Source organism: Pseudophryne corroboree, chromosome 6 (genome assembly GCF_028390025.1).
Source record: "Pseudophryne corroboree isolate aPseCor3 chromosome 6, aPseCor3.hap2, whole genome shotgun sequence".
Taxonomy (NCBI): domain Eukaryota; kingdom Metazoa; phylum Chordata; class Amphibia; order Anura; family Myobatrachidae; genus Pseudophryne; species Pseudophryne corroboree.
The window spans coordinates 430,857,681-431,146,038 of record NC_086449.1 but is presented as its reverse complement, the minus strand read 5'-3'; the positions used below and the strand labels follow the sequence as shown (position 1 = coordinate 431,146,038).

Sequence of the window (288,358 nt, the reverse complement as noted above, 5' to 3'; positions counted from 1 at the left end):
TAGAATAATGTGATCCACCAAAACTCCGATTTATATATCGATTTTTAGTGGTCCCAAAGTATCCAATAAAAACATCCCCTCAAAAAAAGAAGAAAAAAGGCAGCATCAATATTCAAAAAGTGATGTAAATTCATTAATTAATAAAAAATAGATTTTTTTAAAAACAACAATCTATAAAAGAACCAGTTTATTATAGAAATCAGTGTTTAAACCTTTCGGAGTAAGGGTTTTAAGGGAATGGATCCACCTCATTTCAGACTTTGAAAGGCAGGAATCCATATCCCTTGTTCTCCATTTTGGCAATATTTGTTGTATCCCACAAAATCTCTTAATGTGACATTCTTTAGACCCATGTATAACTTTAAAATGTGCAGATACCGAATGAGTTAACAACCCCTTACGGATATTGTAGAAGTGTTCGGCTAAACGTACTTTTAAACTTCTTGTGGTCTTTCCTATATAATGCAGGCCACAAGTGCACTCCATTAGATAAATAATATTCTTTGAATGACATGTAATAAATTCCCATATGGGATAAACTACTCCATTAACTGTAAAACTTTTCATAACCCTATCTTTATTATCCTTAATATTATCCTTCTTTTAGGGCTGATATTGTAAGGGTAGTCAGATAGAGTGTTTTTCAAAATTAGTAACTGAAGAAACTGAATCAGCCCTAAAAGAAAGCAATGGAAGAAAGAAAAAACTCAATTTAACCAAAAAAGAATATGAAGCTATGAAAGCACTTAAGGATAATAAAGAATTAATAATCAAAACTGCAGATAAGGGGGGAGGTGTGGTTCTTGTGGATCGGGATAATTATATTGAAGGTATATATAAGCAACTACAAAGTGGTGGTACCTATAAGAAATTAAAAGGAGATCCGACATCAAGGATTGCGAAATCTTTGAAGGAACTAACATCAAAGGCACAGGAAAAAGATATCATAACCAAGAAAGAATTTGAATATTTCAATATTATTGAACCATCGATTCCGACGATTTATACACTCCCGAAGATCCACAAGAGCCAGACCGACCCCCCGGGTAGACCCATAATCTCAGGCTGTAATAGTTTGACAAGCAACCTATCTGCATTCATAGATTTCCATTTGCAGCCCATTGTGAGTACCACTAAGGCTTACCTTAAAGATACAGGGGATATATTAAGGAAGCTAAGTAACATCCAATGGAATGACAATTACACCCTGTGCAGTGCAGATGTTAGCACATTATACACAATTACAGATCATGATCAGGGTTTGCTTGCAGTCTCCCATTTTCTCAATAAAAGTGATTTGGGGGAGGATTTGAAATTGTTCATCCTAGAAGGTATCAGTTTTATTTTGAAAAACAACTACTTTTGTTTTGATGGACCTTTCTATTTACAATTGATTGGTACTGCCATGAGGACCAGGTTTGCCCCCAGTTATGCTAATTTATTTATGTCCTTTTGGGAAGAAATTAGTGTTTACACACCAGGGGGACAACTGGGGGCAGACCTGGCCCTGTGGCATAGATTTATTGATGATATCATATTTATAAAGGCAGGAAATATGGAAGATCTGGATTATTTTTGCAATTCATTAAACAATAATCCACACAATATAAAATTAACGTTTAATAGAAGTAAGGAGAAAATTGTTTTCTTAGATCTAAATATTTATATTGAGGATGGACAGATAAAAACGAAAACTCATAGAAAAGAGACGGACGTGAATGGATATATAGAAAGATCAAGTCAACATCATTCCTTTTGGCTGGATGGAATTCCATTCAGCCAATATGTCCGTATAAAAAGAAATTGTTCAGATATAAATATATGTAAGGAACAAATGGCAACTGTCACTGAAAGATTTAAGTGTAAAGGATACTCGGAGGATGTTTTAATAAAAACAGAAAAGAGAGTAACACAAATGGAAAGAAGTGATTTATTGAGAGAGAAAGAAAAAGTGAATAAAAAGGAACCAAATAAATATGAATGGGCTTTTATTAGTCAGTTTAGTTCTGATTTTAAGGTTATAGAAACGATATTTTCAAATAACTGGAAAATACTAAAACAAGATCCAGTAATCGGTAATGATTTACCAGAAAAAACGGTTTTTATATATAAAAAGGCACCATCAATTAAGTCCCATTTGGTAAGAAGTTCAATAGAAAGTGAAACAAGACAAAGCATTCACACTTTAGGTTTTCATAGGTGCGGTACCTGCCTTATGTGCAGGTCCGTACCATCAGAAGATAGGGTTATGAAAAGTTTTACAGTTAATGGAGTAGTTTATCCCATACGGGAATTTATTACATGTCATTCAAAGAATATTATTTATCTAATGGAGTGCACTTGTGGCCTGCATTATATAGGAAAGACCACAAGAAGTTTAAAGGTACGTTTAGCCGAACACATCTACAATATCCGTAAGGGGTTGTTAACTCATTCGGTATCTGCACATTTTAAAGTTATACATGGGTCTAAAAAATGTCACATTAAGAGATTTTGTGGGATGCAACAAATATTGCCAAAATGGAGAACAAGGGATATGGATTCCCGCCTTTCAAAGTCTGAAATGAGGTGGATCCATTCCCTTAAAACCCTTACTCCGAATGATTTAAACACTGATTTTGAAGTGTCTTGTTTTTTAAAATAAATTTCTATAATAAACTGGTTCTTTTATAGATTGTTGTTTTTTAAAAAATAAATTTTTTATTAATTAATGAATTTACATCACTTTTTGAATATTGATGCTGCCTTTTTTCTTCTTTTTTGAGGGGATGTTTTTATTGGATACTTTGGGACCACTAAAAATCGATATATAAATCGGAGTTTTGGTGGATCACATTATTCTAAGTATTGGAATATATCAATGAATATTTATCTGGTCGGGTGGAACCGATATGAAATGCAGTAAAATCCATTTCCCCTTTGAGAGATTGTGGAACGCATACCGGAGCGCAAGGACTTCCGGTTCCGGTTACGGCGGCGCGAGATTCAATTATGTATTGTAATTATTTGTGATTAACTTTGGGTATAAAAATGGGGACATTGCAGAGTAACCACACATGCTTCTGATGAAGGATCGAGGAGGATCCGAAACGCGTTAAGCACAGTGTGGTTCGTGAGTCCAGGACGGTTCTGTTGTGGAGATCACCAGTGGCTGACACTTTCACCCGGGCTGTGTCAATTCCCTTTTTCCATCGTGGGAGCCCTGGAGATTCTCCCTTCAGACCAGAGAGGACTCTGTGTGGAGTGATGTATTATATGCTTTTATTCATCTTTTATATGGTATCCGGACTCCAGGTCGACAACAAAAAGGTCGACACACCTTAGGTCGATGCCACTTGGTCAACACACCTTAGGTCGACATGGACAAATGTCGACATGGACAAAAGGTCGACGGGAACAAGGTCGACATGGAAAAAGGTCAACATGAGTTTTTTATGTTTTTTTTCTTTTTTTAGTAATGGTGAGTTTACTGAGCTCTTATGAGCAGCACATATCTGGACTCCTGACTACTAAGGAGCAGCGCAGGAGAAGGGCGCAGTATAATCACCAGATCCAGCATCCCATTAGAGTACGTGCCAAATGAACCTATGGATTGAGGATGGGCCTGGATTCCATCTCAGATCAGGAGGTGGTGCAGCTATTTAGGCTGAACAGCACAAACCTCCTGAACTTATATGAGCAGGTGAGAGAAGATTTAGAACTTTTGGCAGTAACTATATCTGTTTTTATTTTGCTACATATCTCATCCCCCAGCTCTGAGTCAGAGTGGAAGGAAATGGAAGATCGACTTCTATAGTATCGTAGTATTCCCAAATGTCCTGGGAGCCATAGATTGTTCCCACAGTGGGCTTAGCACAACACTTGAGGGGTGAAGTGTATGTGAATAGTCATCAATACCATTCCCTGAATGTGCAGGTGGTCTTTGATGTTCACCAGCAAATTCTCAGTGTGGTTTCAGGCTTTTCAGGATCTTGTCATGATGCATTTATCCTACGCCAGTCAGTCCTATGGGAGAAGTTTGAGGGTGGACAAATGCCAAACAGCTGGCTAGTAGATACAGGTGTGTCTGCATACAACTAGCCTCAATATGCCATGCAGCGTGAGATGCCTGCCGTGAGTGAGCCATCATGTACCATGCAACTCTGCTAACATCGGGCGTCTTATTTGCAGATTCATTTGATATATGACACTTTTATATTTTGTGTGACTGAGATTGTATAAGGAGCAGACAAAACTGGTATTGGAAAAAAGCTGCTGCTGCTACATTGTAGCACCTCATATAGAGACTCATTCGCACACCGATATACAAGTGTCATATATCAAATTAGCACAGCCTCCTTGTGCAACCTAGTCACATTGCATTGCGATTAAGATGCATTTTCGGCACAAAGAAGCAAAAAAGACGCCCAGTGCTAGAAGATTCTCACATGACCTGGCATGCCAAGCGGGGCTATTTGGCATGGGTAGGATATGGGATACTGGCAGTTAGGATGTCAGTAGTCAGAATACCGACCCTGGCATCCCAACAGCAACAGGGCATCCCAACAGCAACAGGGGTGGGAAAATAAGATAACTGTAACCTCCCCCAACCCTTCCTTCCTGTAGCCTAACTTTCCCTCCACCACAGCCTAACCTTCCATTGCCCACAGCCTAACCCTTCCGCTGCAGTATAACCCTAACCCAGTCCTAGGCATAGGCAAATGCCTAGGGAATTTGGAATGCCCAGGACACAAGCAGCTTCTGCTGATTAAAATGATATGCAGCATGCCTATATTCTGTATGTGACTGCGTCTCTACCTGCATACGAAATGCATTACTAATGTGCGACATTATGTGTATAAGGCAGTGAATTCCAAACTTTCTGGAATCAAGGCGCCCTAGAGTATCAGCATTTTTTTTCAAGGCACCCCAATTAAGTAAATTGTGACTACCTGTCCTCATTAGGGTCAGTTATGTGATGGTGTACAGTGGTGCTTCTGATTGTCCACATGTTTTATGATTGGCAGCCACTAGCACTGGTTTTGACTGTCACTTTGACCATAAAAAATTTGATATGGTCCTGGACCACAAACCTGAGGCACCCCTGCAAGAGCCTAGTGCCACCCCAGGGTGCATAGGCACACAGTTTGTGAACCACTGGTATAAGGTGTACTACAGTACTTTGTGGTGTAACATATAGAAAGGGCAATACTGTGTGGTCTAATGTGAATAAAGAGCAATTTGGTGTGGTGTAATGTGAATAAGGAGCACTACTGTGAGGAGTAACGTGGTACTAATGTGTAATGTAACGTGAATAAGAGACACTATTGCATGATATAATGTGAATAAAGTTGCAGTACTGTGTGGCGTAATTTCAACTGGGGTTACTATTGTGTGGCCATGCCCCTTCCCAGGAAGAACACGCCCCATTTTGGTCTGCGCACCAAATGTGCACACTGTTCCTATTTAAAGTATAGGGGGTAGGAGCACCAAAATGAGGACTGCTATGGGTGAGGGGTGATAGTGCTGGGAAAGGGGTACAGGGTCAGAGGCAGAACTAGCATCTGTGCAAGGGGGCACCAGCCGAAATCTTGCCTAGGGCATCATATTGGTTAGGGCTGGCTCTGCTAACCTCTCCCTGATACTTACAGTACATTCGGGATTCCAGCGGTCAGGATTCCAGCGTTGGTATTCTGACAGGTGTCAGGATTCTGGCATCAGTCTCCTGACCGCCAGCATCCTGTTCGTCAGGATGCCATTTGGCGTGACTGCAGCAAATATGTATGAGGACACATCTGACATATCTGTATGTTGTACTTTCTGTTCAAAATAGAGCAGCTGTATGACAGTTTGTGAGTGCATGTCCCCTTAAGAGTGTGTATTTAAAGTGAAATAGTCAATCTGCTTCCAATATACTTTATGGGGTAAATTTACTAAGATTCGTATTTTCCCGTTTGAGGTCAAAGTTCGATCACGAATGACATCGCAAGTGTAAATTTGCAACTTTTTGAATTTATTACGACTAATTTACTAAGCTGCCGTATTGTGCATTTTCGGTTTTTCCGATGTCGATGTCATTCGTTTTTTTAGGCAGTGTTTTACGCGAGTGACTTGTAAAACACTGCCGACTTTAATACAATGAATCTCGGCCGGATCTGAGAGATCCGTGCTGGGCTTCATTGTGCACCTTGTAAAAAAAAATGTTTAAACTTTAAAAAAAAATTGCGTGGGGTCCCCCCTCCTAAGCCAAACCAGCCTCGGGCTCTTTGAGCCAGTCCTGGTTGCAAAAATATGGGAAAAAAATTGACAGGGGTTCCCCCATATTTAAGCAACCAGCACCGGGCTCTGCGCCTGGTCCTGGTTCCAAAAATACGGGGGACAAAAAGCGTAGGGGTCCCCCGTATTTTTGAAACCAGCACCGGGCTCCACTAGCTGGACAGATAATGCCACAGCCAGGGGTCACTTTTATACAGCGCCCTGCGGCCGTGGCATTAAATACCCAACTAGTCACCCCTGGCCGGGGTACCCTGGAGGAGTGGGAACCCCTTAAATCAAGGGGTCCCCCCCCTCCAGCCACCCAAGGGCCAGGGGTGAAGCCCGAGGCTGTCCCCCCCATCCAAGGGCTGCGGATGGGGGGCTGATAGCCTTTGTTGAAAGTGTTGAATATTGTTTTTAGTAGCAGTACTACAAGTCCCAGCAAGCCTCCCCCGCAAGCTGGTACTTGGAGAACCACAAGTACCAGCATGCGGCGGAAAACCGGGCCCGCTGGTACCTGTAGTACTACTACTAAAAAAATACCCCAATAAAGACATAAGACACACACCTTGAAAGTATAACTTTAATACATACATCCACACCACCATATACACATACTTACCTTATGTTCACACGAGGGTCGGTCCTCTTCTCCATGTAGAATCCATGGTGTACCTGTTGAAAAAATTATACTCACAAAATCCAGGGTAGAAGGCTCTTCTGCTTGTAATCCATTTGTAATCCACGTACTTGTCAAAATAAAAAAACGGACACCCGACCTCGAACTGAAAGGGGCCCCATGTTTTCACATGGGACCCCTTTCCCCGAATGCCAGAAACCCCCTCTGACTCATGTCTAAGAGGGTTTCTTCAGCCAATCAGGGAGCGCCACGTTGTGGCACCCTCCTGATCGGCTGTGTGCTCCTGTACTGTCTGACAGGCGGCACACGGCAGTGTTACAATGTAGCGCCTATGCACTCCATTGTAACCAATGGTGGGAACTTTGTGGTCAGCGGTTGACTGAAAGTAACCTCACCGCTGACCACAAAGTTCCCACCATTGGTTACAATGGAGCGCATAGGCGCTACATTGTAACACTGCCGTGTGCCGCCTGTCAGACAGTACAGGAGCACACAGCCGATCAGGAGGGTGCCACAATGTGGCGCTCCCTGATTGGCTGAAGAAACCCTCTTAGACATAAGTCAGAGGGGGTTTCTGGCATTCGGGGAAAGGGGTCCCATGTGAAAACATGGGGCCCCTTTCAGTTCGAGGTCGGGTGTCCGTTTTTTTATTTTGACAAGTACGTGGATTTCAAATGGATTACAAGCAGAAGAGCCTTCTACCCTGGATTTTGTGAGTATAATTTTTTCAACAGGTACACCATGGATTCTACATGGAGAAGAGGACCGACCCTCGTGTGAACATAAGGTAAGTATGTGTATATGGTGGTGTGGATGTATGTATTAAAGTTATACTTTCAAGGTGTGTGTCTTATGTCTTTATTGGGGTATTTTTTTAGTAGTAGTACTACAGGTACCAGCGGGCCCGGTTTTCCGCCGCATGCTGGTACTTGTGGTTCTCCAAGTACCAGCTTGCGGGGGAGGCTTGCTGGGACTTGTAGTACTGCTACTAAAAACAATATTCAACACTTTCAACAAAGGCTATCAGCCCCCCATCCGCAGCCCTTGGATGGGGGGGACAGTCTCGGGCTTCACCCCTGGCCCTTGGGTGGCTGGAAGGGGGGGACCCCTTGATTTAAGGGGTTCCCACTCCTCCAGGGTACCCCGGCCAGGGGTGACTAGATGGGTATTTAATGCCACGGCCGCAGGGCGCTGTATAAAAGTGACCCCCGGCTGTGGCATTATCTGTCCAGCTAGTGGAGCCCTGTGCTGGTTTAAAAAATACGGGGGACCCCTACGCTTTTTGTCCCCCGTATTTTTGGAACCAGGACCAGGCGCAGAGCCCGGTGCTGGTTGCTTAAATATGGGGGAACCCCTGTCAATTTTTTCCCCATATTTTTGCAACCAGGACCGGCTCAAAGAGCCCGAGGCTGGTTTGATTTAGGAGGGGGGACCCCACGCATTTTTTTTTAACAAATTCAAACATTTCCCACCCCTTCCCACTGAAAAACATGCACGGATCTCATGGATCCGTGCATGCCTATCCAATCACGGTAAAAAAAAGCAGGTCTGTTTTTTTTTAGCACTTTTTCACGAATTGTATTTCAGCACGGCAGTGTTTGGCTATTGTCGGCAGTGTTTGTGATTTGCACTTTTTAGTAAATTCCCGATTTCTACCAAATTGCAGGAGTATTTGACCGATGGTGTATTGATTCGTGATTTTTTCCTAGGACTTCCAAAATATTACGAATGCCCTCATCACTGCCGTGATTTTTGCTTAGTAAATTACCGAGATGACACTTTGAAGAAAAAACGGCATCTCGGTCAAAATCGGGAGCTTAGTAAATATACCCCACTGTTTCTATTTTCTGCCAGTGTGTTTGGATTAATGTTTGTCCACCTAAATACCCTTCCTGTGATTTCTTTTGAAATACATTACAAGTTAGCCGGTGTTGTTTGATTGAATGCAACCTCAGACATGGCTGATGTGTTATGTATTTAATGTAAAGGCTACATACTGTAGTTCATTTTGTAATGCTATCCCCTTCTTTAAAACCCCAGATGATTTGGGATATGGGCGTGTAACCTGGCTCATGACAGTCACGTAATGTGGCTCAGCATAAATACAATGCTGCTCACATTGCTACATGCACCTTCGGACTTTTGAAGAGCAGCTTCCACTGTCTGGATAGGTCAGGGGTAATTCTATTCCAAAGAAGGTTGGTGACATCATTACTGCCTGCTGTATGCTACACTACATTGGCCTTGTAGAAGATCGGTCTGATCTTGGAGATATAGGGCCTTATTTAGAGCTGATCACAATCCTTGTGATTGCTCTAAATCCCGTGATTTTGATGTTTGCGCATGCACACTGGTCGTAGTGTATGTGCACAGGCTATCATGATGCGATAGCATCATGATTGACAGATGACGGGGGTATCTAGGGACAGCAACATGGCATTGGGGGAGAGGTCTGGAAACGTAGGCATGTCATGGCCGTTTTCGGGGCCAGCCAATGACATCACCTGCGTTTCCTGTGTGTGGAAACATTGCAGCAGTGCCCCTGCCTACGCATCCACGCTGCGTAGGCAGGGGTCATCCTCTATTCCATGTGATCATAATTGATTTGTGATCGCATCGCGGGCCGGTGTCACACATGCTGGACAGCCTTGCCCTGTGCTCGGCGGCCCCCAGCATGTGAGTAAATGAATGCAGATTTTGCTGCAAGAGCAAAATCTGCGACCATCTATGAATAACCCCCATAGAGCCATACAGCGAAGACACATCTGAGCCATCACCATCTCAGGATGTTATGAACACACAAGGGGGGAATGAGGTTCAGGAAATTATCATACGCCTGTACTTCAAATGTGAGTTTGTCATATTATAAATGAAACATATAACAGTAGAGGAGATGATGGTGTAGCTGAGAGATGACACGGAGGTGGGCTTTAGTTTGCCGGCTGTCGGGGCTCGGCGCACAGTATACCGGCGCCGGAATCCCGTCACCCGGCATACTCATTGTGTGGGGGAATGTGAATTTCAGCTCATACTGTGTGGCGTAATGTGAATTGCGTCTCATACTGTGTGGAGGAATGTGAATTTTGGCTCAAATTGTGTGGCGGAATGTGATTTTTGGCTCATACTATGTGGCAGAATATGAATTTTGGCTCATACTGTGTGGCATAATGTGAATTTCGGCTCATACTGTGTGGTGGAATGTGAATTTCAGCTCATACTGTGTGGTGGAATGTGAATTTCAGCTCATACTGTGTGGCGGAATGTGAACTTTGGCTCATACTGTATGGCATAATGTGAATTTCGGCTCATACTGGGGGTCATTCCGAGTTGTTCGCTCGCTAGCAGATTTTAGCAGCATTGCACACGCTAGGTCGCCGCCCTTTGGGAGTGTACCTTAGCTTAGCAGAATAGCGAACAAAAGATTCGCAGAATTGCGAATAGAAAATTCTTAGCAGTTTCTGAGTAGCTCCAGACCTACTCACAGATTGCGATCAGCTCAGGCCGTTTCGTTCCTGGTTTGACGTCACAAACACGCCCTGCGTTCGGCCAGCCACTCCCCCGTTTCTCCAGACACTCCCGCATTTTTCCCTGACACGCCTGCGTTTTTCCGCACACTCCCAGAAAATGGGCAGTTTCCGCCCAGAAACACCCACTTCCTGTCAATCACACTCCGATCACTTCAACGATGAAAATTCTTAGTTCGGACGTGAGTAAATCTAGTAAGTTTTGTGCTGAAATACTTAGCGCATGCGCACTGCGTACCATACGCATGCACATTTTTGCCTTAATCGCTCCGTTGCGAAAAACGGCAACGAGCGAACAACTCGGAATGACCCCCACTGTGTGGTATAATGTGAATTTCGCTCATACTTTGTGGCATAATTTGAGTAAGGGGCACTACTGTCAGTAGCTGGTGAGTATGGGGACATGTGTGACAAATGCTGGTGTTCTGCAGAGGTGTGGTCTGATGGTAAAGAAAGAGGCAAATGTGGCTCTGATGGCACATGTGTAAATTTTAAACTTTACTTGTGTTATATTAAAACGCCACTGGGTCAGGGATAGGTTGGGGAAGTGTAAGCAGTGATAGGGTGCAGCGGCAGCCATATGCCATAGCAGACAGTCAGTACAGGCCGATTTTACTGAGAGAATGTAAAATAGTGCTAGACACGCCCAAAAGGTGGTACTAGACACACCCAAAAAGCGGTGCTAGACACAACACTCCGGCAGTGCACCGCCTAATAAAATTTGCTGTGCATGCCTATGTGCATCTCTACATAGTATAAAATAAAGTCTCTGGTAGTCATCTGTTTGTTTGTTTGTTCGTTCGGGCTAATCTCGAGAAACACTTGATAGATTTTTTTATGCGGTTTGCACAGTTGTATAGAGCATTTGTTGAGGAAGGTTTAGGTGTATGAAACATTAATCTATGACAAAAGAGACCTGAGCAGTTATGATTTTAGTGAAGGAAGTTGGGTTACTCCACACCAAATTAACACAAGGTTTCAAACTGACCATTTCAGATTGTATAGAAATTTTGCGTATTAATTGATGCCTTGGGTGTGAAGATAACTTCAAAATCTTAGGCTGATATGTGCACTGGTTTTAACGTTATATGCCTTTAAAGCTGCATATTTTTAACAAAAAAAATGCCATTAACATTTTTATGAATTGCATTTGCAGCTCAACTAAGTGAGCTACAGAGTTGGCAAGGTCTAATGGTAAACCTCTTTTTATGGGCTTCCATATGATATATACCACAGCAGTATGTTTCAATAAAAATGGAAAATAGTAAATTTAAAAAAAATGAATTTACATTTTCTCAAAAAGCTTTTACAATTGTGAAAAAGAAAACCCTCAAAAAATTTTCATACTGTTGTTAATAAATCCCCAATGTTTTATTTTGGAATCATGATGGGATTATCTTCTACAATGGTTTATCTTTGGACTATTTATTAAAATAATGAAAATGAGAACATTCTAGGCCAGTTCATTACTCTATTTATCACCTTAAAATCTCCTTTGATTTATATAATGTACAATAGCTCAGGGCCTGAATGAATCATGTTTGAAATTAAACCAAAAAAGCAAGAAACTGGGCAAAACCATGTTGCCCTACAGATGGGACAGTTGTAACGTGCAGCAGTAATGGACCTAGAGAATGGTGGGCAGAGGTACAACAATATGCATTGGTTCCCCTCCCATATTAAAAATAGGGACAGCACGCCACCCAAAAAATTGTGTTTTGTCTTATTGATAAGGGTCGTCGCCACACAACAGTACTCCCAAATCAAATTACACCACACAGTAGAGCTCCTTATACACTTGTCATTGCTCAGTAGTGCTTCTTATACACATTATGCCACACAGTGGCACTCCTTATATACATAACACCACAGAGTAGTGCTCCTTATACACGTTATGCCACACAGTAATGCTCCTTAAACACATTACGCAACACAGTAGTACTCCTTATATACCAGTGACGTGCGGTGGGCTGAGGCAGGTGAGACAGAGCCTTTCCTGTCATACTAACGTTTGTGCCAGCATTTTGACTATATAAAGTATATGAAACATACAAAGAATATGTTAAAAATATCTTCTTTGTATTATTCTAATCATTTTTATAGTTCAAATTTCTGGAGTAAAAAGTCTATCGCTGCCTTGCCTGCTTATCTTTTATTTCTGATCACAACTCATCATATTTCCAGTAGTTTATACTGCTGAAATACACACACAATTGACCTGGCGCTTAATTAGATTAATTCCTGTTGCAGCTAGTAACTCAAGGGTTACTCAGCCCTTGCAAAGTATAATAACACAGAAAAAGGAAGAAAATTTTACAACGCACAGGAATTAAATCAATATTAGTTTATTTCAAAACAATATATGATTGAAGAACAACCACCTATCCACAATAAAAGATCCAATGAATTTAAAAGCAATTTGCTCTCTATAGAATAGAAACAAAACAAATTATTAGTCTGGCCACAAATGTAGCACAATTAGTAACAGCTTGCTCCTTTATAACCCGGTTACACAAGTGGAAACATTGTATCCCATTGGTGTCCGTTTGTTTCAAACTGGTTTATAGTCTTTAAGCGTAGCGGTTGATTTACCGATGGACACAATACCGACGGTCATAATCCTGACAGGCATTGACCGACGGTCAAAATACCGTCATTCATTATACCGACATGTTCAAAATGCCGACATAGTCAGAATACCGACATTTGGAATGCCGACATTTCAAAATGTTTAATTCTATTTAAACACCGCGGCTTCTGTGGCTGCGCATGCACTTTGTCAGCGTTCCAGCACTCGAAGAGGGTATGGAGTGCTTGCACCTGCGCGCTAGGTCCTCATTAGACGTCTCTGGATATACTAATCGAGAGTATTGAAAACAGCTGTATATAAGCCAATCAGACGCTGTGCTATTGCCTTGCATATACATTAACCATTACTACATACTACATCTTATCATTTAACGGCATAAAGACAATTATTTGTAAGACATGTCATCACTCAAATGCGATCTCCTCTCATTCCCAGTATATAACTCCACAGAAATAATACTTTTATTTCTCCACAATTAAATTTTATGTAATTCTTCTTTATTGTAAAACTCTTTTGAAATTAGCACAAAATGGAAATATTCTTGTTCCATCACATAAACTGATGTTATAATGCAAAGGATAGCAAACTACAAACCATTTGCACAATTGAATCTTTTTTTCAAGTGAAGTCAGAAAATTATGGCCCTCATTCCGAGTTGATCGGTCGCAAGGCGAATTTAGCAGAGTTACACACGCTAAGCCGCCGCCTACTGGGAGTGAATCTTAGCTTCTTAAAATTGCGACCGATGTATTCGCAATATTGCGATTACTAACTACTTAGCAGTTTCAGAGTAGCTCCAGACTTACTCTGCCTGTGCGATCATTTCAGTGCTTGTCGTTCCTGGTTGACGTCACAAACACACCCAGCGTTCGCCCAGGCACTCCCACCGTTTCTCCGGCCACTCCTGCGTTTTTTCCGGAAACGGTAGCGTTTTCAGCCACACGCCCCTGAAACGCCGTGTTTCCGCCCAGTAACACCCATTTCCTGTCAATCACATTACGATCGCCGGAGCGAAGAAAAAGCCGTGAGTAAAAATACTTTCTTCATAGTAAAGTTACTTGGCGCAGTCGCAGTGCGAACATTGCGCATGCGCACTAAGCGGATTTTCACTGCGATGCGATGAAAAATACCGAGCGAACAACTCGGAATGAGGGCCTATATGTCCAAATAGAAATATTCAACTTTTTATCGCCCCCTATGTTTTGTAACATCAGCTGAAAGAGGTGATCAATATGTACACATAGCAATATCCAATTTTTATCGCCCCATATATTTTATGACATCGGGTAATTCAAACATACATACACAATGTGGAATGGTATGACATAATGCAAAAAAAGCAATACACTGTACCAAACCATAAAGTTCATATTCCAGCTCAAATAACCTTTCTTTCAATGTACTCAATGATTTAATTGGCCTATCAGCCTATAAGTAGGGTGATATATACACTCAAATAATGATATTCAATTTTTAGTTACCCCATTTGTTTTATAACACCGGCTGATTAAACTACAACCTACTAGAAAGTATACACAATACAAAATAGTATGATATAATGCCATGCAATGCACCACACCATACCATAGGGTTCTTATTACAGCTCAGTGGCTATTCTTTCAATCAACCCAACACTTTATTCAGCCTTTGCATTCAATCGATATACCATGCTTCTTTAAATAGATTACCCCAAAAAATGTGGGCAGTAACACTCCAGAAGGAACACTGCTAGTGATAAACCCACAATCAATTGGGATCTAGTCAGGCAACTATATAGACGTCTCATGTATTGGCCACATCCCACAGAAATTTTAGATGTTATTTAATTCAATAACATCATTCATCCCGTTAGGGAATAGAAAACCAAGTTTATATATCCAAAAGGCCTCCCGTCTACATAGTTTTCCAAATCGGTCGCCTCCCCTACTTGTGTCATTAACTTGTTCAATGGCCATAATAGACACACTACACACTTTTCATGTCCCGGTTTTGGCATGATGTAATGTGATTAGAAAGTGGATGGGATCTTATTCCACCTAAGATGTTTCTCCTATGTTTCACAAATCTCACATGAAGTGTGCGTGTGGTGTGACCTATATACTGTTTCCCACATTTACAGCTTAACATATAAATCACAAAAGAGCATTGGCAATTTAAAAAAATCTTTGATCTGAAATTTCTCTCCTGATATGAACGAAATGAACTCTATTACTTTTCTCGTGAGAGGCAACACATAAGACTCCTGGTATCACCACATCTATGATATCCCAATGGTTTCTGCGGCAACCAGTTTAGACCATTGTTTTTTGACAGTTCTTTCGTCCTCTTAAAATGGCTCTGAACAAGTTTTGACTTTCGATTTTCCGATTTTCTAAAAATAACCTTTCCATGTGAACAAAAAAATTGTATTGAGTGTGCATGGCGCTGTATGCTGAATTAAACAGTCTTTCCTTAGGAAAAAACTTTCTCTGGCAAAAGTAGTCGTCTTCTAACACACTGTAACCAATGGAAACGAACTTACATTCGGGTTCTCACCCGCAGACTCTGAAAGGTATCTTTAGGGCTGGACCCAAACACTGGGTAGCATAGACACGTATATGATGGTAGATACACTTGAGAAAAAGCATTTAAATGAGCTTTCGATCCCGCGTTCATATAGCACTTTCTTTAAACAGATCGTCTTTCCACATCAGATTAGGTAATCCACATGAAAGTTTTTAATAATTAAAGAGTATTCACAGGGTCTCGGAAAACACAGAGGAACAGTACTCAGGAGCGGTGAGGTGCATTATAGGAGGTCCGGCTGCAGACACGGACTTCTGGTGGAAACAGCAAACCCCGGATGGTATAAGCTCCTTCTCCTCCTGTTGTCCGATCTGCTGTGTGCGGCAGCAACTGTAACGCGTTTCAAAGCGGAGCCTCTTCGTCAGACAGTGTCGCATGCAGTGCACATCCAGATATTTAAAGATCACCACCTCTGGTCACATGATAGCTGCTGCCAGTCATCAGACATTCTGTTTCATTCACATCTGATTTACTACATACAGGTTAATAGCTACACCAGTATCAGTTGTCTCTAAATCAACACATCTGAATACATTGTAACAATTTATCTTTAAACAGACCTCCTATAATGCAACTCACCGCTCCTGAGTACTGTTCCTCTGTGTTTCCGAGACCCTGTGGACACTTTTTAATTATTAAAAACTTTTATGTGGATTACCTAGTCTAATGTGGAAAGGCGATCTGTTAAAAGAAACTGCTATATGAACGCGGGATCGAAAGCTCAGGTAAGTGCTTTTTCTCAAGTGTATCTACCATCGTATACATGTCTATGCTACCCAGTGTTTGGGTCCAGCCCTAAAGATACCTTTCAGAGTCTGCGGGTGAGAACCCGAATGTAAGTTTGTTCCATTGGTTACTGTGTGTTAGAAGACGACTACTTTTGCCAGAGAAAGTTTTTTCCTAAGGAAAGACTGTATAATTCAGCATACAGCGCCATGCACACTCAATACAATTTTTTCGTTCTAGTCTAGGAAGCTGATTAGGGTGCTTCCTGGGTGTAAAGGGCTGTAGTATTGTGGTAGCGCAGGTGTAACAATTTGTTTCTGATACATAACCTTTCCATGTGGTTCGACTTCCCTTTTCAGAAGTTCATCTTGTAACAACATGGATGTGTTATTTTTAATGATTGTTTTGATTTCTTTGGCATAGCCATTGAACTGTGTCACAAAACTAGTTGACATACCATCTTTATCTTGATAATTATTTCCTTGGCTCTTCTCTCCTATTCGTAATAGAGATTGACGTTCTATGTTGTTAACTTCTGCATAGGCTTTTTTAATAACTGCCTCTGGATATCTCTGCTCTGAGAAAGATCTCAATAACCCACTTGTTTGTTTCTGATATGTACAGTAGCTTCCAGGAAACAGTTGCATTTCAAACGTACTAATTGACCCCTGGGTATATTATTTATCCAGGTATTCAAGTGTGAACTTTTACGTATATGCAAGGTAATAGCACAGTGTCTGATAGGCATATATACAGCTGTTTTCAATACTCCCAATTAGTATATCCGGAGACATCTAATGAGGACCTAGCGCACAGTCGCATGCACTCCATACCCACATCGAGTCCTGGAACACTGACAAAGCGCATGCACAGCCACACAAGTCGCGGTGTTTAAATAGAAGACGCCAGGATATACCAAATTACTTCTGATGAAGCCGCTGACACCATAAGGAGGTGGGGAAACGCATTAAGCTTTGATTGTACCGGACCTTCACCACCCGAACGGACCAACCACACAGCATCCATTCTGCAGCATTAAACACTGGAACATCTTACCAGTCATCCCCCGGGAGATGGCTGCAATAAAAGGATAAGCACCAGCAGCCGGGGAGGATTACATACAGCGGAGGAGTGCAGAGAGTGGTGAGAACACTGCTATATATAAATCTGTCTTGCCAGAATTTAATCCATTATAGTGAACTGCAATTCCAGATTTACAATAGATGCTGTTTACTAAGTCGAATAAAAATAACAAAAAAGTGAACATATGGATCAGTAAAAATTGTATATGGACACTAGAAAGTTTGCTATCTGGATTACAGCACTGAATTGGTCAATTGCAAATACAGTTTAAACACTATAAACCAGTGTTCAGCTAACCTGACTGAAACAAACTGACACCAATGGGTTACAATGTTTCCACTTGTGTAACCGGGTTATAAAGGAGCAAGCTGTTACTAATTGTGCTACACTTGTGGCCAGACTAAAAATTTGTTTTGGTTCTTTTCTATAGAGAGCAAATTGCTTTTAAATTCATTGGATCTTTTATTGTGGATATGTAAACCGGCCATTTGTAACATTTTCTTCCTTTTTCTGTGTTGATACTGCTGCACCTTTGGTGACACCCGGTGCACATTCTTGATATCCCGGCACGCTTGCGGCAAAAGGGGGCATGTCTGCAAATAAAGGGGGCATGGCCTCACAGGATCGTCACTCCGGGGGCGTGCCCAGCATCTCAGGAACACTGATGGCGGAGCACCGATGACAATAGGTAGCTAAACACCACTGGAAGCCCAATGCTGGAAGCTGGTGTTTTTGGAGCACTGCCAATAGCAGAAGGCAATGAGGATACTATGGAGTCAGGCAGGCACCGCAGGGTGGTGATTGGTGCAGGTCTCTGCAGAACTGGAGACTCAGAAGCTGGAATACCTGGAACACAGTTAGTAATCACAGAGAGCAGAGACAGGATACACTGGTAATGACAACCAAAGCACTGACAACTTCCTGGTCTAGGATCAGTCCCTTTATACCCTCAGCAGTACAGGGATTGGATCAGCAATCAGGCAGAGCTCAGCGGAACTGTAGATTGGTGGAAATAGCATCATGTGATCAGAACCAAAATGGCTGCGCCCATACTGGTTCTTGGAGGGAAACCTGGTTTTTAATTCCATGTGGAGCTTACACAGTAATGGCGGCAGAGGCCGCAGGACACAGTGAATGTCAAACTGCACAGCAACCTCCCAGAGCCGGCGGCAGAAGCTACAGCGGGTGAGAGGCGCCGCACAGACCTGTAGTGCTTTACTGTAGTAATCGCGGCAAAGGCCGCAGCTGACAGGAAATGCCACACAGATCCGTCCACGTGCTGAGGGCGCAGCAATGGCGGCGGAGGCCGCAACTGACAGGAGACGCTATACAGAGCCGTCCAAGTGCTGAGAATGCAGTAATGGCGGCAGAGGCCGCGATGAGCTAGAAACACCATTCCATTTAAGAGTTCCTTGTGACAGCACCTGCAGACTGGCAGAGAGGAGATATGAAGTAAGGACATTTAACAACATGCTGAGCCAGCCTCAGAAGACACCTGAAAGGTTAAAAATTATGTCCAGTAGTCCGGATCGTGACATCTTTGTTTTAAGTTGAAACATCTGTACCAAAATACACATACGGTAATTCAATAGAAAAAAACAGTCATCCTTAATTGCTGATTCCTTCTCAAACTAACATACATTTTAATTTATTTAATTTATTAAAACACATTTGCAAATGTAAGTTCCTCTGGTATGTTTGAAAAACACAACAGAGTGTTGCACAAGGCACAACAGTTACAGAAAAACAACACTTTTTTTAAATATAATTTTTATCATATACTCACCAGCTGCAGTCTGGATGGATGGTCCGTGTCTCATTATGTGTCCCTGGGAGGATTTGAGGTGGGATGACTTGCTTCAACTTCTCCTCAAGCAAAGTGTACAGGACACTTACTGCTGGCCCACCCCGTCTTCCTGCTTTCTCACAGCTCCTCTGCCAGTCTTCCTTTAAGCACCCTCTTAACATCAGACAGGCCCGGGTAAGGGTTTAATGGGACACTTTTGATGGGCCCCGTGATTCCAAGGGGTCCCAGACCCTCAGAAAACTCAGGAGTCCAGTCGGGGCCCTGAATGCTGCTGATTCAGGCAGAGACAGCCAGCATAATCAAACATCTTTGATCCTGGCAAAGCAGTAGGAAAAGCAGTACTTTGCCAGATCAAAGATCTTAGATTGATCATGCTGGCTGCCTCAGTCTGGATCTATCGAGTGCTGAGCTGCTAAATGCCCAGACTCGGCTTCAATGACTTCCTGCTGCAGCATCCTCTACCCTCAGGGCAGACCCCAGTAGTTAGTGTAAGATAAGTATTAGAATATAAGGACATGCACTTAAACTGGAGAGAGGTAGGTTCAGGGGAAATTTGAGGAAAAATTACTTCACAGAAAGAGTAGTGGGCAAGTGGAATAGCCTCCTATCAGAGGTGGTAGAGGCTAAGACAATAGAGCAATTTAAGCATGCATGGGATAGATATAAGGATATCCTTACAAAGAAATAAGGATTAAATAAGGTGTGAGGTAAAAATATGGTAAAAAAGGGGCAGACTAGATGGGCCAAGTATCTGCCATCACATTCTATGTTTCTATATTAGAAGCCAGCGAGTAGGCTGCAGTTTGTAGTGCCAGGGACTGTGGACGTTGGCTGTGGCAGGAGAGCATGGCGGATGGTGGCTGCAGGTTGTTGCAGGTTGACCATCAAGCACGGGGAGTGCTAAGATATTTAATTTTATGTTTGGGCTTATTTTTGTATCCACCTGTGATTCCAGGCGTAAGCCTGAGTATGCTATAATCAGTGTCTGATGCCAGTAAAGACAATGTGTTTTACCAGAAAACCTGTCTACAATATACTTGTACAGTTCCAATATTATGGAGGGGCACTCTCCTAGATACAGAATAGTCAGAAACACATATCAATCTTGCGAACTCATTGCTTTAATCGGTCAACGTTTCGATTCAGCATAGTGAATCTTTTTCAAGACAATCTAGTACCATATCAGTAACTCCTCACAGCCTGAGGCAAACATCAAAAGATATCCACATACATATACCAGTCAAAAGGGCACTAGTCCAAAGGTCGTATGTACCATAATGCATACAGCCAGGCTAATAGATCGTGAAAAGCAGACAAGCTGCCATGTTCATGAAGCAGGAGCCAAATCTCTCTCTCTCTCTCTCTCTCTCTCTCTCTCTATATATATATATACACAGTTTATATAGTCCTCTGACCGGCATTCCACTTTACAACATATATGTACCTGCGTGCCTTCTCACACTCCAACGGAACCTCACTAGATGCACAGAAAAACGAGCAGCACTCCCCGGGTTTGAACAAAGATGCAGCCACACAAACCTTTAAGTCATCACTGATGATGACTTAAAGGCTTGTGTGGCTCCATCTTTGTTTAAACCTGGGGCGTGCCGCTCATTTTTCTGTGCATCTCTCTCTCTCTCTCTCTCTCTATATATATATGCATATATAGGCGATCCGGGGGGGGGGGGGGGGCACTCGGGCCCGTGCCCCCCCTGTCGTTTCTGACTTCTTTTTTTTTCAAAGGGAGAACAGCAGCAGCACTACTGCTATTTCCGGCAGTCAGATTTGATAAAAGCCGCCAGGCACTAGGACCCGCCACGGCTCTAACAGCAAGTCCGTGTGGTAACCAATGGGGAGGCTGAAGCTGCAGCTCCAGCCTCCCCCTGCTCACACTGCAACCTACCTCCCCCACTGCCAACCAGCCAGCCAGAGTCCAGCCCAGGCGCAGGGTTCAAATGCCAGCATCGAGTAAGACTGTTACTCATGATGGTGCAGAAGGCTTCATTAACCCTCACTGCACCGCACAGTATCCCAGCGTTTCCTCCTCCACTTACTTTACCACCATGCTAGGTTCAGTCAAACTCATCCTCAGCTTTGAGAAGGCTGCCCCTGTGATTGTGACTGGGCTGTCCTGCAGATGTCTTATGCTGGTTGTTAGAGATCCAGCTGGCTGATTCTGCTAATCAAAGATGGGCAGTTCCTATCCTGCAGTCTGAGTCTCAGTGCAGTGCCCAAAATAAGGTATGCTGCACCTGCCACCACCAACTAAAAACTTTAATAATTATATTGTGCTGCGGTGCGTTCCAGGCTCCCATAACTAATGGAACAGGTGACCAACATTTCAAGGCCCAATCAGCCTTTTCCTCAGGGTGAAACATTGGCAATAAACCAGGATGTGCTCCTACAGCCATGGTGTATTCTGTGAGGCCACGCCCCTGTGATACCACACCCAATATCTCGGAGCACGCGTGCCTTAGGTGCATGTAAATATAACTATTACCGTTCCCCTATCATGGTGCCCCCCCCTTTCATTTTCTTCTGGATCCGCCCCTGTGTGTATATATACTTCTATTCCAGCCGTCGATCCAATACAACAGCAGTTCATTAACAAGAGGCATAAATCTACTTTTGACCCGGGCTCCACCAACCCTTCCATCAACACCTTTAGTAGGCTGCTTGACGAGTCAGTAAGAAAATTCCATCAGGCGAACCCTAAGATCAACCATAACTTGTCGCGAGCTGAGAGATCAGCCCTCAAGGACCTCAGCAGGTACGAGGACATCGTCATCCACCCCGCAGACAAAGGGGGAGGGATAGTAGTCCTCGACCTTGCCTTTTACAAACAGGAAATATACAACCAACTAGCCGATGTGTCCACATACGAGCTTCTACAGTCGGATCCAACCGTTAGATTCAAGGTGGAAATAGACACGATCCTCAATGAGGCCTACAACAACGGGCTCATCTCCTCAAAATTGTGTGCGGCACTCAAACAGGAACACCCGGTGGTGCCGGTATTCTTCACAGTCCCCAAAATCCACAAGAACCAGGAGTCGCCCCTGGGCCGCCCCATAATTTCGGCCAGAAATTCCATCTTTCAGCCCATCTCAGTATTCCTAGATGGGATTTTACAGCCTTTGGTGACCAAACACAGCAGGTTCATTAAAGACACGTCCAGTTTTCTTAGAAAACTGGGGACTATACCTGGGGTCCCCGAGGGCTCCCTACTGTGTGTAATCGATGTGTGCAGTTTGTACACGAGCATTCCCCACAGGGAGGGCCTTCAGGTTGTCCGGGAGTTTCTGATTAAAGAAAAAATGGAGTCCCTAGACCTCGACTTATTCATGACTCTGCTAGAGTTAACATCGAAAAGAAACTACTTCCTATTCAATGGGCGGTTTTACCGCCAGACGTCCGGGTGCGTTATGGGGAGCAACGTCTCCCCCTCAGTAGCGAACATCTTCATGTTCAAGGAAGAAGACCAGGTCTTTTTTAAGTAACCCATCGGTCGCGGCATGTATCCTGCTGTACACAAGATTTATAGACGACCTCTTCCTTATTTGGACGGGAACCGAGGATGCTCTTAGGCATATTCTTGATGACAACAATTCCAGCGGGTCACCCATAAAATACACCTTCTTATTCAGTGACACAACGGTGAACTATCTGGATGTGAAAGTGACCGTGAAGGAGGGCCGCATTTCCACGGGACTCTATACCAAGCCCACAGATAAGAACACGTTCTTAAGGGCCAATAGCCACTACCCCAGGTCCCTGATAAAGGGCCTCCCTCGGTCCCAGATGATCAGAGCATGTAGGATCATCAGCGACCGCTCCTCTGTAGAACCAACTTTAAACTCTATGGTCCAGAAGTTCACGGCCAGAGGGTATGACCCCAAAACTTTGGGGCAGCAGAAAGACGAGGTGCTGGGAATGACAAGAAGGGACCTGCTGACCATCAGAGACAAGGTCCACAAATCTGTTATACCATTTGTAAGCAAGCACAACACGGCGAGCACGGTACTACCGAGGGCAACGAGAGCGCTGTGGCCGATTATCTCCACGGACAAACAGCTTTACAGTTTAGCGGACAAACGCCCATTAATGTGCTTCACAAGAGGGAGAAGTATCAAGGACCTAGTGGTCCGCACGGACATTTCTGAATTCTGCCCCACGACAATAGAAAAGCCTTTAATTTCAAAGAGACCTCCCGTGTGCTACAAGTGCCCTAAGTGCACAACGTGCTCACACATGCTTACAGGCTCGGTCTTCCGACACCCACGTCAACCACGAACTTATCAGATCAGGCATTCCCTGTCATGCACTTCGACTCATATTGTGTACATTATTAATTGCCCATGCAACCTTTACTACGTGGGGAAGACAGTAAGGACGCTGAGAGAGAGAATGGCCCTCCACAGGTCGGCCATTAAACAGGCCACCAGCGGGAAGGGCTCGGACCAACCAGTATCAAAGCACTTCGTTGAAAAGGGACACAAGTTGAACGACCTTAGGCAGATGGCCATTGACCATGTTCCAATGAACAAAAGAGGAGGGGACAGGAATGGCTTACTCCTGATGCTCGAGGCCAAGTGGATTTTCCAGTTGGGAACTATTAGCCCCAATGGCCTCAACGAAATTATGCCCTGGAACGCATTCCTATAAAGGACTTGCAGACTATAAGAGCAACCAGCACTTTTATCACTGCAGATCTCCTACCCGTCACAATATTAATGACCCAGCATTGCTAACAGCATTGATAGGCTTTATCACCATCACACCGGCAGATTCCAGATCAGGGTCTATTAGTTCTATTAGTAACATGTCACTTAATCTCTACACATCCTCTGACACTTCACTTCCTCCGTTGACACATTCACCAGTCAGGCTTCTGGTCTGTCCTCAGCATCGCATTCCATCAAGTGACCACACGGTCACTTCCATTTCCTTACACCCCCCCAAGGTCCCCTGGCCGTTCACTTTTTCTCCTCCCCTTTCTTCCCCTTCCTTCCCCCCCCTCTCTTCCCTTCCCTCCACACTCCACCAGCCCCATGTCCCTTCACCCCATGACACGCTTCACATTCACACTCATAGCCAGACACGGCTAATCCACACAACCATGTTCCCCATCACACAGCACACGTCCAAGTCCAGGACACACATTCACATTCATAGTTTGGTATTGAACGTGCCTCCCTTGATCGTGTTGATTATGATGCCCTTCAGCCTCTATTGTAATTGCCCCTGAAATGATTATGTGCTATTTGATCACAGCTTCCACTTGGTGATTTGGGTTCTGTAACTTTATGTCACTTTTTGTTTAGCTTCCAGCTCACGCTGACGCGTGTTCTGGCTTCCCGGTTACCATGGCTACACGGCGCCGCGTCATCAAGCCGCGTCAGCTGTGCGCCAGTTCCGGGTCCCGGGAACGCGTCCACGGGCGGCTCCACTTTCACGGCGGGCTTCTCCTAGGTATATAGGTAAGTAGTGTTTAAGTTGTTTCATTTCTGTTCACCTTGACAAAGGGGCGTGCGAGCCCCGAAACATTGGTTTGATATGCTAATGTGAATACACGGTTCATGCTGTTAAGACTCCGAGTGCTGCAGAATTTATTCTCGCTGGTAATATATATATACATACCTACCCCTTGAAGAAGTCTCATCAGACGAAACGCGTTGGGTGACCTGTACCTACCTCACTCCAAAGATAAGGAAAATTTGATTTTAAATACTTTTACTGTAGCTCTTAATTCATTTAGTGCTTTTAGTCCAGCTGTGTATTTATTGTTGTCCCATTTTTAATGTATGTTTTTATGCATCTTTGTGTTTAACATTAAATTAGATTTTATTACCATGGGCGCCTGAAACTATTTATTGATACAGTGGTCGCTATATATCCCCCTCCCCCCGTATCTCACATAATTTACTTCAGGGATTTACCACCCCTGGTTTATTGAGGGATTAAGTTGACGCCCCATTACTAGCACTGGGGAGTTTCATTTAGGGTTGCCTGTTTTATAACATATCTGTTTTACAGATGTAGCCACCTTTATCTTGACTGTTTCTCCGCCGAGACGGGCGTTTAGTCACGCTAATGCGATAGCTGAGTTTCATCACAGGCAGGCGCGTTGAGGCGATCTAGATACTCATCATGCATTACACATCTCCACCACTGTGTCGCTAATGCTCCACTAATCCAGTACTTTCGATCGTACAGTATAGCGGCGGATTGATCTACAGCTCTGGCAATACTGTAGGCGTAACGGGAGGCGGTGGAAAAAGTATGGAGTACTGTACAGTATGTGTATGGAGACGCAACTACAGTAATTGTGTAAAAGGAAGAATGTACAGTACAATGTATAAACACCGTGCTTTTAAAATATACTGTATGAGCGTCTGAGTTCGCTAATGCATAATGGGAATGGAGGACTAGCCGGAGGCGGAGGAAAACACCGTGCTTTACAAATGCGAGCGTCCGAGTCCTCTAAGGCATAAACCAACAGCAATGGGGCGGGGGCCGGCCGCTGTTTGCAGTACTTTCACACATGAAATTGGAAATCTCTCATGAGGCGTCGTGGGCTAGGGGTGAAGGCTCCCACCTCCCTCGCTGGGGGTCCAGGGTTCGAGACCTGATGTGCTTTCTTTCTTTCTTTTTTTTTTTTTTCTGTAATAATGCACTGTATTATTTTATTTACACTGTAAGACAGTCAATGGAAGGATGCACACAGATTTCACATAAATCAAAGTACATCTGCAGGAGCGATTCTTTACGCTAAATGCACCTAAACAGCGGGAATGAAATGAGTGTATTCTGACGCTACCAACTGAGCAAAACAGTACTGTAGATCTTCAGCGTTTGTGTATTGCACAGGACCTGAATTTCCTCCCTGTGCAGGCCCCCAGGGGGGAAGGGCGATGGGGGTAGGGGGGAGACGATGGAAAATACTGTGCCTTTGAAATGCAATTACATGAGCGTCCGAGTACACTACGGCATACTGTAAACCAACACCAATGGGAAGGAAGTGCCAACCTTATTTTTAATGTGTTCCCGTGACATTCACTTTAAAAAAAAAAAATTTCTCTCCAATACAGTACATCCAATGGAAGGATGCACACAGGTTTCACATACTGTACAGTAAATCAAAGTACATCTGCAGGAGCGATTCTTTACGCTAAATGCAACCTACAGTACAGTACTGTAAGTGAGCAAAACAGTACTACAGTGGGCGTTTGTGTATTGCACATGACCAGCATTTGCATTCCCTCCCTGTCTACTGCATGATCTGTGCAGGCTCCCATGGGGGAAGGGCAGCAGGCTAGCCGGAGGCGGAGGAAAACACCGTGCTTTACAAATGCGAGCGTCCGAGTCCTCTAAGGCATAAACCAACAGCAATGGGGCGGGGGCCGGCCGCTGTTTGCAGTACTTTCACACATGAAATTGGAAATCTCTCATGAGGCGTCGTGGGCTAGGGGTGAAGGCTCCCACCTCCCTCGCTGGGGGTCCAGGGTTCGAGACCTGATGTGCTTTCTTTCTTTCTTTCTTTTTTTTTTTTCTGTAATAATGCACTGTATTATTTTATTTACACTGTAAGACAGTCAATGGAAGGATGCACACAGATTTCACATAAATCAAAGTACATCTGCAGGAGCGATTCTTTACGCTAAATGCACCTAAACAGCGGGAATGAAATGAGTGTATTCTGACGCTACCAACTGAGCAAAACAGTACTGTAGATCTTCAGCGTTTGTGTATTGCACAGGACCTGAATTTCCTCCCTGTGCAGGCCCCCAGGGGGGAAGGGCGATGGGGGTAGGGGGGAGACGATGGAAAATACTGTGCCTTTGAAATGCAATTACATGAGCGTCCGAGTACACTACGGCATACTGTAAACCAACACCAATGGGAAGGAAGTGCCAACCTTATTTTTAATGTGTTCCCGTGACATTCACTTTAAAAAAAAAAAATTTCTCTCCAATACAGTACATCCAATGGAAGGATGCACACAGGTTTCACATACTGTACAGTAAATCAAAGTACATCTGCAGGAGCGATTCTTTACGCTAAATGCAACCTACAGTACAGTACTGTAAGTGAGCAAAACAGTACTACAGTGGGCGTTTGTGTATTGCACATGACCAGCATTTGCATTCCCTCCCTGTCTACTGCATGATCTGTGCAGGCTCCCATGGGGGAAGGGCAGCAGGCTAGCCGGAGGCGGAGGAAAACACCGTGCTTTACAAATGCGAGCGTCCGAGTCCTCTAAGGCATAAACCAACAGCAATGGGGCGGGGGCCGGCCGCTGTTTGCAGTACTTTCACACATGAAATTGGAAATCTCTCATGAGGCGTCGTGGGCTAGGGGTGAAGGCTCCCACCTCCCTCGCTGGGGGTCCAGGGTTCGAGACCTGATGTGCTTTCTTTCTTTCTTTTTTTTTATTTTTTTTTTCTGTAATAATGCACTGTATTATTTTATTTACACTGTAAGACAGTCAATGGAAGGATGCACACAGATTTCACATAAATCAAAGTACATCTGCAGGAGCGATTCTTTACGCTAAATGCACCTAAACAGCGGGAATGAAATGAGTGTATTCTGACGCTACCAACTGAGCAAAACAGTACTGTAGATCTTCAGCGTTTGTGTATTGCACAGGACCTGAATTTCCTCCCTGTGCAGGCCCCCAGGGGGGAAGGGCGATGGGGGTAGGGGGGAGACGATGGAAAATACTGTGCCTTTGAAATGCAATTACATGAGCGTCCGAGTACACTACGGCATACTGTAAACCAACACCAATGGGAAGGAAGTGCCAACCTTATTTTTAATGTGTTCCCGTGACATTCACTTTAAAAAAAAAAAAATTCTCTCCAATACAGTACATCCAATGGAAGGATGCACACAGGTTTCACATACTGTACAGTAAATCAAAGTACATCTGCAGGAGCGATTCTTTACGCTAAATGCAACCTACAGTACAGTACTGTAAGTGAGCAAAACAGTACTACAGTGGGCGTTTGTGTATTGCACATGACCAGCATTTGCATTCCCTCCCTGTCTACTGCATGATCTGTGCAGGCTCCCATGGGGGAAGGGCAGCAGGCTAGCCGGAGGCGGAGGAAAACACCGTGCTTTACAAATGCGAGCGTCCGAGTCCTCTAAGGCATAAACCAACAGCAATGGGGCGGGGGCCGGCCGCTGTTTGCAGTACTTTCACACATGAAATTGGAAATCTCTCATGAGGCGTCGTGGGCTAGGGGTGAATGCTCCCACCTCCCTCGCTGGGGGTCCAGGGTTCGAGACCTGATGTGCTTTCTTTCTTTCTTTTTTTTTTTTTTTTTCTGTAATAATGCACTGTATTATTTTATTTACACTGTAAGACAGTCAATGGAAGGATGCACACAGATTTCACATAAATCAAAGTACATCTGCAGGAGCGATTCTTTACGCTAAATGCACCTAAACAGCGGGAATGAAATGAGTGTATTCTGACGCTACCAACTGAGCAAAACAGTACTGTAGATCTTCAGCGTTTGTGTATTGCACAGGACCTGAATTTCCTCCCTGTGCAGGCCCCCAGGGGGGAAGGGCGATGGGGGTAGGGGGGAGACGATGGAAAATACTGTGCCTTTGAAATACACTCTGAATCCACACTCTGCATTCTGAATGTCTTGTAACACACATCCATTTGCGACAGTGTACACTACTGGTTTTACAGTACTGTGTTTTGTCTGCGGGACTTCGACGCTCACATACAGTATTCATAAAGTATTGTAGATGGATCATATACTGTATGCTGTACTACTGTATTTGCGTCGGTGTCGTACTGTATATACAGTACTGTATTAAATAATGCAGCGTAATGAGTACAGTATTTACTGTATGCAGCGTAATGAGACGCCTTAGTAAAGTAGTCCTTATTATGTATGTCAGTATTGTATTTTACGGGAGACCACACGCATGCGCAGTGGTGATTGTAAAAAGCGACATCTGGTGGCTGATCGCAGGTATTACACGTAAAGGTAACGCCAAACGTCAAATGTCTGTCTCCGTGCGATTAGATAGCCTCTCTGTGGCTAGGCGCGCCTCGCTACGCCACAGTACGCTGCGTATGGTCGAACGGGACAAACGCCGCGGCCACTCAAGATAAAGGTGGCTACATCTGTATATCACATGTGGCGCAGTATTAATCTGTTTTTACATATATATATATATATATATATATAGATAGCGGTGTGGGGATCGGCACTCACGAATAAGGGTGCTGGAATACTTGCTGCGGTGCCCTCTGTAATCCTCTGTGGGATCCAATATGATATGCAGCAAAAGCAGCGGCACTCAGCAGACAAATGTAGATGAAGAAAATAGCGTTTATTTACATCCTACGGCGTTTCGGGGAACAAGCCCCGTCTTCAGGGACAGACGATATAAATATACAGACATGCACACAACATATATATACCTGTGAGAACAATTAGTCCTAAGACGGGATTCAACTCACCTGTCAGACGCCATCACCGCTGCCGCATGCAGCCGGGAGCCAGCGTGTCACGAGTCCCCGGGCATTGACGTCAGTGTGCTGCGCCGGACAGGGAGCCAATCACGTCCGTTACCATGCGGTTACTAAGCAACTGCAGGAAACATAAACAACAAAACTTGTGAAAATGATACATTGCATATTAACATAACGAAATCAATTACTACCAATTGTGTCGGCTAGAAAATCCCTGTATCACCCTATTTCCATCTTTTTGGATGCCTTTCTCAACCCATGTGTCCAGGCAGTCCCTTCCTATTTAAGGGACACTACAGCCTTATTGAAGCATTTACATGGGCTGGATACCTGTTCTGATCAACTGCAGTTGTGCAGTGCAGATGTAACTAGCCTCTACACCTGCATCCCACATGAAGCAGGTGTGGAGGCAGTACGGATGTTAATTACTAACAATCCTTTGTATTTGGGTCCACCAATTGAAGTATTTCTACAATTGTTAAATTTGGTTTTGACTCGTAATTATTTTACATTTAATGGATCCCCACACCGCTATCCATATAGGATAACTAGCACATTGCCATGCAGGCACAAAAGCTATGTTAAAAATCCTGGATAAGGCACCAATGGGATATATTTGTTTTACTATTCTTCATATATATATCCAGGGAACTTTGATTTGTCATCACAGTTATCCACAGTGATTTTATTGGATTGCACTGCACGGGTGAGGAGATTTGTCCCTCTGATCAGAGACATTTGACTATCCAATATATTCAGCTTTGATTTGGCTAACATGTCAGCACCAGATTCTGACATTGAAGCAGCCTGGGAACTGGCACAGCTTGATGCCAAAGAAAGATACAGCTACTCTGATGCAGAGGCACAGGCAATTCTTATTAAACAAAAATTGGATGATGACCCTCCAGTTTCTACTACAGAAGAACTATACCGTCAATGGCTCAAAATGAAACAACGTGAGTGTGATTTTACTTATCACGGTATCACACTATCGGACTATTACCGTACTAATCAAATACCGAGGGGATTTAGGATAAAAAATACCCCCACGATAGGACGGTATAGTATACCCTTCTGTAGAAGATGGGTAGCAATTTTAAACAAATGTTCCATGGATCTAATGTTGCTCGTCATAGAAGAATCGACACGCGAATTGACACAGATTAAAGAGCAACTCACCACATTCGAGAGTGCACATAAGCCAACTTTGTCAGCTGATTCTACCACTAATTGGCTAGACAAATTACAGGTGCACATGGAGCAATACAGGAGCAACCTGATTAAATATAAGAAAAAAAATTGCAAAAGGTCCAAGCTGATTATCAACAGAGAAGAGTTTACTCTTGGCTCAGTAATACTAATTCTACCCAACAGCGACCGACACACTTTAGGAGGTATCGGCAAAGAAATCATCCGTTTGAGCAAACTGACTCCAGTACATCATTGAGTGAAGCTGAACAACCAAGTACCCCCTCTACGTCTAATACTACAACATACCCTTTAGGGGTGGCTACCCGGTCGGGACATCGCCCAGCCCCCGGACGAGGACGAGGCGGTCGGGGCAGAACAAAAGGCTCAAACGCACGTCGACCACCACGCCATTGACGGATCTAGTCATTAACTTATCCTCTACTCCACTTACTCCAACTGAGCATAGAGTATTATCACGTGGATTGTCATTTGTGCCCACCACTAGACCAGATGACTTTACTTCATTGGTGGAAAACTATAAATTCAACAGGACTTTACGACTCAAAGAACACTTTGGAACAGCAGAGGGGCCTAAGCATGATTCCAATATTCCATCAAAGTTAAGAAAAGTGGCACCAAGATCCAGATTTGACCCCAATACGAACAATCCGTCTATCAGAACATTCTCAAGGATGTTAGAACAAACATATCAACAGACCTCTGATACTACCTATCATCCTAACCTCTCAATAGAGGAACGAGTGGCCTTGAAGGACTTATCTACAAGGTCTGACCTGGTAATCAGGGAAGCGGATAAAGGGGGATCTGTAGTTATACAGGATTTACCAGTATATGTGACAGAGAGCAATCGATTATTGTCGGACACTGCCACATATAAATGTTTAACATTTGACCCTACCTCACAATACAAAACAGAATTAGATAAGGTTTTGGCACAAGGAGTTAGTACGGGAGCATTATCTAGTGAACAGGTAAATGCTATGACAGTACAGTACCCGACCGTACCTTTATTCTATACAGTACCAAAAGTACATAAATCCTTGTTAAATCCACCGGGCCGACCAATTGTGTCGGCTAGAAAATCCCTGTATCACCCTATTTCCATCTTTTTGGATGCCTTTCTCAACCCATGTGTCCAGGCAGTCCCTTCCTATTTAAGGGACACTACAGCCTTATTGAAGCATTTACATGGGCTGGATACCTGTTCTGATCAACTGCAGTTGTGCAGTGCAGATGTAACTAGCCTCTACACCTGCATGCCACATGAAGCAGGTGTGGAGGCAGTACGGATGTTAATTACTAACAATCCTTTGTATTTGGGTCCACCAATTGAAGTATTTCTACAATTGTTAAATTTGGTTTTGACTCGTAATTATTTTACATTTAATGGAAAAATTTTTTTACAGTTGACCGGCTGTGCGATGGGGTCCCCAGTGGCCCCATCGTACGCGAATGCTTATATGCATAAGGTGGAGACCTTACTGTTTGACAGTCTACTTGGATCATCTGTGTACTTCTATAAGAGGTACATAGATGATCTTCTGATTTTTTGGAATGGGTCAGCAGTATCACTATCTAAACTTTTGGATGACCATAATGCCTCTAATAATGTTGTTAAATTCACTTATCAGATTTCATCCCAGACTGTACATTTTCTAGATGTGGCCATTTCTCTAGTTGACGGTATTCTACAAACTAATCTTTATGTTAAACCCACAGACAGAAATTCAGTGCTACATCATGCTAGTTTCCACCCCCTGACCACACGCAGGGGTTTACCATATTCACAATTATTACGAGCCAGACGCATTATTTCAGATCCCACACAGACTGAAACAACCATGGACCATATGATAACCAAGTTTGAAGAGCGTGGTTATCCACAGGTAGAGCTTTTTGCTAATAAGATCAAAGCACTTAAACAGACACGGGAATCCCTATTGAACAATACCGCTCCATCACGTAGTCACACTACGGATATCAATAGAATTCCATGGGTCAACAAATACACGACAGCTACTACCCCTCTGGTAAGGAAGGCCAAACAACTGTGGCCAATGATAAATACTGATAAATCCTTGCCAGCCCTGATGGGTTCTAAATTACTTCCCAGTTACACCAGGGGTAAAAGTATTGCAGACACAGTCGTTAAATTGGACATTTTCCCTTTAAGTAAAACGGAACAATCACACTTTTTGCGTCCCAAACTTGGTTGTTACCGCTGTTTAGGTTGCTCCACCTGTAATACTCTGATGACGGGTTCCTTTTTCTGTCACCCTATTACGGGTAAAAAATTTACCATTAGACACAGAGTAACTTGCACGTCTACCCATGTAATTTATATGTTAAAGTGCCCCTGTGGATTAGCCTATATAGGCAAAACACAGAGACAATTTAGGGAACGAATGGCACTGCACCGCAGTGCCATCAAATTGGCCTTAGAGAAGGGTAACAGTGACCAGCCAGTGGCTCGTCACTGTGTACAAGCTAGGCATACAGTGGCCAGCATGCGTGCCATGATAATAGATCAGGTACCCCTGTCGCATCGGGGTGGAGATAGGAACAAGATCCTTCTGCAACGAGAAAGCAGATGGATCTTTTTCCTTAATACCCTGTCACCACGGGGTCTTAACGAGACTATGGGTCTCCAAAGTTTCTTATGAATACAGGATATCTTTACCCAAAGCTAGCACCCATAGATTAGTTTCCCCATGATGTAACCTTTAGATTCACACAGTGCTCATTGTCCTTTCCTGTTACGTTTATGGCCCTTAGTTAGTATTGAAACAGTCTTATATGTAATTGTAATCATAGGCTGAAATATAATGATGATCGTTTATTTGGTCCTTTATTGGATAGTCAGATCTATGATCAGAGGGTATAATCGTTTCCTTCTTTTTAATCTTTTTTGTATCATATTTTGATTCGTTTTTTGTTTGGTTTTGTTTATTGTTAGTCGTTTGTAGTAATTGATTTCGTTATGTTAATATGCAATGTATCATTTTCACAAGTTTTGTTGTTTATGTTTCCTGCAGTTGCTTAGTAACCGCATGGTAACGGACGTGATTGGCTCCCTGTCCGGCGCAGCACACTGACGTCAATGCCCGGGGACTCGTGACACGCTGGCTCCCGGCTGCATGCGGCAGCGGTGATGGCGTCTGACAGGTGAGTTGAATCCCGTCTTAGGACTAATTGTTCTCACAGGTATATATATGTTGTGTGCATGTCTGTATATTTATATCGTCTGTCCCTGAAGACGGGGCTTGTTCCCCGAAACGCCGTAGGATGTAAATAAACGCTATTTTCTTCATCTACATTTGTCTGCTGAGTGCCGCTGCTTTTGCTGCATATTATATATATATATATATATATACTAACTGTTCTAGTCAGCGGCATTTAAAATGTAGTGCGGCCGCCAGCCAATCGGAGCTGGTGGACCGGCTGCCACAGCAGCAGCTCCTGATTCACTGCTAGAGCACAAGCTGTGATTGGCTGGTGGTCTGTGCCACATTTGAATGCCACGGGTGCTGTATCTGTGACTCCATGGCGGCTTTCCTAAGCACTTCTGTATGTATACATTTATTTTAAATGCTTCCGGCGATGTCACTGCTCACACACTAGGCTCAGCCTCTGCTCTCACTAACTGTCCCTCACTGCCCTGTACTCACACCCTCACACTCCCTATACTGATCTTTTCTGCTCCACATCTGTTATTACTGCTCCCTATCTATATCCTTCCTTTCTGCTCCCTACACCCTTCCTTATTGCTTCTCACACCTATTCCCGATCCCCTATACAGATCCATCCTGCTCCCTACACCCATTGTTACTACTCCCTAAACCAGTGCTTACTGTGACACAAGCCAGCACGCCTCTAGCCTGTTCACGGCTATGCCACTCGCCCATGTGCGGTACACCCGCTCCCTGAGCCCCACCACCTCTGGAGCATGCTGGGCAGCTATCTGTGGTGAACCTGGCCCTGGTTTCACCGCCAACGTCATCCGGTTCCCAAACCCTCAGCCGCTGGAGCCCCCCCCCCCCCCCATCCATGATGCAGGTCAGAACAAAGAAGTGAAACTTAAGGTACTTTGGCAGCTCGTAGCTGTAAATACTAGCAATCTAGATTAGTGATAATCATACTGTGTTACATAATGTGAATTGTGGATCATACTGTGTTGCATAATGTGAATTGTGGATCATACTGTGTGGCATAATGTGAATTGTGGATCATCTTGTGTGGCATAATGTGAATTTTGGATCATACTGTGTGGCATAATGTGAATTGTGGATCATACTGTGTGGCATAATGTGAATTTTGGATCATATGGTGTGACGTAATGTGAATTTTGACTCATTCTGTGGGAATTTTGGCTCATTCAGTGTGGTGTAATGTGTAAGGGGCACCAGTACTAGATAGTATAAGTGATCTTACTTTTGTGGTGCATAATATGTATAAGGGGTATATGGTATGGTACACTACACTTAAGGACATGCCCCTTTTCCGTGACCATGCCCCTTTCAGTGGCCACACCCATTTTCTGGAGCATACTTACAACATTCACTTTTCCATACCCCCACTTCAAAATTTCCACCTCGACCACTGTGTGTGTAAATATATATATATATATATATACAAACACACACACACACACACACACACACACACACACACACACACACACACACACACAAAGAAGGAACCCCCCTTCCCCACAAATCCTGCATTTGCCCCTGGACTGAGAGACAGGGGGATGGCTGAGAGACACAGGTTGATGGGGGTGGGGGGTGGGGGGGGGAGGTGTGCTGAGAGGCACAAGGTGATGGGGGGGCTGAGAGACACAGGACATTGGGGAGGCCAAGAGACATGGGAATGGGGAGGCTAAGAGACATGGGAATGGGGGGCTGAGAGACACAGGGGGTGGGAAGGATGGTGCTGGAGGAGGTAAGGATGAGGATGGGAGCAATACAGGCAAGGAGTCAGACTGGAGAGAGACAGAGGAGGAGAATAAGCCAATGGCCAACTAGCCTGTATCTAACTTGGAGGGAAAGGGGTCCCCAAAAATATGAGTGTACCGGGCCCCAAGATTTCTGTTGTCAGTCCTGACGGCAGAGAAGCACTTCTTACAATTGCCCAAACACCGCTTGCATGAACTGACAGCATTTACTGCCTTACAAACCCCTGACAGAAAGCCTTCTTGCAGGGTACGGATGTGCGGTGTGCCTCTGCCTCTAGTAGTCTCTCATGCACTGGCACAATGGCATGCACCAGTGCACAATTTTATTCATAGGAGAAGCACACATTGCGCCCAGTTTTAGTTTTGCTTGGGGCACAAATTGCAGCTTCTCCCTCTCCCTCCTTATTCTCCTCCTCCTCCTCCTCACCCACCTCCAATAACTCTGGTGTTTAAAAAAAATGACATTCTCCTCACTGCTCTCCTTATCCTCCATCCTCTTCCTACTAACCATCCTGCAACACCAAAACACACAACACCTCTCACTGTCTAAAGGCCCATACACACTAGAAGACTTGAAATATGTAAAAGATTAACAATTTGGTGAGATGAGTGATTTCTCTTGAGTCCCTGACAAACGATATTGAGTGTACACACTGAGCTTTTTTTTTTAAAACGTTTTTTATTGAAGCATAAACATCAGTAACAGACATTACAAATAGTAGATATAACATATAACATTTTGATGTAAGCACATTGATACAATATGACTGTGTTGTTACAGACCATTCAAAAAGAAACTTAGACGAGACAAAGAAATCATAGGGGGTCATTCCGAGTTGATTGCTCGCTAGCAGTTTTTAGCAGACGTGCAAACGCATAGTCGCCACCCACAGGGGAGTGTACTTTCGCTTTGCAGGAGTGCGAACGCCTGTGCAGCAGAGCGCCTGCAAACACATTTTGTGCAAAACAAGACCAGCCCTGTAGTTACTTATCCTGTGCAATGATTGCTGTGACGAGTGACACGGTAATGACGTCAGATATCCACCCTGCAAACGCCTGGCCACGCCTGCGTTTTTCCGAACACTCCCAGAAAATGGTCAGTTGACACCCATGAACGCCCTCTTTCTGTCAATCTCCTTACGGCCAGCTGTGCAATTGGCATCGTCGCTAGAACCAGTGCAAAACCACAATGGACTTCGTACCCGTACAACGCGCATGCACATTGCGGTGCATACACATGCGCAGATTAGCCATTTTTTTTACTGATCGCTACGCAGCGAACAACAGCAGCTAGCGATCAACTCGGAATGACCCCCATAGTGCGAGACACAATAAGGGAATCCACTTAAGAGATCTGCACAATATACCAGAGAGTGACTGCACTTAATGCCTTAGCTTCACCACTGCTTTTTCGAATTTTCCAAACCTAAAGAAGAGGGAAGCAGTCTATTTCCCAGATAACCTTACACTAAACATTATGGTATATTGAAATGGACAGAAATTAATATGAGACAATATTAGTCACTCAGCTCAACTAGCAATTTAGATAGATGATGCAATAAGCAGGTAAGTATTTAGGCTGCATTCTGTTGCAATACACCAAATGGCTTGAGAGCAGATTACAAAGGATACTATGAAAACTTACATGAATAAGAAAATACTAAAAGTATTTACGTAGCATTTATGCCATGAAACCAACGTTGCTCAGAAACAATGGTACAGTATACCACGCTGATCTTTTTTTTTTACAAACGATCTGAACGACGAACAATCTGTCTGGAATTGAACTGCTCGGATTGAGGGGATTGAGCTGCATGCATGGATGACTGACAACCTGCTTCAAATGACCACGGGTTCATCATTTGCTGTGTACACAATTAAATTTTTTGATCATTCACAACCGTTGTTATCACTAGAAAATCTAATTAACCTTTCTCTACCTTCACAAAATCAGTGAGATCAACACTCAAGTGATACTTTTATAGGGCATATTATGCCTAAATCAGGTGACTTTGAAATACCAATTACTACCTCACTTTCGAAGGTAAGATCTTGCATCTCATGAAACTCACTTTGTGATTTGTGAGATTTTCTGTGTTTTGTCACTAGAAAACCTGCATGGTGTCGCATGTGAGTTACATCAGCCCATTGACACTCAAAGTCTATTACATGCTGCGAGTTCTGGAAGACTCCTACACTAAGTTTTGGTGAGTATGAACTCTCATAAAAACCCGATCGCTGTTGTGTCAGCATGGCGACTGCATCTAAATCAGATCCACAGTGTGACTTGGGGATCTGCATGAAGTTACCATCTGTATTTATTGGAATGTTCCTTTTTTCCTTTCATTCATCTTGTCTTTAAGTACCATCACATTTAGCTCATATTATTTAATATTGGAGTGCCTGCTACCAAGAACCATTGCTATTCTCATGTTTATAACACAAGCATTTCACTCATAAGGACACTCCTATAAGTACATGTATTTGGGGATGCCTTGCCAGTAGCCTATGGCCCTCATTCCGAGTTGTTCGCTCGCAAGCGGATTTTAGCAGATTTGCTCATGCTAAGCCGCCGCCTACTGGGAGTGAATCTTAGCATCTTAAAATTGCGAACGATGTATTCGAAATATTGCGATTACACACCTCGTAGCAGTTTCTGAGTAGCTCCAGACTTACTCGGCATCTGCGATCAGTTCAGTGCTTGTCGTTCCTGGTTTGACGTCACAAACACACCCAGCGTTCGCCCAGACACTCCTCCGTTTCTCCAGCCACTCCTGCGTTTTTTCCAGAAACGGTAGCGTTTTTTCCCACACGCCCATAAAACATCCTGTTTCCGCCCAGTAACACCCATTTCCTGTCAATCACATTACGATCTCCAGAACGATGAAAAAGCCGTGAGTAAAATTCCTAACTGCATAGCAAATTTACTTGGCGCAGTCGCAGTGCGAACATTGCGCATGCGCATTAAGCGGAAAATCGCTGCGATGCGAAGATTTTTACCGAGCGAACAACTCGGAATGAGGGCCTATATGCAGTACTGCCAAGCCCCAGCCTTGCTTACTGTATATCACACATATAATGGTATATACTGAAAGCAGAATGATTTGAATGGACAGTTTGTAGATTGTACTGTACTCCCTGCATTTTGTATCTGTGTTGCAGCACCCAGTTCACAATATTAGATTATAACATAGGGAGACAGTAACATAAAATGATTTTAGTGAATGCATGGCTGATTGGATTATACGCATGCCTAGATTTGCAGAGTTTTATAGAGTCTGCCTGTTATGTGAAACTATCCGTTTCCCAGCACTAAAACAGTAATAATAACATTAAAGACCCATTACGGCTCCCTTATCCCTAGACAACCTCCATTAATAACAGATACTGCTGTATGTTGCAGTCATTTACATTTTGTAACATAATACTAGTATGCAAGACCCAACAAGCAGAATGATTCCTGTGTACCATTGACGTTTAGCATTTTAGTTAAGCAGTGTAGGGTACTACTTTCTGATGTCTCATTTACAAACTGACATACTTACTGTCTGCAAGGCATTTATGAAAGACTAATGCTGCTTTCACATCACAAAACCTGCTTTTGAAACGGTTCTTTAAACGGTTCTTAAAACGGGTCTGAGCAGTTAAACCTCCTTCACATCGCATGTTGTAACCAGTATATTACCATTTCATTACCGTTTTGGTACCTTTCACACTGAACCCGTTTCACCCATACAAAACAGTGGTTGTCATTTTAAATGTTTATTTCCTGCTTCTGCCTGGTGAGATCACACATGGAGACAGCCTATCACCTTCTGGGGCTTGCAAATACCGTTTCAGACCCTTTCACACAGCACAATTAAACGGGTCTGAAACGGGTAGGACCCTGCTTTTTTACCGTTTCAAAATACCGGTATTTTGTAAACGGTAAATTGAAGGTGACCCTTTCACATCGCAGCTCGAACAGTTTAGGAAGCCAGTAAAAATGGCAAATTACCGGGTACAAGCTGCGGTGTGAAAGGGGTATTCCTGGATTACCCGGCGTTGCCTGGGATTTTAAGAATGTCTGTTTACAAAAATAGATTTAAAAATTTTAGAGATGAGCGGGTTCGGTTCTCCGAGATCCGAACCCCCCCAAACTTCACCCATTTTACACGGGTCCGAGGCAGCCTCGGATCTTCCCGCCTTGCTCGGTTAACCCGAACGCGCTCGAACGTCATCATCCCGCTGTCGGATTCTCGCGAGATTCGTATTCTATATAAAGAGCCGCGCGTCTCCGCCATTTTCACTCATGCATTGGAGATTGAACGGAGAGGACGTGGCTGCGTTCTCTCCCTGAAAAGCTCCGTAATCTGTGCTGCAAATATCTGTGCTCAGTGTGCTGAAAATATCTACGTTCTCTGCCTGAAAACGCTCCATATCTGTGCTCAGTGTGCTTTATTGTGGTGAATGGGGACAACCAGTATATAATTATACTTATAGTAGTACAGTACAGTAGGCCATTGCTGTATCTTGCAGCTCCCTGTCACTGCAAGTATCTATTCCATATCTGTGCTGCATTTTTGTGAGCAGTATATACATACCTCCCAACTTTATGTTTTTGCAAAGAGGGACACACGCGCGGCGAAGTTGCGCGCGTTCCCGAAAAAGGGGTGTGACCTAAGAAAAGGGGGCGTGGCTTCACGGAGGACCCACGATCGCGAGCCACGCCCCGTTTTCGTCACTGAGGGGGCATGCCCAGCGCTCTGTGAGCCGCTGGCATGCCCCCTCTCCCTCTGACTCCCCTGAATAGACGCTGTGCGCATGCGCATAACGTCTATTCAACGCTGCTCTGCTAAGCAGGGCAGCGACAGACAGAGACTACCAACTGCCCCCCCCACCGCGGGACACTGCGGCCCGCGGGTGAGACAGCGGGACAGTCCCCAAAAAACGGGACTGTCCCGCGAAAATCGGGACAGTTGGGAGGTATGGTATATATAGTATTACAGTGCAGCATTTTGGTGACCCAACAGTATATACAGGTAGTTGTGTACAGTAGGCCATTGCTGTATCTTGCAGCTCTGTGTCATTGCAAGTATCCATTCCATATCTGTGCAGCATTTTTGTGAGCAGTATATATAGTATTAGAGTTCAGCATTTTGGTGACCCAACAGTATATAGTTGTGTACAGTAGGCCATTGCTGTATCTTGCAGCTCTGTGTCACTGCAAGTATCCATTCCATATCTGTGCTGCATTTTTGTGAGCAGTATATATAGTATTACAGTGCAGCATTTTGGTGACCAACAGTTTATATATATAGTACAGTACAGTAGGCCATTGCTATTGATATATTACTGGCATATAATTCCACACATTACAAAATGGAGAACAAAAATGTGGAGGGTAAAATAGGGAAAGATCAAGATCCACTTCCACCTCGTGCTGAAGCTGCTGCCACTAGTCATGGCCGAGACGATGAAATGCCATCAACGTCGTCTGCCAAGGCCGATGCCAAATGTCATAGTAGAGAGCATGTAAAATCCAAAAAACTAAAGTTCAGTAAAATGACCCAAAAATCTAAATTAAAAGCGTCTGAGGAGAAGCGTAAACTTGCCAATATGCCATTTACGACACAGAGTGGCAAGGAACAGCTGAGGCCCTGGCCTATGTTCATGGCTAGTGGTTCAGCTTCACATGAGGATGGAAGCACTCATCCTCCCGCTAGAAAACTGAAAAGAGTTAAGATGGAAAAGCACAGCATAGAACTGTGCGTTCTTCTAAATCACAAATCCCCAAGGAGAGTCCAATTGTGTCGGTTGCGATGCCTGACCTTCCCAACACTGGACGGGAAGAGGTGGTGCCTTCCACCATTTGCACGCCCCTTGCAAGTGCTGGAAGGAGCACCCACAGTCCAGTTTCTGATAGTCAAATTGAAGATGTCACTGTTGAAGTACACCAGGATGAGGATTTGGGTGTTGCAGGCGCTGAGGAGGAAATTGACAAGGAGGATTCTGATGGTGAGGTGGTTTGTTTAAGTCAGGCACCCGGGGAGACACCTGTTGTCCGTGGGATGAATATGGCCATTGACATGCCTGGTCAAATTACAAAAAAAAATCACCTCTTCGGTGTGGAATTATTTTAACAAAAATGCGGACAACAGGTGTCAAGCCGTGTGTTGCCCTTGTCAAGCTGTAATAAGTAGGGGTAAGGACGTTAACCACCTAGGAACATTCTCCCTTATACGTCACCTGGAGCGCATTCATCAGAAGTCATTGACAAGTTCAAAAACTTTGGGTGACAGCGGAAGCAGTCCACTGACAACTAAATCCCTTCCTCTTGTACCCAAGCTCCTGCAATTCACACCACCAACTCCCTCAGTGTCAATTTCCTCCTTAGACAGGAACGCCAATAGTCCTGCAGGCCATGTCACTGGCAAGTCTGACGAGTCCTCTCCTAACTGGGATTCCTCTGATGGATCCTTGAGTGTAACGCCTACTGCTGCTGGCGCTGCTGTTGTTGCTGCTGAGAGTCGATCGTCATCCCAGAGAGGAAGTCGGAAGACCACTTGTGCTACTTCCGGTAAGCAATTGACTGTCCAACAGTCCTTTGCGAGGAAGATGAAATATCACAGCAGTCATCCTGCTGCAAAGTGGATTACTCATGTCTTGGCAGCTGTGTTGGTGTTAAACGTGTGTCCGGTATCCACCGTTAATTCACAGGGAATTAGAGAATTGCTTGAGGTACTGTGTCCCCGGTACCAAATACCATCTAGGTAGGCGATACCGAGAATGTACACAGACGTCAGAAAAAGAGTCACCAGTGTCCTAAAAAATGCAGTTGTACCCAATGTCCACTTAACCACGGACATGTGGACAAGTGGAGCAGGGCAGACTCAGGACTATATGACTGTGATAGCCCAATGGGTAGATGTATTGCCTCCCGCAGCAAGAACAGCAGTGGCGGCACCAGTAGCAGCATCTTGCAAACGCCAACTCGTTCCTAGGCAGGCTACGCTTTGTATCACCGCTTTCCATAAGAGGCACACAGCTGACAACCTCTTACATAAACTGAGGAACATCATCGCAGAATGGCTTACCCCAACTGGACTCTCCAGGGGATTTGTGACATCGGACAACGCCACCAATATTGTGCGTGCATTACATGTGGGCAAATTCCAGCACGTCCCATGTTTTGCACATACATTGAATTTGGTGGTGCAGAATTTTTTTGAAAACAACGGGCGTGCAAGAGATGCTGTCGGTGGCCCGAAGAATTGCGGGCACTTTCGGCATTCAGCCACCGCGTGCCGAAGACTGGAGCACCAGCAAACACTCCTGAACCTGCCCCGCCATCATCTGAAGCAAGAGTTGGTAACGAGGTGGAATTCAACCCTCTTTATGCTTCAGAGGATGGCAGAGGAGGGGGAATGCACCTGACTCAAGCGCAGTGGAGAATGATTTCAACATTGTGCAAGGTTCTGCAACCCTTTGAACTTGCCACACGAGTGTTGACATCTGGTCCGGACTGAAGGACCTGCCAACGATTACTGACATGTCGTCTACTGTCACTGCATATGATTCTGTCACCATTGAAAGAATGGTGGAGGATTATATGAGTGACCGCATCCAAGTAGGCACGTCAGACAGTCTGTACGTATACTGGCAGGAAAAAGAGGCAATTTGGAGGCCCTTGCACAAACTTGCTATATTTTACCTAAGTTGCCCCCCCCCCTCCAGTGTGTACTCTGAAAGAGTGTGTAGTGCAGCCGGTCACCTTGTCAGCAATTGGCATACGAGGTTACTTCCAGAAAATGTGGAGAAGATGATGTTCATCAAAATGAATTATAATCAATTCCTCTGTGGAGACATACACCAGCAATTGCCTCCAGAAAGTACACAGGGACCTGAGATGGTGGATTCCAGTGGGGACGAATTAATAATACTCTGTGAGGAGGGGGATGTACACAGTGAAAGGGGTGATGAATCAGACGATGAGGAGGAGGTGGACATCTTGCCTCTGTAGAGCCAGTTTGTGCAAGGAGAGATTGATTGCTTCTTTTTTGGTGGGGGCCCAAACCAACCAGTCATTTCAGCCACAGTCGTGTGGCAGAACCTGTGGCTGAAATGATGGGTTTGTTAAAGTGTGCATGTCCTGTTTATACAACATAAGGGTGGGTGGGAGGGCCTAAGGACAATTCCATCTTGCACCTCTTTTTTTTATTATTTATCTCTGCATCATGTGATGTTTGGGGCTAATTTTTTTTAAGTGCCATCCTGTCTGACACTGCAGTGCCACTCCTAGATGGGCCAGGTGTTTGTGCCGCCCACTTGGGTCACTTAGCTTAGTCATCCAGCGACCTTGGTGCAAATTTTAGGACTAAAAATAATATTGTGAGGTGTGAGGTGTTCAGAATAGACTGGAAATGAGTGTAAATTATGGTTATTGAGGTTAATAATACTATGGGATCAAAATGACCCCCAAATTCTATGATTTAAGCTGTTTTTGAGGGTTTAAAAAAAAAAAAAAAAAAACACTGAATCCAAAACACACCCGAATCTGACAAAAAATGTTCAGGGAGGTTTTGCCAAAACGCGTCCGAATCCAAAACATGGCCGCGGAACCGAATCCAAAACCAAAACACAAAACCCGAAAACTTTCCGGTGCACATCTCTAATAAATTGACATATTAAACACACAGTATAAATAACATTGTAGATAGCTGAATACCCGTGCTTTGCTACGGGATGAGGATGGTAAATTAACAAACAACTATCATTCTAATTTACATTGGTTGGAGATCTAATATATAGGCTGTCGAAGTCAAAAATATTACATAGACAGAACATACAGACTCCACACATTATGAGTCGCTAAGCTTGCAAATACGCGCAGCGAGCACAGCAAATATGGTAACATACACATTTACACAGACATGCCACAAAGATAGATTCAACACATATTTCATACCGCACATAAATTTGAACATACCAAGCACCAGACATCATAAGGTTTTAAATGATATAATGGAGTAACGTCATGTATGTGTATTATTGGAATGAAGCAAGATGGACATGTCGTGCTTGGTATCAAAGCAACCAGATTAATGTGTATATCAATTTGATGCCTGTTATTAAGTTGTAGCTCATTGCAACATGTAGTTATGATTGAATGTCGAAATATAAAGCCACAATTCTGATGAGAAAAGGATTCCATTCAAAGCATGTGATGGACAGGAAACTCAGGCCAGCCCTTTTGATGTCTTCAAGGCTTGCATATGAACTGACCAATGACTCATCATGAATGAGAAAGTTCCCTCCCCTGGACCAAGTAACAAGAGATCTGGATACGCCCCCAAGAGACTCAGTGTATAGGTGATCACACACAGAGCCGGCTGGTTTTTCCTATTTGTCCCAGATGATGGTGGAGATAATGTCTGTCCAGTGGCTACATGATTTTACTGAGAGAGAGAGAGAGAGAGAGAGAGTGATATGGAGTGGAGACTTTATTTGAGCAAAATATGGTAATTGTATCACTGGCCATGTATGTATTTGAATTAGTTTGTATTAATTGCTTACTGTGTAAATTGTAACCATGTAAATATATATATATATATATATATATATATATACTGTACATTGTGATATATTGAATACATATTCTTTTAATAACAAATATATACATCAATGAGCTTTGGAACTCAGATAATGTGTGGGTGTATTGTTTTCTCTTATGGGATACAGTGTTTTGCAATGTATAGCGGACATTCATAGCACATGGTAATAAGATGCGCAGGCGTCCACAGTATATATTAGAGTGGGCATTTTAAATATTTGTTAGAAAGCAGTTTGACATTTACAATGCATAACTTGCTTCCCTGATGCACTTAGTGCAGTGGCTGGACCCCTTTTTGGTCCCCCATGGGACCCTGCTCTTCCCACTATACAACTCTCAGTCTGTGGCTTCCTGCTGCCTACATTCCCCTCCTCACAACATGTCAGTGCCCCTGTGAAATTAACTATTTTTTTTAGTTTCTTATATAGTGCAGCACATTATGTATCTCCTGATATACTCTGTGCTGCTGGGGGACCGTGCTACTTCCACTATATAACTCTCAGTGTGTGGGTTTGTGCTACCTGCATTCCCCTTCTCACATCATGTTACTGGCTCTGTCACATGCAGCCCTGTCATCACTGACATATCATGCATATCCTGATATAGTCTGTGCTGCTGGCCCACCCCTAGAGGTGCTAGTGATGTGTAACCCCCACAGTGTTTGTTCCCAGAGTGTAAGTCATTTGTGTAGCAAGTTTGGTATAAATTGCTCCAGTCATTCCAGAGTTATGCCGTCTCCTGAAATACTCTGTGCTGCTTTCCCACCCAGTGGCGGAACTAGCGAGCGGTGGGCCCAGGTGCGACAAAATGCTTTGGCCCACCCCCCATCCCATCCAAGTCCACCCTCTCACCCCTGGAGAGGATCTGGTGCGGGGGACCTGCTCAGGGCCAGAGAAATGGATACCTAGCAACAGTGCTGTAACTAGACATTTTAGCACTGTGTGAAAGAAACGGCATCGGAGCCCCACCCCTGTATGCAAAACAGGGGCAGTGCGCGCCGTAGGCGCGCGCAAAAATACATAGGGGCGTGGCTTCATGGGGAAGGGGTGTGGCCACAAAATAATACCAATTCATAAAACGGTGCACAGTAGTCTCCATTATTCAAATTACGCCGCACAGTAGCACCACTACACCAGGTAGAGACCCTTTTACACCTTACGGCGGACAGATTCCTCTTTTTACACATTACGGCAGACAGCGTCCCCTTTTTACACATTACGGCAGACAGCGTCCCCCTTTTTACACATAATGGCAGACAGCATGCCCTTTTTACACATAGCGGCAGACAGCGTGCACTTTTTACACATAACGGCAGACAGCGTCCCCTTTTTACACATTACGGCAGACAGCGTGCCCTTGTTACAGATTACGGCAGACAGTGTCCAGCCTTTTTACACATTACGGCAGGCAGATTCCCCCTTTTTACACATTGCGGCAGACAGGGTCCCCTTTTTACACATCACGGCAGGCAGATTCCCCTTTTTTACACATTACGTCAGGCAGATTCCCCCTTTTTACACATTGCGGCAGGCAGATTCACCCTTCTTACACATTACGGCAGACAGCGTGCCCTTGTTACACATCACGGCAGGCAGATTCTCCCTTTTTTACACATTACAGCAGACAGTCCCCCTTCTTGCACATGAAGAAAGAAAGAGAAAGAAAGAAAGAAAGAAAGAAAGAAAGAAAGAATGAATTAATGAATTATACTTACCCTCTCCGCTGGCTCAGGCTCCTCGGTGCAGCTTCTGGCAGAGATGGATCACGATTCCCGGGCAGAAGAGAAGGAGGAGGAGGGAGGAGGGAGCCACAGCAGCGCTGTGTTATTGGTGGAGGCGCTGCTGCTGCTGTCCCTCTGCTTCACTATAGGCTGTTCTCCGCCGCTGTGAATGGCTGGGATGCGCTTCACAGTGGCGGAAGACAGACTATAGTGAAGCAGTGGGACAGCAGCAGCAGCGCCTCAACCAGTAACAAAGCGCTGCTGCGGCTCCCTCCTCAACCTCCCTCCCTCTCCTTCCCCCTGTGACCGATGCGCTGCGTTCCTCTCCTGTGTCCTGCGGGTGGCTGTGTGCTGCGGGCAGCGGATGTCCGCAGCACACAGCGGCATGCTTTCACCGCCGGTACACAAAAGTATTGTGTCGGCGTGTGGTCAGCATTTCCTTTGTTGTTCTTTTCCTTTGGCGGCAAGCCGCACATACTTTGGTTTTAGGTTTGTTAGTAGCCCCTGGCCTTGTTGTTTAGTCAGAGGGCCCCTTGTTATCACCCTGTCTCGGTTCACTCTTTGTCTCTCATTAAGACCTGAGGGGGCATCGAAGTTGGGCAGACGTAATCCGCCCTTCAAACGTGGCTGCCATGGGCTCAAGCAACCATAGTCTCGCAAGAGTGTACTGACAGCACGGGCGAGACAACGGAGATAGGGCGCCAGGGGCTATTCCCTTTCCGTTCCCCTTTCCCAGCATTACGTCCTGGTGCTCTGGACTCGCTTCATAACATCTCCCTTGTTCTGAGCACCAGGAACCTAACATTATCACCAGCCCACCACAAAAAAGAAATAAAACTTTTTTCTTTTTTGGCCCAGTCCAGTGTCTAGTCTAGAATCCAGTCCTGTCTAGAATTCAGTGCGCAGAATCCAATCCGGTGTGAAGAATCCAGTCTTGTCTAGAATTCAGTGTGCAGAATCCAGTCCGGTGTTTAGAATTCAGTCCGGTGTTTAGAATCCAGTCCGGTGTTTAGAATCCAGTCCGGTGTTTTAAAAAAACAAAAAAACAAAAACAAACCAGTCTTGTTTTGTTTAGCTTAAAAATGTAGTCTTGCCTTGTCTAGTCTTGCCAGGTCTAGTCTTGCCTAGTCTAGTCTTGCCTTGTCTAGTTTTGCCTTGTCTTGTCTTGTCTAGTTTTAAATCATCCTATGTCTACTATGCAAGCCCTGCAGGCATCTCTCTCAGCCCTGAACTCTGCTTTCAGTGCTTTGAGACCAGAGCGACTAGAAGTTTTGCAGCAATCCCTAAAGCAACTGCAAAACCTTCTGTATAAAATCTTGCTCATCTTGCCAGAAGTCGTTGAGAGTACATCTATCTCTAAAGAGACTCTTGTTCACAGTATGGTGACAAGAGAATCCTCTGGTTTAATTGAAGAGAAAAGGTTTAAAAGTTTTCTGCGGCCCAGGCTCTCAGAAGAGGAGCGTCTGCGTCGCAGAAACTTAAACTTATGCCTATATTGTGGAGGTTTAGGCCACTATCTGCAGACTTGTGAGTTGCGCAAGCCAAAGTGTGGTGACGAGTCTTGCCCTCTGGCCAAGTTGAGTCAGGATACAAGACCTACTCCTGTCTCTACTGTGGCAGAGGTACTTGTCACACAACCCACACTAAAAAGCTCTCTGTCCTATAATTGGGGTCCTTGGGCAAGGGAGCCCCATTATAGATTCAGGAATCAAAAGAGAATGTTTCTCTCCTCTCTTGAGGTTCCTGTTGAAGCAGAGTTGCAAGCCCCTGGAGTGGTGCCCGATGTCCAGGTTCCTGGAGTGGTGCCCGTTGCCCAGGGTCCTGGAGTGGTGCCCGTTGCCCAGGGTCTTGGAGTGGTGCCCATTGCCCAGGGTCCTGGAGAGGTGCCCGATGCTCAGGATCTTGGTGCGGTACCCGATGCCCAGAGTGCTGAAGCGGTACCCGATGCCCAGAGTGCTGGAGCGGTACCCGATGCCCAGAGTGCTGGAGCGGTACCCGATGCCCAGAGTGCTGGAGCGGTACCCGATGCCCAGAGTGCTGGTGCGGTACCCGATGCCCAGAGTGCTGGAGCGGTACCCGATGCTCTAGCTTATAGAGGGACATCAAATATTTTAGCTCAGGTTTCCATACCAGAAGGGGTCTCAGAAGCTGTTACTCCAGGTAGGGACTTGAAGAGCGCAACCCCAGAAAAGGTATCTGAAACCATAGTTCTAGAAGGGAACTCGAGAAGCAAAACCCCAGAAGGGATATTTGAAGTAATATCCCCAAGTGGGGTCTCGAGAGACGCAGCCTCTAAGAAGGGTCTAGAGGTCGCTTCCCCAGGAAAGAACTTTAGAGGGGTAGCATTAATGGAGGTGCTGAAGGTTATAGCTTCAGCAAAAGTCCCGGAAGTCATAGTCCCGGGAGAAGTTTTGATAATTATCGACTCAGAGAGGGAGGCCGATGGCTCGGTCCCAGTGGGGGAGGCCGACGGCTCGGTCCCAGTAAAAGAATCCGAGGTGCTGACCCCAGCGGGGTTCCCAGAGGCCACTGCCCCAGCGGGGTTCCCGGAGGCCACTGCCCCAGCGGGGTTCCCGGAGGCCACTGTCCCAGCGGGGTTCCCGGAGGCCACAGACGTAATCCGCCCTTCAAACGCGGCTGCCATGGGCTCAAGCAACCATAGTCTCGCAAGAGTGTACTGACAGCACGGGCGAGACAACGGAGATAGGGCGCCAGGGGCTATTCCCTTTCCATTCCCCTTTCCCAGCATTACGTCCTGGTGCTCTGGACTCGCTTCATAACATCTCCCTTGTTCTGAGCACCAGGAACCTAACACAGACGCACAGACAGGACAGCTGAGCGGAGCGACGGCTCAGCTGTCCAATAATGTATGAATGAAGCAGCCTGCCCCTGCAGCCTGTGTGCCCAGCCAATGACTGAGCGACAAACCAAAGAGGCAAAGAGCCTCGGAAAGTGTCTCATGAGGCAAAAGTGCAAACCTCAAAATTACTTAACAGTAATATGTTAATTTAAGGCAAACTACTGGAGGATGGTGCTGACATATGCCCTCAGCTCTTAGGCACATTTGTAACTCTCTGTTTTAATACAGTTCTGTTTGTTTGCTAAATTTTTGCTGAATTTTTGGAATATGAATGTCTGATCACTAACAAGCTGCCTTCAGTGTACATTGGGGGGGTGAGCTTTGACTTCTATTCTACATATTTTAACTTTTTGGCTGGTTTTGAATGTCTGGCACTGATTTCACATGTTCTCGTTCATAGGAGTGTGCAGCACATTTTATTAGGGTGTGCACCGTCAGAGGGGTGTGTCTAGCACTGCCTTTTGGGCGTGTCTAGCACCATCTATCTACGGTCAACGCAATATAAAATATCCACCCTTGTACCAATCCTAATAAAGCAGATACATTGTCAAATGTTGTGGTGTGCACCAAACAAACACCACTGATGGCACTCACTGCAATTACACTGCTCCTCCTCAGCCTGGTCTGGCTGCCCCTCTCTTTCCCCTGCAAGCTGCAGCAGCTTACTTACAAGTCAGCCACTCACTGACACTGACAGTCGCAGACTAGTACTGCTGCTGCTGGAAAAACGAGTGACGTGTCAATGCTGCTGCCGACCGCCTGCCAGTATTGAATTTGTCTTCCTAAGAGGAACGCTGGCTGCATGCTGATCCTCATCAGTGGCTGGCGTTGTCACAGACCCTCCAACATGACCCGCCCCACTAGGTACAAAATGCTCTGTTTCTGGACTTCCCTCTGAATTTATGATTTCCATCACCTGTGTTGAACTAGTTAAATGATAAGAAAGCTGTTTCTTCACAGGTGATGGTAATAATAAATTAAGAGGGAAGTCCAGAAACAGAGCATTTTGTACCTAGTGGGGCGGGTCATGTTGGAGGGTATGTTGTCATAGCATAGGAGAGAGGTGGGCATGTGGCGGGTGTGACGGGTGGGCGTGCGAGCAGCATGACAGAATCACATCACACTGTTTTTGTACATGGAGGTGGAGCCGGGAGTTTAAAAGCCGGTGGCAGTGGCACCCTTGATTAACCCAGGCGTCCAGTCAGTAATGCAGTCATGACAGGGTGCAACGCAGAGTTGACAGTAATCAACCTGCTCGGCTATTGCTGCATCAAGCATGTGAGATCAGGGTGCCAGACATTAGGGGGTGCCTGTGCGCACCAGGCACCCCCCCTGCGCACACCTATGTTCTCGTTAGTGTCCATTATGTTGTGATCGCATGTAAGTATTCTGAAGCCTAAGCGAAGGATATGATGAGACCTGATAAGTGAGTTCCTTAATACTACAGTTTCTGATCAGGTCACTTTGGGGTAAATTTACAAAGCTCTGTGTTTGCCAAAATTTGGCAAACACGGGAGCGTTTGGCCATTTTTTAAACCACGGAAATTTACCAATGTGAAAACACGGGAGTGTTGGCTAAAATAGAAATTGAAAACACAGGATGATGGGGACACTCTATCAAATATGGTAGCGTCTAGTTTCCCATGCAGAGGACCTTTCCCATAACCCCCTGGGTCCATGTCACAATCTATTTGGAATAGTTAAGTGTGGCGGGCGAAGCGAGACACCGAGCACGCGAGGGTCCAATGCTACATAGAAAGAAAAAATTACCCCAAACGAACGGAGAATGAAGAAAACAGTTAGGTGTTGTAAGGGCGGAAGTTCTCTCCTACCCTCTCGTTTTGTCACGTCCAGGGCCTGAGCACGAAGGTAACATAGACACAACCGATCAAGTACACCATCAGCCAATCCATACTAAACAATGAAACAATGGAATTTACCTAGAATTGTTTGCAAACACAATCATGAATTGACCAAACTCGGACAAGAATACACTTTTAAAATAGACATCCCCCTAGCAGCATGTTTAGAGAAGCATGCACCGATCAGCAAGATCTGTGCAGTGCTTCTCTGTGTAAATGTCATTAAATGGTTAATAATCAGGAAAATAAATGGCGTGGGGTTCCCCCATGTCATAGCACCACATCCCAGCCTGCGTTCAGATATGCCAACCTGATGCAGGTGAGAAGTTATGACATGGGTTTTACTCAATCTGCCACCACGAAGAGTATTGAAATAGTGCTTTTGTGATTGCCAGACACTTACAGCATACCTAAAATTCACAGTTATTACACAAAAGTAGCATGGGCCTCTCCAGGCACATGAATTCATAGCGCACAGATATAATGCAGATACATTTTTAGGATTCATTGATCCGGAATATCTCCAGGGTTAAATTACAAAGAAAAACAGGTAAATAAACAAGATATACAGTTATGCAATGCCCTGAATGACTTTTAATAAATAAAAAGAAAACCAAAGTGAACCATGAAAACCAAGTGAACCATGAGTAGTGTGGCCTTCTGATCCTTATAGTCCCACAACCACTTCAGGCTGAAAAGGATTGCTTCTTTTCAGTAGCGACTCTTGCCACGGGCAAGCAGGCTTTTTGCCCGGGGCGCCACTACCCTGAGGGCGCCGCCGTGGCAAGAGCCGCTACTAATCCACCTTCCCCGCTCCCTGGCCCCCGGCTGCAGCGAGTGCCGTGTGCGCCCGCTGCAGCCGGCGTCGCTGATTGACGCTAGAGGTCAAAATTGACCCCTAGTGTCAGTGCGGCGCTGCTATGGGAGAGACGTCATGAGAGGACCCAGCGCCCGGAGACAGCAGCAGCAGCGGTCCGGAAGCAGGAGCGAGGCTGGTAAGTATTGTGTGGTTTTTTTTTTTAGGGTTTCAAAGTGGCGCTACTACAGGGGGCACTACTACAGGGGGCACATACAGGGGGCACAGCTACAAGGGGCACAGCTACTAGGGGCAGATCTACAGGGGGCACAACTACAGGGGGCACATACTGGGGGCACTGCTACAGGGGGAACAGCTACTGGGGGCAAATCTACATGGGGGCACAACTACTGGGGCACAACTACTGGGGGCACAGCTACTGGGGGCAAATCTACAGGGGGTCACAACTACTGGGGACACAACGACAGGGGGCACATACTGGGGGCTCAGCTACAAGGGGCACAACTACAAGGGGCATTACTTAAGGGGGCACTGCTACAGGGGGAACAGCTACTGGGGGAAAATTAACTGGGGGCACAGCTGCTGGGGGTGCAGCTACTGGGGGCACAACTACTGGAAGCACAGTTGCAGCGGGGCACAAGTACAGGGGGATAACTGTGGGCACTCCCCTTCCCTATGAAGAAGTCACGCCCCTTCCCTATGAAGAAGCCATGCCCCTGTTTTGAGGCGCGTGCCCTCGGCGTGCACCAACTGTATTTTTCCTGGAGGGGGGGCACCGCAGGAAACTTTTGCCCTGGGTGCCACAAGGTCTAGAACCGGCCCTGCTTCCTTTGTTCTCACAAGACCTGTGTAGATGCAAAGTAGGTTGTCTCCAGGGACACTAAACATCATCAGGTCATCGTTGTTACATAAGGTGAAAGATGTCCCTAACGCAAGGGAAAATACTTATCTTAGTTGTATGTATGTGAACGCTAGAAGCATTACTGGTAAAAAGGGCGAACTAGAAATACTTGCAGCAAGCAATCAGTATGATATTATAGGCATTACTGAAACTTGGTGGGACGAATATCATGATTGGACAGTCAATCTAGAGGGCTATACGCTGTTTAGGAGAGACAGACTAAATAAAAAGGGTGGAGGGGTGTGTCTTTACGTAAAGCCGTTTTTAAAACATGATATATGGGAAGATATTAAGGAGGGGACTGTAGACACTGTCGAGACGTTATGGGTAGAAATTGCATGCGGGGATAAAGGAATTAAAAAGTTGGTATTGGGTGTATGCTATAGGCCGCCTGGTATTAATGTATCTGATAAGGAATTGTTACTGAAGCAAATTGAAAGAGCAGCAGGAGTAGGCGACATAGTAGTGATGGGAGATTTTAACTATCCAGAGATAAACTGGAAAAATGATTCATGTGACACTGCTAGGGGTAATATGTTTTTAAACACACTAAATGATAACTACTCAGTTCAACTAATTGAGGAACCTACCAGGTACAATGCAATCTTAGACCTGGTATTAACAAACAATGGGGATTTAGTATCAGGTATTATAGTAGGGGAACCCATAGGAAACAGCGACCACAATATGGTCACATTCAATATCAGTTTTCATAAACAGTGCTATACTGGCTCGACTAGGACTCTAAACTTTAGCAAAGCGAAATTTGAAAAGATGAGGGTATTTTTCCGGGATATTGAATGGGAAGGTTTGTTTCTAGGAAAAAATACTACGGAGAAATGGGATGTACTAAAATTCCTGCTAGCTAAAAATACTCTCAAATTTATTCCTACGAGCAGCAAAAAAGGAATAAAAATCATAAACCGATGTGGCTTAACAAAAAGATAAAGGAACTTATGGGCAAGAAAAGGTGAGCATTTAAAAAATACAAATCTGACGGGGAAGCGGAGTCATTTCAGCACTATAAGGACTGTAACAAAATATGCAAAAAGGAAATAAGAGCGTCTAAAGTAGAAACTGAAAAACTAGTAGCAAAGGAAAGCAAAGCGAATCCCAAAAAATTATTTAAATACATTAATAGCAAGAGATTAAAGAAGGAGAGTATAGGCCCGTTAAAAGACAAGTTGGGAGTCTTAAGCAAAAATTATAATGACATAGTGGACACAGTAAATTAGTTTTTTTCAACAGTATTTACTAGAGAGGACCCAATTCAGGGACTAACACATAATCTCAATAATGAGAATATCCCACTGATAGGTACTTATTTAAGCGAGGAGGTAGTCTGTGACCGATTAACACATTTAAAGATTAATAAGTCACCGGGTCCCCATGGAATTCACCCAAGGGTTCTAATGGAGCTTCACTCTGAACTTGCAAAACCGCTATTTTTAATCTTTAAGGATTCAGTAATATCAGGTATGGTTCCCAAAGACTGGCGTATAGCGGAAGTAGTGCCTATATTAAAAAAGGGAAGTAAAGCTGAAGCAGGTAATTATAGACCAGTTAGTCTTACATCTGTAGTGGGGAAAGTATTGGAAGGTATTCTAAGAGATAGTATTCAGAAGTTACTTGAAATCAATAAGGTCATTAAAAGGAATCAACATGGATTTGTGAAGGACAGATCCTGTCAAACCAACTTACTTGGCTTTTATGAAACAGTAAGCGCAAACCTAGATCAAGGTAAAGAGGTGGATGTAATCTTTTTAGACTTTGCGAAAGCTTTCGACACTGTACCACACATGAGACTTATCTACAACCTACAAGAAATAGGGCTAGGAAGCACAATATGCACTTGGATCAAAAATTGCTAAAATAATAGGGAGCAGCGCGTTGTGGTTAATGGATCTTTTTCAAATTGGACTGAAGTGTTAAGTGGGGTGCCACAAGGCTCAGTATTAGGACCGCTATTGTTCAGTATTTTCATTAATGACCTAACAGAAGGTCTAGAGAGCATGGTGTCAATTTTTGCAGATGATACCAAATTGTGTAAAGTTATAAATACGGAGGGGGATGCTGAGTCGCTTCAGAACGACTTAGTTAAATTAGAAGCATGGGCAGCGAAATGGAAAATGCGCTTCAATACAGACAAGTGTAAAGTAATGTACTGTGGTAACAAGAACAAAAATAACACCTACATACTAAATGGGGTAAAATTAGGGGATTCTGTACTGGAAAAGGACTTAGGTGTCCTCATAGAAAGCAAACGAAGCAGTAGTGCCCAAAGTAGGATTGCAGCAAAATAGGCTAATAAGATATTAGCATGCATAAAATGGGGAATTGATGCTAGGGACGAGAGTGTTATACTACCATTGTATAAATCACTAGTGAGGCCACACCTTAAATACTGTGTACAATTCTGGGCACCATACTACAAAAAGGATATCCTGGAGCTAGAAAAGGTTCAGAGGCGGGCGACCAAACTAATTAAGGGCATGGAGGCGCTGGAATACGAGGAAAGGCTTGCAAGGCTAGGCATGTTTAAATTGGAAAAGAGGAGACTAAAAGGGGACATGATCAACATCTACAAATATATAAGGGGACAATACACAGATCTTGCGCAGGACCTGCTTTTGGTTAGATCAACACAGAGAACTCGTGGACACTCGCTCAGGTTAGAGGAGAGGAGATTACGCACAATACGGCGTAAAGGCTTTTTCACGGTAAGGACGATACGTGTTTGGAATTCCCTGCCTGAGGGAGTTGTAATGGCGGACTCTGGCTATCCCGGAAGTTGACAGATGGGCACTCAAAGGGACATGGCTTGATAACTTTCTGGCATCCCAGCAAAATAAATAGTTCAATAGGTAGGGATGGCCATCGACCATTGATGATTTTAAATCATTGATGGTCTATGAACGATGGTAATTACTTTTACCATTGATGAGGAAGAACGAGATGGTTTCCCGCCATTGATGTTATAGAGCAACCAAATTTTTTTTTCTAAGGTGTTGGGACACAGCATAGCTCTGCTCCTCGACACCCACAAAGCCCCACCCCAGAGCTTTGGTTGGCCCACAGCTTGTGGTACACTAAAACAGTTGTGACCATCAGTGGGCGAAACCATCAATGTGGGACCTTCTATGGAAATGTTTCTCAATGTCAGTGGTCACTGCAAAGCAATACCTATAGAAGAGATTGACACTACTGACCAATCCAGACTCCTGCTACCAAAAGCAGAACTATGAAAACTCAGTGAGAAAGTGGACAAGGCAGAATTCAGGATTGTGATTTTGGAGGACTTCTCCAGGGTTGTGTCCAGTAATCTGTATGATGCTACAAGTGAAATATCAGATGTACAGTATGAAAGGCTAAAAGATCTTAACATGTATAGTTTAGAGGAGAGAAGGGAAAGGAAGGACATGTTAGAAACTTTCAAATATATCAAGGGTTTTAACAAAGTTCAGGAGGGAAACATTCTTCAAAGAAAGAGAAGTATTAGAACTCAAGGACATACACTGAAACTGAAGGGAGGCATTTTCAGAGTAAGTTTAAGGAAAAATTACTTCACAGAAAGGGTAGTGGATAAGTGGAATAACCTCCAAACAGAGGTGGTAGAGGCTAAGACTGTAGAGCAATTTAAACATGCTTGGGATAAGCATATGAATATACTTACAAATAATTAAGATTCAAAAAAGGTTGAGATTACCTAAAGGATAAAAAAGGGGCAGACTAGAAGGGCCAAGTGGTTCTTATCTGCCGTCAAATTCTATGTTTATGTTTCTATGAATACACCACAATAATATGCATCAAGTGGGCAGTCATGAAAAAGATCAGGGTAAATATTATTTAAAGTACAGTACTGTAGTACTCATGATATCCTCTAAAGAATTGACTTGGCATTCTGCATACTTGGGCTGTTGCCATATTCCCACTCTGTGACTTTTATTGAATGGGAATTTGAATTATGCTTTAATACAAATTAATTAAACTGTAAGAGCTGCTCCTCAGCCGAACTGTGGTAGAATGAATGCCTTTTATATCAGGCTCCCATCTACTGAAAGGCAATTTTTATGCACAGTAACAACAATGCAAGCACCATATTATATGGGAAGCTGAGAAGCAGTATGATCCTGGCAAAGAGAAAGAGAGGATGGATCTGTGGGAGCATGTAAGGAGAGAAGTGAAAAAGACTCAGGCAAACCACTGCAAATAAAAATAAGAAAATGAGGGGACAGCAGATTCAGGCTAAGAAACAATACTTTGCTTTGATAAGAAAAAACACAAACCAACAGTTTTATTAATCCAAATCTAACAATAAATATGAACGTGATGCAGGCAAGTGGCTAGCCACATAGAGGAAAGAAAACATAATGATGATGTTTATACGTGATAGTAATTAACACTGATCAGGGTCAAGCAGTGGATGTGATCTTTTTAGACTTCGCTAAGGCCTTTGACAAAGTTCCACACAGGAGACTAATTCTCAAACTAAGAGAGCTTGGGGTAGGAAATACTATTTGTACTTGGGTGAGTAATTGGCTGTTTAATAGGGAACAGCGAGTGAGGGTTAATGGGATGTACTCTGAATAGGCTTCAGTACTCAGTGGAATACCGCAGGGCTTAGTACTCGGGCCATTGCTGTCTAATATATTAATTAATGACCCAGGAGAGATACTGGAAAGCACAGTGTCAATTTTCGCAGATGATACTAAACTATGTAGAATAATTAATTCAGACAAGGATGTTGAGTCTCTACAGAATGACTTATCCAGACTTGAGGTCTGGGCGGATAAATGGAGAATGAGGTTCAATATAGACAAATGTAAAGTTATGCACTTTTGGACTAAGAACAATCAGGCAGCCTATAAACTAAATGGGGAAAATGTAGGGATAACGGTAGTTGAAAAAGATTTGGGAGTGCTCATTGATAATAAACTTGGTAGCAGTACGCAATGTCAAAATGCAGCAACAAAGGCTAATAAGGTGTTATCATGCATAAAATGGGGTATGGAGACAAGGGATGAGAGTGTAATCCTGCCACTGGATAAATCATTGGTGCGGCCACACCTGGAATATTGTGTACTGTTTTGGGCACCATACTATGAAAAAGATATCTTGGAATTCAAAAGGGTTCAGAGGTGAGCCACTAAACTGGTTATGGGGTTAGAGGCACTGGACTATGAGGAAAGACTTAAAAGGCTTGATATGTTCACACTGGAAAAGAGGCGACTGAGAGGGGACATTATTAATATTTTTAAATACATTAAGGGACAATACTGTACAAGGATTTATCAAACGATTTGTTTACCAAACACACACACACACACACACACACACACACACACACACACACACACACACACACACACACACACACACACACACACATGTAATATAGGTTGAACTCTATGGACATTTATCTTTTTCCAACCTCAACAACTATGTAACTATGTAACATAGCTAATACAGATGTAGCCACCTTTATCTTGACCGATTCTCCACCTAGACGGACGTTTAGTCATGCTAAGGCGATAGCTTACCTTGCTGAGTTTAATCACAGGCAGGCACGTTGAGGCGATTCTAGATACTCAGCATGCATTACACATCTCCACCACTGGGTGGCTAATGCTCCACTAATCCAGTACTTTCGATCGTATAGTGGCGGATTGATCTACAGCTCTGGCAAATGGTCAGTGACGACTATAATGTTAATAGATGGTGACCAATGGTCAGACGGTGAGAGTTCTCAATATAAATAGTTTATACAGACACAAACGAACATGTTAAAACACTTGTGTATGCAGATGCAAGATTGTGTATGGAGACGCAAGTAATTGTGTAAAAGGAAGTATGTACAATGCATAAACACCGTGCTTTTGAAATACATGTACAGAATGAGCGTCAGAGTTCCCGTGACATTCATTTTCTTAGAATTTTTTTTCTTTGTTATACATTCAATGGAAGGGTGCACACAGGTTTCACATAAATCTTGTCTTGTAACCTGATCGGAACTCCCTACCTGTCTACTGCATGAACAGTGCAGGCTCCCAGGGGGGAAAGGGAAAGTGGGATGGGGATAGGGCGAGGCAGTGGAAAATACAATGTTCAAAGAAAGGGCCAATGCTGAAGGAGCGTCAGAATCCCCTAGCTAAAATACACAGGGTCGATAGGGATAAGCGAGGTCTATGCACATAACGATACACCAGACCCCATCGCATCACAAAGTGACAAAATGTCCGAGGCACGTAAACCCCCATTTTGTAGAATTATGTGCATAGACCTCTCTTAACCCTATCGCCCCTGTGTAGTTTAGCTAGGGGATTCCGACGCTCCTTCAGCACTGCCCTGAAGCCTGCAAAACCTATGCCGTCACTCGCTCCATAGCGGAGTGCTGACACAAGGTGGATGTTCATGTGCCTTGGATATTTTGTCACTTTGTGATGCGATGGGGTCTGGGGTATCATTAAGTGCATAGACCTCGCTTATCCCTATCGACCCTGAGTATTTTAGCTAGGGGATTCTGACGCTCCTTCAACATTGCCCCGTGACCTACAAAATCTGTGCTGTTACTTGCTCCATAGCCTAGGGCCTCCATGGGGCAAGGAGTCACAGGCGGTAGCCATTTCAATTGAGTCTGCCCTGCTACAGAATTGTATGTGTACGTATGGTGCATAGAACCTTAACAGTACAACCGCTCCTGCAGCTTTGCCCTGGTTTATGTGAATAACTCCCTCCCTGTCTACTGCATGACCTGTGCAGGCTCCCAGGGGGGAAAGGCGATGGGCTAGCGGCAGGCGGTGGAAAATACCGTGCTTTTGAAATGGAAGTACTGTATGAGTCCGAGTCCCCAGTATGTTCTTCTAGTGTACTAATTAGCACAAACGGCTTGTAATGTACAGTGGCAAGTTTAATTTTTCTATGTATAATGGAGAGATAAAAGCTCCTCCCTAAGTTCCTAGATGCCAAATCACCGTCCTTAGTATCTCTGTACAGTATGTTCTACTAGTGTTATGATTTCAGCACTCTGGTCTGAGGAGATCTTATTGCAAGGACCGGAGCACTGGAACGTAATGCTGGGGAAGAGTGCGGGAATGGAAAATAGCCCCTGGCACCCTAACTCCGTTGTCTCGCCCGTGCTGTCAGAAATCCCCTGCGAGACTATGGTTGCTTGAGCCCATGGCAGCCGCGTTTGAAGGGCAGATTATGTCTGCCCAACTCCGATGCCCCCTCAGGTCTTAATGGGAGACAAAGGGAAATCCGAGACAGGGTGATAACAAGAGGCCCTCTGACTAAACAACCAGGCCAGGGGCTACAAGCTAACTGGAAACTAGAATATGTGCGGAAAAACCGCCAGGGAAAAGGACAACCAAAATATCCACTTGTCCACTCTCCTACCCGGCACCGCCGAGTTCCGGAGAGGACTTGTGAAAGCGGAACCCTCCGCAAATGCTCCGAAACAGAATATAAATATAAAGCGGCTGAGCCGCAACACACGGCAGAGCCGCAACTCACGAACACCACTCGATATTCTCTGGTGATCGATGAGGACTACAGGGGACCAAACGACTTCTTGAGATGAGATGACAACTCCAAGATACAGGACTTCTGAGGACAGGAATGACCGGACACAGCAGGACTGGAACAGACGTTCAGCAAACCAAAACAGCATGCAGGAAGCTATTACCGGCGTCTGTGTGAAGCACTGACAAGCATTTAACAAAGAGTCCTCCAATCAGATGCCCCCAGTCAAATTGCCCCAAATGCTGTGCAGCTGCCCTGCTGCACGCCCACAAGACCAGCGTGTATGTTGAAATCTGACCCTGCAACGGGGAACGCGGTCCGTCCATGGCGTCCCCGTTGCCAGGGTCCAGGCGGCTCAGCCGCTCAGCGTCCCTGTGTTGCTAGGGAGCCGGCGGCTACGTACGCACGGCGTCCCTAGTTGCTAGGCGCCGGGCCGCGAGGACATCGCGGACCCCGGCGCCTAACAACTAGTGTACTAATTAGCACAAACAGCTTTTAACTGGATGCCAAATCACCGTACTTAGTATCTCTGTACAGTATGTTCTATTAGGGTACTAATTAGCATGAACAGCTTGTAACGTACAGCGGCAAGTTTAATCTTTCTATGTATAATGGATTGAGATAAAAGCTCCTCAGTAAGTTCCTGGATGACAGATCACCGTACTTAGTATCTCTGTACAGTATGTTCTATTAGGGTACTAATTAGCTGTTTGTGCTAATTAGTACCCTAATAGAAAATACTATACAGAGATACTAAGGACGGTGATTTGGCAACCAGGAACTTAGGGAGGAGCTTTTATCTCTATATTATACATAGAAAGACTAAACTTGCCACTGTACTTTACAAGCTGCTCGTACTAATTAGTACACTAGTAGAACATACTGTACAGAGATACTAAGTACAGTGATTTGGCATCCAGGAACTTAGGGAGGAGCTTTTATCTCTCTCCATTGTAATCTTTCTAAGTATAATGGAGAGAGATAAAAGCTCCTCCCTAATTCCTGGATGCCAAATCACTGTCCGTAGTATCTCTGTACATTATGTTCTACTAGTGTACTAATTAGCACGAGCAGCTTGTAACGTACAGTGGCAGGTTTGATCTTTCTATGTATAATGTAGAGATAAAAGCTCCTCCCTAAGTTCCTGGTTGCCAAATCACCATCCTTAGTATCTCTGTATAGTATTTTCTATTAGGGTACTAATTAGCACGAACAGCTAATTAGTACCCTAATAGAAAAAACTGTACAGAGATACTAAGTACTGTGATTTGGCATCCAGGAACTTACTGAGGAGCATTTATCTCTCTCCATTATACCTAGAAAGATTAAACTTGCCGCTGTATGTTACAAGCTGTTCGTGCTAATTAGTACCCTAATAGAACATACTGTACAGAGATACTAAGTACGGTGCTTTGGCATCCAGTTAAAAGCTGTTTGTGCTAATTAGTACACTAGTAGAACATACTGTACAGAGATACTAAGGACGGTGATTTGGCATCTAGGAACTTAGGGAGGAGCTTTTATCTCTCCATTATACATAGAAAGATTAAACTTGCCACTGTACGTTACAAGCTGTTCGTGCTAATTAGTACACTAGTAGAACATAGAGTACAGAGATACTAAGGACGGCAATTTGGCACTCAGGAATTTAGGGAGGAGCTTTTATCTCTCCATTATACTTAGAAATATTACAATGGAGAGAGACTAAAGCTCCTCCCTAAGTTCGTGGATGCCAAATCACTGTACTTAGTATCTCTGTACAGTATGTTCTACTAGTGTACTAATTAGCACAAACAGCTTGTAACGTACAGTGGCAAGTGTAATTTTTCTAAGTTTAATGGAGAGATATAAAAACTCCTCCCTATGTTCCTGGATGTCAAATTACCATGCTTAGCATTTCTGTACAGTATTTCCTATCTAGCCAGAAACCCTGCATCCTGTGCAAGCTAGGCGGACAATTGGAGGGGACCCGATACACGGTTGCTTTCTGTTTCCCTTTCCAATGTCACATAAACTAGTGGTTGGTCTGCCCCGAAAGCCAAGAGTCTCCTCTTTTGTATGGTACCAGGCCTGAGTCTCTGGGACACCCAGAACCAAAGATATCATTACGCAAAGTGGACCCATTTTCCCATAGACTATAATGGGCCCGTTAATTCAGACCCACCATGGGTTCCGACGCTTGCCATGAGCCTTGTGGGGGTCACAGAAACTTGGGGTTGGTACCCTCTGGTAGCTAATTGTCTCCTCTTCCATACCAACCTAGCAATGAAGGCCCCCACCTCCCATGCTGAGAGTCCCAGGTTTGAGTCCCAAATTGCCAACCTTTTTTTTTAATATGTTCCTGTGACATTCACTTTATTCTTTTTTTTCTTTGTTATACATTGAATGAAAGGGTGCGCACAGGTTTCACATAAATCAAAGTAAATCTGCAGCAGCGATTCATTCCGCTATATACAAATACACAGCGGTAATGAGTATAAATTAGTGTATTCCGACGCAACTAACTGAGCAACACAGTACTGTAGATCGTCGGCATTTGTGTATTGTACCTGACCTGAACTCCCTCCCTGTCTACTGCATGACCTGTGCAGGCTCCCAGGGGGGAAGGGCGATGGGGGTAGGGAGAGGTGGTGGAAAATACTGTGCTTTTGAAATACAAGTATTAGCGTCCGAGTCCCCTAAGGCATAAACCAACACCAATGGGAAGGAAGTGCCAACCTTTTTTTATGTGTTCCTGTAACATTCACTTTATTATTATGTTTTTCTTTGTTATACATTCAATGGAAGGGTGCACACAGGTTTCACATAAATCAGAGTTGGCGGGGGATTTTCCTACATACAGTAGTATACTGTTGCACATGTCTTGTAACCTGATCAGAACTCCCTCCCTGTCTACTGCATGTAGTTTGCAGGCTCCCAGGGGGGAAGGGGAAAGTGGGATGGGGGTAGGGTGAGGCAGTGGAAAATACCGTGTTCAAAGAAAAAGCATAATCAAAACCATGGGGAACTTTGCGGTGTATCATTAAGTGCATAGACCTCGCTTATCCCTATCGACCCTGTATATTTTATCTAGGAGATTCTGACGCTCCTTCAGCATTGCCCCGTGACCTACAAAATCTGTGCTGTTACTTGCTCCATAGCCGAGGGCCTCCATGGGGCAAGGTGTCACAGGCGGTAGCCATTTCAATTGAGTCTGCCCTGCTACAGAATTGTATGCGTACCGTATGGTGCATAGAACCTTAACAGTACAACCGCTCCTGCAGCTTTGCCCTGGTTTATGTGAATAACTCCCTCCCTGTCTACTGCATGACCTGTGCAGGCTCCCAGGGGGGAAGGGCGATGGGCTAGCGGCAGGCGGTGGAAAATGCCATGCTTTTGAAATGCAAGTACTGTATGAGTCCGAGTCCCTAGTATGTTCTTCTAGTGTACTAATTAGCACGAACAGCTTGTAACGTACAGTGGCAAGTTTAATCTTTCTATGTATAATGGAGAGATAAAAGCTCCTCCCTAAGTTTCTAGATGCCAAATCACCATCCTTAGTATCTCTGTACAGTATGTTCTACTAGTGTACTAATTAGCACGAACAGCTTTTAACTGGATGCCAAATCACCATACTTAGTATCTCTGTACAGTATGTTCTATTAGGGTACTAATTAGGATGAACAGCTTGTAATGTACAGTGGCAAGTTTAATCTTTCTATGTATAATGGAGAGAGATAAAAGCTCCTCAGTAAGTTCCCAGATGCCAAATCACCGTACTTAGTATCTCTGTACAGTATGTTCTATTAGGGTACTAATTAGCTGTTCGTGCTAATTAGTACCCTAATAAAAAATACTATACAGAGATACTAAGGACGGTGATTTGGCAACCAGGAACTTAGGGAGGAGCTTTTATCTCTCTATATTATACATAGAAAGATTAAACTTGCCACTGTACGTTACAAGCTGTTCGTGCTAATTAGTACACTAGTAGAAAATACTGTACAGAGATACTAAGTACAGTGATTTGGCATCCAGGAACCTTAGGGAGGAGCTTTTATCTCTCTCCATTGTAATCTTTCTAAGTTTAATGGAGAGAGATACAAGCTCCTCCCTAAGTTCCTGGGTGCCAAATCACTGTCCGTAGTATCTCTGTACAGTATGTTCTACTAGTGTACTAATTAGCACGAGCAGCTTGTAACGTACAGTGGCAGGTTTGATCTTTCTATGCATAATGTAGAGAGATAAAAGCTCCTCCCTAAGTTCCTGGTTGCCAAATCACCATCCTTAGTATCTCTGTATAGTATTTTCTATTAGGGTACTAATTAGCATGAACAGCTAATTAGTACCCTAATAGAAAATACTGTACAGAGATACTAAGTACGGTGATTTGGCATCTGGGAACTTACTGAGCAGCTTTTATCTCTCTCCATTATACATAGAAAGATTAAACTTGCCACTGTACGTTACAAGCTGTTTGTGCTAATTAGTACCCTAATAGAACATACTGTACAAAGATACTAAGTACGTTGATTTGGCATCCAGTTAAAAGCTGTTCGTGCTAGTTAGTACACTAGTAGAACATACTGTACAGAGATACTAAGGATGCTGATTTGGCATCTAGGAACTTAGGGAGGAGCTTTTATCTCTCCATTATACATAGAAAGATTAAACTTGCCACTGTACGTTACAAGCTATTCGTGCTAATTAGTACACTAGTAGAACATAGAGTACAGAGATACTAAGGACGGCAATTTGGCACTCAGGAATTTAGGGAGGAGCTTTTATCTCTCTCCATTATACTTAGAAATATTACAATGGAGAGAGACTAAAGCTCCTCCCTAAGTTCGTGGATGCCAAATCACTGTACTTAGTATCTCTGTACAGTATGTTCTACTAGTGTACTAATTAGCACAAACAGCTTGTAACGTTCAGTGGCAAGTGTAATTTTTCTAAGTTTAATGGAGAGATATAAAAACTCCTCCCTATGTTCCTGGATGTCAAATTACCATGCTTAGCATTTCTGTACAGTATTTCCTATCTAGCCAGAAACCCTGCATCCTGTGCAAGCTAGGCGGACAATTGGAGGGGACCCGATACACGGTTGCTTTCTGTTTCCCTTTCCAATGTCACATAAACTAGTGGTTGGTCTGCCCCGAAAGCCAAGAGTCTCCTCTTTTGTGTGGTACCAGGCCTGAGTCTCTGGGACACCCAGAACCAGAGATATCAGTACACAAAGTGGACCCATTTTCCCATAGACTATAATGGGCCCGTTAATTCAGACCCACCATGGGTTCCGACGCTTGCCGTGAGCCTTGTGGGGGTCACAGAAACTTGGAGTTGGTACCCTCTGGCAGCTAATTGTCTCCCCTTCCATACCAACCTAGCGATGAAGGCTCCCACCTCCCACGCTGAGAGTCCCAGGTTTGAGTCCTAAAGTGCCAACCTTTTTTTTTTAAGCATATATGTTCCCGTGACATTCACTTTATTATTATTTTTTCTTTGTTATACATTCAATAAAAGGGTGCACACAGGTTTCACATAAATCAGAGTGGGTGGGGGATTTTCCTACATACAGTAGTATACTGTTGCACATGTCTTGTAACCTGATCGGAACTCCCTCCCTGTCTACTGCATGTACTTTGCAGGCTCCCAGGGGGGAAGGGGGAAGTGGGATGGGGGTAGGGCGAGGCAGTGGAAAATACCGTGTTCAAAGAAAAGGCATAATCAAAACCATTGGGAACTTTACGGTGTATCATTATGTGCATAGACCTCGCTTATCCCTATCGCCCTTCTGTATTTTAGTTAGGGGATTCTGACGCTCCTTCAGCATTACCCCGTAGCCTGCAAAACCTATGCCGTTGCTCGCTCCATAGCTGAGTGCTGCCACAAGGCAGGGGTTCACGGGCCTCGGACATTTTGTCACTTTGCAATGCGATAGGGTCCGGTGTATCGTTAAAGACCTCACTTATCCCTATCGCCCCTGTGTATTTTAGCTAGGGGATTCTAACGCTCCTTCAGCATTGCCCCGTAGCCTGCAAAATCTGTGCTGTTACTTGCTCCATAGCCAATTGCCTCCATGGAGCTAGGAGTCACAGGCGGTAGCCATTTCAATTGAGTCTGCCCTGCTGTAGAATTGTATGTGTACCGTACGGTGCATAGAACCTTGACAGTAGAAACTCTCCTGCAGCTTTGCCCTGCTTTATGTAAAACTTGTGATTTGTCAGTTTGCTATGTGATCGAGCCCGGTGTAACGTAATGTGCATAGACCTTGCTTATCTCTATCGCCCCTGTGTATTTTGGCTAGGGGATTGTGAAACTCCTTCAGTATTGCCCCGTAGCCTGCAAAACTTTTGCCATCTCTCACTCCATATCCGAGCGCTGTCTGCCACGTGGTGGGGGTTCAGGGGCGGCGGCCATTTTGCCAGTGTGCTGTGCGATTGAGTCCGGTGTACCGTAATGTGCATAGACCTCGCTTATTCCTATCGCCCCTGCGTATTTTAGCTAGGGGATTGTGACGCTCCTTCAGCATTGCCCCATAGCCTGCAAAATCTGGACTGTTACTTGCTCCGTAGCCTATGGCCTCCGTGGGGCAAGGAGTCACAGGTGGTAGCCATTTCTATTGAGTCTGCCCTGCTACAGAATTGTATGTGTACTGTACGGTGCATAGAACCTTAACAGTAGAACCGCTCCTGCAGCTTTGCCCTGGTTTATGTGAATAAAAAAATAATAAATTGTCTGGAAAAAACTAACATGCATTCGTACTTTAGAAATCGAACTCGGGACTCTGAGTATAGGAAGCGGAACACTTCACCACTTCGCCGCAGACAGATGAATAAATCCATTGGTTTTGATTATGCTGCAATGGCTATGGGATTAGGACGCTAACAAACTGTACTAAATTCCTAATCTCAAGAGGCAATAGTGAACTTCTAACATGTCCATTTGCGACAGTATACACTACTGGTTTTATGTTGTTTTGTCTGCGGGACTTGGACGCTCACATATTCATAAAGTACTGTAGATTGATCATATACTGTATGCTGTACTATTTGCGTCTGTAAATAATGCAGCATAATGAGTATTTACTGTATTAAATAATGCAACGTAATGAGTATTTACTGTATGCAGCGTAATGAGACGCTTAGTAAAGTAGTCCTTATTATATATTTCAGTATTGTATTTTACGGGAGACCACACGCATGCGCAGTGGTGATTGTAAAAGGCGGCATCTGGTGGATGATCGCAGGTATTACACGTAAAGGTAACGCCAAACGCTCTGTCTGCCTCCGTGCGATTAGGTACGCCTCTCTGTGACTAGGCGCGCCTCCCTACGCCCCGGTACGCTGCGTATGCTCGATCGGGACAAACGCCTCAGCCAGTCAAGATAAAGGTGGCTACATCTGTACAGTACATATTAATTATTGGGCCATTGCTTGTATATTGGGTACGGGTATAAGGTTTCCTCTACTAGACCCTCGTACATATGAATCTTTGGCCTTGGCCTGGTGGACTCTCTCACTTCCTCCTTACGATTATATGTTATTTGTCTGTTTGTATGATCCTCCCTCCGTTCCATCCAGGGTGGCCCTGGTTAACAAAACTGTTTACCACAAGCATTTTCTGTATCATAAACAACAGTGCCCTTTACAATTTGCTAGAATATGGGCCCTTTAGCACTTGAGCCCCCTTCTCCTGGCCGCTCCTATTCTCCCTGTGCTTCTCTCTATTGAAGTGGTTCACACCTCCTTCCTTTTGTATTACTTTTGCTGCTTTTGTTATGCATGATAGCTGCTGCCACAGCTATGATTCTATATTGTTTATTGATCTCTGGTTGTTTTCCTTGTATTATCAGAAAATTCAATACAAATACTTAACTAAAAAAAACCCAACAAACTATTGGACGCTCTGCCTCTCCTCGTCACCCTCTGCCAGGAGACCCATCTGTGGAGCCTCTGAGTAGCGCTGCTGACATCAGACACTGGGGAGTTTAAAAAGGCACAGATTATTATTATTTCATTGAAGAGGGCACACATTATAATTATATAATTGTCGGTCCAGGTTGGTGGTCAGGTTGTGCATTACAGTGTGCCATATTATGAACTCAACATGACGCCTATAAGGGAGGGAGCCCAAAGCATATTTTTGCACCCTGGGCCCATCACTCGCAAGTTCCGCCACTGGCCTTATGAAATGTGTTGCATATGCTTATCATTGTAATTATTAGTGAAACCCTCCCCAATATTTTTGGCCCATACATATAGAAAATAAGAGGGTCCCCCCTCTATATTTTGCCAGGAGAAGGATTGCACTTGTAAAGCCTGCTGAGGTGTAGAAGACATTACTCCAAACAATATAGCTGAATAAAGCACTTCTATTCATGTGAAATAGGACTGAATGCATTGCTTCCTACTGCAATTCTGTGCCTGTGAAGGCAGCTCTAACCAGCAGGTAATGGTAACAGGGACAAGCAAATAAGGAATATGGATTAAAGCAAATTTAGTACCAGGATTTTAAAATTATGAGGCTGATTCTGAATCACGTGCAATGTGCATGTAGTTGCGAGTAGCCATGGAAGCAAGATTTACTACCTTATGCTAATACAAGTACCCATTCAACTAACGCAGGGGTTCATGCGTGTGCAAGCATACCAGAAAAGCTTGGCTCCTGAAAAATGTCCCTATATTTAGGAATTATTATTACTCTTTATTTATATTGCAGCACATATTACTTAACATATTACAAAGAATGCTTAATTCATCAGTCCTTGCTTATACTCCTGTTCCTCTTATCGACACTTACAGACACTCACAGGGGTACATTTATTCAGAAGCAAATGAGCAGGAAACGCACACAAACATCATATGAACAAGTGTATAAATAGGGTCAATGCAGTTGTATAGGTGCGTACAACTTGCCATATGGGCAAATATCCGCATTTCGGGAGTGTAATTGGGACCAATTTGCGTACAAATCTGAAAAGGCCTCTCTGTATGAAATCCTAACTACATAATCTTATAGAGATGGGATTAGCCAAGTAACCAATACATTCAGACATAGCGGAGACAGAATGGCATGTTGCTAACTAAAGTTGTGCAGAATGATATATCGGTACACATGTGTGAACGATCATATGGCAAAGTACGGTAAAGTGACTGCTACTTAAGACCAGCTTTGGTGTAATTAGACAATTAAGACCTTGAGAAGAATGTAGAATAGTAGACGCGAGCCACTTACATTCATCATGTGTCACTATCACGCTGAATTATTGTCTGCATTACAATAAACTGCCTTGACAGTAGAGGCTAATTTGTAAACAAGTATAGAAGCCACAACGAAATACAGAATGATATGGGAACATTGAGTATGTATGTGTTCCTAATACCTTAAGCAAGGTGGAATCAACAAAATAGTTTTACACTGTATACACAAGCAGATATTCTCTGTATTATTCTTAAGAAAAAGAGAATCCCATGTCTTAAATAGAGCCTTGTTGGTGAGGGCTGGTATTTCATTCAGCAGCTCATGCATACATACTGTACTTCTTGTTAGACTCTGTACACAATATACCACAGGTTCTCAAACTCGGTCCTCAGGACCCCACACAGTGCATGTTTTGCAATCTCCTCACAGAATCACAAGTGAAATAATTTGCTCCACCTGTGGATCTTTTAAAATGTGTCAGTGAATAATGAATACACCTGTGCACCTGCTGGGTTACCTACAAAACATGCACTGTGTGGGGTCCTGAGGACCGAGTTTGAGAACCACTGCAATATACCATTGTATAGTACAATGGTTCTCAAACCCAGTCCTCAGGAACCCACAGAGTTCACGTTTTCCAGATCACCTAGCAGATGCACAGGTGTTATCATTACTCACTGACATATTTTAAACTGTCCACAGGTGGAACTAATTATGTCTCTTGTGTTTCTGTGAGGAGACCTGCATAACATGAAGTTTGTGGTTCTAGGGACTGAGTTTGAGAACCTGTGCTATACTGTATACTTTCAATTCATTGTTTGATTAATTTTCTGATCACACCTTCCCATCTGATATTCTGCATTACCCCTGTAATTATATATTGTCCCATCATACGGCCTACCACGTAGTGTGTATGTGGACATTATATTTTGTTACATCAGGACGTGGCTAGCTTGATGCATTGATCAGGTGAGGCCACAACCTAAGTCCATTTGTCTAAAAGTTTACCTTTGTTTTTTGAGGCAAAATCAATCTGTACAAAATGGGGGCAGTAACCAATGTAGGACATGGCTTGGCAGATGGGGTCGAGCAATTGAGTCCTTGGAATGTGGCGAAGCTTGGTGCAGATCAAAACATTATAAATTAAGAAGTTCTGGAATTAGAAATTATTTTACACCCCTAAGCCAGTGATTTTCAAACAGTGTGCCTATGGTGTGTCTTGTGACACTTGCAGGGGTGCCTTGGATTGGTGGTCCAGGACCAATTAAAATTAGTTATGGTCAATGTAATAGGCAAAACCAGTGCTGGTGGCTGTCAGTCATAAACTATGTGGACAAACAAAAGCAAATCATGTCCCTCACCACATAACTGACCCTAAGAAAGACATGTAAACACAATTTACTTCATTTAATATTTCTTCTGAATTTCTCAATAAGAAACCTTTCGCCTAGAGGTGCCGTGCAAAAAAATCTAATAATCTAGGGTGCCTTGAGTCAAAAAAGTTTGGGAACCATGCTCTAACACAAGTGGGAAATGGCATTGTTACCATTTTGATAGATTTAGCTACTCCATTGCATTACATGGCTTTTCAATAGGAAATGAAGTAGTTCATTGCAATTTGTATGGCAAAGGATTTCACCTGCTACAGTGTTAATTACTGTAGATCACTCCATAACAAACATTTTTATAATTCATTTTAAGGGACATCATGAAGGTGATGTACAAAGGGGGTTATTCAGAGATGAATGAAGATGGCACAGGACAAGGCGCCCAGCATGTGTAAGGTCGCTGTCAGGAATCTGCATTTTCCATCACATCACTGCTGTGGAACTACAGGTTCCAGCAGTTCAGTTCTGTTCCAGTTCTCGTTTTCAGTCCTCTGCAGCCTGGAGTACATAGTGCTTCAACTAACTCACAGCTGATCTGGACACCCAATCCAGCTAGTATCTCCGCCTGCAGTTTGTGTCCAATCACTGCTGGGCAGGTGGTATAACTTCCAGTTTGTGGCTCTCTCACATCGCCTTGGACAACACGTCACATCCCGTGAACAGACCGCTCCTGTTTGCAATCCTCTGTCTACAGAGATTTCCTTGTGTATTAGACCTGTGGAACAACAGGTCCCAGCTGTTCCAGTTCCCAGTTGTTCCTGTGTTCCCGTGGAACTACAAGTTCCAGCAACCCCTCCAGCTCTCCTGCGACATTCCGTGTGCAAGTTCCTGTGTTCCTGTGGAACTACAAGTTCCAGCAACCACTCCAGCTCTCCTACTGCATCCAGTGGTTCCCTGTGTTCCAGTCTCCAGATCCCCTGTGTTCCTGGTTATCCTCCTGCATCTCTGTGGAACTACAAGTTCCAGCAACCACTCCAGCTCTCCTACTGCATCCAGTGGTTCCCTGTGTTCCAGTCTCCAGATCCCCTGTGTTCCTGGTTATCCTCCTGCATCTCTGTGGAACTACAAGTTCCAGCAACCACTCCAGCTCTCCTGCTGCATCCAGTGGTTCCCTGTGTTCCAGTCTCCAGATCCCCTGTGTTCCTGGTTATCCTCCTGCATCTCCGTGGAACTACAAGCATCAGCAATTCCTGCATTCATTTACAGGCTTCACACCAATCTCCAACACAGTGTGCTTCAGCCTCAGCTGTAGAGACTCCATCTCCAGGTGCAGCTCATCACCTCACCTGTGAATCAGCTTGCAAGCTGCCTGTGCTTTCCAATAGCACTGTGAACCCTGCATCAAGTCTTCTGCATCTGCTACCAGGTTTGCTACCATTATCATCACCTCTGCTGGCTCCACGTGTTTATCATCTCTGGTTCCCATACCAGCATATTGCCATAGACTCTCACTGTATTGCCATAGACTCTCACTGTATTGCCATAGACTCTCACGGTATTGCCATAAGACTCTCACTGTTTTGCCATTGACTCTCAGCTTCCACGCTGCATCATACCCATTGCATTTATTATTGTTTATTTCTCCAAGTATTCCTGCTGCCATATTGTTTTATCTTTCTGCTTAATAAACAACATTGCGCACATGCGCAGGAATCCAATCCAGTATCCTCACTTCTTCCATCCTACCTCCACTGACCCACTAGCGCCCCCTCCGGGGACACAAACCAGACCGAACCTGACAGTCGCCTCCTGATGTTCAGGATACCGAAGCCGAAATCCCGACAGATGACAAGGTCACCAGCAGGAATCCCGGAGCACTAGGGCTATTCCTACTCGTGGGTGTAGAGTGGGAATAGATCCTGTGGCGAGCACAGCAAGCCGCCGAGCCTGCAGTGTGACAAGCGCAGCGAATCCGCAAGGGAACTCTTAGTGCTCGCCCCACTGCCAGCATTCTGGCAGACCGGATGCCACTGTCGGGATATTGAAAGCCGGCATCCTGTCTTTAAAAGAGTCATGACACGCCATCCTTCAGGGATGCAATGGCACTGTGAAAGTCTACACTCATGCATGCTATGCATACGCAAATGTCCAAAAATCGACCTTTGGAATTTTCGGATATTTGCAATCCAATCTGAATGAGGGCCAAATATCTCTCTAGCCAACCTGAATGTCAGTTCGCTCTGCTGCTTACACCATTCCACTGAGTTTCCTGGATCTACTTAATCTGCTTCTACCATTGGTAATATATTTTGTTTGCGCAGTTCTATAGGGGACATGATTTCCGGATACATAGTAAAGTGGTAACTCATGTATAAGAGTTTTGATTATACATCTACAAGCCCTGCTGTCCTGAGAATTGTTACCTCACACCAAACTCTTTTGTTAAGTCCTATGAGTAGAAAGTACATCCATGAGAAAGATGTTAGGCTTCAATTATGATCCTGTGAAGCATTAGTGTGCCTTGATGAAATGTGAAAAGATAATAAAGACTGGACGTTTATTGCAACATTTTCCTGGAGTGCTGATTGTTCTTTTTTATTTGTCACTTGTAACCCAGCTACCAGCCCCACAATTGTCTCTACCTGCATAATGATTCATGTCTTGCAGGTATCTGAGTGTTTAACTACACCATATACTAGGGATGAGCGGGTTCGGTTCCTCGGAATCCGAACCCGCCCGAACTTCATGTTTTTTTACACGGGTCCGAGCGACTCGGATCTTCCCGCCTTGCTCGGTTAACCCGAGCGCGCCCGAACGTCATCATCCCGCTGTCGGATTCTCGCGAGGCTCGGATTCTATCGCGAGACTCGGATTCTATATAAGGAGCCGCGCGTCGCCGCCATTTTCACACGTGCATTGAGATTCATAGGGAGAGGACGTGGCTGGCGTCCTCTCCGTTTATAGAGAAGAGAGTGAGACAGTAGAGAGAGACACAGTAGTAATTTTGGGGAGCATTAGGAGGAGTACTAGTTACTTGCTGAAGTGATAGATAGTGTGACTGTATATTATCTGACTTGTGGGGGAGACACTGACAGTGGGGAGCAGTTAGAGTCTGAGAGCAGGACTCAGGAGTACATATAACGTACAGTGCACACTTTTGCTGCCAGAGTGCCACACTGCCATTGTGACCACACTGACCACCAGTATAATATATATTGTGATTGTCTGCTTAGGAGTACTACTTGCAAGTTGCTGATAGTGTGACCAGTGACCTGACCACCAGTCACCACCAGTTTAATATATATATATATATATATATATATATAATTGTATATAATATATATATAATATTGTATACCACCTACCCGTGGTTTTTTTTTTTCTTTCTTCTTTATACATACTACTATAGTAGCTTACTGTAGCAGTCTGTGGTGCTGCTGAGCTGACTGTGTCCAGCAGGTCTGTCATCAGTCATTACATAATAAATATATATACCTGTCCGGCTGCAGTACTAGTGATATTATATATATATATATATATATATTGATTTCATCTCATTATCATCCAGTCTATATTAGCAGCAGACACAGTACGGTAGTCCACGGCTGTAGTTACCTCTGTCGGCAGTCGCTCGTCCATCCATAATTGTATACCACCTACCCGTGGTTTTTTTTTTCTTTCTTCTTTATACATACTACTATAGTAGCTTACTGTAGCAGTCTGCGGTGCTGCTGAGCTGACAGTGTCCAGCAGGTCCGTCATCAGTCATTACATAATAAATATATATACCTGTCCGGCTGCAGTACTAGTGATATTATATATATATATATATATATATATATTGATTTCATCTCATTATCATCCAGTCTATATTAGCAGCAGACACAGTACGTAGTCCACGGCTGTAGCTACCTCTGTGTCGGCAGTCGCTCGTCCATCCATAATTGTATACCACCTACCCGTGTTTTTTTTTTTTTTTCTTTCTTCTTTATACATACTACTATAGTAGCTTACTGTAGCAGTCTGCGGTGCTGCTGAGCTGACAGTGTCCAGCAGGTCCGTCATCAGTCATTACATAATAAATATATATACCTGTCCGGCTGCAGTACTAGTGATATTATATATATATATATATATTGATTTCATCTCATTATCATCCAGTCTATATTAGCAGCAGACACAGTACGGTAGTCCACGGCTGTAGCTACCTCTGTGTCGGCAGTCGCTCGTCCATCCATAATTGTATACCACCTACCCGTGGTTTTTTTTTTCTTTCTTTTTTATACATACTACTATAGTAGCTTACTGTAGCAGTCTGCGGTGCTGCTGAGCTGACAGTGTCCAGCAGGTCCGTCATCAGTCATTACATAATAAATATATATACCTGTCCGGCTGCAGTACTAGTGATATTATATATATTTATATTGATTTCATCTCATTATCATCCAGTCTATATTAGCAGCAGACACAGTACGGTAGTCCACAGCTGTAGCTACCTCTGTGTCGGCAGTCGCTCGTCCATCCATAATTGTATACCACCTACCCGTGGTTTTTTTTTTCTTTCTTCTTTATACATACTACTATAGTAGCTTACTGTAGCAGTCTGCGGTGCTGCTGAGCTGACTGTGTCCAGCAGGTCCGTCATCAGTCATTACATAATAAATATATCTACCTGTCCGGCTGCAGTACTAGTGTGATATAATATATATTGATTTCATCTCATTATCATCCAGTCTATATTAGCAGCAGACACAGTACGGCAGTCCACGGCTGTAGCTACCTCTGTGTCGGCAGTCGCTCGTCCATCCATAATTGTATACCACCTACCCGTGGTTTTTTTTTTCTTTCTTCTTTATACATACTACTATAGTAGCTTACTGTAGCAGTCTGCGGTGCTGCTGAGCTGACAGTGTCCAGCAGGTCCGTCATCAGTCATTACATAATAAATATATATACCTGTCCGGCTGCAGTACTAGTGATATTATATATATATATATTGATTTCATCTCATTATCATCCAGTCTATATTAGCAGCAGACACAGTACGGTAGTCCACGGCTGTAGCTACCTCTGTGTCGGCAGTCGCTCGTCCATCCATAATTGTATACCACCTACCCGTGTTTTTTTTTTTTTCTTTCTTCTTTATACATACTACTATAGTAGCTTACTGTAGCAGTCTGCGGTGCTGCTGAGCTGACAGTGTCCAGCAGGTCCGTCATCAGTCATTACATAATAAATATATATACCTGTCCGGCTGCAGTACTAGTGATATTATATATATATATATTGATTTCATCTCCTTATCATCCAGTCTATATTAGCAGCAGACACAGTACGGTAGTCCACGGCTGTAGCTACCTCTGTGTCGGCAGTCGCTCGTCCATCCATAATTGTATACCACCTACCCGTGGTTTTTTTTTTCTTTCTTTTTTATACATACAACTATAGTAGCTTACTGTAGCAGTCTGCGGTGCTGCTGAGCTGACAGTGTCCAGCAGGTCCGTCATCAGTCATTACATAATAAATATATATACCTGTCCGGCTGCAGTACTAGTGATATTATATATATATTGTGACAAGAACACTGGGATAGTGTTTGAGGGCAGGTATATTTGTCCCAGGTTCTTGTCTTACATGTTTTAGAAAATGTTAACTTCTAGGAAAAATGCTTTTTGTTTTGTCTGAACCTTTTCAGTTTGCTGTAAAAGCTGGGTAAAGGCTCTGAGAGAGAGATAAGGCGAGTTCTAGACATTGGGCCCAGTTCGGGTCTTTGGCCTCACAGAGGGCTAATCAGGGTTTCAGCTGTGTAAGTGTGTTATAGTGCTGCTAACCTGATTAGTATGGGCAGACTGCCTGGGAAGGCTGAGGGATCTGTGTGTGAGAGACACGCTTTCTGATGCAAGTAAGCTATACAGTATGTACTGAAGAACTCTGTGTTTTGTTTAGTGACAGTTAGGAATATCTTATGTTTAGTTAGTGCCGGACAGGCAAGGTATTTTTATTTTGGGGTTTGTTTTATTTTCTGTTTCAATAAAACTGGCCGGGGTCAGTTGTACCAGAAACTGGACTTGTGTTGTTCCTCAGCTGCTGCGTGCTACCATATTCCCCAGGAAAAGGCGCCTTGCACCCCTACAGTGTTACAACTTGGTGGAGAATGCGAGCAACCCCGTTCTGCGCATAAGTGAAAGCAGCAGCTTTGTGAGGCCTGCAGAAAACGGTGGTTTATGCAGATACAGCCCAGTGTGAAGTTACTGAGACTCACCCCTGAGGGTTTGATATATGTCTTGGGTGAAAGCAGCTACAAAGCCGCCTGAAAAATCTGTCGACATGGAGGATCTGCTTAAAGCCTTGCTGCAAGCTACAGCGGCTCAGCAGGAGGCCAACCGACAGCAGCAGGTGGCAATGGAGGAAAATAGGAGACAGCAGCAGGTGGCTATTGACGAACTTTACCGGCAACAGCGTCAGGATAGAGAGGCCTTAACAGAAGTGGTGCAGAGCCTTGCAGCCCGGATTGGAGATGTGGCCGTCAGTGCTCCGACCAGCTCTAGTTCTATACGGGCCAGTCACTTCTTGCAGAAAATGACAGAGGCTGACGATGTGGAGGCCTACTTGACCACGTTTGAAAGGACTGCAGAGCGTGAGAACTGGCCAAAAGCACAGTGGGCCAGTCTGCTGGCACCTTTTCTGTCAGGTGAGCCCCAAAAAGCGTACTTTGATTTAAGCCCTGCTGAGGCTCGGGACTATGATAAACTAAAGACTGAGATCCTGACCCGCCTGGGAGTCACGCTGTCAGTACGAGCACAACGGGTGCACCGTTGGGTGTACGCCATGGAGAAGCCTCCGCGCTCTCAGATGCACGACCTTATTCAGCTAACAAAAAAATGGCTACAGCCAGAGACATTAACTGGTCCCCAGATGGTTGAAAGAGTCGTCATGGACCGCTACTTGAGATCTTTGCCCATGGTCCTGCGCAAGTGGGTGAGCCATGGAAACCCGGGTACTGCTGATCAATTAGTAGACATGGTAGAGCGGTATTTGGCAGCAGAGGAACTACTGATGACCACCCAGCAACCCATAGATCCTCGACAGCGCCCTTCAGTAAAGACTGGTAAGACTGTTCCGTGGGAAAACGTTGCTGGGCGGTTAAGAGAACGCAAGGCTGGAGAGACTGTAAACACTGGCCCTGGAGACAGGCCAATGGGGCTAGAACGGTCTATGTTGCCCAAACGGGTTGATAATCGTGTGGTTAAATGTTTTAGATGTGGTATGCCAGGTCATGTTGTTGCCAATTGCCCAGTCATGCAAGAACCCATGCAATGTGATGCTGCCTTTGAATGTCGCAGAATGTCTTTCTTTGCTAGGTTAGCCTGTACTGTGGTACCTTCACCTGAGCTGGAAAAACAAATGTGTGATGTGTTCTTAGAGGGTAACCGGGTAGAGGCCTTGCTAGATTCAGGAAGTTTAGTTACCCTCGTGAAAGCTGGGTTAGTGAACCCCTTAAAGGTCCAGCAAATACCTATTGGGGTAACTTGCATACATGGGGATACCCAACATTATGCCACTGCTGAGGTGAATATAGAAACTTGTTGTGGGTCAGCAATGGTTAAAGTGGGACTGGTCCCTACCTTGGTGCATGAGGCCATAATAGGGAGGGATTTTCCTCATTTTTGGAAACTGTGGGAATCACGGTTATCAACAGATGTGAGAAGTAAAAAGCCAGTTGATAATACCGGTGATTTTATGGATGTACGTGGGTCTTCGGAACTTTCTGGCCCTTTGCCTTTTGCTAGTTTGGCTGGGGAAGTGACAGATGGGGAGTCCAGTGAGGACCCTCTTGCCGGGAACAGAGACATAGTAGTTAGAACTGAAAGCGTGCCTGACCTGGAGGTAAAGAAGGATCTGTTTGCGTCTGAACAGTTAAAGGATCCTACCTTAATAAAGGCTAGAGAGAATGTTAAGATTGTTAATGGGGAACCTGTGGTACCAGGTGACAGGGTTACGTATCCCCACATGGCCATCTGTAATGAGCTCTTGTACCACATTGTCAAAAGGGGTGAGGATGTGGTAGAACAGCTGGTAGTTCCCCAGCCTTATCGGAGAACGGTACTAGATTTAGCTCATAGTCACGTTACCGCAGGACATTTAGGGGCAGAAAAAACCACTGAAAGAGTTTTACAAAGGTTCTTTTGGCCAGGGGTTTATAAAGAAGTGTCTGAATATTGTTCTTCCTGTCCTGAATGCCAGTATCATGCCCCTAGACCCCATTTCAGGAGCCCACTAGTTCCCATGCCTATTATAGAGGTCCCGTTTGACAGAATAGCCATGGATCTCGTGGGGCCCTTGTTAAGGTCTGCTCGGGGCCATCAGTATATCCTGGTAATTATGGACTATGCCACTCGATATCCTGAGGCTGTCCCTTTACGCACTATCACAACCAAGGCGATAGCTAAGGAGCTGGTGCAGGTATTTAGTAGAGTGGGAATACCAAAAGAAATTTTGACTGACCAAGGTACTCCATTTATGTCAAGGATCATGAAAGAATTGTGCAAGTTATTTAAGGTCACTCACCTCAGGACGTCCATCTACCATCCCCAAACTGACGGGTTGGTGGAAAGGTTTAATAAAACATTAAAAAGTATGTTAAAAAAGGTTGTTGAGAGAGATGGGAAAAACTGGGATTGTTTGTTGCCCTACTTGTTAATGGCCATCAGAGAAGTTCCTCAGTCCTCTACGGGGTTTTCTCCGTTTGATTTGTTGTATGGTAGACACCCCAGAGGGTTGTTGGATATTGCCAAAGAGACGTGGGAAGGACAGCCCACTCCTTATAGAAGCGTTATTGAGCATGTAACACAAATGCAGGATAGGATTGCAGCCGTGGTACCTGTTGTCAGAGAGCACATGGAACAGGCCCAAAGTGCTCAACAGAGGGTCTATAACCGGAGTGCCAAGATACGGGAATTTGCTCCTGGAGATAGAGTTCTTGTTTTGGTACCCACTGTGGAAAGCAAATTCCTAGCTAAATGGCAGGGTCCATTTGAGATTAGGGAAAAAGTGAATGAGGTTAATTACAAAGTATACCAGCCGGGAAAGAGAAAACCCGAACAGATTTACCATGTTAACTTAATCAAACCCTGGAAAGATAGGTTGTCTCTGTCAGCGGAGCCTTGCCCTTCGGTGTCTTCACCCCGGTTGCTTCCCGCAGTGAAGGTGTCAGAGACATTATCAGCTGATCAGAACAATCAGGTTAAAGAATTTCTCATCCAAAATAGGGAGGTATTTTCAGAGCTGCCTGGCCGAACGACCATAATAAAACATGACATTGTCACAGAACCAGGGGTCAGGGTTCATTTAAAGCCATATAGGATTCCTGAAGCTCAGCGAGAAGCTATTTCTAAGGAAGTTAAAACCATGTTAGAACTTGGAGTCATAGAGGAGTCTAACAGTGAGTGGTCCAGTCCCATAGTGCTCATCCCGAAGCCCGACGGTAGCATACGCTTCTGTAATGACTTTCGTAAGTTAAATGAGGTGTCCAAGTTTGATGCATACCCCATGCCCCGTGTGGATGAGCTTGTAGAAAGGCTGGGAACAGCCAGGTTTCTCACCACATTGGACCTGACCAAAGGTTACTGGCAAATACCTTTATCTGATAGCGCCAAAGAAAAAACAGCCTTTTCGGTTCCGGAGGGGCTGTACCAGTATAAGATGTTACCCTTTGGGTTGCATGGGGCTCCAGCAACCTTTCAACGGGCGATGGATAAAATTTTGAGGCCCCATAGAAAATATGCAGCTGCCTATTTGGATGATGTGGTAATTCACAGTACAGACTGGGGGTCCCATTTGGTTAAAGTACAAGCAGTACTGGACTCAATCAGAGAGGCAGGGTTAACTGCTAACCCAAAGAAGTGCTGCCTCGCAATGGAGGAGGTCAAATACTTGGGCTTCACCATAGGCAGAGGTCTGATTAGGCCCCAATTGAATAAAGTTGATGCTATTCAAAACTGGCCTCGTCCAGTGAATAAAAAACAGGTAAGGGCTTTTTTGGGAATTACTGGGTACTATAGACGGTTTATTCCTAATTTTGCGACCACAGCGGTGCCGTTGTCAGACCTTACCAAAGGGAAGCAGTCAAATGTGGTGAAATGGAACCCTGATGCAGAAAAGGCGTTCCAAGCGTTAAAAGTGGCTTTGTGTTCACAACCGGTGTTGATAACACCAGATTTTTCAAAAGAATTTGTGGTACAGACAGATGCCTCAGAGGTAGGGATAGGTGCTGTGCTGTCCCAAACCAGAGATGGGGACGAACACCCTATCATTTATTTGAGTAGGAAACTCAATGAGCATGAAAAAAGGTATGCCATTGTGGAAAAGGAGGCTTTGGCCATTAAGTGGGCACTAGATACCTTGAGATATTACCTCTTGGGTAGACAATTCAGACTAGTGACAGACCATGCCCCTTTAAAATGGATGTATGTAAATAGAGGCAAGAATGCTCGTGTAACTAGATGGTTTCTAGCGTTGCAGGACTTTAAGTTTACTGTCGAACATAGACCGGGAACACAATTGGCCAACGCAGATGCATTGTCTCGCATCTTCTGTTTGGGGGCTACAAGTGTTCCGGCCCCTAGGTCGAAACAGGGGAGGGGGATATGTGACAAGAACACTGGGATAGTGTTTGAGGGCAGGTATATTTGTCCCAGGTTCTTGTCTTACATGTTTTAGAAAATGTTAACTTCTAGGAAAAATGCTTTTTGTTTTGTCTGAACCTTTTCAGTTTGCTGTAAAAGCTGGGTAAAGGCTCTGAGAGAGAGATAAGGCGAGTTCTAGACATTGGGCCCAGTTCGGGTCTTTGGCCTCACAGAGGGCTAATCAGGGTTTCAGCTGTGTAAGTGTGTTATAGTGCTGCTAACCTGATTAGTATGGGCAGACTGCCTGGGAAGGCTGAGGGATCTGTGTGTGAGAGACACGCTTTCTGATGCAAGTAAGCTATACAGTATGTACTGAAGAACTCTGTGTTTTGTTTAGTGACAGTTAGGAATATCTTATGTTTAGTTAGTGCCGGACAGGCAAGGTATTTTTATTTTGGGGTTTGTTTTATTTTCTGTTTCAATAAAACTGGCCGGGGTCAGTTGTACCAGAAACTGGACTTGTGTTGTTCCTCAGCTGCTGCGTGCTACCATATTCCCCAGGAAAAGGCGCCTTGCACCCCTACAGTGTTACAACTTATATATGTTGATTTCATCTCATTATCATCCAGTCTATATTAGCAGCAGACACAGTACGGTAGTCCACGGCTGTAGCTACCTCTGTGTCGGCAGTCGCTCGTCCATCCATAATTGTATACCACCTACCCGTGGTTTTTTTTTTCTTTCTTCTTTATACATACTACTATAGTAGCTTACTGTAGCAGTCTGCGTTGCTTCTGAGCTGACTGTGTCCAGCAGGTCCGTCATCAGTCATTACATAATAAATATATCTACCTGTCCGGCTGCAGTACTAGTGTGATATAATATATATTGATTTCATCTCATTATCATCCAGTCTATATTAGCAGCAGACACAGTACGGTAGTCCACGGCTGTAGCTACCTCTGTGTCGGCAGTCGCTCGTCCATCCATAATTGTATACCACCTACCCGTGGTTTTTTTTTTCTTTCTTCTTTATACATACTACTATAGTAGCTTACTGTAGCAGTCTGCGGTGCTGCTGAGCTGACAGTGTCCAGCAGGTCCGTCATCAGTCATTACATAATAAATATATCTACCTGTCCGGCTGCAGTACTAGTGTGATATAATATATATTGATTTCATCTCATTATCATCCAGTCTATATTAGCAGCAGACACAGTACGGTAGTCCACGGCTGTAGCTACCTCTGTGTCGGCAGTCGCTCGTCCATCCATAAGTATACTAGTATCCATCCATCTCCATTGTTTACCTGAGGTGCCTTTTAGTTGTGCCTTTTAAAATATGGAGAACAAAAATGTTGAGGTTCCAAAATTAGGGAAAGATCAAGATCCACTTCCACCTCGTGCTGAAGCTGCTGCCACTAGTCATGGCCGAGACGATGAAATGCCAGCAACGTCGTCTGCCAAGGCCGATGCCCAATGTCATAGTACAGAGCATGTAAAATCCAAAACACCAAATATCAGTAAAAAAAGGACTCCAAAATCTAAAATAAAATTGTCGGAGGAGAAGCGTAAACTTGCCAATATGCCATTTACCACACGGAGTGGCAAGGAACGGCTGAGGCCCTGGCCTATGTTCATGGCTAGTGGTTCAGCTTCACATGAGGATGGAAGCACTCAGCCTCTCGCTAGAAAAATGAAAAGACTCAAGCTGGCAAAAGCACCGCAAAGAACTGTGCGTTCTTCGAAATCCCAAATCCACAAGGAGAGTCCAATTGTGTCGGTTGCGATGCCTGACCTTCCCAACACTGGACGTGAAGAGCATGCGCCTTCCACCATTTGCACGCCCCCTGCAAGTGCTGGAAGGAGCACCCGCAGTCCAGTTCCTGATAGTCAGATTGAAGATGTCAGTGTTGAAGTACACCAGGATGAGGAGGATATGGGTGTTGCTGGCGCTGGGGAGGAAATTGACAAGGAGGATTCTGATGGTGAGGTGGTTTGTTTAAGTCAGGCACCCGGGGAGACACCTGTTGTCCGTGGGAGGAATATGGCCGTTGACATGCCTGGTGAAAATACCAAAAAAAACAGCTCTTCGGTGTGGAAGTATTTCAACAGAAATGCGGACAACATTTGTCAAGCCGTGTGTTGCCTTTGTCAAGCTGTAATAAGTAGGGGTAAGGACGTTAACCACCTCGGAACATCCTCCCTTATTCGTCACCTACAGCGCATTCATAATAAGTCAGTGACAAGTTCAAAAACTTTGGGCGACAGCGGAAGCAGTCCACTGACCAGTAAATCCCTTCCTCTTGTAACCAAGCTCACGCAAACCACCCCACCAACTCCCTCAGTGTCAATTTCCTCCTTCCCCAGGAATGCCAATAGTCCTGCAGGCCATGTCACTGGCAATTCTGACGATTCCTCTCCTGCCTGGGATTCCTCCGATGCATCCTTGCGTGTAACGCCTACTGCTGCTGGCGCTGCTGTTGTTGCTGCTGGGAGTCGATGGTCATCCCAGAGGGGAAATCGTAAGACCACTTTTACGACTTCCACCAAGCAATTGACTGTCCAACAGTCCTTTGCGAGGAAGATGAAATATCACAGCAGTCATCCTGCTGCAAAGCGGATAACTGAGGCCTTGGCATCCTGGGTGGTGAGAAACGTGGTTCCGGTATCCATCATTACTGCAGAGCCAACTAGAGACTTGTTGGAGGTACTGTGTCCCCGGTACCAAATACCATCTAGGTTCCATTTCTCTAGGCAGGCGATACCGAAAATGTACACAGACCTCAGAAAAAGAGTCACCAGTGTCCTAAAAAATGCAGCTGTACCCAATGTCCACTTAACCACGGACATGTGGACAAGTGGAGCAGGGCAGGGTCAGGACTATATGACTGTGACAGCCCACTGGGTAGATGTATGGACTCCCGCCGCAAGAACAGCAGCGGCGGCACCAGTAGCAGCATCTCGCAAACGCCAACTCTTTCCTAGGCAGGCTACGCTTTGTATCACCGGTTTCCAGAATACGCACACAGCTGAAAACCTCTTACGGCAACTGAGGAAGATCATCGCGGAATGGCTTACCCCAATTGGACTCTCCTGTGGATTTGTGGCATCGGACAACGCCAGCAATATTGTGTGTGCATTAAATCTGGGCAAATTCCAGCACGTCCCATGTTTTGCACATACCTTGAATTTGGTGGTGCAGAATTTTTAAAAAAACGACAGGGGCGTGCAAGAGATGCTGTCGGTGGCCAGAAGAATTGCGGGACACTTTCGGCGTACAGGCACCACGTACAGAAGACTGGAGCAACACCAAAAACGCCTGAACCTGCCCTGCCATCATCTGAAGCAAGAAGTGGTAACGAGGTGGAATTCAACCCTATATATGCTTCAGATTTTGGAGGAGCAGCAAAAGGCCATTCAAGCCTATACAATTCAGCACGATATAGGAGGTGGAATGCACCTGTCTCAAGCGCAGTGGAGAATGATTTCAACGTTGTGCAAGGTTCTGCTGCCCTTTGAACTTGCCACACGTGAAGTCAGTTCAGACACTGCCAGCCTGAGTCAGGTCATTTCCCTCATTAGGCTTTTGCAGAAGAAGCTGGAGACATTGAAGGAGGAGCTAACACGGAGCGATTCCGCTAGGCATGTGGGACTTGTGGATGGAGCCCTTAATTCGCTTAACAAGGATTCACGGGTGGTCAATCTGTTGAAATCAGAGCACTACATTTTGGCCACCGTGCTCGATCCTAGATTTAAAACCTACCTTGGATCTCTCTTTCCGGCAGACACAAGTCTGCTGGGGTTCAAAGACCTGCTGGTGAGAAAATTGTCAAGTCAAGCGGAACGCGACCTGTCAACATCTCCTCCTTCACATTCTCCCGCAACTGGGGGTGCGAGGAAAAGGCTCAGAATTCCGAGCCCACCCGCTGGCGGTGATGCAGGGCAGTCTGGAGCGACTGCTGATGCTGACATCTGGTCCGGACTGAAGGACCTGTCAACGATTACGGACATGTCGTCTACTGTCACTGCATATGATTCTCTCCCCATTGAAAGAATGGTGGAGGATTATATGAGTGACCGCATCCAAGTAGGCACGTCACACAGTCCGTACTTATACTGGCAGGAAAAAGAGGCAATTTGGAGGCCCTTGCACAAACTGGCTTTATTCTACCTAAGTTGCCCTCCCACAAGTGTGTACTCCGAAAGAGTGTTTAGTGCCGCCGCTCACCTTGTCAGCAATCGGCGTACGAGGTTACTTCCAGAAAATGTGGAGAAGATGATGTTCATTAAAATGAATTATAATCAATTCCTCCGTGGAGACATTGACCAGCAGCAATTGCCTCCACAAAGTACACAGGGAGCTGAGATGGTGGATTCCAGTGGGGACGAATTGATAATCTGTGAGGAGGGGGATGTACACGGTGATATATCGGAGGATGATGATGAGGTGGACATCTTGCCTCTGTAGAGCCAGTTTGTGCAAGGAGAGATTAATTGCTTCTTTTTCGGTGGGAGTCCAAACCAACCCGTCATTTCAGTCACAGTCGTGTGGCAGACCCTGTCACTGAAATGATGGGTTGGTTAAAGTGTGCATGTCCTGTTTATACAACATAAGGGTGGGTGGGAGGGCCCAAGGACAATTCCATCTTGCACCTCTTTTTTCTTTAATTTTTCTTTGCGTCATGTGCTGTTTGGGGAGTGTTTTTTGGAAGGGCCATCCTGCGTGACACTGCAGTGCCACTCCTAGATGGGCCAGGTGTTTGTGTCGGCCACTAGGGTCGCTTATCTTACTCACACAGCTACCTCATTGCGCCTCTTTTTTTCTTTGCGTCATGTGCTGTTTGGGGAGTGTTTTTTGGAAGGGCCATCCTGCGTGACACTGCAGTGCCACTCCTAGATGGGCCCGGTGTTTGTGTCGGCCACTAGGGTCGCTTATCTTACTCACACAGCTACCTCATTGCGCCTCTTTTTTTCTTTGCGTCATGTGCTGTTTGGGGAGTGTTTTTTGGAAGGGCCATCCTGCGTGACACTGCAGTGCCACTCCTAGATGGGCCCGGTGTTTGTGTCGGCCACTAGGGTCGCTTATCTTACTCACACAGCTACCTCGGTGCAAATTTTAGGACTAAAAATAATATTGTGAGGTGTGAGGTATTCAGAATAGACTGAAAATGAGTGGAAATTATGGTTTTTGAGGTTAATAATACTTTGGGATCAAAATGACCCCCAAATTCTATGATTTAAGCTGTTTTTTAGGGTTTTTTGAAAAAAACACCCGAATCCAAAACACACCCGAATCCGACAAAAAAAATTCGGTGAGGTTTTGCCAAAACGCGGTCGAACCCAAAACACGGCCGCGGAACCGAACCCAAAACCAAAACACAAAACCCGAAAAATTTCAAGTGCACATCTCTACCATATACTAAGGGTTCTAAGCATGATTTGGATATCTAAATGCTACTGTATATTATTAAAATCAGTGATCCAAAGCCAATAAAAAAAATAACAAAGCAGAATAGATCTGTTTTACACATAACAGACCTATTTCTTTATTTGGGTCCTGGTTAAACAATATCTAGAAACAATGTATATATCTGAAGCTGTTGTAACAAGATCTGAGGCACTTCTTCAAACTGCCTGAAACTGATTAAAGTACATTTTTGGTATTTATGTACATGGAAGAATAGGCATATTGGAGAGCTGGACGTATACAGTGTATTTCAGGGTGAGACTCTTTATCTAGTAAGACTAGACTTACATTTTAGGGTAATTTTCTATGCCTAGTAGGAATAGAGTGAGATACATTACAGAGCAATGTTCTGTACCTACTGCAGTAGAACTAGACATAAGTTACAGGGTAAGGTTTTATATCTGGAATAACTAGACATACATTACATTACATGTTCTGTACCTACTGCAGTAGAACTAGACATAAATTACAGGATAAGGATCTATACCTAGTAGAACTAGACATACATTACAGACAGGGCCGGTGCTAGGGTGTTCGGCGCCCCCCTGCAAACTATAAATTTGCGCCCTCCCATACTTTACAAAGGGACAGCGCACACAATGCTTTTACACATAATTCTCCCTGTAGTAGTGCCGCTTACACACATAACGCCCCCTGTGGGACATGTTCCACTTATACACAACGTCCACTGTAGTAGTGGCACTTACACACGTAACTTCCCCTACAGCAGTGACGCTTACACAAGTAACACCCCCTGCAACAGTGACGCTTACATACGTAACACCCCCTGTACCAGTGGCGCTTACACACATAACGCCCCCTGTACCAGTGACACTTACACACGTATCGCTCCCTGTACTAGTGACGCTTACACACGTAACGCCCACTGTACCAGTGCTGCTTACACACGTAACGCCCCCTGTACCAGTGACGCTTACACACGTAACGCCCACTGTACCAGTGCTGCTTACACACGTAACGTCCCCTGTACCAGTGACGCTTACACACGTAATGCCCCCTGTACTAGTGACGCTTACACACGTAACGCCCACTGTACCAGTGCTGCTTACACATGTAACGTCCCCTGTACCAGTGCTGCTTACACACGTAACGTCCCCTGTACCAGTGACGCTTACACACGTAACGCCCCCTTTACCAGTGCCGCTTACACACGTAACGCTCCCTGTACCAGTGCCGCTTACACACGTAACGCTCCCTGTACCAGTGACGCTTACACTCGCAACACTCCCTGCAGCAGTGCCGCTTACACACGTAACGCTCCCTGTACCAGTGCCGCTTACACACGTAACGCTCCCTGTACCAGTGACGCTTACACTCGCAACACTCCCTGCAGCAGTGCCGCTTACACAGGCAGCGCCCCCTATACCAGTGATGCTTGCACACGCAACGCTCCCTGTAGCAGTGATGCTTACACACGCAACGCCCCCTGTACCAGTGACGCTTGCACACGTAATGCCCCCCTGTACCAGTAACGCTTATACAAGATGCAACGCCCCCTGTACCAGTGACGCTTACACACATATACACAGTGCCCCCCACATTACACCCAGCACATGACATTACACCCAGCACATGACATTATACACAGCCCCCCCATATTACACCCAGCACATGGCATTAGACACAGCCCCCCCATATTACACCCTACACATGACACTATACACAGCACACATACCCCCCTCCCCTATATTACACTCTGTACCAGCTTACATATTATTATACACCCCCCCCCCTTCCATATTACACCCAGTGCATATACACCCAGTGCCACAGTACATAGAGCTGACCTAAGGACAGTGTGGGAGGGAACACCCAGTGAGAGCCGAGGAGCTGCTGCTGCTGGGCTGATGATACACACTGCAGCCACAGGGAAGCAAAGCCCTGCTTCGTTCAGACGGCATCTCAGTGTGCACACAGGCTGCCTTGAAGTCTCCCGTGAAGGCCCCGTCCCTTGGCCTCTCCGGACTTGTAGCGGGAGGGCTGACAAGGATTGAGACACACACCTACTGTCGGGGGTGGGGGGGGGGGGGTAGGGGGAAGCATCACGCTGCCGGCCCTGCTGCCTGTCAAACAGTGTGACAGGCACAGCAGCCGGCAGCAGCAGTAGGGGCCCAGGCGCAGCAGCGGGGATGCAAAGCAGGTAGGCGCCTCTCCAATCCTGGCGCCTACCTGCTTTGCATCCCTTTGCTGAGCGGGTAGCGCCGGGCCTGATTACAGAGCAATGTTCTGTACCTACTGCAGTAGAACTAGACATATATTACATGGTAAGTTTTTATACCTAGTATAACTAGACATATATTACAGAGCAATGTTCTGTACCTACTGCAGTAGAACGAGACATAAATTACAGGGTAAGGTTTTATACCTAGTATAACTAGACATACATTACAGAGCAATGTTCTGTACCTACTGCTGTAGAACGAGACATACATTACAGGATAAGGATCTATACCTAGTAGAACTAGACATACATTATAGAGCAATGTTCTGTACCTACTGCAGTAGAACGAGACATACATTACAGGGTAAGGATCTATACCTAGTATAACTAGACATATATTACAGAGCAATGTTCTGTACCTACTGCTGCAGAACGAGACATACATTACAGGATAAGGATCTATACCTAGTAGAACTAGACATACATTATAGAGCAATGTTCTGTACCTACTGCAGTAGAACGAGACATACATTACAGGATAAGGATCTATACATAGTAGAACTAGACATACATTATAGAGCAATGTTCTGTACCTACTGCAGTAGAACGAGACATACATTACAGGGTAAGGTTTTATACCTAGTATAACTAGACATACATTACAGAGCAATGTTCTGTACCTACTGCTGCAGAACGAGACATACATTACAGGATAAGGATCTATACCTAGTATAACTAGACATATATTACAGAGCAATGTTCTGTACCTACTGCTGCAGAACGAGACATACATTACAGGATAAGGATCTATACCTAGTATAACTAGACATATATTACAGAGCAATGTTCTGTACCTACTGCAGTAGAACGAGACATACATTACAGGGTAAAGTTTTATACCTAGTATAACTAGACATATATTACAGAGCAATGGCCCTCATTCCGAGTTGTTCGCTCGGTAATTTTCTTCGCATCGCAGCGATTTTCCGCTAATTGCGCATGCGCAATGTTCGCACTGCGACTGTGCCAAGTAAATTTGCTAAGAAGTTTGGTATTTTACTCACGGCATTACGAGGTTTTTTCTTTGTTCTGGTGATCGTTGTGTGACTGACAGGAAGTGGGTGTTTCTGGGCGGAAACTGGCCGTTTTATGGGAGTGTGTGAAAAAACGCTGCCGTTTTTGGGAAAAACGTGGGAGTGGCTGAAGAAACGGGGGAGTGTCTGGGCGAACGCTGGGTGTGTTTGTGACGTCAACCCAGGAACGACAAGCACTGAACTGATCGCACTGGAAGAGTAAGTCTCGAGCTACTCAGAAACTGCACAGAAAAATCTTTTCGCAATATTGCGAATACTTCGTTCGCAATTCTGCTAAGCTAAGATTCACTCCCAGAGGGCGGCGGCTTAGCGTGTGCACTGCTGCGAAAAGCGGCTAGCGAGCGAACAACTCGGAATGAGGGCCAATGTTCTGTACCTACTGCTGCAGAACGAGACATACATTACAGGGTAAGGATCTATAACTTGTAGAACTAGACATACATTACAGAGCAATGTTCTGTACCTACTGCTGCAGAACGAGACATACATTACAGGGTAAGGATCTATAACTTGTAGAACTAGACATACATTACAGAGCAATGTTCTATGCCTCCTGCAGTAGAAATAGGCATACTGTACATAACGGTACGGTTTTATACCTAGTAGAACTAGACATACATTACAGAGTAATATTTTATACCTAATAGGACACACAATGCAGAGTTATGTTCTGTAGCTACCACAGTATAACTGGACATACATTACAGGGTAAGGTTCTATACCTAGTAGAAATTAACATATATTACAGGGTACTGTTCTGTACCAACTGCAGAAGAACTAGACATACATTACAGGGTGATGTTCTACACCTAGTAGAACTAGACATACAATACATCGTAATGTTCTATACCTAGGGCAGTATCCTATCACTTTACCGCTGCTAATAGGATCACCTGGGGCTATCCTATTAGCCCCGATGCTGGCATCGTTTTCTCCGGATGCCATCATATATTGGCACCTGAAGCATAATCCGTGATAATGGGCCGGCGGAGCCACAATAACATATGGGATCAAGGACTTATCCTCGATTCCATGTGTTTTCGTGCGATCGCTGGTCCAAATTCGGGCGATCAAAACGGCTTCGAATTGGATACCGCAATGTGCCATAGCACAAGCCAAGAGATAAAAAGACACATCTATATGTTCACTTCCATTAGGAATTAAACCAGTGGCGGAACTACCGCCTGTACAAGCAGTGCCTTGCACTGGGGCCCACCGCTGTCAAGGGGCCCAAAGCCAGCGGCATTTCACCTATTCAGTGGCATGCCAGTGAAGAGGTGAAATGCCGCTGGCTTTGGACCCTTTGATAGCGATGGGGTTCTTTCCCCCTCCCTCCTCCTCCTTACTCCGCTTGGCCGGCCCGGTGAATGACGCGATCGCATCATTCCGGAAAACTTTGCCTGCCGCGCGGAGTACAGGGGAGGTGGGAGTGAGGGGGAGAGAAGCCCACCGCTGTCAAGGAGGAGGAGGAGGGGAGAGCATTATAGTGCTGGGCTAGTGCCCACTAGCAAATGTAAATGCTAGGGATGGCATTCGGTGGGTTATCCATCGATGGATAACATTGATGGTCAGTGGCCATCTCTAGCTACCCCTAGGCAATGAGCATTCCCTAGGCAATGAGCATTCCCCATGGCAACGAGCATAGATCCCAGGGCATAAAACCCCTGGGAACAAGCATGACACAACATGTAAAACCACTGGCGATGCACATGAAACCCCTGGCAACGTGCAGGTAAAAATATCTAAACTGGCACTGTGGGGGCATATCTAGCACTGTGGGGACATATCTGGCACTATGAGGGCATATCTGGCACCGTTGGGGCATGTGTATCTGGCAATGTGGTGGAATATGTGTATCTGGCACTGTGGGGGCATATCTAGCACTGTGGGGGCATATCTGACACTATGAGGGCATATCTTACACCGTGGGGGCATATCTGGCAATGTGGGGGAATATGTGTATCTGGCACTGTGGGGGCATATCTAGCACTGTGGGGGCATGTGTATTTGGCAATGTGGGGGCATATATGACACTATGAGGGCATATCTGGCACCGTGCGGGAATATGTGTATCTGGCACTGTGGTGGCATATCTAGCACTGTTGGGGCATGTGTATCTGGCAATGTGGGGGCATATCTGGCACTGCGGGTGCATATGTGTATATGGCACCATGGGAGCATTTCTAGCACCGTGGGGACATATCTGGCACTGTGGGGGCAGATGTGTATCTTGCACTGTGGGGGCATGTGTGTATCTGGCACTGTGGGGGCATATGTGTATCTGGCACTGCACTATTTGGGTCATATGTGTATTCTGCCCCCATTTTCATTGACCACGCCCCATTTGGCATGTGGCCACACCCATTTTTTTGCCATGCAACTGACATTTTTTTTCTACTCGCACCACTGTGTGTGTGTGTGTGTGTGTGTGTGTGTGTGTGTGTGTGTGTGTGTATATACAGTATATATATATATTATACGGGAGCATGCAAAGAATCTCTAATTTGGAGTTGGGGGGTTGACTTGGACGGGATGAGAGGGGGGGGCGCAAAGCATTTTGTTGCACCTGGGCCCACCGTTCGCTAGTTCTGCCACTGAATTGAACATTACACTATACTGTATCTTTACTTCTAAAAGGTATAGAACATTACCGTCATACACAGAATGGTAGTTGCTCAATCAACTTATTGTCCCATAACACTATAATAGACCAGCAAAAGAGACTTGCTTCCTACATGTATTTTTATTTTGTAGGATATATGTCTCTTTGCTGGTCCATTGCAGCGTGCTGGGGGAACCTTTTTTTTTCTTGTCTAGATTAACCCCTTACATGCACCTGTTATGGACCAATAAATATATTGAGCAACTGCCATTCTGTGTATCAGGGTAATGTTCTATACATGGGAGAACCAGAGATACATTTCGGGGTAATGGTTCTATACCTACAGTAAGATAACTGAACACACGGGTAATGTTCTATACATGGGATAACCAGACATATATTTTAGGGGAAATGTTCTATATATAGGATAACTAGCCATACATTTGTGAGTAATATTCTATACATTTGATAACTGGACATAAATTTCAGTGTAATGTTCATTACAGGGAAGAACTACACATACATTTCATGGTAATTTCCTATACCTATTAAAACGAGAAATATATTTCAGGATAATGTCCTAAACAAGGGAAAACTGTGTGTGATATTTTTTTCAGTCATACAGTAGTCATGAGAAGGTTGATTGACTTCATAGCTGCTGAGATGCTCCTTATATCTAGGTGTGTTTTGTCTTTGCCAGCCTTTGTGCATTGTGTTGGATTGTACTTCTTCAGAGGCAATGAATCAGCAGCATACTGTATGTGTAGAAGATTTTATTTTATAAATAGCTCATTTTCTATTACCAGGAACCATCTGTTTTTTTAATTCCAGTTTTCTTACTCTACAAACAGTGCACTCAGTTCTTAAAATTAAGCAATATTGTATCATAACATTATAAGCAACTTTACCAATAACAAAGTTTCAATTACTCAACCATGTTACCATTTCATGAAATGTCATGTGGCATTAGCCGTCGTGTCTTTTTTTTTTTTACTGCAAAGGAATTGCAAGAGGTATCTGTAAATATATAATTACAGACTCTTTCCTCCACACTGACCTCAAATGAATTACTACTGATTTTGTTTTTAGAATATAGCCAAAGTATATTTAATTGATTTATGATAAAATGTTATTCTTATGTGGTGTGATGTTTACTGTACTGTTTACATTACAAGGATAACAGAATTCATGTGCAACGACCTGCAACTGTTGTCATTATATGGTCATGGCAATCCTGTGACTTGTAATATTTTTATGATCACCTATAAAGAATATAAATTCACCAATATTGTTTTCTGAACCGCAAAGCAGTGTGAATTATTTTGTGTTTATCGCTATTGGTGGGAGGCAACATCCCCTCTAAAGTGAATAATCTGGAAATGAAAGAAGGGCATAATCTAATGTAAACTGTGCCCTTCAGATCTGCATTAGGAACCTGCAACCCTGCAAGATGGATTTTCTCTAACATGTTTCTAATGTGAATTGTAGATTTTACTGCTTAAAGAGAACAGCCAGGTCAGTCATTCATGTCTTATAACGTTTTCAGACTCTCACTAAAAGAACTTAGAAATTAATGTAAAGATTAATCCAACAAAGAATAATTAGTGCAATTATTTTCCAGAAGTTCATAAATGTTAGATAATATTCCCAATTCTTCACAGCTCCTTCTTTGTGTGCTTTCAACTGTTGTGCCTTGCTACAAGAACATATCCATATCGGATTTAGGCAGAATGCTTCTCAACTCCTTGTTTAATGCCTAGCACAAGGTGAAGGAACCAGTTAAACTGCACAGTCCAGCCTTTATCCCTGCAGACCTCAATTTGGTCTAAGAAATGCTTTTTAGCACTGTCTTCATTTTTCCCAACAGTCAGCGAATCCCGAATATATTCAATGTCCTCTTTACTGGTTAGCTGGGGCATGCCGGTCATCAGCATCATTGAGAACAGGATGATCATAAGATTTGTATGATGTCGCAAAGCTAAATACGCTTTAACACACACATCCTAAAGAGAATAATGGAGATTTTAAAACCATACATTTGGCAGATCTTTTCTTTCAAATAAAAACAACATAGTGCACTGTAATTGGTGAAGACAACCATGTAATACACATTATGTTATAATCTGGCCACTATTATGCCATATCCTTAATATTAACTAATACATACTTGTCTTTATACAAGTATTCATTTTATTTCTGTGACTACATTTTCTTTTCAGATTTTTTTATATCTGACACACACACACACACACACACACACACACACACACACACACACACACATATATTTATATATATATGTAGTATCTGCATTATTTTTTCATTTATACACGTGCAATATCACATACTACCTTGAATTCTCAAAACTACTACCCCTTTAGCTCTGTATTCTCTATAATTGTTATATTTCTTTGATCTCCTAAGAGACAGGGGGCCGTGACACTCCTCTTCACAGCTGCTGGGTAACTGTATATTAGCGCCTTTCAGGATAGTGCGTATTTTTCCTGTTATGTACACTTACACTCATGTTAACAAATGCAAGTATACATACTGTATAAATGAACTGTAAATAAACTACATTGTGAATAGGCTCTATTCTCCTCTGCAGGAATATGGCTAAATAAGCTGTTTAGCACACTACACAGAACACACATAAACACTGTGTTGCTGATTCACAGAGTTGTGTACAAATGCGTCTGCAGATGGATCTTTTCACAACAAGCATACTCAAGTGTTGAGCATACGCAATGTAAGTAACATATACATTTTAGCCACATCTTCACTTGTGGCTGAGGGCGTATAACTGGGTGACAAATGGGTGTTTGCATGCAGGCTAATGTTCTGAGATCATTTTGTCGGTGTGTAGGGCTATCTGAGGACTATCTGGCATTCAGCAAACACTGAAATATGTCCAATTTCAGGCGTCTCCCTTGCTGATAGTAATAATGGCTTCTCAAGCGGATGAATAGGGGTGGTGCTGCCATATAGCTGCAACCAACTATGATTACTAGCGAAGATCCACATTTATTTCTAAGCATGCAATGCGACTGCATCTGCAGCATTTGCTGCAATTCCGAATCAAACCCTTTATCTCCAGATACATTTACATTTTTTATAATAATTGTAATATTTATGGTACATTTGCAATAACTACAAAAATAATTCTCTTACAGACACTTACGATAATTATCTGTTCATTTCACATGTTATTCACGGTGACTATTTAAAAAGTATTGAATTGTATTATTATTATAATTTCTACAGATCATATAATATTGTGTTGGGTAGCTCTTCAAACAACTAAATAGAATCTTAGCCTAAAAATTGGTCAGGTAAGCTTAATAGGCCAATGACAGCCCTACATAAATATCTGTATAAACTGTAAAGACATAACAGATCATCGATGTTGTACTAAATTACCACAAACACAAATTTCCATAAACAATCACTTTTTTTTTTAGCAGAAATAAAGTGCAAATAAGTTAATGAAATATACATTTTTTTAATCACACATTTAGACAATTTGCTTGACACACTGTATTTAGCACCTTAAATAAAATAAAATAGAGTGACCAATACCTGAAATTTAAGAAAGTATTCACTTGATTTCTTTCCTGAGGTTCCCATCACATGTAGGAAATCTGGAGTTAGGACAAATGGTACCCTTTCCTTGTTAATGCCCAGGAAACTTTTGTAATTGCCAAGAATGTGTCCAAAATCAATGTGAAATAGGTTACCTAACATAAATGAGGATGATAAAATATGTGGTCACACATTTAACATTGCACATTGAGTTCTGATCAAACTTTGGGTTTGCTAAATATACAGAAGCCAGTAAAATGAACATTGATCCGTCACTATTTTGACAAGTGAGAAAGACACTCCTACAATCCACCACCCCTTCGATCCATAAAACACATGAATTTTACACATCGTTAACAGATCGAGGGGTAGATTTAGCCAGTGGCGGATGGCAAATTTAAGAGTTCAGACTCCCCCTAAGCAAAACATTGTTGGCAGCTGCGAGAGAAGGAGGAGCAGAAGTGAAAAAGGTCAAATGTAATACCATAAAAGAAGGCTATGACATGTTTTAGTACTGCCTAATTTGGGTGACTACAACAATTTCATGATATTGATTTGAACTCTTCATTAAAGTATTCTCTGTTATTTCTTCTTAAGCGCAGTAAAAGGACGTGAAGTTTTTAGTTCCATATATGGTGCATTTGTATCCCCATAAACCTGGAGAGGCAAATGTCCACACACTGTCTCTATTTTATTGTCTATATAGAAAGCACTGACATATTATGCATTGCTGTACATTGATGGGATAATAATATAAACAAACTACGTACAATACAATGAAACAGGAGGTAAAGATTGACTGACAAGCCAGCTTACAAAGAGGTGTGGTGAACACTTGGGGGTAATGCCGAGTTGATCGCAGCAGCAAATTTGTTAGCAGTTGGGCAAAACCATGTGCACTGCAGGGGGGGGGGGGGGGGGGGGGCAGATATAACATTTGCAGAGAGAGTTAGATTTGGGTGGGTTGATTTTGTTTATGTGCAGGGTAAATACTGGCTGCTTTATTTTTACACTGTAATTTAGATTTCAGTTTGAACACACCCCACCCAAATCTAACTCTCCCTGCAAATGTTATATCTGCCACACCTGCAGTGCAAATGGTTTTGTCCAACTGTTAACAAATCTGATGCTGCGATCAACTCGGAATTACCCCCTTGATGCGTAAGGTAGTGGAATAACAATTGTAGCCAATGCTGGATAAAGTGTGTGTGGCTACTTTAAGGCAGCAGCATTGTCGGCTAAAAATATTAAAACAGGCATGGGCAGTTACTATTTCTGTGCAGCTACTGGGGAGCTGCATGGTTGGAATAGGGGAGACAGAGGAAGATGCAGATGTGAAAGATAATTTATTTCAGGAATCGTAAGACAGGCAACTACTGGCAACCTAAACTGTCCTTCACCATTTACATTAACCAACCCTACTTCCACTGGTTAAAGAAAAGGCCTTCACTTTTGCACTGGCGTGCTCTTGCAGTTACCTGCCAGCACAGAGTAGTACTGTGCCGTGTATTTTCACTGTTGCACACAGGAGTATCTATGTGGTTACAAAGATCTGTGCAGCAGCTGATAATCATTAGCACAGATCTCTGCAGTAATTTAAAACAATATAATAAATTCTAAAATTTTCTCACCAGCGCTCATAGGGGTCAATCCAATTAAGTGCGAGTTACAAGATGCAAGGTGCCAATTTCTCTGTGAATTCACATTGCAAATTCATTTTGCAATCCAATTAGAAGCTCACACTGAATCAGGCAGAGAAAACTCACATTTTTCCGTTCGCACCACACTGAGGGGGAGAGATGGTAGGGACAATCCTTATTTTAAGACTAAAATGGGGGGGCACAATGCAGAACCCATTTGGGTACCCCGTGAAAGACTAATTAGGCAATTGGAAGTTTCCAATTAGCTTAAGTAGTACAATAATTACATGTCATTTTTTGGGGTTTTAAAAAAAATGGCCTCAAATTACACCAAAAGCAACTATTTTGTTGCTTTATGCACCCCACATGTAATTAGAGTATTTATTTTTCTGAGAAAAAAAAAGTGTTTTTTTTTATTTATAATTTTACAATTAAAATTTAAATGTCTTTTTAAAGTCACCCCAAAGTCACTTCCGGTTCCGGGTTGATGGCGTGAGGCAGCAGATCCCGGAGCTCCGCCACAATCCATCTGCATCGACCTTCTAAAGGCCTCTGACGGCCTCCATTTGCCCTGCACGGCATCCCCCCTCACCCGCGACCCTGATGGATCGCTTTGTGACAACCGTGACCGCGGCCGGCGCGCAGCCGCAGCGCCAAGAAAAACGCCGCACGGCGGGGACTATGGCCCCAGAGGTTGGCCCTGACCCAGTCTCCCCAGCACCAAAGAAGGTGGCAGCAGTGACGGTGCCTCCGTCGGAACACGCTGCCGACACTCCGGTTTCATATGCCGACGTGGTGGACGCCATCCGGTCCACCATGACCCCCCTCCTCTCTCAGGCAGTGTCTGACATTACACTGCAGCTGCAACAGCTGCAAAATCGTGTGTCCCGTACTGAAAACTAATTGGGAGCTGCCATGCATAATGTGGAGGAATTACAACAGGCTGTGAAGTCACTGACTTCAGACAATTATCATGTATGGAACAAACTCGATGATATCGAAAACAGATCGAGGAGAAATAATATCAGGCTTGTGGGCCTCCCTGAATCAGTCAAAGGACCAGCACTTGCCCATTTTGTCCGTACTACACTTCCCACCCTTCTAGGAATTGAACACGACTGTCGAGATCTGGTGATTGAGAGGGTGCACCGTGTGAGCCCTGCCCCCACCCCGAATAAGCCTCGCCCGAGGGTCACGTTGTTTCGCTGTTTGAACTTTCTACATAAGACTGCTTTCTGGTCTGCATCACGACGTATCAAGCACCTACAATGGGAGGGCCATAGGCTTTTTATTTTCCAGGACTACTCTGTGGAATTGACGAGGGCCCGGAAAGCATTCTCACCAATTTGCTCCCAACTTGTTGCAGAGGGCCGCAAGTTTGGCTTGCTCTATCCAGCCCGTTTACGTATCTATGATGGCTCCTCCTATAAAGACTTCCTCTCCCCAGCAGACGCCCATGCTTTTCTGAGCAAGCTCCCTCGACCCCCGGATACTGACATCAGCGACCCACCACCTACCTCATCCACCTGAAGGTTTTTCCTATCATAACTGTGCAACACTGCTTCCCAATGTTATGATGTCTCACAAGCCTTTGCTATGTAATGTTCTGTTATGATATGATGCTTATCCTCCGCAGGGTCATGGTGCAACTTCATATTTTATGTTATTGTATCTCATCGATATTCACATGTTTTGTTATCTCGTATAGCTCTCTAGTTTCTATTTCCAATGGCCCCAGTATATTTCAATGCTGAGACTGCCCAGGTTAATAGAAATGCTGGTTCTCTTATTATAACGGAGTATAGGTTTAATTATTTATCCTTCTCTGCCTCTGTATATCATAGGGCCAACATCACCCACCCACATAACCTTCAGTGCTTCCCTATCTAATTACATCCTCTGTAGAGTATTCATAACATCACATATCTTGTCTTTCTTTAGTCTCACACCCTCCTGACACTTGGATAACTTTGTGGGGTATCATCATACAACCCATTAAGAACCTAGCAATCTGGTGGACCATTATGCAATAGGTAGCATCTATCCTTGTGTATCTATGCCTATTTCCCTATAGATTGTAAGCTTGCGAGCAGGGCCTTCCTACCTCTATGTCTGTCTGTTTTTACCCAGTTTTGTTCTATTACTGTTGTTCTAATTGTAAAGCGCAACGGAATATGCTGCGCTATATAAGAAACTGTTAATAAATAAATAAATAAATAAATCACTTGCTACATACCTTGTATGCTTTATATATGTGCAGGACAAAGCCACTTTTTCCTTATATCTAGTGGATGTGGTTGGGATGGCGGAGCTCCTCCCTCACACTCCACTACTGGTTGTTATGTTACTATGGTTTAAATTTCTTACTGTGCTAATTTGCTATATGGGAAGTCCTGAGTCCTCATGGCGTGTAGAATCCTCACTGATCACTCCACTAACTCTTTGGACTCGTTATATAGGACTGTCATGTTATGTTTTTTGTTTGTCTTCCCCCCTCCTTTCCTCCCACTCTTTCCTCACAACCCTCCCCCCTCCCGCAGCATTAGCCTATGCATTACTGCATTATTTAGGTGTTGAAAGCTACGGTATCACTTTGGCCCCCTACACCGTGCCATGCCCACTTTGACGCTTGGCTCGTGGAATGTGGGCGGGTTCAACTCACCAGCGAAACGTAGGAAGATCCTCATTTATCTCAACAAACAAAACGTTGACATAGCATTCCTACAAGAGTCCCATCTAGTTCCCGCTGAAGTAGCAAAATTAAACGTGTTAGGCTGGGCTGTTCTAGGTTCTAGTTCCTATAATTCCATAAGGCCAGGGGTGTAATCATTCTAATCAAAAAGCATATTCCCTATGAAGATCTAACGATTTGTCCTGATACATCAGGTAGGACAGTGCTGCTGACCCTTAAGATTTACGGACAGCCCCTGACACTTTGTAATGTATACGCACCATCAACCTATACCAAGAGATTTCTTCAATCACTTATTGCCTTACTGACCCCACACCTTTCCTCCTCTATCATACTATGCGGAGACTTTAATCTGGTAACGTCCCTCCTGTTAGATAGATCATCCACCCCTTCTAATGGCCTGACCCTCCCTAAACTGGGCATGTCTTTACTCGCAGATAGACTCTCATTGGTGGATGTTTGGAGGGCCCTCCATCCCACTGATAGGGAGTATACCTGCCTATCCTCAGAACATCACACCCTGTCCCGAATTGATTACATATTCACATCCCACACCCTCTTTCCTAGCATAGTAGATGCTCTCATTGCTCCAATATCCCTCTCAGATCATGCCCTTGTGACGATCTCTATCCAAATCTCGGAGCGCCAGGATTCCCCCAGGCTGTGGAAATTCCCCTCCTACTTATCCAAGTCGTTGAAATTCCGAAATAGACTTGAAGCTGCCTGGGAAACATATGCCTTGGATAATGCATTACATGCAGACTCTGACCCCATGCTCTTCTGGTTATCTGCCAAATCCGTACTGCGGGGGGAGATAATATCTTATGTGGCCAATTCACGTAGAAAACACACTGAACACTACTTGGAGTTCCAGACAGCCCTGACCTCAGCCTTTCAGCAGTTCAAATCCACGCCAAATTATGTCACTAAACATAAGTATCTCTTGGCAAAAACACACTTTGACGAATTTCTGTTGACACTTGGAGATAAATACATGTTCAATGTCAGCTATCGGTTTCACAAATTTGGAAACAAAATGGGTAAGTTGCTTTCTAACCTCTTGCGTGGCTCTCACCCTCCCCTGACCACACGACCACTGATGACAGACTCGGGCAGACTGACTGCCACTAATGCAGAAATCTCTGCAGTCATGCGCTCCTTTTTCACAGATCTCTATTCCCCTACGGTTCCCCGTCCTCCCCCCCCGGACTCCCTTGGAGATCCTGCTTCTCCTGATACTTGGGACTCCTTGCCGACAGCTAAACTGTCTTTGGAGCTTAGTCAATCTTTGACATCCCCGATTACCCTGGAGGAGATCCGCCAGACTATTGGTCATTTTAAGCGAGACAAAGCCACGGGTCCCGATGGTTTCTCTGCCGATTTTTACAAGTGGCTTTTGCCAAAAATTGAGACCCCATTGATGCATGCACTTAATTGTATGCTTACATAACGGACTCTCCCTCTACATTTTAACTCGGCCATCCTTAAGGTTTTACTGAAACCGGGCAGGGACCTCACCCTCCCGGGATCTTACCCTCCCATCTCCCTACTAAACCTCGATTACAAGCTGCTGACCAAAATTCTGGCTGATTGTTTAAAATTGCTCCTTCCCCATATCATTCCCCCAGACCAAACGGGCTTTATATGGGGCAGACATTCGGAAGTCAATGTCAGACGCGTGTTGTCAGCGGTACAGGCATCCTCCGCCTCCTCTGACCCCGCTTATATCCTTTCCCTCGACGCGGAGAAGGCGTTTGATCTGGTCGAATGGCCCCACCTACACCACTCCCTAGCACGCTTTGGATTCTCGTCGGAGTTTATAGAATGGATTAAACTCCTATACACTCATCCCCAAACCCAGGTATCCTGCAACGGTGTCTTGTCTGCTCCCTTCCCAATTGGCAGGGGTACACGGCAGGGATGCCCATTGTCTCCATTATTGTTCGATATAGCTCTGGAACCGCTGGCGATAGCCTTGCGAGTATCCAGGAGTTTCCAGGGAGTCCGGATTGGAGATGTGGAGCTCAAGGTGGCGTTATTCGCAGACGATATGCTTCTTTTCATTTCCAACCCTGACGTCTCCATCCCAGAGATTCTCCGCTTAATATCGTCCTTTGGGAAAACCTCGGGCTATCGTATCAATGTTTCCAAATCTGAGTTGCTACCCCTGGGAACCCCCCAAGCACCCACCACCCAACCCGCCTCTACCTTGACGCTGACGTTTAAGACTGTTCTGGATAAAATCACTTACTTAGGTATACAAATCCCCTCAGACTTATCCACCTTGTACGAGACCAACTTCACACCCATGCTACATAAACTTACCACCACCCTTGACTCTTGGAAACTCTTGCCCCTCTCACTTTTGGGCCGAGTGGCTGTTCTTCAAAGTGTGTTTTTCCCACGTTTATATTATCTCATGCAAATGTTACCCATCCGCCTTCACACGAGGGACCTGGCCTACATTCGCAAGATCCTTACCAAATTTCTCTGGAAAGGCAAGAGACCCCTCATTGCCTTAAAAAAACTGACTGCTCCCCGAACTGCGGGGGGAGTCGGCTTGCCTGACTTCCTCTCATACTCCTTGTCTGCCCTTTTTCGTTGGGCTGCTGACTGGCTGACGGAAGGCTGCGCTTTCACGGACCCCGCTCTAGATAAGGCCATGTTCTCTCCCTTTTCTCCCAGCGCACTCCTTCATTCTACCCCGAAATCTATCCCTCCTCACATTCTTAGCTTCCCACTATTCCATGATATCTACTATGCATGGCTTAAGATAAACAAACTGCTTCACAGGAATCACAGGTTCACAATGCAAGTTCCTCTCTGGGGTAATCCTGCGTTCCCTCCATCTCTTACAAACTCTACCTTCAAACTCTGGAGGGCGAAAGGGCTGTCATGTTCCTCCAAGGTCTATGACCCGGGAGGACATTTTGTCTTATTCTCTCACCTCCACGATAAGTACGACATCCCACAATCACATTTCTACATGTATTTACAAGCTCGACACTACCTTACCTCCATTCTCCATTCTATGGGTCACACCTCACCCCCATCTAGCCCCCCAGATCCATTACAATCAGTGATATCCTTGTGTGAACATGTACCTTTTCGCACCAGGATGCTGTACAACCTCCTCACTGACATAACCTCGTCCCCTAGATGGTCCATGTTACTGTCACAATGGCAGACAGATATTCCCTCCCTTACTGACTCCACAGCTCTCAGCACATATTATTGCTCCACTATGAAGGCCCTGTCCTCTGCTTATTTACAGGAAGTCCATCTCCGGACCCTACAAAGGGCATATGTCCCTCAAATCCACCATGCCTGATACAACCCCCTGATATCAGGGGAATGCCCTAAATGCGGTTACCACTCAGCAACTTTCTACCACAATTTCTGTGAATGTGGGCACATTAGGAAATTTTGGGGAAAGGTAGCTGATAAACTTGTACCGGACTGGAACCGGTGAGACAGCTGGAACTGCAGTACACACAAGTAGACACTGGATTGATTGCTCTGGGACTGGAATAAAAACACACTCTAGAACACACTGGAGTGGTAATGTAGCTCCTGGAATCACAGTACATGTGCAAGTACTTGATGCTGGAAACACTGAGCTTGCAATGCTGCTGGAATCACAATACAGGTGCAAGTACTTAGTGCTGGCAATGCTGCTGCAGTCTTAGTATAGGTGAAATACATGGAGCTGAATCACAGTGCTGGTAATACTGCTGGAACTTGGGATCACTGATAATGAACAGGACAACAGGAACATGAGATGAACACTGGAGTGTGGGCCTGAACACAGCTGAGATAGCGACGATGTTCTGGGCGATTTGCTAGGTCTCTGTCTAGCCCTTTTATCCCCCTTGCTGGTTGTCCATTGGACAGTGGAGTCATGTGACTAACCAATGCTTGTGGTTGGAGGACTTGTGATCAGCTGAGCCATAGCAACATGGTGGTGTCCGTACTCCAGAGATGGTGGGAATATATTGGGGTACACCCTGTATGGCATACGGGGTAGATGCTGGAAAGAGTCTCTGCACATTGCAGGCAATCATGGAACATGCTGCCAGGCTGAGGATGAGACCTCCGGAGGCCAGCGCATCAGAGCACTGGTAAGTGACTTGATGCAAAATGCAGATTCCTGACAGTCTTAACTTCATTTACAGATTCTGTTAGTCATGAGAGTGAGAGTACATTGAGACTGCATCTGTTAAATAGTACGTGTGTGTGCTGGAATGGATGGAGTGCACTTGCACTTTCCACACTGAAAGTGCAAAAAGCATCTGATTAAATATTAAGCCAAACTCTGGCATATCCAAAGTTCCGAAAAGGTTCAGTTCTTATGCAGGGATAAAAAGGATGTATGTCCTCCTGCAAATAAGCCAATACCTATGTAACTGTACCCTCTAAACCCACTTGTCTTATTTAAATAATCACTTACCTTGAAATGAATCTAAAAATTATTTTCACATTATAATTTTCATTATTTTATAACCTGACTACATTCAATAAAAACACCCCTAGAAGAGTGAGATGAGGCAATAGTACACATAGCACATTTAAGTTCTAGACTTTGGAACAATAAATGTTGCAGTAATGTTTAGGGGAAAGCTAAAAAGGAACATTCTAGCCTTAAGTCTAATCCATTTTCATTTCCCATGTGACTGAGCCATTATGAGTTCTTAAATATTTTAGTAGACATTAAATAATTAAAGCAATCCTGTGTTGGAAGGCAAAAATAAGACAGGTTCAGTATATGTTAGAGAATACAAACCAAATTAATTTTCTATGGGCCTGATCAAGAGTTAGGAGCACATCAAAAAAGGAGCAATTTGCACCTAGGAAAAAAAACATGCTGCACTGCAGGAGGGGCGGATTAAAATGTGCAGAGAGATTAAGGGGTATATGCAATTGTGGTCGAATTCCCGAAATTGTCGAATTTCGGGTCATTTTCGACCAAAAAAAAAAATTCCCCTATGCAATCCAGTGCTTTCCGACCAAAAAACGGACTTTCAAAATTCGACTTTTTGAAATTCGAATTTTTGCAAATTCGACTTTTCTGCAATGATACAAGTGCTGCAATTCGACCAAAGCATATTCAATTCAAGTTTTGAAATTCGACAGCAGTGCTTTTAGACAGCAAATTCGTCATTTTCAATTCGCCACACTTTGGAGGGTGAAAACAAATAAAAAAAATTTAAACATGTTTTTTTTGGTGTTTTTTTTTTTGGGAATAGCAGATCTATTTATATTAGAAGGGATTAGGTACTTTTTTTTTTTTTTTTGGGAGGCACAAATATTATTTATATATTTTTTAAAATATTATTTTTATATATTTTTTTTTTTTTTTATGCTGGAAGGGTAAAATCATAAAAAAAAATGGCGTGGGGTCCCCCCTCCAAAGCATAACCAGCCTCGGGCTCATTGAGCTGGTCCTGGTTCTAAAAATGCGGGGGAAAAATTGACAGGGGATCCCCCGTATTTTTAAAACCAGCACCGGGCTCTGCGCCTGGTGCTGGTGCCAAAAATACGGGGGACAAAAAGAGTAGGGGTCCCCCGTATTTTTAACACCAGCATCGGGCTCCACTAGCTGGACAGATAATGCCACAGCCGGGGGTCACTTTTATGCCGTGCCCTGCGGCCGTGGCATCAAATATCCAACTAGTCACCCCTGGCCGGGGTACCCTGGGGGAGTGGGGACCCCTTCAATCAAGGGGTCCCCCCCCCCAGCCACCCAAGGGCCAGGGGTGAAGCCCGAGGCTGCCCCCCCCCATCCAATGGGCTGCGGATGGGGGGGCTGATAGCCTTTGTGATAATAAAAAGATATTGTTTTTTCCAATAGTACTACAAGTCCCAGCAAGCCTCCCCCGCAAGCTGGTACTTGGAGAACCACAAGTACCAGCATGCGGGAGAAAAACGGGCCCGCTGGTACCTGTAGTACTACTGGGAAAAAAATACCCAAATAAAAACAGGACACACACACCGTCGACAGTAAAACTTTATTTCATACGTCGACACACACATACTTACCTATGTTCACACGCCGACATCGGTCCTCTTCTCCATGTAGAATCCACGGATACCTGTAAAGAAAAGTTCAAAATACTCACCTCAACCATGGTCCAGAGATAAATCCACGGACTTGGCAAAATAAGAAAACGCAAATACCCGCACCAAAAACGGACTGAAAGGGGTCCCATGCTGACACATGGGACACCTTTCCACGAATGAGACCTGTCAGTGACAGCTGTCACTGACAGGTCTCTAAGCCAATCAGGAAGCGCAACTTCGTTGCGCTCACCTGATTGGCTGAGCGCTGTCTGCACTGTGACAGCGCATCGCACAGCTCCCTCCATTATATTCAATGGTGGGAACTTAGCGGCTAGCGGTGAGGTCACCCGCCGGTCAGCGGCTGACCGGCGGGTGACCCCACCGCTACCCGCAAAGTTCCCACCATTGAAAGTAATGGAGCGGCTTTGCGATGCGCTGTCACAGTACAGACAGCGGACAGCCAATCAGGTGAGCGCCACGGAAGTAGCGCTTCCTGATTGGCTGAAGGGACGTCAGTGACAGGAGTCACGTGATGTCCCGGCATTCGGGAGAAAGGGGTCTGATGTGAAAACATTGGACCCCTTTCTAGTCCGGTATGGATCGGTGTTCGGTTTGTTTTTTTGCCAAGAACGTGGATTTACCTCTGGACGTGGATGTACCTCTGGACGCTGGAAGGTGAGTATAATTTTTTCACAGGTACCCTCGGATCGTCGGCGACCGTGGCAGTCGGCGTGTCAACATAGGTAAGTATGTGTGTGTCGGCAGTATGTAATAAAGTTGTACAAGTCACGGTGTCTGTGTCCTGTTTTTATTTGGGTATTTTTTTTCCAGTAGTACTACAGGTACCAGCGGGCCCGTTTTTCTCCCGCATGCTGGTACTTGTGGTTCTCCAAGTACCAGCTTGCGGGGGAGGCTTGCTGGGACTTGTAGTACTAATGGAAAAAACAATATCTTTTTATTATCACAAAGGCTATCAGCCCCCCCATCCGCAGCCCATTGGATGGGGGGGGACAGCCTCGGGCTTCACCCCTGGCCCTTGGGTGGCTGGGGGGGGGGACCCCTTGATTGAAGGGGTCCCCACTCCCCCAGGGTACCCCGGCCAGGGGTGACTAGTTGGATATTTGATGCCACGGCCGCAGGGCACGGCATAAAAGTGACCCCCGGCTGTGGCATTATCTGTCCAGCTAGTGGAGCCCGATGCTGGTGTTAAAAATACGGGGGACCCCTACTCTTTTTGTCCCCCGTATTTTTGGCACCAGCATCAGGCGCAGAGCCCGGTGCTGGTTTTAAAAATACGGGGGATCCCTGGCCAATTTTTCCCCTGCATTTTTAGAACCAGGACCAGCTCAAAGAGCCCGAGGCTGGTTATGCTTTGGAGGGGGGACCCCACGCCATTTTTTTTTTCGGGTTTTTCACGTTTTTTTCCCGTTTTTTAAAATCGCGGCAAAATCCGCCAAATCGGCCGATTTTCGCCCGCGATTCTGGCGAATCCGTTTTTCATTGAATATGGTGAATCCCGGCAGGCACCTGCCGGGATTCACCTGGCGAATTTGGTCGAATTAAAAAACGGCGATAATTGCCGCGAATTCGACCGCAATTGCATATACCCCTTAAGGTTGGAAAGGGTGTCCTAGGTTAATTCTAAAGTTTAGTGTAAAAACAGAATTGCCCAGTACTTGCTCGCTACATGCAAAAGCAGGCAATATTTAGGCATGCACTATGCACTTCTTGCATCATAACATGGTTCCAGTAGCAAATTGTGCTTTGTTTGCTTCTTTTTGATTTGCTCCTAACTGAATCAGGCCTTATGTTGTCACTTGTAAAGAAAAAAAACATGAAAAAATTGGAAAATCTGAACACAAACAATAAAATAATGTTATATTAAGCTTGTGAGTTACCTGTTTCAGTTACCATTATATTGTCATTATGTCGGTCCCCAATCCCAAGCACAAAAGTTGCAACACAGTATCCAGCGCAGGAATAAACAAATCTCTCCACAGCTGCGTTTAGCTATCAGGAAGGGAAGAACAATAATAGTATGACACTGACAGCAGTGGAAAAGTACTTTGTCTTGCCACAATCGCTAGAACTGTTACTGTATACATATAGGGGATTAGTCAGATGTCTCTGCACACGCTTTTCCCTACAGGTAGTAGCATTGTATTGATAGTCATATTCTAATGCGACATTCTGCCGAAGAATGTTACAAATCTGTGCACTGAAAGTGCAAGCCTATCCCGCCCACTATTATAATTTGTAGTGGCACGTGCACCAGCCCCATGCTGCATCGAGTTTTACATACACGCCCACAATACTCCCAGCAGAGACATGCACCTTTGTCCTCAACGCTCAGAAATGCCTACTTTACACTAGTCTCTGTTTGCACAAGATGCGACACACACACTTACTTGCAACTTCGGGCCCATTGTGCGGTGCAAGTGCGTCCGACACAGAATCACCCCCATAATTATCATTTAAGAATGCAACCTTCGTATAAATTGTAGGTCTGTGCACTAATTATTGTAATTATCATGTAACAAATAGCTAACTGATGCGCTCAATCCCCTAATGGCCTCACTTGCTCTGAGGATGCATATAACATAACTGTCCTTTTGTGTTGTTATTTGCTATATTCAAAATACACCACCCCCTGGCATTACACCTCTGGGCATATAGCATACAAGTGTGAGTTTACCAATGTTACTGGAAAAAAGAGCAACAAAAAACAACACAAAGTGACAATTATGTTATATTCATCCTCAGACCAAGTGACACCAAAATGCTGGCTCCTTCGCAGTGTCAGGAGCAGGGTGCTGCAGTGTGACATTATCATGCAGTGCCTGGCTCCTGTCACTGAGAAGGAGCTGGCACTGCAGCCAGTGTCTCCAAGGGCAGAGAAGGAACTCTGGGGATGCTGGGCACACCCCCAGAGTGAGGTAATCGTGGGCTCCCTACGAGGCCACACCCCTTGTAGTGATGTCAGTGGGGGACTTCCATAAGGTTACACCCCCTACCCTTGAAGCAATGCCCCCTTTTCGGGCCCATGGTGGGGGGAGCTATTAGCCGCACATGGTGTCACCGACCCTTAGTGCCGTCACTATATATGGAGACTTGTGCTGTTCTGTACCACTAAAAAAACCTGCATAATGCCATATATTGCTTGTAAATCATGCATCCTAAACCAGCCACCATATACTATACTCCTGGAGCCAATTTGGGTTACAGGCACAGACTTGCTTGAAGAAACGGATCCAAATCTATATCTGCACTGTGGAGATCACAATATCCATACTGATGCTTCAACCCAGCTTTATTGAGTCATATACACAAGGTAATGGGGGCAAGTCTAACTTAACACTAGAAGTGGGATCCATCCTCCAACTTCATTAGATCACACTGTATTTTCTCACCTATGGACCTATAGTAGAAAGCTCACGATCTGTGCCCTTGATGTGGGTGGCAATACAAAAGATATAACCATGTGTAACTTTACACTCCTTTAGACACGACAAGCACTGAACATCAGCAGTAGGTAAATATATCCACCCCACCTGACAATAGGCATATCATACTGACTTTCATTTAGACTATTTCTCTGACCTTTCAGGTGAATTTGCCTGCAAGGATACTTGTGATGCTCAGTCTAGGAGCAGGACTACAGTATATAATACTTAGTCACAGGGGCCAAATTATCGCACAAAAATCCCTTAGGGCAGGGAATTGAGGCAGTAACTACCCCACTACGAGAGTATTTTTACATTACATTTTAATATTTTTGAAGTAAAGAGAATGTTCTTTACCAATATACATAGATAAAAGTTCAATGAAACATTAAAATATACCTTTTCTTCAATTGGACATTTTTCTTTTAACCACTGACTCAAAACTTCGTCTTTAAATGCACCAGTGTTGCCAACTGTGCTCTGTTGTATTTGGGCAATGGTTGTGGCATCTTTCACAATTTCAATCATTCCTGTAGAGTGACAGGATGAGATCATTTTCCATGCAAGGGACATTGCTGAGACAGCCAACAGCAATATGCTGGGTCATGGCAGTTTGCTGTGACATGACCCAAAGCAGAGTTACATTTCTCTAAAAAGGGCACAGTGCACTGATAGCTGCTGCCATGCAAACCAATGACAGACCAACAGTCAAACATGTTTGGCTTATTATAAAGTGTATTACTATAAAGAACACTGCCGCCCATCATTCAGTACACTTGCAGCTTATGTAGTGTGGACACAATGTAAGAGTCACACATTACATACTGAAACTAGCCCATATTAAATGGTTACTACAGCAAAACAAAACTTTTTAGAGACACAGGGATAGATTTACTAAAGCTTCTAAAAATGAAAAGTGGAGGTGTTGCCAATTAGATTTTTGCTATCATTACCTCTATTGCATTCTAGAAAATGACAGAATCTGATTGGTTGCTATGTTTAACATATCAATGTCTGTTCCAGAAGCTTTAGTAAATCTACACCATGGTGTAAAGATTGAGGAGGGTATCCAATTAAAGGTGAAAATACATTGTGTGCAAAAAAACGGATGTTTTCAAATTTTTTTCCCGATGTTTCACATGTATTTTTGGTCGCCTATAAAAAAAAAAAAAACATTATATCGAAAACACACAAGTTCCGTGAAACGTGTGTTTTTTTGTGAGAAACCACCACGTTTTCGGATGAAAACGGGTCTGTTTCAGGGGATTTGGTTTCACCAGCCTGAGGCAGGTGAAACAAAATACCAGATGACCCGACGCCAGCCGCGGCTTTACGGGGCTAATTGGATAGCCTCCGGGAGGGCAATTAATTGGATACCCCCCTTATAGTCCAAACACAAAATCAACATCTCTAAGACATAGTATCACAGACGGTAATTTCACCTAAGCAGAATAATCCCATCATTAAAGTTTTGCAAGAGAAGTTAAATCATTTACAGTAAGATAAGTTGCAAAAGCACTATGTGAACAAGAAGCTATATACTGTAAAAAATATACGCTAATCATACAATTATGAAAATTACAGCATTTTAGAAATAGAAATCTAATTGAATTTTCTGAAAAAATTTTTGTTTAATAGATGAAGGTGTAATAACCTAGGGATCATATTAACAATGTAATTTAAATGTTGGTAGGCTATTTACAGATTTATTTTGTGGATAAAAGTGCTATATGCAATTCTTAAATGGAATACATTTTTTCCCTCAAAATTATACACACAATACCCCATAATGACAACATGAAAAAAGTTTTTTTGAGATTTTTCTAATTTATTAAAAATAAAAAACTAAGAAATCACATGTACATAAGTATTCACAGCCTTTGCTCAATACTTTGTTGATGCACCTTTGGCAGTACTTACAGCCTCAAATGTTTTTGAATATGATGCCACAAGCTTGGCACACCTGTCTTTGGCCAGTTTCGCTCATTCGTCTTTGCAGCACCTCTCCAACTCCATCAGGTTGGATGGGAAGTGTCGGTGCACAGCCATTTTCAGATTTCTCCAGAGATGTTCAATCGGATTCAAGTCTGGGCTCTGGTTGGGCTACTCAAAGACATTCACAGAGTTGTCCTGAAGCCACTCCTTTGATATCTTGGCTGTGTGCTTAGGGTCGTAGCCCTGCTGAAAGATGAACCGTCGCCCCAGTCTGAGGTCAAGAACGTTTTCATCCAGGATGTCTCTGTACATTGCTGCATTCATCTGTCCCTCTCTCCTGACTAGTCTCCCAGTTTCTGCAGCTGAAAAACATCCCTACAGCATGATGCTGCCACCACCATGCTTCACTGTAGGGATGGTATTGGCCTGGTGATGAGCAGTGCCTGGTTCAATCTTTGTCTCATCAGACCAGAGAATTTTGTTTCTCACGGTCTGAGAGTCCTTCAGGTGCATTTTGGCAAACTCCAGGTGGGCTGCCATGTGCTTTTTACTAAGGAGTGGCTTCTGTCTGGCCACTCTACCATACAGACCTGATTGGTGGATTGCTGCAGAGATGGTTGTCCTTCTGGAAGGTTCTCCTCTCTCTACAGAGGAATGCTGTAGCTCTGACAGAGTGCCCATCGGATTCTTGGTCAACTCTCTGACTAGGGACCTTCTTGCCTGATCGCTCAGTTTAGACGGCCGGCCAGCTCTAGGTTCCAAACTTCTTCCATTTATGGATTATGGAGGCCACTGTGCTCATTGGGACCTTCAAAACAGCAGATATTTTTCTGTACCTTTCCCCAGATTTGTGCCTCGAGACAATCCTGTCTCTGAGGTCTACAGATAATTCCTTTGACTTCTTGCTTGGTTTGTGCTCAGACATGCACTGTCAAGTGTGGGACCTTATATAGACAGGTGTGTGCCTTTCCAAATCATGTCCAATCGACTGAATTTACCACAGGTGGACTCCAAATAAGCTGTAGGAACATCTCAAGGATGATCAGTGGAAACAGGATGCACCTGAGCTCAATTTTGAGCTTCATGGCAAAGGCTGTGAATACTTATGTACATGTGATTTCTCAGTTTTTTATTTTTAATAAATTAGCAAAAATCTCAAATAAAACTTTTTTTCACGTTGTCATTTTGTGTGTAGAATTTTGAGGAAAAAAATGCATTTATTCCATTTTGGAATAAGGCTGTAACATAACAAAAAAGTGAAGCACTGTGAATACTTTCCGGATGCACTGTAGTATTAATTATTAAAGCAGTACTCCATACACTAGCCAGTATATAAAAATCCAGGGTCAGTACTAGGTTCTTCTACCGTTCTCCCAGACTCCTGCACAATGTTCAGCAGAGCAGGAGATTGTGGATTGCATTTTGAAAACCCCTTCTAGAAATCCTGTGTTTGCCCCTGGATAAAAACAGAAAAATATTGTTTGAAACTCACCTATTTTGTTTCCAGTAGAAATGCAGCCATAGGGCAGCAAGCAAAGGTCCAGTGATTCAGCTTCCCAAATTGATTCCATAATACGAAGAATCTGAATAGAGGGTAAGGAAAAGCAATTAACAATTTGAGCTTGCTCTTAATGAAATATTTGTCTAGAACATTTATTATTTAGTAGTATTGCCAGTCTTACACCTTTTAGTAACATTATTTCAATATCATTATTTAATTTAATTGCAATTTCCAAAGAAGAGCTTCATCTCTCTTGCAAAGCTTTTACTGAGAAGATAATTTACAGTTAGGAACAAATCCAGCTAGAGGGTGCAAATTTGCACTTGGACAAATCATGGTGTGGCAAGGGGTGCAAATTATACTTCTTGACTGCGACTGCATGTATCACACAAACACCAGTCATCTTTATTTTTATACTGAGATTTAGAGTTGAGCTCGGATGCAGGCCCCCCTCCTTACTTTAAATATTTCTGCACAGTTTAAATCCCCCTACTCTGCTGAGCAAGGTGGTCACCCATTGCAAAAAGTTAAAACACAAAAGGTGAAATACTCACTGGAAAAAGGAGCAGTACTTAAGAACCCCCTCAAATGAGAAAGTGCTCCTTTATTCCTGACCCCGGAAACTATAAGGTCCCTTCATCACCAGGCTATGGAGGGTCCTTTTTTTTCTTGGGTTCTGCCAGACAGGGCACTGATTCTTCTGTCCCGTCACTCACACACCCACCCTCCAGTCCCTTCCCTTCATAATAAGGACCTTATTAGTTTTTAGTGGATGGGAGTACGACAACTCCACCTTAATGTGAAGGCTGTAATGGTCGCAATGTACCAACAATCCAGTGAAAAAAAAAGCAAAACACAAGTGCTGTGATAAAACAGTAAATACATAAGTAAGTAAATAAATAAATAAATAAATAAATAAATGAAATAGTGCTGTTCGTTATTCCTCAACCTTCCAGATGAGAATTTAATACTGCTCCTGTCCTGCAGAAAGGTAGGGAATAAGAGGAGATGAGCAGGATGATAAAAAGGATTTTGCCATACTGTCATTGAGGATTACAAGGCCCCGATGATATTCATGCACATCAGGCTATTGCAGCACTTATTCACTATGTCCCAGGCTTGGACAGAGGACCAAGATAGGCCTGCTCATTCTGAGGGGCCAAACTGCACCCCACATAAATAGACATTGCATTTAATCTAAGGCTGAGAAGGGACTGGCCATACAGATAGTGCACGTACTGTCTATGCCAGCGGTCGGGCTCCCGGCGAGCAGCATACCGGCGCCGGGAGCCCGACCGCCGGCTTACCGACAGTGTGGCGAGCGCAAATGAGCCACGCTGCGGGCATGGTGGCGCGCCACGCTATTTTATTCTCCCTCCAGGGGGGTCGTGGACCCCCACGAGGGAGAATAAGTGTCGGTATGCCGGCTGTCGGGATTCCGGCGTCGGTATACTGTGCGCCGGGATCCCGACAGCCGGCATACTGAAGACCACCCCTCTCACTGTGCTCCACTGCAAATCAGGCATCTGTGTCATTATAGCAGAGACAAATGAAAAGAAGTCTGTGGCACTTTTGTGTGCTGAACAAAAGAATCTCTTGCTTAACACACATTGTACCTGTAAAATGAGCATATCTTGGCGAAGGTCATCCCCATACTTAAATATTATTCCAATTGTTTCATTTGACAAAGCAGTTGTATCAGCACATTTAAATTCCAGCCACAGGGGTTTCTTTTTTGAGGCCATTACTTTGCACTTTTCCACCTTTTGTAAAGAAACAGAACAAGAAATGATTTTGCATTGTTAATAAATGAGGCAGCACTACATTTCTATAGTAAGGTTTGGCTTCTGGAATACATGAAACTGAAAGACTGAAACTGATCTTACAATTCACCCAATCTGTTATATTGTGTTATCTACTTTAACATATAGTCTATGTACAGAGCTGTGAGTTGGGAAGGGGGGCGGATCTGCCCCTATTGGCCAGAGGAGCGTTACGGGTGTTGGCGATCAGAGTGACAACCTCTGTAACGCTTACACAGAGAGAAAGGACACAGCAGACACCTTGGGCCCTCTACAGCCCAGACCTCAGCAGCATGTGCTGGGCTGGGGAGAGAGACTGCCACTGAGCAACAGCAGTCTCCTCTCTCTCCCTGCCTGATGTGCTACAGCCATGCACCCGCAGCGCCCGCCCACCCCCCTCTGAGCCTCTGGCCACAGTACTCTGTAGTAGCGAACAGTGAAATAAAGCACATATAAAATAGGAAATGCAAACCACACAAAATAATGACAGATATGAAAACAAAGGGTAGAAAGATGTGAGCTCACAATCTAGTGGGAAAAAGGGCAGAGGATGAGAAAATAGGAATTTAATACCTACCGGTAATTCCTTTTCTCGTAGTTCGTAGGGGATACTGGAATGGTATAAGTACCATGGGGTATAGATTGGGTCCATTAGAGCCTGGCACTTTAAGAAATCTTCAGTGTGTGTTGGCTCCTCCCCTATATGCCCCTCCTGCAGACTCAGTCTAGGAAAACTGTGCCCGAGGAGACGGGTATACTTTGAGAGAAGGAAAACAGCCAAGAATAGCGGTGAGGCAACGAACCAACACACAACAGTAACCAGGATAGCAGCGCTAACCAGAACAGGAACAGGGACAGCAGACCCAACCAAGAAAACTTACAACAAGGTAAGCAGAAAACACAAAGCACTGAGGCGAGAGCCCAGCATCCCCTACAGACTACGAGAAAAGGAATTACCGGTAGTTATTAAATTCTTATTTTCTCTAACGTCCTAGGGGATACTGGGATGGTATTAGTACCATGGGGAAGTCCAGAATGGGTGGGAGAGTGCTGAGACCCCTGCAAAACTGATTGACCAAACTGAAAGTCCTCACCGGCCAAGGTATCGAACTTATAGAACTTCACAAACGTGTTCGAACCAGACCAAGTAGCTGCTCAGCACAACTGTAAGGCCGAGACACCACAGGCAGCCGCCCAGGAAGAACCCACCGACCTAGTGGAGTCGGCCTGAATAGAACTCGGCAGTGGCAACGCCGCTGAAGAATAAGCCTGTTGGATAGTCATCCTGATCCAATGAGCAATGGATGGCTTGAAAACAGGGCATTCAATCTTGGTAGCGGGGCATCCAATCTTGGCAGCGTCTTGGTAGTGTCGACAAAGAGTGAGTCAGTCTTTCTGTGATGAGCTGTCCTTTTGACGTAAATCCTCAAAGCCCGAACTACGTCCAGGGTCTTTGGAGCAACCAACGTGTAAGGCATCACCGGAACCACTATCGGTTGATTTATGTGAAAAGCCTACACCACTTTCCTCATGGAATATCAAATAAGGGCTCTTACAGGATAAGACCCCCAATTCCAACACACGCCTCGCGGAGACCAACGCCAGCAACATGACAGTCTTCCAAGTAAGATTTTTCAAGTCCACCCTGTGTAAAGGTTCAAACCAGTCTGGTTGAAGAAAGGTCAGGACCACATTGCGATCCCATGGAACTGTGGGAGGGACAAAGGGCGGTTGAATGCGAAGGACACCGTTTAAGAACGTCTATATCTCCGGAATCACAGCCAACTGCCTCTGGAAGAATATGGACAAAGCCAAAATCTGAACTTTGATGGAGCCTAACCTTAGGCCCATATCCCACGCCTGCTTGCAGGAAGAGCAAAAAATGGCCAAGTTAAAACTCCACAGTAGAATATTTTCTACCCTCATACCAAGAAACATATTTCTTCCAGATACGGTGGTAATACTTTGACATGACCACCTTTCGGGCTTGGACCATAGTCGAGACAACCTTGGAGGGAAGACCCTTTTCTGGCTAGAATCTCCCTTTCAACTTCCATGCCGTCAAACGCAGCTGCACTTAAGTCTGGATAGACAAACGGCCCTTGTTGAAGAAGATCTTAGAGAAGCGGTAGAGGCCAGTGCTCTTCAAGAGACATGGTTAGGAGGTCCGCATACCAGGCACGGCAAGGCCAATCCAGGGGCAATTAGAATTGCTTTAACGCTTTCCCGTTTGAGTCTTTTTAGAACTCTGGGAATGAGAGGAATTGGAGGGAACAGATAGATGAACTGTTGTGTCCACAGCACCGTCAGAGTGTCCACCGCTGGAGCCTGCGGATCCCTCATCCTGGAACAGTAGCAACACAGCTTCTTGTTGATGTTGAGACGAGAAGCCATCTTGTCTATCAGCGGGCAGCCCCACCACTGAACCAGCTGTTGAAACACCAGAGGGTGAAGGCCCCATTCCCCTGGATGGCGGTCATGTCTGCTGAGGAAGTCTGCTTCCCAGTTGTCCACTCCTGGAATGAATATGGCCGACATGGCACTTGCGTTGGCTTCTGCCCAGAGGAGTATCCTTGACACTTCTTGCATTGCAGCCCTGCTTTTTGTTCCTCCCTGTCTGTTTATGGACGCCACTGCCGTGGCGTCTGACTGGACCTGTATGGACTGATGTTGGAGGAGAGAGGAGGCTTGTAGAAGGGCATTGTAAATCGTTCCAGAACGTTTATTGGAAGAGAAGACACCTGACTCGACCACCTCCCTTGGAACTGAGCCCCTTGGGTCACAGCACCCCAACCGTGGATGCTGGCATCTGTTGTCAACAGAGTCCAAGACTGGATTCCGAAACGTTGACCCTCCACTAGGTGAGAGATTTGTAGCCACCATAACAGGGAAATCCTTGCTTTCGGTGAAAGTGATATTCTCAGGTGCCTGGGTAGGTGAGACCCCGACCACTTGTCCAGCAGATCCAGTTGGAACGGACGGGCATGGAACCTGCCATACTGAATTGCCTCGTAGGAGGCCACCATCTTGCCTAGTAGGAAGATGCAAAGGTGCACCGAGATTTTGCAGGGCTTGAGCACGGAGCAGACCATAGCCTGAATTGTCAAGGCTTTGTTCATAGGGAGAAATACTTTCTGAGACACAGTGTCCAGTATCATCCCCAGGAACTGAAGTCTCTGAGACAGTTCCAGGTGTGATTTTTTTAGAAGACGCGTAGTCAGGTTGATGCTTTGCAACAGACGCTCCCTGGACACCGCTTTTATGAGGAGATTGTCCAAGTAAGGGACTATGGGGGTCATTCCGAGTTGATCGCTTGCTAGCTGTTTTTAGCAGGTGCGCAAACGCATAGTCACCGCCCACTGGGGAGTGTATTTTTGCTTTGCAGAAGTGTGAACGCTTGTGCAGCAGAGCACCTGCAAAATCATTTTGTGCAAAACAAGACCAGCCCTGTAGTTACTCCTCGTGTGCGTTGATTCTAACGACGGAGGGATGGCTTTTGACATCACACACCCGCCCAGCAAACGCCCAGCCACGCCTGCGTTTTTCTGCCACGCCTGCGTTTTTCTAAGCACACCCTGAAAATGGTCAGTTGACACCCAGAAACGCCCACTTCATGTCAATCTTCCTGCGTTCGGCAGTGCGACTGGAATGTTCGTTATACTCTGTGCAAACCCACGATGCTCATTGTAACCGTACGACGCGCCTGCGCATTGCGGTGCATACGCATGCGCAGAAATGACAAATTTTAGCCTGATCGCTGCGCTGCGAACAACGGCAGCTAGCAATTAACTCGGAATGACCCCCCTATGTTCACGCCCATCATGCAGCGTTGCAGCATTATTCCGCCATAACTTTCGTGAACACCCTCGGTGCTGTGGAAAGGCCAAAAGGCAAGGCCTGGAACTGGAAGTGGCAGTCCTGTAATACGAATCTGAGTTAAGCCTGATGAGGGGGCCATATCAGGATGTGCAGGTATGCATCCTTGATATCCAAAGAAACCAGGAATTCCCCTTCTTCCAGGCCTGAAACCACCACTTTTAGAGATTCCATCTTGAACTTGAACACACGCAGATACAGGTTCAGGGATTTGAGGTTCAAGATTGGCCTTACCGATCCATCCGGTTTTGGTACCACGAATAGGCTTGAATAAATCCTTTGTTTCTGAGCAGAGGAGGGACTGGAACAATCACCTGTGTGTGGAGTAGTTCTTGAATGGCGTCCTGCAAGGTAACTCTTGCTACAGGTGAATCTGGTAAGCCTGACCTGAAGAATCTGTGAGGGAGTGTCTGAAATTCCAACTGGTAGCCCTGGGATATGAGGTCTCTCACCCAAGGGTCCCGGCAATATTGTAGTCGAGCACCTAACTGAAAATCTGGGGCCAACCGTCACGCGTAGGGCCTCGTAGAGGAAAATCCGTAAGTCTGGTCCATTGATCCAGCTGCCGCTGGTCTGCGAGATTTACCTCGATTTCCTCTAGCTGCATTTGATGCACCCCTGGCCCTACCTCTAAATCTGGCCACACGAAAAGACTGTAGAGAGGCACCGGGGTAAGGACGTCTAGCCAGAGGAGCTGCATACGGCAGATAGATGGACTTACCTGCCATGCTTGAGAAATCCACTTATTTAGTTGCTCTCCAAACAAGGCATCCTCGTGAAGGGAAGATTCTCCACGCCTTTTTTGGAATTAGCATCCGCTGTCCATTGTCGGTGCCATAGAGCTCTGTGAGCTGAGACCGTCATAGCCGTGGAATGGGCATTAATGAGGCCTATCTCCTTGATTGCCTCACTCATGAAGTTAGCAGCATCCTAGATATGTTGCAGTAGAGTCAGGATCTCATCTTGAGGCATAGTGTCAAACCCCTAAATTATATTACCAGACCATTTGACCATGGCCCTTGCGATCCAACCACAAGCAATGGTGGGTCTTTGTACGACTCCCACTGCAGTGTAAATAGATTTGAGTGTAGTCTCAATTTTATGGTTAGCAGGGTCTTTTAGGAAGATGGCACCAGGTACAGGCAGCACAATCTTACATGACAGCCTGGTCACTAAGGTATCCACAATCGGAGGATTCTCCCACACCTTCCTATCCTCAGGGGAGAAAGGAAAGGAAATTCAGCAACATCTTAGGGGTTTGAATTTCTTGTCAGGATTAACCCACGCCTCTTTAAAAAGTGTGTTTAATTTCTTGGAGACAGGAAATGTGGCAGTAGATTTTGGTTTTATATTAAAAAACAACTCTTTGTCAGGTTCTGCCTCTTTATCTGGGATATTGAGGACTTTCCTAATAGAATATATTAGAGCTTCCACACCCTGAGACAAAGTATTGTCACCTGTGTCTACGTCTATCTCTCCCTCTTCCAAATCTGGCATGTCATTTTCAGAGTCAGATTAAAGTACATGTGGGAGTGTGCGTTTATGTGAGACCAGCAAAGTGGGCTGAGGAGCTGGTCTGTGGTCAGCAGTACGAACTGAAAAATCATCCACAGATTTTTAAAGCATTTTTCTTTTCTGCCTGGCAGTAGCCAATTCAAAGTTAATGTTAGCTATCATTCCCTTAAATGAATCCAGCCATTCTGGTTCCTGTGTGCTGCTTCCCTGAGAAGGGAGAGTGCACTGAGTACAGAGATTCCCCTGGAGAAGGGGAAAACTTTGTGTTACAGGATGGACACGCAGCCCTTTTGCCAGACATGCTGATACAGCAGAACACACGCACAGTAGCAGTGAAATAACCCAGTGGCAGTAAAATAACACAGAACTCCAGGGATGAGACCAGTACACAATACCAGAACAGCTAAAGCAGTGCTTTGCTGGGCATTAACTAGAGCCTTAGATAAGGTAACTAGTTTTCTGACAATATATACGCTCCCTCCCTTCTACAAATCCCCCTGGTACCAGTACAAGGTGACTTTTGAGGATCTTTGGAGGAGCAGCGCTTCCCTGCATGCAGCATGGAGTCTGATGCCACAGGAAATGGCGCCACTGAGCCGCTGGTCCTGCTCCATGGGAAGCCCCGCCCCCTTAATGGAGCGCGGTCCCTGTGCATAATTATACTGTCAGTTATCTCCAAAATGCAGAAAACGGGATTAAAACCCCTTACTGCGCTATCGCCAGTGTGGGTTTCCGCATCGGGCACCGCAGCCTGCAGCAAAGTGCCCGCCGCACCCTTATGCCGCTACTGCAATTGGGGACCCGCTAAAAGGGACCCCAGTTTCTGTACTCACCGCACCAGCGTCTTCAGCTCTTTTAGGGGTGGCGGCATGCTGTTGGCGTTCACACACACCCTGGGGGTAATGCGAAACAGGACCTCAGGAGCTTTGTCCCGTCAGCAGGGATCCGGACCATTAACCCTATAAGAGGTTGGTTCAGTCCCTCTCCTAAGTCCCACGGCGCAGTCAGACTGGTGCCAGCCAGTGCTGCCTGACAATAACAAACTAAAATAAAGTTTTTGAAGAAAACACTCTGGAGCTCCAGAGAATGTACCCGGCTCCTTGGGCACATTTTTCTAAACTGAGTCTACAGGAGGGGCACAGAGGGGAGGAGCCAACACACACTGAAGATTTCTTAAAGTGACAGGCTCCAATGGACCCAATCTATACCCCATGGTACTAATACCATCCCAGTATCCCCTAGGATATTAGAGAAAATAGCAGTGAGAATGGCTCATAGTGGACATTAGGACAGTAGCAAGAGTATTCCATTGTGAGTAGTGTAGGAGTGAGTAGGGTAGACTATTATAAAGAGGTGGGGTATCAGAGTGCAGTTGAAGACTTGAAGATTGGGGGAGATACTGATCAGAGGTGGTAGAGAGTTCCATGGGTGGGTAGCGACACAAGAGAAGTCTTGTAGGTGGGGGTGAGTGAGAGTTATAAGGGAGTAGGAGGGGTCTAGGTCAAAGATTGATCTACGAGGGTGTGAGGGAGAGTATATTGGAGGTATGAGATGTATGAAGTGATGGTGCTGATAAGAGCTTTGTAGGTGAGAATCTGCATTAACATCTGCACTGGATTCTGGAGGACATAACTTCTATAGGAGTTAATACAGCATTTACTCACTCTTGCACAGACAAAATAACCTAGTGTATCATCTATTTTAGGAAGTAATACTGTACATGTTTCATATCATTCTAAGTAGGTCAACACAATTTTTAACAAGCTTAGTTGCTGAACAAACAGAATATGGATAAACAACATTATTGCAACTATAATGATTACTTCGATCCACATAAGTAAGAACACTAAACAAACTGCCAATGGCAATAGCCATCCAACGCAGATATATATTTTTTTTAATTTGAGTGCAGTGAACAATAAAATTGCCAGTAATCTGAACATATCATTAAATCAATCATCCTCTGTCTCAAAACATGGGAGCAAGGTAGAGCTACAAAAATACCAAGCAGTTATGTTTGACTTACAACCAGTGTGCCAGCTCTAAGCCCAGGGTCATAGGGCACTCTAAAGCTTTCTGGAAGAGAAGATCCCTGTAGTTTTTCAAGCTTTTGTCGCAGCTGAGTGATAACTGAGAAATAAAGGGCAGAATCAACCATTACACTCAATTTCCGCACAGTAACAAGGATAATAATATGCTATTGTTTCTAAATAAAGTGCAACCCTTGTTCTACATTAGCTGCAAAGAGGAAGCATTCGCTCACAATTACTTTGTAGGACATTGGAGATAGGTCTTACTATTTTATAAAAAAAAATTGAATACATATAAAATCAGAAAACTTTTTTTGCTTTTTATACTCTTACTATACTGTTGCAATAATAAATGTTTCATGTTTGTGGAAATTGGAGTTGTGGGAATTTTACAAAGCAGTGGGTTCATACACAGGGTTGTAGTTTTTATATAATACAGTAAATATACACTATACAATACCCACAAAGGATAGTGGCAAAGCAAAACGATTCTCCTGTATCCAGCCTCTTTTTCAGCTAGGTTTCAATTTGTTGAACTTGCCAAAGAAATCAGACATTAAAAGTTGGTGCCTGGCACTCTGATTGGTGGATACCATGGTCATTCAAGAATCACAGTTCTGGAAACAGACTAGACCGCTTCAGATACTCTGACTGATGACTGGCCGATGCTATATCTACCACAGTGCTAGAAACCATTTAGTGGATATTCAGCACACTGCATGGTAGTGGGTTGAACTATCCACCAATTGGAATGCAGGATACTTGATAAATGGTTTCTGACATCCTGAATGGTGGATGAGACTCTCCATTCACCAGTCAGTGTGCAGGATACTCATTGGATTGTCCCTACCCTCTAACTGTTGAATGCCGGGTACATCCACCAATCAGTGAAGAGAGCTATCTATTCCTAGACCTTTGTCTCCAGTACACCAATGGGATCGACAAGTAAAGAATCTTGGGTTGAAAGATATCTTGGGTTTGCAATATAAAGCCACCTGAGAAAATGCATCTGCCAATCAATGCAAAGTCTGCATTATGTTGTATGGATACAATTCTTAAAGCAGCAATCACAATTATATATTGATTAAAAAAAACAACCCATAAATCAGTGGTTGCGTGTGAGAACTAATGGTGCTGTTTTATGTCTGTATTTTTGTTCGACAAGCTGCTATTAATGATTTTCAATTTGCTAAGTATTATGTGATTACAGTTGCAGAGACAATCACATGATAATTCAAGTTTTAAACAGGTTTTGGAACACCTCTCTTCTCGGCATGTTTATTCACTTTACAATCCCACCCCCACCCTTCCTCTGCCATCATGAACATGAAGGGAGGGCTCTAACAGGTTTGAGTTGCTAAAATGCAAGAGCATTCCATATGAGACTCTGCTTTGCAGTGGCAGATATATATGTCACCCTTAAGAAAGTTTTTACAAAGGGAAGGTTGAGTTTTAAGAGGATATCCTATATTTGTTCTAAATATGTACGAAGACTTAAAGATTTGCAATATGATCGCAATTTCTGCTTGTTGAAGGGGGTGGGAGGTGGGGGGGTGGGGGGTGGGATGTGCAGTCAGCATCCTGGGCGGCCCCAAGCATGTGAACCTAAGGATTGCAAATTCTGCTAGTTACTGAATTTAGCCCAATGTTTACAATATAAAATATACATCACAATATTAGATGGCACTACTTTCTTTGTAAAATGAGTTCTGTTGAGCAATAACAGACATCCTCGCGAGCGAAGCTGCGGGCAAATGCTAGTTTCTTCTAAAATTCAGCATGGTACTGCATAAAATTATCTTACTCACACAAAGAACTAACTACAGGTTGAGTATCCCATATCCAAATATTCCGAAATACATACCTCTCAACTGTCCCGATTTTCGCGGGACAGTCCCGTTTTTTGGGGACTGATCCCGCTGTCCCACCCGCGGGCCACAGTGTCCCGCGGTGGGGGGGTCAGTTGGGAGGCTCTGTCAATCGCTGCTCTGCTTAGCAGAGCAGCGGTGAATAGACGCACAGCGTCTATTCAGTGGAGTCAGAGGGAGAGGGAGCATGCCAGCGGCTCACAGAGCGCTGGGCATGCCCCCTCAGTGACGAAAACGGGGGCATGGCTTGCGATCGCGGGTCCTCCGTGAAGTCACGCCCCCTTTTCATAGGCCACACCCCCTTTTCGGGAGCGCACACGGCTTCGCCGCGCGAGTGTCCCGCTCCACAAAACAGCAAAGTTGGGAGGTATGGAAATACGGAATTGTTTGAGTGAGACTGAGATAGTGAAACCTTTGTTTTCTGATGGCTCAATGTACACAAACTTTGTTTAACACACAAAGTTATTAAAAATATTGTATTAAATGACCTTCAGGCTGTGTGTATAAGGTGTATATGAATCAGAAATGAATTGTGTGAATGTACACATACTTTGTTTAATGCACAAAGTTATTAAAAATATTGGCTAAAATTACCATCAGGCTGTGTATAAGGTGTATATGAAACATAAATGCATTCTGTGCTTAGACTTGGGTCCCATCACCATGATATCTCATTATGGTATGCAATTATTCCAAAATACGGAAAAATCCGATATCCAAAATACCTCTGGTCCCAAGCGTTTTGGATAAGGGATACTCAACCCATATTAACAAACTGGACATAACAAATACCTTGTGAAGTTACATCATACTTCTCAGCAGAAACACATTTGATTTCCATGGTGACTTTATGCAGAACTTCAGTGACTTGGACTTGCTTCCTGAAATCATTTAACATAAAGGTGCCGCAGCCTCTTAGATAAGCTTCAAGGATGACTGCAAAACGTTGCTGATAATGCATCGACTGAGCAATCTCACTTCTTAGAAACCAAAATAAGAAGTGGCCAATTCGCTTACTCTGCAAAGAAGGAGGAATGGAGAATAATGATGGGGCCCATTAGGCTTGTATGTGTTAGGTCATAAATTAAGATATATTGTAGCTTGCAAGTTCCATTACTAGAATATATATATGTGTATATATATATAAATATAACATTATTTTTTTTAGAATTGAGTTCCCAAGAAATAAAAGGTTAAGCATTCAGCTCAGTTCATAGTCGGCATTCTTGATGGGAGCCCACCATATAAAGTATTGATATGCATAACATATATAGGTTATTTATGCTTTTTGAATGTATTGTATACCCAAAGCCCCTATCCCGATAATTGCTTATAAAATATGATTCCTGTGCTCCAGAATAATGCATCTAGCTGGAGACTCCATTCCACTGCAGACTATCTGCCTTATATTGCATTGGGTAGTAGTTAATGTAATTGTCTTTGGTTACTTATACAATTGTAGCTACATGGTGGAGTATTGTAATAGTTATTTGAGAAGTTATACAATGTCAGCTCTATACATTATGCTGAGTTCAGTCAGTAGTAATATAGATGCCTTTCTGTGATAGGTCTAAAAACACTCAACCTGTCTTCTATATTTATATTGTCATTGACCTTCTCTGCAGCGTTAAACAGTGCCTCTCTATTTTATTAGTTAAACGAGGTATAGAAAATAGTGAAAAAAGGTTGATAATTAAGTGTATTTAAGTTGCACACTTCGTTTGTCAAAATGCTATAAAGGAATTTAAAAATCTCACCTATATTATGAAATACAGCAGCTTCATCTACGTATATAATATATACTGTGCTTACTTTAGTGGTGATTCAGATCTGATTGCTGCTGTGTGTATGCACCGCAATGCACACTTGCGTCAGACAACAACAAAGGGCATCGCTGGTCAGCGGCGAAATGATGCGAAAAATCCAATCACACGGGCGTTCGCAAGGTGATTGACAGGAGGAAGCCGTTTGTGGGTGGTAACTGACCGTTTACTGGGAGTGTTTTGAAAAACGCAGGTGTGCCCAAGCATTTTCAGGGAGGGTGTCTGACGTCAACTCTGACCCCAATCAACCTGATGTGATCGCACTGGATAAGTAAGTCCTGGGGGAAAATACACGAAAATACACTCCCTCTGTAGGCGGCGAACATCTGAACGCAGCACAGCAAAAATCGTAGCCCAGCGATCAGATCTGAATTACCCCCTCATTTCAGTCGTAATTTTTACAAAAGTACAGACTTTTTTTAAATTAAAAATGTATTTAATAAAACCCCACAAACCAAACAAACACAACATTATAATAAGTTAATACTTAGTTTTCTGCCTGTATATGCAAACACAGGGTGTATTCTGTAATCCAGGGCTGGCCAAACCAGTCCTCGAGATCTACCAGCAGTTCACATTTTCCAGACCACCTAGCTAGTGCACAGGTGTAGCCATTACTAATTAAGATGTGTTGCATTCATTCCTAACTGACAATTCTACAGGTCTCCAGGAGGCCTGGAAAACATGAACTGTTGGTAGATCTCGAGGACCGGTTTGGCCAGCCCTGCTGTAATTCATCCTTTTTCAGGAGCTGTTCTGCGAGGAAACATGCCCTGCCTGAGTCTGCCCTCTAGTGGCTGCATCTCCAAGCATAATACATAATCATGAAAATAGGTTTAAAAAGATTGGTTTACTAAAATATTTTTTAATGGTTAAATTACCAATAAAACAAAGTAGCTGTAATGTATGCTACAGTAAATTCTGTTTAAATGCACAGAATTGTCTCTAGAATATTACATTATCCTAGCACTCACACTACCCTTATACAGAATATTTCAACACTAGGAATATTTTAATCCCTTACTTCTAGAATGAATTAACCGGCATATGCAGCCAACAATTGTACTGCAATGGTTCATATACTTTATTTGCTTCATAATAATTTGTTTTTCAAATAAATAAATACCCCATTGTCTGGTGCCCACCCCTTCCAGTGCAAGGTAAATCTCTTAACCATAACAATAATAAAAAATGACTCTGAGGCATATATAAGGGGAAAAGGAAGGCCAGCTTAATTAAATGTACAACAGGTAAAGTATGGTGGCGCAGAAAGAGCAGCCCTACCATGTAATATTACTATCTGCATACATGCCTTCCAAATGTGAGGTAATCTGTCAGCCCATTACCACACTCCAGGTATCCAAGGACACAACATGAGGCCCACCTGGACTGGTGATGCCACTAACCACAGTAGGAAAGAGTCAGCCTAGGGTGTGTACACACGGTGAGATCCTTGCTATGTCCTATTTTTACTTGCGATTTCCCTTGAACTCCCCGGAGGCCAGATAGGACAGATTTTGACTAACTTTTCTTGAGATCTGGACTATGTGTGCTTATGATTTTGGCTTATGTGAGATTTTGGCTTATGTGAGAAGTCATTGACATGTGAGAAGAACTAGATAGTACACCGATCTAGCAAGGATTGACTTGCCTGCACAGTCTATCTTTTCTTGCGATGCCGACCTGGCGGGACCGCGCATTGGGATCGAATCGGGATCGCAAGGTGACTTTCACCTTGCGATCTGCACTAACTTTTCTTACGATTTTGACTATATAGTCAAAATCTTAAGAAAAAATCTCACCGTGTGTACACACCCTAACCTGTGTTTTGGAGGGAAGAGCGCCTCAAGATCTAAAGGTATATACTGTGGCAACCGCTACTGTTCTTTCCTGCCACAGATAAAGCGGACGCCAATTAGCCAGATAAAAAAGAAAAGGGAGGGTGGGAAACTGCACACTGTAGGCTGATCATACTATAGGCAGACCACCTACTAAACACCTCACACCAATTACTAACCCTTTCCTGTCCAGAAGCAGACACTCACAGGCTCGGGGGTTTCATTTCCTATATGTATATGAAATGCATTCCATTGCTCAACTGTTTGTTTACACTCCTATTTGAAACTTGCATACTTAGAGGCATTTTCTCTCCTGCAATGTATTTAAAAGGAGATAATGGTCTGCAGCTCAGACAGAATGACAATAAGACGCAAGCGTAAAAGGCGCTTAACTTGTTATATTAAGAAAACAAAATAATAAAATTATAAAAAATCTGGGATAATTGATATTGCTCTAATAAGAAAATGCACAAAATAAACCTTCACAAAAGTACATTTACATGTTCCCATACTATTACAGATCTTATTTGCATTTGCTGTGAATAGTATTTACACGCACAGAAAATATGATTATAAACAATAGTATTTACATTTGCTGTGCAGCCGAGGGAATGCTATTGTACTCTATTATCAACCATTTCAACTGTAGTGTCCATCAATAGATAAAGACAGAAAAGCCTTGTATGTATAGGAATGCAGCAATTTGGCATACCGGGCCTGATTCAGATATAACTGCTGCTTATATGGAAGTAATAGCACTGATATGTAAATGCAGCAGGAGGCGTCATGCGTCCTGCTTGCATTAGCGGTCCAAGGACAATGCCATCGGAGGGCTGCCTGACCCATGGGGTCACGCAAGCCAGCCACCACAGAGCCAACAAAGAAGCCAGGAAATCTCTGTCATCCAAAGGAGATCCTGGCCTTGTCACTCCCCGCAGCAGTGGTATCATGCCCAGTGGCGTAACTAGAAATTTTTCTCCCCCAAGCCAAAAAATTCTTCGGCGCCCCCCCCCCCATCCCCCATAATTGGCACTATTAAAGGGACAAACATGCGCGCGCCGCAAAAGGGGGCGTGACTTCGTTGGAATGGGTGTGGCTTCGCATAAAGGGGCGTGGCATTGCAGGAAAAGACTACCTTATACCCCAGTTTTGCAACCTGCACGCCCAGACGTTAGCCACCACAGGAAAGAAAAATAATCCTGATTCATGCCCCTTACATTATTTGTCATTTTTCCTCCTTATAGTAATGCCCAGTATACATTATACCACATACTGCAATGGCCTTAGCCATTATGCCACACACAATAATGCACATGACACAATATGCACACACCATAATGCCCCCGACACATGCCACACACCGTAATGCCCCCGACACATTATGCCACACACCGTAATGCCCCCGACACATTATGACAGGAATCACAATGCCCGTTATACATTATGCTACACACTGCAATGCTCCTGATCCATTATAGCACATACAATGCCTGTGACACATTATGACACACACTGCAATGACCCTGAGACATTATACCACATACCACAATGCCCGTGATATAGTATACAACACACCGTAATGCCTGACACATACCGCAATGCCTGTTATACCCTATGCCACACACCGCAATGCCCGTTATACATTATGCCACACTGCAATGACCCTGAGACATTATACCACATACCACAATGCCCGTGATATAGTATACAACACACCGTAATGCCTGACACATTATGACACACACCGCAATGTTCGTGATACATTATGCCACACACTGCAATGACCCTGAGACATTATACCACATATCACAATGCCCGTGATATAGTATACCATACACCGTAATGGCTGTGACACATACCACAATGCCCGTTATACCCTATGCCACACACCGTAATGCCCGTTATACATTATGCCACACTGCAATGCCCCTGAGACATTATACCACATACCACAATGCCCGTAATATAGTATGCCACACACCGTAATGCCTGTGACACATTATGACACACACCGCAATGTCCATGATACATTATGCCACACACCGTAATGCCCATTACACATTAAGTCCTACAGTAAGGTTTCTAATTACTTTTAAATTACCTGCTCGTTGCCAGGGGTTTCATGCTCTTGGTTCCATGCACGGTGCCAGGGGTTTTCATGCTCAGAGTGTCATGCTCGTTGCCAGGGGTTTCATGCACTGGGTGTCATGCTCGTTACCAGGTGTTTCATGCACTGGGTGTCATGCTCGTTGCCAGGGGTTTCATGCACTGGGTGTCATGCTCGTTGCTAGGGGGTAGTGCTTGTTGCTAGGGCTGTGCTCCCAGTGCCACATATGTCCCCAGTGCCAGATATTCCCCCACAGTGCCAGGTACTCACATGCCCCCAGTGCCAAATATAGCCTCCCTCCCATGTGCCAGGTACACATATACCCCCCCAGTTCCACATATGCCCCCAGTGTCAGATATTCCCCCACAGTGCCAGGTACTCACATGCCCCCAGTGCCAAATATACCCCCCTTCATGTGCCAGGTACACATATACCCCCCAGTGCCACATATGCCCCCAGTGCCACATATTCCCCCACAGTGCCAGGTACTCACGTGCCCCCAGTGCCAAATATAGCCCCCCATGTGCCAGGTACACATACATCCCCCCAGTGCCATATATGCCCCCTCAGTGTCACATATGCTCCCCCAGTGCGTGCTCCCCCTCTGTTTTGTGAAGGAGGGACACGGAGGAGGGCACAGCGCGCGCCTCTCCTGTGTCCCTCCTGGGTCTCCGGCAGGGCTGTTAAAGGAAGTGCCGGTTCGTGAGCCAATCGGAGCTCACGAACGGCACTTCCTTTATTAGACCCGCTGGAGACGCAGGAGGGACACAGGAGAGCCGCGCGCTGGGCCCTCCGTGTCCCTCCTTACAGCAGGGAGGGTTTGTGAGAACAGATTGACATGCGGACGCTTGTCCGCATGTCAATCTGCGCTAAATCAGTGGCGGCGCCCCCGCAGCCCCTCGCCCCCAAGCCACCGGGGGCGAGGGCTGCGGGGGCAGTAGTTATGCCACTGATCATGCCTCTGTTTTGGGAAACGGAGGCCATCACTGCATCCTCCCGAGCCCCAAATGTCAGCAGACAGTCAATCTGTGTTCCAATGTCGCACGCCAGTACTGCACATGCGTAGTATGGGTCTACCCGGCACATGCGCAAAGTACTTTGCGGCACGTGCCACTCATCCGTCAGAACCTGAAACAGGCCCCTACAGTACCTACATTTGCGTGCATGCATGAATACCTAATAGGCATGTATACAAAAGTCCATCGGGAATGTCAAACACAAATGACAAGACAATCATCCAATAGTGTCACAGCCATTGACACTTAATGCTCACTATAGGATCAATCTGTACTTGCATGGACATATTAAGAAAACAAAAAGAATTAAATTCAAGTCATTTTCATTACAGATAAAATCCTGACACAGTAACATAATTACTTATGAATGTTGCTTTAGATAAGGCTGTTCTAAACATCAATCACAAAATTAATATGAATAATTAAAATGAATATCTTACTCTTAATGCACGTTTCAACAGGAACCTGGATAATGCGCTGTCATGATACGGCTCAAATTTAACAGCCTACAAATGATAAAGAAGTTTAAAAGTAAGAATATTTTATTTGAAATATATTTTTATATTTTATCTCAGGCTAATGTTGCACTATAGCTGCGTTACCAGTCTCACCATTGTATCATTTACAATGTGTAGTGGTGTAACTGCTGCTTACCTGCTTCAGTGTGACAACTACGTTTGTTTCAAAATGTAAAATGGTGCAGGCTTCAAGCCATAGGTGCACTTTTGTTGTAACTGGATGAAAAGGATGTGCATCTCATAGGATTAACACTGCATGCATTACACTTATCTACTATACATTTTAGAAGCTTAATGGGTGAATAATCCATTTTTCGATGTGAAAGGGGTAATGAGTCAATCTATTGTGTACAGGAAACAAATCTAGTTAAATCCTTTGTTGCATGGATCCGATTTGTTTGTAATCAGGATTTTTGAGTTGGCAAATTAATTCTCTAAAAGCATGGGTGCAGTGGGTACAAGGATACACCACAGATATAGATGTACATTTCTTATGTTTGATGAATAAACATTGAGGGAAGGAGGGGGGCAGGGAGTGACACACACTTAGGAGACGCACAAAGCACAAAGGCTAGCGCTTCTTTCTTCATGTCACACCAGGCAAACTTGAACATGGCAATGATATTTGCTCCAGGCTACTAAAACAGGTATAGCCATAGACAAGATCCATCAAAGTGGCTGAACTGACTTTCCGGTTGCTGCCAGACTCACAGAACACATTGAGACCTCCATTTTATAACATTAACTTAATCTGTAATAATTGGTTAGCATGTACAGTACCTATAGCATCTGAATGGTGCACTTAACAGTAGTTAGGCTGCTGACAAAAAACTATTATTCTGCATTATTTTAAAAGGAGGTAATGCAGAGATAGGAAGAGTATACCTATTATATGTTATGATCTTGTAAATGTTTCTGTTTTCACTAGGGAGCTGCTGGGCTTGTTCAACTGCTCCGGCAAACTTTTCTTGTTACGTTATGGCAACAGAAGATTTTCTATTTCTGCGATAAGCAGATACAGCAATCTTTTCTATTGTACACACTGATAAACAGAAGATAACAGGCATGCAAATATAGACCTGATTCTGAGTCGCACACTATGTTGATGTCGCACGCAACTGACCTTTTTTTGCTACTGTGCATGCATCTAGGTTGCGTTGTGCATGTGTCCGGAGTCTGTGCACACAGAGTCGATGTTGTGATTGAGACGCATGGTTTTAAAATGTATAGGGATTTGCAAGGCGGTGACTGGGAGGTGGTTAAATGGAGGCACGGAGATGGACATCTAATAATTTATTTATTAACAGTTTCTTATCTAGCGCAGCAAATTCCGTTGCGCTTTACGATTGGACATAATGATAAAACAAGACTGGGTAATAACAGTCAGAGGTAGGAAGGCCCTGCTCGCAAGCTTACAATCTATAGGTAAATTGGCATTGATACACAATAATAGCTGCTATCTATTGCATAGTTGTCCACCAGATTGCAAAGGTTCTTGCTGCATGATATAACATCACAGCAATGATGAACCAGGGTCAGGAGGAAAGGAAAGTGAAGAAAGAGAAAATATGTGGAGGATATGTGTGGACTGTATAGTGGGAATATAATCAGATAGGAAAGCTTATGAAGGTTATGTGAGCGGTTCTGGAATTTGATAAGCAAGTCTGAATAGTTAAGTTTTCAGGAAATGCTTGAAGGTTTGGAGACTAGAGGCGAGTCTTATTCTGCGTGGTAGGGCATTCCACAGAGTGGGTGCAGCCTGAAGAAAGTCCTGCAAGAAGAATAAGATGTGAGTAATGGCCTTCAGACTTCACTACTTTAGTCAGTGCTGTCTCTGTGGAGTGTTGGGAACAAAAGCCTGACTGATGTTAGTCCAATAAGTTGTATGAGTTAAGAAAGTGTGTGAGTGTAGGCAAGTTTCTCAAGTACATGGGGAGGCAAGGGAGCTGAGAGATGGGACAGTAGTTTGAGAGAGAGTTAATGTCAGATTCCCCCCCCCCCCAGAATGGGAGTAATCACTGCATGCTTGAACAGTGAGGGAAATATACCAGTAGAGAGAGAGAGAGATTACAGGTAGTTAAGGTTGGGATGAGCACAGGTGACAGAGATTTACTTATTTGTGAGGGTACAGGATCAAGCGGAGAGGTAGTAGAGTAGCAGGATGAGAAGAGTGTTGATATTTCATCTTCATTTGTGGGATTAAATGAAGAGAAAGTGCCAGATGGTTCAGGTAGGGAATTGAGTAGGTCACTGGTTGAGTAAGAGCATACCATTTCATCTTGGATCTTATCAATCTTGTCCTTGAAGTAGGAAGCAAGATCTTGCTCCTTGATAGTGGCTGGTAGGTTCGGGGAAGGATGGTTAAGCAGTGATTTAAATGTATTAAAAAGATGTTTGGGGTTAGAGGCTTGAGCAGAGATGAGAGTTTGGAAATATGTTTGTTTGGCAGTGTCCAAAGCATTACGATAAAAGTGGTAGACAGTCTTATATGTGAGGAAGTCCCTTGGAATACAAAATTTACGCCACTGTTCAACTTTACGTGAGTTTTTGTAGGTGTCTTGTTAATTTAGAGTACCACGGTTGACATCTAGGCATACGTAGAGTGTGATGGGTAGCTGGGGCCACTGCATCAAGGGCTATCTCTAGAGTCTGGTTCAGGTGTGATACAGCCATCTCAGGAGAAGTGAATGCAGAAATAGGTGAAAGCAGTTGTTGGAGTGAGGTGGAAAGTTCTTGAAGATTAATTGCATTAATATTTCTGCGGGTTTGTGGAGGATTGGAGGATTTCAGTGACACTGAGTTTGAAGTAATGGAGGACAGCATGTAGGTGATAAGGTTGTGATCTGAGAGAGGGAAAGGGGCGTTAGTGAATTCAGAAACTGAGCATAGTCTGGTGAATACTAGATCAAGGCAGTGGCCTGTTACGGGAATGATAAGGGAGTGTCAATGAAATGTTTGCATACACAGAAGCTTAATCAGACAGAAAATCTTTCCCTACCATAGGCAGGGCCGTCTTAACAGCAGTGTAGGCCCCTGGGCACAGCAATGCACTGGGCCCCCTACCCATCTTCCAGTGGTAGGGGTGGGGGGTGCTATCAGCGGCAGCTTTGATGTCCCGCGGCCGGTAGGGGGTGTTCTATCTTCCGCTCAGCATGTAGGACCTGGAGCAGTAATTTCTGCTAATTACTCCTTTACTGCACAGATGGGGCTAAACTGTAACAGGAGGCATTGGGCTGAATAAAGAAGCCCTGGTACATGACTTCCAGGGTGTTAGGGGGTGTTTAATACGTAGGGGAGGTGTGGATAGTGGAGTGGTCTTAATATTTATTGTTTTCCGGTGGGAGGGCAGCTTGCTTGACTGCAGATATCTCAAGTTCCTGAAAATGTGTTCTTAGCTTTGAATGGGATAAAAAACTAGAGTGTCCCACCTTTCAGGAGGTTCTGGGGACTTGGGGATCAGAGTTCAGGACCAAGAGTAATTCACCAACGAAAATCTAAAACTGCATATTAGGCGTGTGGAGCTGGAGCAGGGACCAGCTGCTTGAAGGCTGATATCTCTGGTTCTGGGCATAGTAGAGACAAGCTGCCAGTGTCCACCAAAAGGGAAGAGTCACAGATTTTGGATTATACCCTCAGAAAAACTCTAAGTCAGACAGAACCTGAGATATCTGACTGGGTAGAGCAATTAACAGGCTTGGATGGGAACCTCTGCTTTCAAGTCGGATATCTCCAGTTTCCCAGGGCCGATTTTCAAAAATCTGGTAACCCTGGAAAGAGGGGACCCTCAGCTATCAGCCTAGGGCCCTTATACTCCTGGGGCCCTTGGGAAAGAGCCCATTGAGCCCATATGAAAAGATGGCCCTGACCATATGGCTGGTTCTAGTTTTGATGGTGAGAATGACAGTTGCATCTAAAGACGCACCAAGTGGTATTACAGCAAAGTCGCTCAAAGCTGCCACAGGCAGGTCTGTCTTTCTTCTTTTCTGCAGTGTGGTACACTGTGTTCCACAGGGAATACATCGGGGTGTAGAGTTGGATCTTGACCCAGAGGCACCAAAAGGCTAAAGCTTTGACTGTTCCCAGGATGCATTGCATGGCCTCCTCTATATAACAGGGAAGGGAGGGGCGGAAGGGGGGGGGGGCTGCGCTAGGCAGCCCTGAAAAGAGCTTTTGTCGAGAAGATTCTTCAAGGGCTGTAGCACTTTTATGTCCTATTGACATACCGTGCTGCGGCTCCAACACCTCCCCAGCACTGCCGCATATTCCTGCTGGCCGAGTTCCCGGGTACTTGCGGTGGAGGCGCTCCAGTTTCCAGGCACATGCCACTGACGCTCTCCAGGATCGTGTGGCTGCTTCTTTGGGAGGAGCTAAGAGGATCCTCCAGGTGGGACACGCTGAAATCGCGTTCCGGTAGCGGTCTTAGGAGATGAACCACGACGCTGGCGTGGACACTGTGGCCATACAGGGACCCCATTATATCCACCAGGGCAGGGAGCACAGGTCAGACTTCACAAAAATCCTTTTAACAAGGCTCCACAGTACCCGGTGGTGAGGACCAGCATAGGGGATAAGGCGCTTGACCTGTAGCCCCTCCCCCAGCTCCGGGCACCATCTACTGCTGGTGTTCCCGCCCTGGAGCTGCTTCTCACTCTCCCTCACTCCCTGACAGAGATTTGGGCGCCATCTTTACACAAGTAGCTGCGGCATATCTCCGGGACTGCAGGGCTATGTCTCTTCTGTAAATCCACCTGTCTCATCAGCGCTGTGCATTTACAGTCACTTAAGTGTTCTACATGTCATTTTAGACAGTGTTAGTTAAGAACAAGTGTACTTCTACCTGAATATTTAGTACACGTATTCTGAGATATACATCCAGTATCTACTGTGCATTGTTATAACTATATATACAAATATATATGTAGTTTTACTAGTCTAGTACAGTTTTTTTGTTTGTCTGAATTAATCTCTGCATTGTACCTGTGACTGGGTGTGCCTGTAGCTGCTGTGTGGATTTAATTCTCGTATATCACACGTATTGCTATCACTGTATTCTGTACCCTGGGGAGCTAGGTGTATCAGGGTCTCATATATAGTGCTATACAGTATATACTGTTAAGTGTGTTTTACTGTGTATTTCAGTCATCTCATATTGCTTTAATTCTCTGTTTGTGTCCTGTATTTACTGTCACATAAATCAAGGGGGTTATTTGCAGGTATTGTATTTGTCTGGCTATATTGTACTGTTATGCTCTATGGCTATATTCCCTATAATGTCTGCCACACAGGGCGGGAAATCCGCGGACGCTTCGGCATCATGCAGTGCTTACACCAAGGATTTGATATGAATATCCTTACAAAGAATTAAGGTTAAAAAAGGGTTGAGATTGCCTAAAGGATAAAATAAAAAAGGGGCAGACTAGATGGGCCAAGTGGTTCTTATCTGCCGTCAAATTCTATGTTTCTATGATTTACCAGAGGGGGAGGTTTTAACTGATGGTTTGTGTACTGGGTTCCATATATCTCCCAGTGAGACCACAGCCCCTGTGGCCAATCAGAAACCACCTTGGGCAGCGTTCTCAAGTATGCTGAATTTGCTTGTGACACGCCTTAAGCCCCCTATGGGACCTCCTGTGCCATTGCAGCTACATATTGTCCCTGTAGTTAATCTGCCCTGGGCGGACACTCTGTCTACCCAGATACAACAATGAAATCAATCTTTGGTGAGAAAAAAGTCTACCACACGTCCCTCTGGGGTCAAGGGGTCATCTAAGCGTGCCGCTTCATCCTCACAATCCACTAATATTTCAGATAATTCTTCTGATGAGGATGGGGAATATACTGTTCCGTCAGTCACTGATACAGTTGCTTCTGACGAGGAACCTACAACTCAGGTTGATGTTCCAGAACTAGTGGAGGCTATTAAGCTGATTCTACAAATTGATGATGAGGTAGATCCCACTACTGCATCTAACAAACCTGATAAGTTCAAACATCAGAAGGTTACTAAAGTAGTCTTACCACATTCTGACCATTTAATCGACATACGTCAGGAATCTTGGTCTTCCCAAGGAAAGATATTCTCCCTGTCTAAAAAGATGCTAGCTCGCTATCCTATCCCTGCAGAGTTGAGTAACAAGTGGGAAAATCCACCACCGGTGGACTCTCATGTCGCTCGTCTTGTGGCGTCATTTACTCTGCCTGTAACCACTGTCACCTCACTGAAGGAACCGACGGATAAGCGTGTGGAGGGATGCTTGAAGTCTATTTACTCCCTTACCGGTGCTGTACATAGGCCCACTAAAGCAGCCTCCTGGGCTGCAAAAGGAATTGAAGCATGGGTTCAGGCATTAGAGGAAGAGCTACCTCAGGATATTTCTGACACTGCCAGACAATATCTGTATCGTATTACCACCGCCTCCCACTATATTCAGGAGGTGTCCTCTAAGGCAGGTGTAATGGCGGCCAAGGTGCCTACTACGTCTATACTGGCTCGCCGAATTCTGTGGTTGAGGTCCTGGAAGGTGGACCTGGACTCCAAAAAGACCTTGGAGGTGTTCCCTTTTAAGGGAGACATCCTCTTTGGGGAGGATCTGAACAAGATTGTGACTGACTTGGCGACTGCTAAGACTGCGTTTCTCCCAAGTACTAATCCTTCTGCACCGAAGGCTGAGTACCACTTTTTGTTCCTTTCGACCTCCAGGGAAAGCAAAGGGTCAGGCGTACCCGAGATAGGCTTGTGCTCCCAAAACCACTAAGCCCAAACCTAAACAATCCTGGGCTGCCCGTCAGCCTGCTTCCAAACAATACAAGCCTGCTGCATGATGGGCCGGGCCTCCCCATGGGGGATCCCAGGGTGGGAGGTCGACTTCTATAATTCGCCCAGTTATGGACCACTTCAGACGCCTGGGTGCGGGAAGTTGTCTCTTACGGGTACACTGTCTCTTTCAAGAGACATCCCCCTCACCAGTTCTGCACGATGGTTATTCCTTCGGATCCATTGAAAGTGCAAGCTCTATACCTGGTTGTGCGATCCCTTCTGGACACAGGAGTGGTAGTGCCGGTACCTCTGTCCCAGAGAGGCAGGGGATATTATTCGACCCTGTTTCTAGTTCCGAAACCAATGGGTCCTTCCGGCCTATACTCAACCTCAAATCATTGAACAAATTTGTGAGAGTGTCCAAATTCCATATGGAAACTCTGCGCTATATTGTACTTGCCATGGAACCCGAAGACTATATGGTATCACTGGAAATCGAGGATGCTTACCTGCATATACCTATTGCCATATCGCATCAGCAATATCTGCGGTTTGCTATTGGCAACCTACATTATCAATTCCAGGCTCTGCCATTTGGAATGGCCTCGGATCTTCACCAAGGTCATGGCCGTGATGACAGGGAATCCGTATCCTGCCGTATCTGGACGACTTGTTGATCCTGGCAAACTCCCAGGATGTTCTCCTCAGTCATCTGGAACTGACGGTCCAATTCCTACAAGCCCACAGGTGGCTCATCAACTGAAAAAGTCCTCGCTGGTCCCTGCTCGGAGCATGGTGCACTGCTGGACACACACAGCCAAAGACTATTTCTGTCTCCAGAGAATGTCCTGAAACTTCAGGATCAGATACTTCCTTTCTCACCCAAGAGTGTCGATACACTCGGTGATGCAAGTACTAGGCCTCATGGTGTCGGCTTTTGACATGGTAGAGTACACTCAATTTTATTTCCGCCCTCTGCCGTGGTTGATCCTTGCCAAGTGGGACAGCCTGTCCCATCGGATCTGGTCTCAAATGATCTCCTTGACTCCGGAGGTTTGTCTGTCACTGAGCTGGTGGCTACAGGACCAACAGTTGAGCAGGAGCCATCCCTGCTGGATCTCCAACTGGGTCCTCCTGAGAACGGACGCCAGTCTGCGGGGTTGGGGCATGGTGTTAAGAGCAACACTCTCTCCAGGGTCGGTGGACCAAGGAGTAATCTCTCCTCCTGATAAACATTCTAGAATTGCGGGCAGTGTTCAATGCATTGACGCTTGCCCTGCCTCTGATACAGAACAGGCCTGTTCAAGTACAATCAGACAACGCCACCACGGTGGCATACATAAATCATCAAGGCGGCACTCGAATCCGCATGGCAATGACAGAAGTATCAAAAATCCTTCGTTGGACGGAACGCCAATTGCCAGCAATATCGGCGGTGTTCATTCCTGGAGTCCTCAACTGGAAAGCGGATTTCCTCAGTCGTCAGGATGTGCACACTGGAGAGTGGAGTCTTCATCCAGAAGTCTTTCAACTCCTATTGGACAAGTGGGGCCTACCAGATGTAGATCTGATGGCGTCTCGACACAATCACAAGGTTTCGGTCTTCAGATCAAGGACAAGGGATCCTCATGCAACATTCGTGGACGCACTAGCAATTCCATGGAACTTTCGGCTGCCGTACGTGTTCCCTCCAGTGTCACTCCTGCCCAGGGTACTACGGAAGTTCAAGCAAGAAGGAGGAATGCTACTTCTAGTTGCTCCAGCGTGGCCCAGATGACATTGGTTCTCAGACCTGCAGGGTCTATCGATCGAGCGTCCTCTTCTTCTTCCTCAATGCCCAGACCTTCTCGTTCAGGGCCCTTTTGTTTACCCGGACATGGCCAGACTGGCTTTGATGGCATGGCTCTTGAAGCTTCACTTCTGAGGGCCAAAGGATTCTCCAAGGCGGTTATCCAAACTATGTTGAAGGCCCGCAAACCGGCTTCTGCACGGATTTATTACAGGGTCTGGAATTCTTACTTCACCTGGTGTGCTGCTAAGAATTACGATGCATACAATTTCAGAACTTCCAGACTTTTGGCTTTTCTGCAACAAGGCCTAGACTTAGGCCTTCATCTGGCATTCCTCAAGGTTCATATTTCTGCCTTGTCGGTGTGGTTTCAGAGGAAGATTGCGTCTATTCCTGATGTTCATACTTTCACTCAAGGCATTTTACGGATTCAGCCTTCCTATGTCCCTCCTGTGGCTCCATGGGATCTGTCTGTTGTCTTGAGCGCCCTCCAAGAGACTCCATTTGAACCTCTTGAGTCTGTGGACCTTAAATATCTTATGCTTAAGGTCGTGTTTCTGCTGGCAATTGCTTCTGCTAGGAGGGTGTCGGACTTAGGAGCTTTGTCCTGTCGTCCACCCTTTCTGATCTTTCACTGTTACCGAGCAGTTCTACAAACTCGCCCTGGTTATTTACCTAAGGTGGTGTCATCTTTTCACCTTAACCAAGAGATTGTGGTTCCGGCTTTTATCTCTTCTGGTCTGTCCTCCAAAGAGCGGTCTTTGGATGTGGTAAGGGCTCTCCATATATATATGTGGAGAGGACTGTCTCTCTCAGGAGGTCCGATACCCTTTTTGTACTTTTTGGTTTTCACAAACGTGGCTGGCCTGCGAATAAGCAAACCTTGGCCAGATGGATTAGAATGGTGATTGCACAGCTTATGCACATGCTGGTTTTCCAGCTCCTGCTGCTATCAAAGTCCATTCTACTCGGTCTATTGGACCTTCTTGGGCGGCCCCCGAGGTGCATCCACTGTACAATTGTGCAAGGCGGCTACGTGGTCCTCAGTGAACATGTTCATTAGGTTTTATGCCTTTGATACTTCCACCTCCCAGGATGCTTCCTTTGGACGCCGGGTTCTTGTGTCCGCTACGGTGTGTCCCCTCCCATGAGGAACTGCTTTAGGACATCCCCGATGTATTCCCTGTGGAACACAGTGTACCCCGCTGCAGTAAAGGAGATTTATGGTAGACTTACCATAGTTAAATCTCTTTCTGCGAGGTACACTGGGTTCCGCAGGGAGCCCACCCTGACGCACTTAGCTTCTTTGGGTTTGTATGCCATTAGCCGCTGGTCCCTTCTCCTGTTGTGAGAATGTGGTTCTCTGTGACTAACATCTGCCTTATCTTTTACCTGCTACTGCATTGGACTAGTTAACAAAACTGAGCTCCAGTGTCCGGAGGTGGGGTTATAGAGGAGGCCATGGAATGCATCCTGGGAACAGTCAAAGCTTTAGCCTGTTGGTGCCCCTGGATCAAAATCAAACTCTACACCCTGATGTATTCCCTGTGGAACCCAGTGTACCTCGCAGAAAGAGATTTAACTATGGTAAGTCTACCATAAATCTCCTTTTTCTCCACATAGCACTGTCCATGCCACATGTGCTCATTGTCTTTTGTCTCCAAGTCACTTTGAGCAACTCTGATATTGTATGCTTGCCCTTAGGATGGGTACAGGCTTACCGAGTGCCAATCTGCCTTTCTGCGACTTAACACCATTTGCCTATAAGACCACATTGCCCTATGTCCTCATATTACCTATTCTGTTGTTTTCTTGTTGTGTGTTGTTCTAATGCCAATTCATGTTGCATTGTACTTATTATATGTCAAGATATACTATTACTAAGTGTATTCCTTGTACAGCACTGTGGACACATTGTGGTGCCTTATACCAATCTCACTTGCATTAGGAACATTTTTATGAAATTATTGAGCATGAATGATTGTGTTTTAGTCTTATTTTACCATTACCTAGTGCTAACATAATCTGCTAGGAATGCTGCTGAACCTGTATTTACAAAGCAAAACCATGGAATATTGCCACTCAAGTTAGAGGTTGTGGGATGCCTCTGAGTTGTAAAAAAAAAAAAAGAACAAGTCCGTAGTCATGAAACATGAATAACTCTTTGTGTTCATGCAAATTAAAGTTGTAATGGAGAACCAGCCATGCAATTATGCAAAGTGTTTATTACCTGTACTAGCTGTAAGAGATAATGGAGGACGTCATCATCCTGCAAACTTTCCAACTTCTGGACTGCCATAGCACGAACATTCTCATCGGAAAAGTTGCAGTCAAGTAGCTGAATTGTTAGCCCAACATCTAAGGAACAGCTGTCCCACGCTTCTCTTTTATTTAGTAGCTGATATGTTTTGGCTACCATATCTTGCTGCCCCCACTTTACTGAACTTAGCAACTTTGGGTAAGCATCTGGGTTCTTTATAACTTCATATCTAAAATGCCACAGGAGCTCTTGGTCTTCTGGAGTGAGCGGATGTAGTGGATCGGTGGATATTATTTCTTCAAGCTGCTTTCGCAGTTGATTTGGCATTTCCGATCTTGCCCTGTCTAGCTCAGGATCTGACACAGATTTGTGTTTTGGGAGAGCGACAGGATGGCAGTACTTGTCTAGACTTATGGAAATGGCCATAGATGTATCTTTATCAGGATTTGTTGCAGATGTCAGTTTATCTGCATTAATGCTCCCTTGCTCCTCTCCTTTACCTGGTATTTTCCACATGTGAAGGATAAACTCTCCTTGTCTTAACAAGAATCTGTGATCAATTAAGAGCAGATTTACATAGTAAAGGAGCTGATTTTTACACTTTGAGTCTGAGGCAGTGGACTCCGGCGACTGTAGACTTCCTTTACTTGAGACTGCCTGGGCTTTGCAACAAAATATCTGCAGATTCAGAAGAGCTCCTTTTGGCAAGTCTTTGATTTTGATATCAAATTCAAGCCATGTGTTCCATAAAACCTCTTCCATGAAGGGTTTGCATGAAGTCCTCCTCTGGGATAGCACCTGTTGTCCATGCTGAATGTTGGCTTCAACAAAAACAATAAGCTCTGTATTTCTTGGCAAAATTGGGATATCAATCCCAATGATTTTAACTCGAAACTTCCTATTGCAATCCCAAAGGGATATAGTGAAAATCTTTTCGTGGTCTTTTCCCTCAATGGTAAGCTGTTCATGATAACCTGTTACACCGGTGCAGTCATCAACCAGAGGCCATTCTTCTTTCTGGACCTTATCTTCTGATGGGTTAGGAGGGACATCTAGAACAAAATGTATCTCATCCCCAGTCTTAATACATTGTCTTATGTAATGAAAATCTTTAATTGGTGAATTTCCAATGATGAACTCATCTCGACCACAAATACGGAGAACAAAGTCCAGTTCACTGTGTTCCTCAGAAATGTCCAGTAATGATTTTTTCTTGGCCATTTTTGTAAAGAAGCTTTGTAGGATTACATCTGGTGTGTCATCAATAGATACTCTAATTGTATGACTTGTCATACCTTTGTGTATAATGATGAAAATATTATTAGAAGCCAGTTTTTTACATACATATTCTGGTAGTGGCTTTGCAGTAAACCAAGGGTCCATGGAATATAATCTGGCATCTCTTTTCACCAGCTCAATCATTCGTGGGGTGACCAATCTACGCCGGGTAAATTCAAGCTCATCATCATGCACATTACTTACATCTGTAACATCGTATCCAATTAGATAATTCAATTGTTTCTGGTATTCCACCATTTCTTCTGAGGGCCTTTCTTTCTGGATAATATAAATCTTTCCCACAGTTTTCTGTAAAACCTTCCAGTACATTATGCAGTCCAACGTTTGTATTACCTGATGTTTGTCATATATTTCATACCACTGTCCCTTCTTCTGATACTGCAGGAGGAAATGGTCAGGAGCTACTTTGTGGTAGAAATCACTATTGTGGCTTTTTTCTATTGCATTCACCCAGACCTGTGCCTTCATTTGCTCCACTGTGCAGTTACCAGCTATTTCTAGGAGGACTGTGTCTTGTACTTTGCTATTTTTAAGGCTGGTGGGTAAAATAAATTCTATAGGTATGAGTTCCATGGAGAAGATGTTGGATGTTGCTGCTGAGTGGGGTCTCATTTTTCTCCTTCTCCGCTTATTGTCATCTCTCAGAAGGACGGGCTGGTCATAACTCTCCAGTTCCATGCCAGCTGCAAGCTAGGGGTAAGAAAATACAAGTTACAAATTCCTATAATCAATTAACGTACAAATACAAATTCCATTTTCAGCACATGTATTAATATAATTGTTATATCTAGTAAGTGATACAAACTTCTGTTTCAGGAAAAACAATCTTTAATACTAAATTAACCTGTCTAATACTCTACGCAGATATAACAGTAACTACAATATTAATGATTTGGAGCTAATAAAGTAAGTCTAATGGCTCATTCACACATACTGTAATAGGAAAATGTTTAATCCACATGAAAACTAATGCTCATGTTAGACATGCAATGCATTTCTTTGTAATTATCAATCAATAACAAATTGTATTGAAAATATAAACCAGTAGTGATGTGAACAAGCTCATAAGAAACCATTCATCCTATTAAAAATGTAGACATTAGGTAGATGTACATACAAAAGTACATCAGTAACAGACAGATGTGAGCAAGCCCTACAGTAAACTCAATGTCCTGTTCGTAACTATTAGAGACCAGTAAACATAGGTACAATATAACGGCGTTGGGAATGCCGGTGGTCAGAAGAACGTTGCGGTATCCTGATGCTTAGAATCCAGACAGGAATACCTACCTGCCCACAATGCCCCCCTAACCGTCCCTTTCTGCAGCCTAAACCTGACCCTAGCCCCCACAGCCTAACCCAAACCCTCCCCGGGGGTGCCTAAACCTAACCCCCCTCATCGCAGCCTAACCCTAACCCTCCCTTTCCCGGAGTCTAACCCTGTCACCTAAACCTAACTTGCATCCCCACCCCCTCAGCTTACCCGAGCGCTGCCTCGGTAAATGCTTTTTTGGGATCCCGGTGGTCGGGATTCCGGCAGTGGGATTGTGATCCCTGTCGGGATGCTAGCACCAGCATTCTGAGCAGTGTCTGGATTCTGGCGTCTGTGTTTTGACTGCCGGGATCCCGATGCCGACTGTCAGGATCCTGACTGGATCCCAGTTTTTTCAGTACTAGAGTAATACTGTCAGGTTCCTCCTTGACAGTATTACTGTGTATACACTTCTCCCAGAGGAAGGCCCTGAAGGGCTGAAAAGTGTTGGAGCAGACACATCAAGTATTCCACCACCCAAACGTCTTCTGGACAGCGGACGCATCAGCCTCTGAAGCAAGCCCCAGGCACTGTCACAAAACCGGCAGCAACCACCGCAGGCGAAGGTATGGAGAGTGGTGCAGCACAGAGTGAACAGGTAAGCCTCTGTTACGCGGAGGAGCGCGGTGGTGAGCTCTGAGGAAGAGCTCTCACTGAAGCACCCACCGTTAGACCTGTACCGGAACCAGGGCAGTAATCGGCAGAAGTATAGGAGCCCTGTGGGATCCTATACAACCTGCTGAGCTGCAGCGGAGAAGGACAGTCTGGAATTCTGATTCAACTTACCAGCCTCACTCAGAATCTCCCAAGCTAAAAGGGAACTGTGCGGCGTAGAGAGACCAGGCGATCTCTGTCACAGTATTATGAAAAATATAACACACTACATTGTGTTTTCTTTGTTAATCAGTTGCCTACTCTCCCAGAATGCCTGGGAACTCTTAATTTATGAGGAAACCTGCCAGACTCTCTATCAAAAGGGCACTTACTTCAGGTCACCATGTCACACCAATCTCAAGGATCTCTGGTGGAACCAAAACATGTTGACATAGTTAGTGTCATAATAGAAGATGCCTATAGCCAGCTGATGATGAAAATGGCATCACCAAGTCACACCCACCTCTTATTTCACAACTGTCCTCCATATCTCCTGAAAGGAGGTATGAAAAGTAGGGAAGTAAGGTTAATGTATGCTGCAGCCAAAGCATATGTAGTTAAATGAGACCCAAAGTAAAAATGCCATAAATTTTATGTAATGTACTGTATTCTAATGAAAATGACAAAAAGCAAAACAACATATCTTTGAAATTACACAAAAATGTTACATTTCACAATGCCAATGGCACAGATTCAGAGCTTTGAGCAAAGCTACAAAAGCAAGTAACTTTATATCTGGTACAAACCATGTAGCAAAGCAAGGGGTGCAAATATATTTAATTGTTTTTCCATGCAGGGTAAATACTGGCCCACAAACACTGGCAGAGCCGGCCTTAGCTATAGGCAAGCTAAGCATTTGCCTAGGACATTTGGAATGCCTATGGGCATTCATGCATGTTTGCAGTATCTCATTCTGGGAGGGAGTAAGGGACAATCTGCAAACTATTTCTACTTTACCAACACTGTTGCTTACACTTGTTTACACTACACTGGACAGCCTTCTTATTTACACTGCTATTTAGATTTGAGTCTGGACGCACCACCCCCAGATCCAGGCACGTTCCAATAAAGCAGCCGAACAGGGCGCAACACTTAATGGACGCCGCTAGCTCTCGCCGCCATATTGGAGCCTGGAGCCATGTCCCTGCACCAGCAGCGTCCGTCCGTCCCGCCGTCCCGCCTCCCACTACATCCCACAAGTGCCCATATAAGCGGAGCTGGCCCATGAGCTAATCAGAGCTCGCGGACCGGCAGCTAAGGCTCCTGATTGGCTGCTGGACTGCTAGCTTTGATTGGCTTGTGGACCGGCGCCTAATTGGAGCACTGTTGCCGGAGACTGAGGGGCAGGAGAGGCGCATGCTGCGCTCTCCTCCCCGCCCTCAAGAGAATAGTCAGCATCAGCAGCAGCGCGGTGAGCAGCAATTTGGGTGGGGGGCACTGTGGGGACATGTGTATCTGGCATTGGGGACATATCTGGCACTGTGATGACATGTGTATCTGGCATTGGGGGCATATCTGGTACTCTGGGGACATGTGTATCTGGCATTGGGGTATATATGGCACTCTGAGGACATGTGTATCTGGCACTGGGGGCATATATGTATCTTACACTGGGGGAATATATGTATCTGGCACTGTGGGGGCATATATGTATCTGGCACTGTGGGGGCATATATGTATCTGGCACTGTAAGGGCATACCTGCGAATACCTGGCACTGTGGAAACATATGTATCTGGCACTGTAAGGGCATATATGTAGTGGCACGGTGGGGGCAAAATGTATCTGGCACTGGGGGCATATATGTATCTGGCACTGGGGGCATATATGTATCTGGCACTATGGGGACATATATGTACAGTATCTAGCACTGTGGGGACATATATGTATCTGGCACTGTGGGGCATATATGTATCTGGCACTGTGGAGGAATGTGCATCTGGCACTGGGGGCACATATGTATCTGGCACTGTGTGGCATATATGTATCTGGCACTGTGGAGGAATGTGCATCTTGCACTGGGGGCACATATGTATCTGGCACTGTGTGGCATATATGTATCTGGCACTGTGGGGACATGTGCATCTGCCACTGCTGGGGAGCATATCATGTGTATCTGGCACTACTGTGGGGCATATCATGTGTATCTGGCACTGTTGTGGGGCATATCATGTGTATCTGGCACTGCTGGGGATATATCATGCCTATCTGGCACTGCTGGGGGGCATACCAATTGTAAAGCACAACGGAATTTGCTGCGCTATATAAGAAACTTTTAGTTAATAAATAAATAAATAAATATGATGTGTATCTGGCACTGCTGGCGGCATATCATGTCTATCTGCAACATACAGATGTGTCCACTTGCATCTAGCCTCTTCCTTTGGGAAACTTCTTCACTTTATCTCTCTCCAAGGCTTGTACAAATAAAATATGAATTATCCCATTTTTGCTGTCTATCAAACTGTATCTCTACACTATATTGATGTGTAAGTATACGCATTTATACGAGTGACAGAGAAAAACTGCTTCTTTTCCGTTGGATGTATCTTGTTAAGTTATTTTTGCAACAATATTTACACTAGGGGGGTCATTCCGAGTTGTTCGCTCGCTAGCAGATTTTAGCAGCATTGCACACGCTAGGCCGCCGCCCTCTGGGAGTGTATCTTAGCTTAGCAGAATTGCGAACGAAAGATAAGCAGAATTGCGAATAGAAAATTCTTAGCAGTTTCTGAGTAGCTCGAGACTTACTCCTACACTGCAATCAGCTCAGGCCGTTTCGTTCCTGGTTTGACGTCACAAACACGCCCTGCGTTCGGCCAGCCACTCCCCCGTTTCTGCAGACACTCCCACGTTTTATCCTGGCACGCCTGCGTTTTTCCGCAGACTCCCAGAAAACGGCCAGTTTCCGCCCAGAAACACCCACTTCCTGTCAATCACACTCCGATCACTTCAACGATGGAAATTCTTCATTCGGACGTGAGTAAATCTACTAAGTTTTGAGCTAAAATACTTAGCGCATGCGTACTGCGTACCATGCGCATGCGCATTTTCGCCTTAATCGCTCCGTTGCGAAAATCGGCAACGAGCGAACAACTCGGAATGACCCCCTAGGGGCCAAATGTAATAGAGTGAGAGTTTCAGAATGTGAGAGATTTGGGGGGGTCATTCCGAGTTGATCGCACGTAGCAACTTTTTGCTGCTAGTGTGATCAACTAGAAGCCGCCTATGGGGGGAGTGTTTTTTAGCAAAGCAGGGCTGCGATCGCTTGTGCAGCCCTGCTATGCTAAAAAAGTTTTGTGCAGAAGTAGACTAGCCCTGCAGTTACTTACCCTATGCGATTGATCCAGCGATGAAGGTCCTGGATTTGACGTCAGACATCCGCCCTCCAAACGCCTGGACACGCCTGTGTTCGGATCTCCACTCCCGGAAAATGGTGAGTAGACGCTCCCTGCTGTCAATTTTCTTGCGATCGCGCTAGCGATCACTTTCTTCTGGTCGCTGCTCGCTGGGCAACGACGCGCGTGCGCAATGTGGCCACCGCGCATGCGCAGTTGTGACCCGTTCGCACTGCAGCAATGAACCGCTGCGTGCGAACGAGTCGGAATGACCCCTTTGGTAAGGTTTTTCATTTTTTTTAAAAGTGGCAATCATTTACACTGCAAAACCAGGTTGTGTCAGGTCTGTACCCAGAGGGGGCACTAGTGGGTCAGTGGTGGTGCGGTGGATGTAACGAGGCTGTAGAGATTCCTGCGCATGTGCACAATGATATTTATTTAGCACACAGAGGTATGAACAGTCACTGAAGCACAATAACAATATTGATGGTTTGAGCAAAGAAGCTGACAGAGGTATAACAACAGTCACAGGTGATGATCTGTAAATCAGTGAAATTAATAACAGTGATGACCAGCCTGGAAGCCGATGGCAAACATCTATGATCGACTTGGAAGTCGATGGTAACAGGATCCAATATGCAGACGATAGGAATGCAGCTGATAAATGTGAACACAGGCAATAATAACTCCGGAGATTGGTCTGGAAACCAACAGCAATAGACTCACACCGTCTGTATATATGCACAAGTCCACAAAGCCAAGCAAGGCCAAAGCAGGAGACAGTTTGTAAATTGCAAGCTGGTTGTTTTAAGTGCCAGATGGAATAGCACAGTGCTGAACGCAGATAAACAACACACAGGTGAGAATGTTAAATAGCACCAGGAGAGAGTCTCTTACTGCGTGCAGAGGTGGAAGCTGACTGTGGAAGGAGTTGTAGCAGAGCAGGATGGCTGGAGCCTGTAGTTCCATGGAGACACTGGAGCAAGGAAATCACTGGAGCCAGGAGACGCTGTACACTGGATGTGACGCGTTGTTCAAGGCGATGAGACTGAGCCGATGTGCTGGATTTATACCCCTTGGTCAGCAGGCATTGGATGCTTGAGTCATGTGTGCAGACACAGCGCAGGATTGGGTGTTTGCAGGTCAACTGACCACAAGTGTCATGGCGGCGACCATGCTGCACAGTTGGTGGGTACACACTAGATGGACTTCAGGGGTACACAATGACAATGGGCACCGTACCCGCGGACAGAGCATTCATGCAGCCGCAGACTGGGGCCGTGACTTCCGGAGGCCTGCACACCAGCGCACTGGTGAGATGCCACTGAACGCCGATTCCTGACAGGTTGATCTTGCTACTGCAAAACCTTACCAAATCTCTCACTTTTTGAAACTCTCACTCTATTACATTTGGCCCTAGGAGTGCAAAATGTTTAAAACTCAAGGGCCCTCATTCCGAGTTGATAGCTCGCTAGCTACTTTTGGCAGCCGTGCAAACGCATAGTCGCCGCCCACGGGGGAGTGTATTTTCGCTTTGCAGGAGTGCGAACGCCTGTGCAGCCGAGCGGCAGCAAACACATTTTGTGCAAAACAAGACCAGCCCTGTATTTACTTATTCTGTGCGATGATTGCTGCGACGAATGACACAGTAATGACGTCAGATACCCGCCCAGCAAACGCCCGGCCACGCCTGCGTTTTTCCAAACACTCCCAGAAAACGGTCAGTTGCCACCCAGAAACTCCCATTTCCTGTCAATCTCCTTGCGTTCGCCAGTGCGACTGAAAGCGTCGCTAGAACTTGTGCAAAACCACGATGCTCTTTGTAACCGTACGCTGCATGTGCGCATTGCGGTACATACGCATGGGCAGTTTTTGCCGGGTTTTTAAATGATCGCTACGCAGCGAACAACGGCAGCTAGCGATCAACTCGGAATGAGGGCCAATGTGTAAATCAGCACAGGTACTGGCTCGGATTGTTAAAACACAATACTCTTAGGGAGGGATGTATCAAGCAGTAAAATTTTATATAACCTTCTGTATCTCTCTCTCTCTCTCTCTCTCTATATATATATATATATATATATATATATATATATATATATATAAATGTACAGAATATATATATATATAGATCGCCATAAGTTTTAAAAAGGTTGGAGAGATCTGCTGCGATCCTGCGGCAATGCAATCCCCATAAAATTCTCAGCATACTCCTTATAGGCAATGTCATCTAGAAGTCCCAGATGGCCGTGCAGGGACATCTTTATATTGCGAGGTGTCCCAGCAAGTACAGTATGTATTCATGCACACAGGCATTAAAAGATGCTGGTAAGCATACAAATAGGAGCAGGATGTCTCACAACGGAATTGTTATATATCCCAATCTTAATCACAATGTACAAAAACACACAATAAACTATTCCCGGCTAGCTCATTCTCACACCTAAACATTTTGAATGCACTTCCCAAAAACGGACGCACAGTGCTTTAATATAATAGAATTACAATAGTGTCATCTAAAATATTAATGCAAATGTTAAAAGGTAAAGTGCTCCAATTTACATATAATGCACTACCAACACAGTGGATTGGGTGAAAGCGCAATGTATGCATACTGCAAAGAAAATTCTTTCATGTGGTTTGACATTTTTCGCAGAACATATATGTGAAAGAGCTTTTAATCTTTTCAAAGAAAGGTTACCAACATATTAATAGAGTTTCATTGCACTTTTTTTTATAAAACATTAAACATAGCATATAATGGCTTGCGTTAGATGAACATTTAACATTATAAAAACATAATGTAAATACATATATTCTTACCACATACAGTGCAGGCAGGATTACATATTTAACTACTTTGCTGATTAATTATAATTATTTATACAGTATGCACACTTACTGTATCATACACTTTACATTTCCTGAGAGTAGCATTAGTTTGCATATTTATCCTCACACGACAAAACTATCCTGCCCAAAATGGGCAAAAAAGTGCTTTTTCACTGAAATGTCAAGAATGTCAACTTGATGTAAATCAAATTTGTGTATTTTTTCTTTCAAACCACCAAAGAAATATTTTATGGCTCTTGCTTCAGCATTAATCCACCTTTCCAAAATACCAAAAAAGACAAATTCTACACATACTCTAGGTTGTCATAATAAGATTTGCTCTTAAAAATATCATTTATTTTTTATGTGTTTGAATGAAATGCAGAAAATGTGTAGGAATAATACTGTAAACCAACAAGGGAAGGGGGGGGGGGTTATCGTATTAGCCTTGATCAGAGGCGGATTGGCCATAGGGTTTACAGGGAAGATCCCCGGTGGGCCGACGCACCCGTGGGGCCTGTCTAGTTTGAGGACATGTGGTCCTTTTTATATACATAATGAACAAGATGCAAAATAATTTGCATATATGAAAATTACTTTGCTACTTAGCCTGTGATTGCAGATGATCTAGTGCATGCTCTGTCTGCCTGCTTGGCTGACATATAAGATTGAGTGAATAGTGATTGGGATACGGTTGGTGTAATAAGCAAGAAAATATATATTTCTAAAGAATGATATCGTTTCCTAAATTCTGAAGGTGTATCATATAATGTGCTCATAATATTAAATTTTATTTCTTTTTAACTTCCCCCTTGATGCTAGACGTGCCCACTATCTGGAAAGTCTTGGGGGGAGGGTGCTGCTGCCATGGCTAGACCTTACACCTCTGGTGCTGCCCATGTGGGGCCACTAATACATATTTTTCCAGGGCCGCTTTTTGTTCCCAATCCGCCCCTGGCCTTGATAACACGATTCCGGCTAATGTTATCGCTCCTATCTCCTTTAAATCCCGGGATTCTGGCCAATGCTTTTTTTTAATACCGGTCAGCGTCTGAGCCAGTTCAGCATATGGCTCAGATGCTGCCCGCACCCCCTGCCCCTGGCTGTGCGATTGCATGCACTGCTCAGCGTGACATGGTGATAGAGGTCACGCTGCGCAGCACAGCACCAGCCTCGCAGCCGGCCCGGAATGCGCACACCCGCTTCCTGCTGTCCATACTCACAGCTTGCCGACCCGCCACCTGCTACCCGAACCTGCCGAAAGAACAGCCGGACCTGAGGAGGGTAAGTATTTTTTATTTTTTTTATCCCTAGCCATTCCTGGGTATCCCAGGATTGACCATTTTTCAATCCGAGTCCAGGGATTAAATAAAACAGCATGGGATTTGCCTCACTAGTTCTCATTAAATTTGGGGTACATAAAAATGGGTATAAGTATATATTTGGGTCATTTAGGGGACTTTAAAAAACAATGAAAACGGAGCGATTACTCCCACAAGTCTAAGCACTTGTCCCTCTCATAAAGCACCCCAATATACCTGTCCCATACCTTCAGTGACATGCAGTGAGGTGAGGCAGAGCCTTCCCTGTCACACTAACATTTGGACCTTGACTACACAAAGTAATAAAAAAATACAAATGATATATTGAAATAACATTTTTGTATTATTCTAATCATTTTTATAGCCAAAACTGTGGAGTAAAAAGTCTATGACAGGTGAGGCAGTGCCTCATCTGGCAGTGTTTTCCCGCACATCTCTGATCAAAACTCACTAAATTTCCAGCAGTATATACTGTTGCACCTGTGTATAATGCCCACATGCACCCTTTGGCTCATATAATGCATGTAAATCTGGCTCTGGTACTAGCCAGTGACTCCTGAGCCACTTACCTCACTGCACGTCCCTGCATACCTTGTACCCCAATTTCCATCACTGCATTTTTTTACCCTAAAAATGACATGTCATTATTTGCTAATTAAAAATAATTAAAAACTTGTAGTTGCCTAATTAGTCATTAGGGGAGGAGGGGGTGTCCCAGCGGTTCTGAACCAAATCCCGAAATTTTAAGCTTAAAATATGGATTTTGCAATACTGAAGAGAAATCCGTGATAAAGCCTATTGAGACTTATCAACGATAACTTATAGCCGTTTATAGGATACTGAATTATCGATAATTTATCGCGAAACCACGATATTGCGGTTAATAGAATACCCCCCAAGGTGTATCAATTTTGTTTTTATTTTGAAAAATAGACAAATAACCACATCAACTGAAAGGACCTTTATGTTTATTGTTGCCAGGATGGATAATATCTGGGCATTAGAACACCTCCATTTCTGCATTTCTTACAACTTTCTGTAGTATAAGATATAATTGTCTGGTGACACCAAACAAGTGAACCCAAGAGTTTGTACATGCCCGGATGGATGAGATGTATGTTACGTGCCCTCCTCCATCCATCTACTCTAATGGTATTTCTGAAATGCTGGTTGATATTGGGCCTAATTCAGACCTGAAAAAACGCACATCTATGATCAAAATCTCTAACATGCGGGCCTTGCTCCCCCTCCCCGCAGATGTGCAAAAGCATCGCACAGCGGCGATGCTTTCGCTCCTGCTGAGTAGCTCTCTACGCGCAGGCGGCTACACACCATGTTTAGGATCGCAGCAGCTGCGTGTGACGTCACCCATCCGCTGCGTCCCGCCCCGCAAACGGTCCGGACACGCCTAAGTTGTCCAGACCACTCCCCAAAAATGCAGCCCCCTCTGCCTGTCAATCAGGCAGAGACAAATGAGATGCCGTCGCGGCTGCTGTGCGTGCCCACACAGCACAGGGCTTCAGCCTGCATACGCTGCAGCGACCAGGTCTAAATTGTGGCCTCATAATGGTTATTGTCAGGTGATCACCAGACAATAACCATTATGAGGCCACATCATTTGAAAACACTTGTCTTTCTGCCCTGAGTTTATTGGATGAGAGAAATATTCCACCATCCCAGGACTTCATGAAAAATTCGGTAGGACAGGTTTGTTCTCTAATAATCAGACATGATCACCAAAGATTAACTTCTCAAGGGTCACATGATTTGAAAGAGGGAACTCCCCTGTGGGTGTCAGGATGCGGGAGATAGACCACTTTTAATGCTTTCTTTTATATTTTATGGCTTGTAAAGATGTATGCTGTGTTTTACTTGTGAGTGGTGAGACTTACTGGTATCATATTCCTCAAATTATGAAATAATCAGGCCCCACCTCCTACCTGGTCTGCATAACAGCAACTATAAGGGTTGATTTTTAAGTAAGCTAAAGCTTCCCTCACTTTTGAACCCATGCAGTGCCTAGAACGAGTCCCATTCAACCTGAACAGAGGATGGGTTTAAAGAATATATATTTGTCTTACTCCCGTACAATATATTAAAATTGAGTGTCTCTGTAGTCTATACTCCTGTAGTCTATACTCCTATATATTCATATTTCTCCATGACTACCAAGAGCTCAAGGGTTTTTCAATAAATATTAAATGCATGTTACTTAGTAATAAAGGAAGACATATGAGGGATGTACAAACTGTAATTATGACTTTGATACTGTCCTTGTGCAAGATAATGGGAGCATGTCCGACTGATGGCGAAGGGAAAGTATGTCTGCACCGAGAGGAATGTCTGCCTAATAAGTGTCTCTCAAGCTCTTAGACATGTACATCACATGCCAAACTCTGAAAATAGGGTCATTCCACATCAAATCACCCCCCCCCCCCCCGAAAAAAAATGTCCACCATCCACGATTTTTTTTTAATTAAGAGAGGATGTCAAAACAACTATTTCTGTCAAATATCTCGACTGTATGACAATTAGTTTATTAAATATTGATTTTCAATTTATTAAATTATTTACTAATCACGGCTTCTTTATCCAGTTTATTTGAAGTATCACAGGTGTTTATTAAGGAATCACAGCAAAATGTGCACCCCTAAGGTAATTCTTTCTCCCGAATCCAAAAATCCAAACCAAATTACTTTATCTGCTTTACGTTTTGAGTTAAGGTAAAAACGCACATTTTTCGAAAATACTTAAAAACGCTAGATCCAATCAACATAAGATATCCCAATTTTTTTTATGTGCTTAACAGAGGTATACATTATCACAACACAAAAAATCAGCATGGTACTCTGTTTCATAGTGGAGAAAAAAAATCATGAATTTGACGTTCAATTACCGTTGTACCGCATACATAATTAACACAAGAAATCATGAAATTTTAAAACTTAAACATAACTTGAGTTCCTAACTTATTTAATATGACAGAATACATAGTAAAACAATCAAGAAAACGTAAAGAAACCCATGGGCATACTGGCAGAACCTGAAAAATATAGAGGGAAAGCCCTTCCTGTACAAATCGTTCATCAGATACAGCAGTTTTATGTGCCCTGGAAAGAAAGTCTGTTTCTGTAAAAGTTCCAGGAGGAAAAATAATTCACAAACAGAAAAGGCTCCTCCTAGTAAACTTGTAAGAGCTTTGTCTTGCTTTCAAATACCGTTTTCAAGACATTCAAGTTGGATTGTCTAAAGTGGGGTACACACGGAGAGATGTATGCTTAATGTCTAAGCAATCTTACTAGATTGCTTAGAAACTAAGCACGGATCTCTCCGTGTGTATGCCCCATAGCGATAGCGATGCGCGGATCCGCGTGGCGCTGTTGCTGACTCCAGATTGGCAAAATCTAGTTAGATCGCTCACTTCACCTCTGGGTGAAGTGTGCGCTCCCCCCCTACCCTCGCTCATAACACATCGCGCTGTGCTGAGCGGGACAGAGATTTGTGCTGAGCGTTCTGTGCTAGATCGTTCAGCACACATCTCTGTACACATCGGTACGTGTGTACGCCCCTTAAGGTTTGTTCCTTACGACATATGGTGCGTTAGTTAGCATTGCTGCAAAAATGCATTCTGTGTTTCATCGATGTGATAAATGCCCAGGTCTGGAAGCACTAAAGAAAATAGCTGAAAAACTTTTTCATGATAGTGACATGGATTATGAGGACACAATTGTTTATAAGCAGCAGTAAATTGGTTACAATCACTAGTACGGTGGAACAATTCCGTGAAGTTATTTGTAGTGCTGTTGATGATGCAACAGCCCATCTGTAAACAGCAAAGTCGCAGGCTGAATACCTACACCATTTGAAGAAACCATTCTACCAGAAACAGAAGCTATGTGTTAATAGATTTTGCAGAAAATTATTAATTTGTGTGTCAGGATGCAATTCAAGGATTCCACTGGGACACTTCACAAGCAACACTTCATCCATTTGCTGTACTATACAGATAGAGCCATGCTCATCTATGCTGCGATGCGTGCGCATGGCATACGCATCGTGGCATAGTGCGAATGCGCTGTGCTGCGACTGATCACAGCTGGCGTTCGCTCCATAGGCTTCCATTGGCGGGCACACTTGCCGCGAGGCAACAATTAGCATGGCTACATCTGTTTTTAGGTAAGATGATTGTGTGACACTTTAAACCGTTTGAGTCTGTGTGTTATAAGTGATACCCTTGATCATGTAGCCATATCTGTGCATGTCTTCATTATGGTAGTTATGAAACACTTAGCGGAACTATTACTAAAATTGAAGTAAGCAGACTGCAAGCAGTGGAAACTCATCACATCTTGACACCTTTGGACCTGTATAGCTGGGCTGAAAAGATACATGGCATAAAGTTTTTCAACGTGTCACAACATGTAATACAAGACTGCAAAACCAAGCTGCATAGCCATCTAGAAACAGCAAAGACTGTGGTAGGAACAAATACTGTACTTCTCACCAATTTTGGCCTATTAGTTATGATGAACTACACGTATTCCGATTGTCATCAGACGATATGAAGACAGCAGGAAACACAGTTTGGGGGGTATCCAATTACAGGTGAAAATACATCAATTTTTCATGATGTTTCACTCAGATTTTTTTTACAGGCTATCCAATTTAGTCGCCTGTAAAAAAAATACATTATCTCCCAAAAACACAGAGGTTCAGTGAAACCTGTGTGTTTTTGGTAGAAACAGCCCCGTTTCTGTGGATTTGGGTTTGCCTGCCTGAGACAGGTGAAACAAAATCCCTGCTAAGTCGGTGCGAGATGCAGCTTTACGGAGCTAATCGGATAGCCCCAGACGGGACAATTTACCATGGCTAATTGCATAACCCCTTTAGTGTCACTATGATCACAGTCACAAAAAATGTAGACAAAAGTGATCTGCAACCTGGAACATACATAGCAACAGTGTATATCTGGTACATTGGGTATATTATTCAATGTAATGAGAAGGTACAAGATCTGCTGGTACACTTCATGAAACAAAACCAGTCAACAAATGTGTTGTCCTGGCCTTCAGTGTTTTGTTCCTTTTATTTACTTCCTCTGTGTAACGGAAGTGCCCACTATCCAAGGAAGGACTGGAAGGCACTGTCTGCTGACACTTTAAGGAAAATTACAGAACGTTACAACAGGTTCCAAACAAGGGAAAGATAATGTGATTGTTGACTCAACTTAAGTTATGGACTCAAGTTACAGTATGTTTACTTTTTTAAATTTCACGTTTTTTGTTGTGTTAATTATGTATGCGATACAACAGTAATTCATGATTTTTTTTTTCTCCACTATAAAACAGAGTACCATGCTGATTTTTTTGTGTGGTAGTAATGTATACTTTTGTTAAGCACCTAAAACAATTTCGGATATCTAATGTTGATTGAACCTAGCGTTTTTAAGTATTTTCAAAAAACCTGCTTTTTTGCCATAACTCAAAAAGTCAGATAAAGTGGTTTGGTTTGGATTTTTGGATTCAGGAGGAAGAGTTACCTTAGGGGTGTAAATTTTGCGGTGATTCCTTAATAAACTCCCGTGATACTTCAAATAAACTGTATAAAGAAGCAGCGATTAGTAAATAATTTAATAAATTGAAAAATCAATATATAATAAACGAATTGTCAGACAGTTGAGATATTTGGCAGAAATAGTTATTTATTTATTATTATTTATTAACAGTTTCTTATATAGCGCAGCAAATTCCGCTGTGCTCTACAATTGGAAATAACAATGATATAACAAAACTGGGTAATAACAAACAGTCATAGAGGTAGGAAGGCCCTGCTCGCAATCTTACAATCTATAGGGAAATAGGCATGGATACACAAGGATAAGTGCTATCTATTGCATAGTTGTCTACCAGATTGCAAAGGTTCTTGGTGGGCTTTATGAGGAGTTGTTTTGACATCCTCTCTTAACTAAAAAATTTTCATAAAAATCTGAGATGGATGGTGGACACGCCTGGTTGAACTGACTCGGAATGACCCAACATTGTTTGCAATAATATATAAAGTACTAATTGCAATAGGGCTGTAGTTAATATGGAGATGTTAAGTGTCAGTTTGCCATTAAGAGTTTGTTCACCTTGTTACTTTACAAAAAAAAAAAAATCTTTATTTTGAACGGTCAATCAAAATAGGAATAGATACAAGGGCAACATGAGTCCAATACAGACCAAATTTTAAATGCGTTAAGAAGCATGAAAGAAAATAACAAAACAATCAGGATATTGAGGAGTGGCGGAGGGAGGGGTGTATGGGAAGTTAGGTTAGGAGGGGGCACAAACATAATCATAAGGATACATGATGTGCATCCAAAAAATTAGACTACAACTGTATAGGGGTGGAAACAAAGAAACAACATTCGCCGCACATGGGTCCACGCATAAAGGTAGCACTCAAGAGGATGGGGACAGTAATATACGCTAGGCAAACAATCAGGGAGCACAAAGTTGGGAAAAAACATGTCCTTGATCATGAAGATAATAAGTTATCTCCTCCACTGCCGCACAGGGCCGGATTAATACACGCCAAATCTGGGTCTTACGTGCAGAGAGAAGCGGGGTAGAGGTATATTTCCAGTTAAGAGTAATCAGGGATTTCGCTGCCCCCAGGGGTGGGTAGCACAGTAAAAATATCCAGGGGTCCTTTGATATAGGAGCCTCCAGGAGGGACTTTATGAGGCATGAATCAAGTATCATTATCAGTTTTAAAGAGTTGTCTCAGATTAGCCAAATAACAGATTTAGGGGTCTATTTACTAAGACTTGGATGGAGATAAAGTGCACGGAGATGAAGTCCCAACCAACCAGTTCCTGTCATTTTTTTAAACACAGCCTGTAACATGCCAGGTAGTTGCTGATTGCTGGTACTTTATCTCCATCCAAGGCTTAGTAAATAGACCCCTTAACCTAGATAGCTCAGAGTAAGACCTATCGCTGATGAGCATTTAATTTACCTGCTCCAACCATAGGTAAAGGGGATAAGGTCCTGTATGACAGTTGTTCCTTGCTTGCCATGAGCTTCTCAAGCCTTGGGGAGATACAGGGGTCTATTTAATAGGCCTTAAGTGAAGATAAAGCGCACAGAGATAAAGTATCAGCCAATCAGCTCCTAACTGCCATGTCACAGGCTGGATTTGAAAAATGACAGGAGCCGACTGGCTGCTACTTTATCTCCGTCCACTTTACCTTTATCCATGGCTAAGGGTGGGATGTACTAATAGACATCGCTGCCCAACGCCACGATGCTAATCGCATATGAAGTTACATATGCGATTAGCATTGCGGAGGACAGCTCTTCCGATAAGAGCTGTCCTCTGCGATCCCCAGCGGCTGCCTGACTTCCGGGTTTTGGCCCCGGGAGTCAGTCTGCGCATGCACAGGGTGACGGGGGCGGACGTGGGGCATGCTGGGAGGGATCTGATTGGATAACTTACACAGCACAGTATAGAGAAGCCCATAGCCTCCTATGGGGTATCGTCAGCAAAAGCTGGCGAACGCCTCTGCTGCGCTGACCTGGCGGCTTAGTACACTCCGAAAATGCTGTAAACTTCTGTTTAGTACATCCCGTCCTTAGTAAATAGACCCCATAAAGTAGTGATGAGCGAGGTTCGGTTTTACTCGGTTTTACTCGGTTCTCAAAACGGCATCTTATTGGCTATCCAAAACACGTGACATCCGTGAGCCAATAAGATGCCGTTTTGAGAACCGAGTAAAACCGAGTAAAACCGAGTAAAACCGAATCCGCTCATCACTACCATAAAGTGGAGTAGTTGCCCAAAGCAAGCAATCAGTGTCTAACTGTCATTTAAAACACTGCAAAGTATAGCTAAAACACCAGTCAATCAGCTCCTAACTGTGATGTTACAGGCTGTGTTTGAAAAATGACAGGAGCTGATCGGTTGGTACTGTGGTGTAGATGTATTATTTGGCGTTATGGGGTGTAGTGATATCAGCAAGTTATGTGTAGTACATGACAGGGGCGCTATGCACCCCTGTCATTAATGACACTACTATGTGTAAGATAGCGTGCTGAATGTGTGGGGGCAATGTACCGTCCCAACCCCTGCAACTATTGATTTCGACAGCTGCAGGTTTCTTTGGCCCATTCACAGTATTGGGTGCTGTGGATGCTGGCTCCGGACTGCACACGGGAGATTTCCTGCATGCCCAGTGGAGCCGGCCCAGGGAGACACAGGTGTGGGCTGTAGCAGGCATCGCCAGAGGGAGGAGTTTTCAAAGCCAAGATGTTACTATATCTCGACGCTACTACTTCCTGCTTCGTCTCGGTAAAGAGGCGAAGCAGGAAGAGCTATAACAACACAATTTGTGCCAGTATAATACATCTCTCTCTTTAGCTCTGTCACCTTTATCTCTCTCCAAGGCTTAGTACATTGGTGGTAATTCAGAGTCGATCATAGATGTGCTAAATTTAGCACATCTATGATCAGTTACTCTGACATGCAGGGGGACGCCCAGCACAGGGCTAGTCTACCCCGCAGAGGCGAGTACGTGCGCAGCTCCTGTGCTCTGGCAGGGAGCTACCCGCCGCATTTCGGGTCGCAGGTGCTGCGTGTGACGTCACGCAGCCACCGCGGCCCGCCCCTGAATGGTCCGGAACACGCCTCCGTTGTCCGGACCGCGCTCCGCAAACGGCGTTCTAACACCGTTGGCTCGCCCCCTCCCGCCCTGTGACTGCCTCTGCCTGTCAATCAGGCAGAGGCCATCGCAGCCAATGAGATGCTGATAGCATCTCACTGGGCTCCTGGGGTGCGTACACGCAGTGCAGCCGCTGCGCATGCACACTCCACAAAGTACTTAATACTGCGATCGCTGCAGCGATCCAGTCTGAATTACCCCCACGGAGCCTAATTCAAGGTTGAACGCAAATGTACAGTATTAGCAAAAGCAAATTTGCAAACATTTGCAAAGTAAACGCAAATCTGCACACACAAAAAAAACATGCCCAAAGTGCAAACTAACAAAAAATAAATAAATAAATAAATACACAAAAGACAGGTATTGAGCAGGTACTGAGCCACAGAATCTGCACTGACTTTTTCTGTACTTTTTGCTTGGCTATCTGCAGATATGCGTATGCACCACCCAAGACCCAGGTACATTATTCTGAATTTTAGGTTTATTCCTTTGTTTAGCTAATGTTGGTAAGTGCATCATTCAGAGTGACTCCTCTTTTGTGTATTGTTTTTTTTTTGTTAGTTTGCACTGTGGGCGTGTTTTTTTATTTTGTGCAGATTTGCATTTACTTTGCAAATGTTTGCAAATTTGCTTTTGCTAATACTTTTGCGTTGAACCTTGAATTAGGCCCATAGACCGCTGTGCTAGATAAATGACAGGTAGACGAAAGGGGGAGATGTATCAAACCTTTGAAAAAGATAAAGTGGAGATGACCATGGCAACCACTCAGCTTCTAGCTATAATTTATCTAGCACAGCATGTAAAATTACAGTTCAAAGCAGATTGGTTGTTATGGACAACTTCTCCACTTTATCTTCCTTGAAGGTTTGTTTAATTCTTATGGAGATAAATTACATATGGACTGGCTGGAGTGATAACACGGAAAGTTGGGTCTTCCATATCTAGACTTGCCATAATATCCCTTTAATCCAGGATACCTTTGAAGTACACAGTTTTTGTGGATGTTTAAAACTAGGTAAATGGAGGCTTAAATTTAGCCAGCCACAGAACCTGTGTAAATCATAGATGTCCCGGATTAAAGGGATATTATGGGAAGCCTAACCATATTGCATCAAGAGTTGCTGCAGATCCTGAAGTGGCAACTTGTTTTTACTGCATTCAGAGACATCTTGACAGATAGCAGAGACTGACAGTGGAGGTAATAGGGGTCGAGTTAGTACAAATGTGCGAGTTTAGCGCTAAACTCGCACATTTTGCAAACTCTACCAATTTAATGGGGTGCGGGAACATGCAAACTTGCATGTTTCCTTCAATCCCAAAACTCGCAATGGCAAAACTCGCATACAGATGTTTTGCCATTGCAAACATACAACTCGGGCAATGTGATAGGGTGCAAATTTACAACTCGCACTAAAGCATTACCAAAATCTCTCTAATCAATAGACCAGCTTCTAGTTGGTGAGTTTGACGGTAGCATGCACAGATCAATGGGGGGTCATTCCGAGTTGTTCGTTCATTATATTTTTCTCGCAACGGAGCAATTAGTCGCTAATGCGCATGCGCAATGTCCGCAGTGCGACTACGCCAAGTAAATTTGCTATCCAGTTAGGTATTTTACTCACGGCATTACAAGGTTTTTTCTTCGTTCTGGTGATCGTAATGTGATTGACAGGAAGTGGGTGTTTCTGGGCGGAAACTGGCCGTTTTATGGGTGTGTGTGATAAAACGCTACCGTTTCTGGGAAAAACGCGGGAGTGGCTGGAGAAACGGAGGAGTGTCTGGGCGAACGCTGGGTGTGTTTGTGACGTCAAACCAGGAACGAAACTGACTGAACTGATCGCAGTTGCCGAGTAAGTGTGGAGCTACTCAGAAACTGCTAAGAAGTGTCTATTCGCAATTTTGCTAATCTTTCGTTCGCAATTTTGATAAGCTAAGATTCACTCCCAGTAGGAGGCGGCTTAGCGTGTGCAAAGCTGCTAAAAGCAGCTTGCGAGCGAACAACTCGGAATGAGGGCCAATGTCTGTAAAAGTAAATAAACCGTAAAAAAAAAAAAAAAGACGTGCAGTCCTCCCCCCCTAGCATAACCATCCCCGGACTCTTTGAGCCTGTCCTAGTTGCTAAAATACAGGGGACAAATTGTGTAGGGGTTCCCCGTATTTTAACAAACAGCACCGTGCTCTTGGACCTGTCCTGGTCCCAAAAATACGGGGGTAAAAGGACGTAGGGGTCCCCTGTATTTTTTAAATCAGCACCGGGCTCCACTAGTCAAGGAGATAATACCACAGTCGGGGGACACATTTATAAAGGTCCCTGTGGCAGTGGCATTACCCCCCCCCCCAGCTAGTCACCCCTGGCTGGGGTTCCCTGGGGGAGTGGGGACCCCCCAATAAAGGGGTCCCCTCCAGACACCCACAAGAGTGACCTCAATTAACCTTGCAGTCTGCGGTAGGTCGCAGGTTCCCACCATAGACTACAAAGGGGATTCCCCCCCCCACCATTATAGCCTATGGGCTCCGCTTGACTGACAGGCCAGGAGCGCACAGCCAATCAAGAGAGCGCTATGACGTGGCACACCCTGATTGGCTGGCGGGTCTTCAAGTGACAAGTCACAAGGAGGCATAGCATTCGGGAAAAGGGGATCCATGTGTAAACATGGATCCCCTTACGTCCAGTGGAGCGGGTTGATGGGTTTTTTTTTTGTTTTTTTACCCCTGGAACGAAGAAGACCAATCTACACTGGAAATAAGTGAGCACACATGCCGGCCGAACTCGGACGTTTTTTAAAGGGGCAATCACTTACAAGGCAAAACCATGCCTTGTAAGTGATTGCCCCTTTAAAAAAAAGTCTGTGTTCGGCCGTCATCCCGTACGGCCTACGAACTCGGGCTACATTACATCCCGCCCATAAACTCAGTGCTGTGAGGCAATAATACTAATAGATATGCCACACTACTGCACCAGATGCATACAGACAAGAATAGTTAAAGAAATCCATGCATATGGAATGGTGTTACCACTAACATTGTGTCCAGCTACACATGCCCACACAAACATTCAATAATGGTGCTAATAATCACAGAACTTAAATCTGTAGATAGACATTTGTGGAGAAAGGTCACACTCTAGAAGTACTGATATTATATACATAGAGCTATAGTGATACCTAAACTGCTTCTAATAAAAATACTGTAGAAAGCGTAAAAATTCTACATAACATGTACAAACCTACCAAATATATTATTTTGATGTAAAGAAACCTGGTAAAATGCGTGAAAATGAGCTCTTCAGATGTGTTTTAGAGATCCATTTTGAATGCTCCCACCTTGCTCACCTCTTTAACCTATCGCTTTCTATCGGCATCTTTCCCTCACCATTCAAACATGCTCTGGTCTCACCCATTCTAAAAAAAACAACCTCGACCCTTCATCTCCCTCTAGCTACCTCTCTCTCTTCTCCCATTCGCCTCCAAACTACTTGAACGACTGGTCTACAGCCATCTCACAAGCTACCTCTCTGACAACCCCATCCTTGATCCACTACAATCTGGCTTTCGCCAACTCCACTCCACTCCACTCCACTCCACTCCACTCCACTCCACTCCACTGAGACTGCCCAGGTGAAAGTCACCAATGACCTGCTTTCGGCCAAATCCAGGGGCCACTTTTCTCTGCTTATCCTTCTGGACCTCTCTGCTGCCTTTGACACCGTGGATCATCCTCTCCTCCTCCGCACACTCCAAAACGTTGGCCTCTCTAGCACTGTCCTTGACTGGTTTACCTCTTACCTCACTATCTGCTCCTTCTCTGTGTCTGCCTCCAGCACCACCTCACACCCTTCCATCCTTCCTGTTGGTCCCTCAGGGATCTGTCCTTGGCCCCCTTCTGTTCTCCCTGTACACCTCTTCCCTGGGTGCGCTCATTAACTCCTTTGGCCTTCAATACAACCTCTATGCTGATGACACACAACTCTACCTCTCCTCTCCTGATCTGTCCCCCTCTGTCCTCTCTCTGGTTTCCAGCTGCCTCTCCGCCATCTCCTCCTGGATGTCTGAGCGCTCTCTGAAGCTCAACATGGACAAAACTGAACTCTTTGTCTTTCCCCCAGCCAGAGTAACACCCCCTACCAATAGCTCTATCACTGTCAACAACACCATCATCTCCCCCATTCCCCAACTCCGCTGCTTGGGCATCACTCTTGGCTCCTCCCTCTTTTTTGAACCCCACATCCAAGCTCTGGTGCAATCCTGTCGGTTCCAGCTACGCAACATTGCTCGCATCAGGCCATTTCTCTCCCAGAGTGCAAATAAACTTATCATCCACTCACTGGTCATCTCACAACTCGACTACTGCAATGTTCTCCTCACTGGCCTCACTTGCTTCCATCTTGCTCCCCTCCAATCTGTCCTCAACTCCGCAGCTAGGCTTATTTTTCTCTCCTGCCGCTCCATGTCTGCCACTGCCCTTCAACAAAATCTGCACTGGCTCCCATTCCCCTACAGAATCCTCTTCAAACTCCTCACCCTCACTTACAAGGCCATATGTAAGTCCACTGCTCCCTACATCTCCAACCTCCTCTCCCTTCATACTCCCTCCCGCCCCCTACGGTCGGCCAATGACCGTCGCCTCTCTTCTGCCCTGGTCACTGCTTCCCATGCTCGAGTTCAAGATTTTGCCCGTACTGCACCCCTACAGTGGAACGCGCTCCCCCGCTCCATTAGACTCTCCCCGACCTTGCAAAGCTTCACACGGGCACTAAAAAACCACCTATTCATCAAAGCATACCCTTCCGATGCATAACCCAGTCCTGAGGCTGCTCCTCCATCCCCCTGCCTCATGCCTTGAACATCTCTGCTTTGCTTACATACTGCCATCAGGCTATCTCCCGCTTGCTTGCACCTCATGTCATCTGTCTGTCGCCCCATCCCACTAGATTGTTAGCTCTTCAGAGCAGGACCCTCTTTCCTCTTGTTGTCAAAGCCCTCTTCTTGACATATTTCACTCACAGCTATCTCCTACTCAGCAAACATCTTTACCCGCCTTTTTCCCTGCTGGTAAAGGCTCATCTCTATCTATGGCCACCAGCCTCAAGTAGTACGATGATTACTCCCTTGCTTCTTACATCTTAGCTGTATTATGTTTTGAGAATTGTGGTGCTCTCTGTTACCTGTACTCTATTTTTGTTATTTATTTACTGTAATGCTAAGTTTTGTCTCCCTGTACTGTCCCTTGTACGGCGCTGCAAAACACTTGCAACATGTAATAATAATAATAATAATAATAATAATAAAATGCTCTCTCATTGGCCCTCATTCCGAGTTGTTCGCTCGCAAGCTGCTTTTAGCAGCATTGCACACGCTAAGCCGCCGCCTACTGGGAGTGAATCTTAGCTTAGCAAAATTGCGAACGAAAGATTCGCAATATTGCGAAAAGACTTCTCTGTGCAGTTTCTGAGTAGCTCGAGACTTACTCTTCCAGTGCGATCAGTTCAGTGCTTGTCGTTCCTGGTTTGACGTCACAAACACACACAGCGTTCGCCCAGACACTCCTCCGTTTCTCCAGCCACTCCCGCGTTTTTCCCAGAAACGGTAGCGTTTTATCACACACACCCATAAAACGGCCAGTTTCCGCCCCAGAAACACCCACTTCCTGTCAATCACATTACGCTCACCAGAACGAAGAAAAAACCTCGTAATGCCGTGAGTAAAATACCAAACTTCATAGCAAATTTACTTGGCGCAGTCGCAGTGCAAATATTGCGCATGCGCAATTAGCGGAAAATCGCTGCGATGCGAAGAAAATTACCGAGCGAACAACTCGGAATGACCACCATTGTGTTTTCATGTATTACAATTTTAGCAATACGTATTGCAGTGGTAGCAAGCACTAAAGCTCCGAACACACTGCGCGATATGAAAGATTTTAACTATGACCGATTTCATATCGTTCATGTGTACACACTGAACGATAATGACTATCAACATGAATGATTTAGGCAAAATTGGTGTGTGCACATCGTTCATTGTTCAAGCATACACACTGGATGATATGAAAAATAGATCTTTAGAAAAAATTATCATTCATATTGTACATTCATATCGTCCAGTGTGTACAGAGCTTAAGACATAGGCAATAGGACAATATTAGACTTTAAGATCACAATGAGGGGAATGGCACTACTGACTTATTATTCTTGATTTGAATGCACTTTTGTACAATTATCAATGTGTCAAAAGTGCAACAGAAGTTGGTAAGTGAGTCCTGAAAGAATTATACAAATGGACATGGTTGGCGCTATATGATGAGAGATGAGCTTCCAGCATTAAGCTAGGATAAAATGAAGCTGATGTCACTGAGATCAGAATAGATCAGGGGTTCTCAAACTCGGTCCTCAGGACCCCACACAGTGCATGTTTTGCAGGTAACCCAGCAAGTGCACAGGTGTATTAATTACTCACTGACACATTTTAAAAGGTCCACAGGTGGAGATAATTATTTCACTTGTGATTCTGTGAGGAGACCTGCAAAGCATGCACCGTGTGGGGTCCTGAGGACCGAGTTTGAGAACCTGTGGAATAGATAATATAAAAGCTCATTAGAAATCGTTATCATTAAACTCTGTTGCATATTATGAAACTTATACTGCCTCTTAGGCTGGGTACACACGGTGCGATTTTCTGCAGTATATTGTACACTATCTGGCTAGAGTGTGATATAGTGCACTATATCGGAACGTGTGTATGTACTATGGGGGTAGTTCCAAGTTGATTGCAGCAGGCATTTTTTTTTAGCAGTTTGGCAAAACCATGTGCACTGCAGGGGAGGCAGATATAACATGTGCAGAAAGAGTTAGATGTGGGTGGGTTATTTTGTTTCTGTGCAGGGTAAATACTGGCTGCTTTATTTTTACACTGCAAATTAGATTGCAGATTGAACACACCCCACCCAAATCTAACTCTCTCTGCACATGTTATATCTGCCTCCCCTGCAGTGCACATGGTTTTGCCCAACTGCTGAAAAATTTCCTGCTGCGATCAACTTGGAATTACCCCCTATATGTTATGTGATATACTGCGGTGCGCGCTCCCGAGGGTCGTATCCGATGTTCTATGTCGGATGAACATGCAGCTCAATTTTAGATAGATAGCACACTGTCTAGTGCATATTGGCCCTCATTCCGAGTTGTTCGCTCGCTAGCTGCTTTTAGCAGCATTGCAAACACTAGGCCGCCGCCCTCTGGGAGTGTATCTTAGCAGAATAGCGAACGAAAGATTAGCAGAATTGCTACTAAATATTTTCTTGCATTTTCTGAGTAGCTCCAGACCTACTCCTAGATTGCGAACAGCTCGGTCTGTTTAGTTCCTGGTTTGACGTCACAAACACGCCCTGCGTTCGGCCAGCCACTCCCCTGTTTCCCCAGACACTCCAGCGTTTTTCCCTGACACGCCTGCGTTTTTTAGCACACTCCCGGAAAAACACTCAGTTACCACCCAGAAACGCCCCTTTCCTGTCAATCACTCACCGATCAGCAGTGCGACTGAAAAGCGCCGCAGGATCAACAGCAGTTAAATAACTAAGCGCATGCGCTCTGCGTACCATGCGCATTTAGCAACAAATCGCAGCATAGCGAAAATCGGCAAAGAGCGAACTCGGAATGACCACCATTGTACCATGTGTATGTTAACGTACGATATTGTATCCAATTTGCATCATCACAATAAAGTGAGAAGCCATATCTCATGCTATATCTTATGCTAAATCTATTGTGCTAAATCTTATGCTATATCTTACCGTGTGTATGCACTATTTAATTTGTTCAGGAGCTCAGGGTATTTCAAGTGAAATAGTGTACGATATCTTAACATAGCCAAAATTTTACCGTGTGTACCCAATTTAGGAAAATATACTTGCTCCAGGTGGACAACTGTAGCTGGTGTGAGAGCAAAGGCTGATTCCTTCTCCTAGCGAGATGCGTCCCGATGGATAGGATGCCAGTGGTCATGTGACTGGAGCCTGCATACCACCACTGTTCAATACCATCTCTGTAATGCTATTAGAATATCTTTGTGAAATGACAAGTCTACACATGGTTGCCAAACATCACTCAATGTATATACCTCGTACAATGTGTCCTCATACCCCTAGCCTCAATATATCATGTGACAAGAGTGAGTCACACTGAGTGGTGTAGCATAGTGACTTTTTAAAACAATTTGTGTCTTTGCACCTGTGGTGCGACACACCACCCAATATGTACCAGAAATACGGGATTTGACTTTAATTTCACAGGAATTATTTTTAAAAAATTGACAAACTTGTAGATGAAGCACAAAGAAACTTGACGTGAAAAAAAATCTGTGGCTGCTGCATCGCAGCACTTCGTATACAGATTCCTTCCTTATTCACACACAGATGTATAAGTGTCACATATCAAATTAATCATTGCTGTCTTCTGATTTCGGCTAAGATGCGCATACGAGAGACAAATCACAAAAAAGACGCCCATGCACCCTAAATAATGCGGGAATGAGCCACCTGACAACACATTTGTATAGTCTTATTTCATATGGAAGAAAAACAATATACACAAATCTAAAGATGTACTGTAACCATGCTCATCTTACTGCGATGCAGCATTTTGCATCATGGCATGCTGCATGGCGTTCTAGGCTGCGACTATTCGCAGCCCATGATCTCTTCATTAGAAATAGAAATTATGTAGGGTTGTAAATCAGTTATTAACAACCCCAATATATTGCAAATGATGTTCCTGGCTTCAGTTGTGTAGAAATTTTGTTACAGCACCATAAAATGTCAATAATAATAAAAATAATGCTAATTATAATTCTAGATGTTAGTAAATTTGTAAAATATTTAATGAAATGGTCAGTAAAGCAATTTTACAGGGTTGAAAAAACTCATCTCAAAGCACAGTAGTGATACAGTAAATGGTTACCTGCTTGTTTGAGAGAGGTAATGCCGCTGGAGACTCATTTGTTTAGGATTTGCAGAGTACAAGTTGCCCGTTCTGCTGCCTGCCAGGATTGTGTGACAGATACAGCAGCTGCTCTGCTTTACTTCTTGCCTTTTTCTCTAGCTACAGAGGAAGTGCTACTGGCAACAGGAAGGAAGCTTTAACCACATTGATTATTCATTTGATTACATATTTAGAAAAGCCGCTGTGCACTTCCCCTAGCTACAGCACAAATGTATTGAAACAACCAGCAATAGCTTTGTTAAAATGTATTACCCGCAGTACTAATATTCTATTGCTATGTAAATTCATTAAGCTGTGTAGAAACAATTTTGTGTAAAAAACACAAAGGCCTACTGTGTGGAAAAAGCCAGCATCCCACACTGAAAGGTACGGCTAGGATAACATGACACACAATGCTGCACTACGTAAGAATATTACCTATGGTTGGACTGTATTAGCAACTGATAAATTGCTCATTCAGAAATGTTAAAGGATACAGTATGTTTGGCCAAAATTGTGTGAGGGGCTGCAATGCAGAAGAAAAAGTACTCATGATCATCTCATATGCTCCTGTGTTCTACAGCATGCCGCCACCTGACAGACACAGTGGTTACAATGCAAATCAAAACCATTTGCAGTATTTAAAGGGCTAACACAGCTGTTTCAGATTGCTATGGCTATAATGTATTGAATGGGAAATGCCATAGCTAAGTTCTTCTTTATGTGGCTGGACTGCATAACACAGCAGCTGTAAGCCATGGCAAATAGAATTGGTGTTAAATTAAGTTGGCATGCAGACAATCTGCCCTCTATGCACATTCCCAATAGGGAGGCCAATCCTGGGATCGGTGGGATCCCGGGATTTAGGGCCAAAAACAGGTGGGATTCAATCCCGGGATTGGAAGCTCCAATCCTGGGGATTGATGGATCAGACGGCCCTTAGTTTTTTTAACGCGGGCAGCGTTGAGCGTCCTCAGGATGCTCAGACGCTGCCCGGCTCCCTCCTCCCGGCTCCCCCGCGCAGCATGACGTGCAGTCACAGGTCACGCTATGCCGTCCGCCATCACCTGTCGCCGCCGCTGAGAGCCGCCGAGAGAGACACAGATTTTTCCCGCCCGCCCCTGTAGTATGGTGAGTTATGTGTGCAGGGCGGGTGGGGCGGTGCGAGGGGGGCGGACACATAGGGAAAAGCTAGTCCCAGGTATCCCGGGATTGACCATTTTTCAATCCCGATACCCGGGATTGAAAAAAATGGCCTGGGATTGGCCTCCCTAATTCCCAAGGCCAGCTCTTCAAGCACTTAAAAACTGGTAACACCCCACTGAAACCAGACAGCTGCCTGCAATTTTCAAAAGTATTCAATTTGTAAAACAAAACAAAACAAAAAGACAAAAATAAATGAAGAGTTCATATTAAACAAACAATGGACCTCAACCCCACCCCTATATTATATATATATATATATATATATATTCAAAACAAATACTCTCCCTCTGCGCTAGTTTGTTAAAACTATCACCCTAAAATGAAATGTATACTTTTTGGTACAGGCAGCCTATTCGACTAAGTCCCCTGTTAGAAGGGACTAAAGATAGAGAATATGCAACAATAGAAGAATTGGCGCCAAGGAGTCACATCAACTCCCACTATTCCAACCCTAAATTGGTTGTCTGTCACTTTTTAACATAACATAATAACATGTTCCATCATAAAACATTTATTAAATAATTTTTAATAAATGTTTTATGATGGAACATGTTATTATGTTATGTTAAAAAGTGACAACCAATTTAGGGTTGGAATAGTGGGAGTTGATGTGACTCCTTGGCGCCAATTCTTCTATTGTTGCATATAAATTAATATATATATATATATATTAGAGATGAGCGGTTCGGTTCCTCGGCATCCGAACCCCCCGAACTTGACCTATTTTACACGGGTCCGAGGCAGCCTCGGATCTTCCCGCCTTGCTCGGTTAACCAGAACGCGCCCGAACTTCATCATCCCGCTGTCGGATTCTCACGAGATTCGTATTCTATATAAGGAGCCGTGCGTCACCGCCATTTTCACTCGTGCATTGGAGATTGAACGGAGAGGATGTGGCAGCGTTCTCTCCCTGAAAAGCTCCGTAATCTGTGCTCAGTGTGCTGCAAATATCTGTGCTCAGTGTGCTGCAAATAATCTGTGCTCAGTGTGCTGAAAATATCTACGTTCTCTGCCTGAAAACGCTCCATATCTGTGCTCAGTGTGCTGCAAATATCTGATCAGTGTGCTGCATTGTGGGGACTGGGGACCACCAGTATATAATAATTATAGTAGTACAGTACAGTAGGCCATTGCTGTATCTTGCAGCTCTGTGTCACTGCAAGTATCCATTCCATATCTGTGCTGCATTTTTGTGAGCAGTATATATAGTATTACAGTGCAGCATTTTGGTGACTAACAGTATATAGTTGTACATAGGCCATTGCTGTATCTTGCAGCTCTGTGTCACTGCAAGTATCCATTCCATATCTGTGCAGAATTTTTGTGAGCAGTATATATAGTATTACAGTGCAGCATTTTGGTGACCAACAGTATATAAGCACATGAGGGAAGAAGGCCCTGCTCGTGAGAGCTTACAATCTAAAGGGGATGGGTAGACAGACATGGGTGACACAGATGGGGTACATAGAGAACGTGGAACAGAGGGTTAGGAATCAGGATGAGATTTGGCTGGGTTTGGTGAAGAAGTGGACCCCCAGAAGGCACAAGTCAATACTTAACATTGCAACATTTTACTGGGCTATGCAGGAGAAAATTAAAAATAGGGAGAAAAAAAAAGAATCAATAACTTCTACCGCTTTCAAAAAGGTCAATGGAAGCTGAAATAATGGACAACTACCTCATGGAAGCCAGATACAGTATACCAAACAGTACTTAGCAGAGTTAGGAATGAGTGCTTATGAAATACAGTAACATTTTGTCATAATATTTCAGAAACTGCATGGCTGGTCTCTTGCACTCTTTTGCTCTAATACACCACCTGCTTTAGGATTTATATTCAAAAACATTATGTCTCCATAATCCCAAAAACGTCAGTCTTCTTGGAAAGTTGTTTGTTCATTTGTAAGGGAAAGAGGACAAACGTTCTCAAACAACGGTTTCTCAATTTATTTTTCCTCTGGGAAGGGATTGTGGATTCGCAGGAATATCTGAGCATTTCTGTAATCAGAAAGCAGCGACTTTCTACAAAGGTTTACGAATAATTCCAGTGATTTTGTCATTTTCTTCCAGTGATTTGGACCAATAATACCATTGATTAGAACGAATAATTCCAGTGATTTTGTCATTTTCTTCCAGTGATTTGGACCAATAATACCATTGATTAGAACGAATAATTCCAGTGATTTTGTAATTTTCTTCCATTGATTTGGACCATTAATACCATTGATTAGAACAAATAATTCCAGTGATTTTGTCATTTTCTTCCAATGATTTGGACAAATAATACCATTGATTAGAACGAATAATTCCAGTGATTTTGTCATTTTCTTCCAGTGATTTGGACCAATAATACCATTGATTAGAACAAATAATTCCTGTGATATTGAGGTGTTTGTGTCGCTTAGCTTAGCCGTCCAGCGACCACAGTGCACCTCTTTTTCTCTTTTCTTTGCATCATGTGCTGTTTGGGGCCAATTTTTTTAAGTGCCATCCTGTCTTACACTGCAGTGCCACTCCTAGATGGGCCAGGTGTTTGTGCCGCCCTCTTGGGTCGCTTTGCTTAGTCATCCAGCGATCTCGGTGCAAGTTTTAGGACTAAAAATAATATTGTGAGGTGTGAGGTGTTCAGAATAGACTGGAAATGAGTGGAAATTGTGGTTATTGAGGTTAATAATACTATAGGATCAAAATTACCCCCAAATTCTATGATTTAAGCTGTTTTTGAGGGTTTTTTGAAAAAAAAAAACACCGAATCCAAAACACACCCGAATCCGACAACAAATTTTCAGGGAGATTTTGCCAAAAAATGTCCGGTGCACATCTCTAATACATATATATATATATATATATATATATATATATATATATACTGTATATTCTGAAATTTTGGCTACAAACGTAACAACATCCGGTCCAGCGTCAACTAGCTCCCTTCTCTCTGTTAGATCTAGGCGCCTGCAATCTCCACCACCAACACCTTCATCATCAATATCCTCAATCATGATTGGAAGTAGTCCTGCATCTAATTTCAGTGCTACGCTTGTTGCTGCTGCTGCTACTGTGAGTGAATCCTCATCCCAGAAGGGGACAAGGAAGACTACTTGTAGTAATTTCACAAAACAATTAACTGTTAGACAATCTTTCGCAAGGGGAAGCAAGTATGACAGCAGTCATCCAGTTGCATAGCAGATTACTGAAGCCATAACAGCTATGCTGGTATTAGTTGTGCATCCAGTATCTGCTATTAATGTAGTGGGTTTTAGATAGATCATTAAGGTCCTGTGTCCCTCCCTGCTACCAAATCCCATCTAGATTCCACTTTACTAGAAAAGCAATTCGTAGTATATACCAGGACGTTAAGAAAAACTTAATTAGTGTCCTCAGAAATGCTGTTGTACCCACCGTCCACTTAACCAGAGATATGTGGACAAGCGTAACAGGGCAAACTAAAGATGACATGACAAATACCAGCTCATTCAGAGGTAGGCTACTCTATGTATCACTGGTTTCACTAAGAAGCATACCGCTAACAAACTCTTATAAAAACTCAAGGAAATAATTGCAAAATGGCTTATCTTGCTTGAACGCTAATGGGGATTTGTGATTTCGGACAATGCCACAAATATCGTGAGAGCATTACAGTTGGGTGAATTCCAACAAGTACCCTGTTCTGTTCACACAGTTAAGTTGGTGGTGCATTTTTTTAAGTAACAGGGACATGCAGGAGATGCTATCTAAGGCCCAATAAATTTCGGGACATTTTCGAAATGCAGCAAGTGCATGTCGAAGATTGCAGCAATTGCAAGTACTGCTGAATTTGCCCTACCAACAGCTGAAGCAAGATGTAGTACCTATGTGAAAGTCTACCCTTTATATGCTTTAGCAGATGGAGGAGCAGCAAAAGGCCAAGGCCATTCAAGGCTAAACAACGACCTATGACATAGGGAGTGAGAATGTACCTTACTCAAGCGCAGTGGAGAATACTTTTCATGTTGTGCAAGTTTCTCAAACCCTTTGAAGTTGCCACAAGTGAAGTTAGTTCAGACACTGCCAGCTAGAGTCAGGTAATTTCTCTTATTAGACTCTTAGAAACTGAAGGAGGAGATGAAATGAAATTATTCCACTAAGCATGTCAGACTTGTAGATCAAGCTCTTCATTCACTTTGCCAGAATGCAAGGATCGTCGATCTCTTGAAATTAGATCACTATATTTGGGTGACAATACCTGATCCTAGGTTTAAGTTGTAAGTTGTATCTTTCTTTCCAATGGACACAAATCTGAAGAGATGCAAAGACCTGTTGGTAAACAAACTGTCAGCTCAATCGGCATGCGACACAGCAACATCTCCTCCTTCAGTTTCTCTGGCAAGTGCTGCTGCCAGAAAAAAAAACTAAATTTTCCTAAGAGACCCACTGGTGATGATGCAGACCAGTCAACAAAACCTTCTGATATCTGGTCCGGCCTAAAAGAACTGCCTATAATTAGTGACGTGTCTACCATGACTCCATCTGATACAGTCACCGTTTACAGAATGGTTGATGATTATTTTAGTGATAGTATCCAAATAGGGATATCTGACAGTCTGTTTCACTTGCACAAACTAACTTTGCTTTACTTAAGTTGCCCACCTTCCAGTGTGTACTACGAAAGAGTTTTCGGCGCATCCAGGAACATTGTCAGAGATCGACATAGGAGGTTACTTCTCCAAAATGTGGAAAAGATGATGTTAATCAAAATGAATGACTAATTCCATGGGAAGACCTTTACAGGCACTTACGACCAAAAAATACAGAGACACCTGTAATGGTGGATTCCAGCAGGGACACATTAATATTGTGTGAAGAAGATGATGTACACACTGATGGGGATGAGGAATCGGATGATGATGACTGACTGCAAATGACTGGAAATTAATTTAATAATACTGTAGGAACAAAAACAGGCTAAACTTCTGTGATTTTAGCTGTTTTTATGATTTTTGACAAAAAACAAGAATCCCAAAAAAATCCAAAAACACAAGGGAAATACCAAAGATATTGGATATTGGAGATCCAAAACCAAAACATGGGGTCGGCGCACATCTCTACTAATTAAAAGTTCTCTCTCAGGTGAAAACATTCATTTACGAATAAGGCTTCCCTCAATTTAATAAATAGATCCCGAATTCAGGGATATTTGTTTATGTTAAAACATTGCTGTTTAACTAACACAACAAAATCAATCTCAGTAAAATTGTAAATTTGATTAAAAGTAATCTTTCACTTTCGTAATTAAAACAAGGTTACAGTAATTTATGTAAATTAAGATTTTTTTATGTGCAAAAAAAGCTGCTTTCTTTACAGAATCTCAAACTACTTCATTGTGTGTTTGTAACAGGAGCAGGACCGTGATGTCGGATCATGGGACCAGTCTTGCAGATGTTACAACAAAAGGATATTCAAATGCTGCAATAATAAACTTGTTGTGCAATAGTTTTTACATACTGCATATCAGTATTTCAAGTTACAGAAAGTGTGAACAGTTAGGAATGCAGCCGACACTGGGCCTGGTTGAGAGAAGCACACAATGTTGATGTCGGACGCAGCAGAACGATTTTTTTTCACTGCGTATGCGCAATATACCCGTTGCGGTGGATTATCAACAGCGCAAGCACATTGGCTCTATTTGCAAAGTGAGTGACACGTAGTCAGCATTTGGGGGAGGTAGCGGGCGTGGCTAGAAAAAGGCAGGCAGGGTGGACTCTTTCCAGGGCACTACCTATCAGCCACTAGGAATTCACTCACAGCTGAAGAGGCCCCGGCATCTTAGGAGAGATGCTCAGTCTAAGACAGCATAGGGGTGCCCATGGGGCATGTGGTGTCCCTACTTATGTATGTGAGCAGCGGATGTGAGACGCTGGCAGTAGTTGTCTCTGTGTACAAAATGGCACCTCTGAATCAGGCCCATTATCCTTACACTATTACTCTGCTTATTTCTCACAGCTACCCGGAAGATGTTCATGTGGGTTTTTTTACAGACACAAAGCACAACTTCTATCAGTTGTGATAAAAACAATAGTGATAATGTAAATGTATGGCAACAATTGCAGAACACATTTGATAGATAGCAGGGCTGAATTTATGGGTGGTCTTCAGGTTGCCGACTGTCGGGATCCCGACGCACAGTATACCGGCGCCAGAATCCCGACAGCAGGCATACCGACAGATTTTCTCCCTTGTGGGGGTCCACGACCCCCCTGGAGGGAGAATAAATAGCATGGCGCATGTAGCGCGCCACCGTGCCTGCAGCGTGGCGAGCGCAGCGAGCCCGTAAGGGGCTCATTTGCACTCGTTACGCTGTCGGCCACAGGCATACCTTAATACACCCGAATTTATAACCTACAGTAAATCCCAAATTACAGAAAAGTGCATATGCGTCAAGTAGCCCCTCTCGGCAAGCTAGGTCCTCGCAGAGCTTTTTTCTCCAAATGTGCATTTTACACAAATAAAACAACTGGAAGTGACAAAACTACTTTGCTATAATACACTGATCAATTCTAGGTAAGAAGTGCTCTGATGTAGTGGCCGTGGCTTTTTCTCATGTCAGGTACCGTTGTGCTGCATCTGTAACTAATTTCTGCGCGGTTAAAGTAACAGGCTGGGGTCTCTTTTCACTATGGGGGTCATTCTGAGTTGTTTGCTCGCTAGCTGCTTTTAGCAGCAGTGCAAACGCTAAGCCGCCACCCTCTGGGAGTGTATCTTAGCTTAGCAGAAGTGCGAACTAAAGGATCGCAGCATTGCTATAAAAAAAATTGTGCAGTTTCAGAGTAGTTGCAGACCTACTCCTACCTTCAGACTGTTTAGTTCCTGTTTTGACGTCACAAACACGCCCTGCGTTCGGCCAGCCACTCCCCCGTTTCTCAAGCCACTCCTGCGTTTTTACCTGGCATGCCTGCGTTTTTTCACACACTCCCCGAAAACGGCCAGTTACAACCCAGAAACACCCACTTCCTGTCAATCACTCAATGATCAGCAGTGCGACTGAAAAGCATCGATAGAGCTTGTGTAAAACTACATCAGCTTTTATGAAAGTACGTTGCGCGTGCGCAGTATTGCCGGGTTTTTTGCCTGATCGCTGTTCTGCGAACATCGACATCTATCGATCAACTCGGAATGACCCCCTATGTCCACAATGCAACTACTGTATGATGCAAAAGTGAAAGAAAAAATAAGAATTTACTCACCGGTAATTCTATTTCTCGTAGTCCGTAGTGGATGCTGGGGACTCCGTAAGGACCATGGGGAATAGACGGCTCCGCAGGGCACAATTAAAGAAAGATTCAGGACTATCTGGTGTGCACTGGCTCCTTCCCCTATGACCCTCCTCCAGACCTCAGTTAAGATACTGTGCCCGGAAGAGCTGACACAATAAGGAAGGATTTTGAATCCCGGGTAAGACTCATACCAGCCACACCAATCACACCGTACAACTCGTGATATTATGAACCCCGGTTAACAGTATGATAACAACGGAGCCTCTGAACAGATGGCTCGCAATAACAACCCGATTTGTGGAACAATAACTATTTAAAAGTATTGCAGACAATCCGCACTTGGGATGGGCGCCCAGCATCCACTACGGACTACGAGAAATAGAATTACCGGTAAGTAAATTCTTATTTTCTCTGACGTCCTAGTGGATGCTGGGGACTCCGTAAGGAGCATGGGGATTATACCAAAGCTCCCAAACGGGCGGGAGAGTGCGGATGACTCTGCAGCACCGAATGAGCAAACTCAAGGTCCTCCTCAGCCAGGGTATTAAATTTGTAAAATTTAGCAAAAGTGTTAGACCCTGACCAAGTAGCCGCTTGGCAAAGTTGCAGTGCCGAGACCCCTCGGGCAGCCGCCCAAGATGAGCCCACCTTCCTTGTGGAGTGGGCTTTTACTGATTTTGGCTGCGGTAGTCCTACCGCAGAATGCGCAAGCTGAATAGTGTTACAAATCCAGCGAGCAATGGTCTGCTTAGAAGCAGGAGCACCCAGCTTATTGGGTGCATACAGGATAAACAGCGAATCAGTTTTCCTGACTCCAGCCGTCCTGGAAACATAATTTTTCAGGGCCCTGACTACGTCCAGCAACTTGGAATCCTCCAAGTCCCTAGTAGCCGCAGGCACCACAATAGGTTGGTTCAAGTGAAACGCTGATACCACCTTTGGGAGAAACTGAGGACGAGTCCTCAACTCTGCCCTATCCATATGGAAAATCAGATAAGGACTTTTACACGACAAAGCCGCCAATTCTGACACACGCCTGGCCGAAGCCAGGGCCAACAACATGACCACTTTCCACGTGAGATATTTCAAATCCACGGTTTTAAGTGGCTCGAACCAATGTGACCTCAGGAATCCCAAAACCACATTGAGATCCCAAGGTGCCACAGGAGGCACGTAAGGAGGCTGAATATGCAGAACTCCCTTGACAAAAGTCTGAACTTCAGGCAACGAAGCCAGTTCCTTTTGAAAGAAAATCGACAGAGCCGAAATCTGGACCTTAATGGACCCCAATTTGAGGCCCATCGTCACCCCTGCTTGCAGGAAATGCAGGAAACGACCCAGTTGAAATTCCTCCGTTGGGGCCTTCCTGGCCTCACACCAAGCCACATATTTCCGCCAAATGCGGTGATAGTGGGTTGCAGTCACATCCTTCCTGGCCTTGATCAGGGTAGGAATGACTTCCTCCGGAATACCCTTTTCCTTCAGGATCCGGCGTTCAACCGCCATGCCGTCAAACGCAGCCGCGGTAAATCTTGGAACAGGCAGGGCCCCTGCTGCAGCAGGTCCCGCCTTAGCGGTAGAGGCCATGGGTTCTCTGAGAGCATCTCTTGAAGTTCCGGGTACCAAGTTCTTCTTGGCCAATCCGGAACCACGAGTATAGTTCTCACTCTTCCCCTTCGTATTATTCTCAGCACCTTGGGAATAAGAGGCAGAGGGGGAAACACGTAAACCGACTGGTACACCCACGGTGTCACTAGAGCGTCCACAGCTATCGCCTGAGGGTCCCTTGACCTGGCGCAATATCTTTTTAGCTTTTTGTTGAGGCGGGACGCCATCATATCCACCTGTGGTCTTTCCCAATGGTTTACAATCAATCGGAAGACTTCTGGATGAAGTCCCCACTCTCCCGGGTGAAGGTCGTGTCTGCTGAGGAAGTCTGCTTCCCAGTTGTCCACACCCGGAATGAACACTGCTGACAGTGCTAGCACGTGATTTTCCGCCCATCGGAGAATCCTTATGGCTTCTGCCATTGCCCTCCTGCTTCTTGTGCCGCCCTGTCTGTTTATATGGGCGACCGCCGTGATGTTGTCTGATTGGATCAGAACCGGTTTGTTTTGAAGCAGGGGACTTGCTTGGCATAGGGCATTGTAAATGGCTCTTAGCTCCAGGATATTTATGTGTAGTGAAATCTCCTGATTTGACCACAGCCCTTGGAAATTTCTTCCCTGTGTGACTGCTCCCCAGCCCCGAAGGCTGGCATCCGTGGTCACCAGGACCCAGTCCTGTATTCCGAATCTGCGGCCCTCTAGTAGACGAGCCCTCTGCAGCCACCACAGTAGTGACACCCTGGTCCTTGCCGACAGGGTTATCCGCTGCTGCATCTGCAGATGCGACCCGGACCATTGGTCCAACAGGTCCCACTGGAAAATCCTTGCGTGGAACCTTCCGAATGGAATTGCTTCGTACCAAGCTACCATTTTTCCCAGGACTCGCGTGCATTGATGTACCGACACCTGTCCTGGTTTTAGGAGGTTTCTGACTAGAGATGACAACTCCTCGGCTTTTTCCACTGGAAGAAACACTTTTTTCTGGTCTGCGTCCAGAATCATTCCCAGGAACAGAAGACGTGTCGTCGGGACCAGCTGTGACTTTGGGATATTGAGAATCCAGCCGTGCTGCTGCAGCACTTCCCGAGAAAGTGCTACCCCCACTAACAACTGTTCCTTGGACCTCGCCTTTGTCAGGAGATCGTCCAAGTACGGGATAATTAAAACCCCCTTCTTCCGAAGGAGTATCATCATTTCGGCCATTACCTTGGTAAAGACCCTCGGTGCCGTGGATAACCCAAACGGCAGCGTCTGGAACTGATAGTGACAGTCCTGTACCACAAACCTGAGGTACTCCTGGTGAGGAGGGTAAATGGGGACATGCAGGTAGGCATCCTTGATGTCCAGGGAGACCATGTAATCCCCCTCGTCCAGGCTCGCAATAACCGCCCTGAGCGATTCCATCTTGAACTTGAATCTTTTGATATATGTGTTCAAGGATTATAAATTTAAGATGGGTCTCACCGAACCGTCCGGTTTCGGTACCACAAACATTGTGGAATAGTAACCCTTTCCTTGTTGAAGGAGGGGTACCTTGCCAATCACTTGCTGTGAATACAGTTTTTGGATAGCCACCAACACTGCCTCCCTGGCAGAGGGAGTTGCTGGTAAGGCAGATTTTAGGAAATGGCGGGGGGGAGACGCCTCGAATTCCAGCCTGTACCCCTGAGATACTACTTGAAGGATCCAGGGATCCACCTGTGAGAGAGCCCACTGTGCGCTGAAATTTCTGAGACGGGCCCCCACCGTACCCGGGTCCGCCTGTGAAGCCCCAGCGTCATGCTGTGGACTTACCGGATGCGGGGGAGGACTTCTGCTCTTGGGAACTGGCTGTATGTTGCAGTTTTTTCCCTCTACCTTTGCCTCTCGGCAGAAAGGATGCGCCTCTAGCCCTCTTGTTTTTATGGGGCCGAAAGGACTGTACTTGATAATACGGTGCTTTCCCCTTATAAGGCAAAACTTCCATGTGCCTTTTTTCTGGCAGCAATGGACATTGCGCTTATTTTTTATGCCAGCCGGCAAATATCCCTCTGTGCATCACGCATGTATAAGACAGCGTCTTTTATATGCTCTATTGTCAGCAAAATATTGTCCCTATCCAGAGTATCAATATTATCCGACAGGGAATCTGACCACGCAGCAGCAGCACTGCACATCCATGCCGATGCAATCGCTGGTCGCAATATAATGCCCGTGTGTGTATATATAGCTTTTAGGGTAGCCTCCTGCTTTCTCTCAGCAGCTTCCTTTAGGGCGGCCGTATCCGGAGACGGTAGTGCCACCTTTTTTGATAAACGTGTAAGCGCTTTATCTACCCTAGGGGGTGTTTCCCAACGTGACCTATCCTCTGGCGGGAAAGGGTACGCTGCCAATAACCGTTTAGAAATTATCAATTTCTTATCGGGGGAAGTCCACGCTTCCTCACACACCTCATTTAATTCCTCAGATGCAGGAAAAACTACTGGTAGTTTTTTCTCACCAAACATAATACCCTTTTTTGTGGTACCTGGGGTACTATCAGAAATGTGTAATACATTTTTCATTGCCTCAATCATGTAACGGGTGGCCCTATTGGAAGGTACACTAGTCTCATCGTCGTCGACACTGGAGTCGGTATCCGTGTCAACATATGTGTCTGCCATCTGAGGTAGCGGGCGTTTTAAAGCCCCTGATGACATTTGAGACGCAGGACAGGCACAAGCGGAGTAGCCGGCTGTCCTATGTCGTCAAACCTTTTATGTAAGGAGCTGACACTGTCACGTAATTCCTTCCATAAGTCCATCCACACAGGTGTCGATCCCGCAGGGGGTGACATCACATTCACAGGCATTTGCTCTGCCTCCACATCATTATCCTCATCATACATGTCGACACAGCAGTACCGACACACAGCACACACACAGGGAATGCTCTGACAGAGGACAGGACCCCACAAAGCCCTTTGGGGAGACAGAGGGAGAGTATGCCAGCACACACCAGAGCGCTATATAACACAGGGATATCACTATACAGAGTGTTTTCCCCTATAGCTGCTTGTATTATATATACTGCGCCTAAATTTATTGCCCCCCCCCTCTCTTTCTGTAGTGCAGGACTGCAGGGGAGAGCCAGGGAGCGATCCCTCCAGCGGAGCTGTGAGGGAAAATGGCGCCAGTGTGCTGAGGAAGATGGCTCCGCCCCTTTTTCGGTGGGCTTTCTCCCGCTGTTTGTGTAACTCTGGCAGGGGTTATTTACACCTATATAATCTCTAGGGCTATATATGGTGTCAGTTTTGCCAGCCAAGGTGTTAATATTGCTGCTCAGGGCGCCCACCCCCCAGCGCCCTGCACCCATCAGTGACCGGAGTGTGTGATGTGCATGAGGAGCAATGGCGCACAGCTGCAGTGCTGTGCACTACCTTGGAGAAGACAGAAGTCTTCAGACGCCGATTTTCCGGACACTTCTTGCTTCTGGCTCTGTAAGGGGGACGGCGGCGCGGCTCCGGGAACGGACGACGAGGTCGGGTCCTGTGTGCGATCCCTCTGGAGCTAATGTTGTCCAGTAGCCTAAGAAGCCCAAGCTACCACCAGTTAGGAAGGTTCGCTTCTTCTCCCCTTAGTCCCTCGAGCCTGTTGCCAGCAGGTCTCACTGTAAAATAAAAAACCTAAAATATACTTTCTTTCTAGGAGCTCAGGAGAGCCTCCTAGTGTGCATCCAGCTCGGCCGGGCACAGAAATCTAACTGAGGTCTGGAGGAGGGTCATAGGGGGAGGAGCCAGTGCACACCAGATAGTCCTGAATCTTTCTTTAATTGTGCCCTGCGGAGCCGTCTATTCCCCATGGTCCTTACGGAGTCCCCAGCATCCACTAGGACGTCAGAGAAATACAGTATGCCACTCCTCTTAGAGCGCCTCAGTCACAATGGGCATGTCGCAATGCATGGTTTACAGACAACCAGTAAGTGAGGACACATCTGAATGAACTAGGGTCTGTCTAAAGTCTCATGAATGCTAATCTGTGCAGGTCATAAACTGCAAAGCACACACAAAACATACATAGATTACATCTTCAGAATGTGTATAAATGAAAATATCAAGGGGCATATTAGCAAATAAATCTAAGGCATATGGGGGGTTATTCCAACCTGATCGCATGCTGCCGTTTTGCGCAGCGATCAGGTCACTACTGCGCATGCACCGCAATGCGCAGGCGTGTCGTACAGGTACAAAGCGGATAGTTGCTGTGCAATGGATTTAACGAAGAATCCTTTCGCACAGCCGATCATAGGAGATTTACGGGTGTCAACTGACCGTTTTCTGGGAGTGTTTGGAAAAACGCAGGAGTGTCCAAGCGTTTGCAGGGCGGGTGTATGACATCAATTCCGAGACCGGACAGGCTGAAGTGATCGCAGCAGCTGAGTAAGAACTGAGCTACTCAGAAACTGCACAAACTATTTTTATACCGCTCGGCTGCACATGCGATTACACACTTGCACAGCAAATGTACACTCCCCAGTGGGCGGCGACTATGCGTTCGCACGGCTGCAAAATGTAGCTAGCGAGCGATTAACTCAGCATGACCCCCATAAACCATAAATATTTAGGTTCCCTTGAATGTATGAAGAAGGGACTGCAGCAGATACCTCCATATCTGCAGCGGTCCTTCCATTTCTGATAGCTGCCACAGCCCCAACCCCATAGGTTTCTATAGAGGCTGAGAAGGTGTCTCCAGTATGTGAAGTTTGTACCTGACATCTAATGCCATCTGAAGATGGTGTTAGCTGCTGTAGCCAATAGGCCACAGATTGCAGAAGTCACAGGGAGAGGGTTTCCCATTCAGTCCAATTCTATCAACACCAACTGCTGCAAACTGAGGTGACTCCTTGGCACTGCTTCTCTATTCCTGGACAACTTTACTTCATGCAGTTTCCTAGCCTCTGATCTACCATCTTTGATGCTTTGACACTATTTACCATTCCATCAAACTGCTGCTTCCAAAATATTTCCTTAAGTCTTGTCACGATCCTGACTTCACTCCTCTTATTCTAGTACCTGGTCTTATGACTTACCTCTGCCATCAGTCTAGCGTTCCCAGTGTATCCTGTTTTGCGGAGTTCATTATTTAAGAGGTCTGCTCAGCATACAAACTACAGTCTGTGACACTAGCTGCTGAATATCCTGATTAGCCACCTAAGAGAGTTATTATCCTGTCTGGGTAACCATCAGAATCCGGTTCTCAGCAGTGCTATCTTTGACCAACTGGCCTCTATGCACTTCGCTCCCAGCTGGCAGTGAAGTATTTTCATGCTGTCCCTGAACAGCACTGTCAAAATTCAGTGATTAATTCAAAATGTGTCTCTCCGCAGTGCTCTGATTCCAATGAGTGTCCAAAAGCCACACATGGGCGCAGCCATATTGGATTAAGTCAGCTGACTCTCTGCAGCCATACTAGACACTGCTCTAAAACCAGCTCATCGCAGCAGCCAATACCTGCTTCGAAGAAGGTATAAAAGGATCAGTCTATGAAGTCTCAAGCGGCCAGTGCAATAATGTCCACAGCCAAGCTGTGGGTCTCTTTGAGGCTCCTGCGGATTCTCATCCTTCCCAGTGACTGCAGTGCAGATCTCCATCCTGCTGCACAACCTAACTCCAATCCAGAGCCGGATTAAGGGGAAGGGGCTTCCAGGGGTAAGAACTCCGGGACCCCCTATCTGAAAGTGCTCCCAGCCACAGATTGGATCTCTAATCCGATCCAATCAGCAGTGCTGCGCTGCCCTGACCTCCACACTGACAGTCCAGCCACGCTCATCACAGCCGCCGACGCTGCAGAGCTTACTGGGCTGCTTGCTGAGCGACTGCTCAGCCGCCCAATAGGATGTGACTGTCTGAGCACTCAGGCTGCAGGGAAGAAGTAAGTTCCCTGGCAGCATCTGGACTGAGGATTTGTGCTGGTCGGGTGGAGAGATAGAGAGAAAATAAGAATTTACTTACCGATAATTCTATTTCTCATAGTCCGTAGTGGATGCTGGGAACTCCGTAAGGACCATGGGGAATAGCGGCTCCGCAGGAGACTGGGCACAAAAAGTAAAAGCTTTAGACTAGCTGGTGTGCACTGGCTCCTCCCCCTATGACCCTCCTCCAAGCCTCAGTTAAGATACTGTGCCCGGACGAGCGTACATAATAAGGAAGGATCTTGAATCCCGGGTAAGACTCATACCAGCCACACCAATCATACCGTACAACTCGTGATCAGAACCCAGTTAACAGTATGATAACCGTAGGAGCCTCTGAAAAGATGGCTTCCAACAATAAACAACCCGATTTGTTTGTAACTATATACAAGTATTGCAGACAATCCGCACTTGGGATGGGCGCCCAGCATCCACTACGGACTATGAGAAATAGAATTATCGGTAAGTAAATTCTTATTTTCTCTGACGTCCTAGTGGATGCTGGGAACTCCGTAAGGACCATGGGGATTATACCAAAGCTCCCAAACAGGCGGGAGAGTGCGGATGACTCTGCAGCACCGAATGAGAGAACTCCAGGTCCTCCTCAGCCAGGGTATCAAATTTGTAGAACTTAGCAAACGTGTTTGCCCCTGACCAAGTAGCTGCTCGGCAAAGTTGTAAAGCCGAGACCCCTCGGGCAGCCGCCCAAGATGAGCCCACCTTCCTTGTGGAATGGGCTTTTACAGATTTTGGCTGTGGCAGGCCTGCCACAGAATGTGCAAGTTGAATTGTACTACAAATCCAACGAGCAATCGTCTGCTTAGAAGCAGGAGCACCCAGCTTGTTGGGTGCATACAGTATAAACAGCGAGTCAGATTTTCTGACTCCAGCCATCCTGGAAACATATATTTTCAGGGCCCTGACTACGTCCAGCAACTTGGAGTCCTCCAAGTCCCTAGTAGCCACAGGTACCACAATAGGTTGATTCATGTGAAACGCTGAAACCACCTTAGGGAGAAATTGAGGACGAGTCCTCAATTCCGCCCTATCCGAATTAAATATCAGGTAAGGGCTTTTATAGGATAAAGCCGCCAATTCTGATACGCGCCTGGCTGAAGCCAGAGCCAACAGCATTACCACTTTCCATGTGAGATATTTCAAATCCACTGTGGCAAGTGGTTCAAACCAATGTGATTTTAGGAACCCTAAAACTACATTGAGATCCCAAGGTGCCACTGGGGGCACAAAAGGAGGCTGTATATGCAGTACCCCTTTGACAAACGTCTGAACTTCAGGTAGTGAAGCCAGTTCTTTCTGGAAGAAGATCGACAGGGCCGAAATTTGAACCTTAATGGATCCTAATTTTAGGCCCATAGACAATCCTGCTTGCAGGAAATGTAGGAAACGACCCAGTTGAAATTCCTCCGTAGGGGCCTTCTTGGCCTCACACCACGCAACATATTTTCGCCAAATGCGATGATAATGTTTTGCAGTTACATCCTTCCTGGCCTTGATCAGGGTAGGGATGACTTCATCTGGAATGCCTTTTTCCTTCAGGATCCGGCGTTCAACCGCCATGCCGTCAAACGCAGCCGCGGTAAGTCTTGGAACAGACAAGGTCCCTGCTGGAGCAGGTCCTTCCTGAGAGGTAGAGGCCACGGGTCCTCCGTGAGCATCTCTTGCAGTTCCGGGTACCAAGTTCTTCTTGGCCAATCCGGAGCCACGAGTATCGTTCTTACTCCTCTCCTTCTTATGATTCTCAGTACTTTTGGTATGAGAGGAAGAGGAGGGAACACATATACCGACTGGAACACCCACGGAGTTACCAGAGCGTCCACCGCTATTGCCTGAGGGTCCCTTGACCTGGCGCAATATCTGTCCAGTTTCTTGTTGAGACGGGACGCCATCATGTCCACCTTTGGTTTTTCCCAACGGTTTACAATCACTTGGAAGACTTCTGGATGAAGTCCCCACTCCCCCGGGTGGAGGTCGTGTCTGCTGAGGAAGTCTGCTTCCCAGTTGTCCACCCCCGGGATGAACACTGCTGACAGTGCTATCACATGATTTTCCGCCCAGCGGAGAATCCTTGCAGCTTCTGCCATTGCCCTCCTGCTTCTTGTGCCGCCCTGTCTGTTTACGTGGGCGACAGCCGTGATGTTGTCCGACTGGATCAATACCGGTTGACCCTGAAGCAGAGGCCTTGCTTGACTTAGGGCATTGTAAATGGCCCTTAGCTCTAGGATATTTATGTGAAGAGACGTTTCCATGCTTGACCACAAGCCCTGGAAATTTCTTCCCTGAGTGACTGCTCCCCAGCCTCTCAGGCTGGCATCCGTGGTTACCAGCATCCAATCCTGAATGCCGAATCTGCGGCCCTCGAGAAGATGAGCCTTCTGTAACCACCACAGGAGAGATACCCTTGTCCTTGGAGATAGGGTTATCCGCTGATGCATCTGAAGATGCGATCCGGACCATTTGTCCAGCAGATCCCACTGAAAAGTTCTTGCATGGAATCTTCCGAATGGAATCGCTTCGTAAGAAGACACCATTTTTCCCAGGACTCTCGTGCACTGATGCACTGACACTTGTCCTGGTTTTAGGAGGTTCCTGACTAACTCGGATAACTCCCTGGCCTTCTCCTCCGGGAGAAACACCTTTTTCTGGACTGTGTCCAGAATCATCCCTAGGAACAGTAGACGTGTTGTTGGAATCAGCTGTGATTTTGGGATATTTAGAATCCACCCGTGCTGACGTAGCACTACCTGAGATAGTGCTACTCCGACCTCTAACTGTTCCCCGGACCTTGCCCTTATCAGGAGATCGTCCAAGTAAGGGATAATTAATACGCCTTTTCTTCGAAGAAGAATCATCATTTCGGCCATTACCTTGGTAAAGACCCGTGGTGCCGTGGACAATCCAAACGGCAGCGTCTGAAACTGATAATGACAGTTTTGTATCACAAACCTGAGGTACCCTTGGTGAGAAGGGTAATTTGGGACATGGAGATAAGCATCCTTGATGTCTAGAGATACCATATAGTCCCCTTCTTCCAGGTTCGCTATCACTGCTCTGAGTGACTCCATCTTGAATTTGAACCTTTTTATGTAAGTGTTCAAAGATTTTAGATTTAAAATTGGTCTCACCGAGCCGTCCGGCTTCGGTACCACAAACAGCGTGGAATAATACCCCTGTCCCTGTTGTAGGAGGGGTACCTTGATTATCACCTGCTGGGAATACAGCTTGTGAATAGCTTCCAATACTGCCTCCCTGTCGGAGGGAGACGTTGGTAGAGCAGACTTCAGGAACCGGCGAGGGGGAGACGTCTCGAATTCCAATTTGTACCCCTGTGATACTACCTGCAGGATCCAGGGGTCCACTTGCGAGTGAGCCCACTGCGCGCTGAAATTCTTGAGACGGCCCCCCACCGTGCCCGAGTCTGCTTGCAGAGCCCCAGCGTCATGCTGAGGACTTGGCAGAAGCGGGGGAGGGCTTCTGCTCTTGGGAAGAGGCTGCATGGTGCAGTCTTTTTCCCCTTCCTCTGCCCCGAGGCAGGAATGAGCGGCCTTTTTCCCTCTTGCCCTTATAGGGACGAAAGGACTGGGTTTGAAAAGACGGTGTCTTTTTCTGCTGAGAGGTGACCTGGGGTAAAAAGGTGGATTTTCCAGCCGTTGCCGTGGCCACCAGGTCCGATAGACCGACCCCAAATAACTCCTCCCCTTTATACGGCAATACTTCCATATGCCGTTTGGAATCCGCATCACCTGACCACTGTCGCGTCCATAACGTTCTTCTGGCAGAAATGGACATCGCACTTACTCTAGATGCCAGGGTGCAAATATCCCTCTGTGCATCTCGCATATATAGTAATGCATCCTTTAAATGCTCTATAGTTAATAATATACTGTCCCTATCCAGGGTATCAATATTTTCAGTCAGGGAATCCGACCAAGCCACTCCAGCGCTGCACATCCAGGCTGAGGCGATCGCTGGTCGCAGTATAACACCGGTATGTGTGTATATACCTTTTAAGATATTTTCCAGCCTTCTATCAGCTGGTTCCTTGAGAGCGGCCGTATCAGGAGACGGTAACGCCACTTGTTTTGATAAGCGTGTGAGCGCCTTATCTACCCTAGGGGGTGTTTCCCAACGTGCCCTAACCTCTGGCGGGAAAGGGTATAGTGCCAATAATTTATTAGAAATCAGCAGTTTTTTATCGGGGGAATCCCACGCTTTATCACACACCTCATTTAATTCATCTGACTCAGGAAAAACCACTGGTAGTTTTTTCACACCCCACATAATACCCTTTTTTGTGGTAGTTGTAGTGTCAGAAATGTTCAATGCCTCTTTCATTGCCGTGATCATGTAACGTGTGGCCCTACTGGACATTACGTTTGTCTCGTCACCGTCGACGCTGGATTCAGTATCCGTGTCAGGGTGTGTGTCGACCATCTGAGGTAACGGGCGTTTTAGCGCCCCTGACGGTGTCTGAGACGCCTGAACAGGCACTAATTGATTTGTCGGCTGTCTCATGTCGTCAACAGTTTTTTGCAAAGTGCTGACATTGTCACGTAATTCTTTAATTACTACCATCCAGTCAGGTGTCGACTCCCTAGGGGGTGACATCACTAACACAGGCAATTGCTCTGCTTCCACATCATTTTCCTCCTCATACATGTCGACACAATCGTACCGACACCCAGCACACACACAGGGAATGCTCTGATAGAGGACAGGACCCCACTAGCCCTTTGGGGAGACAGAGGGAGAGTTTGCCAGCACACACCAGAGCGCTATATATATACAGGGATAACCTTATATAAGTGTTACTCCCTGTTATAGCTGCTGTATTTATATATTAGCTGCCAATAGTGCCCCCCTCTCTGTTTTACCCTGTTTCTGTAGTGCAGGACTGCAGGGGAGAGTCAGGGAGCCGTCCTTCCAGCGGAGCTGTGAAAGAAAATGGCGCTTGTGTGCTGAGGAGAAAGGCTCCGCCCCCTTCACGGCGGCCTTTTCTCCCGCTTTTTTCAGGAAACTGGCAGGGGATAAATGCATCCATATAGCCCAGGAGCTATATGTGATGCATTTTTTTAGCCATATAAGGTTTTTATATCGATTTTATTGCGTCTCAGGGCGCTCCCCCCCAGCGCCCTGCACCCTCAGTGACCGGAGTGTGAAGTGTGCTGAGAGCAATGGCGCACAGCTGCAGTGCTGTGCGCTACCTTATTTGAAGACAGGAACGTCTTCTGCCGCCGCTTTCTCCGGACCTCTTCGCTCTTCTGGCTCTGTAAGGGGGCCGGCGGCGCGGCTCCGGGACCCATCCAGGCTGAACCTGTGATCGTCCCTCTGGAGCTAATGTCCAGTAGCCAAGAAGCCCAATCCACTCTGCAGGCAGGTGAGTTCGCTTCTTCTCCCCTTAGTCCCACGATGCAGTGAGCCTGTTGCCAGCAGGACTCACTGAAAATAAAAAAACCTATTTAAACTTTTACTTCTAAGCAGCTCAGGAGAGCCACCTAGCTTGCACCCTTCTCGTTCGGGCACAAAAATCTAACTGAGGCTTGGAGGAGGGTCATAGGGGGAGGAGCCAGTGCACACCAGCTAGTCTAAAGCTTTTACTTTTTGTGCCCAGTCTCCTGCGGAGCCGCTATTCCCCATGGTCCTTACGGAGTTCCCAGCATCCACTAGGACGTCAGAGAAACATTTATGCTCTCACTCTCCTGTTTGTATGCCAGAATGTATTGTTTCAAAATTTTTTTAAGTTAAGCATTGAATTAGAAAGTCAGGCTCTGGGTTATGTATATATATATATATATATATATATATATATATATATATATATATATATATATATATATATATATACACACACACACACACACACACACACACACACACACACACACATACTGTATATATTTATATATATATATATATATATTTATATATACATATTTATATATACAGTATATATATATATATATATATATATATATATATATCTATCTATCTATCCAGAAAAGGTCGCACTCACATCCTCAAAAAAACAACGAATGGGGTGTCCACTCCAATGTCAAAACATTGTAATTATAGAAAGTTAATAGAGGCACTCTCCAGATTTTCCAAATATGCAAAGACAGTTCTCATTTATTATGATATACGTTACATAATCCACTTGAATAGTATCCTCAAGCGCTTTCGGCCCTCACCGGGCCTTCCTCAGGAGGCTATATAAAGGAACTACATATCAGGTGATAAAACCAAACAGCAGATCATCCCAGGCATCCAGCAGTGAAATAAGCCATGCCTGATTGGCTCTATATATACACCTATTTACAATTGAAATTGGTGCCAAAAACGCCCCTTTATGACCTCATATCAATGCGACTTAACATACAATAGTGTACATCATACACCACAATCTATACTAGTAAACATAGAGAAGAATCATATATGTGTGTGTGTGTGTGTGTGTATATATATATATATATATACACACACACACACACACACACACACACACACACACACCCCAATAGAAAAATTGGCGCATCAACTCCCACTATTCCAACCCCTAATTGGTTAATACTTTAAAAAAAAATAATAACATGTTCCATCATAAAACATTTATTAAAAACATATTCAAATTAATACAGAAGAGATATATTATTCCACACTTTAAGATGTATGACTCTTAGCGCTGAATACAAATGTTGAAGGATCACAACAATCTCCTCCTTCTCCTTATAGTTGGTTCGGAGATAGCTTCACAACACAGACAACCCAACGCGTTTCGTCTTATACAAAAGACTTCATCAGGGGTATCTCTCAAGCAGCTGAGAAGTACAGTAGTTTATACAAACAGTACAATGCGACAAAACTTGTTCATACATGCATGATGGAAACTTCAATATAACACCGAGGCTTTCTGATGAACAATCAGTGTGGCCTTGTGGTGAGATAACTTGTACAAAAATTCGGAAACCAAGGTACTGAAGGAGTCACTTTGAAAGTAAACCTTCTATACATCTGCAGTGGACGCTCAGTACCTGTGCAATCGTACACCACAATCTATACTAGTAAACATAGAGAAGAATCATATATATGTGTGTATATATGTGTGTGTGTGTGTGTGTGTGTGTATTTATATATATATATATATATATATATATATATACACTGCTCAAAAAAATAAAGGGAACACTTAAACAACACAATGTAACTCCAAGTCAATCACACTTCTGTGAAATCAAACTGTCCACTTAGGAAGCAACACTGATTGACAATCAATTTCACATACTGTTGTGCAAATGGAATAGACAACAGGTGGAAATTATAGGCAATTAGCAAGACACCCCCAATAAAGGAGTTGTTCTGCAGGTGGTGAACACAGACCACTTCTCAGCTACTATGCTTTCTGGCTGATGTTTGGGTCACTTTTGAAAGCTGGCGGTGCTTTCACTCTAGTGGTAGCATGAGACGGAGTCTACAACCCACACAAGTGGCTCAGGTAGTGCAGCTCATCCAGGATGGCACATCAATGCGAGCTGTGGCAAGAAGGTTTGCTGTGTCTGTCAGCGTAGTGTCCAGAGCATGGAGGCGCTACTAGGAGACAGGCCAGTAAATCAGGAGACGTGCAAGACGAAGGCATTGATGCTATGGACTCATGGGCCCATTCCCCAGACCTGAATCCAATTGAGCACATCTGGGACATCATGGGGGGTAATTCTAAGTTGATCGCAGCAGGAATTTTGTTAGCAGTTGGGGGAAACCATGTGCATTGCGGGGGAGGCAGATTTAACATGTGCAGAGAGAGTTAGATTTTGGTGTGTTCAATCTGCAATCTAATTTGCAGTGTAAAAATAAAGCAGCCAGTATTTACCCTGTACAGAAATAAAATAACCCACCCAAATCTAACTCTTTCTGCACATGTTATATCTGCCGCCCCTGCAGTGCACATGGTTTTGCCCAACTGCTAACAAAGTTCCTGCATGCAGAAATTTGTACACAAGTACTATACATCAGAACAACTTTTCTCCAACCATCCAACTGACCAACCATCCAACTGATCTATTCAGCAAATGAAACCTGGCACTTGGAGAACCACAAGTGGAAGCTTGACCATATCAGTTCCTAGACACTCTCTCAACAGCAGCCATCCTTCTTATTCTACAATGTCTTATGGTAACAGGACATGGGGGTGATTCAGACCTGATCGCTGGCCTGCTAACTTTGCTGTCCTGTATTCAGATAGTCGCCGACCCAGGGGGAGTGTAAATTCGCTGTGCAAGTGTGCGATTGCATGTGAATGCCTATGATGCAAAAACCCAGTGTGTGCAGTCTCTGTGCAGCCCAGGACTTACCCCTACAGTGTGATGAGAACAGGCTGATCGAGGCTGGAGCTGACGCCACCCTCCCTGGAAACACTTGGGAACGCCTTCGTAACCAGTAAACGGTCAGTTACCGCCGGTGCAAATGAAATTTTCGCACCATCGCACCACTGACCTGCAAAGCCCATTGTTGGCCGATAATAAGAATTTACTCACCGGTAATTCTATTTCTCGTAGTCCGTAGTGGATGCTGGGAACTCCGTAAGGACCATGGGGAATAGCGGGCTCCGAAGGAGGCTGGGCACTCTAGAAAGATTTCAGACTACCTGGTGTGCACTGGCTCCTCCCACTATGACCCTCCTCCAAGCCTCAGTTAGGATACTGTGCCCGGACGAGCGTACACAATAAGGAAGGATTTTGAATCCCGGGTAAGACTCATACCAGCCACACCAATCACACCGTACAACTCGTGATATGAAACCCAGTTAAAAGTATGAAACAACTGAGCCTCTCAACAGATGGCTCAACAATAACCCGATTTAGTTAACAATAACTATGTACAAGTATTGCAGATAAACCGCACTTGGGATGGGCGCCCAGCATCCACTACGGACTACGAGAAATAGAATTACCGGTGAGTAAATTCTTATTTTCTCTGACGTCCTAGTGGATGCTGGGAACTCCGTAAGGACCATGGGGATTATACCAAAGCTCCCAAACGGGCGGGAGAGTGCGGATGACTCTGCAACACCGAATGAGAGAACTCCAGGTCCTCCTCAGCCAGGGTATCAAATTTATAGAATTTTGCAAACGTGTTTGCCCCTGACCAAGTAGCAGCTCGGCAAAGTTGTAAAGCCGAGACCCCTCGGGCAGCCGCCCAAGATGAGCCCACCTTCCTTGTGGAATGGGCATTGACAGATTTTGGCTGTGGCAGGCCTGCCACAGAATGTGCAAGTTGAATTGTACTACAAATCCAACGAGCAATAGTCTGCTTAGAAGCAGGAGCACCCAGCTTGTTGGGTGCATATAGGATAAACAGCGAGTCAGATTTTCTGACTCCAGCCGTCCTGGAACATATATTTTCAGGGCCCTGACCACGTCTAACAACTTGGAGTCCTCCAAGTCCCTAGTGGCCGCAGGCACCACAATAGGCTGGTTCAAATGAAACGCTGACACCACCTTAGGGAGAAACTGGGGACGAGTCCTCAATTCTGCCCTATCCATATGGAAAATCAGATAAGGGCTTTTATAAGACAAAGCCGCCAATTCTGATACTCACCTGGCAGAAGCCAAGGCCAATAACATGACCACCTTCCACGTGAGATATTTCAGATCCACGGTTTTTAGTGGTTCAAACCAATGTGATTTTAAGAAACTCAACACCACGTTGAGATCCCAAGGTGCCACAGGAGGCACATATGGGGGCTGAATATGCAGCACTCCCTTCACAAATGTCTGAACTTCAGGTACTGAAGCTAGTTCTTTCTGAAAGAAAATCGATAGAGCCGAGATCTGTACCTTAATGGAAACCAGTTTTAGGCCCATATTCACTCCTGTTTGCAGGAAATGCAGAAATCGACCTAGTTGAAATTCCTCAGTTGGGGCCTTTTCGGCCTCACACCATGCAACATATTTCCGCCATATGCGGTGATAATGATTTGCTGTAACCTCTTTCCTGGCTTTAATAAGCGTAGGAATGACTTCCTCCGGAATGCCCTTTTCTTTCAGGATCCGGCGTTCAACCGCCATGCCGTCAAACGCAGCCGCGGTAAGTCTTGGAACAGACAGGGCCCCTGCTGTAGCAGGTCTTGTCTTAGCGGCAGAGGCCACGGGTCCTCTGAGATCATCTCTTGAAGTTCCGGGTACCATGTTCTTCTTGGCCAATCCGGAAACCACGAGAATTGTGCTTACTCCTCGCTTTCTTATTATTCTCAATACCTTTGGTATGAGAGGCAGCGGAGGGAACACATAAACTGACTGGTACACCCACGGTGTCACCAGAGCGTCCACAGCTATCGCTTGAGGGTCTCTTGACCTGGCGCAATACCTCTCTAGTTTTTTGTTTAGGCGGGACGCCATCATGTCCACCTGTGGACGACCCCACTGATGTACAATCATTTGGAAGACTTCTGGATGAAGTCCCCACTCTCCCGGGTGGAGGTCGTGTCTGCTGAGGAAGTCTGCTTCCCAGTTGTCCACTCCCGGAATGAACACTGCTGACAGTGCTAGTACATGATTTTCCGCCCATTGGAGAATTCTTGTGGCTTCTGTCATTGCCATCCTGCTTCTTGTGCCGCCCTGTCGATTCACATGGGCGACTGCCGTGATGTTGTCTGACTGGATCAGCACCGGCTGGTGTAGGAGCAGGGATTTTGCTTGACTTAGGGCATTGTAGATGGCCCTTAGTTCCAGAATATTTATGTGAAGGGAAGTCTCCTGACTTGTCCATAGTCCTTGGAAGTTTCTTCCCTTTGTGACTGCCCCCCAGCCTCGCAGGCTGGCATCCGTGGTCACCAGGACCCAGTCCTGAATGCCGAATCTGCGACCCTCCAGAAGATGAGCACTCTGCAGCCACCACAGAAGAGACACCCTGGTTCTTGCAGACAGGGTTATCAAGCGATGCATCTGAAGATGCGATCCGGACCACTTGTCCAACAGGTCCCATTGAAAGATTCTGGCATGGAACCTGCCGAATGGAATTGCTTCGTAAGAAGCTACCATCTTTCCCAAGACCCGCGTGCAGTGATGCACCGATACCTGTTTTGGTTTCAGGAGGTCTCTGACTAGAGAAGACAACTCCCTGGCTTTCTCCTCCGGGAGAAACACTTTTTTCTGGACTGTGTCCAGAATCATCCCCAGGAACAGTAGACGTGTCGTCAGGACCAGCTGTGACTTTGGGATATTCAGAATCCAGCCGTGCTGGTTCAGCACTTCCTGAGATAGTGCTACTCCCACCAACAACTGTTCTTTGGACCGTGCCTTTATTAGGAGATCGTCCAAGTACGGGATAATTAAAACTCCCTTTCTTCGAAGGAGTATCATCATTTCCGCCATAACCTTGGTAAATAACCTTGGTGCCGTGGAGAGTCCAAACGGCAGCGTCTGGAATTGGTAATAGCAATCCTGTACCACAAATCTGAGGTACTCCTGGTGAGGATGGTAAATGGGGACATGCAGGTAAGCATCCTTGATGTCCAGGGAAACCATGTAATCCCCCTCGTCCAGGCTTGCAATAACCGCCCTGAGCGATTCCATCTTGAACTTGAATTTTTTTATGTACATGTTCAAGGATTTCAAATTTAAAATGGGTCTCACCGAACCGTCCGGCTTCGGTACCACAAATAGTGTGGAATAGTAACCCCGGCCTTGTTGAAGTAGGGGTACCTTGATTATCACCTGCTGGGAATACAGCTTGTGAATTGCCGCTAGCACCGCCTCCCTGTCTGAGGGAGCAATCGGCAAGGCAGATTTTAGGAACCGGTGGGGTGGAGCCGCCTCGAATTCCAGCATGTATCCCTGAGATACTACTTGAAGGATCCAGGGATCCACCTGTGAGCGAGCCCACTGATCGCTGAAATTTCTGAGGCGGGCCCCCACCGTACCTGGCTCCACCTGTGGAGCCCCACCGTCATGCGGCGGACTTGGAAGAGGAAGCGGGGGAGGACTTTGGTTCCTGGGAACCTGCTGTCTGTTGCAGCCTTTTTCCCCTACCTCTGCCTCTAGACAGAAAAGACCCTCCTTTTCCACGCTTGCTTTTCTGGGTCCGAAAGGACTGAACCTGATAAAATGGCGCCTTCTTAGGCTGTGAGGGAACATGGGGTAAAAATGCTGACTTCCCAGACGTTGTTGTGGAAACTAGGTCGGAGAGACCATCCCCAAATAATTCCTCCCCTTTATAAGGCAAAACTTCCATGTGCCTCTTGGAATCTGCATCTCCCGTCCACTGACGAGTCCATAAGCATCTCCTAGCAGAGATAGACAATGCACTTACTTTAGATGCCAGCCGGCAAATTTCCCTCTGTGCATCTCTCATATATAAGACTGAATCTTTTATATGGTCAATCGTTAGCAGAATAGTGTCTCTGTCTAGTGTGTCAATATTTTCTGACAGTTTTTCTGACCATGCAGCGGCAGCACTGCACATCCAAGCTGACGCAATAGCTGGTCTAAGTATAATGCCTGAGTGTGTGTATACAGACTTCAGGATTGCCTCCTGCTTTCTATCAGCAGGCTCCTTAAGGGCGGCCGTATCCTGAGAGGGTAGTGCCACCTTTTTTGACAAACGTGTGAGCGCTTTATCCACCCTAGGTGGTGTTTCCCAACGTGACCTATCCTTCCATAAGTTCATCCACTCGGGTGTCTGCCCCGCAGGGGGTGACGTCCCTTCAAAATGCATCTGCTCCGCCTCCACCTCATTATCCTCATCAAACATGTCGACACAGCCGTACCGACACCCCCCCACACACAGGGAATGCTCAACAGAGGACAGGACCCACAAAAAGCCCTTTGGGGGGACAGAGTGAGAGTATGCCAGCACACACCAGAGCGCTATATATATACAGGGACTAACTGAGTTATGTCCCTAATAGCTGCTTTTCATATAATATATGTATATATACTGCCAAATTTAATGCCCCCCCCTCTCTTTTCCCTCTTACTGTTACTGTATATTGCAGGGAAGAGCCAGGGAGCTTCCTTCCAGCCGAGCTGTGAGGGAAAAATGGCGCCAGTGTGCTGAGGAGATAGGCTCCGCCCCTTTTTCGCGGCCTATTCTCCCGCTTTTTATGGAATTCTGGCAGGGGTATTTACCTCATATATAGCCTCTGGGGTTATATATTGAGGTATTTTAGCCAGCCAAGGTGTTATTATTGCTGCCTCAGGGCGCCCCCCCCAGCGCCCTGCACCCTCAGTGACCGGAGTGTGAAGTGTGAGAGGAGCAATGGCGCACAGCTGCAGTGCTGTGCGCTACCTTGGTGAAGACAGAGTCTTCATGCCGCCGATTTTCCGGACCATCTTCTTGCTTCTGGCTCTGTAAGAGGGACGGCGGCGCGGCTCCGGGACCGAACACCAAGGACTAGGCCTGCGGTCGATCCCTCTGGAGCTAATGGTGTCCAGTAGCCTAAGAAGCCCAATCCGGCTGCAAGCAGGCGAGTTCGCTTCTTCTCCCCTTAGTCCCTCGCTGCAGTGAGCCTGTTGCCAGCAGGTCTCACTGAAAATAAAAAACCTAAGTCTATTCTTTCTAAGAGCTCAGGAGAGCCCCTAGTGTGCATCCAACCTCGGCCGGGCACGAATTCTAACTGAGGCTTGGAGGAGGGTCATAGTGGGAGGAGCCAGTGCACACCAGGTAGTCTGAAATCTTTCTAGAGTGCCCAGCCTCCTTCGGAGCCCGCTATTCCCCATGGTCCTTACGGAGTTCCCAGCATCCACTAGGACGTCAGAGAAAAGGGGGGTTCATTCCGAGTTGATTGCACGTAGCAACTTTTTGCTGCCCGTGCGATCAACTAGACGCCGCCTATGGGGGAGGGTTCTTTTGCATAGTAAGGCTGCGAACGCTTGTGCAGTCGTGCTATGCAAAAACATTTTGTGCAGTTTCTGAGTAGCTCTGTAGTTACTTACCCGCTGCGATGTCTTCAGCCTGTCAGGTCCCAGAATTGACGTCAGACACCCGCCCTGGACACGCCTGCGTTCGCCGCACCACTCCCAGAAAACGGTCAGTTGACGCCCCGAAACGCCTTCCTCCTGTCAATCTTCTTGCGATAGCGGCAGCGATCGATTTCTTCATTCTTCTTGTTGTTGTCCAGCGACGGCCGTCATTGGGCAATGACGCGCCTGCGCTTTGCGGCCGCTGTACATGCGCAGAACCGACCCGTTCACACCGCTGCGAAAAACAGCAGCATTCAAACAGGTCGGAATGACCCCCAAGGTGCATATGCATGCACAGTTATTACCTGATCGCCCACTGTGTGAAAACGCACAGCAGCGATCAGGTCTGAATTGGGCCCATAGAAGATATCAGCACTGACAGCAGGGGTGCCCCCGCACTATGGGGGGTAATTCATACTTGCCTACCTGACTCTCTCCATGAGGGAGAAAATGCTCTGTTCCTGGACTTTCCTGGTAATGTATGATTGCCATCAGCTGTGGTGAGCTAGTTAATTGATAAGAAAGGTGTTTCACCACAGGTGATGGCAATCACACATTACCAGGAAAATCCAGGAACAGAGCATTTTCTCCCTCATGGAGAGAGTCAGATAGGCAAGTATGGGGTAATTCCAAGTTGATCGCAGCAAGAATTTTTTTTTAGCAGTTGGGCAAAACCATGTGCACTGCAGGGGAGGCAGATTTAACATGTGCAGAGAGAGTTAGACTTGGGTGGGGTGTGTTCAATCTGCAATCTAATTTGCAGTGTAAAAATAAAGCAGCCAGTATTTACCCTGCACAGAAACAAAATAACCCACCCAAATCTAACTCTCTCTGCACATGTTATATCTGCCGCCCCTGCAGTGCACATGGGGGGTAATTCCAAGTTGATCGCAGCAGGATTTTTGATAGCAATTGGGCAAAACCACGTGCACTGCAGGGGAGGCAGATATAACATGTGCAGAGAGAGTTAGATTTGGGTGTGGTGTGTTCAATCTGCAATCTAATTTGCAGTGTAAAATTAGAGCAGCCAGTATTTACCCTGCACAGAAACAAAATAACCCACCCAAATTTAACTCTTTCTGCACATGTTATATCTGCCTCCCCTGCAGTGCACATGGTTTTGCCCAACTGCTAACTAAATTCCTGCTGCGATCAACTTGGAATTACCCCCATGGTTTTGCCCAATTGCTAACAAAAATCCTGCTGCGATCAACTTGGAATTACCCCCAATACTTTTAGCTCCTTTTCTCTCATCTACTGTTCTCTGATCTCTCAAGATGGCTGGACAGCAGAAAATTGTGGAATCAGGTAGAGTGGAATTTTTTCTAACTTTCCACACTTTACCTTACACATATCTAGCTCTATCTGGAAATAAATAATCCATGATAAACCTTTGAGTATGTGCTGCTTATCGTGCCTTAGACACATCAACCTGCCCTTTTTTTTTTAGCAATCCTGTGAATTTTTATGAATGTTATGGCCACAAATTGAAATTACCACTGGTACTGGTGTATATACTGCTACATCACGCTTCATGTTGTGAAGACTTATCTGTCTGCTGGTTAACAGTTTGGCACAGACTGTGCCTTTGAGCAATTTGCTTCTTTGATAACCTTTGTGTGCAGCATATAGAAGACAGAATCTCACGGGATATTGAGCATGCAGTAATTATGTATTTCTCAGGATGTCTATACCTTGCTTTAGTGAACTCAGGTGAATATCATGGGCTTGATTTATTAAGTGCATTAGAATTACTGCGAAACACACTACTTACTTGGATTTGTGAATTATTGTGTAACTTCTATGCCTCAATTTGGCTATTACTATGCTCCTATGTATTCTGACTTTTTAACAGCACTATGGGGGTCATTCCGAGTTGTTCGCTCGTTATTTTTTTCTCGCAATGGAGCGATTAGTCGCTAATGCGCATGCGCAATGTCCGCAGTGCGACTGCGCCAAGTAAATTTGCTATGCAGTTAGGTATTTTACTCACGGCATTACGAGGTTTTTTCTTCATTCTGGTGATCATAATGTGATTGACAGGAAGTGGGTGTTTCTGGGCGGAAACTGGCCGTTTTATGGGTGTGCGCGAAAAAACGCTACCGTTTCTGGGAAAAACGCGGGAGTGGCTGGAGAAACGGAGGAGTGTCTGGGCGAACGCTGGGTGTGTTTGTGACGTCAAACCAGGAACGACAAGCACTGAACTGATCGCAGATGCCGAGTAAGTCTGAAGCTACTCAGAAACTGCTAAGAAGTGTCTATTCGCAATTCTGCTAATCTTTCTTTCGCAATTTTGATAAGCTAAGATTCACTCCCAGTAGGCGGCGGCTTAGCGTGTGCAAAGCTGCTAAAAGCAGCTTGCGAGCGAACAACTCGGAATGACCCCCTATGTGATCTCTGCTGGTTGAAGGGGCATTCATAGTTTACAATATATAACTCCTTGGATGAGCTGGATAACAATACTTGTTACTTAATGAGGAATATGCTACTGTGCCGTTAGAACCTTAATATTCACTGAGCAACCAACACTTGAATATACACAGCTGCCTTTTAAAAAACTTAAAGCAGTACAATAGTTTTCTGCATTTATCAGGGTCTCAAAACACAATGGGGGTAATTCTGAGTTGATCGCAGCAGGAACTTTGTTAGCAGTTGGGCAAAACCATGTGCACTGCAGGGGAGGCAGATATAACATGTGCAGAGAGAGTTAGATTTGGGTGGGTTATTTTGTTTCTGTGCAGGGTAAATACTGGCTGCTTTATTTTTACACTGCAATTTAGATTGCAGATTGAACTCACCACACCCAAATCTAACTCTTTCTGCACATGTTATATCTGCCTCCCCTGCAGTGCACATGGTTTTGCCCAACTGCTAACAAAGTTCCTGCTGCGATCAACTCAGAATTACCCCCAATGTTCTAGCTATAAGAACAATTTTTATACTATTTTATAATGGAGTACACACAGCCTGGTCAGACAGGTGATTTGTAGCAGCATAACCTTTTTGCATGCAACAGGGTGTAAATATATACGTATTTCTAACTATTAAACTAAACATATCTGCCTCCTTTTTCCTTGTTATATTTAAATACGAATAAAAGTTACGTTTTAACATTATAACATTACTATCAAAAATGTTTTAGATTCAGAGTGCCTCTAACAAAGAGTCTGCCTGCAGGACTGACAGTCTCATCACAGCCCCAGAGCAGGGAATCTGATGCAGAATACAATTACACTGGCAATAACACACAGCACTGTCAGGGACGGAGGTGTGTGACCGTGCAGCAGCCCCAGGCTGATCATACAGCTGCAGCCCGGACACTGGCAGCAGCGGGAAGGGGCTGCCGCTGTACCAAAGCCTGTCTATATGGAGAGCTGGTCTAGTTACAGTGGGGCACAGAACACAGTGTTGGAGGTGCAGCCGCAATTTTGGTGGTGGGGGGGGGGGGGGGGGTTTACACCGGAAGGGATAAAGGGAGATTGTGTGCATCAGCAATTTGGAGGGTTGTGGGGGGGTTTACACCCATGACTGCCAGAGAAAGGGGGGGAGGGGTTATGTGCACCAGCAATTTTTTTGTGGGCGGGTTTACAATCATGACTACAGGGGTAAGGAGAGGGTGCATGCACGATGAGTGAGGCAGATTTTCCTGACGTACAGACTGACGTGCGGTAGCAGAGCTGGTCCACCACTGGTCCTCCTGATCTTCTCCCTGCTGCTGCCTGTGGTCCTGACCTGACAGGGTCAGCCCAGCCAACAGCGTTGGTGAAGAAGTAGGTGGACATTGCTGGCCAGTGTCCACCTACTTATCATTCAGTTGGGGGAAAAGTTACCACTACACTAGAACTATAAATTGGGAAAGATCAAACATGTTTGATTTTCCCAACTGGTTGGACCAACTGCTTCCTGTCGTTTTATAGCGTTTGGGAGCGAAAAAGTGATTATCGTCTGCTACCACACACTGTCAGATTATAATTCCGACCAGCCAACTAGCCACAAGCCTGTTCTCAAACATGTGAAAAAAAGACAACTTTAATAATTTTGGTCACTTTAGCTTCCAGTTTCTGTAGTCTATGTTACCCACATACAACAATGCTTCTCTCTCCAACAACACCTGCCCTTACATCCCCAATTTGGATGTTGCTGTACAGTTTTAAGACAAAACAGACATAATTATATGGAAGATCTCATTGCAGAACAACTCACATTTGGGTACATTCATCACAACCACATCTTTATGTAAGAGACAATCAATGGCGGGAACTTTGTGTGATTTGCCGTTGCTACAGCGATTCAACTTCAGCAATGGCATGATGATTCGCACACATAGGGGTACATTTACTAAGCAGTGATAAGAGTGGAGAAGTAAGCCTGGCAGATTCGCTTCCCTTTCACTCAAAAGTGCTATGGAGTAGCAAAACTTTTGAGCGAGATCCCGCCGCCGTAAAGTGCAAAGGGTGTCGTGCAAATTTGGCCAGATGAACAAGTTTTCGACAATTAAATTCCCCACATGGATTGATTTCATCCTAGTACTTACAGAAGTGGCAAACAGTCTTCTTGCAGCCAAATAAAAAGGTGACTATTAGATTTGACTACAGTAAATAATCTCCACTCCACTGCAACTTGTAAGTTATGTATCTGATCTATTGCATGTTACAGCCATGTTTTCCTGCCTTTGTGTATTCTTGGAGAACTGCCAGGACTAATTTAAGCATCAGCGAGAGGAAAAAGGCAAAATGTTGCTGTAGAGCATGGGTCTTCATTCTGTGGCCCTCAAGCTGCTGCAGAACTACACATCCTAGCATGCCCTACCTCAGTTTTCAGATGCCTTAATAGCAAAACTGTGGCAGGCATGCTGGGATGTGTAGTTCCACAATAGCTGGAGGGCCACAGGTTGGAGACCCATGCTGTAGAGATTAGTTTGCATTGAACCACTATGAACCACTATGACAATCTGTAGTCACACCTGCCTTTATGGCAGCGGGATCTTACTCAAAAGTATTCGCTACTCATAAGGGGAGGGGGGTACACATGTAGCGATTTTTACTTAATTTATAAGCAATTTGACTAGATTGCTTAGAAATTGGGCACACATCGCTCCGTCGGTGACAGCGATGCGCAGTCCCGCTCGTTGTCATCGCCGGCTCTAGATTTGGCATGCATGCATTCTAAATCTAGTCCCCCACCTTGCTCAGCACACATTGCGGGGGCAGAGATGTGTGCGGAGCGTTCTGTGATATATCGCTCTGCACACATCTCCCCGTGTGTACCCCCCTTAAGGGTTGCAAACAATTTTCAGTGAATCAGGATGCAAATTGGCTTGGCAAAGGGTGAGAGTCGGGTTGCTGTTGCTGGCACTAAAACACTGCAATGGCAATTCACACCCTTAGTCCTTAGCCCCCTATGTATGCACTTTTTCAGTCCTGACTATTCAGTTATGTCAGGAAATAAGTCACACCTTTAGAATGCCCTGTTAGCAAATTCTTTACTTATGTTAAGGATTATACATACCTGCTGGCCTATGTATGCGGTGGCTGGTGACTGTACAATAGCTTCCTGTGTGCTGATAGAAATCGCATGTTGTTGCTGAAAAGACTTTTACGTCATGTTAAAAAGAAAAAATATGATAGATGTTTAATGAACCGTTCGTGCAATAGAAAAGTATGGCGGGCTCCCCATCATAGGCAGAAAACATTATGCATGTAAAGATGCTGTATGCATGTATAATAAGTGTGTAATAATAGGCATTCCGCAAATGGGTAAAAATGCATGAAAAGAATAAATGCTAGTTAGACACATTAGTGTCGCAGTTCTAACATGTTTTGCATTGCCTTCTTATGTGATGCACTTCTATAAATATACAATCTATTGTAGTGGCAGCATGAGAAACATGTTATCACGCATTTTAAACATTGTTTTTTTACATTCTTTATTGAAATGGTTGATAATGACAAACAATGGTAGAAACAAAGTAACATGGAAACTACCTGCCATACAATTACGAATTTCTTTTTGGTACAACACTGTATGATGTAAGACACACATGGGCTGATTCAGAGCTTGGAAAAAAGCAAAAAAAAAAAAAAAAAGATTTGTAACTTTGTATCTGAGACAAGCCTTGTTGCATTGCAAACAGCACAAATACATTTATATATCTTGTATGCGGGTAAATGCTGGCTGCTTTTGTATCTAATATAAAATGGTAGCTGCTCAATCTATTTAGTAATACTCTTTAGGTGCATGAAACAGAGGGGTTATTCTAAACAAGATTAAGAGACAACTTCTCCCCCAGCACACCAAATAGTATAAGCTATAAAGCTTGAACACTACATGATAACAGAGAACTCAGAGATTTTAAGATGGGTACACACTAGACTATTCGCTCCGTGAGTGATATCGTCTAGTGTTTTCCCTACCCTCCCGGGCGGCCAACTTAGTGCATACATACTTTACTATATCGTTAGCAATATCGTACAGTGACGTCACGCTGTGGCTGTACATGCAGTTTTGAATGATATGTCCAAATTGAGCTGAATGCACAGCCGTCAGCGGGGATGATAACTAAGTTCGGGACCGTGCATCATTCATAGCATATACACTTGGCGATATTTTAAAAGATATCGCTCAGAAGGCTTAAATGAGCGATATTGTCTAAAATATTGCCTACTGTGTATGTACCTTTAGTTATATATATTTGCAAAGATATGGCTAAGCCACCAGGCCACATCCAGGCTTCTCTGATACCGGTTGTCCCTGACTACATGATAATAGCACCCACTCTGGGTCACATAATTGCTTACTGCCATCTAGGAGTGAATCCAGGTCAGTTGGCTCTCAGTTTAGATATATTTTTTTATGCATTCAGGGACATCTCACTTACCAGCGCGCTGGTGTGCAGGCCTCCGGAAGTCACGGCCCCAGTCTGCGGCTGCATGAATGCTCTGTCCGCGGGTATGGTGCCCATTGTCATTGTGTACCCCTGAAGTCCATCTAGTGTGTACCCACCATCTGTGCAGCATGGGCGCCCCATGACACTTGTGGTCAGCTGACCTGCAAACACCCAATCCTTCGCTGTGTCTGCACACATGACTCAAGCATCCAATGCCTGCTGACCAGGCGGTATAAATCCGGAATATCGGCTCAGTCTCATCGCCTTGAACAACGCATAACATCCAGTGTACAGCGTCTCCTGGCTCCAGACTCCTGTCTCCAGTGATTTCCTTGCTCCAGTGTCTCCGTGGAACTACAGGCTCCAGCCATCCTGCTCTGCTACAACTCCTTCCACAGTCAGCTTCCACCTCTGCATGCAGTAAGAGACTCTCTCCAGGTGCTACTTACTATTCTCACCTGTGTGTTGTTTATCTGCGTTCAGCACTGTGCTATTCCATCTGGCACTTAAAACAACCAGCTTGCAATTTACAAACTGTCTCCTGCTTTGGCCTTGCTTGGCTTTGTGGACTTGTGCATATATACAGACTATGTGAATCTATTGCTGTTGGTTTCCAGACCAATCTCCGGCGTTACTTTTGCCTGTGTTCTGTCAGCGTCCGGGGTCTTACCGGAACGCTGGGGCCGCGGGGCGGGCTTCACGGGCGGCTGGGCAGTGGCGGTGGAGGGCTGTGGCGCTGGGTTCAGGGGTACAGGCAGCGGTAATGGCGCTGAGGGGGTCCGCTCGTGGCGGCGGAACGCCGCTGCAGCGGCTCCCTCTCGCTAAACCGTTGCCTAGGAGACCAAAGGCAGTGAGCAGCATGTTGTCAGAAAAGGTCTGCATTACTGGGCGCCGCCATGTTGGAGACCAAGTTTCTGACATAATTCCTGTTCCTAGTTTTCCAGCCAATCCAGGGAGTCTTCTTCCTATAAAAGGAGGCTGGTTTAGGACAGGGACGCCAGTGCTTCAAGTTACAACCTTGTTGTAGGTGCCTTGTTGTTAGCCTGTGCTCCCAGGATTCCTGCTGTATTCTGGTACGTCTGTCCCTGCTTTGCCAGTTCTCAGTTGCTGCTGCAGTCTTGCCGTCCCTAGCCTGCTGCTGCCCGTGGAGACGCTCTTGGAAAACCCGGTTCAGTAAGACCCTTTGGGCACGGACGACCCCGGGTCTCTGGCCTCGTCCTCCAAGCCACAGTCTGCAGATTCTTGCTTCCAGCCAAGTCCTCGAACCACCATTCACAGTCCTCAGCTCGTTATCTCCATCTTTCAAGCCACAGTCTCCAGTTCTCAGTCTCCAGTCACGACCCAAACTACCGTCCACAGTTCTCAGCTCCTCTACCGCAGTTTAATTTTAAAGTCACAGTCCACGTTTTTACCCTCACTCACAGTTCCACAGTTCTTTGTCTACAACCACGTTCTCAAGTCACCGTTCACCAACCTCAGTTTTCTACTTTAGCTCTGTACATAATAAATACTTTTCAGTGACTCTCAAACCCCGCCTACATCCTTCATTGCTCCGTGTCCCCTGCAAAGGAACTAAATCCAACCCCCTCATCTTGTTCTTCCACAGTCTGCTACCTCCTTGGGCAAATCTCAGCTGCCGGATCCCCAAACTTTGCTAGACGTGACATGTTCACTGTTATCAGCTGCATTACTATCGTCTGCATATTGGATCCTGTTACCATCGACTTCCAAGTCGACCATCGATGTTTGCCATCGGCTTCCAGGCCGGTCATCACTGTTATTAATTTTACTGATTTACAGATCATCACCTGTGACTGTTGTTATACCTCTGTCAGCTTCTTTGCTCAAACCATCAGTATTGTTATTGTGCTTCAGTGACTGTACATACCTCTGTGTGCTAAATAAATATCATTGCGCACATGCGCAGGAATCTTCTACAGCCTCCTTGTTTTCTCCACCAAATCACCACTGACCCACTAGTGCCCCCTCCGGGTATAGACACAGTTACAGACCTGACAGTTTGTTCAAGGCCCATGGACCCGGAAGGCGGTCAGAGTGTGGGGCCAGGGGCCCTTCAAAATTTAGTGTCACGACCCGATGGTCAAGCAGATTATACAGTTCCTGCAAGGGATGTCTTCCCGACTGGACACTTTACAACAGTCTTTCCAAGTTCTGTTACTCCAGCTCCAGTTTCCAGTTCCACAACTTCAGGTCCTCCAGTTGCTACCTCTCCAGGATCTCGTCTCCATCTTCCTACGCCTAGTAAGTTCGATGGCAATCCCAAAATGTGTTGTGGATTCCTGAATCAGTGTGAAGTCCACTTTGAATTGCTGCCACACAACTTCCCTACACCTAGGACAAAGGTCGCATACATTGTGTCCCTCCTGACTGGTCTTGCCTTGACTTGGGTCTCCCCGTCATGGGAGCGAGCAGATTCTCTCCTCAACAACTATACAGAATTTCTTGCTGCACTCTGATGCATCTTTGATGAACCTGGGCGTACATCTGCTTCTTCAGACATCCTCCAGATTAGCCAGGGAACACGCACCGTTGGACAATATGTCATCCAGTTCCAGACACTGGTATTAGAGGTTAAATGGAATAGTCAAGCGTTGGTTGCTGCGTTCTGGCATGGACTGTCTGATTGTATAAAAGATGAGTTGGCAACCCGAGATCTCCTAGACAACTGGAAGCTTTAATCTCTCTATGTGTGAAACTGGACCTGCGTTTACACTAAAGAATCAGTGAATGTTCTTGAAGTGACCCTCGCAAGCATCGGGCTATGCCTCAAGTACAGTCCCTAACCACTACTTCTGATGAGCCTATGCAAGTGAGTAGGTCCCGTTTAACCCCTGAGGAGCGGTCAAGAAGGTTACGGGAGAGACTGTGCCTATATTGTGCTGCTGCTGGTCACATGATTGGTTCCTGTCCTTCTCGTTCGGGAAACGCCAGATCCAAACTTGCAAAGGAGGAGTCAAGTTAGGAATTTCAGCCAAAGCTCCTTCTCGAGACATCATCTTCCCTGTAACATTAGAAACACAGAGTGGATTACATACCTTTTCTGCTTCAGTAGATTGTGGTGCTGCAGGGAACTTTATTACACAAGCTGCAGTTGTCAAATGGAGCAAAGAAGATATATCTGCACACTTATGGATACATTATATATATATATATATATATATATATATATATATATATATATAAAATACCTTGGAGAGGGCGGCACTCAGAGACTTGGCAAAATGATGTAGGTGAAGAGAAAACCCCGCAGGGCAACCTTTATTGTGACATTTCGGGGACTAGCCCCTTCCTCAGACAGGCTAGTCCCCGAAACGTCACAATAAAGGTTGCCCTGCGGGGTTTTCTCTTCACCTACATCATTTTGCCAAGTCTCTGAGTGCCGCCCTCTCCAATGTATTATATGTTAAACAGGGGTGACAAGCCCTGAAGGGAAGGCACCGGAGCAGGATTTGCGTCAGTCCGGAGTGCCGGGGTCCAGTTGCTGATTATATATATATATATATATATATATATAGAGAGAGAGAGAAAGAGAGAGAGAGTTAGCCTTCGAGAAACCCCAATAAAGTTATAACCAAATTGGAACTTGTCTTCCAGAGGTGCAGCCCTAATGCAACCAAATCATGGAACAAAAACGAGAAGAACTAGGAAAGCAGTTATTGAGTTGGGCGCACAAATTAGAATTCATAACTGGATTTATTTGGTAAAACGTAGCTTTTATTGCATATAATAATACTGGAAAGCACTGCGGAATATGTGTGCGCTATATAAATAACTGGTAATAATAATAATAATATATATTTAAAAAAAAATATATATATTTACAGCAAAATATAGAGGTTAAAATTATTACACGTACAAACATAAAGGTGAAGAAATGTGGGAGTGTAAAGAATTTTTTTTTAAAAAGCAGAACCACCACTAAAACTCCCGCATGAATGTATTAATTATGGTAGTATTATTGAGCCAATGAGAATAATTACCGTACAATGGGGGTCATTCCGAGTTGATCGCTCGCTGTCGACAATGCACACGCGCGACGTACAGGTGCAAAGTTTTCAGGGAGGGTTTGCAAAAACGCAGGCGTCTGAAAAAATGCAGGCATGGCTGGGCGTCCGCTGGGCGGGTGTACTGAATCTATGGCTAATTCAGCCTATATTGTAAACTGTATCTCTATACACCATACAATCCCACTGATTAGCTTATTGTGCTCTTACTATAATCGCTACACGCAATATAATTCCAGATTGCTGAGAGACATAATTATCTAGAAGAATTTTTGCCTACAAACGTCCCACAAAACATTTCAAGTGCATGAAAGATCTACCTTAATGTTAAAGCATCCAGTACAGTGTTGCAAAGAGATATTGATTAGGGATACATTCATAGATGGTTGTAATATAAAATGTGTGGTTAGCTAGAGGAAGTGAATTTGCAATGATTGTTACCAGTGGCGTAAGTTCGTCATAGTTGCCCGGAGGCAAGATAAATATTGGTGCCCCCCTATTTCCTATATTAAGATAAATATATGTATGTATGTGTGCGTGTGTGCATGTGTGCGTGTGTGTGTATGGAGTGTTCTGAAAAAAATTATACTGTATTTATACATTTAATTGTCTTTTATTTTAAATCAGACATTTTCTTAGCAGTCATACCCAGGATTAGAACCCATGACCTGTTACACTAACAGCAGACATTTTACTGATGGAGCTATTTGCTCCTGTAGAGGAAGCATGAGAATTCTAACTATATGAAGTTACGTGTGATTGTATCTTCATATAGTTAGAATTCTCATATTTCCTATACAGGAGCAAACAGCTTCATCAGTAAGGTGTCTGCTTCCTGTGTAATAGGTTGTGGTTTCTAATCCTGGGTATGACAATTGTAAAATGTGTATCTACAGTATAATAAAGAGGGTGTGATTTGTAAGGTGCAGGGACCAGTGAGGAAGTCGGCCACTGAAAAGACAGCGACAGCTATCAATTAACTTAATTCAATGGTGTCACAGAATGGGGGGAAGGGTGCCCCCCTTGAGAGCAGGAGCCCGGCGGCAGATGATTCCGTTGCCTCCCAGAGTTCTGCCTCTGATTGTTACGTATAACTATATAACAGGATATTAATGAATTGTCCTCTTCCTCCAACCATCATATTTGATAGGCAGCGCAGTAGCACTAATCATACACTACTTACAGTGTGATCACACTGCATTTATTGCTACCTATAGAAGTGCCCCCTCATAATAATAATAATAATAATAATAATAATAATAATAATAATATTATAGGAGGAATTACCTCAACCTTAACTTGTATGGCACAATATCCTTAAGAAATTATTGAGGGTGACTAGGGATACCCTTTAAAGCATCTGAAATATTAAAGACACGATCAGCTAGAGGAGTCATTTTATCCATGATTTGCACCTTTATAATATTAATATAGGATAGTGTTCACACTAGGCTGTTTTAGCAGGGCGCCGCGCCCTGCCCGTTTTTTAACAGGCAAAACCCGCCCTGCCCCTTTTGCGGCACCCTGCTAGAACAGCCGCCCGCTCCCTGCCCTCCCGGCGTGTATAGATGCCGTGCGCATGCGCGCGGCATCCATTCACGCATTGGGAGAGGGCTGGGGGAAGCCCAGCACCGACGGAGGTGCTGGGCACGCCCCCAACAGTGATGTCGCCGGCCACACACGCTCTCTATAGTAGCGTCTGTGGGCCGCACCGCCCCCTAAAATGACGGAGGCATGGCCACGCCCCCTAATTTGCGTGGCCGTGCCCCCATTTCGGGAGCGCGCGCGGCGCACGTGCCCCCGGAGTCCGGCGCCCTGCCCCTTTTCACTCCTAGAGTGAACACTAATAGGAGGAATTACCACAATCTCTGTGGATGACCAGTGATAGCTCACCAAATTACCTGGAATATTTAGAATTTGTGGCTAATGAAGCCTACATTTGAAATTGCATTATCATATACTTTTTCATAAAACTTTTTGGGTTCAATGTGCTAGCATTATAATCTTTATAGGTAGTACGTTATATGGTCGTTGAGAGACACAACTATTCAGAGGAATCACTATCAATAAACATATCCCTACAGTTTCCTTAATGTATGGAAGATCTGCCTCGACTTTTATGAAATTAGCATAATATTTAAAGGGAACTGGTAGGAGATACATCTTTGTCTGATTGTAACATAATAAAATCTGTGGTTAACTAGAGGAGTCAAGTTTGCAACAATGAACCGGCATTTTCCTCTAATTGACCAATTCTTTAGATGGTTTATTCTCTATACCAACTAGAGTACTAATAAACCACATACATATTTTTGCGTGTAGCACACACTGCATATAGTTGAGCAATATTCATAAGTGCAGCTAATTAAAGGAAATTACCTGACTGTCAGTGATATCTACAAAGAAATTAGCACAACATATGAAATAGTTTGCCATATTTTTAATGAACATCATAATCGGTCAAATTGTAATCACTACATACCCCTATAGCCGTAGCTTCAAGTTGCAGTGCATACTGAAGATATTGTATGGTAAGAATTCTCATTGGCTCACTAATACTACCATAATGAATACATTCATGCAGGAGTTTTAGTGGTGGTTCTGCTTTTTTTTATAAATTTCTTTACACTCACACATTTCAGTCTGTTCACCTTTATGTTTGTACGTGTAATAATTTTAACCTCTATAATTTGCTGTATGCACCCCAAAAATATATATATATTTTTTTTAGATTTAATATATGCAATAAAAGCTAAGTTTTACCAAATAAATCCATTAATGAATTCTTATTTGTGCGCCCAACTCAATAACTACTTTTCTAGTTCTTCTCGTTTTTGTTACAAGGTGCAGTTGATAAGATCCATCTACCTGTTTTAAAGTTGTCTTGCCCAGTCTACCTCACTGCCATGGATAGTAGTCATATTGCCGAGGGTTCCATCAACCAGCAGACTAAGCCAGTGGTCCTGGGAGTGGGCTTCCTCCACTCTGAGTTCATTGAACTTTTGGTCACCCCTAAAGCCACTCGAGATCATACTGGGCATGCTCTGGCTTCAAATACACAACCCACAAATCAACTGGTCCACACTACAGCTCACATCATGGAGTCCTTGTTTCCATTCCTGTTTGGCTCAAATCTGTCCCGTGAGATCTTCAGGGTTAAAACTCCAGTCTGGACTTCCTAAGGCCTACAAGGATTTTGCTGACGTCTTCAGTGAAAAGGCCACTGACGTTCAGCCTCCCCATCGAGAATGGGATTATCGCATTGATCTCCTCCTGGGGAAAAACCCACCCAAAGGATGCACATATCCTCTCTCCCCTTCCTGAGACCCTCGCTATGAGTGAGTACATAAGAGAAAATCTGCAGAAAGGGTTCATCCGTCCATCCTCATCTCCAGCAGGGGCGGGTTTTTTCTTAGTCAAGAAAAAAAGACGGAGGATTATGCCCCTCATCGATTACCGAGGTTTAAATGATATTTCCATTAAGAACAGCTACCCTTTACCATTAATCACGGAACTATTCGACAGAGTCAAAGGTGCCAGTATCTTCCCCAAGCTAGATCTCCGTGGGGCTTATAATCTTATCAGGATCCACAGTGGCGATGAGTGGAAAACCGCCTTCAACACTCGCGATGGCCACTACGACTATCTAGTGATTCCTTTTGGCCTAAGTAATGCCTCAGCGGTTTTCCAGAACTTTGTCAATGAAATATGTGATAGTCTACCTCAATGACATCCTGATCTTCTCCCATGACTTGGCCTCCCATCGCCAACAAGTGAAAGAGGTTATTCAACGTCTTTGACAGAATCATCTTTATGGGAAACTGTCCAAGTGTACTTTTGAAACTTCTTGAATGCCCTTTCTAGGGTACATAATTTCCGGTTCCGATCTTCAAATGGATCCAGCCAAGTTGGAAGCCATAGAGAACTGGTGTCTTCCCACTACACTCAAGTCAATTCAGCATTTCATTGGCTTCGCCAACTATTATAGAAAATTTATCAAGGGATTCTCCACATTGATAGCTCCCGTTACTTGCCTCACTCGGAAAGGGTCGAGTCGTTTCCAGTGGTCTAAAGAAGCACTGCCTGCCTTTCAAAAAATTAAACAAGCTTTTGTTTCAGCACCTGTGTTACAGCAGCCAGATGTCAACAGGGCCTTCGTTTTAGAGGTGGACGCCTTGACGGTTGGCGTTGGTACAGTCTTGTCCCAAGCAGGCACCGATGGTAAGACTCACCCTTGTGGGTTCTTCTCCCGTAGATTCTCACCCGCTGAGATGAACTACTCCATCGGAGACCAGGAGCTGCTAGCAATTAAACTGGCCCTCGAAGAATGGAGGTATCTGTTAGAGGGTGCCATGTGTCCCATCACCATCTATACCGACCACAAAAACCTCCTTTACCTGAAGGCAGCACAGTGTCTGAATCCCCGACAAGCAAGGTGGGCCTTATTCTATTGTCGTTTTAATTTCAAGTTGCAGTTTCGTCCTGGCTCTCAGAATGTTAAAGCGGATGTCTTATCACGCTCCATGAGTGCTAATGAAGAATCTTCAGAACAAGTTTCTCGACCAGTTCTCAATCCTGCGGTTTTTGCTTCCACTAATGTGTCTCCAGCTCCGCCTCCTGGCAAGATTTTCGTTTCATCTGAGCTTCGTCCAAATCTTCTGTCTTGGGCTCACACTTCCAAGTTCACTGGTCATCCTGGAAACCTCAAAACTTATAAGTTCTTGTTGCAATCCTATTGGTGGCCGCATATAAAAGCCGATATCTAAGAATTTGTAGCTTCATGTCCTAAATGCGCCCAGCATAAAGTTCCTCATCAAGCTCCTGCTGGTCAACTGTTGCCAAATTCCATACCAAGTCATCCCTGGTCTCATCTGTCGATGGATTTTATTTCAGATCTACCTCCCTCCTGGGGGGTACAATACCATCTGGGTAGTGGTCGACAGGTTCTTTTAGATGGCCTACTTCGTTCCTCTCATTGGCTTGCCCTCTGCTCCAAAATTTGCACAATTATTTTTATGTGAAATCTTTAGATTACATGGATTTCCAACTGAGATTATTTCCGACTGTGGAGTTCAATTTGTGCCAAGATTCTGGAGAGCCTTATGTTCTGCCTTGCAAGTCAAACTCACGTTTTACACAGCATAACATCCGCATACGAATGGGCAGACAGAGAGAGTAAGCCAAGAGCTTGAGACCTTTCTAAGACTCTACATCTCTTCTTCGCAAGATGACTGGGTGGATTTATTGCCCTGGGCCGAATTTGCTCACAACTTCTGTTATCATTCAGCCACCGATACTACTCCTTTCTTTGCAGTTTATGGTCAACATCCCAGAGTTCCAGATTTTCAAGATCTTCCTGTTGTTGATGTACCCGCTGCTTCTTCAGTTCTTTAGCAGTTCTCTCAGATTTGGAAAAAGATTCAACTTTCTCTCAAGAAAGCATCTGACAAGTACAGAGTCTTTGCAGATCGGAAAAGGCGAGCAGTTTCAAGTTTAGAGCCAGGTGATAAAGTCTGGTTATCCACCCGTAACCTTCATCTCAGAGTTCCTTCTATGAAGTTTGCTCCACGGTTCATTGGTCCATTTCCTGTTGAACGTGTCATCAATCCAGTGGCATACAAGCTGAAGTTACCTCCTTATTTAAAAATTCCGAACTCATTTCATATTTCTCTCCTCAGAACTTTGATTCTTAACCGTTTCCAGAAAGCTCTTCCAGCGGCTCCAAAAGTTCAAACTCATCGAGGTGTAGCGTACGAGGTTGAGAAGATCTTGGATTCCCGATATCGGTATGGCCATCTACAGTATCTGATTGACTGGTCCAGGTATGGTCCTGAAGAGAGGAGTTGGATTAACGCCACTAATGTACATGCTCCACGGTTAGTTCAAGCTTTTCATAGACTGTTTCCTTCCAAGCCTCATGTGTGTTCGGTGCCCACCCATAAAGGAAGGGGAAGGGGTACTATCAGGAATCGGCATTCAGTGGCATCTCCCTTACTAGCGCACTGGTGTGTATGCCTCCAGAGGTCACGGCCCCAGTCTGCGGCTGCATGAATGCTCTGTCCATGGAAACGGTGCCCATTGTCATTGTGTACCCCTGAAGTTCATCTAGTGTGTACCCATCATCTGTGCAGCATGGGCGCCACCATGACACTTGCAGTCAGCTGACCTGCAAACACCCAATCCTGCGCTGTGTCTGCACACATGATTGAAGGATCCAATGCCTGCTGACCAGGTGGTATAAATCCAGAACATCGGCTTAGTCTCATCATCTTGAACAACGTGCCACATCCAGTGTACAGCGTCTCCTGGCTCAAGTCTCCTGTCTCCAGTGATTTCCTTGCTCGTTGTCTCCGTGGAACTACAGGCTCCAGCCATCCTGCTCTGCTACAACTCTTTCCACAGTCAGCTTCCACCTCTGCATGCAGTAAGAGACTCTCTCCTGGTGCTATTTAACATTCTCACCTGTGTGTTGTTTATCTGCGTTCAGCACTGTGCTATTCCATCTGGCACTTAAAACAACCAGCTTGCAATTTACAAACTGTGTCCTCCTTTGGCCTTGCTTGGGTTTGTGGACTTGTGCATATATACAGACTGTGTGAATCTACTGCTATTGGTTTCCAGACCATCAATGTTTGCCATCGGCTTCCAGGCGGGTCATCACTGTTATTAATTTCACTGGATTACAGAACATCACCTGTGACTGTTGTTATACCTCTGTCAGCTTCTTTGCTCAAACCATCAGTATTGTTATTGTGCTTCAGTGACTGTTCATACCTATGTGTGCTTAATAAATATCATTGCACACATGCGCAGGAATCTTCTACAGCCTCCTTGTTTCCTCCACCACACCACCACTGACCCACTAGTGCCCCCTCTGGGTACAGACACAGTTACAGACCTGACAATGTGCTATTATCATATAGCATAGCAATAAGCAGTTATATGACCCAGAGTGGGTGCTCTTATCATGTAGCATCAGGGACCACCAGTTATCAGAGAAGCCTTGCCGAGGCCTGGTCGCTTAGCCATATCTTTGCAAATATGTGTAACTAAGATCTCAGAATTTCCTGTTATCATAAAGGAGGTAATTCAATTGTTTTGTGTGCCTGATCTCCTGTCTAAAGTGATACTTTTTTTTACGCTGATCGCACCAAGATAACCTGGGTTTAGCCATGTAAAATTGCTAAACCCGACCAAAGTGCTGAACACGATGCCAAAAGTGATGTTTTTGGTCGTCCAAACTAGTCACTTTATGCTAATTTCTGCTCGCTAGCACAAGGGGTTACAAGCAGAAATGTCAGCACCGGCGGCTTCTCATGCTGGAATGGAGCAACAATTGAATTACTCAGTCGGGTGCCATCTAGTGGCAACTGGTGTAAGTAACAATTGAATTCCCCCATAGTGTTCAAGTCTTATTGCTGATACTTTTTATTGTGCTGTGGAAAACTTTTCTTGTTTTTGTATGTAGCCAACAAATGCTGGGCAGCTTTATTATTACACTGCAATCTAGATTTGAGTTTGGACACCCCTCTCACATCTAAATTTCTCTGCACATTTTAAATCTTCCCCATCTGCAGTGCAACATGATTTTGCCAAGGTACACTTACTCTTTTTGCCCAACTCAGAATCAGCCTCAAAGTGTTTGAACCTCTAAAGAAGAGGTTTTTATTTCTCCAGTTTTTAGTGAGGAGACTCGAGTGCATATTTATCACTTATCGGGTTTAAGACCCAATAATCCTAATTTCTATTCAATTCAATAAGAAATGAAATACTGGCCGAATGTCTCAAAACTCACATGCAGGGCCCGTCTCTGCTATGTGTTCAGAGTGAAGTGACTGTATCAGCGGTCTCTTCACTTCTCTTTTGGAACTCCCGAGCACCAGAGGTATAGCTAGGTGCCATGGCGCCCGGAGCAAGGTTATGTTTCGGTGCCCCCTCTCCTGTACTAAACTGGGTGCATGTTACATTTAAAAAGAAAAAAATAGAAAAAAATCCTAAATTGGCGACAGGACAGGGTCTAAACCTCGTGAATCTCAGGGCAAGAGTTTTTTGGGGGCGCCCCCTATGTTTAAAATAGGGACAGTGCGCACCAAAAATATAGGGGCATGGCTTCATGGGGAAGGGGCATGGCCACAGAACAGTACCAATTCGGATTACAATGCACAGTATTGTTCGTTATTCACATTACACCACAGTAGTATCTGTTATTTACATTACACCACACAGTAGTACCTCTTATACACTTTACGCCACACAGTAGAGCCCCTGATTCACGTTACACAACACAGTAGCGCCCCTTATACAAGTTACACAACATAGTAGAGCCGCATATATAAGAGATGCTGCAACAGCTGTGGCATAGAGAGGTCAGGGCTGGTTCTACCATTAGGCAGCTGCCTAGGGGCACCGGACACTGAAGGACACCACTGAATTCATCTTGCAAACAAATGAAGGATGTCTCTGTATCGGGTCAGTAATGAACTTTCAGATGAAGGCATGGAACACAATAAGGAGCATACAAATATATGACGCCAGAATCCCGACAGCCGAGATCCAGAATGTATGCCGGAGAGGGTTAGGGTTAGACTGCAGGGAGGGTTAGGATAAGGATAAGGGGAAAGGTTAACCAATGTCAATCAGAAGGCCGTATTATAATGGTTGGGATGCTGCTGTTGGAATTCTGACTGGCGGCATCCCATACCCAACCCCAATTAAATATCCCTACAAGACCCCATATACAGTAGTATACAGTATATAAAGAATAGACGGCACTCAAGGGCTTTTACAGTGAAAGTATATTGTGAACCAAGTCACAAAATTTTGTGACCGTATGTGACCTTATATTGTGACAATATATTTATCACTTTAAAAGTCCTTGAATGCTGTCCCTTTTCTCTGTATATGAATAATGATGCAATTCACTGCAGTACACTTAGTGGCCACCTGCATCTCTCCTCCGAGAGGTGGTGGTGGGGTTTATAGGCTAGGGGGTGCTAGGCTGAAGCGTTGCCTAGGGTGCAGAGAGACCTTGCACCGGCCCTGAGAGAGGTGCTGCAGTAGCCAAGGCAGAAAGAGATGCTGCAGTAGCTGGGGTAGAAAGAGGTGTTGCAGTAGCCAAGGCAGAAAGAGATGCTGCAGTAGCTGGGGCAGAGAGAGGTGCTGCAGCAGCCAAGGCAGAAAGAGATGCTGCAGTAGCTGGGACAGAGAGAGGTGCTGCAGTAGCCAAGGCAGAAAGAGATGCTGCAGTAGCTGGGCCATAGAGAGGTGCTGCAGCAGCCAAGGCAGAAAGAGATGCTGCAGTAGCTGGGGCAGAGAGAGGTGCTGCAGCAGCCAAGGCAGAAAGAGATGCTGCAGTAGCTGGGGCAGAAAGAGGCGCTGCAGTAGCCGGGGCAGAGAGGGGTGCTGCAGCAGCCAAGTCAGAAAGAGGTGCTACGGTAGCTGGGGCAGAAAGAGGTGCTGCAGTAGCTGGGGCAGAAAGAGGTGCTGCCACAGCCGGGGCAGATAGAGGTGCTGCAGCAGCTGGGGCAGAGAGTGGTGTAGCAGGAAAGAATTTACCCTGCTGCACAGCTACAAGCAAAGAGTGAGACATATAAAGAGGGAGTCATAGCTCCGGTATGCGCTGGCTGTCAGTATCTCCTGTTGTCGCTTCTGGCCTGCAGGATTCCCTACCTAGTCTCCGAGTCTGAGTTAGCGTACGGACCCTCTGCTTCTCCTCTGTGGCTGCCTGTACAGCGGCGCGCGGTATAGCCATCGACACACACTGACTTAGCCCATTGCAGCCCAGTTACTCCCTTTCAGGACATGCTTTGCATTTATGTACAACTCTTAATCGCAAGTAGCCAGGGCCAGATGCCTTGGAGGGATTGGGGCACTTAAAACAGAGGGGCTGGGGGAAAGGAGGTGTACATTAGATGATTGGCAACACCTGTGTTGAACTACTTACTTGATAAAAAAGGTCTTTCAGCAAAGATTATTACAATCATACATTAAGAGGGAAGTCCAGGTAGAGAGCATTTTATCCCTCCTGGAATGGGTCATGTTGGGATTTATGGATTGTGTATATTAAATATAAACCAATGGTGTATATTAGATTTAAACTAATAGTATAATAATGCCTGGGCACTGTTTAAAACTCCACCTGAGAGACAACTGTTTAAAATAATGTTTTCTTGTAGTGGAACAAATATAACTTAAACAACTTTAAATACACATAGAAAAATAAAATCTATAATTTATCTTGCAAAAATACAGTAGTATCAGCTTCTGTACTACTTACACACTGGGACAGGACTCGGTAGGACTCTCAGTGTGCCTCTCTCTTCCTAGATTGGAATGCACTCAACAGATAACAAGTTACACAGAACCCTGACATCCAGGCAGGGAGGAGGAGAAGCTGGGATCCCTGGGCCACTTGCAGCTCTTTTCTCCCTCCTATCTCTCTGGTCGATGAAGGCCATCGATATCTCATGAATCCTGATACTCCTGTGTCTCTGCCTGCAATGCATACGGTCCTGCTCACATTTTGGCAGCCTGGTTTCTGCTGCTGCACAAGAGGAAGAGCTAGTGATGACATTGTGCTGCGGCCAGGGGGCCCCCTGACAGAAGGGGTCCAGAGCACAGTAGGCCCTGCCTCCCCCCCTTAATCTGGCTATGCACGTAGCTGTGTGAACTTGGCTCTGGAGCATGCTCAAAGCAAAAACACACAAGTTACACATTACAACCAGACTTGCATTCTTCAACTTTGCTTCTGACTTTGTGTTGTTATGTTGTAAACATCTTAAATGTAGTAATAATATTTTACAATGCAACTGTGAAAAGTACAAGCCTAGGAGGAAGGCGTAAACGAGCCCTAGATGGTCTGCGTTGCTGAGGAACCAGTGATCCTGCTGCCTGTCACATCTTCTGGAGTAGCAAACACACCCCATTACTGCTCACATGCAGCTTCTGGGGTCACTCCGGGCTGATTACTTTCACCTGAGGAAGTCTAGTCTAATAAAATGCCAGCAGCATTCAACACAAGACTTCTCTGTCCATCCACTAGCGCTCACCACATGTACAGAGAGACTACAGCTGTCACTGAGCTGCTGAGAATCAGAATTAATGCCGGGGAGTCCCTGCAAAGACCTTGTTGTGTCATCCAAATGCGCCTATATAGTGCATAGGAAAAGCCATTACTGCCTAATGACAGGCAGCTTCGTACGCAGGGTCCCTGGCAAGCTACGTCCCCGTACTTCATACCACAGCATACATACAGCACGCAGCATTATAAGCAGCAGCAGGAAGGCGGACACAGCCACCACTTACCCTATTCCCTGCAGCAGCTGCAGCCTTTCCCCTTCTTGTTTATTCTGCTCACTTCTTCCGTCCCTGCTGGATTTACAAAGTACACTTATTTCTAGATCACTGGCACCATCTAGTGGGCTTATTAACTTCCACACATTTTACTGAATGAGTACAATTTATGTCAGTTTCACAAATACGGAATTGAAACTCTAAATGTAGTTTATAAGGAGACTGTTTATTAATTTTATTAATTATTTTATATAATTTCATTTATTAATAATATTACGGTTAAGCCTCCAATAATGTGGGTAATTCCAAATTGATCGCAGCAGCATTTTTGATAGCAATTGGGCAAAACCATGTGCACTGCAGGGGAGGCAGATATAACATGGGCAGAAAGAGTTAGATTTGGGTGGGTTATTTTATTTCTTTGCAGGGTAAATACTGGCTGCTGGTTTCTTTTTACACTGCAAATTAGATTGCAGATTGAACACACCCCACCCAAATCTAACTCTCTCTGCACATGTTATATCTGCCTCCCCTGCAGTGCACATGGTTTTGCCCAATTGCTAACAAAAATCCTGCTGCGATCAACTTGGAATTACCCCCAATATGCAATAAATCTGGGTCAATTCCTCTACTTTCAATAGCTAAAGCAGTCCTTATAGCTTTCTATGGAGACTGTGAAGTGGTCAATTTACTGTACCGAACTCAAAACGTTTAGCTGTTTATAACTGGCACCTATATACATATAAAAAGACATATTTTATATATATATATATATATATATATATATATATATATATATATATATATATATATATATATATAAAACCAGAATCACCTTTATCCTGCGCTGTAGTATTGCTGCCCTCTGATACGGTCCGACAGAACCAAACCAAAACACCTCCATAACAATGATGTGACGGGTAAGTTTTTCTCTCTTATCCTTATCCGGCCCTTATCCTATTTAGGTAAGCTTTGTGATATCGTTCTAGTTGATACATCTATTTGTCTGCTTTAAAAAAGGTGCCCTAGTGGCACCGAAACGTCAGCGTGTGACTGAGATGTAATGCTGCTTATCTACTAAACCTTATTCAATACTTTCCGGAGTGCTGCAGTCTTTCCTTTCTATTGCAGTTACCACTCACTGAAGGCACCCTGCACATTCAGCAAGGAAGCAACGAGTGCTGGGTTGTATGGGTTGGATATGCTGTACCGGCGGCTGGCATCCCGGCGGTCAGCATTTCAACGCCTTGGATCCCGGACGCAGAATGCCGGCGGGGTGGGAGCAAGTGCAACTAAGCCCCTTGCGGGCTCGCTGTGCTCGCGACAGGTTCTACTCCCACTCTATGGGGTAAATTTACTAAAATGGGAGTTCTATTTCAGACGGGATGTTGCCCATAGCAACCAATCAGATTTTACTTCTCAGTTATCTAGCACCTTCTAGAAGATAATACCTGGAATCTGATTGGTTGCTATGGGCAACATCCCATCTTAAATAGAACTCCCATCTTAGTAAATTTTCCCCTATGGGTGTCATGGACACCCAGGAGTGGGAATAGTCCCTGCTGGGATTACGTGCCTGCGGGATGTCGGGGTCGGTATTGTGACCGGCGGTCTCCCATATATGGCATTAAATAGTATGATAAATTTGAAAATAGGAGTGGTGGTTGTAAGATGAACAGAACAGTAGGATTGCAAAAATGCAGGACAGTGTTGGAAGTGTTCAGTGGCATTACAATTTGGTTACAGCAGAAAGTTTATGTAGTAGCAGAAATAGAAGTTGAAGGAGGTGTTAGAAATGAGAGGACATGAGAGGGTAAGCAAAAAGCAAAGGTAATTCAAACTGGATTTGCAAGTGTGTAAAGACAAAATGATATAGGTTCAGCATGTGCATGAAGATGTTTGTGAAGACTGCAAATAAACATACAAGTAACTGAAGGATAAATAAAAATTGTAAATGTGTCAAAAACATGGAAATACAGTACTTATTGTCCAGCCTACATAGGTTTTGCCCAACTGCTAACAAATTTGCTGCTACGATCAGGTCTGAAATACCCCCTGCTACTGTTAAACATTTTCATAAATAATCTGGAAGTAGGTCTAGAGAGCATGGTGACAATTTTTGCAGATGATACCAAACTGTGTAAGGTTATAAATTCGGAGGGGGATGCTGAGTCTCTTCAGGACGACTTATTTAAACTGGAAGCATGGGCAGCAAATTGGAGAATGAGGTTCAACATAGACAAACGTAAGGTAATGCACTGCGGTAGCAAGAACAAACATGCTACCTACAGGGCCGGTTTTAGACTTTGTGCCACCCAGGGCAAAAGTTTCCTTCGGCACCCCCCCCGCCCCCCAGCAGGCAAAATAGGATGTGGTATGGCTTCAAAGGGAAGGGGTGTGGCCACAGAATAGTACCCCTTACACACATTGCACCAGGTAGACCCTTATACACATTGTACCTGGTGGACCCTTATACACATTGCACTTATTAAGTGCCCCCTTTGCAATGTCCTCATTAGTAGTGCCCCCAGTAGTAATGCCCCCAGTGGTAATGCCCCTGTATAGTATTGCCCCCCATAGTTATGCACCCTGTAGATATGCCCTCAGTAGTTATGTCCCCTGTAGATATGCTCCCTGTAGTTATGCTCCCAGTAGTTATGCCCCCATTAGATATACCCCCAGTAGTTATGCCCCCTGTAGGTGTGTCCCCAGTAGTTATGACCCCTGTAGATATGCCCCCAGTAGATGTGCCCCCAGTGGAGATGCCCCTGTAGTTATGCCCCCAGTATATGTGCTCCCAGTAGAGATGCCCCTGTAGTTATGCCCCCCAGTAGATGTGCCCCCTGTAGGTGTGCCGCTGTAGTTATGCCCCCTAGTAGCACTGCTTCCACACACAAAAAAACAAATAAAAATACTCACCCCGCTCCTGCTTCCCAACTGCTGCTGCCCTTAGATCTATGGGAGAGACGTCATAATGTCTCTCCCATAGCGCCGCACAGACACTAGAGGTCAATTAGGACCTCTAGTATCTGACAATGGCATCGGCTGCAGCGGGCGCCCACACAACAAATGGCGCCTGCTGCAGCCGGGGTGTGGGTGGGTGGCAGGCGCCCGTGGGGTAACATCGCGCCAGGCACCCTCCTGGCTTTCTCATGCCTAGATCCGCTCCTGACTACCTACATACTAAATGGGGAAAAACTAGGGGATTCTGTATTGGAAAAAGATTTAGGTGTTCACATAGATAACAAACTTAGCAGTAGTACCCAAAGTAGGAATGCAGAAAATAAGTCAAACAAGGGTTTAGCATGCATAAAGCAGGGAATTAATGCAAGGGATGAGAGTGTTATACTCCTATTATATAAATCACTAGTGAGGCCACATCATGAATACGGTGTACAATTATGGGCACCATACTACAAAAAGGATATCCTGGAACTAGAAAAGGTTCAGAGAAGAGTGACCAAATTGATTAAGGGGATGGAGATGCTAGAATATGAGGAATGGCTTGCTAGGCATGTTTACACTGGTAAAAAATGAGTTTAAGAAGGGACATGATTAACATTTACAAATATATAAAAAGGCAATATACAGAGCTAACGGGGAACTTGTTTTTGGTAAGATCAACACAAAGGACACTCGGACATCCGCTTAGGTTAGAGGAGAGGAGATTTCGCACACAGAGACGGAAAGGTTTCTTCACCGTAAGGACAATACGTATTTGGAACTCCCTGCCAGAGAGAGAAGTAATGGTGGACTTGGTCACAACTTTTAAGAATGGGCTAGATAAATTCCTAATGGATAAGGATATACAGTTTTATGGTGGGTAAATCTGACACTATAGTTAAAGAAACAAAAATAAATAAATATAGGAATAAACATTACGGCTAAATATTCATCACATTAAAATTCGTTTTAAAAATATCATCAGTGTAGGACCAGTGGCGTAACTAGAAATTTTTCTCCCCCAAGCCAAAAAATTCTTTGGCGCCCCCCCCCCCCCCCCCCCACCCCGCCGCATAATTGGGAGCAAGAAAGGGATAAATATGCGCGCGCCAAAAAAAGGGGCGTGGTTTTGTTGGAATGGGCGTGGTTTCTCATAAAGGGGCGTGGTATTGCAGGAAGAGACTACCTTATACCCCAGTTTTGCAACCTGCACGCCCAGACGTTAGCCACCACAGGAAAGAAAAATAATCCTGATTCATGCCCCTTACATTATTTGTCATTTTTCCTCCTTATAGTAATGCCCAGTATACATTATGCCACATACTGCAATGGCCCTTAGACATTATTCCACACACAATAATGCACATGACACATTATGCCACACACCATAATGCCCCCGACACATTATGCCACACACCGTAATGCCTGTGACACATTATGCCACACACCGTAATGCCTGTGACACATTATGCCACACACCGTAATGCCCCCGACACATTATGACAGGAATCGCAATGCCCGTTATACATTATGCTACACACTGCAATGCCCCTGATACATTATAGCACATACAATGCCTGTGACACATTATGACACACACCGCAATGACCTTGAGACATTATACCACAATGCTCGTGATATAGTATACCATACACCGTAATGCCTGTGACACATACCGCAATGCCCTGCCCGTTATACCCTATGCCACACACCGCAATGCCCGTTATGTATTATGCCACACTGCAATGACCCTGAGACATTATACCACATACCACAATGCCCGTGATATAGTATACCACACACCGTAATGCCTGACACATTATGACACACACCGCGATGTCCGTGATACATTATGCCACACACTGCAATGACCCTGAGACATTATACCACATATCACAATGCCCGCGATATAGTATACCATACACCGTAATGCCTGTGACACATTATGACACACACCGCAATGTCCGTGATACATTATGCCACACACTGCAATGACCCTGAGACATTATACCACATATCACAATGCCCGCGATATAGTATACCATACACTGTAATGCCTGTGACACATTATGACACACACCGCAATGTCCGTGATACATTATGCCACACACCGTAATGCCCATTACACATTAAGTCCTACAGTAAGGCTTCTAATTACTTTTCAATTACCTTCTCGTTGTCAGGGGTTTCATGCACTGGGTGTCATGCTCGTTGCCAGGTGTTTCATGCACTGGGTGCCATGCTTGTTGTCAGGTGTTTCATGCACTGGGTGTCATGCTCGTTGCTAGGAGGTAGTCCTTGTTGCTAGGGCTGTGCTCCCAGTGCCACATATGACCCCAGTGCCAGATATTCCCCCACGGTGCCAGGTACTCACATGCCCCCGGTGCCAAATATAGCCCCCCCCATGTGCCAGGTACACATATACCCCCCCCCCCAGTGCCACATATGCCCCCAGTGCCAGATATTCCCCCCCAGTGCCACATATGCCCCCAGTGCCAGATATTCCCCCCGTGCCAGATATGCCGCCAGTGCCATATATTCCCCCCCAGTGCCACATATGCCCCAGTGCCAGATATTCCCCCAGTGCCAGATATCCCCCCTAGTGCCAGACATCCCCCCCCAGTGCCAGACATCCCCCCCCCCAGTGCCATATATGCCCCAGTGCCAGACATCCCCCCCCCAGTGCCAGATATCCCCCCAGTGCCAGACATCCCCCCCCCAGTGCCATATATGCCCCAGTGCCAGACATCCCCCCCCAGTGCCATATATGCCCCAGTGCCAGACATCCCCCCCCCAGTGCCAGATATCCCCCCCAGTGCCAGACATCCCCCCCCCAGTGCCAGATATCCCCCCCCCAGTGCCAGACATCCCCCCCAGTGCCATATATGCCCCAGTGCCAGACATCCCCCCCCCAGTGCCAGATATCCCCCCCAGTGCCAGACATCCCCCCCCCAGTGCCATATATGCCCCAGTGCCAGACATCCCCCCCCAGTGCCATATATGCCCCAGTGCCAGACATCCCCCCCCAGTGCCAGATATCCCCCCCAGTGCCAGATATCCCCCCCCAGTGCCATATATGCCCCAGTGCCAGATATCCCTCCTAGTGCCAGACATCTCCCCCCCAGTGCCATATATGCCCCAGTGCCAGACATCCCCCCCCCCAGTGCCAGATATCCCCCCCCCCAGTGCCATATATGCCCCAGTGCCAGATATCCCCCTAGTGCCAGACATCTCCCCCCCAGTGCCATATATGCCCCAGTGCCAGACATCCCCCCCCCAGTGCCAGATATTCCCCCCAGTGCCGCCGCCGCTTATTGGAGGGACACGGAGGGCACAGATCGCCTCTCCTGTGTCCCTCCTGCTGCATCATCTCCGGCGGCCGCGGGTCTAATAGGGGGAAGTGCCGTCCGTGAGCCAATTAGAGCTCACGGACGGCACTTCCCCCTATTAGACCCGCGGCCGCCGGAGATGATGCAGGAGGGACACAGGAGAGGCACACGCTGTGCCGTCCGTGTCCCTCCAACAAGCGGCGGCGGGAAGGAGAAAGCAGACTGACATGCGGGCGCTCGTCCGCATGTCAGTCTGCTGTAATCAGTGGCGCCCCCGCAGCCCCTCGCCCCCAAGCCACCGCGAGGACTGCGGGGGCAGTAGTTACGCCACTGTGTAGGACATCACTAACAGGTTGAACTCGATGGACAATTTTGGGGGAATTCAATTGTATGAAAAGTCGGTTGGGTGTCTGTTTTTTCCTGTCTATTAGATAGGAAAAAACAGACATCCAACTGACTTTCAAACAATTGAATACCCCCTATTGTCTTTTTCAACCTCAGAAAATATGTTACTATGTTACTATGTTACATGAGACCTATACCAACGCTCCCTCGGAGAAGGCCAGGGTTTACCCATATCTGCCTCCTTTATACTCCTAAGAAAGATATTCTGTCTCACATTTACTACAACATACTTTTCCATTATGTGTATTTAGCCTGGCGTTCAATATGTGCTAAACTGTCTAGACCATTTTCAGTATTACCCTATGCCCCAGTGGCGCACGCAGGGGGGGTTTCCGAGTACCTGGAAACCCCCCCTGATGAGCCAACATGTACATTTTTGACACGGAGACAGCAGTGTCTCCGTCTCAGTGAAAGCCACGAACACGATCGCGTCTGCGTCCGCGATGCGGGAGCTGCTGCAGCAGAGAGCTACGTAGCTCTCTGCAGAGTGTTTCGGGGGAGCTGCTGGCTGCGCATGCTCAGCCATAGCAGCTCCCTCCGTCCAGACAGTGCCAACAGTCTGCTTCCGCCTCCCAGCCCCTGATGGACGGTACAGTACTGCACAGTATATTTAAATATGTAGTGTATACACTATACAGCATGGGAAGCTTGTGTGAATGTACAGTATATATCTATGTGTGTTTCTGTGTGTGCTTGTGTATGTATGTTTGCATGTATATATGTGTGTCTGTATGAATGAATGTGTGTGCAATATATATATATATATATATACACATACACACACATATATATATATATATATATATATATATATACATATGTGTGTATATATATATATATATACACACACACACACACACACACACACACACACACACACACACACAAATGTGTGTGTGTGTGTATATATATATATATATATACATATATATATATATACACGCGTGTGTGTATGTGTGTATATACACACGGAAACCCCACCGACTAAATCCTGCGTTTGCCTCTGGCCCCCTTCTGGGGTAACCCATCCTTTCCTCTGGGGCTTGACAATGTGCTTTTTTAGGCATTGGAGTGAGAAGGATATTCTAATAATAAGGATGTGTTTGACCCTGGAGGTGTTATATTTACTTTCAAGGCCCTGCAGGACCCAACTGCCACACTCTCAATTTTTTATGTACCTTCAAGTTGCACACTTTGCATGCATCAGCATGTCCCAGATGCACACTGTTACTGGCCTGGATCCTATTCACAGGTTGATGACCGTATAAAACCAAATATATTTGCCGTTTTGCACCAGGGGTCACAGCGCAGCACATGGAGGACCCGGCACCAATCACCGGCTCCCTGGACTGGTAAGTATGTTTTTGTTTAGTTTTTTACTTTTTTTTTTAACCAGTTATCAGCTTGTGTGTCCATCGGACAGCTTTTTCTGCACAGGGGGCAGAGAAGGCTAGGCAAAAGTTGGGATTTTGCAGTGCTGCCCTGTGATTTCGCCAGCCTGAGCTGGTGTAATTATTACAGGGCACATTGCGGTATTTTTTTTTACATTTTTTTTTTAGTAAATTCGTCCACATCCCATTTCCCATTATAAGTATGGGGCATGCGATGTGGGTTACTAAAAAAATGACAATTAAAGGGTTTGGAGCAGTTTTTCACTAAGACTGCTCCAAAAGCCCTTTAATACATTTCAGTGATACTAAAAAAAATGTGAAAAGGGTGTGAAAACACCCTTTTTCACATTTGTTTTGTAAAAATAATGTTAATAAATAAGCCTCTATGTGTTTTATTAACTCTGTTTTCCATCTCCGCTAACTCTGTAACTCTTTGGCTTTGTTACTGTATGTGCTAATTTTTCTGAATGGGTTATGGCACAGAGTCCAAAGCTGTTATTACCTTGTTTACCGTTATTTTTACTGTGGCAGAAAATGTAATACTGTGTAACTGGACCTACCCTGCTCCCCCTTTTTAAGATGCAGTTAAGACTCTGCTCCTACAAATTCTGTATTTCGATTGACAAGCTGTCTTTCCGGCATCGTAATCGGGGGTTAAACGATTCTACAGTAAATGGGGCGTCTATATTGAGACTTTGGACCTGCCTACTCATTTCAATATTTGCCAGATGTTCAACACTATTCCCTGGTTTCTATACCACCATGTTATTTGAATTCTTATAGACACTCCTTGTGTTGTTTTAGCGGGCCTGCCATTGTTCCTTTATTTACATATGTGGGTTTGTGATTCAGATTTATATGAGATCTCCTTACTATCATTCCCTGCCCCCCCCCCCCCTCCCCCCTTCTCTTTCTTTATATTTCTGACAACAATTCCGGGCATGTTATTGAATATGTACTGTTATTTTTTGCTTACTGTTTACCTATGCCAGTATATCTCTGTTTTGAAAATCTTATTGAACAGTATAAGTGGATTTCTTCCTGGCTCTTATTGTTTTATGAGGACATATTTTTGCTGATTGCTGACGATTGTCTACGTTTCTATACATTTACTTTATTATATGCCCTGTAAGTTTTTATTGTGTTTATTATGATTCTTTTCTCTTTTGTGTAAAAATATATTTTTTTAATAAACTTTCTCTGCTAATTTAGATTTTAACATTTTTACAAAATACCGTAGTCACAGACATGTCATAACTAACTCATTGCCCTCTTCCAACATGACATGCTTTTAGTGTTGGAACTGAATACTGAGAAGAATGGACAACATACTGTTGAGTCATGACTGGGGGCAGCACTGAACACAACATACACACAAGCATTGTTAGCTTTTGTGATGACACAGCACATTGCTGTACTTGCTGGCAACCAGCAATCAGGACTGAGGAGGTATACCTGATTGCAAAGCACATACTGTATTAGTACTTCTCCTAGCAACAGCAATCAGGACAGAGAAGCAGAATGACTAATTATAGGCCTTATAGATCCATCACTCACAGGCAAGATTTGCAGGACATAGTTTGGATTCTGGAATTTTTGTATTTAAAGCCACAGTGCTGTATTGCTGTTCTAAGTTTTTTATTTTATTAGCTTATCTTTTCATCCATTTACTCTACAGTTTCTTCTTTGATTCTGGCTTGTATACTGTAACTCCCACTATTGTTTAGTCTTCTCGCCTTCAACACCAGAATTTTACAAAACCATCCTAATTTATCGTATTAGGTCAGGTTCCTGGTCTTTGCTTCTGCCTGCTACTGGGGCCAAGGAACTTCCTCCTGGGAGTGTCATATATGCACTCAAGGAGTGTCCATTTGGACCCCCAGCAATACAGTGTTTGTCAAACAAAAGGTAAGTGTTCTTTTACTTGCTCATCTCTCTACTTGACTACTTGGCCGTATTTCCTCAAACTTCCTTTGCTCTTATTCAGCCACATTAATTGCCACATTAATTACAACATAAAAGCTTCCCCCCAATGGCATAATGTTCTCTGCTTTCAAATATTATCAGCGGGATGTAATGGCACTTGCGATTGCAGGAGGTGCGGGATGCCGGCCGATCGTTGATGTTTTTTAAAGGGGCAACAAAAAACTTCAGAGATCAGCCAACATCCCGCACCTCTCACATTCTTCTTCTAAAAAATATGTATATGTACTAGTGTATTGCTGGGTCGACGGGTTTCTACTCTTCCTACACCATTTACTCAAGCCATGGTCCATTCCATCCATTCCACTCCATTCTCTCTCTTGCTACTGCCGTATTTATAATGGGTGCAGTGTGTGCACTGCACACTGGCCCCAAGGTCCAGGGGAGCCCACACCGATTTTTTTACCTACCCTCCGGAGTCCCACGTTGGCAGCAGCATTGCTGCTGCTCCAATGCCCCCACCGGAGCCGCAACACCTGCTTTGACTAGGGGATTTCGGTGGTACCAGAGAGGAGACTCCCTAGATGGCAAACTGAACTCATGGAGGACAAGTAAGGGGGTTCCCGCAGTCCTATACGGCTGGTCTACGGAGACGGACCGGCGGTACTGACATTGTATGACCTTGGGCTTCACTAGACCACCAGGGCATATAGAACTGGTGCTGAGATACATTTATACATGCCAGGGAACCAGTTGTAGATGTCAGCAAGAGAAGGCAGCACTTCCTCAGTGGCCCCTTCCCCAGCCCAGGGCGCCATTCCGCGGAGGTCTTCCCACCCCGGGCTGCTCCTCCCTCACTATCTTTCCTCACAGAGGTGCTGGGCAGCAATTACAGAAGCTGTGCAGGTCTCCGGGAACGCTGGGTTTGGTCTCCCTGTATACCTTTTCAGTCAGGGTCTACACAGTGCTGCATCCTACAAGCTCTCATAGCTGGATAGTTGATACCAGTGCCCACTGCAGTTAAATAGTTTTTTCTGCATTGTATGCAACTTATGCTAGTTCTGCTGTCTGTACTTTTGCTTTTCACTGTAAAACAATATATTGCTTTCCCTGTTCCTTTCTTTCTATAACAGTAACACTTAGTTGCAGGTGTGTACGGGGTTTATTTAGCCACACTTTGCAAATTATTGTATTTGCTCAGGCTCATTGTTACATACTGTCTTTAGTTACACATTGCACATTACCATATTGTGTGTGTATTCTCCTTGCAGTTATGTCTAGCAAAGGCAAGGCAGCTAAACAAGCTGGAGCTCCTACTCTACTGTCATGTAGAACCTGTGCAGTGGAGGTTTCACCTCAGGAATAACAAGATGCAGTGGCGTAACTACTGCCCCCGCAGTCCTCGCGGTGGCTTGGGGGCGAGGGGCTGCGGGGGCGCCACTGACTTTGCACAGATTGACATGCGGATGAGCGTTCGCATGTCAATCTGCGGTCTCCTCCCTCCGCTGCTGTGTTGGAGGGACACTGAGGGCACAGCGCGCGCCTCTCCCGTGTCCCTCCTGGCTCTCCGGCCTGTCTAATAAAGGAAGTGCCGTTCGTGAGCTCTGATTGGCTCACGAACCGGCACTTCCTTTATTAGACCGGCCGGAGAGCCAGGAGGGACACGGGAGAGGCGCGCGCTGTGCCCTCCGTGTCCCTCCGTGTCCCTCCAACACAAAGGAGTGGGGGGGGGAGCAGGCACTGTGGGGGAATATCTGGCACTGGGGGCATATACCTGGCACTGGGGGGAGCAGGCACTGTGGGGGAATATCTGGCACTGGGGGCATATACCTGGCACTGTGGGGGAGCAGGCACTGAGGGGGCATATGTGGCACTGTGGGGGAATATCTGGCACTGGGGGCATATACCTGGCACTGTGGGGGAATATTTGGCACTGGGGGGAGCAGGCACTGAGGGGGCATATGTGGCACTGTGGGGGAATATCTGGCACTAGGGGCATATACCTGGCACTGTGGGGGAATATCTGGCACTGGGGGCATATGTGGCACTGGGGGGGTATATTTGGCACTGGGGGCATGTACCTGGCACTGTGGGGGAATATCTGGCACGGGGGGCATATGTGGCACTGGGGCGGTATATTTGGCACTGGGGGCATATGTGGCACTGGGGGGGGGGTATATTTGGCACTGTGGGCATGTACCTGGCACTGTGGGGGAATATCTGGCACTGGGGGCATATACCTGGCACTGTGGGGGAATATCTGGCACTGGGGGCATATGTGGCACTGGGTGGGGGGTATATTTGGCACTGTGGGCATATACCTGGCACTGTGGGGGAATATCTGGCACTGGGGGCATATACCTGGCACTGTGGGGGAATATCTGGCACTGGGGGCATATGTGGCACTGGGAGCATGGCCCTAGCAACAAGCACTACCCCCTAGCAACGAGCATGACACCCAGTGCATGAAACCCCTGGCAACGAGCATGACACCCTGAGCATGAAAATCCCTGGCACCGTGCATGGAACCAAGAGCATGAAACCCCTGGCAACGAGCAGGTAATTTAAAAGTAATTAGAAGCCTTACTGTAGAACTTAATGTGTAATGGGCATTACGGTGTGTGGCATAATGTATCATGGACATTGCGGTGTGTGTCATAATGTGTCAGGCATTACGGTGTGTTGTATACTATATCACGGGCATTGTGGTATGTGCTATAATGTCTCAGGATCATTGTGGTGTGTGTCATACTGTGTCACAGACATTGTATGTGCTATAATGTATCAGGGGCATTGCAGTGTGTAGCATAATGTATAACGGGCATTGAGATTCCTGTCATAATGTGTCACAGGCATTACGGTGTGTGGGATAATGTGTCGGGGGCATTACAGTGTGTGCATATTGTGTCATGTGCATTATTGTGTGTGGCATAATGGCTAAGGCCATTGCAGTATGTGGCATAATGTATACTGGGCATTACTATAAGGAGGAAAAAATAAGATTTTACTTACCGATAAATCTATTTCTCGTAGTCCGTAGTGGATGCTGGGACTCCGTCAGGACCATGGGGATTAGCGGCTCCGCAGGAGACAGGGCACAAAAATAAAGCTTTAGGATCAGGTGGTGTGCACTGGCTCCTCCCCCTATGACCCTCCTCCAAGCCTCAGTTAGGATACTGTGCCCGGACGAGCGTACACAATAAGGAAGGATTTTGAATCCCGGGTAAGACTCATACCAGCCACACCAATCACACCGTACAACTTGTGATCTGAACCCAGTTAACAGTATGACAAACGTAGGAGCCTCTGAACAGACGGCTCACAACAATAACAACCCGATTTTTTTGTAACAATAACTATGTACAAGTATTGCAGACAATCCGCACTTGGGATGGGCGCCCAGCATCCACTACGGACTACGAGAAATAGATTTATCGGTAAGTAAAATCTTATTTTCTCTGACGTCCTAGTGGATGCTGGGACTCCGTCAGGACCATGGGGATTATACCAAAGCTCCCAAACGGGCGGGAGAGTGCGGATGACTCTGCAGCACCGAATGAGAGAACTCCAGGTCCTCTTTAGCCAGGGTATCAAATTTGTAGAATTTTACAAACGTGTTCTCCCCCGACCACGTAGCTGCTCGGCAGAGTTGTAATGCCGAGACCCCTCGGGCAGCCGCCCAGGATGAGCCCACCTTCCTTGTGGAATGGGCCTTGACAGATTTAGGCTGTGGCAGGCCTGCCACAGAATGTGCAAGTTGAATTGTGCTACAAATCCAACGAGCAATCGTCTGCTTAGAAGCAGGAGCACCCAGCTTGTTGGGTGCATACAGTATAAACAGCGAGTCAGATTTTCTGACTCCAGCCGTCCTTGAAATATATATTTTCAATGCCCGGACAACGTCCAGCAACTTGGAATCCTCCAAATCGCTAGTAGCCGCAGGCACCACAATAGGCTGGTTCAGGTGAAACGCTGACACCACCTTAGGCAGAAACTGAGGACGCGTCCGCAGTTCTGCCCTGTCCGAATGGAAAATCAGATATGGGCTTTTATACGATAAAGCCGCCAATTCTGATACTCTCCTGGCTGAAGCCAGGGCCTTTTACAAAAGTCTGGACTTCAGGAACTGAAGCCAATTCTTTCTGGAAGAAAATCGACAGGGCCGAAATTTGAACCTTAATGGACCCCAATTTGAGGCCCATAGACAATCCTGTTTGCAGGAAATGTAGGAATCGACCCAGTTGAAATTCCTCCGTGGGGGCCTTCCTGGCCTCACACCACGCAACATATTTTCTCCAAATGTGGTGATAATGTTGTGCAGTCACCTCCTTCCTGGCTTTTACCAGTGTAGGAATGACCTCTTCCGGAATGCCTTTTTCCCTTAGAATTCGGCGTTCAACCGCCATGCCGTCAAACGCAGCCGCGGTAAGTCTTGGAATAGACACGGTCCCTGCTGAAGCAGGTCCCGTCTTAGAGGTAGAGGCCACGGATCTTCCGTGAGCATCTCCTGAAGTTCCGGGTACCAAGTTCTTCTTGGCCAATCCGGAGCCACGAGTATCGTTCTTACTCCCCTTTGCCGTATAATTCTCAGTACTTTTGGTATGAGAGGCAGAGGAGGAAACACATACACTGACTGGAACACCCACGGTGTTACCAGAGCGTCCACAGCTATTGCCTGAGGGTCTCTTGACCTGGCGCAATACCTGTCCAGTTTTTTGTTGAGGCGAGACGCCATCATATCCACCTTTGGTTTTTCCCAACGGTTCACAATCATGTGGAAGACTTCTGGATGAAGTCCCCACTCTCCCAGGTGTAGATCGTGTCTGCTGAGGAAGTCTGCTTCCCAGTTGTCCACTCCCGGAATGAACACTGCTGACAGTGCTATCACATGATCTTCCGCCCAGCGAAGAATACTTGCAGCTTCTGCCATTGCTCTCCTGCTTCTTGTGCCGCCCTGTCTGTTTACGTGGGCGACTGCCGTGATGTTGTCCGACTGGATCAACACCGGCTGACCCTGAAGCAGGGGTTTTGCCAGGCTTAGAGCATTGTAAATCGCTCTTAGCTCCAGTATATTTATGTGAAGAGACATCTCCAGGCTTGACCATACTCCCTGGAAGTTTCTTCCCTGTGTGACCGCTCCCCAGCCTCTCAGACTGGCATCCGTGGTCACCAGGACCCAGTCCTGTATGCCGAATCTGCGGCCCTCTAACAGATGAGCACTCTGCAACCACCACAGAAGAGACACCCTTGTCCGTGGCGATAAGGTTATCCGCTGATGCATCTGCAGATGCGATCCGGACCATTTGTCCAGCAGATCCCACTGAAAAGTTCGTGCGTGGAATCTGCCGAATGGAATCGCTTCGTAAGAAGCCACCATCTTTCCCAGGACTCTTGTGCATTGATGCACAGACACTTTTCCTGGTTTTAGGAGGTTCCTGACAAGTTCGGATAACTCCCTGGCTTTCTCCTCCGGAAGAAACACCTTTTTCTGAACCGTGTCCAGAATCATTCCCAGGAACAGCAGACGTGTCGTCGGGTTCAATTGAGATTTTGGAAAATTCAGAATCCACCCGTGCTGTTGCAGCACTACTTGGGTTAGTGCTACTACGTCTTCCAGCTGTTCTCTGGACCTTGCCCTTGTCAGGAGATCGTCCAAGTAAGGGATAATTAATACGCCTTTTCTTCGCAGAAGAAACATCATCTCGGCCATTACCTTGGTAAAGACCCGAGGTGCCGTGGACAATCCAAACGGCAGCGTCTGAAACTGATAATGACAGTTTTGCACCACGAACCTGAGGTACCCTTGGTGTGAAGGGCAAATTGGGACATGCAGGTAAGCATCCTTGATGTCCAGGGACACCATAAAGTCCCCTTCTTCCAGATTCGCTATCACTGCTCTGAGTGACTCCATCTTGAACTTGAATTTTTGTATGTACAGGTTCAAAGATTTCAGATTTAGAATAGGTCTTACCGAGCCGTCCGGCTTCGGTACCACAAATAGCGTGGAGTAATACCCCTTTCTCTGTTGTAGGAGGGGTACCTTGACTATCACCTGCTGAGAAAACAGCTTGTGAATGGCTTCCAATACCGTCGCCCTGTCTGAGGGAGACGTTGGCAAAGCAGACTTTAGGAACCGGCGAGGGGGAGACTTCTCGAATTCCAACCTGTAACCCTGAGATACTACCTGCAGGATCCAGGGGTCCACCTGTGAGCAAGCCCACTGCGCGCTGAAATTCTTGAGTCGACCCCCCACCGCTCCTGAGTCCGCTTGTAAAGCCCCAGCGTCATGCTGAGGGCTTTGCAGAACCCGGGGAGGGCTTCTGTTCCTGGGAAGGAGCTGCTTGCTGCCCTCTCTTACCCTTTCCTCTGCCTCGGGGCAGATATGACTGTCCTTTTGCCCGCTTGTTCTTATAGGACCGAAAGGACTGCGGCTGAAAAGACGGTGTCTTTTTCTGTTGGGAGGGGGTCTGAGGTAAAAAGGTGGATTTCCCGGCAGTTGCCGTGGCCACCAGATCCGATAGACCCACGCCAAATAATTCCTCCCCTTTATACGGCAATACTTCCATATGCCGTTTGGAATCCGCATCACCTGACCACTGTCGCGTCCATAAACTTCTTCTGGCAGATATGGACATCGCACTTACTCTCGATGCCAGAGTGCAAATATCCCTCTGAGCATCTCGCATATAAAGAAAAGCATCCTTTAATTGCTCTAAAGTCAATAAAATACTGTCCCTATCCAGGGTATCAATATTTTCAGTCAGGGAATCCGACCAGACCACCCCAGCACTGCACATCCAGGCTGAGGCGATGGCTGGTCGCAGTATAACACCAGTATGTGTGTATATACTTTTTAGGGTAGTTTCCAGCCTCCTATCAGCTGGATCCTTGAGGGCGGCCGTATCAGGAGACGGTAACGCCCCTTGTTTTGATAAGCGTGTGAGCGCCTTATCCACCCTAGGGGGTGTTTCCCAGCGCGCCCTAACCTCTGGCGGGAAAGGGTATAATGCCAATAACTTTTTTGAAATTAGCACTTTTCTATCTGGGTTAATCCACGCTTCATCACATACATCATTCAATTCCTCTGATTCAGGAAAAACTACAGGTAGTTTTTTCACACCCCACATGATACCCCTTTTTGTGGTACTTGCAGTATCAGAGATATGTAAAGCCTCCTTCATTGCCGTGATCATATAACGCGTGGCCCTACTGGAAAATACGTTTGTTTCTTCACTGTCGACACTAGATTCAGTGTCCGTGTCTGGGTCTGTGTCGACCGACTGAGGTAAAGGGCGTTTTACAGCCCCTGACGGTGTCTGAGACGCCTGGGCAGGTACTACTACTAACTGGTTTGCCGGCCGTCTCATGTCGTCAACTGATTTTTGTAATGTGCTGACATTATCACGTAATTCCATAAACAAAGCCATCCATTCCGGTGTCGACTCCCTGGGGGGTGACATCACCATTACCGGCAATTGCTCTGCCTCCACACCAACATCGTCCTCATACATGTCGTCACACACGTACCGACACACAGCAGACACACAGGGAATGCTCTATTGAAGACAGGACCCCACTAGCCCTTTGGGGAGACAGAGGGAGAGTTTGCCAGCACACACCCAAGCGCTATAATATATATGGGAACAACCCTATATAAGTGTTGTATCCTTATAGCAGCTTAAATATAGTAATATCGCCAAAAAAAGTGCCCCCCCTCTCTGTTTTACCCTGTTTCTGTAGTGCAGTGCAGGGGAGAGTCCTGGGAGCCTTCCTCACAGCGGAGCTGAGCAGGAAAATGGCGCTGTGTGCTGAGGAGAATAAGCCCCGCCCCCTATTTCGGCGGGCTCTTCTCACGGAGTTTGTGAGATCTGGCAGGGGTTAAATACATCCATATAGCCTCAAGGGCTATATGTGATGTATTTTTAGCCATAAGAAAGGTATTATACATTGCTGCCCAGGGCGCCCCCCCCAGCGCCCTGCACCCTCAGTGACCGCTGTGTGAAGTGTGCTGACAACAATGGCGCACAGCTGCAGTGCTGTGCGCTACCTCATGAAGACTGAAAAGTCTTCTGCCGCCTGTTTCTGGACCTCTTCAATCTTCGGCATCTGCAAGGGGGGTCGGCGGCGCGGCTCCGGGACCGGACTCCATGGCTGGGCCTGTGTTCGATCCCTCTGGAGCTAATGGTGTCCAGTAGCCTAAGAAGCCAATCCATCCTGCACGCAGGTGAGTTCACTTCTCTCCCCTAAGTCCCTCGATGCAGTGAGCCTGTTGCCAGCAGGACTCACTGAAAATAAAAAACCTAAAAACTTTTTCTAAGCAGCTCTTTAGGAGAGCCACCTAGATTGCACCCTGCTCGGACGGGCACAAAAACCTAACAGAGGCTTGGAGGAGGGTCATAGGGGGAGGAGCCAGTGCACACCACCTGATCCTAAAGCTTTATTTTTGTGCCCTGTCTCCTGCGGAGCCGCTAATCCCCATGGTCCTGACGGAGTCCCAGCATCCACTAGGACGTCAGAGAAATGGCAAATAATGTAAGGGGCATGAATCAGGATTATTTTTCTTTCCTGTGGTGGCTAACGTCTGGGCGTGCAGGTTGCAAAACTGGGGTATAAGGTAGTCTTTTCCTGCAATGCCACGCCCCTTTATGCGAAGCCACACCCATTCCAACAAAGCCACACACCCTTTTTGGCGGCGCGCACATGTTTGTCACTTTACTAGTGCCAATTACGGGGGGTATGGCAATAAGAATTTTTTGGCTTGGGGGAGAAAAATTTCTAGTTACGCCACTGACAAGATGATCAGTGTACCTCTTGTGTACCCCCTGGCCCATCAGCTCCCTCAATGCCAGCACAGGAGCCTCCATGGGCCTTATTTTCTAACATGCTGGCTAAGACTGCTGACCATATTGCAGCCCCATCTGTGACTCCCCTGAGGGGTCTCCCACAGCCATTACAGCCTGTTTATCAGCCCATTCCAGCCCCACCTGTTGGCCTTGTTCTCTATCTCTATACAGAGTTTGGATGCTTCATCGTCTGCATTTAAATATATATTGCAGGAACAGATGACAATACTTGCTCCTACTGCCACCGAGTGTGCTGTGCTAGCTTCACAGCCCACGCCACTTTCAGATTTTGAGGAATCTTCTGCTACAGCAGATCAGACTTAATTCTCTGATGCATACTTCCCTTCAGGGGAAGAAGAGATGCAGTTCAAATTTAATGTAGCTGCTTTAGTTAGGGCAGTTAAATTCTCACTCCAGTTAGAGGATACTGAACCGGACCCTAAATTTAAAGACCCTCTTTGTAAATGCCAAAAAGTAGTAGTGGCTGAGTTCCCACACTCTGATAATGTCTCTAATGCTATGAGTGAAGCATGGAAATATCCTGGCAAGAAATTTGCTGTACCTAAATAGCTAAACTAATTTTATCAGTTACCTAAGGCTGATTGTACAAAATGGGAAACTCCACCTACTGTGGATGCCCATGTGACACGTTTAATTAAAAGTTCCATTCTTCCTATTCCAACAGCATCCTCACTTAAGGGCATACCTGATAGGCAATCGGACACGTGTCTCAAATCTTTATATTCACTTAGAGGCGCCACAGCCAGACCTGCCATGGCTATGGCTTGGGTAGCTAAAGCCATTGAAAACTGGGCTGATGCCTCTGAAAACAGTTTAACCTCTGATCCTACCACGGATGTGTATATAAGAATGTCAGATGGGGGGTTGGTTTTTGGGGCGTGGGTCCCCCTGGACTGCTGTGGCTGGTCGACCTCAGGAGCAACACAAGTTAACACTTAATTTCGTATTTCCTTTCTTTCTTATTGTGTGTGTTCTTTCAATGTAACTCATTTTACACCTTCCCTTCTCACTGCTTTACCTCTCAGTACTTTATTTATTACCATGTTACCTCTCACTATTTTACCACTGCTGTTTTTCAGCAGCCTCTCTCAGTAACCTACCTAGCATAACTTTTTTCACTAAATATTTTTTTCACTAGAGTGTTGCCCTGGGGTCGCTTGGCTGCTTGGGTTTGGGGTGCCCCACGCAGGGCCGTTTCTTGGGGCAGGCGAGTGTTGCCCTGGGGTCGCTTGGCTGCTTGGGTTTGGGGTGCCCCACGCAGGGCCGTTTCTTGGGGCAGGCGAGCAGTGCAACCGCACTGGGCGCCCGCTGCGGCACTAACTGTGGCTCCCTGCTTCCCCTTCCTATTTCTCCCCGAGTAACCCGCTCGGGGGGCGGAGTTTCACGGAATGACGCCGTTATGTCACGATGCAACCCCGTCACTCTGCGAAACCCCCCCGAGCGGAGTACAGAGGGGGATCCAAGTTAGGAAGAGGGAAAGGCCGGCGCGACTGGTGAGGCGGGCCGAAGAGCGGTAATCGCCTCTGTAAGTATTCTCTCTCTCTATGTGTAAAATGGGGACACCTGTCGTAATGTGTGAAATGGGGACTCTTGCCTGCCGTAGTGTGGGGATTTAATGTATCAAGGGCATTGTGGTGTGTGGTATAATATGGTGCAGGGGGCATTACTGTGTGGGGCTTAATATTGTAGAATTTTTTTTTTCTGTGGTGGTCGTGAACTGTTGGAGCAGGGTCAAAAACTGGATTGTGAGGTAGTCTTTTCAGACGAGGCCATGCCCATTTAAATAAGGCCACACCCATTTAGATGAGGCCACGCCCCTTGCCGGATGCGCGCACAAGATTTTTTTTATCTAGGTGTGTGTGTGTGGGGGGGGGGGGGCACATTTTTTTATGTCATGGGGGGGCGCATTTTTAAATCTCGCACTGGGAGCCAAATTGGCTAGAAACAGCCCTGGCCCCACGCCCTGGACTTGTACCCCCCCCCAATATGTTAGGGACTTGCCCGATTAATTTGGTCAGCTGGACGTTGGTAAGCAAGCTGTTATTTATGGCCATAACTATGTGAAGAAACTCACTCAAAATGCAAAATTCTATTGCAATTATTATTATTAATCAATTGGTAGTGCTGAATTGTGCACCTGCAACCTTGTCTTTGTATGGTGTAAGATTACAAAAGATGCCTGGTTCAAGAAGTGGTCTCTGACAGGTACGCTCTGTCTTTCCTGAAGCGTCCTCCCAGACAATACTTTCCTACCAGTCCACCAGCAGACCTCAACAAGGCCAAGGCACTGTAGACAGTCATTCACTCTTTACTACAACTGGGTGTAATTATTCCTGTCCCTGTGTCTCAACAGGGCCGTGGTTTCTATTCTACACTCTTCGAGGTTCAGAATCTGTTACTCTTGCAGTCGCATGCTTGGGGCCACCCATCACGGGGCAAGGCCGCCCAGCATGCTATCAGTCGCCCCCAAAAAGTGCAATCACACTGTAATTGCAGAAACTATGGAAACCTCCTGCCTCCACCATTTTTTTTGATTAGAGCGGGTGCACAGCCGCCCCGAAAATGTCAGTGACACCCTGGTTTCAACCCAAAAACACTCCATCGGTGCCCCCTTGACTGCCCCGCGAACGCCTCTGACTGTCAATCACACTGAGGCGTTCGCAGTTAATGCAGGCTGACCACATTAACTGCTTGCACACGCACAGGATTAGACCTCTGCATGGCAGGGGATTCTCAGAAATTGGGGTCGCATCACGTTTGCGATGCGACCTGAATTAGGCCCTTTGGCCGCACTATCCTCCTTTCAGCTTAGGAGCGTTCACTCCCTATTACAACTGCTTTGGGACATCCCCAAGGTTAACCCTGTGGAAACTATGGACCATGAAGAAGAGAATAAGAGTTATGGTAAAACTTACCCTCTAAAACTCTTTTTCTTTAAGGTCCATGGGATCCACAGGGCGCCCACCCTAACACACCTAGCTTCAATTTGTTACTCTTCTTGCTCACCAGTTCCCTTCTCCTACAAGTGTGAGTGTGTTTCCTGTGTGTATTCCTCTTCCTTCTCTCCTCTTCAGCTCCTGTTTTGGGCTTGTTAACTAAAACTGAAGAGACTAAGCTGTGGGTGGGGTATGAGGGGTCAGGAACCTAGTGCATCCTGGGAGGCTCAAAATCTTTGCTGTTGGGTTGGTTTCCACCAAGCATACCCCAAGGTTAACCCTGTAGATCCCATGGACCTCGAAGAAAAAGAGTTAACGAGTTTAAGTTTTACCATAACTCTTATTTTTGTCACGCCTCAGTTTTCTGGAATTCTGCCCAGCGCCTCCCCCTCCCTACCCCCAAACGGCTGCTGTCTGTCAATCAGCCAGGCAGTGGCTTAGGGGTCACTGCGTGTGACAATGCAGGACCAGTGTCGGACTGGGGCATGTAGGGCCCACCGGGGGAATACAGTGGTAGAGGCCCATGTTTTGGGGTGTGTCCAATCTCTAGATGGGGGCTGCCCAGCCGCCACATTGGTCTGCCTAACCATTTTGCATGGGTTGGTCCCCTAGATAAATATATACAGTAAATACTAAAGTGCATGCATGATAATGTACTAGATTAGTAACAGCACAGTCTGGAACCTGATCCCTAGAGGAGGTGGTGGGGCCCCAGGCAGTAGGGCCCCCGGTGGTTGCCCCTCTACCCCTGTGGGCCAGTCCAACCCTGTGTAGGACCCATTCTGCACACGCGCAGGAGTCATGCACAGCCCCCATACCATTGCAATTGTATGCAAACTATCAGGATTGTTTACAAATCTGAATCAGACCCCAAGTACTGTATGTTCATACATAAGCAAATACCTGAATCCAGGAAACCACGAGACAAAAGGTACTGTATTTTAAATAATCCAATAGACTTTCAGTACACAAAGATAGTAAAATTTATAACAGTTTAAAGATTACCATTGTACCACAAGTCTTGAATTGGTGGTTTAGCACCTCTACGACATTCATGAAAACCTGTGTCACATATGACAGTATATCTATAGATCATATCTTGTCATTATCTTTGATGAGATAGGGTTTATTTGACAAACATCTGGGTGGAGACTATACCCTGCAGAGAGGCTAAATAGTACTTGTTTACTAAACTTTGATGTGTTTTGTCAACAGTCAACATCAAAAGACCACCCATGTGTTTTATTACAAAGACCCAAGGCAAACTACAGCTCTGGAACCATTCTACAAAGAACTAGAAGGTTACATCAACCAATTAACGCACAGGAAGAGAACAATAGTAGTGGTTTAACAATAGTAACATTCAAATGACCCAATCGGATCAGTATCAATATACCTCTCTTGGGGTAAGATAATCAATTGATAGAGAAATAGTTGAGTTTCTCACATAAATTCAATTGAAACTATAGATGGGACTAAGTATAGTATGGATAGATGTTGTTCCTTTCATTTTCAGATAAGCATTTTCTATCTTAGGGGCCAATTTATCAGATGGGATGTGATAAAATCGACCCATTCCGCACTGCAATTATTGACTACATTGCATGGATGTCTCAATTATCGCATGCAGGGACAGAGCTTACAAGAAAGCTCTGTCCCTGCAAAGCCACTCCATAGCATTATCGGGCTGTTTCTGGTAAAAAAAAATACCAGAAGCATGTGCTGCGCATGCGCCGCCGACATAACAGCTACCGCTGCCACTGGGTCAGACCCCCTCGCCCCCCTCGCTGGTGTTTCTGGACATCACTCCCTGTGGCACATAGCTTCCCTTGTACATCAGTCTCTGCAACTGGCGTCCTCCCTCTGTGTATCTCAACAACATGTTGACACTTCAGTTCCACAGCAAAGTTCCCTCCAGAATCAGTACAAAGGCACAGTCATATTGGACTTCATCACCTGACTACACTTAGCATGCTGCTTCCAGTCAGCTGATTGCAGCATCCAATGGGGAGACAGTACGTGTTAAAGGGAACTTCCTGGACACTCTCAAGTTGCCAGTACATCGCTTCTGCTGTAGTCACAGCTCTGTGATGAGCTCCATGATAATTTGGATTAGTTCATTTTCAGCCAGTTTGTATCCAGTTCCAGTCTGGTTGTCTCATAGACTCTGTTCTAATATACCTATATGGTTCCAGTCCGGTCATTCTCCAGTTCCAGTCTGCTCACTCTCTGACTCCAGTTTGGTTGCCAAGCCAGATCCAGTTCCAGTAGTCTCTGACACCAGTCCAGTTGTCAAGCTAGTTCAAGTTGTCTCTGTCTCCAGTGCAGTTGCCTAGTCGGTTTCAGTTCTAGCAGTTCCAGTATAATAATGGGTCTAATTCAGACCTGGTCACACGCAGGCTAATTTTTGCACTGCTGTGACCAAGTAATCGCCTCCTACAGGGAAGGGGGTTATCGCTGTGCAGGGGTGCGATCGGCTGTGTAGAGAGCTGCACAAACAAAAGTTTTTGCAGTTTCTGCACAGCCCAGGACTTACTCAGCCGCTGCGACGATACAGGATGTTCCTGACGTCAGGAACCCACCCTGGAAACGGCCGGGCACGCCTGCGTTTTTCCGTACACTCCCAGAAAACGGTGAGTTGCCGCTCACGAAAGCCTTCTTCCTGTCAGTCTTCTTGTGATCGCTTTCTTCATTCGTCTTGTCGCTGCCCGGCGACGCCCATTGTGCCTGCGCATTGCGGGTCACACGCATGTACAGTACAGACCCGATCGCACGGCTGCGAAAAATGCAGCGTATGATCAGGTCTGAATGACCCCCAAAGTCTTCACTAATGCCTACCAGATCACACCTTCAGGCTAGCCTCTGCTAGAATTCCATTGTAACAATTATTTATCTCTAAAGTCTACAGCACCGAAGCTCTCCTTGCTTCATGAGTAGAAGTTGGATCAAGCCTCCCAGCTTTTTCCAAACTGACACTGAACATTCTCCAGCCACTCTCGCCTACCATAGCCAGACCCAACCATCAGGCATGACGGTTGTACTGGCCTAATGCATTCAGTGAGGGATCAGACTCATTCTGCAGGAATCATGCAGGTCCTGGTATCGTGCTTAGAACATCAAGAGGCTGGACTGGGTCAAGTTATTCAGTGCTTGCAAGAGTTATCCACTCAGATGAATAATGTTCAATCCTAACTCAGTAGTCTGTAGCTGTCAGGTTGTCTACTCGGAACCCCAAGACTTGTAGAGGTTACCTGAATCAATGTGAATTTAATTTCAAACTACAGCCAAGTAAATTCCCCATGGACAGAATCTGTGTGGTTTACATAATTTCTTTTCTCTCTATACTGCCCTGGATTGGGTATCACCCCTCTGGGAGAGATCTGACCCTTTGCTGTCATCATATGACATATGCAGATTTTGTCTCTGCATTCTGACAAAACTTCGATGAGCCTGGAAGAGCTATATCTGCTACTGCTGCCCTTTTACACCTATGACAAGGGTCCAGCTCTGTAGGGCATATATCTAGCACAATTTCAAGTACTTGCATCCGAGTTAAAAATGGAATGATGAGGCTCTCTATGCAGTCTTCTATAACAGTCTGACAGGATTAAGGCTGAAATAACCACCCATGAGTTGCCTTCAAAATTAGATAATCTAATTTCCTGTGTACCAAAGTGTATTTACGTTTTAGAGAATAAGATACTAAGAGGAGACCTGCTCAATCCATAATGCAGTATGTCACTCTACTTTGGCAGCTGTACCTTCAAGTGAAGAACGGATGCAAGCCAATTACTCCCGTTGTCTCTAGAGGAAAGCCACAGATGCCATGCGGAGAATCCCTGTCTCTACTGTGCCGCTCCTTCCCATCAACTGGATTCCTGTCCTCACGGTCCAGAAAACTCACGATCCTAACCAGGCAAAAATCTGATGGAATACTCCCGGTTTCTGTGCAACTAGCCCAGCGCTTCAAGAATGTAGCTGCTCTAAAAAACTCTGGTGCTGCTGGGAACTTCATTACCTGTGCTCTGATTCAGAAACTATCTCTGCCCGCAGAGATACTGTCTCACCATGTCACCATGTCTACAACACCAGGGTTGAAGGAAGCAGCATTCAAGGGGGCACTATTGCCTTTAAGACCCAGATTCTGGAAAACAAGATCAAAGTTTTGCACTCTGAACTTTTACGCTTTCTCATCATTCCCAGGACATCACATTCCATAGTTCTGGATCTGCCCTGGCTTGATGAAGGCATAATCCTTTGATTGACTGGAGAAACTCTCAAATACTGTCTGGGGTTTATGTTCAGACTCTTGTCTTCAGCAAGTCCTTCCTGTGCAAACTGTTGTTCCATCTCATCCGGAATCTCCTCCCTTATGCCATAGGGAATTCACTGCTGTCTTAAGGGAATGGGATTGTCTGATTGGCTTAATGCCAGGAAAATTTCCACCCAGAAGTCGTACCTGCTCTGTCTCTCTTCCCAAGACTAAAGATGTGGCAGATTACATAAAAGAGAATCTGAAAAAGTGGCAGATCCAGATGGGCAAATTTATGTTTAATTTCACTATTAAGGCCCTGTTAATAATGCTTCTTAGCACCCATACTCCGTTCGATATCTTCCAAACCAATGGCTAAACTCAATTGTATATTATATAACAGAACAAGCACCTTGTTGCCAATTAGAAAGATTAATGTCTGCTGTTTCCACATGATGAGGGTTATCAAAAGTTTTTCCGAAAACTCCTAGGAGGATATGACTTTGTCTTTCCAGGTAAGGAACTGCCAAGGCATCACCTTTTAATAATGTGAGTATAACTGCCACCTTCAAAGAGTCTGGTGAAAAAGCTCATTTGAAATGCAAGTTAACATTGTGTCAAGAATTGCTGGTATTGGATCCTGTTTTTGTCAAATGTTTCAGGAAGCTGAATCAGAAGTTCTGAGTCTCTGTTAAGAGTAGGCAACATAAGTCACATATGTTCTGCCACTGCTGGAACCTGAACAACATGAGCTGCTTGTAATATATCAATCTTGGGGGGTGATTCAGACCTGATCGCTGCTGTGCGTTTTTCGCACAGCGGGTGATCAGGTAATAACTGCGCATGTGTATGCACTGCAATGCGCATGCGTGTGGGACAACAACAACAGGCATCGCAGGTCAGCAACAGGATGGTGCAAAAATTTCCAAACGCACGGGCGTTCTCAAGGTGATTGACAAGAAGAGACTGTTTGTCTGTGGTAACTATCCGTTTACTGGGAGTGTCTGGAAAAACGAAGGCGTTCCCGATCGTTTTCAGGGAGGGTGTGTGACGTCAGCTCCGGCCCCGATCAACCTGTTCTAATCGCACTGTAGGAGTAAGTCCTGGGCTGCACACAGACAGCACACACTAGGTGAGCTGCGAATGGATATGCAGCTGGCAGCATGCGATCACACACTTGCATGGATGAATTTTCACTCCCCCTGGGGCGACGACTATCCGATCGCAGGACAGCAACATTAGCAGCACAGCAATCAGGTCCGAATCACCCCCTTTATTTACCTCAGTGCCAATTGATCTAGGAGTTCTTAGGTAGCCTGAACCAGAGCAGCTTCAGTAGTTTGGGGTGAAGCTTCAGCAGATTCCAATGTTATGGCTAGGTGATTTTGTCATGTGAATGCAGTAGTGATGTTACCTTAGCATATTTTATGACCCATCCCAGTTGCTAGAGTTCTTGTTAGATATGAAGCTGGAGGTGCTATGTGGTAAGCACTGCAGATGATGTTGTAAGGACCACTCCTACACCTCAGATACATCATATAATAACTGCTTATAACTAGAGATGTGCAGCTGACACTTTTCGGGTTTTGTGTTTTGGTTTTGGATCTGGATCCCCGCTCGTGTTTTGGATCTGGATTGGATTTGCCAAAACCACCCTTTCGGGTTTTGGTTCTGGTTTTGCATCTGGATGATTCTTAGAAAACAAAACAACTAAAATCACAGAAATTTGGGTAATTTGATCCTATGGTATTATTAACCTTAATAACATTCATTTCCACTAATTTCCAGTCTATTTTGAACAACTCACACAATATTGTTTTTAGGCCAAAAGGTTGCACCAAGGTCGCTGGATGACTAAGCTAAGCGACACAAGTGGGTGGAACAAATACCTGGCCCATCTAGGAGTGGCACTGCAGTGGCAGACAGGATGGCAGTTTTAAAAACTAGGCCCCAAAAAGCACATAATGCAAAGAAAGAAAAAAAAAAAAGGTGCACCGAGGTCACTGAATGACTAAGCTAAGTGACACAAGTGGATGGCACAAACACCTGGCCAACCTAGGAGTGGCTCTGCAGTGGCAGACAGGATGGCAGTTTTAAAAACCAGGCCCAAAAGAGAACATAAAAGAAAAAAAAGAGGTGCAAAATGGAATTGTCTTGGGCCGTCCCACCCACCCTTATGTTGTTTAAACAGGACATGCAAAGTCTAATAAACCCATCATTTCAGCAACAGATGGTGCCCCTGGAAAAAGCTCACCAAGTTCTCAGAATCATAGCTAGCTACAAACATACCACCTCCATATTTTATGACTTTTCACATTATGAGAAGAGGCAAGAGGAAGAGGACAGTGTCAAGAAGGTGATTAATAATTAGAGACACAGGCAAACAGGAACAACAGAAAGGCTTTCACCTCCACTCCTACATTGGTGTGGAACAGAAAGGACTTCAACCAAGCAAATATTTCATTATTAATTAGTGATGTGCACCGGACATTTTTCGGGTATTGTGTTTTGGTTTTGGATTCGGTTCCGCGGCCGTGTTTTGGATTCGGACGCGTTTTGGCAAAACCTCACCAAATTTTTTTTGTCAGATTCGGGTGTTTTTGGATTCGGGTGTTTTTTTTACAAAAAACCCTAAAATACAGCTTAAATCATAGAATTTGGGGGTCATTTTGATCCCATAGTATTATTAACCTCAATAACCATAATTTCCACTCATTTCCAGTCTATTCTGAACACCTCACAATATTATTTTTAGTCCTAAAATTTACACCGAGGTCGCTGGATGGCTAAGCTAAGCGACACAAGTGGCCGACACAAACACCTGGCCCATCTAGGAGTGGCACTGCAGTGTCAGGCAGGATGGCACTTCAAAAAAATTGTCCCCAAACAGCACATGATGCAAAGAAAAAAAAAGGCGCACCAAGGTCGCTGTGTGACTAAGCTAAGCGACACAAGTGGCCGACACAAACACCTGGCCCATCTAGGAGTGGCACTGCAGTGTCAGGCAGATTGGCACTTCAAAAAAATTGTCCCCAAACAGCACATGATGCAAAGAAAAATGAAAGAAAAAAGAGGTGCAAGATGGAATTGTCCTTGGGCCCTCCCACCCACCCTTATGTTGTATAAACAGGACATGCACACTTTAACGAACCCATCATTTCAGCGACAGGGTCTGCCACATGACTGTGACTGAAATGACTGGTTGGTTTGGGCCCCCACCAAAAAAAGAAGCAATCAATCTCTCCTTGCACAAACTGGCTCTACAGAGGCAAGATGTCCACCTCATCATCATCCTCTGATTCCTCACCCCTTTCACTGTGTACATCCCCCTCCTCACAGATTATTAATTCGTCCCCACTGGAATCCACCATCTCAGGTCCCTGTGTACTTTGTGGAGGCAATTGCTGCTGGTGAATGTCTCCACGGAGGAATTGATTATAATTCATTTTGATGAACATCATCTTCTCCACATTTTCTGGAAGTAACCTCGTACGCCGATTGTTGACAAGGTGAGCGGCTGCACTAAACACTCTTTCGGAGTACACACTGGAGGGAGGGCAACTTAGGTAGAATAAAGCCAGTTTGTGCAAGGGCCTCCAAATTGCCTCTTTTTCCTGCCAGTATACGTACGGACTGTCTGACGTGCCTACTTGGATGCGGTCACTCATATAATCCTCCACCATTCTTTCAATGGTGAGAGAATCATATGCAGTGACAGTAGACGACATGTCAGTAATCGTTGGCAGGTCCTTCAGTCCGGACCAGATGTCAGCACTCGCTCCAGACTGCCCTGCATCACCGCCAGCGGGTGGGCTCAGAATTCTTAGCCTTTTCCTCGCACCCCCAGTTGCGGGAGAATGTGAAGGAGGAGATGTTGACGGGTCACGTTCCGCTTGACTTGACAATTTTCTCACCAGCAGGTCTTTGAACCTCTGCAGACTTGTGTCTGCCGGAAAGAGAGATACAACGTAGGTTTTAAATCTAGGATCGAGCACGGTGGCCAAAATGTAGTGCTCTGATTTCAACAGATTGACCACCCGTGAATCCTGGTTAAGCTAATTAAGGGCTCCATCCACAAGTCCCACATGCCTAGCGGAATCGCTCTGTTTTAGCTCCTCCTTCAATGTCTCCAGCTTCTTCTGCAAAAGCCTGATGAGGGGAATGACCTGACTCAGGCTGGCAGTGTCTGAACTGACTTCACGTGTGGCAAGTTCAAAGGGTTGCAGAACCTTGCACAACGTTGAAATCATTCTCCACTGCGCTTGAGTCAGGTGCATTCCCCCTCCTTTGTTTATATCGTGGGCAGATGTATAGGCTTGAATGGCCTTTTGCTGCTCCTCCATCCTCTGAAGCATATAGAGGGTTGAATTCCACCTCGTTACCACCTCTTGCTTCAGATGATGGCAGGGCAGGTTCAGGACTGTTTGGTGGTGCTCCAGTCTTCTGTACGCGGTGGCTGAATGCCGAAAGTGGCCCGCAATTCTTCGGGCCACCGACAGCATCTCTTGCACGCCCCTGTCGTTTTTTAAATAATTCTGCACCACCAAATTCAATGTGTGTGCAAAACATGGGACGTGCTGGAATTTGCCCAGATGTAATGCACGCACAATATTGCTGGCGTTGTCCGATGTCACAAATCCCCAGGAGAGTCCAATTGGGGTAAGCCATTCTGCGATAATCTTCCTCAGTTTCCGTAAGAGGTTGTCAGCTGTGTGCCTCTTCTGGAAAGCGGTGATACAAAGCGTAGCCTGCCTAGGAACGAGTTGGCGTTTGCGAGATGCTGCTACTGGTGCCGCCGCTGCTGTTCTTGCTGCGGGAGGCAATACATCTACCCAGTGGGCTGTCACAGTCATATAGTCCTGAGTCTGCCCTGCTCCACTTGTCCACATGTCCGTGGTTAAGTGGACATTGGGTACAACTGCATTTTTTAGGACACTGGTGAGTCTTTTTCTGAGGTCTGTGTACATTTTCGGTATCGCCTGCCTAGAGAAATGGAACCAAGATGGTATTTGGTACCGGGGACACAGTACCTCAATCAAGTCTCTAGTTGCCTCTGAATTAACGGTGGATACCGGAACCACGTTTCTCACCGCCCAGGCTGCCAAGGCCTGAGTTATCTGCTTAGCAGCAGGATGACTGCTGTGATATTTCATCTTCCTCGCAAAGGACTGTTGGACAGTCATTTGCTTACTGGAAGTAGTACAAGTGGTCTTCCGACTTCTCCTCTGGGATGACGATCGACTCCCAGCAGCTACAACAGCAGCGCCAGCAGCAGTAGGCGTTACACTCAAGGATGCATCGGAGGAATCCCAGGCAGGAGAGGACTCGTCAGACTTGCCAGTGACATGGCCTGCAGGACTATTGGCTTTCCTGGGTAAGGAGGAAATTGACACTGAGGGAGTTGGTGGTGTGGTTTGTAGGAGCTTGGTTACAAGAGGAAGGGATTTAGTGGTCAGTGGACTGCTTCCGCTGTCACCCAAAGTTTTTGAACTTGTCACTGACTTATGATGAATGCGCTGCAGGTGACGTATAAGGGAGGATGTTCCGAGGTGGTTAACGTCCTTACCCCTACTTATTACAGCTTGACAAAGGCAACACACGGCTTGACACCTGTTGTCCGCATTTGTGTTGAAATAATTCCACACCGAAGAGCTGATTTTTTTTTGTATTTTGACCAGGCATGTCAATGGCCATATTCGTCCCACGGACAACAGGTGTCTCCCCGGGTGCCTGACTTAAACAAACCACCTCACCATCAGAATCCTCCTTGTCAATTTCCTCCCCAGCCCCAGCAACACCCATATCCTCATCCTGGTGTACTTCAACAGTGACATCTTCAATTTGACTATCAGGAACTGGACTGCGGGTGCTCCTTCCAGCACTTGCAGGGGGCGTGCAAATGGTGGAAGGCGCAAGCTCTTCCCGTCCAGTGTTGGGAAGGTCAGGCATCGCAACCGACACAATTGGACTCTCCTTGGGTATTTGTGATTTAGAAGAACGCACAGTTCTTTGCTGTGCTTTTGCCAGCTTAAGTCTTTTCATTTTTCTAGCGAGAGGATGAGTGCTTCCATCCTCATGTGAAGCTGAACCACTAGCCATGAACATAGGCCAGGGCCTCAGCCGTTCCTTGCCACTCCGTGTCGTAAATGGCATATTGGCAAGTTTATGCTTCTCCTCAGACGCTTTTAATTTTGATTTTTGGGTCATTTTACTGAACTTTTGTTTTTTGGATTTTACATGCTCTCTACTATGACATTGGGCATCGGCCTTGGCAGACGACGTTGATGGCATTTCATCGTCTCGGCCATGACTAGTGGCAGCAGCTTCAGCACAAGGTGGAAGTGGATCTTGATCTTTCCCTATTTTAACCTCCACATTTTTGTTCTCCATTTTTTAATGTGTGGAATTATATGCCAGTAACTATCAATAGCAATGGCCTACTACTATATGTACTGCGCACAACTGAAATGCACCACAGGTATGGATGGATAGTATACTTGACGACACAGAGGTAGGTAGAGCAGTGGCCTCCCGTACCGTACTGCTATATATAGTATACTGGTGGTCACTGTGTCAGCAAACTGCAAAACTAAAATGCACCACAGGTATAGAATGTAGATGGATAGTATACTTAATGACGACACAGAGGTAGGTACAGCAGTGGCCTTCCGTACCGTACTGCTATATATAGTATACTGGTGGTCACTGTGTCAGCAAACTGCAAAACTAAAATGCACCACAGGTATAGAATGTAGATGGATAGTATACTTAATGACGACACAGAGGTAGGTACAGCAGTGGCCTTCCGTACCGTACTGCTATATATAGTATACTGGTGGTCACTGTGTCAGCAAACTGCAAAACTAAAATGCACCACAGGTATAGAATGTAGATGGATAGTATACTTAATGACGACACAGAGGTAAGTACAGCAGTGACCTTCCGTACCGTACTGCTATATATAGTATACTGGTGGTCACTGTGTCAGCAAACTGCAAAACTAAAATGCACCACAGGTATAGAATGTAGATGGATAGTATACTTAATGACGACACAGAGGTAGGTACAGCAGTGGCCTTCCGTACTGTACTGCTATATATACTGGTGGTCACTGTGTCAGCAAACTGCACAACTGAAATGCACCACAGGTATAGAATCTAGATGGATAGTATACTTAATGACGACACAGAGGTAGGTACAGCAGTGGCCTACTGTACCGTAATGCTATATATTATATACTGGTGGTCACTGGTCAGCAAAACTCTGCACTGTACTCCTCCTATATAATATTATACTGGTGGTCCCCAGTCCCCACAATAAAGCAGCACACTGAGCACAGATATGGAGTGTTTTTCAGGCAGACAACGTATACTGGTGGTCACTGTCAGCAAAACTCTGCGCTGTACTCCTGCTATATAATACATCTGCTCCCCAGTCCCCACAATTAAGCAGTGTGAGCACAGATATATGCAGCACACTGAGCACAGATATGGAGCGTTTTTTTCAGGCAGAGAACGGATAACTGGTGGTCACTGATCAGCAAAAGTCTGCACTGTACTCCTCCTATAGTATACAGCTGCTCCCCAGCCCTCCCCACAATTAAGCAATAGTGCACAATCAAGTTCAACAATAACGGAGAGGACGCCAGCCACGTCCTCTCCCTAACATTTCCAATGCACGAGTGAAAATGGCGGCGACGCGCGGCTGCTTATATAGAATCCGAATCTCGCGAGAATCGACAGCGGGATGATGACGTTCGGGCGCGCTCGGGTTACCCGAGCCATACGGGAGAATCCGAGTATGGCTCGGACCCGTGTAAAAAGGGTGAAGTTCGGGGGGGGTTCGGTTTCCGAGAAACCGAACCCGCTCATCACTATTATTAATTACCACATTACTTGACAAACTGAAAAACTAGAGGCCAAAGCCACCTTCACCATTTTCAGGAATTAAGATAATCTCAGATCTAATCCTGGGATGCAAATTAATTTATGTATACCACATGATCAAGATTGGATATTTTACCCTCCACGGAGTCTGGAAACTTATTTTTCAAAAATCTCGTGGGTTTCTTTTTTTCCATTTTTTTTAATTGAATTTTTATTTACATATTTTGTGGCAGATGCCTTATTTTTGTTTTTCACAGCTCCCAGTTACACGCATGTGAGCATACCTGTGTGTCCCAGTTACACGCATGTGAGCATACCGGTGTGTTTGTTTATTTTATTCATATTAAGTACTAAGCATGACTGTGCAGTAATTTTTTTTTTCGTTATTGAGCCCCTGCCCTAGTGGAGCTTACCACTCTACAGTCCAAACGTATTTCATACTATAAGTAGGACTTTGTGAGAAAGCAATGCCAACCTCTGGGCCCACAGCATGCCTCAGCCTGGCAAGCCAAAGATCTTCCTGGCTGTAAGCCACCATGAGACTCCATACTGGGCCTTATTCAGTAACTTTTTGTGCCTCACAGGAGCTCCTGGCCCATCTAGTGCTGCAGTGCAATGGAAAGCTGATGCAATGTAAGATCACTGAAACTTTGGGCCTAATTCAGACCTGATTGTTAGGCTGCATTTTTGTACAGAAGGCGATCAGGTCTAAACTGCGTATGCACCGCAATGCGCAGGCACGTCGCACGGATACAAAGCGGTTCACCGCTCAGTGATGGGGTTGTGCAAAGGACCCGTTCGCACGGGCGTTCGCAAGGAGATTGACAGGAAGAAGGCGTTTGTGGGTGTCAACAGACCATTTTATGGGAGTGTTTGGAAAAATGTAGGTGTGTCCAAGCGTTTTCACCGAGGGTTCCTGTCGTCAATTCCAGCACCCGGACAGGCTGAAGTGTTCGCAGCAGTTGAGTAAGTCCTGGGCTACTCAGAGACTGCACAAAATCTGTTTGTACAGCTCTGCTACACATGCGTTCGCACACTAGCAAATTAAAAATGCACTCCCCCTATGGGCGGCGACTATGCAAACGCAGGAATGCAAAAAAACCCTAGCAAGTCTGAATTAGCCCCTCTGTTCTTCTAACACCGCGAGGTCTTGCGAACCCTACGCAACCCTTAGGAAAAGAAGATCCCTGTACAACAAGTGCGCATCTTCTAAATAAATATTCCCAAAATGTGGAACATCAATAATAAATCAAAATTAAGGTTGACTAATTGGAGCCATTCAGTTGAGTGAGTCCCTAACATGAAATAATTGAGAAGAACCTCTCTCTAGTGCTCCGGCAGAAAACATCACGTTTACCTCTCTGGCAGTTGCGTTCAGTCTCTTCTGAATCACACTGACTTTGGCCATAAATGTGGTCTCTCCCCACTTTATTTAAAAACACTTTCCATATCCATTTCCACCTTTGCGGCTAGTTTTCACAAATCTGTGATGTTGAAGTTTGTTTCATATCTGCTCTTGGCTTTCATTTAAACCTATGTTCAAATACAGCAGCACCCCTGGACAGGGGTCCTGCCTATGCTGTATAACAGCATAGGCAGGACCCCTGTAAAATTACACAGCACAGCAGACAGGCAACAGCACCCCTGGACTTAAACGGAAGTGGGGCAGCACCCCTGGACTGATAGGGCAGGGGGCAGCACCCCATATAGGGCATCAGCCCTGGAATGACGTGGCAGACAAAGAAAAGACGTGCAAGATGGAATTGTCCTTGGGCACTCCCACCAACCCTTATGTTGTATAAACAGGACATGCACACTTTAACGAACCAATCATTTCAGCGACAGGGTCTGTCACACGACTGTGGCTGAAATGACTGGTTTGTTTGGGCCCCCACCAAAAAAGAAGCAATCAATCTCTCCTTGGATAAACTGGCTCTACAGTGGCAAGATGTCGTCCTCATCTTCAGATCCCCCGTTCATTGTTTACATCCTCATCCTCACAGAGAAATAATATTCAAACAAACAAAACCACATAATTTAGGTGTCAGTGGACTGCTTATGCTATTACCCAAAGTTTCTGTACTTGACAATGACTTATGATGAATGCGCTGCAGGTGACATATAAGGGAGGATGTTCAAAGGTGGTTAACGTCCTTACCCCTACTTATCATGGATTGACAAAGGCAACAGATGGCTTGATACCTGTTGTCCGGATTTGCAGATAAATAATTACACACCGAAAAGGTGGCTTATTTGGTATTTTGCCCAGGCATGACACTGCGCTTTTTCATCCCATGGCCAACAACTGTCTCTACTGGTGCCTTATTCAAACAAACCACATCACCATCAGAATCCTCATCGTCAACTTCCTCTGCAGCGCCAGCTACACCCACATCATCCTCTTCCTGCTGCACTTCTACAGTGACATTCTCAATCTCAATATCAGCTACTGGACTGGTGGTGCTCCTACCAGCACATGCAGGGGGTGAGCAAATGGAGCCTCCTCTTTCCATACAGTGTTGTGAAGGTAAGACCTAGACATCGCAACCGCAGACAGTGCCAGCACTTCTGTATTTTCAAAACACCCCTTTCATTTTACAGCATACTTGACAGGGCCAGGGTACATTGATTTTCACTGCACCCTAGAATAATTACAGCATACAAGACAGGGCCAGTGTACATTGAGTTTCACTGAACCCCTGAATTTTTATAGCATACAGGGCCAGGGTAATGTTATTTGAACAGAAACACCCCTATATTTTACAGCATACAGAAGTGTGCTTTTAATTTTTAACTGCACCCCTGAATTTTTACAACATTCAGGGCCAGTGTAATGTTATTTGAACAGAAACACCCCTATATTTTACAGCATACAGGTGTGCTTCTAATTTTTAACAACTGCACCCTTGAATTTTTACAACATACAGGGCCAGTGTAATGTTATTTGAACAGCAACAACCCTATATTTTACAGCTTACAGCAGTGTGCTTTTAATTTTTAACAACTGCACCCCTGAATTTTTACAACATACAGGGCCAGTGTAATGTTATTTGAACAGAAACACCCCTATATTTTACAGCATACAGCAGTGTGCTTTTAATTTTTTACAACTGCACCCCTGAATTTTTACAACATTCAGGGCCAGTGTAATGTTATTTGAACAGAAACACCCCTATATTTTACAGCATACAGCAGTGTGCTTCTAATTTTTAACAACTGCACCCTTGAATTTTTACAACATACAGGGCCAGTGTAATGTTATTTGAACAGCAATACCCCTATATTTTACAGCTTACAGCAGTGTGCTTTTAAATTTTAACAACTGCACCCCTGAATTTTTACAACATACAGGGCCAGTGTAATGTTATTTGAACAGAAACACCCCTATATTTTACAGAATACAGCAGTGTGCTTTTAATTTTTAACAACTGCACCCATGAATTTTTACAACATTCAGGGCCAGTGTAATGTTATTTGAACAGAAACACCCCTATATTTTACAGCATACAGCAGTGTGCTTCTAATTTTTAACAACTGCACCCCTGAATTTTTACTACAGGGCCAGTGCAATGTTATTTGAACAGCAACACCCCTATATTTTACAGCATACAGCAGTATGCTTTAAATTTTTAACTGCACCCCTGAATTTTTACAACATACAGGGCCAACAGCACCCCTATATTTTAAAGCATACAGGAGCAGTGTGCTTTTAATTTTTAACAACTGCACCCCTGAATTTTTATAGCATACAAGGGCCAGTGTGATGTTATTTGAGCAGCAACACCCCTATATTTTTCAGAATATATCAGTGTGCTTTAATTTTTAATGGCACCCCTGAATTTTTACAACATACAAGGCCAGCAGCACCCCTATATTTTAAAGCATACAGGAGCAGTGTGCTTTTAATTTTGAACTGATCCCAGTGACAGCCAGGACAGCAACACCCATGTAGAGCTGCAGTACATGAAACACCTGTGACAGCCAGGACAACACCCCGAACACAGCACAGGTACATAGTAACATAGTATCTGAGGTTGAAAAAAGACAATTGTCCATCGAGTTCAACCTATTTGTGGTCTCCTATGCATGATGATTTGACTAAAATTATGACTGATGCTGATGTCAGCCGTTGCATTTTATCCCTATTTATAGTAACTATAATGCATGACTATGCACCATACCCCTGGATATCCTTATCAAATAGGAATTTATCTAACCCATTCTTAAAGGTGTTGACAGATTCCGCCATTACAACTCCCTCAGGCAGGGAATTCCAAACACGTATTGTCCTTACCGTGAAAAAGCCTTTACGCCGTATTGTGCGGAATCTCCTCTCCTCTAACCTGAGCGAGTGTCCACGAGTCCTCTGTGTTGATCTAACCAAAAACAGGTCCTGCACAAGCTCTTTGTATTGTCCCCTTATATATTTGTAGATGTTGATCATATCCCCTCTTAGTCTCCGCTTTTCCAATGTAAACATGCCTAGTCTTTCAAGCCTTTCCTTGTATTCCATCGTCTCCATGCCCTTAATTAGTTTGGTCGCCCTCCTCTGAACCTTTTCTAGCTCCAGGAAATCCTTTTTGTAGTAAGGTGCCCAGAATTGTACACAGTATTCAAGGTGTGGCTTCACAAGTGATTTACATAACGGGAGTATAATACTCTCGTCCCTAGCATCAATTCCCCGTTTTATGCATGCTAATATCTTATTAGCCTTCTTTGCTGCAGTCCAACTTTGGGTACTACTGCTTAGTTTGCTATCTATGAGGACACCTAAGTCCTTTTCCAGTACAGAATTCCCTAATTTTACCCCATTTAGTAGGTAGGTGTAATTTTTGTTCTTGTTACCACAGTGCATTACCTTACACTTGTCTGTGTTGAAGCGCATTCTCCATTTGGCTGCCCATGCTTCTAATTTAACTAAGTCGTTCTGTAGAGACTCTGCATCCTCCTCTGTATTTATCGCCTTACACAATTTGGTATCATCTGCAAAAATTGACACCATGCTCTCTAGACCTTCTGTTAGGTCGTTAATGAAAATATTGAACAATAGCGGTCCTAATACTGAGCCTTGCGGCACACCACTTAGCACTTCAGTCCAAGTTGAAAAAGATCCATTAACCACAACGCGCTGCTCCCTATTATCTAACCAGTCTTTGACCCAAGTGCATATTGTGCTTCCTAGCCCTGATTCTTGTAGCTTGTAGATAAGTCTCATGTGTGGTACAGTATCGAACGCTTTGGCAAAGTCTAAAAAGATTACATCCATGTCTTTACCCTGATCTAGGTTTGCGATTACTGTTTCATAAAAGCCAAGTAAGTTGGTTTGACAGGAGCTGTCCTTCTTAAACCCATGTTGTCCTTTTAATGACCTTATTGACTTCAAGGAACTTCTGAATACTATCTCTTAGAATACCTTCCAATACTTTCCCCACTATAGATGTAAGACTAACTGGTCTATTATTACCTGGTTCAGCTTTACTTCCCTTTTTGAATATAGGCACTACTTCAGCTATACGCCAGTCTTTGGGAACCATACCTGATATAACTGAATCCTTAAAGATCAAAAATAGCGGTTTTGCCAGTTCAGAGTGAAGCTCCATTAGAACCCTTGGGTGAATACCATCGGGCCCTGGTGATTTATTAATCTTTAAATGTTTTAATCGGTCACAGACTACTTCCTTGCTTAAATAAGTACCTATCAGTGGGATATTCTCATTATTGAGATTATATGTTAGTCCCTGAATTGGGTCCTCTCTAGTAAATACTGTTGACAAAAAACTCATTTAGTGTGTCCGCTATGTCATTATCATTTTTGCTTAAGACTCCCAACTTGTCTTTTAAAGGGCCTATACTCTCCTTCTTTAATCTCTTGCTATTAATGTATTTAAAGAATTTTTTGGGATTCGCTTTGCTTTCCTTTGCTACTAGTTTTTCAGTTTCTACTTTAGCCGCTCTTATTTCCTTTTTGCAAATTTTGTTACATTCCTAATAGTGCTGAATTGACTCTGCTTCCCCGTCAGATTTGTATTTTTTAAATGCTCGCCTTTTCTTGCCCATAAGTTCCTTAATCTTTTTGTTAAGCCACATCGGTTTATGATTTTTATTCCTTTTTTTGCTGCTCATAGGAATAAATTTGAGTGTATTTTTAGCTAGCAGGAATTTTAGTACCTCCCATTTCTCCGTAGTATTTTTTCCTAAAAACAAACCTTCCCATTCAATATCCCTGAAAAATACCCTCATCTTTTCAAAATTTGCTTTGCTAAAGTTTAGAGTCCTAGTTGAGCCAGTGACTGCAGTGACTGCAGCAGCACCCCTACAGAGCACACACTAACCCCACCCGACGCCACCACCCACAGAGAGACAGAGATCTGTCTCCCTCACTGTCCAAGTCTGGAGTGAAAATGGCAGCGTCATGCGGCTGTTTATATGGAATCCAAAACCCATGAGTTTCCGACAGGGGGATGATGGTGTTTTGCCCCGTTCTGGTTTCCGAGTCTGGCGGGAAGTTCTGAGCCAGACTCGGATCCGGGCTCAGAGCGTGAAGTTCAGGGGGGGGGTTTCGGTTATCTGAGAACTGAATTAGCTCATCATTACTTATAACAGTAATAGTGAGGAAGCGGGTGTGGATTATTATAACACAGGAAGACAATAGTTTAGGCAGAGTCCACAGATCAGGCTTATCAATAAGTAACTATGGGGGGTATTCAGTATGACACGGAATTGAGATGCGATCGCATCTCTCCGTGTGCCACTGCAGTGCGCACATGCAGGACCCGCGGGTAGATGCGATCGTTTCTTAGTTATGCAAAAGCCTCTGTCTGATTGAAAGGCAGAGGTGTTTGCAGGATGGCTCAGGGTGGCGACGTGGTGTTGCAGGGGCGGTGACGCTGCGTTCGGCGGGTGTGGTGGTAGAAATGGGGGCAGGTTCGGGGTGGCCGCATTTCCAGCCTGGCTGCATAGGCCGGGGGCATCCACATATCAGCGATGCAATCTTAGTTGTATTGCAATCGCATTGCTGCCGGGTATTTGCATGATGGGCGGCCTTGCCCTGTGCTGGGCGGCCCCCAGCATGCGATCGCAGCCTGTTGCAATTTTGCTAAAATACCAAAACTACAACTGAGGCTGAATGAAGGCCTAAGATAATAAGTTTAAATAGGCATGTCAAATACAATATAAGGCTCTGGTACACTTGTGATGAATAGCAGTAACTCAGGGATGTAGCAGGAGCATAGTCCAATTGTAGCCAAGGGTCTGGAACTCTTGAAGTCAATAGAGGTAGCACAATGAAGTAGTAGGAACATAGGCCCTCATTCCGAGTTGATCGCACCAAGCAACTTTCTGCTGCTGGTGTGATCAACTAATCTCCGCCTATGGGGGAGTGTATTTTAGCATAGCAGGGCTGCGAACACTTGTGCAGCCCTGCTATGCTAAAAAAGTTTCCTGCAAAACAAGACCAGCACCGGACATACTTACCCTGTGCGATGGATCCAGCACGGCATTGACGGATAGGCACGGCTTTGACGTCAGACATCCGCCCACCGTTTGCCTGGACACGCCTGCATTTACCTTACCACTCCCCGAAAATGGCTCAAAACAGTGAGTTGCCACCCCGGAATGCCTTCCTGCAGTCAATCTTCTTGCGGTCACTGCTGCGACCGCTTTCTTCGTAGTCAGCTTCGTTGCCAGGCAATGGGCGTTGCTGGGCAACAACATGCGTGCGCATGACAGCCTCCGCGCGTGCGCAGTAGTGACCCAGTCGCAGCTGTGCGAACAAAAGCGCGCTGCGATCGGGTCGGAATGACCCCCATAGTCTAATACTAGCATAGAGACTGGTCATTTTTGTGCAATGGCGGTAACATAAAGATGTAGCAGGTGCATATTCTTCTTAGAAGTTTAAAAGTTTGTACAGTTTATGTGGGAATGTATAGTTTATGTGGGAATTGCAAAGTATATTAAAGATTGGTACACAGAGATTAGCAATGCTCAGTGATCAGGAAACAAGCTAGACTAGAACAATCACTTAGCAAGATTTGTTAGATCTGTAGTTTATGTATAATCCATGGGGGCAGGGACCGAGGTTACAAAAACTTGCTGGGAACTGCTGCACAAATGCAGTGCACTCGCCGGGATGCTAAGCAGCAGTGAGGGTAAGTCCATCTCCACAAACTGCACACATGACCACCTTTGTCTTGTCTTACAAGCCTCACATAGTAACTGACACAGGCAGTGGGTGAGAACCACAAAGTGTTTCAGAGCAACTTACAGAAATTGTCACTACCTTGTCACCTGGCTGGGTACGTTGTATTTATGTAGACTACATAGTGGCTTTCAACTATAGATAACAGATAACCTTTTCATGCTCCAGCTTTAAAGTGCATGGCTGTGATTAGTCTAACTCAAGTATTCATGAGCTCATATACTAAAATATATATCATAGTTATGTTTTTCAGAATTCATATAAAAGACAATCTTTGTATATACTTCTAATCAAGACAACTATTTACACTTAAACGCTGAACCAGAGGCAACATAATCATCACGTACTATTAATTTACTTAGTAAATTAAGGCCCTAATATTATAATATTTCATGTGGAAATGTGCACAAGTTATGACCTGTTGATTGAATGAAAAAACTATATGGCAGATTTAACAATGAGTGATATTTTTGTTATGAAACGACAATTGGTGATCCAGCTACTCAGCTCCTCTCATTTTTCAAACACATGACAGGAGCTGGAGCACCATAAAACATTTGTAACAACTGATAACAAGAATATCACTCATTGGTTCTCATTCCGAGTTGTTCGCTCGCAAGCTGCTTTTAGCAGCTTTGCACACGCTAAGCCGCCGCCTACTGAGAGTGAATCTTAGCTTATCAAAATTGCGAACGAAAGATTAGCAGAATTGCGAATAGACACTTCTTAGCAGTTTCTGAGTAGCTCCAGACTTACTCGGCATCTGCGATCAGTTCAGTGCTTGTCGTTCCTGGTTTGACGTCACAAACACTCCCAGCGTTCGGCCAGACACTCCTCCGTTTCTCCAGCCACTCCCGCGTTTTTCCCAGAAACGGTAGCGTTTTTTCGCACACACCCATAAAACGGCCAGTTTCTGCCCAGAAACACCCACTTCCTGTCAATCACATTACGATCACCAGAACGAAGAAAAAACCTCGTAATGCCGTGAGTAAAATACCTAACTGCATAGCAAATTTACTTGGCGCAGTCGCACTGCGGACATTGCGCATGCGCATTAGCGACTAATCGCTCAGTTGCGAGAAAAATATAATGAACGAACAACTCGGAATGACCCCCATTGTTACATCTGCCCCTATGTTTCCAGGATGTGCCAAAGAAAAGTTAAATGGCTCTATCATCTAGGCAACAGGAAATAATAACAGCAATGGATGTGTTCACTTCTTGCCTTATACTGTATAGTATATACCCACAGCTTGTGTCACAACTGTCAGCGTCCGGGGTCTTACCAGAATGCTGGGGCCGTGGGGCGGGCTTCACGGGCGGCCGGGCAGCAGCGGTGGAGGGATGCGGCACTGGGTTCAAGGGTACAGGCAGCGGTAATGGCGTTGAGGGGGTCCGCTCGTGGCGGCGGGACGCCGCTGCAGTAGCTCACTCTCGCTAAGCCGTTGCCTAGGAGACCAGGGGCAGTGAGCAGCATGTTGTCAGAAAAGGTCTGCATTACTGGGCGCCGCCATGTTGGAGACCAAGTTTCTGACATAATTCCTGTTCCTAGTTTTCCAGCCAATCCAGGGAGACTTCTTCCTATAAAAGGGGGCTGGTTTAGGACAGGGATGCCAGTGCTTCAAGTTACAACCCTGTTGTAGGTGCTTTAGCCTGTGCTCCCAGGATTCCTGCTGTATTCTGGTACTTCTAACCCTGCTTTGCCAGTTCTCAGTTGCTGCTGCAGTTTTCCCGTTCCTAGCCTGCTGCTGCCCGTGGAGACGCTCTTGGAAAACCCGGTTCAGTAAGACCCTTTGGGCACGGATGACCCCGGGTCTCTTGCCTCGTCCTCCAAGCCACAGTCCGCAGATTCTTGCTTCCAGCCAAGTCCTCGAACCACCATTCACAGTCCTCAGCTCGTTATCCCCAGCTTCATCTTTCAAGCCACAGTCTACAGTTCTCAGTCTCCAGTCACGACCCAAACTACCGTCCACAGTTCTCAGCTCCTCTACCGCAGTTTCATCTCATAAGTCGCAGTCCACGGTTCTTGTCTTCAGCCTCATTTTACTTTCACCCACAGTTCCACAGTTCTTTGTCTACGACCACGTTCTCAAGTCACCGTTCATCAACCTCAGTTTTCTACCTCTGCTCTGTACATAATAAATACTTTTCATTGACTCTCAAACTCCGCCTACATCCTTCATTGCTCCGTATCCCATGCAAAGGAACTATATCCAACCCCCTCATTTTGTTCTTCCCCAGCCTGCTACCTCCTTGGGCAAGTCTCATCTGCCGGATCCCCAAACTTTGCTAGACGTGACAGTAAGCACTGGCCAAATGGATTCGACGGGTGATCAAGCCTCAGGAGGAGATTCTACCGTGGATATCTGGTCTCGTTTAAGTAAGCAGGAGGCCACACAATCTCAAATTGTGCAGTTCATGCAGAGTATGTCCGAACGTCTCGATTCTCTCTGTGTTGCCATGACGGCTCCTCAAGTTCCTACAGCTGCTCCCACATTAGCACCTCCGGTTCCGCTTCCTCCTGTGCCAGGGCCACTTCCACGGTTGCATTTGCCATCTCCCAGTAAATTCGATGGGAATCCAAAGCAATGCCATGGGTTTCTTAACCAGTGTGAAATCATTTCGAACTACAGTCGGCCAGTTTCCCATCAGCACGAACCAAGGTAGCCTATATCATTTCTTTACTTACTGGGCAAGCGTTGGAATGGGCGTCACCATTGTGGGAGAGGTCGGATCCAATCCTGTCTAACTACTCGGAGTTTGTAGCCACCTTTCGAAGAATCTTCGACGAACCGGCAGGAATTCTGCTGCCTCATTGGAGATCCTGCGCCTGCGTCAGGGCACGCGTACGGTCAGTCAGTACGTGATCCAGTTTCGTACTCTCTCCTCTGAACTGAACTGGAACGAGGAGGCTCTCATCGCAGCTTTCTGGAGCGGTCTCTCCGAGAAGATCAAAGATGACCTCGCGACTCAGGACGTACCTGATAAGTTGGATAAGTTAATTTCCCTATGCAATAAATTAGACTTAAGATACAGAGAACACTGTATGGAGAAATCACGGTCAGATCGTCCCAGGCCTCGAGTCGTTCCTCCACCAACACCATCAACTCCAACTACTGAGGAACCCATGCAGATCAATCGTTCCCGTCTTTCCAACGAGGAACGTCAGAGACGGCGACAAGGGAACTTATACCTGTACTGTGGTGCATCTGATCATTTTGTTAAATCTTGTAGCCAACGTCCGGGAAACGCCCGCTCCTAGCTTGTGCCGGAGAGGTCAAGCTAGGAGAATTCTCAGAATTACTTGCCAAGAAAGAGTCAGTCTTGTTAACCCACCTGGAGCTTCCTTCTTCCTCTCTTCTCATCCCTGCACTACTCGACTCCGGAGCCGCCGAAAGTTTTATTACATCAGCTCTGGTCAAACGATCTGGGATACAAACGGTCCGTTTGGATCGTACCATCTCAATCACTGCTGTGGATGGAAGTCATATTCCTGAGGGACTTATCACTCTTCGTACAATTCCTCTTAAGATGAAGGTTGGAGCTCTTCATTCGGAAAACATCTCTTTCCTAGTAATTCCCAAAGACTCTCACGAACTGATCCTAGGATTTCCATGGTTAAGTAGACACAATCCCCACATAGATTGGCAAACCATGGATGTTCTTTCCTGGGGACGAAACTGCTTCCAGAACTGTTTGCCCTCTGTAAGACCTCTCTGCTCTTCTAGTCCTTCCAGCCTCCCTGCAGAATACCAGGCCTTCCAAGATGTTTTTAGTAAGCATGGGGCGGACACCTTGCCTCCGCATCGCACTTGGGATTGTCCCATTGATCTGGTACCCGGCAAGACTCCTCCCCGAGGTCGAATCTACCCGCTATCACTCCCTGAGACTCAGGCCATGTCGGAGTATATCCGGGAGAACTTGGAAAAAGGGTTCATTAGGTCATCCACCTCTCCGGCTGGAGCCGATCCAGCCAAATGGTCTCCAGAGGCTTTAGAAGCCTTTTCATCGTTAAAGAAGACCTTCATGACCGCTCCTGTTCTTCGACAACCTGATCTCAGTCGTCCGTTCCTGGTGGAAGTCGATACCTCCACGGTAGGAGTGGGAGCAGTTTTATCTCAGCTCTTCGAGGACAAGAAAGTCCATCCTTGTGTGTTCTTCTCACGAAGATTCTCCCCCGCTGAGCAGAATTACGCTATTGGGGAACAAGAATTACTAGCAATTAAGTTAGCCTTTGAGGAGTGGAGGTATTTGTTGGAGGGAGCTCCAATCTCGGTAACCACGGATCATAAGAACCTCCTGTATCTACATTCAGCCCGATGTCTGAATCCACGTCAAGCAAGATGGGCACTCTTCTTTACCCGTTTCAACTTTAAACTTAGTTACCGCCCAGGGTCCCTCAACAAAAAGGCAGATGCATTATCTCGTTCCTTGAGTTCTGAAGAACCCTCTGACCGTTCAAAAGAACAATACATCTTAGACTCCACCTCTTTTTCAGCAACCAATACCTCTCCACTTCCTCCTCCAGGAAAGATCTTCGTTGCTCCGAATCTTCGCAAGAGACTGCTTACATGGGCTCACTCCTCCTCCTTCATGGGCCATGCGGGTGGTCATAAAACGCTCAAATTCATTCAGCGCTCCTACTGGTGGCCTCATCTCAGGACTGATGTACAGGAATTCGTGGCTGCCTGTCCAAAGTGTGCTCAGCATAAAAGTCCTAAAGGTCCTCCAGCCGGGTTACTTCATCCGCTACCTGTACCGCAAAGACCATGGACACATATTTCTATGGACTTTATTACTGATTTGCCTGTGTCTGGCGGACGGAACACCGTATGGGTCATAGTTGATCGATTTTCTAAAATGGCACACTTTGTTCCCCTGGCCAGTCTTCCATCAGCATCCCAGCTGGCAAAATTATTCATAGCAGAGATTTTTCGTCTCCATGGATTACCGCAGGAAATCGTATCTGATAGAGGTCCCCAGTTTGTGGCCAAGTTTTGGAGATCCCTATGTTCTGCTCTTGGCGTGAAATTGAATTTCTCCTCAGGATATCATCCTCAAACGGATGGTCAAACAGAAAGAGTGAACCAGGACCTGGAGACATTTCTGCATTTATTCATGTCCTCCTCTCAGGACGACTGGCTGGACTTCCTCCCATTTGCAGAATTTGCCCATAACAATATTTATCACTCTGCCACAAAATCTTTTCCATTTTTCATTAATTATGGTTATCATCCGAAAGTTCCTGACTTCCAACTTCTGCCTACACTCGAGGTTCCTGCCGCAGAGTCAACACTTAGACAATTTACTGAAACCTGGAAACAAATTCACAAGGCCTTACTCAAGACATCCAAGAAGTATAAGACCTACGCAGATCTAAAGCGAAAAGCGGTACCAAGTCTTAAAGTGGGAGATCGGGTTTGGGTTTCCACACGTAACCTAAGATTGAAGGTTCCTACTAAGAAGTTTGCTCCCTCGTTTATTGGGCCCTACCCAATCGAAAGAGTTTTGAATCCTGTGGCTTACAAGGTGAAGTTACCTCCACATTTAAGAATCCCTAACGCTTTTCATATTTCTCTCTTAAAACCGTTGGTACTCAATCGATTCAGAGTAGCTCTGTCACAACTGAGGGCCTGAGCTGACGGGAGGCAGCCTCAGTTGTAGGGGCTGAGGTGTAGTGAAACCTGGGAGGTTGTATCAGACCCCTGGACATGTAAGTTACACGTAGAGAGATTGCCCGAAGGCGTGACCACGACAACCAAGATAAAAGTCAATGATGTTTATTTGACAAACTCCACGCAACACAGCAGTAATAAAAGAGAAACGTAAAATCAGCAGTAATATAACACAGTTCCTGGGTACTACAGGATGGCAATGGCCACAGGGCTCTGGTAGTATGGGTACAGTTCTTATTGACCTCTAGATGGAAAGTCCTTACCAGGCCCGACTGTAGTAATGGAGATAGCCCAGGATCATACTAGCTGATGTTCCATGGGAAGCTGGGCTGCTGTAGATAAAGTGGCTGCTGTGGGCACTGGTTGGAACCAGACAGATGTAGACACGGAGTGGATACTGGATGGAACCAGCCAAATAATAAATAAAGCTTGAGAGCGATGAAATACAAATGATAAATGAAGCTTGAGAACGGTGAAATATTAGTACCGGTGGTAAATGGAAATCTGCAGAAATGGTACCGGAAGAGCTGATCTCTGCTGGAAGCTAAATGCTGGAAGCAGGTGAATCTGTAGCTGGAAACAGATGAGTCCCAGAGGACTGGAGAGTCAGGCTGCACCGCAGGTGGTAGACTGGAGCGGGTCTCTTTAGTGGAAGCTTGGAGACAGGAACTGGAACCTGGAAAACAACCACAGGAGAGAGACAGACTGGAACTAGGTTTGACAACCAAAGCACTGACCATTTCCTGGCCCAGGCACAGGATACTTATACCTGCAGCAATGCAGGCATTGGCTGGGCAATTATGCAGATTTCCAGAGGCAGTGGATTGGTGGAACTGAGACATGTGATTGAATCCAACATGGCTGCGCCCATGTTAGAACTTGGAGGGAAAGCTGGTTTGGAAACCATTTGGAAACATAACAGTAATGGCGGCGCCGGCCGCAGAGGACAGGAGACGCCATGCAGGATTCAAACATGGCGCCGCTGTGACAGCGTCTCAGCGTGACAGGAGGGATATGCAGAATGTGGACACAGATGAGATCCGGCCTTGGAACGCTGAGCCAGCCTCAGGAGACATCTGAAAGGCAAGTAATGGCGTCCAGATACCCGGATCGTGACAGCACCCCCCCTTTAGGAGTGGCCCCAGGACACTTCTTAGGCTTTAGAGGAAACTTCGAGTGGAAATTCCGGACCAAGACAGGAGCATGGACATCTGAGGCATTGGTCCAAGAGCGTTCTTCAGGACCATAGCCCTTCCAGTCAATAAGATACTGCAACTGACCGTAACGGAAACGTGAGTCCAGAATCTTGGCCACCTCATACTCAACTCCCCGTTGAGTCTGAACTTTAGGAGCTGGAGGAAGTGCAGAATGAAACCGATTCAGGATCAGCGGTTTCAACAGGGAAACATGGAATGTCCTGGGTATTTTCAAGAAGGGAGGTAACTGGAGTCTGTAAACAACGGGATTGATGACTTGTTCAATTTTAAAAGGACCGATGAAACGAGGTGCAAATTTCATGCTGGGAACTCTCAACCTCAAATTCTTCGTGGACAACCATACACGATCACCCACCTTGAGAGCAGGAACCGCTCTACGCTTCCTATCGGCAAACTTCTTGTACCTGAATGAGGCTTTAAGCAGAGCCGCGCTGACATTCTTCCAGTTATTTGAAAACTGACGCAAGGTGACATCCACTGCTGGAACAGAAGTTGCTGGAAGCGGTTGGAATTCTGGAACTTTAGGGTGGAATCCATAGTCGATGAAGAATGGTGTTGAAGAAGATGAGGAATGGTATTGATTGTTGTGGCTAAACTCGGCCCAAGGAAGGAGTTGAACCCAGTCATCTTGGGAGGAAGACACATAAATGCGGAGGAAGGCCTCCAAGTCCTGATTCACCCTCTCGGTCTGACCATTGGTCTGAGGATGGTAAGCTGTAGAAAACTTTAACTTGACTTGGAGAGCTTGACACAAACTTCGCCAAAATTTGGCTACGAATTGTACTCCACGATCGGAGATGATCTCTTCAGGAAGACCGTGAAGTCGGAAGATCTCTTGGATAAACACTTGAGCCAACTTGGAAGCTGACGGAAGACCGGTGAGGGGTATGAAATGTGCCATCTTGGTGAACCGGTCAACTACCACCCAGATGGTATTAAACTTGTTGCACATAGGCAGGTCTGTAACAAAGTCCATCGATAAATGGGTCCACGGTCGACGGGGAACAGATAATGGAACCAGTTGCCCTACAGGCGACTGGCTGGAGACTTTGTGTTGGGCACACTTCGGGCAAGAAGCAATAAACTCCATGACGTTCTTCTTCAGAGTTGGCCACCAGTAGGACCTAGAAATAAATTCAAGGGTTTTCTGAATGCCTGTATGTCCGGCAAAACGGGAAGCATGGGCCCAATGCATGAGCTTCTTCCTTAACACCGGCTTCACAAAACTTTTCCCTGGTGGAGGCGTAGAGTCCATCCCTACCGTGGAAAATGCCAACGGATTAATAATAGGATGCTTGTCCGCAGACTCCGACTCATTTTCTTGCTCCCATGAGCAGGAAAGGGCATCGGCCTTGCGATTCTGAGAACCCGGACAGAACTGGAGTTTAAAGTCAAACCTGGAAAAGAAAAGTGCCCATCTGGCCTGACGAGGGTTAAGACATTGTGCGCTTTTCAGATATAAAAGATTCTTGTGGTCGGTAAGTATAGTAATTGAATGAGAAGCTCCCTCCAACAGATATCTCCACTCCTCTAGAGCGAGCTTGATGGCTAGCAACTCCTGGTCGCCAATGGCATAGTTGCGCTCAGCTGGGGAGAACTTCCGGGAGAAGAAACTGCAAGGATGTAGATGGCCATCTTTAGCCCTCTGGGATAACACCGCTCCTACTCCAACGGAGGAGGCATCCACCTCTAAGATGAAAGGAGAGTCGATGTCGGGCTGTTTCAGAACTGGTGCAGAGATGAAACGTTGCTTTAGGAGATGAAAAGCTTGCGTAGCTTCTTCAGACCACTTGGACGGGTTAGCACCCTTCTTGGTTAATGCAGTGATAGGCGACACAATGGTGGAAAAGTCTCGTATAAACTTTCTGTAATAATTGGCGAACCCTAAGAACCTCTGGACCCCTTTGAGGGTTAAGGGTATCGGCCAATTCTGGATTGCTTGTAGTTTCTCAGGATCCATCTCTAGTCCGGAACCGGACACAATGTAACCTAGAAACGGAATGGATTTAACTTCAAAAACACATTTCTCCAATTTGCAATAGAGATGATTGACACGGAGACGGGACAGAACCTCCTTTACCCAAAAACGATGTTCCTCTAGATTATTGGCAAAAATGAGGATATCATCTAGATATACCACGACATGGCGGTATAAGATGTCTCTGAAGATCTCATTGACGAAATGCTGGAAGACAGCTGGAGCGTTGCTCAATCCGAAGGGCATGACGAGGTACTCATAATGTCCATCACGGGTGTTAAAAGCGGTCTTCCACTCGTCACCCTCACGGATCCGGATGAGATTGTAGGCACCCCTCAAATCCAACTTTGTAAAGATGGTTGCTCCGCTGACTCTATCGAAGAGCTCTGTAATCAAAGATAAAGGATACCGGTTCTTGACGGTAATGTTGTTCAGACCTCTGTAATCGATGCACGGTCGCAGACCACCGTCCTCCTTCTTAACGAAGAAGAAGCCTGCGCCAGCTGGAGAAGAAGAAGGTCGGATAAAACCTTTCGCCAGGTTCTCTTTGATGTACTCCTCCATGGAGTGCGTCTCAGGCAGAGACAACGGGTAAATTCGGCCTCGAGGTGGAACCTTCCCTGGAATGAGATCAATTGGGCAGTCCCATTTTCTATGAGGAGGAAAGATATCAGCAGAAGCCTTACTGAACACGTCCGTGTAGTCTTGATATGGAGGAGGAGGAACATCAGATGACCTGGGGAAAGAAGAACAAACAGGAAGCACTTTGGACAAACAAGTTTTAGCACAGGAGGGACCCCATGCTAGTATTTGCGTAGTCGTCCAGTCAATCGACGGATTGTGGAGACGGAGCCATGGAAGGCCCAAAACCACTGGATGTGTGGCTCTTGGAATCACTAGGAAGGAAATAAATTCTGCATGAAGAACTCCCACTCTCAGACGAACTGGTAGAGTCCTTAGAGAAATAACTGCGTCAAAAATCTTGCTGCCATCTACTGCAGTTAAGGAGGTGGACGAAGGAAGTCTCTCGGTGGGTAGGGACCACCGTTTAACATAAGCTTCGGTTATGAAATTCCCAGCTGCTCCGGAATCAAGGAGGGCAATGACGTTCCTGTAACGTTGAGCAATTTGGAGCGAGACAGGGAGATTACAATCATGAGGAGATGGAGAGGAGATCATTACTCCTAGCCGGCCCTCTCCTTGGCGAGCTAGGATTTGGAGTTTCCCGGACGTTTGGGACAGGCATTGATAATGTGAGACGGAGCTGCACAATAGAGACAAAGAGACTCAGAGAGACGTCTTCGGCGCTCAGCGGGAGATAGACGGGAACGGCCAATTTGCATGGGCTCATCCTTGGATGGAGACGGTTGACGAAGAGGCGGAGCATAAGATTTTGGAGCAGATGATCTTCCTCGCTCGGTTGCTCTCTCTCTGAAACGTAGATCAACCTTCGTGCAAAGAGAAATTAGCTCATCCAACTTAGAGGGCAAGTCTCTGGTAGCTAACTCATCCTTGATGCGTTCTGATAAGCCATGCCAGAATGCAGCATACAGGGCCTCGTCGTTCCATGCCAGTTCGGATGCCAGGATCTTGAACTGTATAAGATACTGTCCTACAGTACGCGATCCCTGGCGTAAACGGAGAATCTCAGATGAAGCTGAAGTTACCCGGCCTGGCTCGTCGAAGATACGCCTGAATGTTGTTACAAAATCAGTATAGGAGGACAGCAGGGTATCAGACTTCTCCCATAACGGTGATGCCCAGTCAAGGGCTGAGCCACTGAGAAGAGAAATAATGTAGGCAATTTTAGTACGATCACTGGGGAAATTGCCAGGTTGTAGCTCAAAATGGATCTCACACTGGTTGAGAAATCCCCTGCAGAATCTTGGAGATCCGTCAAATTTTGCTGGCGTTGGAAGATGAAGACGTGAAGCAGAAATGGATAAGGTGGGTGGGGTTACAGCTGGAGTCACTGTGGGTGACGCACCAGACGCGCCTGATCCACGGAGGGTTGTCTGAATCCCATCCAGCCGAGTAGAGAAATCCTGGAGACAGCGGATGATGTGGCCCTGTGCAGCCTCCTGATGTTCGAGTCTGGCTGCCAGTTCTTGCATCGGCCTGGCCGCTTGATCCTGGTCTCCGGCTGGATTCATATGGTCAGTGCTTACTGTCACAACTGAGGGCCTGTGCTGACGGGAGGCAGCCTCAGTTATAGGGGCTGAGGTGTAGTGAAACCTGGGAGGTTGTATCAGACCCCTGGACATGTAAGTTACACGTAGAGAGATTGCCCGAAGGCGTGACCACGACAACCAAGATAAAAGTCAATGATGTTTATTTGACAAACTCCATGCAACACAGCAGTAATAAAAGAGAAACATAAAATCAGCAGTAATATAACACAGTTCCTGGGTACTACAGGATGGCAATGGCCACAGGGCTCTGGTAGTATGGGTACAGTTCTTATTGACCTCTAGATGGAAAGTCCTTACCAGGCCCGACTGTAGTAATGGAGATAGCCCAGGATCATACTAGCTGATGTTCCATGGGAAGCTGGGCTGCTGTAGATAAAGTGGCTGCTGTGGGCACTGGTTGGAACCAGACAGATGTAGACACGGAGTGGATACTGGATGGAACCAGCCAAATAATAAATGAAGCTTGAGAGCGATGAAATACAAATGATAAATGAAGCTTGAGAACGGTGAAATATTAGTACCGGTGGTAAATGGAAATCTGCAGAAATGGTACCGGCACTTTAAGAAGAGCTGATCTCTGCTGGAAGCTAAATGCTGGAAGCAGGTGAATCTGTAGCTGGAAACAGATGAGTCCCAGAGGACTGGAGAGTCAGGCTGCACCGCAGGTGGTAGACTGGAGCGGGTCTCTTTAGTGGAAGCTTGGAGACAGGAACTGGAACCTGGAAAACAACCACAGGAGAGAGACAGACTGGAACTAGGTTTGACAACCAAAGCACTGACCATTTCCTGGCCCAGGCACAGGATACTTATACCTGCAGCAATGCAGGCATTGGCTGGGCAATTATGCAGATTTCCAGAGGCAGTGGATTGGTAGAACTGAGACATGTGATTGGATCCAACATGGCTGCGCCCATGTTGGAGGGAAAGCTGGTTTGGAAACCATGTGGAAACATAACAGTAATGGCGGCGCCGGCCGCAGAGGACAGGAGACGCCATGCAGGATTCAAACATGGCGCCGCTGTGACAGCGTCTCAGCGTGACAGGAGGGATATGCAGAATGTGGACACAGATGAGATCCGGCCTTGGAACGCTGAGCCAGCCTCAGGAGACATCTGAAAGGCAAGTAATGGCGTCCAGATACCCAGATCGTGACATGCTCTACCTAAATCACCCAAGATCCAGTCAACACAAGGAGACGAATTTGAGATTCATAAGATCCCTGACTCCCGCAAACGATATTGTCGCCTCCAGTACCTAGTTGATTGGAAGGGATATGGACCTGAGGAAAGGTCCTGGGTAGAGGCAGAGGACGTCCATGCCCCAAGACTTCTTCGGACATATCATGCCAAATTTCCAGCTAAACCTTATAGGTGTCCGGAGTCCACCCGCAAAAGGGGGGGTACTGTCAGCGTCCGGGATCTTACCGGAACGCTGGGGCCGCGGGGCGGGCTTCACGGGCGGCCGGGCAGCGGCAGTGGAGGGCTGCGGCGCTGGGTTCAAGGGTACAGGCAGCGGTAATGGCGTTGAGGGGGTCCGCTCGTGGCGGTGGGACGCCGCTGCAGCAGCTCGCTCTCGCTAAGCCGTTGCCTAGGAGACCAGGGGCAGTGAGCAGCATGTTGTCAGAAAAGGTCTGCATTACTGGGCGCCGCCATGTTGGAGACCAAGTTTCTGACATAATTCCTGTTCCTAGTTTTCCAGCCAATCCAGGGAGACTTCTTCCTATAAAAGGGGGCTGGTTTAGGACAGGGATGCCAGTGCTTCAAGTTACAACCCTGTTGTAGGTGCTTTAGCCTGTGCTCCCAGGATTCCTGCTGTATTCTGGTACTTCTAACCCTGCTTTGCCAGTTCTCAGTTGCTGCTGCAGTTTTCCCGTTCCTAGCCTGCTGCTGCCCGTGGAGACGCTCTTGGAAAACCCGGTTCAGTAAGACCCTTTGGGCACGGATGACCCCGGGTCTCTTGCCTCGTCCTCCAAGCCACAGTCCGCAGATTCTTGCTTCCAGCCAAGTCCTCGAACCACCATTCACAGTCCTCAGCTCGTTATCTCCAGCTTCATCTTTCAAGCCACAGTCTACAGTTCTCAGTCTCCAGTCACGACCCAAACTACCGTCCACAGTTCTCAGCTCCTCTACCGCAGTTTCATCTCATAAGTCGCAGTCCACGGTTCTTGTCTTCAGCCTCGTTTTACTCTCACCCACAGTTCCACAGTTCTTTGTCTACGACCACGTTCTCAAGTCACCGTTCATCAACCTCAGTTTTCTACCTCTGCTCTGTACATAATAAATACTTTTCATTGACTCTCAAACTCCGCCTACATCCTTCATTGCTCTGTATCCCATGCAAAGGAACTATATCCAACCCCCTCATTTTGTTCTTCCCCAGCCTGCTACCTCCTTGGGCAAGTCTCAACTGCCGGATCCCCAAACTTTGCTAGATGTGACAACAACTGAGGGCTGGTGCTGACCAGAGGAAGCCTCAGTTGTAGGGGCTGAGGTGTACGTGAACCTGGGAGGCAGTATAGGGTTCTTGGACATGCAGGAACCTTTAACACAGATGACCGAAGGCGTGACCAAGACAACTTTGTAAAAGTTTAAGACGTTTATTAAACACAGCTCAGCTTGCACATTGACAGTTCAAGGAAGACAGGAATGCTCAGCAATATGGAGTTGTAGCATAACAGTAGAATCACAGTTCCTTAAATACAGGAATAGTAAGATGCTGTTGGAAGTGGCACAACACACTATAGTCTTGGAAGACCTGGAGATGGAAAGTCCAGAGAACCAACAGCGATCCGCTGAACCAGCAGATGACACACTGGAAGCTGGAGATACTGGTGGAATGCTGAATGGGGTGAGCACCTGTAACTGCCAAGGGTACCGGGTGGAACTGGCGCAGGTGGTGAGGGTGCTACGGAGCTCACTGATGGAGTGGGCATTTGCAAGTAGGAGCACCGATGGTGAACTGTGGAATGATGTTAGAACACCAGTGTAGCGGAAGGTCAGATGAAGAAACACTGGTGATGCTGGGGATCGATGAAGGAACACCGATGGTGACTGGAGATCGATGATGGAACACTGATGATGACTGGAGATCAATAATGGAACACAGATGGTGACTGAAGATCGATGATGGAACACCGATGATGACTGGAGATCGATGATGGAACACAGATGGTGACTGAAGATCGATGATGGAACACCGATGATGACTGGAGATTGATGATGGAACACTGATGGTGACTGGAGATTGATGATGGAACACCGATGGTGACTGGAGATCGATGATGGAACACCGATGGTGACTGGCAGGGCTAGGCACCGCTGAAAGCTGGAAGCCGATATTGAACCACTGCCATTAGCAGAATGCAATGCTGGGACACCGCAGAGTCAGGCTGCACCACCAGATGGTAGCTGGTGCGGGTCTCTAGTGGAGCTAAACACAGGAGCTGGAATACCTGGAACAATAGCTGAGTAACCACAGACAGGAGAGACTTGTATCACTGGGTTTGACAACCGAAGCACTGACATCTTTCCAGCCCAGGAACAGGATATTTATATCTGCTGGGAAGCAGTCATTGGCTGGATGATTAAGCAGAGTCCAGAGCGCAGCGGATAGGTTGAAACAATAACATGTGACTGGAAAAACATGGCTGCGCCCATGTTAGCATTTGGAGGGAAAGTCTGTTCGTAATTCCATGTGGGAAATGGCAGCAATGGCGGCAGAGGGCGCGGAGGGCAGGAGACGCCAGTCTTGAATATTTCACATGGGAAACAGTAGTAATGGCGGCGGAGGCCGCGGAGGGCAGGAGACACCATTCTTGGAACTAATGAACTAAACTTGTGAAGCTGCTGTGACAGCGCTGCGGGATCACAGGGAGGAGACGTGAAGTGAAGACATCAGCGTACTACATGCTAACAACGCAGATGGGATCCCACCCTGGAACCCAGGGCCAATCTCAGGAGACACTTGAAAGGTAAATAATGATGTCCAGTTACCCGGATCGTGACAGCTTGCAGGAGATTGTAGTCAGAAAGTAGGTGAAAAGCAGAGTCTATTGAGAAAGATCAACCATACCAGAATCTAAACTTAAACACACTACATCTGCAGGACACAACTGGCCGAAGTGTAAGTATGGCTTCACACCAGGACGATTTGGCCTCCATTCCCCCAATTTCGACGCGTCGTATGATCGATTTTATGGAAAAAGTGCAGAATCGTACCTGTTTTGATAACGATTCCGATCCGATGCACACCCCCTGCCGCTCGTATGCCGGATTGGAGATTTTACCAACTGCAGTAAACATTCGTCATTTCGACCTTCTATTGGGTGCCGATCGTGTGCAGATCATGTGTTTGCATCTCCAATCATTGTGTGACAATCGTGAGACCTGCACTTTGAGTGGCATTTCCTGGACACTCCCACCCACCGCCATCTTCTCCAGCATCGTGCAGGCTTCAAGCGCAGCAGTGATCTTCTTTTTGGATCCCATCCCAATATAATTGCATCCTGGTATGTGTACTCCTGCTCTCCTATGTCCTTGCTGCCCACTGATACCACTGATATAGTGATATATGGCCGCACTGGCCACCAATGTTATGTGACCACTGTTTGCTATTTTTATGGGGACCCAGGCCCCTGATTGCGTTATATATGGCCGCATTGGCCACCAATGTTATGTGACAGACATTTCTGTGAGTTTCCTTTAATAAAAAATTAACAACTACAATGTGGATAAAAAACATTAAACGTGATGTATGTAATAAGATTTTATTAAAACCTTTCAATTTTAGAACATGCCAACACACTATAACTACATGAACTGAACTAACTTAACTACATGAACAGAACTAACTAAACTAAAATTAACTGACCAAACTATATAACTCAACATTAAAATCTTTTTTGGGGGAAATTTACAAATATTAATGATTGTTTTCCTTTCTCCCAATAGAAATGTATCTGGCATTGGCAAAGGAGCACGAGTTTGTTGAAGGATTTATTGATAAATATTGTGAGTTCGAGTGTCTTTGGTGCACAAAATGCAAAGATTACAGTAATAAAGTGAAAAGGGCCAAAGCCATTGAAGATTTGGCAGAACATAGCTGGGCATTTCATCCGGATGCCAACCCGGATTGGGTGGGTAAAAAAAAAAACTAAATTTACACACAGTCTTCCTAAAGGAACATAAGAAGATTGAGTCTTCAAAGAGATCGGGTGCCGGAGCCGACCAAGTGTATGAGACCACCCTCTGGTATTATGATCTCCTTACGTCAGGAGTCACAGAGGACTGGATTCGTCCTAATGGTGTAGAGCGAGGCAGAGGACATGCTGCCGACTGTGGATGAAAGTACGCAGCCAGTATCGGTAAGTAGAGACACAGTATTTAAAAATGTGCTTATGCAATGTTCAAATTTGTTGTTACAGGAGAAAAGGTATAGTCCACTCTACTTTATCTAATGGATTCCTCCTGCCAATCGGCAGCACCCACTCCGTTAAAATAGGCCATGTACTGGTCCCTGTCCTGTTTGGCCCGTGCAGTCTCCCTATACTGTTGTGCAGATCTTTTCATGGAGGATATCTGCACGACCTCCTCTGGCAGATCTGGGTCTTCTTGTGGTTCAGTGCCTGTAGCCCTTTGAGGTGTGGCTTTTGCGGCGGAGTAAATTGTGCAGGGGACAGCACGCCATGACGACCCAGTCTACTTTGTCCACACTCAGGTTGATGGCAGTGTGGAATATGCGAAAGCGATAAGCCAGGATTCTAAACGTACTCTCCACAATACGGTGTGCCCTGGATAGCCTGTAGTTGAAAATCCTTTTGTCGTGCGCATATGGCTTCATGATGTGCTCATGCAGGGCGAATGCCTCGTCCACCACGAACACAAAATTTAGCCCATGTTTTGTTTCCTTGTCAGACGGCAAGTGAAGAGTGTTGGAGGTGAATCTCTGGTAGAATTTGGTATTCTTCAAAGTGCCACCATTCGATGCACGCCCATTCCTGCTGACATATAGGAAGATGAACTCGTAGTTCGCATTAACCACTGCCATCATAACGATACTGAAGTAGCCCTTATAATTGTAGTAGTAGGAACCACTGTTGACAGGCTGGGATATGCGGACATGTTTGCCGTCAATGGCTCCTCCACAATTCGGAAAATTCCAATGCTGGTCAAACGCCTCTGCGATGGCTTTCCACTCTTCCACGCTGGTAGGGAACTTAAATAAAAGAGAAAAGAAATTTGATTAGTAAATGTTTCTTTTTTTTGTCCCACAGCATCACAGTACCGAGCCAGACCAACCTCCAACCCCAGACCTCTCTCTATTAGTGAAGACTCCAGGCCCATCGAATGAACCTCCCACTGCACCCACCCCACCACAACCCCCCTCTAAAAAACTGTGCTGCAAGGCCGCAACAGAGGAGGAATTTATGAGCCAGGCAGAGCAGGTTCCAAGAAGGCCCCCCCGACCGATTTGATGCATTTGCAACCTATTTGGCAGATGGTTTACGCCAGCTGGCTCCAAACCAACAAATGACATTTGAGCGACTAAGCAGCAAGCTCTTGTTTCAAGGGCGTTTAGGGTGCCTTAAAATTGACAGCCAAATAGTTGGCCTTGGTCCTTTACCTGAAACAGCAAACCTACTCCCCCACCCTCCTGTCTGAGTGCCTCCTCGCCCCTTGCTGGCAATGAACCCCTTTCCACCCCGCTCATCATTCACTTCTCCCCCAACACCCTTACCAGTCCCTTCCTCATGCCAAGATCCACCAGCATTTATCCCAGCATCCTCCTCACAACCTGCTCATCCACCCAGCTATAGCCACCTGTATACGTCATTACTGGAGGAAGACCAGGAGTCTCCACTTTTTGAAGACCTATAATCAAGTATTCCCCAATTTTACCTTTCCCAATAGGTATGGAGCAGTATGACAGACAGTGTCTCTGGCGCAGATATCTCAAGGTCCATGCCCACGTGGTGCATAGCGCAGATCAATGGGGCTGGGCCCATTGCATTTGCACATTGCACCATGTGGGCATGAGCCTTTGAATATCTGCGCCAGAAGCACCGTCTGTCTTACCACTCCATGGGGGTCATTCTGAGTTGATAGCTCGCTGCCGATTTTCGCAGCGCAGCGATCAGGTGAAAAAATTGCATTTCTGCGCATGCGTATGCCCCGCAAAGTGCATGCGCAAAGTACGGGTACAAGCCCTTTGTGGTTGTGCTCAGGTTCAGTCGCACTGACGGCCGCAAGAAGATTGACAGGAAGGGGGCGTTTCTGGGTGTCACCTGACCATTTTCAGGAAGTGTTTGCAAAAACGCAGGCGTGTCTGAAAAAACGCAGGCGTGGCTGGGCGTACGCTGGGCGTACGCTGGGTGGGTGTATGACGTCAAATCCGGACACGAATAGGCTGAAGTGATCGCAAGCGCTGAGTAGGTTCAGAGCTACTCAGAAACGGCACAAACTGTTTTAGCAGAGCTCCGCTGCACTAGCGTTCACACTTCTGCTAAGCTAAAATACACTCCCCAGTGGGCGGCGGCATAGCGTTTGCACGGCTGCTAAAAACTGCTAGCGAGCGATCAACTCGGAATGACCCCCCATACCTATTGCGAATGGTAAAACTAGATGATACACAATGTTGACTACATTTTGTCTATTTTTGCACTGTTGTTTTTCTGCCAAAATACCTCATGTTGAATAGAGGCCTGTGCGGTGTTTCCACAGTAATCATCCAGTTTTACCATTTGCTCAGGTATGGTGCTGCATGGTATACGGTGCTTCTGAAGCAGAGTGGCGAAGGCCCATGGCCACGTGGTGCATTGTGCAGATCAATGGGGCCGGGCCCATTGCATTTGCACTTTGCACCACGTGTGCATGTGCATTTGAATATCTGCGCCAGAAGCACCGTCTGTCCTACCGCTCCATACCTATTGCAAATGGTAAAACTGGATGATACACAATGTTTATAAAGTTTGATCTATTTTTGCACAATATCTATCTTTTATCAAGAAAAAAAAACATTACTGGTGTGTTAAACAACAATCAAGCAAAAATAAATAACAGTTTAAGTATTAATAAAAAAGTTTTTGTATATACAACAAGTGTGTGGTGTATTTTTCCTTACCTTGCAATAATGGTACGACAGCACCTTCACGATGGCTTTGCAGGTCTCTGGGATGATGAGGCCCAAAGCTTGCGGGTAGATGATGGAATCAAACTTTAGGTCAGCCAGAGACCGTCCTGTTGCCAGAAACCTCAAGGTCACCACCAGCCGGGCCTCAGCAGGGATAGCCATCCGATACTTGGTATCTTGCTTCTCTATGTAGGGGGTCACCAGACGCAGCAGTTCCTGGAAGGTGGGGGTCATCCATTCGCAGGTGGTTACGGTAGTCATCAAGATTGTTCTCCTTAATCTCCATGAGCAGTGTCATGTGAGAACGAGTCTGACGACTCAGTAGCCACTGCTTCGTCCAGCACAATCTAGCTCTCCTATGCTGGGCCCTCTCACACCTCAGCATAGGATAGTATAGCAGATAATCTTGCTGGTAACAATCCATCACTACAGAATGCAGAATGGACACAGGGAAAGCACACTTTGTAATGGCAGGCAAAACAAAGCAGAGCAAAATAGCTACAGGTATGTACAGCGTTCAGCAGGTATACACCAAGCCTCACTAGTCACAAAGCACAAATGCACAGATCTAAAATGGCTGCTACTACTTATATCCCCTCAATAAGTCCTGCCCATTATTTAAATTTCAAAGGCCAATTTGCAAGACGGTTGCATGGTGTACTGTGCAAAACACGATGTACCGGATCTGACCGTCTAACGACCATTGAAATCGGATCGCGATCGTTTGACAATCGTTTGACACAAATGCACCACTTTTAACAAATCATGAGCCTAGGACTGCCCGGGAACTCCCGGGAAGTTCAAGGGAAATCGTTTCACAATCATCGCATGATTATGGCCGTTCTGGTGTGTAGCCACCCATCTCAAATTTACAAGATCATGGGTTCAAATCCCGCCAGTCACATCCATGCTTTTATTGTGGGACTGTGATATTCGGCTAACAACAGGTGGTTTGCTTGTCACCAACCCTTTTACACCTACACATCCCACATGCTCAGGTGTGTCTTGCTGTGTGAAAATATACATAATAAATTGGATTGCTACCCATCTCAGACTCTGCTACATCTAACGTCATAGTTCTATCACATTATGCCCACACTGCAGGCATTCTTGTTACTGGGATGACCACAGGCTGTCATAAGAAGCTATTCAGAGATGGACACAATAGTTAGAAAATTGCAAACGGAAGTTTTTCATCCATTTGCACATGTGCGGACTTTCACTATGCGATTGCAACCTGGAAGGATTTTGTGGTGGCTGGATGATGGGTCTAATTCAGCATGCTGAAGTCCTGTTTAGTGTGCGCACGCACAGCAGCTGCACTCCACAAGCGCACACACTGAGATGCGAAAGCATCTCACTTGTGCGAACACCTCTGCCTGATTGACAGACATGGGCGCCGTGGGTCGGGAAGGTGGGCATCGCGGCGGCGTTAAAGTGGCATCAAGTTGGCATTGAGGGGGCAGTCCAGACAATGCAGGCATGTCCTTTTGCGGGGCGGGCTGTGGTGGCTGTGACACGCAGACCTACGACCCAAAATATGGCGGGTAGCTGCCTGTCTTCGCAGCTATTGCCATGCAATACTTTTGCATGTTTGCGGGGATGGGGGCTGGATATGGTCTGCGGGGCAGACTTGCCCATGCTGGGCGTCCCCCCGCATAGTTAGAGAAATGGATCATAGATGTGCATTTTTTCACACATCTACCATGTCCCTTGGAGGTAACCTCTTGAGAAAGAAGGTTACCTCTGAAACATGTTGATGACAAAGAGCTGCACAAGGAGACAGGACATGTTTGATCATTGCCTTACCTTAAGCTTGAGGCTGTTGCCGGCTTCATCGAGCTGGGGCATCCCGGGACTTCCCAGCCACAGTGCACAGCCTCTTCCCAGGGAGGGTATGACTCACTCTGTTTCCCCTTATTTTACTGTTTTATCTATATGTATTTTATGGTTGTATGAATAAATCATTTTTGATCAACCTTCTATGTCCTGTATGATCCTTGTGAGGTCCGTGTCGCTGGCTCAACACTTGCTAGACAGCTGTCTGCTTCGAAGTTGAAAGATACCTTTATGTGAAAGCATTCAGCTTATTAAAGTAAGTGTCGCTTCATTGGGAGAGTATTGCAATTAGCTTGAGGTGTACATCGAGATATAAATCCTGCCACTTGTGAAGATTTGGATATATAGCTTACGACTCCCTATTTGTCAACAGTTTATGTAAAGGTAATGCTGTGGTTTCTTTTCCCATTTGGTTTCTAGTGTATTGTGTGGGTGTAGGTGTACACCTAAGGGTTAAAGACCAGCAGCAGCTTTTGGGTGCAAGGGAAGAAAACTTTATTTTTCTTTGGAACCACACAAGGAGGTTTGGATATACTTCAGGTTGCTTAAGCCTGCGTGAGCATCAGATGTGACTTTAGATTGGAAGAGAGGCACCAAAGATGTAAGATATACTAGACTTAGTAGGTAGCAAAGAATTCTGGAGTAGTGCACACAGTTGTTTAATAAAGTCTAGAAGCACAGAATGTTGCAGCTTGGAATGCTTGAGCACAATAGAGGGATGAGGATAGGGCTTTGGTTACCTGGGGGCAATGACTCAGTAAGCCCTGCCCCCCCCCCCCCCCCCCCCCCTCATAAATAGGTAAAAGAGTAGTAGAGTGACAGAAGGGAAGTCTAGCACGGGCTATGGAAGAAGTCAAAGGAACTCGAAGGCTTAATCTGCACACAGAGGGTTAAATGTAATCAACTTGTTTTTGCCTTTTAAATGATTGCTACTTGAAAACATTGGCCAGACA

At 45.3% G+C, this 288,358-nt stretch overlaps 1 protein-coding gene and 1 long non-coding RNA gene across 5 annotated transcripts; one reads left to right on the top strand and one right to left on the bottom strand.

Annotated features, from left to right (window-relative positions):
- Window positions 1-94,354: 94,354 nt before the first annotated feature.
- Window positions 94,355-224,366, bottom strand: PIK3CG (phosphatidylinositol-4,5-bisphosphate 3-kinase catalytic subunit gamma). Of its 4 annotated transcripts, none has more exons than XM_063927053.1 (11): window positions 224,264-224,366; window positions 143,621-145,639; window positions 132,767-132,832; window positions 126,335-126,560; window positions 123,671-123,774; window positions 116,068-116,214; window positions 114,443-114,533; window positions 111,415-111,545; window positions 109,471-109,582; window positions 97,178-97,335; window positions 94,355-95,601 (listed from the first exon to the last, which is right to left on the bottom strand). In XM_063927053.1, the coding sequence occupies exons 2-11, from the start codon at window positions 145,625-145,627 to the stop codon at window positions 95,320-95,322; spliced, it is 3,324 nt and encodes a 1,107-aa protein (XP_063783123.1). In that variant the 5' UTR covers window positions 145,628-145,639; window positions 224,264-224,366; the 3' UTR covers window positions 94,355-95,319. The 4 variants fall into 4 exon arrangements, with proteins under 4 accessions (XP_063783123.1, XP_063783122.1, XP_063783125.1 ...); XM_063927052.1 differs by lacking the exon at window positions 224,264-224,366 and adding an exon at window positions 208,926-209,203; XM_063927055.1 differs by lacking the exon at window positions 224,264-224,366 and adding an exon at window positions 177,516-177,586.
- A 718-nt stretch (window positions 224,367-225,084) lies between these two features.
- On the top strand, window positions 225,085-284,349 carry LOC134935340 (uncharacterized). The gene is made up of 3 exons (XR_010180070.1): window positions 225,085-225,171; window positions 282,389-282,801; window positions 283,711-284,349. It is a non-coding gene; the product is annotated as an uncharacterized LOC134935340 (long non-coding RNA).
- Window positions 284,350-288,358: the final 4,009 nt, after the last annotated feature.

What these genes read in the sequence shown, in the direction of transcription:
- PIK3CG (XM_063927052.1), bottom strand. Translation starts at nt 209,132, where the DNA reads ATGTGTGCAGACACAGCGAAGGATTGGGTGTTTGCAGGTCAGCTGACC. An exon ending in TGTTGAAACGTGCATTAAGA is followed by an intron (nt 126,561 to 132,766) that starts GTAAGATATTCA and finishes CCTTCTTTGCAG; the next exon opens with AGTAAGCGAATTGGCCACTT. An exon ending in GTATGATGTAACTTCACAAG is followed by an intron (nt 123,775 to 126,334) that starts GTATTTGTTATG and finishes TTTATTTCTCAG; the next exon opens with TTATCACTCAGCTGCGACAA.